The following is a 288,358-nucleotide window of genomic DNA, read 5'->3' on the forward strand; positions in this document are numbered from 1 at the left end:
TCTCCTTAGCAATGTGCTTCTCTGTTTCCTTTTTGGCAGCTTTAATTAGTTTTTTAGATAAAGTATTTTTCTCCCTATAGTTTTTTAGAGCTTCAATGGTGCCATCCTGCTTTAGTAGTGCAAATGCTTTCTTTTTACTGTTAATTGCCTGTCTTACTTCTTTGTTTAGCCACATTGGGTTTTTCCTATTTCTAGTCCTTTTATTCCCACAAGGTATAAACCGCTTACACTGCCTATTTAGGATGTTCTTAAACATTTCCCATTTATTATCTGTATTCTCATTTCTGAGGATATTGTCCCAGTCTACCAGATTAAGGGCATCTCTAAGCTGTTCAAACTTTGCCTTCCTAAAGTTCAATGTTTTTGTGACTCCCTGACAAGTCCCCCTAGTGAAAGACAGGTGAAACTGCACAATATTGTGGTCGCTATTTCCTAAATGCCCAACCACCTGCAGATTTGTTATTCTGTCAGGTCTATTAGATAGTATTAGGTCTAAAAGTGCTGCTCCTCTGGTTGGATTCTGCACCAATTGTGAAAGATAATTTTTCTTGGTTATTAGCAGAAACCTGTTGCCTTTATGGGTTTCACAGGTTTCTGTTTCCCAGTTAATATCCGGGTAGTTAAAGTCCCCCATAACCAGGACCTCATTATGGGTTGCAGCTTCATCTATCTGCTTTAGAAGTAGACTTTCCATGCTTTCTGTTATATTTGGGGGTTTGTAACAGACCCCAATGAGAATTTTGTTACCATTTTTCCCTCCATGAATTTCAACCCATATGGACTCGACATCCTCATTCCCTTCGCTAATATCCTCCCTTAAAGTGGACTTTAGACAAGACTTTACATAGAGACAAACCCCTCCTCCTCTCCGATTTTTACGATCCTTTCTAAACAGACTGTAACCCTGTAAGTTAACTGCCCAGTCATAGCTTTCATCTAACCATGTCTCGGTTATTCCCACTATGTCAAAGTTACCTGTAGATATTTCTGCTTCTAGTTCTTCCATCTTGTTTGTCAGGCTTCTGGCGTTTGCGAGCATGCAGTTTAGAGGATTTTGTTTTGTTCCAATCTCCTCACTGTGGATTGTTTTAGAAATGTTCTTACCTCCCTTCTGAGTATGTTTTCCTGGGTCGTCTTTGTTCGAGTCTAATGTTTTTCTTCCCGTCCCCTCTTCTTCTAGTTTAACGCCCTCCTGATGAGTGTAGCGAGTCTTCTGGCGAATGTGTGGTAAATATCTTTATGGAGCATCTTATGGGACCATAATCAACATTTGTGCAGCATTATATTGGGCAAATATGTCTATGGAGCATCTTATTGGGCCATTATTAACCTTTATGCAGGATTATATGCGGCATATTTTAATATGGAGCATCTTATGGGGCCCATCATAAACTGTATGGAGCATTATATGGGGCTCCTGATTCAATATGGATATTCAAAAACACTTAACCTACTGATGTCTCAATTAATTTTATTTTTATTGGTATCTATTTTTACTTTTGACATTTACCAGTAGTTGCTACATTTCCTACCCTAGGCTTATACTCGAGTCATTAAGTTTTCCCAGTTTTTTGTGGCAAAATTAGGGGGGTCGGCTTATACTCGGGTTGGCTTATACTCAAGTACACACGGTAATCTAGGGGTCTAGTGAGCATTTACGGCACTTAGGCGATTCACAGAGTGAATTTAAGGAAAATTACCTTTTTTTTACTAAAATGTTGCTTTGGCACCAAGTTTTTAATTTTCAAAGGAAATAATAGGAGAAAATGAATGTTACAATTTGTTACACAATTTCTCCTGAGTACACCAATACCCGATATGTGATTGAAAACTACTGTTGAGACACAGTGCAAAGCTCATAAGGGAAGAAGCGCCATACTGGAGTTCAGATTTTGTTGCAATGGTTTGAGGGTGCCATTTCACATAGACAGAGTCCCTGAGGTGCCAGAACCGCTGAACGCTCCATAAGTGACCCTATTTTACATACTACACCCATCAATGAAGACATCTAGGGGTGCAGTGAGCATGTTGACACCACAGGTGTCTCACAGAATTTTATACCATTAGGCAATGAAGAAAGAATAATTACACTTTTACCACTAAAATGTTGTTTTGGCATAATGTTTTTAACTTTTATAAGGGGTAATAAGAAAAAATGAACCCCACAGTACTTTGTAGAATTTCTCCTGAGTGTGCGAATACACTGTATTTAATTGGAAAATACTTTTCAGATACAGTGGAAAACTCAGAAAGTAAGGAACTCCTTATTATAGTGCAGATTGTGCTGTTATGGTTTACAGGTTCCATGACCCATTGGAAGAGCCCTTGAGGTGCTAGAAACAGAAGAACCCACCCCAAACTACACCTCTCAATGACTTAATCTAAGGGTGCACTGATTGTATTGACACCGCAGGTGGGTCACAGAATTTTATGCCATGGGCAATGACGGAAAAATAATTACAGTGGGGGAGAAAAAGGATTTAAGGTACCGTCACATTAAGCGACGCTGCAGCGATCTAGACAACGATCCCGATCGCTGCAGTGTCGCTGTGTGGTCGCTGGAGAGCTGTCACACAGACAGCTCTCCAGCGACCAACTATGCGAAGTCCCCTGGTAACCAGGGTAAACATCGGGTTACTAAGCGCAGGGCCACGCTTAGTAACCCAATGTTTACCCTGGTTACCAGCGTAAACGTAAAAAAAAAAAACACTTCATACTTACATTCCGGTGTCTGTCCCCCGGCGCTGTGCTTCTCTGCACTGACTGTGAGCGCCAGCCGGAAAGCACAGAGGTGACGTCACCGCTGTGCTCTGCTTTCCGGCCGGTGCTTACACAGTGCAGAGAAGCAGAGCGCTGGAGGACAGACACCGGAATGTAAGTATGTAGTGTTTGTTTTTTTTACGTTTACGCTGGTAACCAGGGTAAACATCGGGTTACTAAGCGCGGCCCTGCGCTTAGTAACCCGATGTTTACCCTGGTTACCAGTGAAGACATCGCTGAATCGGCGTCACACACGCCGATTCAGCGATGTCTGCGGGAGATCCAGTGACGAAATTAAGTTCTGGACTTTCTGCTCCGACTAATGATGGCACAGCAGGATCCAGATCGCTGCTGCATGTCAAACTCAATGATATCGCTAGCCAGGACGCTGCAACGTCACGGATCGCTAGCGATATCGTTCAGTGTGACGGTACCTTTAGTCTGTCACCAATTGTGCAAGATCTCTCACTTAAAAAGATGAGAGGCCTGTAATTGACATCATAGGTATACCACAACTATGAGAGTAAAAATGAGAAAACAAATCCAGAAAATCAACTTGCCTTATACAGGACCCGTAGAAGTGCAGCCGTGCAAAAATTCTTACATCCTTGCATCCTATACATTACTCTCCTGTTGAAGATGTTAATGTTTCAATAAATCTTGGATTTAGACGGTAAGTGCCATCCATTTAACTCTTTGCACATGAAGTTTTATAGATCGGGCTGTTCTGGAAGCAGCAATATCAAATTTGTGTACTTTTTTGATTAGTTTTTTTACATAAAAATGTGTATTTATCGGTATAATTTTTTTTTATTATTTTTCCATTTCTTTTTTTTCTAGATTTTCACAATTTTTAACTGTTTTACTTAGTTCCTCTATGGGACTTTCACTTTTTTCACTCTGATCACTATGATCGCTGGTATAAAGCATTGCAATACTTTATACCTGTACATAAACTTCTTAGACCATGCTCTGAGCATGGTCTAAGAGGATCTCCATAGCTTGGTTAACTGGGGCGCTGATCTGAAGGAAGAGGGAGGACTCTTCCTCTCCCAGCTTCCTAAATGTTGCAATTAGTTTACTCTCAATCGCAGCATTTAGGGGGTTATACAGCCAGGGGCGGAACTGGCCCTATCCCTGGCGGTTACTGAAAGAGCTTGGCCATTAGTAGCGCTGAGCTCCTGTTGTGATCGTGTGGGAGGTGCTGATATTTCAGCACCTCCTGTGCGATCATTCTATGATCTGTCAGTCAGATTAACTGACCGATCACAGAGCTGTGAGTGCAGGGACCAATGACATGGGTCCCTGAACCTCTTCCTGTGCTACTCAGCTGTCAGTGACAGCTATCAGCACGAAACTGTCACTGCGTGACCATATGGTCAGTGGTAGATACCAGTCCTACGAAACATAAGAGATTACAGCACAGTTATAGATGGTAACTTACAGAGGACGTTCTTTCTGATGGAATCATTCACTTTTCACAACTTCTCTCTCTGGCCCAGACCGAAAAAACAACTTCTTCCAGCCACGACTCAGCTACAGAGATTACAACAAAGACACATTTCATGTCTTCTGAGGGAGGGCCAGAGCCGTAGTCATGGCTGAGGTTATAGACCTTTGCGCACCCTGGCCTCCTGCCACTTGCAAAGAATGTACTTCTATGAGGGTACTTGCCTCTCTGTTATCCATACTCTCCGTGTCTCTTCTGAGCTGCTGTAGACCCTTTTGGTAAGTTTGCACACAAATTGAGACACAGTCTTTTGTTCTCAGCATATCCTTCTTAGTTACATCTACAGCATCGTGTTCCGTACAGGCCACATCCTCCAATCTCCCTGCTTCTCCTCTTGTGGCTTTAAGTACGTGCCTGTGTCGTACCGCTTCTTGCGGTAATGCAGTGTCCACCCTTTCCAAACTCACTGCGCTTGGGGGTTCCCTCAGCCATTTCAATCTGAGGGCATCAGCCCATGTGATAAGTTGCCACATTATGGAGCCACCTGCGTCCCCGTACTGTCCAGAAAGGCCGTACTGGGGGCCCACGGCACATAAGGGGAGGCCGCCATGACGGGGTTACGTGGGACCTGGGGGAGCTGGAGCAGTTAGAAGGGATACAGTTGTAAGGGGTTAACTGGGAACTCGAGGGGTGGCTTAAGGGGCATTTTTTTAAAATAAGGGGTGGAACTAGGGGACTGCGGGGAGGGGGCACATAAATAGGGGCACGCTCCTCATGCAGGCATCCATTTTAGGTGCCTGCGTGACAAGTGAGGAATCTGTCACACTTACCAGCATGGATATTGAAGCGATCCTCCAGCGTCTTCGGACGGCAGCCAGCTCTCAGGGGACCGACTGGCTTAACGATTCGGTGAACAGCCTCCAACAGGGTACATCCGTGCCACCTTCCCAAGCACAGCAGGACGGGCGCCGGCCGCGGAGGTCTAGGCCTCCGGCGTGCCTAAGCCCTGACGTGATCCCCAGGGCCCGGCGCCGAAATAGGAGCCCCTCTGCGGACCCTCCGGTTAAGCAGCGCTGTTCCCTCCTCCTCACAGCGCGGCGCCGGGAGGAATCCTCCAGCGTGGCGGGGCCTACAACGGGGGTGGATCCTTCCTCCCCTCCTTCTGTGTCCGGCCGACGTGGGGCGACAGGAGCAGGAGCCAGAACTGCGGCCACCAGCATGTCCGCTGGCGCCGCTCAGTGTGGGAGGCAGCGACAGCCGAGGAGACGGGGGTCAGGTGCGGTGGCCCCTCAGCGCCGGGGATTATGCGGGCGGCAGTCGGCTGGCCCTGGCATCAGCGTGCGGCCTTCTGCAGCGCACAGCTCTGGAGTCTTCAGTGCAGCTGCGCCCTCTGCTGGTGGTGGCCTGGATATTACAAGTTCAGCGCCCTCTGCTGGTGTTGGCCGGGATTTTCCTGCATCAGCGCCCTCTGCTGGTGATGGCCGGGATTTTCCTGGATCTGCGCCCTCTGCTGGTGATGGCCGGAACTTTCCTGGATCTGCGTCCTCTGCTGGTGGTGTCGGAAATTTTCCGGATTCCGGCAGACGACATTCCGTCGCTTCGGGAGGCAGTGCCGGGAACGTATCCGTGTGCAAAGAGCCGCACATCTTCCATCGGGCGGCAGGATGCCGGCTCGGCCTATTCCCCTTCCGCAGCACCAGGGCAGTCGACGGCATCACCGGGTCGCCAGGACGCGGATACGGCCGCCAGGAGTTCGGCGGGCAACATCGCGGATCAAGCCGGTCGGGATTCAGGACACCTTCGACTGGGAGCTGGATCTTCGGCTGCTGGGCTCACAGCACCCAGGCAGCTAGGTGAGAACATTTTCCCTATCTTTAATATGCCAGGCATAGTTTCCCCTGAAGCAAGGAATACTGACATTACTTCGGGAGTTGCTAGCAGGGGTATGGGTTTAATCCTTAGAGGTTTAGGGGAGCTAGCGGGCTTGTGGGGGTCTGGTCTTAGCAGGGGGTCTTTGCCGTCAGCTGCTTGGTTGGGAAATATGGGGTCGTTTGAGGGGTCTAGACAGTTGTCTGAGGTTACGGGTACATCCAGCAGTGCGGGTCCTGCGTCAAACACTGGGAGCTCATCAAGGGAGAAGGACGGAACAGCACCAGCGCTATCCATAGGGCCTGGGTCAGGAATTGATGCATCAGGTGAGGGAGCTTTGCAGGATAAGGAAAAGGAGGATGTCCCGCAACTAGACGATGCGGCTAGGGGGGAGGTCTATGTTTGCTTCGAGGGCCCGTTAGGGGCACATTTAAAACAGGAGGTTAGGGAAAAAATCTGGAAAGGGGAGTATATAGAAATATTTTCTCTTTTACCCCTAGAGAGATTTAATTTGGATAGACCTAGAAGGGGTGACTCCGGTGCAGTGGGCCGTGATGGAGGCCTTTCTAAGTAGATACCCCGATAGGTCAGCTGCAGTTTTATTGCGCGACGGTTTTAAGGAGGGTTTCAAAATTCCTTATGTTGAGCAGGATGTTAGTTTAAAAAGAAAAAATTTGAAATCGGCGTTACAATTCCCGGAGGTCGTGTCGGAGAAGTTGCATAAGGAAGTTGCTCTGGGAAGAATGGCAGGCCCGTTTGTCGCCCCCCCGATTGCTAATCTGAGGGTGTCACCTCTTGGCGTGGTCCCTAAGAAAGAACCTAATAAATTTAGGTTAATCCATCACCTGTCATTTCCGAAGGGATCTTCGGTTAATGATGGTATTGATCCCAAGTTGAGTTCGGTGTCGTACTTATCATTCGATTCAGCGATGGAGTGGGTTCGAGCTTGTGGAAAGGGGGCTAAGTTAGCAAAAACCGACATCGAAGCGGCCTTTCGCGTGTTGCCAGTTCATCCCGGCAGTTTGCATTTATTGGGTTGTTTTTGGGATGGCGGCTTCTTTGTTGATCGTTGTCTTCCCATGGGTTGCTCGATTTCATGTGCTTACTTTGAGGCCTTCAGCACGTTCCTAGAATGGGTGGTGAAAGATGTGTCTGGGATACGCTCATGTTCGCACTATCTGGATGACTTTTTGTTTATAGGGCCAGCGGAGTCAGGGGATTGTTCGATTTTGTTGCATACAATGGAGAGTGTGGCATAAAATCTTCGGGGTGCCTTTAGCGGAGGATAAAACAGTTGGTCCGGTGACAGTGTTGAGCTTCCTAGGCATTGAAATTGACATGGTATCAATGGAATGTAGGCTACCTGCAGACAAGCTTACCGCGTTGCGCCAAGATGTGGTTAATACGATCGGTTTGAAGAAGATAAATTTGCGCAGTTTGCAATCGTTGTTAGGGAAATTGAACTTTGCATGTAGGATCATGCCGATGGGTCGAGCGTTCTGCCGCCGCCTATCCTTGGCAACAGTAGGGGTAAAGTCCCCTTTGCATTTCATCAGGATAAAGAAAGAGTTTCGGGACGATTTGAAGATGTGGGCGGATTTTCTTGACGAGTACAATGGCAGATCTCTGTGGATTCAGCCTGTGGCAGATGCTACTTCCTTGGGCATTTTGGTGCATGTCGTTGAAATGAGTTGCTTTGGTCTTTTCTTTCATGGTAGCTGGTCAGCAGCGGCTTGGCCAGAAGAATGGAAGGAGGAGGGGTTAATAAACAACCGGCTACTGTTGCATTTGTTCCCCAGGGTAGTTGCGTTGGCCCTGTGGGGTGACAAATTGAGGAATTTGAAGATTTCTTTTCATTGTGAGCATGTTGGAACGGTGACGGCGGTAAACTCGTTGTCAGCGGCTACGCCCGCAGTAGTGAAGGTCTTGCAGCACTTGGTTTTCCTGGGTCTTAAGTTTAACTTATGGATTGTATCTGAAGTTAGCTTGTCAGCACCTGATCCAATAGTTGTTGCTCTTTCTCAATTTCAGTGGCAGCTTTTCCGGGATTTGGCACCACAGGCGGAGAGCGCGGGCCGGGATTGTCCAGTGGAATTGTGGAACCTGTTGCGAGGGCCGTAACAGAGTTATTTACCAAATCGCTCGCGGATTCATCTTGGTCTCATTATAATCAGGCTTGGAGCTTGTGGGAATCCTGGATGTCAAGTATGGATCAGGATATGGAGGAGGAGTATGGTTTGTTGTTGTTCTTAGGTCATCATTGGGAGGCAGGTTGGTCTCTGACACGTTTGAATAAGTTTCTGGCGGGGCTAGCCTTCAACCTTAAATGGAGGGGGGGTAAGGATATAACGAAATCCTTCTTGGTCCGGCAAGTTGTTCGGGGTTGGAAGAAAGGCTGGAAGGCTTCGGACGGTCGGCGACCCGTATCTTATGAGGTGCTCTCAGCCATTGAGCGGAAGTTGCAAGAGGTGTGTTTTTCCGAATGAGAAGTGGTTCTGTTCCGTGCAGCCTTTACTTTGGCCTTCTTTGGGGCATTTCGGTTAGGCGAGTTGGTTAGCCCGTCCATTAGTAAAAAAGGTATTTTGTTAAGAGAAAACGTGGATGTCGAAGGGAATAAGGTGGTGGTGTTTATTAAGGCTTCAAAAACGGACGTGTATGGGAAAGGGTGCAAAGTGGTGTTGTTCAGTGTTGAAGGATCCCCGGTATGCCCGGTGGCATCCGTGAAGAAGTACATGGCAAAGGGCGGGGTGTTAGACGAGCCATTCTTGGTGCACGAAAATGGGTCTTTCTTGTCCCGTTTTCAGTTTATTTCTGTTCTTAGGAAATGTTTGGCGGCAGCGGGCTTACCTGCAACACAATATAGTGGTCACTCCTTCAGGATCGGGGCAGCGACTGAGGCCGCTAGGTGGGGCCTTGGTGAGGATGTGGTTCGGAGAATTGGGAGGTGGGAATCTTCAAGATTCCGGTCGTATGTTCGCCCAAACCTATTGTGAGTTAGAAGCTATGTTAAGTTAATTGTTTGTTGCCTTTCTTTCTGTGTTGCAGGGCCTGATCCGATGCTCGTCTGGATCATGGGGCATTCTTATGTTGTATGGGCAGCGTTGCGTGCTGCGGTTCGTCCGGACGGTCGTCAATTGGGTCTTTCTCGAGAGACAGTGACTTTACGATGGATCGGTAAAAGGGGGATGGTGTGGAGTGAATGGTTACCTGAATTTCATCGTTTTGTTAGACTGGATAGAGTGCCGGAGATCGTGGTGATACATTTAGGGGGGAATGATTTGGCTAAACAGTCTTGTAGGGAGCTGATTAAGGATATTAAATTCAATATCCTGAGGTTCTGGGTCATGTTTCCAAAAGTGTTGTTGGTGTGGTCCGACATCATTCCCCGTAAAAGATGGAGAGGTGCTAGATCACACGAGGGGGTGAACAGGGCCCGGATCAAAATAAACAGGGCCATATCTCGGTTTATGGTGAGGAATGGCACGTTGGCCGTGAGACATGTGGACTTGGAATCGGGTCAAGGAGCTTACTGGAGAGCTGATGGCGTGCACCTGAACACGGTGGGAAATTATATGTGGTGTTTGGCTATCCGTAGTGGCATTGAATTAAGCTTGAAGGTGTGGAGGGACATGAATGGCTAAGGTGTCAGGCCATTCGTGTTCGTGGTGGGGGTGGAGGTCCTCGAAGTCGGTGGAAATGGTAAATCGTGGTTCAATGGGGTGGGGATCTTGAGAGGTCCTGGACACCCCATGAGAGAATTTAACAAGGCGCGGTACGGTTATCCCGCGTGAGGTGGATTTATGGGCCCCTGGCATGTTCAGCCCAGGATGAGTCTTACCCCCAGCCGTAAAGCACCAGCTCAGGGATAGATAACAACCAATCCTGGTCCACCGAACCCACCCCTGGGTTCGGTGGACCAGGATTGGTTTTTATCTATCCCTGAGCTGGTGCTTTACGGCTGGGGGTAAGACTCATCCTGGGCTGAACATTGTGGAGTTTTTGGGATACTGAGTTTTATAACTTTGGGGCTTCGAGGACCGCCCCTCCTATTCTGGGTTGTTATAAAAGTTCTGTTATCTTTTATTTAATAAAATGGCTGCTGTGGCCAATTAAATCCAACATATGTCTCCGTCTGCTGTTTTGAGTACGTTAGAAGTTTATTCTTTAGACTAGATTGTGGCCCGATTCTAACGCATCGGGTATTCTAGAATATGCATGTCCCCGTAGTATATGGACAATGATGATTCCAGAATTCGCGGCAGACTGTGCCCGTCGCTGATTGGTCGAGGCAACCTTTGTGACATCATCGTCGCCATGGCAACCATTATGACATCATCGTCGCTGTGCCCGTTGCTGATTGGTCGAGGCCTGGCGGCCTCGACCAATCAGAGAGCCGGGATTTCCAGGACAGACAGACAGACAGAAAGACAGACAGACAGACAGACAGACGGAAAAACCCTTAGACAATTATATATATAGATTGTTAAAAGGCCTGTTTAAGGGGGTTGGGGTAATTTTTCCAGGTCACGGAACTCACGTATACCCTATGTCAAGAAAGGCCGTACTGGGGGCCCACGGCACGTAAGGGGAGGCCGCCATGACGGGGTTACGTGGGACCTGGGGGAGCTGGAGCAGTTAGAAGGGATACAGTTGTAAGGGGTTAACTGGGAACTCGAGGGGTGGCTTAAGGGGCATTTTTTGAAAATAAGGGGTGGAACTAGGGGACTGCGGGGAGGGGGCACATAAATAGGGGCACGCTCCTCACGCAGGCATCCATTTTAGGTGCTTGCGTGACAAGTGAGGAATCTCCCGCCCACCCTCCCTTTTTTTTGGTTAGGGTAATGGGGGGGTGAAGTCGGCACATGTGGGCTTTTGGAGTATTGTTTTAAGAGGCGCCTAAATGTATTTATTTTGTTATGTGAATGCTGTCAGGGTATTGTCACGGCAGTTGACGGGGGTGGAGGTCCTCGAAGTCGGTGGAAATGGTAAATCGTGGTTCAATGGGGTGGGGATCTTGAGAGGTCCTGGACACCCCATGAGAGAATTTAACAAGGCGCGGTACGGTTATCCCGCGTGAGGTGGATTTATGGGCCCCTGGCATGGGGGTGGGTTCGGTGGACCAGGATTGGTTGTTATCTATCCCTGAGCTGGTGCTTTACGGCTGGGGGTAAGACTCATCCTGGGCTGAACATTGTGGAGTTTTTGGGATACTGAGTTTTATAACTTTGGGGCTTCGAGGACCGCCCCTCCTATTCTGGGTTGTTATAAAAGTTCTGTTATCTTTTATTTAATAAAATGGCTGCTGTGGCCAATTAAATCCAACATATGTCTCCGTCTGCTGTTTTGAGTACGTTAGAAGTTTATTCTTTAGATTGTTAAGAGGCCTGTTTAAGGGGGTTGGGGTAATTTTTCCAGGTCACGGAACTCACGTATACCCTATGTCATGGCCTTTCTTTCAGCTTTCGTCTCAACACTGCTGTAAGCCCGCTGCTCAGCCATACTTCTGGCCCTGTCAGACGGCTGGGTACTTCCCTTTAATGTTACCGGGCTGCTGGATGGCTTGGGCTCAAAGCCCAACAAAGCTGCACGTGCGCCCTAGCCACTTTGTTCTCACCAGGAAACTGTGCCTGTCTTATTCCAAGCAAACCCCTCCTACTGTTAACTATCTACAATACTTATGATAATAAGGAATAATGTACCCCATCTAGTGGGTCAAAAGGGTACTACACTTTCCCTATGCTATCACTATGTATTAGCAAAACATAGGTATATATATATACACTTTTACATAAACGTAACATTTACATGGAGGAGAGAGAGTATCACATGGTCCCGAAATACCCCTTACAGTCTCATATTTTCAGCACTGTCCCCAATGGGACTATTCACAATCTGCACAAACTCCTCATTCTCCTACTGTGTGGTTCTGTGTGCCCTCTAAATTTTAAAGCAACCCTCTAGAATATAGTAATGCCGTGTGCAAGTACCCTAGAAAACAGTGTTCTCATTTTGTCCCCTAGATATTAATAATTCCCTCTTTTTGTCCCTTTGACAGTCACAGTAACCGTAGGTGCCATATAACAATAAGTGCCCACTATACATTTAATAATGTCCCAAGTGTCCCCCTTGTACAGCTACCATATACATAGTATGATGCTCTCTTATACACATTATAATACCCACTCATTGCATATATAATAATAATAATAATAATAATTTTTATTTATATAGCGCCAACATATTCCGTAGCGCTTTACAAATTATAGAGGGGACTTGTACAGACAATAGACATTACAGCATAACAGAAATACAGTTCAAAACAGATACCAGGAGGAATGAGGGCCCTGCTCGCAAGCTTACAAACTATGAGGAAAAGGGGAGACACATGTGACAAATGTGACAAATGTCACGATTCCCCCTGACCGCTGTCACCAATTGGTCAGGATTCACACCGTGACCGTCACCCCTACGTCACGGATTGAGGTGACTTTAGGCCAACAGACGGCTATCACATGTGCAGGGGGGCTTATCTTAGTTATCCCTCCACTGCTAACAATGTGATGGGAAAACACACACCAGGCTATTGACCTCTTAGTTTATAGCAGGGGCTTATTCTAGGTATCCCACTGCTTTCAATATACCACAAACTGCAGGGATTTATGTATATCCCGCTTGCAGTTCCACTTAACACTTGCAGCTCTCTGGCGCCCCCTTACTCTCAGGTCAGATTAGGTACTGCACCCTGGGTAATTAGTCGCCAGACAGACTGCCTGCTATGTACTGGCTATTGGGCACGCTGCAGCGACGCGATAACTACTCCCACTCAGGCAGGAACAATAATTATTAACGCCGCAGCCGCTACAACATAACCCAAAAGTCTGCACACTTCTCGCTGCCACCAGCTTCGATTAAACGGGTCCGAAGCTAACCCAACACAGTAGCGTATTTCCCTTCAGAAGACAGGGTAAGTTTAGAACAGGATGAACGAACTAATATTAAATATTATATCCCATAAAAATAATTAGGCAGTGCTTTATCAAAAATATTTTATAAAGATGTTACAAATGAGACAATTGCAAATATGTACAAGGGTAATTATGAAATAAACAGGGATTAAATGAGAAAAGTATCACTCACATGTTCAAAGCATTGCAGGCAACCATACGTCCCAGCTCATTTGGACGTGTGCAGGGCTCTTCCAGGAGAAGACAAGAAAAAAATATATATATATACTGATCCCTTAATATCCCCCAAACTGTTTGATGGCTCCAACACTGTATGATGGCCCCATCATTGTAATCTCCACACTGTATGATGGCCCCCTAGATAGCCTTCATATAGTATAATGCACCATATATGTTAGGACTGGCGGAACGCACCAAATAATAATATTAGAGAATATGAGGTGCGTTCTCAGTCTGGGGTCCACCGTACAGAGATGATACCTGCTGCTGAGTAATGGCGGATTGACACTTGCTCACACATGGGTTAGACCTCACCCAGTGTGAATGGAAGCGTACTCTGATGCTTCACAGAGTCGCCATAAATACGCTGCAACCTGTAAGCAGTCACAGGGTGCAGCTGAATGACACTAGTGGGATCCCTAAGAACCACCCCCACTAAACTGGTGATTGGACTCGCTCAGACCCTCGGTGGCCCGTGGAGTCAGATGCTGAGTCCCAGTGGGAGTTTCCACCCTACACTGACCGGCTGTCAGGACAGCGCACTGATTGCGCATGGTGCCGTACAGGTGGGCACTGCGAATAGACGCTGAAAAATGTGCTAAGTGTGCCGGTAGCACTGTCGGGCGCTAAGTAGCTTCCACCATTCGCGAGCAGTCATAACTCAAGGAATGAGAATGATTAAGGAGCTTTTATCCATCGACAGACATTCATCTACACTCACACATAATCAAGTTTATACTAGCGCATGGCCATGCAGCCATGCAAACCTTTTATAGCTGTAGCTCTCAAGGACCTTCCTAATGGTCCAATAGGAGCTGCTACAGGACCTGAGCGTGTGACCCCCAACCTCCAATGGGAAGTCGTCCTGTGGGCATGCTCAGTATGGGAAAAGCAGGACTTAGTCCCTGAAACGCCTGCTCACTGCTGATCAGGACTGGCCACAAAGGCAGAGCCTGGATAGGCAGCTGTAACCAAGCGCACAGTAACAGCTTGACCCAGATGCTGGGACCGACGTCTCCGCTGAGCAGGCTCTACTGTGGCTGGAGGAGAATGGGAGACCGCAGCGAGCATGGTTCGAGATTCCCCCTGTGCAGCGGCGGGAACTCGACTCCTAACAATATAGTCCTCAATATAGTATAATGCACTCCCCATAGGACTCCATATAGTATAATGTACTCCCCATAGGCATCCATATAGTATAATGCACTCCCCAAAGGCAGACTCAATGTTGTATAATGCATTCCCCATAGACAGACTCTATATAGTATAATGCACCCCCATAAGCAGACTCTATAGTATAATGCACCCCCATAGGCAGACTCTATAGTATAATGCAGTCCTCCATAGGCAGACTCTATAGTATTATTCACTCCCCATAAGCAGGCTCTATATAGTATAATGCACCCCTCATAGGCAGAATCTATAGTAAAATGTAGCCCCCATTGGCAGACTCTATAGAATAATGGAGCCACCCATAGGCAGAATCTATAGTATAATGCACCCCCATAGGCAGAATCTATAGTATAATGTACACCCTATAGGCAGAATCTATAGTATAATGAACCCCCCATAGGCAGAATCTATAGTATAATGCACCCCCCATAGGCTGTTATCTATAGTATAATGCAACCCCCCACAGGCAGACTCTATAGTATAATGCAACCCCCACAGGCAGACTCTATAGTATAATGCACCCCCCATAGCTAGACTCAATAGCTTAATGAACCCCCCATAGGTAGACTCTATAGCATGATGCACCCCCATAAAATTAATATATACAATACTCACCATTTCCTCCTCATTCCTCCACTGCTCTGAGGGCCCGCACAACTCCGGACCATGGGCGTGGAGTAGTGACATCATCGTGACCCCTGTCAGTGTCTGCGTCAGTGACATCACATCTTGAGAGGAGGATAATGGGAGAGGGAGCATACAGTTCAACTTGCAATGACAGGTGGGGGGGTCCACTGCTAGCACCGAGCCCCCAGCCTGCTCAAGGGCTCCATAGCAGACGTGTGGCAGCGCAGGGAGATCGATTCTCCCTGCTCTTCCACAGAATGTAACTGTATCGGTGTGCTGTGTACGTCGATACAGTTACAGTGGTGTAGTTTCGGGTGAGTCACCGCCCCATCTGCCCCCTTGTAGCTACTAACCCCTTCACGACCCATGACGTATAGATACGTCATAGGTTGTGTCCAGGCATTTGATGTGGACTCTAGCGCTGAGCCCACATCTTTTCCGGTACATGACAGCTGAATTGCAATCCACCCGCAGCTGTTAACATGTTAAATGCCACTGCCGATCATTAACAAGCACTTACAGGGATTGATTGTGGAGCCTACTGAAACAGACTAAGGGACCTTTCTAGACTCTTAGAAAGCCTTTGCAGATGTTTTTGTTAATTATTCTAATTTACTGAGATAATGACTTTTGTGTTTTCATTGGCTGTATGCCATAATCATCAACATTAACAGAAATAAACACTTGAAATAGATCACTGTTTGTAATGACTCTATATAATATATGAGTTTCACTTTTTGTATTGAAGAACTGAAATAAATTAACTTTTTGATGATATTCTAATTTTCTAAGAAGCACCTGTGCATACAATTAATGCAATTTGTGCATGGGCCTAAGGCCGGCTTCACACTTGCGAGTTTTACGGACGTAAGAGCGCAGAAACTACGTCCGTAAAACTCGCAAAAAATACGGCACAATTATTCTCTATGCCTCTGCTCCTATCTGCCGTATTTTACTGATCAGTATTATACGGCTTTCTACGGCCGTACAAAATCGCAGCATGCTGCGTTTGTCACCGTACTGCGCAAGAAATACGCCAATGAAAGTCTATGGAAGCGTGAAAAATACGGATTACACACGGACAAGCAGTGTGACTTGCGAGAAATACGCAGCGCTGTTAGAGAGAAAAGCCGGCAATTCAGTGCGGTGTACAGTAAAATCACACTGACAGCTTACAGTAGAATAGGTAGAATAAATGTGTACACATAGAATAGGTATATATATATATATGTCAGTGAGACACATATATGTATATATATATTAATATATATTAATATTTTTTCCAGCGCTATACAGCTTGAAAGCCGGTAATTCAATTACCGGCTTTTTCCTTCTCCTTCCTAAAACCCGACATGATTTGAGACATGGTTTACATACAGTAAACCATGTCTTCTCTCCATTTTTTTTGCAGATTCCACACTACTAATGTCAGTAGAGTGTATCTGCAAAATTTGGCCGTTCTAGCTCTTAAAATAAAGGGTTAAATGGCGGAAAAAATTGGCGTGGGCTCCCGCGCAATTTTCTCCGCCAGAGTAGTAAAGCCAGTGACTGAGGGCAGATATTAATAGCCTGGAGAGGGTCCATGGTTATTGGCCCCCCCCTGGCTAAAAATATCTGCCCCCAGCCACCCCAGAAAAGGCACATCTGGAAGATGCGCCTATTCTGGCACTTGGCCACTCTCTTCCCATTCCCGTGTAGCGGTGGGATATGGGGTAATGAAGGGTTAATGCCACCTTGCTATTGTAAGGTGACATTAAGCCTAATTAATAATGGAGAGGCGTCAATTATGACACCTATCCATTATTAATCCAATTGTAGTAAAGGGTTAAATAAAACACAAACACATTATTTAAAATTATTTTAATGAAATAAAAACAATGGTTGTTGCAGTATTTTATTCTACGCCCAATCCAGTCACTGAAGACCCTCGTTCTGTGAAAGAAATAACATAATAAACCAACAATATACTTACCCTCCGCAGATCTGTAACGTCCAACGATGTAAATCCTTCTGAAGGGGTTAAAACATTTTGCAGCAAGGAGCTTTGCTAATGCAATGCTACTCCTCGCTGCAAAACCCCGGGGAATGAGTCTAAATATAGATCAATGAGCTATATTTAGCTTCATTTGCGGTGAGGCGCCCTCTGCTGGCTGTTCATAGATCGTGGGAAATTACCTAGAAAGCTCCCAGGCTTTTTAGGTAATTTCCCACGATCTATGAACAGCCAGCAGAGGGCGCCTCACCGCAAATGAAGCTAAATATAGCTCATTGATCTATATTTAGACTCATTCCCCGGGGTTTTGCAGCGAGGAGTAGCATTGCATTAGCAAAGCTCCTTGCTGCAAAATGTTTTAACCCCTTCAGAAGGATTTACATCGTTGGACGTTACAGATCTGCGGAGGGTAAGTATATTGTTGGTTTATTATGTTATTTCTTTCACAGAACGAGGGTCTTCAGTGACTGGATTGGGCGTAGAATAAAATACTCAAACAACCATTGTTTTTATTTCATTAAAATAATTTTAAATAATGTGTTTGTGTTTTATTTAACCCTTTACTACAATTGGATTAATAATGGATAGGTGTCATAATTGACGCCTCTCCATTATTAATTAGGCTTAATGTCACCTTACAATAGCAAGGTGGCATTAACCCTTCATTACCCCATATCCCACCGCTACACGGGAATGGGAAGAGAGTGGCCAAGTGCCAGAATAGGCGCATCTTCCAGATGTGCCTTTTCTGGGGTGGCTGGGGGCAGATATTTTTAGCCAGGGGGGGGCCAATAACCATGGACCCTCTCCAGGCTATTAATATCTGCCCTCAGTCACTGGCTTTACTACTCTGGCGGAGAAAATTGCGCGGGAGCCCACGCCAATTTTTTCCGCCATTTAACCCTTTATTTTAAGAGCTAGAACGGCCAAATTTTGCAGATACACTCTACTGACATTAGTAGTGTGGAATCTGCAAAAAAAATGGAGAGAAGACATGGTTTACTGTATGTAAACCATGTCTCAAATCATGTCGGGTTTTAGGAAGGAGAAGGAAAAAGCCGGTAATTGAATTACCGGCTTTCAAGCTGTATAGCGCTGGAAAAAATATTAATATATATATATTTTTTTTTTTTTTTTCTTTTTGGGACACATGGATCACTTCTATAGCGGTATGTTGGTTTTGCAAGCCTGCGAGAAAACCACGCAGTACGGATGCCATACGGATTACATACGGAGGATGCCATGCGCAAAAAACGCTGACACACCCTGCCTACGGAGGAGCTACGGACCACTATTTTCGGGACATTTCAGCGTATTACGGCCGTAATATACGGACCGTATTTTCATACGCTGAGTGTGAAGCCGGCCTAAGAGGTAAGGTGGCCCACTTCCCAATCCAAAGCAGGTGGAATTGTGCATTACGACAACCTATTGGACTGCAAAAGGCCCATATTCTGTTGTTGCACAGGGGCCCTCTGCTGTCTGTGTCCGCCCTTGATTAATTACACATACTGTATTAGGTAAATTACAGATATAAAATACATCAAACAATTACATTGTTTAATAATCCATTTAGTTATTGAACTAAACAGCAAACAACTAAGTGATTTAGTATGCTTCACGTGTCGTAGATCTAACACCACCACCACACATATGAGTTCTGTTTCCTGTCTCTTAGTTTCAACCATTTGAACCTATTTAGAGCTAACACAGAAACTATTTCTTACTGACAAAAGAAGTCACCCATTCTCCTTACTGTTTATACTCTATCCACTCTTTTAGCGTCATTATACTGAAAATTAAAGATGATGACAAGGATAATAGGATTTGGTAAGTACGGTAATATTCACTTTCTTAATATTTGTTTTATGTAGATTAGTGCAAAATGAGATATGAAAATTAGCTTTTCCATTTTTTAAGTGTTTCATGCTTTTTCTAAACATATTTAGTATATATGGAGTTTATACAACTAATAATATCAGTAATGGAGCTCCTAGGTCCCAGGTGCATTAGTGACAAAATACATTTTTTCTAAGGCTATGTTCACATGTGGCAGATTTGTTACTGAATTGATCAGCTTTTAGTCAGTACACAGTAAATGGATCTGAGCCTGGTGTAATACAGGGGTACGCCTCTATCAAAACAATATAAATAAACATTTACTTTTGTTTCACAAAAATTTTCCTTTAGAACTAATTTTTTTTACATTTGCACGGGTAACAGAAGAAAATGAACCACGCAATTGTTGTGCAATTTAGCTTGAGCATGCCGATACCCCATATATGGGGGGAAACCTACTGTTTGGTCGCACGGCAGGGCTTGGAAGGGAAGGAGCACCATTTAATTTGTTGAATGTAAATTCTGAAGGCATAATTAGCTGACAACATGTCACGTTTGGAGAGCCCTTGATGTGCCTAAACAGTAGAAACTCCCAATAAATGACACCATTTTAGAAACTAGACCCCTTAGGGAACGTATCTAGATGTGTATTGAGCACCTTGAACCTTCAGATGCTTCACAGAACGTTATAACGTAGAGCCGTGCAAATAAAAAAAATAAATCACATTTTTCCCAGATAAATATTTTTTAGCTCCAAATTTTGCATTTTTATAAGGGTAAAAGCCTAGGAGAACTTGCTCCATAAAATTTGTGCAATTTCTCCTGAGTGCTCAGATAGCCAATATGTGGAGGAAAACAACTGTTTGTGTGCACGGCAAGGCTTGTAAGGGAAGAAGCGCCATTTACTGGAAATTTACTGGAATAATTAGGGGATGCCATGTCTCATTTGGAGAGCCCCTGATGTGCGTAAACAGTGGAAACGCCCCACAAGGGACACCATTTTGGAAACTAAACTTCTTAGGGAACTTATATAGTTGTGAATTGAACGTCTTGAACCCACAGATGCTTCACAGAAGTTTATAATGATAAGCAGTGAAAATAAAAAATCTTTTTTAGCTCCAAATTTTGTATTTTCACAAGGGTAACAGGAGAAAATGGATACCAAAAATTGTTTTGCAATTTCTCCTGAGTTCAATGATACCCCTTGTGTGGTCAAAAACTACTTTTGAGGCACAGTAGTGCCATATTAGAGTGCAGATTTTGCTGCACTGGTTTGAGGGTGCCATGTCACATTGGCAGAGCCCGTGAGGTGCCAGAACAGCAGAATCCCCCATAAGGGACCCCATTTTACAAACTAAACCTCTCAATAAATTCATCTAGGGGTGGAGTGATTATATTGACACCACAGGTGTGTCACAGAATGTAATACCATTGGGCAGCAAAGAAAGAATAATTTACATTTTTACCACCAAAATTGTATGCTAGCCCCAAATTTTACATTTTCACACTGGGAAAACGATAAAAATGGCACCAAAATTTTATCCACAATTTCTGCTGAATGTAGAAATGCCCCATATGTGGCTGTACAGTACTGCTTAGCCATAAGGAGAGACTCGAGAGCGATGGAGCGCTATTTGCCTCCTGGAACGCAGATTTTCCTAGAATAGTTTGCGGACTCCAGATACAGAGCCCCTAAGTGCTGGGAAAAGCAAAATTGCTCCCTCAAGTGACCCCATTTTGGAAATTATACCCCTTTGGGAATTTATCTACAGATGTAGTGACGATTTTGACTCCATGGGAGTTTTCCAGAAACAAGCAGCATTGGATGTTGCTGAATGAAAATTGCAAACTGCCGTTGTAGTGACTAGAGATAAGTGAATATGTTCAGGTCCCTGCTTATTTGGCAAGCTATAGCACTCACCAAATAAGCTACAGCGGAAACCCGGATACATGGATCGCTCCTGCTGATCAGCTGTTTAGCTGCATGTGTCGCGGCAGTGTAACAGTCATGTAGAGTCCAACACACAGGCTCTCTGTGCATGTGTTGTGACATTTTTATTGATGCCATTTTTGGGCACATGACATTTTTTGATCGCCTTCTATTCCGATTTTTGTGAGACAGAATGAACAAAAGGCCAGCAATTCAGGAATTGCTTTTTGTTTTGCTTTTTTATATGGTTCCATGTGTGGTAAAATTGGTAAGGCAGCTTTATTCTTCGGGTCAGTACGATTACAGCGATACCACATTTATATCGTTTTTTACGTTTTGGCAATATTACACAGTAAAGACTATCTTATAGAAAAAAAGAATTGTTCTTGCATCGATTTATTCTGAGAGCTATAACTTTTTTATTTTTCTGTTCATGGAGCTGCATGGTGGCTTGTTTTTGTGGGACAAGATGGCGTTTTCAGCGGTACCATTTTTATTTACATCTGTCTTTTTGATTACGTTTTATTGCACTTTTTGTTCAGCGGCATGATGATAATGCATTGTTTTTTGCCTCGTTTCTTTATTTATTTTTTAAAGGTGTTCACTGAAGGGGTTAAATAGTGGGAACGTTTTATAGAGCTGGTCGTTATGGACGCAGCGATACCAAATATGTGTACTTTTATTGTTTTGTTTTGCTTTACATAAATAAATGTATTTATTGGAAAAATATTTGCTTCTTTTTTACTTTATTTGGGTATTTTTTTTTAAATATTTTTAATTTAAAAAAAAAAAATTTGCTTTTTCACATTGTCCCATCCTGGAACATCACTGTTTATTATCAGATCGCTGATCTTATACTCTGCACTGCAAAGTATCACATCAGCATCTGACAGGCACAGAAGGAGGCATGTCGAGCAGGCGCTCACAAGCCACCTTCCCTGCAGGACCCCCAAGGATCCCGTGGCCATCTTGGGGCCAGAGGACTCCATGGAGACCATCAGGACAACGGGATCGAATTGCGTTGTCCTGATGGAAGATGCTCATCTATGCCGCTGTCACTACTGACAGCAGCATCAGATGGGTTAAATGCCCATGATTAGTGCTAGCACTGATCGTGGGTGTTGCTGGAAGGTGTCAGCTCTCACACAGAGCTAACACCCGCACATGATCGACACAGAGCTCAGCGTGAGGCCGCATGATCGGGCAGCCGTACATATACTTCTCTTTGCGGGAACGCAGCTGTCGCAGAGCAGTATAAATACAGTGGATGTCGGGAAAGGGTTAACATTAATTTCAGACACATAAATCATATCACATACACCGTGTTCCAAATTATTATGCAAATTTGATTTAATTGTCATAAAGATTTAATTGTTTTGTTTTTCAAATAAACTCATGGATGGTATTGTGTCTCAGGGGTCAATGGATCACTGAAATCAATCTTAAATACATGTGATAATTAGTTTTCCAGGTGATTCTAATTAAGGAAAACTACTCAAAAATGATGTTCCACATTATTAAGCAGGCCACAGTTTTCAACTAACATGGGGAAGAAAAAGCATCTCTCTGCTGTCAAAAAGTATCAAATAGTGCAATGCCTTGGTCAAGGGATGAAAACATTAGATATTTCCCGAAAACTTAAGTGTGATCATTGTACTGTTAAGAGATTTGTGGCTGAATCTGTGCACAGACGTGTTCGTGCTGATAAAGGCATAATGAGGAAGGTTTCTGCCGGGCAAGTTCATCGGATTAAGAGAGTAGCTGCTAAAAAGCCGTTACAAACCAGCAAACAGATATTTGAAGCTGCTGGTGCCTCTGGAGTCCCTCGAACCTCAAGGTGTAGGATCCTTCAAAGGCTTGCTTTGGTTCATAAACCTACTATTCGACCACCCCTAACAGGGTTTGAGTCGCCCACCAGGGCAGCGGGGTACTCGTTACCAGGTCCGGTCACTCTTAAAGGGGATGTCACGGTGGCTGCATCCCGATCCGTGGCCCTGGGACTCACTGAAAAAGGGGAAGGTCTTTTAAGGGGAATTGTGAATAAAGTTTGTCATGACGCCACCTGTGTTGTTCGGTCAGCGGGGACCGACGCCTCTTAAAGGGGTCCTCTGGGGTGATGATATGGCGGCGACGCTTCTCACAGGTGTAGCAGAGTCCCTAGGGCTCCCAGTGTATGCAATGATGGTGTATGCTGGTAAATGAGTAAAGGACACAGCGCTGCAGTCTTTACCTGGTTTACTGAAGTTGTAACAGGCCTCAGTCTAGGGTACCAGCAACATGTACATAAGAAGTCCAGGCAGCCCGGAAACAAGTAAAATCCCCTTGGCAAGTCCCCTTGGCAAGTCAGGTTGGGAGCCTTCCAGTTTGTGCTCGCTATAGTTCTTTGCTGCCTGAAGTGTCCTAACAAGGTCCTGGTCCTTTTTCTGGGACAGTGCCTGTATAATAGGCAACTTTAGCCATTCTTTCTGGGGCCTCTGCACGGTTACTCCAGGCTCCAGAATGCTGCTGTACCACAGGCTTAATGCGGGCAGTATATGTATAGTCCTATGCCCTCCGGTTCTGCTATGGGGTTTGCAGCTCCCCACAGCCTTGGGCTCCCGGTACCCGCTCTCTGTGCTCTGGCTCCTCAGAGGCCCACTCGCAGCCCTATTCTCTCCTCTGTGCTCCTTTCCCTTCACTATCTGCTCCACACTAAACTTGCTCCTCCTCCAGACCAGGATCTTTATCAACGTAAGCTGCCTTGAAACCGGGTTTTGAGCTCCCCCTCCTGGCCTGGATTCAAAAGGTGTTGTGTGTGTGAGGTAACCTGCCAAAGAGATCCCTCTTGTTTCCAGTCATAGCACTACCCTCCCCGAGAGGAAGGCAGTACTACTGTGGTACCCGAACTCCTGGGATGCCACATGTTCACAAGCAGAAACGGTTGCAGTGGGCCCAGACATACATGAAGACTAATTTTCAAACAGTCTTGTTTACTGATGAGTGTTGAGCAACCCTGGATGGTCCAGATGGATGGAGTAGTGGATGGTTGGCGGACGGCCAGCATGTCCCAACAAGGCTGCGACGTCAGCAAGGAGGTGGAGGAGTCATGTTTTCGGCCGGAATCATGGGGAAACAGCTGGTATGGCCCTTTAAGGTTCCTGAAGGTGTGAAAATGACCTCTGCAAAGTATATAGAGTTTCTGACTGACAATTTTCTTCCTTGGTCTAAAAAGCAGAAACGTGCCTTCAGGAGCAAAATCATCTTCATGCATGACAATGCACCATCTCATGCTGCAAAGAATACCTCTGAGTCATTGGCTGCTATGGGCATAAAAAGAGATAAACGCATGCTGTGGCCACCATCTTCCACTGACTTCAACCTTATAGAGAACCTTTGGAGTATCATCAAGCAAAAGATCTTTGAGGGTGGGAGGCAGTTCACATCAAAACAGCAGCTCTGGGAGGCGATTCTGACTTCATGCAAAGAAATACAAGCAGAAACTCTCCAAAAACTCACAAGTTCAATGGATGCAAGAATTGCGAAGGTGATATCAAACAAGGGTTTCTATGTTAACGTGTAACTTGGCCTGTTAGGAGGTTTTGGAGTTAAATAGCTTTTTTGTTCAGTGAATGTGACCTCCTAATGCTGCAAATTCCACAAATGAGCATTTTCAGTTCTTTAAAACATATCAAATGTTTAGAAATTCTACTTTGCCTAATAATTTGGAACAGTGCATTTTGAGTTTTTATTTATTTTGGAGAGTATACTGTTATAATTGGGAGGTTTCTTCAATAAAATTCGATGTATACTCTAACGGGTGATGACTTTTATTAGACTGACTGTCATTTGCACTGACCATTTAGGAAAATCCGAGAAAAATATAATTTGCATTATAATTTGGAACATGGTGTATATATAAATAAATATGTAGAAAGTTGCTTTATGAGAGAGGCTTCTGAAAAGTCTAATTTCTGCAGGAACTTTTATCATTTATTTTGTTTTTTTATTTTACTCGCTCATATGGTGCAATTAACTTCCACAGGGCTTTCCGTACATTATCAGCATTGTTCCCCCTTGAAGCTCACAATCTAATTTCCCTATCAGTATGACTTTGGAAAATAACCAGAGTACCTGGAGGAAACCCTTGCAAACATGGGAATAACATACAAACTCCTTATAGATTTGATCTATTGTGCGATTTGAGCCCAGGATCCCAGCGCTGCGAGGCTACAGTGGTAACCACCAAGCCACCATGCATTTCAACACATATGCTTACTACACTACTCTTCAAATTAAACCTTACAAGTTGGTCACTTGAAGCATTTAAATCCTACCACTTTCCCATTGCTGCCTTAATAATCCATTATTACGATTCACTGACCAACCAAAAAGAAAACTGAGCGGTAGGGCGAATTCTACACAAAGATAAAAAGGAATAGATATTTTACATGACGATACGAGGCATAAAATGAAATACACAGGGGAAGGACTAAATTTGGTGATCTCAAACCAAAAAATCCTCGACTACAGAAGCAATCCACACACCGGCCTTTCACTACTGCCACAGAATACCGAGAATTACATCTGCCACAAGTCAACATCATAAGTATCCCAAAGAAAATATGTAGATACAACACAAGATAAACTACTGGAAGAAACTATAGGAGCACAATAAACAGAAATCTAAAATAGTTAGTATTAAAACAACTATTATTATTATTTATTAATTATAATAATTAATACATAATTACGTGCCTTTAATACATTGCAGCATATTGTTGTAGGTATGAATAAACAGACAGAATGGGGGGGCACATCACCTCAATGTGCGTTTCACAGCACACTGGGCTTTTTCAGGAGTTGTGTCCATTTTAAAACAAGTTTATAGACAGATTATGAAGCTCACCTGCGTGCCTGAAACATTGGCGCAACACAGACATATTCCCTGGCTCCATTTGGCAGGGTGTAAGCACACATAGTTACATATCTACATAGGTTGAAAAAAGACCTAGGTCCATCAAGTTCAACCTTTCTCCACTAATTTTATATTTTTGTCACGAAATTATCTTTACCCCACAATGTTATGTGTACTGAGGAAATCATCCAGCCCTTTTTTTTTTTTTAAACTGTCATAGTGTCTGCCATTACTACCTCCTGTGGTAGGGCATTCCACAGTCTGACTGCTCTAACTGTAAAGAACCCTTTCCTATTTAGCTGCCGGAATCTACTTTCTTCCACCCATAATAAGTGCCCCCTAGTCCTAAGTATAGTCCTTGGAAGGAATAAGTCATGCACCAGTCCTTTGAACTGATCACACATATAATTCTACATGTAAATGAGATCTCCTCTGAAAAATCTTTGTTCTAAGCTAAACAAGCCCAACTTTTACAACCTTTAATCATATAAGATGCCTTCAATCCCTTGAAATAATCTAGTTTCCCACCTTTGAACTAACTCTAACATACGAATATCCTTTTTAAAATGTGGAACCCAAAACTGGATCCCATATTCTAGATGTGGCCTTATATGTGATTTATAAAAGGGTAACAATACGTTTGAATTGCAGGATTTTCTCCCTCCTTTTATACATCCTAAAATCTTGTTTGCTTTTGCGGCTGATGCTTGACATTGAGTACTGCTTATATCAGCTTATTTGTAACCAGCATAACGAAGTTCTTCTCCTGTTCTGTAGCCCAAAATATACTCCCATTTAATATACAGCACAGACCAAAAGTTTGGACACACCTTCTCATTTAAAGATTTTTCTGTATTTTCATGACTATGAAAATTGTACATTCACACTGAAGGCATCAAAACTATGAATTAACACATGTGGAATTATATACTTATCAAAAAAATGTGAAACAACTGAAAATATGTCTTATAGGCTAGGTTCTTCAAAGTAGCCACCTTTTCCTTTGATGACTGCTTTGCACACTCTTTATGAGCTTCGAAAGGTAGTCACCGGGAATGGTTTTCACTTCACAGGTGTGCCCTGTCAGGTTTAATAAGTGGGATTTCTTGCCTTACAAATGGTGTTGTGTTGTGCAGATGTTTGGTGGATACACAGCTGATAGTCCTACTGAATAGACTGTTAGAATTTGTATTATGACAAGAAAAAAGCAGCTAAGTAAAGAAAAACGAGTGGCCATCATTACTTTAATCCATTAATCACATATGACGTACTATCACGGGGGGAGCACGGCCGATCACAGCATTCTGGCGGTACACGATCGCAGCTTTCTGGCGGTACAGGGAAGCATTGCGCAGGGAGGGGGCTCCCTGCAGGCTTCCCTGAGACCCTCGGTACAAGGCGATGTGCTCACCTTGTACTGAACATCTCCTCCCTGCAGGCCCCGGATCCAAAATGGCCACGAGGCTACATCCGGGTCCTGCAGGGAGGTGGCTTACCAGCGCCTGCTCAGAGCAAGCACAGTGCTCTGCAAAGTGTCAGATCAGCGATCTGAGCCTATAACATGATTCCCCCCCTGGGGCAATGTTATAAAGTAAAAAAAAAAATATTCACATGTGTAAAAAAAATTAAAAAAAATTCCTACATAAAGAAAAAAAAAACTATATATATATATATATTGTTCCCATAAATACATTTCTTTATCTAAATAATAAAAAAACAATAAAAGTGCACATATTTAGTATCACCACGTCCGTAACGACCCCACCTATAAAACTGTCCCGCTAGTTAACCCTTTCAGTGAACGCGGTAAAAAAAAAAAAGACGCAAAAAACTATGCTTTACTATCATACCGCCGAACAAAAAGATGAATAACACGTGATCAAAAAGACAGATATAAATAACCATGGTACCGCTGAAAACATCATCTTGTACCACAAAAAACGAGCCATGATACAGCATCATCAGCTAAAAAATAGAAAAGTTATAGTCCTCAGAATAAAGCGATGCAAAAATAATTTTTTTTTCTATAAAATAGTTTTTAGCATATAAAAGCGCCAAAACATAAAAAAATATAAATGAGGTATTGCTGTAATCGTACAGACCCGAAGAATAAAACTGCTTTATCAATTTTACCAAACGTGGAACGGTATAAACGCTTCCCCCAAAAGAAATTCATGAAAAGCTGGTTTTTGGTCATTCTGCCTCACAAAAATCGGAATAAAAAGTGATCAAAAAATGTCACATGCCCGAAAATGTTACCAATAAAAACGTCAACTCGTCCCGCAAAAAACAAGACTCTGTGGACCAAAATATGGAAAAATTATAGCTCTCAAAATGTGGAGAGGCAAAAACTATTTTTTGCAATAAAAAGCGTCTTTTAGTGTGTGACGGCTGCCAATCATAAATATCCGCTAAAAAAACGCTATAAAAGTAAATCAAAACCCTTTTCATCACCCCCTTACTTAGGGAAAAATAATAAAATTTAAAAAAAATGTATTTATTTCCATTTTCCCATTAGGGTTAGGGTTAGGGCTGGGGTTAGGGTTATAACTGGGGTTAGGGCTAGGGTTGGGGCTAGGGTTAGGGTTGGGGCTAGGGTTCGGGTTTCAGTTAGAATTGGGGGTTTCCACTGTTTAGGCACATAAGGGGCGCTCCAAACGCGACATGGCGTCCGATCTCAATTCCAGCCAATTCTGCTTTGAAAAGTAAAACAGTGCTCCTTCCCTTCCAAGCTCTCCCGTGTGCCCAAACAGGGGTTTACCCCAACATATGGGGTATCAGCGTACTCAGGACAAATTGTACAACAACTTTTGGGGTCCAATTTCTCTTGTTACCCTTGGGAAAAGAAACATTTGGGGGGCTAAAAAAACATTTTTTTTTTATTTTCACGGCTCTGCGTTATAAACTGCACGACTCTGCATTATAAACTGTAGTGAAACACTTGGGGGTTCAAAGTTCTCACAACACATCTAGATAAGTTCCTTGGGGGTCTAGTTTCCCATATGGGGTCACTTGTGGGGGTTTTCTACTGTTTAGTTACATCAGGGGCTCTGCAAATGCAACGTGACGCCTGCAGACCAATCCATCTAAGTTTGCATTCTAAATGGCGCTCCTTCCCTTCTGAGCTCTGCCATGCACCCAAACGGTTGTTCCCCCCCACATATGGGGTATCAGCGTACTCAGGACAAATTGGACAACAACTTTTGGAGCCCAATTTCTCCTGTTACCCTTGGGAAAATACAAAACTGGGGGCTAAAAAATAAATTTTTGAGGAAAAAAATGATTTTTTATTTTCACGGCTCTGCGTTATAAACTGTAGTGAAACACTTGGGGGTTCAAAGTTCTCACAACACATCTAGATAAGTTCCTTAGGGGTCTACTTTCCAAAATTGTGTCACTTTGGGGGGTTTCAATGTTTAGGCACATCAGTGGCTCTCTAAACGCAACATGGCATTCCATCTCAATTGCAGTCAATTTTGCATTGAAAAGTCAAATAGCGCTAAAATGAAGTTTAAAGGTGGTTAATTCAAGGTCATTAGGACCCCTTCTTCAGGAAATACCATGTACAACAAGTGCTGTATGTGGTATTTCCCATAGAAGGGGTCCTAATGACCTTGAAAAGCAGTGAATAAACCACCTTTATACTTCATCACTCCTCTGGAATAGCATTACTTTGGCAGCGCGGACATAATCCACATTTCCTATGTGGAATACTACATTACCAACATCCAGATTTGCAGTTATCTCCTCATAGAAACCCAACATGGTGAGACTCAACTTATCTTTCATGAATCCATGCTGGTTGTCAGTAATGCTCTCAAAAACTTTGCACACAACTGATGTCAAACTTACCGGACGATAAGTGTCTGGATCCATTTTCTTAACTTTCTTAAATATCAGTACCACGTCAGCCATCCTCCAATCCTGTGGTGCTAATCCTGTTATTATAGAGTCTAAGAAGATGACATTACTGAGCTCAATTCCTTCAATATCTGTAGGTGATCTGTCAATATTTCATTTGCTCAGACACAGGCGTACTTCTTCTTGTATTAAACTAGTTATATCAGGTAGTGTACTTTGATTTCTTCCTTGTTGAATGATCCCTGGAACAGTCGGTTCATTTGTGAACACAAATGAAAAGTGCCTATTTAATATATCTGCCTTTTCTATCTGCCTTTAATATATCTGCCTTGCTATTATCATCTTTTAATGGGCAGATACCATCTTTTTTTTCACGTTTTGGCATTGGTGTATTTATAAAAATTTGGGGGATTTATTTTAATGTCTCTGGCAATTTGTTCTTATCATATTATCTCTGCCTTTTCTTTGTCCTCTATAATTATCTTGTTGTTACCCTCTTTTAATGGGCAGAACCATTTTTTTTATGTTTTGGCATTTATGAAAATTTGGGGGATTTATTGTAATGTCTCTGGCGAGTTGTTCTTACCATATTATGGTCACTGCATCCCAAATGCTCCCTGATCTTTAGATCTAAAATTGTATCTAGTCTATTTGAAAGAACCAGATCCAGTACAGTTTCTGCGCGTGCTCATTGAATTGGCCTCTAGCACCTGCAAAGTATGCTTTGCCCAACTGTGGTCAAAACATAAAATCACTATTGCGCATGCGCCTGCATTTTTCATTACGCTCTATGCCCCCTTGAATGGCAAGACTTCCGGCGCACAGAACATCATGGAAAATGCCGGCGCATGCGCAATAATGAGTTGTATGCTTTGCCCACTGTTGGGCAAAACATACTGCGCATGCGCGAGAGGCCACTTCAATGCGCAGGCGCAGAAAAAATTGGCAATGCAGGACAGAAGATTAATGAATGCGTAAAGCAAGGCAGGAGGTGGGGAGAAACAGCGAATAGGCCCTGCCCATCGGACCGTATCGGGGTAATTTACATACGAAAATGGAGAAATTACAAAGATATTTTCTCAGCAAAGGTGGGGAATCGGGGATATGAAAGGTACTGTTGTAAAGCAGAGCTCAGGCACAATTGAACCATATTTTTATCTCAAATCGAAAAAAAAGGGGTGACAGGTTCCCTTTAACTGCAGATGAGAACTTGAAACTTTTAGCACAACCACAAGATTCTATGTACCATTGAATGTCTGGATAGTTAAAATCCCCAATAATAAAGACTCTATTATTATTATTTGCTGCCTTTTTAATCTGTTGACCTCTTCATTTATATTAGGAGGCTTGTAGCAAACTCCAATTGACAACTTTTCATTATTGCCATCCCCATGTATATTTACGAACACACTGACTCTACATTGTTACAGCTTTCGCCAATATCATCATTGAGTACAGGTGTTAAGTTGTACTTAAAAAAGAAACACACCCCTCCACCTGTTCTTTCTAAATGTAGTGTAACCATCTACCTTTATCACCAAGTCATGGCTTCCATCTAGCCAGGTTTACATATTGCCCACTACATTGTAATCTGTGGCTGACATAAGAGTTTCCTATTCATTCATTTTGTTTCCTAGACTTCTTGCATTTACCATCAGATATTTAATACTATTAGCACATTTATTACTCCTACTCACCTCCCTACTTTTCTTGCATGTCCCAGCCCCCTTAAATCCTCATTGACCCTTACTGTCTCACTCTCTCTGTCTTCTCTATCCATCCCCTTGTTAGCACAACTACCCTTCCTCCCCCCAGATCCTAGTTTAAAAGCTCCTCCATTCATTGGACCATTTTTTTACCGCACAGCTGAACCCTCCCAATTGAGATGCAACACGTCCCTACCATACTGCCTGTAGCCGACAGAAAAATCAGCCCAGTTCTCCATGAATACAAACCCTTCCATCCTGCACCAATTTCTCAGCCACTTATTTATCTCCTTACACTCCCGCTGTCATTCTGGTGACACTCATGGCACCGAGAGTATTTCTGCAAACACCACCTTGGGGGTCCTCGACTTCAGCCTCTCTCCTAGTTCCCGTAATTATTTTTAAGGCCCTTCCACCTCTCTCTAACTTTGTCATTGATACCAATGTGTACATGATCACCATCATCAATGGCAGGCAGTCATATTTGTGACTTCACGCTCATAAACATGGCATGGTGTACATAAATCATGTAAAAAGTGTTTGGATCAATTATATACTGGCGTGGTATTTTGCCCATGCAAACCGCCCCAGTTTTAAGTTTTTACATATTTTCTAATGCTACCTATGGTTACAACTAGATTTATGGTTCGTTTTATGTTAAAAATATGGCTAGGGTTAGACATATGGCTAGAGTTAGGGATAAGGATAGCTTAAGAGATAGGGCTAGGATTAAAAAAAAACATAAAAATAGGAATGTAACAAAGTATTTTTTTATTATTATTTTATGGCTGATTGCAGCAAAGGTAGGAATACTAGAGGGTCAGAGGACAAACTGCTAATGACATCATTATTTTCCTCTAAATACAATAAATGTGCTTGAGGGATAAAAGATTAAATACTAGACTGGCGGAAGGGGCTCTGTTGTGAATTCTGTTGTCGAACTCCCTCCTGTGGTCGTGAGTGGTACTTCGGCGAGTTCTGTCTATGGGCTTCCTCTGGTGGCTATGAGTGAATCTGCTGCTTCTGAGGTTCCTTACACAGGTGACATGGGTTGTCCTTTGGTTGGCTGCTCTATTTAACTCCTCTCAGATCGTTACTCCATGCCAGCTGTCAACGTTTTTGCATTTGTTCAGTTCGCTCCTGGATCTCTCTGGTGACCTGCCTTCTCCTGCAGAAGCTAAGTTCCTGATAGTCATTATTTGTTCACTGTTTTCTTGTCCAGCTGGTTTTCATGATTTTGTCTTGCTAGCTGGAAGCTCTGGGATGCAGAGTGGTCCCTCCGCACCATGAGTCGGTGCGGAGGTCTTTTTTGCACACTCTGCGTGGTCTTTTGTAGGTTTTTGTGCTGATCGCAAAGTTACCTTTCCTATCCTCTGTCTATTTAGTAAGTCTGGCCTCCCTTTGCTGAAACCTGTTTCATCTCTGCGTTTGTGACTTTCATCTTTACTCACAGTCAATATATGTGGGGGGCTTCCTTTACCTTTGGGGAGTTTCTCTGAGGCAAGGTAGGCTTTATTTTCTATCTCTAGGGCTAGATAGTTCTTAGGCTGTGACGAGGCGCCTAGGTCTGGCCTGGAGCGCTCCACGGCTATTTTTAGTGTGTGTGATAGGATTAGGGCTTGCGGTCAGCAGAGCTCCCACATCCCAGAGCTCGTCCTGTATGAGGTTCAACTATCAGGTCATTCCGGGTGCTCCTAACCACCAGGTCATAACAGTACAGCTGGCCCAAAGTATTAATGCATCTCAATAGAGGGATAAGAGAACTTCTGAGACCATTTTTTTTTTCTTTGCACTGTGTTTTGTCTTTCTTTTCCCCTAGACCTTTGGGTGGTTCAGGACACAGGTGTAGACATGGACATTCAAGGTCTGTCCTCTTGTGTGGATCATCTCACTGAAAGGGTACAAAACATTCAAGATTTTGTGGTTCAGAATCCTATGTTAGAGCCTAGAATTCCTATTCCTGACTTATTTTCTGGGGATAGATCTAGGTTCTTGAATTTCAAAAATAATTGTAAACTGTTTCTAGCTTTGAAACCCCGCTCCTCTGGTGACCCCGTTCAACAGGTAAAAATCATTATTTCCTAGTTGCGTGGTGACCCTCAAGACTGGGCATTTTCCCTTGCGCCAGGAGATCCTGCATTGCATGATGTTGATGCGTTTTTTCTGGCGCTTGAATTGCTTTTTGATGAACCTAATTCAGTGGATCAGGCAGAGAAAATCTTGCTGGCTTTGTGTCAGAGTCAGGATGAAGCGGAGGTGTACTGTCAAAAGTTTAGAAAGTGGTCTATGCTTACTCAGTGGAATGAATGTGCCCTGGGGGCAATTTTCAGAAAGGGTCTTTCTGAACCCCTTAAGGATGTCATGGTGGGATTTCCCACGCCTGCTGGTCTGAATGAGTCTATGTCTTTGGCCATTCAAATCGATCGGCGCATGCGTGAGCGCAAAGCTGTGCACCATCTGGCGGTATTCTCTGAGCATAGGCCTGAGCCTATGCAGTGTGATAGGACTTTGACCAGAGCTGAACGGCAAGAACACAGACGTCGGAAAGGGCTGTGTTTTTACTGTGGTGAATCCACTCATGCTATCTCCGATTGTCCTAAGCGCACTAAGCGGTTCGCTAGGTCTGCCACCATTGGTATGGTACAGTCAAAATTTCTTTTGTCCGTTACTCTGATTTGCTCTCTGTCGTCATATTCTGTTATGGCATTTGTGGATTCAGGCGCTGCCCTGAATTTGATGGACTTGGAGTTTGCCAGGCGCTGTGGTTTTTTCTTGGAGCCCTTGCAGTATCCTATTCCATTGAGAGGAATTGATGCTACGCCTTTGGCCAAGAATAAGCCTCAGTACTGGACTCAATTGACCATGTGCATGGCTCCTGCACATCAGGAGGATATTCGCTTTTTGGTGTTGCATAATCTGCATGATGTGGTCGTTTTGGGGTTGCCATGGCTACAGGTCCATAATCCAGTGTTGGATTGGAAATCTATGTCTGTGTCCAGTTGGGGTTGTCAGGGGGTACATGGTGATGTTCCATTGCTCTCAATTTCACCCTCCACTCCTTCTGAAGTCCCTGAGTTTTTATCAGATTACCGGGATGTATTTGAAGAGCCCAAATCTGGTGCCCTACCTCCTCATAGGGATTGCGACTGTGCTATTGATTTGATTCCTGGTAGTAAGTTTCCTAAGGGCCGTCTGTTTAATTTATCTGTGCCAGAGCACGCTGCTATGCGGAGTTATGTAAAGGAATCCTTGGAGAAGGGTCATATTTGCCCGTCGTCGTCACCATTGGGAGCAGGGTTCTTTTTTGTGGCCAAGAAGGATGGTTCTTTGAGACCTTGTATTGATTACCGCCTTCTTAATGAGATCACAGTCAAATTTCAGTATCCTTTGCCGCTGCTGTCTGATTTATTTGCTCGGATTAAGGGGGCTAGTTGGTTCACCAAGATAGATCTTCGTGGTGCGTATAATCTTGTGCGAATTAAACAGGGTGATGAATGGAAGACGGCATTTAATACGCCCGAGGGCCATTTTGAGTACCTGGTTATGCCATTCGGGCTTTCTAATGCTCCATCTGTGTTTCAGTCCTTTATGCATGACATCTTCCGAGAGTAACTGGATAGATTCATGATTGTATATTTGGATGACATTTTGGTCTTTTCGGATGATTGGGAATCTCATGTGAAGCAGGTCAGAATGGTGTTCCAGGTCCTTCGTGCGAATTCCTTGTTTGTGAAGGGGTCAAAGTGTCACCTTGGAGTTCAGAAGGTTTCATTTTTGGGTTTCATTTTTTCCCCTTCTACTATCGAGATGGACCCTGTTAAAGTTCAGGCCATTTACGATTGGACTCAGCCGACATCTGTGAAGAGCTTGCAGAAGTTCCTGGGCTTTGCTAATTTTTATCGTCGCTTCATCACTAACTTTTCCAGTGTTGCTAAGCCGTTGACTGATTTGACCAAGAAAGGTGCTGATGTGGTCAATTGGTCCTCTGCGGCTGTAGAGGCTTTTCAGGAGTTGAAGCGTCGTTTTGCTTCTGCCCCTGTGTTGTGCCAGCCAGATGTTTCGCTTACTTTTCAGGTGGAGGTTGATGCTTCTGAAATTGGAGCAGGGGCTGTTTTGTCGCAAAGAAGTTCTGATGGCTCGGTGATGAAACCCTGTGCCTTCTTTTCTAGAAAATTCTCGCCTGCTGAGCGCAATTATGATGTGGGCAATCGGGAGAACTATCTATCAGTTCTCACCAAGACACCAAGGAGAGCAGACGTGTCTGTCTGCTCTCTGCTGGATGAGGACAATAAGGCGCCGTGCTAGTGGCAGCCCATTGCAGCAGCAATAGTTTTGTTTTGTTTTAGTTTTGTTTTGTTTTATTTTGTTTTGTTTTACTTTACTTTATTTTATTTTGGAATTATTTTTGTTATGTGTGAACCTTTTTCTTTCTGAACCTCAGCTTTTTTGGTACTCCTAAGGAATTTTCTTTTCCCCAGTACCTTCTCCTTCTGAACTTGGATCCGCTGGAATGCTTCCCTTGGATTTATGCTGAACCCTTGGATTTATGCTGAACCCTTGGATTTCCCCTTGGCTGGTTGCTTCTGAACCAGGGATGCTATGATTTGTTTCCCCTGGATGCATACTGCTACCCACAGCTTTCTGGATGTATGCTTCTGATCCTTGGCTCCCCAGGAAGGTTTCCCTTGGATGTTTGCTGCTACCCGCAGCTATCTGGATCTACAGTGCATTTGTGATCACCTTGCAACCTAGGACTGGTATTATACGCACCTACTGCCAGGCGGCCACTACCTGTCTGGGAATTGGCATAGTTATGTCTGGAGGAGTGCACTGTATACCTCCCTACACGGACAGGCTTAGTGCGACTAACATGGGCAAGGTTTTGATTGATGTCCCTAAGTCTGTTCATAAATGCGTTGCTTACTCAAGGGGCCGACTTCTGGAGCTGCGCAGGCTAATGCCTTCTCCTGCAGTGGGTAGACCATGTGTCCCGTGTGAGGTAAGGCGACCCTACAGAGGCTGCAGAGCGGGCAAAAAACTTAAGGCAAGGTGAAGACGGTTTAAACCTGTAGTTCCGTCCATCATCATGGGGAATTGTTATGAATAGGTAATTCAGAACCACAATGGACCTTGAAGTTCAGAGCACACAAAGTGACCTGACAATAACCAAAAGACATAGGACGAGCTCTGAGACGTGGTAACTCTGCTGACCGCAATCCCTAATCCTATCCAACCACACTAGAGGCAGCCGTGGATTGCGCCTAACGCTCCCTATGCAACTCGGCACAGCCTGAGAAACTAGCTAGGCCTAAGAAGGAAAAATAAGCCTGCCTTGCCTCAGAGAAATACCCCAAAGGAAAAGGCAGCCCCCCACATATAATGACTGTGAGTAGAGATGAAAATACAAACGCAGAGATGAAATAGATTTAGCAAAGTGAGGCCCAACTTACTGAACAGACCGAGCATAGAAAAGATTGCTTTGCGGTCAACACAAAACCCTACAAACAACCACGCAAAGGGGGCAAAAAGACCCTCCGCACCGACTAACGGTACGGAGGTGCTCCCTCTGCGTCCCAGAGCTTCCAGCAAGCAAGAACAACCAATTAAGCAAGCTGGACAGAAAAAATAGCAAACAAAAATAACACAAGCAAAACTTAGCTTATGCAGGAAGACAGGCCACAGGAACGATCCAGGAGGAAAAAAGACCAATACTAGAACATTGACTGGAGGCCAGGAGCAAAGCACTAGGTGGAGTTAAATAGAGCAGCACCTAACGACTTCACCACAACACCTGAGGAAGGAAACTCAGAAGCCGCAGTACCACTTGTGACCACAGGAGGGAGCTCTGCCACAGAATTCACAACAGGGAATGTTCAATCACTGGGTAATAAGTCGGATGAACTGCTGGCATTAATACGGACCCAGAGGGAATACAAAGAATGCAGTTTGATATGTTTTACTGAAACATGGTTACGTGGCGAGATCCCGGACTCAAGTGTTTCAGTACCAGGATTTCACATGGTCCGGGCGGATAGAGACACTATGAAGAGCGGCAAAAGAAAGGGCGGTGGAGTTATACTCTACATAAACAATGGTTGGTGCAATCAGGGTCATGTGACTGTAAGGGAGCGCCATTGTTGTCCGAACATTGAATAGCTAGCTGTTGGCCTCAGACCTTACTATATTCCTAGAGAATTCTCGCTTGTTACTGCAATAGTGTTGTACATACCACCAACTGCAAACCATGAGGCTGCAGGTGAAGTGCTGTCAGGAGTCATTGCCCGGCTCCAGATGAAACACCCCAACTCGCTTACTGTAATCTCTGGGGATTTTAACCGGGCTAAAATGTCTACTGCCTTACCTAAATTCTATCAATTTGTTAAATGTACAACACGTGACAAAATTACGTTGGACTAAAGGCCCCTTCACATTTAGCGACGCTGCAGCGATACCGACAACGATCCGGATCGCTGCAGCGTCGCTGTTTGGTCGCTGGAGAGCTGTCACACAGACCGCTCTCCAGCGACCAACTATGCCGGTAACCAGGGTAAACATCGGGTAACTAAGCGCAGGGCCGCGCTTAGTAACCCGATGTTTACCCTGGTTACCATGCTAAAAGTAAAAAAAAACAAACACTAGATACTTACCTACAGCCGTCTGTCCTCCAGCGCTGCGCTCTGCTTCTCTGCTCTCCTCTTGTACTGTCTGGGAGCCGGAAAGCAGAGCGGTGACGTCACCGCTCTGCTTTCCGGCTCACAGACAGTACAGGAGGAGTGCAGAGCGCAGCGCTGGAGGACAGACAGCGGTAGGTAAGTATCTAGTGTTTGTTTTTTTTTACTTTTAGCATGGTAACCAGCGTAAACATCGGGTTACTAAGCGCGGCCCTGCGCTTAGTTACCCGATGTTTACCCTGGTTACCAGTGAAGACATCGCTGGATCGGTGTCACACACGCCGATCCAGCGATGTCTCCAGGGAGTCCAGCGACGAAATAAAGTTCTGGACTTTCCTCAGCGACCAACGATCTCCCAGCAGGGGCCTGATCGTTGGTCGCTGTCACACATAACGATTTCATTAACGATATCGTTGCTACGTCACAAATAGCAACGATATCGTTAACAATATCGTTATGTGTGAAGGTACCTTTACTCTATGCGAATGTCAAGAATGCTTATTCATCCTCTACCCTGCCGCCCTTGGGGAAGTCTGATCACAATCTTGTACTATTGTCACCAGTCTACCAACCTGTTGTTAGTACACAGCCTTCTAAGATTAAATCAGTTAGAATGTGGAGTCCAACAAATGAACAGGCTTTGCAGGATTGCTTTCATCTTACAGACTGGGATGTGCTGCTTGGGACAATGGACGAGTATACAAATGTTAATGAAGTGGTTGGTAGAGTGACTGACTACATTAACTTCTGCACTGATATGTTGGTGCCGACTAAAAAGATTAGGTGTTTTGCAAACAACAAGCCATGGATAACAAAGGAATTGAAGCATTTGCTCAACAGGAAAAAAAGGCATTTAAACTGGGTGACAAAGAGGAAATTAAAATGATACAGCATGAATTGAAGCATAAAATAAAGGAGGCCCAGGAAGCCTTCAGAATTAAACTTGAAAAGAAACTGTCCCACAATAATACCAGAGAGGTTTGGGCAGGAATGAAATTACTGACTGGGCTTAAGCTGAGGCCTGAAAATGATCCAGGAACAATGGACAAGGCTAATGAGATGAATGAGTATTTCAATAGATTTAGCAGTACATGTGTAATGCCAACTGATAGTGGATGGGAACTGGGTGCAAATTCTGCAACATCGATATTGGAGGATGAGCAGACCTATTTTAGAGTATCCGAAAATGATGTGAGGAGGCAGTTTAAGTCACTTAACATTGGTAAAGCTGCAGGACCTGATGGACTCAGCTCACGTGTCCTTAAAGTTTGTGCAGACCAGCTGTGTACTGTCTTTACGCGCCTATTTAATGGAAGTCTACAAACACAGAGGGTACCAGTGATATGGAAAACTTCCTGTCTGGTGCCGGTACCCAAGATGACTTCTCCTGCATCCCTAAATGACTATCGTCCTGTAGCCTTAACATCTCACGCTATGAAGGCCTTGGAAAGATTAGTGCTTGCTCACTTAAGACCGAGGGTCAATGCTTTTATCGATCCCCTTCAGTTTGCTTACCGACATAGATTGGGGGTGGATGATGCTATCCTTTCTCTGTTACATAGGGTACATTCATTTCTGGAGACTGACGGAACCACGGTGCGAGCGATGTTCTTCGATTTCTCGAGTGCATTTAACTCCCTGCAGCCACTTTTACTACACAAAAAGATGACTGATATGAAGGTTGAGGAGGGGATGAGAAATTGGATAACTGACTACCTATCAGATCGGCCACAGTTTGTACAGATGGGAGCAGTGGTGTCAAGCAGATTACTGAGCAGCGTAAGTGCCCCCCAGGGAACGGTGCTTGCGCCCTTTCTATTCACACTGTATACTTCAGACTGTCAGTATAAATCTGAACTTTGCCACCTTCATAAATTTTCGGATGACTCTGTGGTTGTGGGATGCATTAGGGGAGATCAGGGGGATGAGGAATATAGAAGGGTGGTGTCGAATTTCGTGGATTGGTGCAATGGTAACTATCTACAACTAAATGTTAAGAAAACTAAGGAGTTGGTGGCCAACTATAGCAGGATAAAGATGGAATGCTTACCGATCACTATTGCTGGTCAGGAGGTAGAGCAGGTGGAGAGTTACAAATATTTGGGGGTCCATTTGGATAGCAAACTGGACTGGAGATGCCACTCAGAGTTTGTCTACAAGAAGGGGATGAGCAGATTGTATTTCCTAAGGAAACTGAGGTCTTTTAATGTGTGTAGCAAAATGTTAGAAATGTTCTACCAATCTGTGGTGGCAAGTGCCATCTTTTTTGCAATCACGTGCTGGGGTAGTAGTGTGCGGGCCTCTGATACTAATAAGCTGAATAAGATTATTAAGAAGGCAAGTTCTGCTGTGGGCTGCAATCTGGACTCTTTTGGGGAGGTAATGGAGAAAAGAACTCTGAAAAAGTGTATGGCAATTATGAACAATAATGCACATCCACTATATGAGCTATTCATGAGACAGAAGAGCACCTTCAGCAACCGGCTTATACTCCTGAGGTGTAAGAAGGAAAAATATAGGAAATCGTTTGTGCCAACTGCCATGGGAATGTACAACAATAACATTAGGGTTAAACCACCAAGGTGAATGTCTACTTATTTCTCTACATTTCAGTTCACTTGTTGTGTATGTCCTATTCTAATATATAATGTTCTTCTGTCAACAAACTGTCATGTCAACTATGTAATTCCTTTATGATTTTTATGATTTAAGTCGTGCTGCTGTGATACAATAATTTCCCACGGGATCAATAAAGTGTATCGTATCGTATCGTATCGTATCGTATCGTATGAAGTGGGCATTCGAGGAGTGGCGACATTGGCTTGAAGGAGCTAAACATCGCGTGGTGGTCTTGACGGATCACAAGAATTTAACTTATCTCGAGTCTGCCAAACGGTTGAACCCTAGACAGGCTCGATGGTCGCTCTTTTTCTCCCGTTTTGATTTTGTGGTTTCATACCTTCCTGGATCTAAGAATGTGAAGGCTGACGCCCTGTCAAGGAGTTTTGTGCCTGACTCTCCGGGTGTTCCGGAGCCGGCGGGTATTCTTAAAGAAGGGGTAATTTTGTCTGCCATTTCCCCTGATTTGCGGCGTGTGCTGCAAAAGTTTCAGGCTGATAGACCTGACCGTTGTCCTACGGAGAAACTGTTTGTCCCTGATAGATGGACTAGTAGAGTTATCTCGGAGATTCATTGTTCAGTATTGGCTGGTCATCCTGGAATCTTTGGTACCAGAGATTTGGTGGCTAGATCCTTTTGGTGGCCTTATTTGTCACGGGATGTGCGTTCTTTTGTGCAGTCCTGTGGGATTTGTGCTCGGGCTAAGCCCTGCTGTTCTCGTGCCAGTGGGTTGCTTTTGCCCTTGCCGATCCCGAAGAGGCCCTGGATGCATATTTCCATGGATTTTATTTCTGATCTCCCTGTTTCTCAAAAGATGTCGGTCATTTGGGTGGTTTGTGATCGCTTCTCTAAGATGGTCCATTTGGTACCCTTATCTAAACTGCCTTCCTCCTCTGATTTGGTGCCATTGTTTTTCCAGCATGTGGTTTGTTTGCATGGCATTCCAGAGAACATCGTCTCGGACAGAGGTTCCCAGTTTGTTTCGAGGTTTTGGCGGTCTTTTTGCGCTAAGATGGGCATTGATTTGTCTTTTTCTTTGGCTTTCGATCCTCAGACTAATGGCCAAACTGAACGAACTAATCAGACTTTGGAGACATATCTGAGATGCTTTGTTTCTGCTGATCAGGATGATTGGGTGTCTTTCTTGCCTTTGGCTGAGTTCGCCCTTAATAATCGGGCCAGCTCAGCTACTTTAGTTTCTCCGTTTTTCTGTAATTCTGGTTTCCATCCTCGTTTCTCTTCAGGGCAGGTTGAGTCTTCGGACTGTCCTGGTGTGGATGCGGTGGTGGATAGGTTGCAGCAGATTTGGACTCATGTGGTGGACAGTTTGACATTGTCCCAGGAGAAGGCTCAACGTTTCGCTAACCGCCGGCGTTGTGTTGGTCCCCGACTTCGTGTTGGGTCTTTGGTTTGGTTGTCATCTCGTCAGGTTCCTATGAAGGTTTCCTCTCCTAAGTTTAAGCCTCGTTTCATTGGACCATATAAGATTTCTGAGGTTCTTAATCCTGTGTCATTTCGTTTGGATCTTCCAGCTTCTTTTGCCATCCATAATGTGTTCCATAGGTCGTTGTTGCGGAGATACGTGGCGCCTATGGTTCCCTCCGTTGATCCTCCTGCCCCGGTGTTGGTCGAGGGGGAGTTGGAGTATGTGGTGGAGAAGATTTTGGATTCTCGTATTTCAAGACGGAAACTCCAGTACCTGGTCAAGTGGAAGGGTTATGGTCAGGAAGATAATTCATGGGTTTTTGCCTCTGATGTTCATGCTGCCGATCTTGTTCATGCCTTTCATTTGGCTCATCCTGATCGGCCTGGGGGCTCTGGTGAGGGTTCGGTGACCCCTCCTCAAGGGGGGGTACTGTTGTGAATTCTGTTGTCGAACTCCCTCCTGTGGTCGTGAGTGGTACTTCGGCGAGTTCTGTCTATGGGCTCCCTCTGGTGGCTATGAGTGAAGCTGCTGCTTCTGAGGTTCCTTACACAGGTGACGTGGGTTGTCCTTTGGTTGGCTGCTCTATTTAACTCCTCTCAGATCGTTACTCCATGCCAGCTGTCAACGTTTTTGCATTTGTTCAGTTCGCTCTTGGATCTCTCTGGTGACCTGCCTTCTCCTGCAGAAGCTAAGTTCCTGATAGTCATTATTTGTTCACTGTTATCTTGTCCAGCTGGTTTTCATGATTTTGCCTTGCTAGCTGGAAGCTCTGGGATGCAGAGTGGTCCCTCCGCACCATGAGTCGGTGCGGAGGTCTTTTTTGCACACTCTGCGTGGTCTTTTGTAGGTTTTTGTGCTGATCGCAAAGTTACCTTTCCTATCCTCTGTCTATTTAGTAAGTCTGGCCTCCCTTTGCTGAAACCTGTTTCATCTCTGCGTTTTGACTTTCATCTTTACTCACAGTCAATATATGTGGGGGGCTTCCTTTACCTTTGGGGAGTTTCTCTGAGGCAAGGTAGGCTTTATTTTCTATCTCTAGGGCTAGATAGTTCTTAGGCTGTGATGAGGCGCCTAGGTCTGGTCTAGAGCGCTCCACGGCTATTTTTAGTGTGTGTGATAGGATTAGGGCTTGAGGTCAGCAGAGCTCCCACATCCCAGAGCTCGTCCTGTATGAGGTTTAACTATCAGGTCATTCCAGGTGCTCCTAACCACCAGGTCATAACAGGGCTCAAGGAGTGATAATAGTTCACAGGCTAGGGGGTGGAAAATAATTCCTTTGCTATGGGTGCTGGCAACCCACACTATGCCGCTGCAGTGAGTTATGTAGTTTAAGTGAAATATTTAGAATTGAGAGTCCTCAGTAGTTGATACCTTTTAATGGCTAACTGAAAAGATGGTAACAAATTGCAAGCTTTCGAGACTACACAGGTCTCTTCATCAGGCAAAGACTAAAAGAAATTCTCAAGAATCACATATTTATGCACAACACAGCGCAGAAAAAAAAAGGAAAAACCATGGATAAGACAGGTGACATGAAGCAGAATTACCATTAGTGATAAACAGTTATGTCCATAAATATTGGGCCAGTTCTTAGATAAGGATTGTTTTATTGTCCTCTGATTAGGGTTTCTGTTGTGATGACCCCTCATAGTCTGAGGGGCAAGTTCCTTAGTTGATGTAAAAAGACATAAATCCGTGCGACACATTTATTCCTGCATTAAGACTGTCAAAGGTCGTCATCAGTTTATATTCCCAGACTCTTCTGTCTCTCTGAGATTTGAAGCTACCTTTTAACACAAGTAATTTCATGTCCATAATGTTATGATTTGGGAGACAAAAATGTATTGCCACAGGTAGATCCATTCTTTTTTCTCTTATTGTGTGGCGGTGAGAATTCATTCTTGTTCTAAGCTTTTGCCCTGTCTCCCCCACATACAGACCCCCAGTTGGACATTTAGTACAAATAATTAAGTACACCACATTAGATGTGATGCAGCTGAAAGTACCTGGGATCTTGTAGTCCTGATGTGAATTGGGGATCTTTATCTTGTCTAAATATTTTTCTATCTACTGGCTAACACGGTACCAAGATATATATCTTAAATGTAGATTAAGTGATGCTTTCATGGAAAAATGACCTCACATGATGTCATAAAATGCCATTCTATGTTATTTCTTATGCCAACTGTCCTGTTTTTTCTAATGTGATTCTTATTTTTCCTCTAGGACTATTACTTTATGTACAAATCGGCCTAACAACAGGTACTAGAGTTGTCAAATTTCAAATAACTGTTCTCTATAGCTAAATTTAATTTGTTTTTCAGGTTAAGTTTGCACTTTGATGTATATAGATGTACACATCTCAAACCAATTGTACAAAAAAAGTTGTATACCACTGTCAGACTTTCATACTATTATTCAGTTGCATTGAAATGTATTGTGGCTAAATGAAAGCCAGAAGGAGATATTTTGGCAAATATTTTATCATTAAGGTTTATGAACCTTGTCTCCTTCCCCATAATCCTGTAGAATGTAAGCCCGCAAGGGCAGGGTCCTCGCCCCTCTGTATCAGTCCGTCATTGTTAGTTTGTTTACTGTATGTGATATTTGTAACTTGTATGTAACCCCTTCTCATGTACAGCACCATGGAATCAATGGTGCTATATAAATAAATAAATAATAATAATAATAATAATAATAATGAACAAGCTATGTCATATACAGGTCCTTCTCAAAAAATTAGCATATAGTGTTAAATTGCATTATTTACCATAATGTAATGATTACAATTAAACTTTCATATATTATAGATTCATTATCCACCAACTGAAATTTGTCAGGTCTTTTATTGTTTAAATACTGATGATTTTGGCATACAACTCCTGATAACCCAAAAAACCTGTCTCAATAAATTAGCATATCAAGAAAAGGTTCTCTAAACGACCTATTACCCTAATCTTCTGAATCAACTAATTAACTCTAAACACATGCAAAAGATACCTGAGGCTTTTATAAACTCCCTGCCTGGTTCACTACTCAAAACCCCCATCATGGGTAAGACTAGCGACCTGACAGATGTCAAGAAGGCCATCATTGATACCCTCAAGCAAGAGGGTAAGACTCAGAAAGAAATTTCTCAACAAATAGGCTGTTCCCAGAGTGCTGTATCAAGGCACCTCAATGGTAAGTCTGTTGGAAGGAAACAATGTGGCAGAAAACGCTGTACAACGAGAAGAGGAGACCGGACCCTGAGGAAGATTGTGGAGAAGGACCGATTCCAGACCTTGGGGAACCTGAGGAAGCAGTGGACTGAGTCTGGTGTGGAAACATCCAGAGCCACCGTGCACAGGCGTGTGCAGGAAATGGGCTACAGGTGCCGCATTCCCCAGGTAAAGCCACTTTTGAACCATAAACAGCGGCAGAGGCGCCTGACCTGGGCTACAGAGAAGCAGCACTGGACTGTTGCTAAGTGGTCCCAAGTACTTTTTTCTGATGAAAGCAAATTTTGCATGTCATTCGGAAATCAAGGTGCCAGAGTCTGGAGGAAGACTGGGGAGAAGGAAATGCCAAAATGCCTGAAGTCCAGTGTCAAGTACCCACAGTCAGTGATGGTGTGGGGTGCCATGTCAGCTGCTGGTGCTGGTCCACTGTGTTTCATCAAGGGCAGGGTCAATGCAGCTAGCTATCAGGAGATTTTGGAGCACTTCATGCTTCCATCGGCTGAAATGCTTTATGGAGATGAAGATTTCATTTTTCAGCACGACCTGGCACCTGCTCACAGTGCCAAAACCACTGGTAAATGGTTTACTGACCATGGTATTACTGTGCTCAATTGGCCTGCCAACTCTCCTGACCTGAACCCCATAGAGAATCTGTGGGATATTGTGAAGAGAAAGTTGAGAGACGCAAGACCCAACACTCTGGATGAGCTTAAGGCCGCTATTGAAGCATCCTGGGCCTCCATAACATCTCAGCAGTGTCACAGGCTGATTGCCTCCATGCCACGCCGCATTGAAGCAGTCATTTCTGCCAAAGGATTCCCGACCAAGTATTGAGTGCATAACTGAACATTATTATTTGATGGTTTTTTTGTTTGTTATTAAAAAACACTTTTATTTGATTGGATGGGTGAAATATGCTAATTTATTGAGACAGGTTTTTTGGGTTATCAGGAGTTGTATGCCAAAATCATCAGTATTTAAACAATAAAAGACCTGACAAATTTCAGTTGGTGGATAATGAATCTATAATATATGAAAGTTTAATTGTAATCATTATATTATGGTAAATAATGAAATTTAACACTATATGCTAATTTTTTGAGAAGGACCTGTACTTTGGGAAACTGTTATAAATTATTGGGGTTGTCCATGGTCAGAAAAGTGGACCCACAAATGCTGTAAAATGCCAATAACAAACACAGCAGGTATTTGCCTTTCTTCTGACCAGTCCCGACTCCAGCCGCAGATCAGCTCTCATTGTTTTGGCTGCTGCTGTGAGTTCACATTGACAGCACACAACACGGCTGTAGCTAATCACTGACCTCAGCGGCTGCGCCAAGGTAGACAGAACAAGACACTGAGCTCAGTTACTGGCTATGGTGGTGTTGTTTGCTATCAAGTTGGCATCACCACTACCGCCATAACACTGAGATTGAGCAGCGGTGGGGAGAAGGCACTGGAACCAGTGAGGGTAATTACCTGCTGTGTTTGTTATTATAGGTATTTTTCAGCATTTTGGGTCCACTTTCCTAAAAGTGGAAAAGTCCTTTAACACTATATCAAATGCTAATTTATGAAAATATAAATTAAATAAATATGTACACTAAGTAAGTAAATATGAAAACACATCCACAGGATATGAAATAAATGTCTGATAGATGTAGTTCCCAACTTTTGGGCCCACCAACTTTTATCATCATGTAATAATTTAATAATAATGTTTAACTACTTTTGGACTGCCCTCAGACTATAAACATCTGCGCAGTCCACATTTTACTCTGCACTGATGTTCTAAAATGTCAATGCAGACCAAGCAGCATGCAGGAAATCTCGTGGCTGTAGAGGAAGTGAGCCAGCTATCATAAACACCCAGATATCCCACAGAGAAGGTGTGATGTTAGTCACTTCTCACGGCCAAGCTGTGAGTCAGAGTGGTCAAGTAGTCCAAGGTCAGAAGCCAGGAGGGTACATCATAAACTGAAGGAAGAGACAAAAGCGTAGTCAGGTAACGTTCCGAGTACCGAGAGGATAACGGATCAGAGCTGAAGGGGTTAAACAAGCGGATGGTCAAAACGAAATCCAAGGTCAGGTAACAGATCATGCATACAGAACTCAAGGCACAGGAAAGCACAAAGCACAAACCTCACAGGCTGAATGTACATCTGGCAGTGTTCTGGGAGACACAGCTCAGTTAAGAAGCATGGTAATTAACTGGAATAATGAACACATGGAGACAGATGACGCCTCCCAGTCTCAGATTTGATACTCAAGCTGTCAATCAACACACTGACAGCTCAGCATGGCCTTGTACCAGATTGTATGGCTAAGCTCTCAATCAAAGTACTGACAGCTTAAGCACACCCCTATACCAGATTGGACAGCCCAGCTGTCAGTAACTGCATCCAAGACACACTGAGGGGTGGAACCGTGACAGAAGATAAACATGTTTTCTTACTATGCCTGCCTTTTTGATAATTGTATACACAATGCTAAACCAGTGCTTGTGTACACAGATTAAGAAGCACTGATAGTGCTTCTTTCTCCAGACCCAGTGATCAAGTAATTCCTGGGTGTAGATTGAGAACAGGAGTTGTTGAGTCTTGGTGGACACATTTGGTTCTGCTGTGTAGCCAGGTGACTGAATATCTCCTTAATATAAATGAAAATTTGTTTTACAATTAATACAGTTAGGTCCATATATATTTGGACAGAGACAACATTTTTCTAATTTTGGTTATAGATATTACCACAATGAATTTTAGACAAAACGATTCAGATACAGTTGAAGTTCAGTCTTTAAGCTTTCATTTGAGGGTATCCACATTAAAATTGGATGAAGGGTTTAGGAGTTTCAGCTCCTTAACATGTGCCACCCTGTTTTTAAAGGGACCAAAAGTAATTGGACAGATTCAATAATTTTAACTAAAATGTTCATTTTTAGTACTTGGTTGAAAACCCTTTGTTGGCAATGACTGCCTGAAGTCTTGAACTCATGGACATCACCAGACGCTGTGTTTCCTCCTTTTTGATGCTCTGCCAGGCCTTCACTACTGTGGTTTTCAGTTGCTGTTTGTTTGTGGGCCTTTCTGTCTGAAGATTAGTCTTTAACAAGTGAAATGCATGCTCAATTGGGTTGAGATCAGGTGACTGACTTGGCCATTCAAGAATATTCCACTTCTTTGCTTTAACAAACTCCTGGGTTGCTTTGGCTTTATGTTTTGGGTCATTGTCCATCTGTAGTATGAAATGACGACCAATCCGTTTTGCTGCATTTGGCTGGATCTGAGCATACAGTATGGCTCTGAATACCTCAGAACTCATTCAGCTGCTTCTGTCCTGTGTCACATCATCAATAATCACTAGTGACCCAGTGCCACTGGCAGCCATGCATGCCCAAGCCATCACACTGCCTCCGCCGTGTTTTACAGATGATGTGGTATGCTTTGGATCATGAGCTGTACCACGCCTTTGCCATACTTTTCTCTTTCCCTCATTCTGGTAGAGGTTGTTCTTGGTTTTATCTGTCCAAAGAATGTTCTTCCAGAACTGTGCTGGCTTATTTAGATGTTTTTTAGCAAAGTCCAGTCTAGCCTTTCTATTCTTGATGCTTATGAGTGGCTTGCACCGTGCAGTGAACCCTCTGTATTTACTTTCATGCAGTCTTCTCTTTATGGTAGATTTGGATATTGATACGCCGACCTCCTGGAGAGTGTTGTTCACTTGGTTGGCTGTTGTGAAGGGGTTTCTCTTCACCATGGAGATTATTCTGCTATCATCCACCACTGCTATCTTCCGTGGGCGCCCAGGTCTTTTTGCATTTATGAGTTCACCAGTGCTTTCTTTCTTTCTCAGGATGTACCAAACTGTAGATTTTGTCACTCCTAATATTGTAGCAATTTCTCGGATGGGTTTTTTCTGTTTTCGCAGCTTAAAGATGACTTGTTTCACCTGCATGGATAGCTCCTTTGACCTCATGTTTACTTCACAGCAAAACCTTCCAAATGCAAGCACCACACCTCAAATCAACTCCAGGCCTTGTATCTGCTTAATTGAGAATGACATAACAAAGGGATTGGCCACACCTGTCCATGAAATAGCCTTGGAGTCAATTGTCCAATTACTTATGGTCCCTTTAAAAACAGGGTGGCACATGTTAAGGAGCTGAAACTCCTAAACCCTTCATCCAATTTTAATGTGGATACCCTCAAATGAAAGCTAAAAGTCTGAACTTCAACTGCATCTGAATTGTTTTGTTTAAAATTCATTGTGGTAATGTCTGTAACCGAAATTAGAAAAATGTTGTCTTTGTCCAAATATATATGGACCTAACTGTATCTGAAAGGTTCCAAAAGGGTTTTTTACGATCTTATTTGGGTACAGTGTGAGATAAATGCAAAAAAAATGCAAGAAAAAACAAAAAGAAAGGCATAGCCAGTCTGACTCACTGTATGTAGACCCTCCCTTGTTGAAAAAAAGAATATGTCTCTCATATAAAAATAATTTCTAGTGAAAAGAAAATGCAATTTATAAGAGGAACAGATGAAGTGGACTAAACTGGTTACAGAGTAAAAGTTGTTTTCATTTTTATTTCATAAACAGTAGCAAACATGAAAATGAGCAGATTTGTAATATATCTTATCAGAGAAAGCTGCTTCTTTCTCCCACCTTGATTTATCTATCACTCTTAATTCATGGGTAAAATCTATAAAAACTGTATTTTTGGAGACAGAATTTCCTATGACTGAGATAGGAGATGACAGTAGGTGATTTTAAAATTCAATAGGAAGGAGGAGAAGGGAGGAACTAGAAGCAGACAGACATCCAGGGTGAAAGTTCTCTTGAAACAACAGGCTATGTACAGAAATTGCCAAAACCTTGGCAGTAAAGAGCTGCAGACAAAACACAGTAGCTTTTAATCATTAAACAGTTTCCTATGTTATAGAATGGCAATGTATCGGACGTTAGTCTGTAGCATGGTTTTTTTTCTCACACCCATAGACTTGCATGATGAGGGTCACTCGAGCATCTAAATCAGATAAGTAGTATCCAATTTTTTATCAAACCGCACTCGGACCAATGTTATTCAATGGGGCAGGGTTGATGACCAATGACATAATCTGTGTGTGAAAAAAAGTTGCAGCATGCTGAGATTTCAGTCAGAAATCGGATCACACTCACCCATTCAGGTCTATGGGTGCATGGAAAACATTGTTCTGCACTCGGATGACATCTGGGTGCTGTCTGATTTCCAAGGACTCACATAATGGAGAAGATGGAGAAATTTTGCTCTGAATCTTCTCCTCATAGTTTGCTCCAAAAATGTTTTATAGTATAGTAGAGTAGTAAAAGTATCATTTAGTTGTTCTGTTCAAAGTCGAGAGTTTCCCCACTGCCTCAACTGACAGGAAGTCTGGTGGCCACCAAAAATATTCTCATTAATGTCACTGTAAATATATTGTAGGGTTTTGTATTCACTCAGCTGCCGTTGAGGTAGGCACAAGAAGCAGTTTCATAAAAAATGTCCAGCCAGGTTTATTAACTTCATAAACCTACTTAAGCACAAGCAAACAAAAGAACAGCCTTCTCTGGCACAGAGTGAAAACAAGCAGAAAATAAACAGTCCATATAGTTCTGTAGGTCCGCCTGCTCGGGTCAGTGTCTTTAGCAAACACACTGGAGGCCTCCACGCCTCTAGTCACGGACACTGAATGAGACACTCTGTCTCCATTTTATCTGCCAAGCCACGCCCCTGGGGTGAGGATATGTGAGCAGTCATTCCCACCCATCTCTTTTTACTGCTCGTAAAACCCAGCCCTGGAATGGTCTAATAAATCTCTCAGCACTATATGTGCTGGAGCATCACCGAAGCATCACCGAAGCTACCAGCCATGATGATACATATCCCTCCTGAAGGACCTGTCCAGTGGCCATCCTACATACCTCCCTTCTGCCCAAAGCCGGGGGGCTTGGCACCTTCTGCCATCAAAGAGTGGACTCTTGACAGAGCATCAGCATTGTCATGCAGTTTCCCTGGCCTATGCTCCACATGGAAGTTAAAATCCTGAAGTGCTAGGAGCCACCTGGTCACTCGGGCATTGTTCCCTTTCTTCTCAATCATCCACTTGAGTGAGGCATGGTCTGACACTAGCCTGAGCTTCCTGTGTAAGAGGTAGTACCTTACAGTGTCCAATGCCCACTTGATGGCCAAACATTCCTTTTCCACTATGGAGTAAATCTTCTCGCAGGATGACAACTTTCGACTCAGATACATTATGGGATGCTCTTCCCCGTTCACCTCTTGTGATAAGACAGCGCCAAGTCCAACATCTGATGCATCCGTCTGGACCACAAACTCCTTGGAGAAATTACGGTACCACCAGCACAGGCTGTTTACACAGGGCTAGCTTCAGTTCCTGGAAGGCCGTCTCAGCTTCTGGAGCCAACTTAGCCATAGCCGACTTTGTCCCTTTAAGGAGGTCAGTCATAGAGGCAGCTATCATGGCAAAGTTAGGGATGAACCAGCGGCAACAGCCCTCAATGCCCAGAAACGCTCTGACCTGCTTCTTTGAGAGGGGTTGTGGCCAACTCTGCATCGCCTCAACTTTATTTATTTGGGGCTTTATTTCGCCTCTGGCTACAACATAGCCCAAATATTTAACTTCCTCCCTCCAAACTGAGCCAACCTTACCAATACCTTTTTGCTGCTAAATTATGAGTTTTGTTATCTCACATGATCCATACTCTGACAATCCAAATCCTTCAGCATCTTCCCTGTGGACATGCAATTGATGTTCCATTGTTACATTGAGGCTCCCATAGAGAATGACTTCCAGACAACACCGAAGTTGCTGTAGGATTCGCATAGTCAGAACGCAGGTCACATGATCTAATAACGGCAATAAGGCTCCAAGTAAGAGAATTACAGTACCTTATCAAAAAGAAGATTGGTACTCACCACGTGGTATGTTAAAACAGTTGTTTATTTAATTTGTATGGTTGCGAGGCATAAAATAAGAACAACAGTTAGCAGGTCAGTAGCCTACGGCCGTTTCATTCTCATAGCACTTTCTCAAGCCAGATGCCTCTCGACCATACAAAGAAAATTAACAGCAGTTTTATCAAACCACGTGGTGAGACCCAATCTACTACACATGTGAATACCGCCACTATCCCAATGTGTTTAGGAGTGGTGTCAATCTTATTTTCTATTATAAAAATAATTACTTTCACTGCTTTTATACAAGATGCTATACAAACTGAAGCAAAATTTATAAAAAAAAATCATGTAGATAACTAAAGCCTAAATCTAAATCTATTTGCTATTGAAGGCAGTAATGATTGTAGGGTATTTTGAGGCTTATATAAGATAGTTATGGTTGTCATTTTAATAGGAGTCTTAGATGTGGCACTTTTCTTTAGCTTTAGGGGGCACAATATATTGGATTTATCATGCCACCTAATTTAAGGATAGAGTAGAAGACCATGCAAAGTAAACGGCTGATTCATCAAGGGTGGTGTTGTTCATGCCACTCTTGATGAGGAGGTGAGCTGGAGTCAGATGCTCCTGATTCTTTAAAAGGCACGCGCCTGTTAATGAATGAGGACCGTCAGACTAGTGGCATGCTCCTCATAACAAATCTGGACTGGAGTAAGCTCTGTGGTGTAAGGAATGCCGCCGCTCATCATAACTTTGAATATGGGGGATTGCCAGGCCCAGGTACAACCTAGCTCTGCCCACTTTGTCAAAGCTGGGCGAAAATGAAGTGAGAACGCCTTACATCCCTAAATTTTAGGCAGCCCGGCGTTGCCCGAAACCTTTGTGACTTTCAAAGCTTTTTACTCCAGAATTCTGGCATAAAAGCTTTGATAATTTAGGCCCATAATCCTTTGTAGTCCATGCAAGGGAAGAAGACAGCACACCAATTGCTATAAGGCAATTACCGCTCCCTTTTGTACAGAGCCATAATACGGGGACCATTCTAGTGCATTCTCTCCTTTAGCCATGCATGCCTATTATTTTAGAATGAGGCATATATATATTGTCCTTCCTGTAAAAATTATATTACTGTAGCAGAAGCAAATCCCAATCGATTTCATGGGGCCCATTCTTCAAACATCTATTGAGACTTTTGCCTTATTATGCCAGGCCCAACAGCTTTTTGAAGAGGTAGTGGAGCATCCAGAAAGCTCAGCCTGCCTGCACAAACTCTTAAAAATTTACGATGTGGAAGTATCTTAAATTACGACAGAAAAGTACTCCTGTCCGTGATGAGAGCATATTTCAAACGCTGATGCATGGCACCTGAAGAAAGAGCCATTTAATTTAAAGCATCTTTTTCTCCAGCACACTCTGGACCAAGACTGGCATACAGAACTCCAGCCTTGAAGAATCAGCCCTTATATATATAGCAGAAATCTTGGCTAGCTGCATAGATTATAGGGGAGGATAGCTCTGTACATATCATACCCGAAAGAGCCTGTATGGCAGCACACTGAGGTCTGTGGCCGGGAGCCTTTCCTAACAAACTCCTGCTCAGTGTGCTCCGACGTGCACGCTTGGCGACGCTCCCTGGGTCTTCACTGCACCCGGCCCTTATCACAGCCACGCAACCTATCACTGCTCACAGCGCAGCACAGGTCCTCTGTCACTCAGGTCCTCTGTGCGGGAAGCCCCTCTCTTTTCCCACACAAACCTCCTTATCCTCTCCTGACTCACCACGCCACCTCTCTCTCTGCAGGTCATGAGTGTCCTCAGTCCTCAATTTCCTTCCCCCCTGTGTCAGGAGGCTGGGCCCCAGCCATTCCAGACCCGATGCTTCAGCAGCACTTGCAGCATGGTTCTCTACTCTACACCCCTGCTCTCCTGTAGTTCACCATTCCATGGATGAGAGCTCTTTGAGCCCCTTAATGTTCTTCGGAGGTAGGCCAGATGCCCACAGTTTTTGCACCCATTTCTACATTTCTTGCACTACATTTTGCCAAAGAAAATTGTTCTGCGTATATTGCATGGTCGGGAGGCCGGCGTGGACACATTGAGCACTTTAAAGCACCTCTTGAACTTTCTCATCAGGAATACTCGGAACTTCAGGTACCTCATGCAGAATATCGACATCTGGCTCTCCTCCATGGCATTCAATATCCTCCTCCACTAAGTCATCTGATGGCGCACTAGGTGTGCGTCCTACCTTCACCTCTTCACTGGGCCTGCCATCATCTTCAACTTCCTTGGTGCACACCGGCTCCACCTAATTCTCTTCCATGCTCCTGAGTAATGCAGACATCCCGCTGCAGGCAAAAGACGCCTTCTCCCTCACTTCTCGGTGTCCGGTGCCATGGCTCCATCTTGCTCTGAGTGAGGCTCCCTTCTGCTCACCTTTCCATTCCTTCCAGGTCTCCGTCCTTCCTATATGGTCACTCTGCAATGGACGGACCTTTTCCCTCCACTCTGTTCCTTGGGGGCGGGCTTTCCTTTCCAAGGACTGTCTTCTCCAGGTGCAGCGTTCTCTCCAGTGGGCATGACCGTTGGAGGAGTAGGTGAATCTTTGTCATTGGCTGCCTCGTGTACGGCAATTCCTTGACATGTGTCCCATTTTTCCACAAGTCCAACACTCACTTCTGAGCCTGTCTTGTGGGCGCTTCGTTCTATATCACGGTCCGCCAGTAAAGGCATAACCTCTCTGCTATCATTCTTCATCCCAGGATTTAGAATTAGATTCTGAAGTTGCTGCTGGAGCTTTTCTTACCCTCCATATTTCTCCTCTAATTTCTCTTATCTCCTGCCGTAAGTTACCCCGGGGTATGGGATTGGATTCCAAGGTAGCAGCATGGGCTTCTTTTATGCTCCATATTTCTGCCCTAATTTCTCGCATTTACTGCCGTAATTCTCAGGTCCACTCTGCTTCTTCTGTGGGCAGGGTAGATATTTCATTGCTCCTGACCATCCCTGCTAGGGCCGCCACCCCCTGTTCCTGCTCTCGCATGCGTGCCTCTGCCCCCACTTCTAAGAAGGTCAATACATGGGTAGTGCACAAGCGTTCTCGCAAAGTCTTCTTTAGCGGCGTTCCCTAAAGACACAAACTGATCTCTCAAGATTCTATCAGGGGATCTCACTCCCATGGTCCGGTCTTCTTCCTTCTTACCAATGTGCGCACAAACCTCCTGTAACGCAATGATATACTGCGTTATCGTCTCCTCTTCTCGCTGAACACGGCCAAACAAACGCATCTGCAGCTCCCCAAAATCAGTAGGGTCCCCATGCATATCTTCCAGGATTTGCACCACCTTATCCAGCATATCTCGCTCATGTGAAGTGCGAAACATAACAAAATACAGGGCCTCACCATCTAGGGTCATTAATGCTATCACTGCCTGCAGCGCAGGGCCCAAGGGGTGCAGCCTCAGCATGCTCTTAACAATTTAAGTCCAGTCCCACAACATCATGTTGCTCCCCGTAAACTTTGGGAGATTACCAAGCATCACCCCCTAATGGCAAGCTGAACCTGGGAGCACCCATAGTGGACTGGTCTGCAGCGTCTTTGTCCAAGGACTGCATCCTGCCGACTACATCAAATGTAACACAGGTACAAGGATGCAGTGACACAGATGCACAGGCAAGGGCTAAACAATTATTTACTTTATCTAAACAGGAATAGCCTCCTCACTGGGAGAAAACAAGGGAAATACAGTTAAGGGGCTGAGGGTAGGGGTGGACATATGGCATGTGCAGTCAGTGTGGCTGCACCAGGGCCCAGAGGCTCCAGGGAGGTCCCTGCAGGATGGCTAATAATGAGGGCAATGTGGCATGTTTATCTGACCATGAGGCACAGGCGGGCCCTGGCCAGATTGCCCTCATGTGCGGCGGGCAGAGGGAGAGATCCCTGCAGCTCCACTGCCAAGAAGGGAAAATGTCAGTGGAGCTGCAGTGATCCATCCTGCTTCCTGCCCATGCTTCCTGTCTCACACAGCAGTCAGCGATGCGGCTGGATGACATCATCATTCAGCGCCGCCGCTGCTGTGCCAGTGAGAGGAAGCTGCCGGCGATGGTGATGCTGTGGCTGTGGGAGAGCATGTGGAGAGTTGAGAGGTGATGTCTGCTGTGTGTGTGTATGTACGTAAACGTGTGTGTGTGTGTGTAGAGATGAGTGGTGGTGGTGTGTGTATGTGTGTGTGCCTGCGTAATGCTGTGGAAGAATGTGCAGCGAGGTGAATGTTGTTGTGTGTTTGCGTGAGACCAGTGCTGTGTCTTCAGGCTATCCTGCCTAACAAATGGTCCTAATTCTGGCGGCAGCGGGAGGTCGCTGGTTTTGACCACTGAGCCCCTAGTCCACTAAACTGCAGAGCTGAAGTGTGAAGCTCTGCACAAGTCTCTACTCGGCGTGTGCCCGCCTGCACACCCACCAACAACTGAATTCACGTACGACGAGGTTTCACTTGGCGCTTGACCCTCGGCATCCGCGCTGGTACCTGGATACTCGCACCACGTTGCTTCACTTGGCATCCGTGTCTCTGTGCGGCCACTGGTACTTGTGAGTCTTTACTGCGCCCATCCTGGATCTGTGCTCTGAGGCCGGGAGCCTTTCCCAATAAACTCCCACTTGGAGTGCACTGACCAGCATGCTCGGCGACGCTCCCCGGGTCCTTACTGCACCCGACCCTTATCACTGCCGCACAGCCTATTGCTGCTTGCACCACGGCGCAGGTCCTCTCTCACTCAGCCCTCCAGAGGGAAGCCCCTCTCTTTTCCCTCACAAACCTCCTTATCCTCTCCTGACTCACCACGCCCCCTCTCTGCAGGTCATGGGTGTCCTCTGTCCTCAATTTCCTTGCCCCCTGCAACAGGAGGCTCGGCCCCAGCAATCCCGGACCTGGCGCTTCAGCAGCACTTGCAGCCTGGTTCTTTCCTCTATGTATGCATGGCTCCCCCATCCCTGTTCTTGTATGCATGGCTCCTCAGTCCCTGTCCTTGTATAAATGGCTCCCCTGACCCTGTATGTATGGCTCCCCAGTCACTGTCCATGTATGCATGGCTCCCCAGTCTCTGTTCTTGTGTGTATGGCTCCCCCGTTGCTGTCCTTGTATGCATGGCTCACCCATCCTGTCCATGTATGCATGGCTCCCCTGTCGCTGTCTTTCTACGCAAGGTTCCACAGTCTCTGTCATTGTATGCATGGCTCCCCATCCCGTTCTTGTATGCATGGCTTCTTATCCCCTATCCTTGTATGCATATAAAAAAAAACATCCTACTTACCTTGCCTGCGTGCCCTCACTGTATCTCGTTCCGGCGCCAGCAGCTCTTCCTGCCAAGTGATCAGGTGGCCCCACTGATTAAGGTAATGACTATTCACGCCACGCCTTTGGGAGTGGAGAGGAGTGAATATTCATTAACTTAATGAGCGGGACCACGTAATCGGAACAGCTGCTGGCACCAGAACGAACGAGATGCAGCGAGGGCACGCAGAGAAGGTATGTAGGATCTGTGCTGGAAGCCAACACTGTCACTGTGCGCTATTACAGAGAAATTAATATACACTGTCAGTGCAGTAAATATTCATTTCTCTTTAGCGGAACAGGCTTTAGCCACAGGCGCCGGCTCGTGCTTCTGTGACGCACTGATCCGCCGGACCTCCTCCCCCGCCATCTTTCTGGCACAATTGACTCGTGTATAAGTCGAGGGGGGCATTTTCAGCACAAAAAAATGTGCTGAAAAATTTGGCTTATACACGAGTATTTACGGTACAAGATCTGATTATTTATTCTCAATTCTCAGGTGCTCATTTCAGACAGACTTTCCCATAACTGAGATAGGTGATAGGATAACAGTTTTGCTCGCTGTGTCAGTGCAAGCTACATTCTCATAGCCAATTACGTTTTTAGATTCAACAAAAAAATGGTCCGTTTTTCTCTTACGTGTCATCCATTTTGCATCCACATTACATCCGTGTTGCATTTATTTTTTCCCATCTTTTCTGAAAACTGAATGAGGTAAAACTATCTGAACTTTATTTTATCCATTGACTCTTATCAATGTATCAATTAAAAACAGATGGAAAATTGATATAGCCAAGATGGAATACATATTTCAATCGTTTTTTAATGGATTTCAACAGATTTTAATGGCCAAGTCTGAGCCGCAAAAACAGATTAGATTAGGACATGTTCTGAGTTTAATGGAACGGACACATGGATCCACTTTTTTCACGGATGCGTGAATGGTTCCATTTAACTCTATGGATCAGTATGCTTGATGTTGCAGATTTTCTGCGTTTTTGAGAGCGTTATTTCACATGCATTTTTATCGTGTTTTTGATGCTGCATTTTTGTCTCTTCTTGATATGTCATGTTTTAAATATAGCTGCTTTGTTATTGATATTCCCTGGTATTTGGCTTTGAAAAAACTTTATATACTTAGGTGCGGATTATGTGCATTCTTGATGTGTTTCTGCTGTGGGAAACACAAAAAATGGCTTGTGAGTATTTTACCTGCAGACTCTCTACATGTAATACAGTATAAGTCTATGGGGAAAATTTGCACAAAAAACTCAGCGCACCCACAAGAGAAAATGACATTACGGATTTAAAATACGCACCGGACAGCAGTTTACACTGAGTGAAAAAAAAAGCATAACGGGAATGCGATTTCTAAAAATCCCATCCGTTCTGCTGGAACTGTAGATGTTGTGTTTTTGACGAAGTGAAAATATGCAGCGTCAAAAACTCATTGTGCGCACACTGCCTAGAGCGCAGAAGTCCGGAATCACAGAACGTATTATACACTGTGATATATTTGACCCAACTGTAGCAAACTCCCCCCTGAAAAGGGCTGGTACACAGGCTCTGGGTGGAAATGTTGATGTTCGTGTTCACTGGCAGCAAACAGAGATCTGAAAAATACATTTATTAACAAAGTCAATCAAAAAAATTGGGAAACTTCATGACACAAATGTTGTATTCTTGTTTAAATAAAACAAAAAGCCCTCTTCATTAGCAGATTGATACGTATGCTTCTAGATCCAATATCTGCAGATAAGTCATTTTAGCATCTCATAATATATATTTGTCCTCATAGGTGTTCCTGATCTTCAAGCAATCCCAAACCTGTCCATTTATGTGCCAAGTGATGATATCACCCTCGTCTGCTGCTCCCAGTATCAACTGAGCCACCAAATATTTGAATTTTATAAGGAAGATTCAATAATTCATTCCACAGAGCACAACAGAAGATGTACTAGTTATATGATGAATATAAGATCACAGCAAGATGTTGGCCCGTACTACTGTGCGTGCAAGGCTCTGGAAAACGGAACTTATGAGCAGTCCAATAAGAGCGAGCCAATCATTTTCCAGTTTGCAGGTGAATCAGTAGAGCAACAAGTTATATTGCTATATGTAGTTAGCCAATCTTTGGCCAGTGTGGAAGTTTTATACTTTACGTTGCTCCTAGTTCATAAGATGTGAGAACAGCCATCTTGGATTATTGTTTTGTAGAAGAAATTCTGAAAAACAGATTTAGCGTAAATCTTAAGATGGTCATTTATTTTTTTGGCTCTGAGGTTTTTGCGTGATACTGTATATATTTTAAAGTCAAAAGAAGTTCCCTGTCTATTAGATTTATTCATTTAATAGATTTATTATCACCACTAGGAGCACCACTTAAAACACCATATTGAAATCTAAGTCATTCAGCAGAGGGCCCTGTTTTTAACTGGCCTGTACAATAAAAAATTATATTATGGTACCGTGTTAGCCAGAAAAAGAGATGTAAATACTTTTAGCCCAAAAAATGACAAAAGCATTCTCGGAGTGTATCTCAAAGGTATCATTTTGAGAATGCTTTTGTCATTTTTTGGGCATAAAAGTCTTTACATTAACGGGCCTGTAGATGGAAGGACGCAACTCTTCATTTCTGCCTTGTTTTGCCTCACGTACACAAAAAGAGATAAGAAAGAACATACACATACAATGTAATGGAGGTGGTCAACATGAGAACAGAGGGAATGGGACAGAGAACAGACGTAGGATCCATCAGTTGAGATCATATTGAAAAGCTAGAATTCAGAAAGGCGAGCCAACCTAAACATGTACCTTGTGTCCCATGTATCTGCTACAGACATCCCGCTACCCCCTGCCATCATGCTGGAGCCTTCACTCCCTGTATACACTACTAAGGAATCAATACATTTAGTATGTGAACCTCCCGATGGTGCGGCAGCAAAAATAGTCCAGATTTACAGAGAAGAAAAGAAGATTCATGAAGAGACGGCATCGAAAAGTCAATATGTGATTTCTGCATCGGCCAAAGATGCTCCAGGCAAATACTATTGTACGTATTGGGTAGAAATGAATGGACGGAGCCTCGGCTCACCACCAAGCGAGCATGTAACAGTCACTGTAGCAAGTACGTTCTTTTATTCTAAAACTTTGCACTTTATGTGCAATGTAATATTTTGAAATAAAACATTATTTGTAACAAAAAATGTCATTACAGGTGTACCGCCGACTCCTTCCCTGTCTCTCAGCCCAGAATATTTAGTATACATCAAGGGCGAGCTTGTCAACCTCACATGTTCCTTGCCTGCGGGTTTCACAGTAACAAAGGTTCAATTTTACAGAAATGGAGAGCTGTTTCCTGTGACTAATATCCAACAAAGAAACCTGTTTGTTACAGTTGCCCTGGACACTATAACTACTGTTAATTTCACCTGCAAGTACTTTGCTGAAATGAGTGGTAGAACCATGGCTTCCGAATCCAGCAATGAAGTTACCATCATCATAACAGGTATTCCGCGATGTATAATACATTCACTAATCACTCGGGTTACATTTTTTATTCGTCCCTTCGGCAGCATGGATGTGTGTACATGTAACGAGTGCAGTAATACAGTGGAGGAAATAAGTATTTGATCCCTTGCTTATTTTGTAAGTTTGTCCACTGACAAAGACATGAATAATCTGTAATTTTAAGGGTAGGTTAATTTTAACATTGAGACATAGAATATCAAAAATAAAATCCAGAAAATCACATACATTTATAGACTGTTCATGTCTTTGTCAGTGGGCAAACTTACAAACTCATCAACAGATCAAATACTTATTTCCCCATTGTATTCTCGCCGGTCGCGGTCTTCTGATGTTTTCAACAACGCTCTGGTCCTTTTTGGCAGTTCGTAACCAGACATTTTGTGTCTGCTTTGTGTATCGGCAGTTACTTTCTCAATGCAAATCTATGAGATTTACAACCATGTAGCCTGCTTTTGGGTCTCATAGGCTTCCATTGAGACAATGTATATGAGTGTTTATACAGTGGGGCAAAAAATTATTTAGTCAGTCAGCAATAGTGCAAGTTCCACCACTTAAAAAGATGAGAGGCGTCTGTAATTTACATCATAGGTAGACCTCAACTGAGGGAGACAAACTGAGAAAAAAAAATCCAGAAAATCACATTGTCTGTTTTTTTATCATTTTTTTTTGCATATTATGGTGGAAAATAAGTATTTGGTCAGAAACAAACAATCACGATTTCTGGCTCTCACAGACCTGTAACTTCTTCTTTAAGAGTCTCCTCTTTCCTCCACTCATTACCTGTAGTAATGGCACCTGTTTAAACTTGTTATCAGTATAAAAAGACACCTGTGCACACCCTCAAACAGTCTGACTCAAAACTCCACTATGGTGAAGACCAAAGAGCTGTCAAAGGACACCAGAAACAAAATTGTAGCCCTGCACCAGGCTGGGAAGACTGAATCTGCAATAGCCAACCAGCTTGGAGTGAAGAAATCAACAGTGGGAGCAATAATTAGAAAATGGAAGACATACAAGACCACTGATAATCTCCCTCGATCTGGGGCTCCACGCAAAATCCCACCCCGTGGGGTCAGAATGATCACAAGAACGGTGAGCAAAAATCCCAGAACCACGCGGGGGGACCTAGTGAATGAACTGCAGAGAGCTGGGACCAATGTAACAAGGCCTACCATAAGTAACACACTACGCCACCATGGACTCAGATCCTGCAGTGCCAGACGTGTCCCACTGCTTAAGCCAGTACATGTCCGGGCCCGTCTGAAGTTTGCTAGAGAGCATTTGGATGATCCAGAGGAGTTTTGGGAGAATGTCCTATGGTCTGATGAAACCAAACTGGAACTGTTTGGTAGAAACACAACTTGTCGTGTTTGGAGGAAAAAGAATACTGAGTTGCATCCATCAAACACCATACCTACTGTAAAGCATGGTGGTGGAAACATCATGCTTTGGGGCTGATTCTCTGCAAAGGGGCCAGGACGACTGATCCGGGTACATGAAAGAATGAATGGGGCCATGTATCGTGAGATTTTGAGTGCAAACCTCCTTCCATCAGCAAGGGCATTGAAGATGAAACGTGGCTGGGTCTTTCAACATGACAATGATCCAAAGCACACTGCCAGGGCAACGAAGGAGTGGCTTCGTAAGAAGGATTTCAAGGTCCTGGAGTGGCCTAGCCAGTCTCCAGACCTCAACCCTATAGAAAACTTTTGGAGGGAGTTGAAAGTCCGTGTTGCCAAGCAAAAAGCCAAAAACATCACTGCTCTAGAGGAGATCTGCATGGAGGAATGGGCCAACATACCAACAACAGTGTGTGGCAACCTTGTGAAGACTTACAGAAAACGTTTGACCTCTGTCATTGCCAACAAAGGATATATTACAAAGTATTGAGATGAAATTTTGTTTCTGACCAAATACTTATTTTCCACCATAATATGCAAATAAAATGTTAAAAAAACAGACAATGTGATTTTCTGGATTTTTTTTTCTCAGTTTGTCTCCCATAGTTGAGGTCTACCTATGATGTAAATTACAGACGCCTCTCATCTTTTTAAGTGGTGGAACTTGCACTATTGCTGACTGACTAAATACTTTTTTGCCCCACTGTATGTTATTTAGACCTAGATCTATACATTGTTACTACCTGCTATTACTGTAGAAGGATCAAATGCATTATTTATATAGTAACCCCCGTTTGCTCATTCTTATCATGTATCTATTTAACAGAACCACCTCCAGTTCCATCCATCACACTACAACCCTTACAACCAGTGTATATCACAGGAGAAGAGGTCTCAGTCATATGTTCGGTTCCTCGTCATCTTGAAGACAATTTGAAATTCATCAAGTTTTACAGATTTGGACTAAATATTCACACATGTGAAAGAAAATGTAAATATACAGTGACTAACTCTAATACACAGCTTAATGGAGATTATTCTTGTGGTTTCTCCATTTTAAAACATGGAAGAGAACTATTAGCCCATTCACAGAGTATTCAAGTAACTTTTACAGGTAAGACTTGGGTGAGGAAAGAACAAATACATTCAGGCATTCAGCAATGTCAGCTTTTTTTTCACCAAAGTACGTTTTCCTCAGAGAGGCAAGAGGTAGCGCCCTAGGAGGGTGCCTACCCCACCCACCCCTTGTCCCGACCCTGCTCTCGGTTCAGGGACAATTGAAAAAATGATTGACAACTAAGAAATGTCACTGATCTAATTGGATGCTAGCAGTCACATTGGACCATTAGGATGTAAGCATGTGTGTGCTAAACATGACATAAAAGAAACATTCAATAGTACTACAAATGACATTGATATTGTTCAATAGCACTACAAATGACATAATAAACATTCAGTAGTACTACAAATGATGTAATAACATTCAGTATTACCACTGTATATAAGACATAATAAACATTTAATCATACTACAAGTGACATAATAAAAATACCATAGTACTACAAATGACACTGCAGTGTTTAGGAGAATACACTTTAAATCCCTAGCCCTAAAAATAACATGTTAGGCTAGTTTCACACTAGCGTTTACCTGATCTGCGGCGGGCTGCGGACTTCTCCGTGAAGCCCCGCCCTCTGTCAAAATTTTTTAAAGGAAGTCTGTCAGCACAGAATGACTTTACACAAAGTACGCTTGGTACATCATGATGTGGCCAAACAGTTCAGTGCACCTCCCACTTACTTATTTTCCATCTCCACCCTTCTCTGACTTTATAAAGCCAGAACTGTTAGTCAAAGAATGTGGAGATGGGTGGGAAGGTGCACTTAAATGTTTGGCCCTCCCAAGGGTGCACTTGTAATTGGTTTGAACGGTCATTCTGTGGAGACAGACTTCCTTTAAATTTCACTAGAATCAACCCTCCTAAGATGTTTATATGGGCATACATATCTATGCTTTTCTTAATATGTAAATGAGCTGTTAAGATCTATGAGCCAGACATAGATTTCTCTGAGAATCTGCCTCCAGAGCTTATTTTAGATATAACGCCCCCTTTCATTTAAAATTAGCCCCGGAGGCAGATTCTCGGGGAAATTTATGTCCAACCCATATATCTTAACAGCTCATTTACATATAGCAAAAATCATGAATTTCACTGAAATTGGACATGTGATTGCAGATATTAAGGCATCATTTTATTCAACTTTTTGTGATCTGCGTGGTTAGGAGGGTTGACCCTACTGACATCCCATTAAGTAAATCTCAAGGACATCATCAGATTTAATATGCCTTTTATACTACTGAATAAAAAAAAATCTTGAAATCTCAGCAATGATCTCCAAGTGTGACCACAATGAGAAACCTCTTAATTTTCACTTTAATGTGTGTTATTTACAGATGTCCCCCAGACACCATCTGTTGTTCTGAAACCTATGCAACCTGTTTACCTAAAGGAAGAAACTGTCAGCATTAGTTGTTCTTTTCCTGAGAAGTCTAGAGCGATCAAAATCCAGTACTTCAAAGATAAACAAGAATTCCAAGCACCCGAGAAAATGTCCACAATTGTCGCAACTAACTTATCTCTGGAGAACACAGGAGTCTACACATGTCAGTACTGGCTTAATTACTCTGGAAGACATATTTCTTCCCTTAGAAGTCCACCTATCTCCATCATTGTGGAAGGTAAATATGAAGATTAATCTTACATGGCATAGAATAAAAGACATCAGAGAAGTGTCTTAGAATCACAGGAAATATCAAAAAAAGATTTCATGTGGTACTTGCACCATTTCTCCAATGATGATTTTAAATTTTACATTTTTTTTTACAGATGTCCCCCAGTCACCTGCTATTGATTTGAACCCTATGCTGCCTACGTATTTAAGGGGGGAGTATATCAGTATTACATGTAATCCACCTAATAATTTTAACGTGGTTCACACTAAATATTTCAAAGATGACAAGAAATTTCACACATCATGGGACAACATACATAGTATGCCTACTTTATCCCTGGAAAATAAAGGAAATTATTCATGTGGCTACATGTGTAATCGGTATGGAAGACACGTATTTTCTAAAAGAAGTCGGTCTGTTTTCATCAATGTCGTAGGTATGTTTTTTCTACACCTTAAAATGTGATTTTTACTTGTACAGTATATATTTGTGGCCAAGGGTGTGGGTAAAGGGGCTTCATCAGATCGTGTGGGTAATGAGTAGGCATCACTACATGCCATGCCAATTACACAGAGACATTAATTACAGATACAAAAAAGTACTGAAATGTTGTAGATATCGAACCTACGCCGCATGTTGTAATCATATATGGCAGAATAGGTCACGGTTCAAGATTTGGCTTTTGTGCCATAGTTCTACTTAATTACCTCAAAATCTGTGTCAGTGGGAATACGTTCTAGGGTCATTCATAAAGCGACTAGAGATCTGGGGGCAATAGAAAGTCTCTGTAAATGAGTGAGTATTTTTTATTTCCCTAAATGATCAGCACCTAAGGTTCAATAATTATGGTAAAACTTACAGATTTAATGTCAAATTTCTGATTTACAGATATTCCTCAGGCTCCATCCATTCTTCTGGATCCAAAGTTTCCAGTTTATATTAAGGGGGAAACTGTCAGTATTACATGTTGTCTCCCTGAGGAGTCTCCAGCCATTTCCAAGAAGTACATCAAAGATGACCTCGAAATCCACATATCTGAGACACCTCGGACAATGTCCTCATACATAGTACCTAATTTGTCTCTGGAGAATGCAGGAAACTATAAATGTCAGTATGGGCTTAATATTTCTGGAAGGCTAATTTCTTCCAGTACAAGTCCTTCTGCTTTCATCATTGTGAAAGGTATGTACATCTCAACAGCAATTCATTGAGCTTCTTTTCTTCAGGAGCTGCCTTGCCGCCATACACATGGGGACTTTTCTGTCTGCTCCCATCACAGGGTTAGGGGTAAGAACATGCCGACCCTTCATTACATCTTTTTGTTCCAACTAAAATCACATTATTTATTTTTCTGCCTAGACTCACTGATTATAGAGTTCAGTTCTAAGCTTTATTTCACTATTTCACAGGACTGTGGTATGATGTATCTACGTTTTCATGTTGCCGTTCATTTGATAGTGACTCGTTTTTAGCTTTCTTTTAGTATTAGCTTAGGCTTTGTTCATTACACTCTATCTTGGTTCTGTTAGTACACCCCAGTGCTTTCTTCCTTATGCAACCACTCATTGCACCTTAATTCAATATGCTATTGCTGTTTAATCACAGAACTGCATACCTATTTTCATGCCTAGTATAGTCTACAGAACTGATTCTTACAGCTTTAATAGGTAGTGAGGTCACATATATTTTCAGATGACCGCAACATTTTGTATTTTAAATTGTTTTTAATTGGTATTGCATTTCGTATTTAAAGGGAACCTGTCACCCCGTTTTTTTCAAGATGATATAAAAATAGCGCTAAATAGGGGCAGAGCTGTGCTTTAAATTAGTGTATTTTTGGAGCCTTTATTCGCCACCTATGCTGCCGAAATACCTTTGTAAAGTCGCTGTTTTGGGCTGTCACTCACGCTGGTCTGGTCATATGGGCGTGGTGACAGCGCTGTTTCTCCCCCAGATCTCCGTTTGTGGCGTAGTGGTGTGCGCATGCCCAGCAGGCGAATCCAGTGCGCAGGTGAAGGAAAAAAGCGCGATCTGTGCTATTCCGTGGTGTATTGGTGGGCAAGGCCATCTTTGTGAGGCCGGGCGTGCGAAGATGGTACTTCTCGGCTTCCCGGGGCTTCAGGAAAATGGCCGCGGGATGCCGCGTGTGCGCAGATGGAGATCGCGGCGGCCATTTTCCTGAAGCCGAGTTTGCATCAAAACGGCGACTTTACAAAGGTATTTCGGCAGCATAGGTGGGGAATAAAGGCTCCAAAAATACACTAATTTAAAGCACAGCTCTGCCCCTATTTAGCGCTATTTTTATATCATCTTGAAAAAACGGGGTGACAGGTTCCCTTTAATTGCTATATGCATTGCAGTATAAAGCTTACAGCCTGCTATGACCACGCTGCCACCTCAACACCACTGGTGCTACTGCAACCCCCCGACCTATGGACTCCTTCCCCAAAACCCCGTAGAATGGGAGGCAGCAAGGGTCCTCTTCCCTCTTTACCAGTCTGTCATTGTTAGTATGTCTACTGTAAGTGATATCTGTATTTTATTTATAACCCTGTCTCATGTATAGCACCATGGAATCAATGGTGCTACTGTATATAAATGATAATAATAACAAGATAGTATAAGCAATCAGGAGATTGCAGGCTAAATAATAATGAAAGAATGCCATCAAAGAAACTCCTCAAAAAACAATGGAATTCCATTTGTTCACAGTACTCAGACAACCCCTTCAAAATCTTTGTATTGCTCTCTTGTAAAATAATGACACTTACACTCACCTTTGGTGGCAGCGCCATTCCAGCGGTGTCCGCACTGTCTCTCCTAGGGCTTGACTGACATAACAAATCACATGATCTATGCAGCTAATCAGTACTGGTTTCACTCTCTGCACCTGCTCTGTGAATAAGGAAGTGAGAGATCGGCATCTCTCACTTCCTTCAGATGTCCGGATACATATGGCAGGGTGAGTGAAGCCAGCACTGACTGGCCACAGGGATTGTGTGGCATAACAATGTCACATGACCCAACGGAAAGAGCCAATGCCAACACCACTGGAAAGTCACCAGCACAGGAGGGGAGTGTTGTGAATTCTGTTGTCGGGCTCCCTCCTGTGGTCATGAATGGTACTTCGGCTGGTTCTGTCCATGGACTTTCTCTGGTGGCTGTGGGTGTTTCTGAGTTTCCTTCCTCAGGTGACGAGGTTAATTCGTTAGCTGGCTGCTCTATTTAACTCCACTTAGATCTTTGCTCTATGCCACCTGTCAATGTTCCAGTATTGGTCTAGTTCACTCCTGGATCGTTCTTGTGACCTGTCTTCCCAGCAGAAGCTAAGTGACTGCTTGTTTTTCTCTGGTTTGCTATTTTTCTGTCCAGCTTGCTATTTTGATTGTTGTCTTGCTTGCTGGAAGCTCTGGGACGCAGAGGGAGCGCCTCCGCACCGTGAGTCGGTGCGGAGGGACTTTTTGCGCCCTCTGCGTGGTCTTTTTGTAGGTTTTTGTGCTGACCGCAAAGCTACCTTTCCTATCCTCAGTCTGTTCAGTAAGTCGGGCCTCACTTTGCTTAATCTATTTCATCTCTGTGTTTGTATTTTCATCTTTACTCACAGTCATTATATGTGGGGGCTGCCTTTTCCTTTGGGGAATTTCTCTGAGGCAAGGTAGGCTTTATTTTTCTATCTTTAGGGCTAGCTAGTTCCTTAGGCTGTGCCGAGTTGCATAGGGAGCGTTAGGAGCAATCCACGGCTATTTCTAGTGTGGTTGATAGGATTAGGGATTGCGGTCAGCAGAGTTCCCACGTCCCAGAGCTCGTCCTATATTATCAGTAACTATCAGGTCATTCCGTGTGCTCTTAACCACCAGGTCCATTATTGTCCTGACCACCAGGTCATAACAGGGGAGTTTGGGTGTTATTCTTTTTACTGGGGGCAAACATAAGGATTCAGAAGGGGTTGCATGAGTAGTGGACAAACTCCTTAATTGCACTGCAGGGTGGGGTACGTTTTTAATTTTCACCTCAGAAAGCAGAAAAGCTAGAATCGGCCCTGGTGTGGTTCTCATCCGTTACCAGTTGTCCTGAGCCTGTACTGATGCACACAGTTTGGCTGATGATATACTGAACACTTTAGGGCTGTAGGCAGGACATATCCCGCCATATGCCTTCATAAGATGCCATTCCATGGGGCTAGTTTTCCTATAAACAGTGCTTTTAAGAGAAAATACATTTACAATGCAAAACATCTGATAGAACGGGTACTATTCTCTTTCTGTTCATATTGAGTTCAAAAGATAAAACCCCTCCATGACTTTATATAAAATCTGAAGCACACGGAGGAGCAGTAGGACATCGTAGATGTCCATGTATAGGGCCTTAGTTTATGAATAATAATTGGAATCTATTATATTATTAGTTCAGATCCACTGGTTAGTCCTGTTCTGAAGAAGGCTCCAGATCTGCACATTTATATAGTAGGAGAAAACCTTCATTTAACATGCCAAGGGTTTGTAGGTGCAAGTCACAGTATATACCAAGATGGCCAGATACTGCAGAATGATTACTCCCACCTAATTCCAAGCTTACAGCTAAACAACAATGGAAACTACAACTGTCTGCACATACAAATACAATAACAAGGGACGTCAGCTGGAGTCACCCAGAAGCCAAACTGTTAATGTTTATGTAATTGGTGAGTTTCTCAAAATCAATTAATTATGATCGCTCATAATATTAATGTTTTCTTTTCTCACACACCTTATCTTGGGCACAAAGTTTTTTTTTTCATGAAAGATTTAGTCTGGCAACAATTGTTTGTTACTGCAGACTTTGTTCTCTTAACGCATGTATGTAGTAAGCGTGATTGTCTTTGACGATGACTTGCATCTGGTTCTTTATACATATGCAGCTTATTTGCTAACTGGGCTGTATCTGTGTATCAAGTGTGTCGGTCATAGTTTTGGAACTTCTGAATGAATCGTACTGTAACGAGCCCTGGAAGTGGTAAGTATTCATAGAAGTGTAACTGACTTGTTTAAGATGTGGTTTGTGCAGTGATAATTGTGTGCATGCTATGTTTGTGCATGCCTGCTGCAAGAGCTCAGTGATTGTCCTGCACTTCTGTGACATGTGCATGGTGCTTATCTGATGTGTGCGCTGTGCTTGTGCGATGTGTCTGATGTGTGCGCTGTTCTTGTACGATGCATGTGAAGTGTGTGCTGTGCTTGTGCAATGTATGTGATGTGTGTGCTGTGCTTGTGTGATGTGTCTGATGTGTGTACTGTGGTTGTGCAATGTATGTAATGTGTGCGCTGTGCTTGTGTGATGTGTGCGCTGTGCTTGTGCAATGCATGTGTTGTGTGCGCTGTGCTTGTGTGATGTGTCTGATGTGTGCGCTGTGCTTGTGCAATGTATGTGTTGTGTGCGCTGTGCTTGTGTGATGTGTCTGATGTGTGCGCTGTGCTTGTGCAATGTATGTGTTGTGTGCGCTGTGCTTGTGTGATGTGTCTGATGTGTGCGCTGTGCTTGTGCAGTGTATGTGATGTGTGTGCTGTGCTTGTGCAATGTATGTGATGTGTGCGCTGTGCTTGTGTGATGTGTCTGATGTGTGTACTGTGCTTGTGCAATGTATGTGATGTGAGCGCTATGCTTGTGTGATGTGTCTGATGTGTGCGCTGTGCTTGTGCAATGTATGTGATGTGTGCGCTGTGCTTGTGCAATGTATGTGTTGTGTGCGCTGTGCTTGTGTGATGTGTCTGATGTGTGTGCTGTGCTTGTGCAATGTATGTGCTGTGCTTGTGTGATGGCTCTGATGTGTGTGCTGTGCTTGTGCAATGTATGTGATGTGTGTGCTGTGCTTGTGCAATGTATGTGATGTGTGCGCTGTGCTTGTGCGATGTGTCTGATGTGTGCGCTGTGCTTGTGCAATGTATGTGATGTGTGCGCTGTGCTTGTGCGATGTGTCTGATGTGTGTGCTGTGCTTGTGCAATGTATGTGATGTGTGCGCTCTGCTTGTGCAATGTATGTGTTGTGTGCGCTGTGCTTGTGTGATGTGTTTGATGTGTGCGCTGTGCTTGTGTGATGTGTCTGATGTGTGCGTAATCCTTGTGCAATGTATATGATCAGTGCACTGTGCTTGTGTAAAGTTTACTTTGTACTTACTGTATATGGCATGTACACAATACTATTATTTTGAACTCTACTGTAGTTTGGACTCTTTTGTACACGATGATACCAAATAAGTGTATTTTTTACATTTTTTTAATATCTTTATTTTTATTGGGGGGAAAGGAGATGATTCGAACTTACCGTACATTATTTTTTTTAAACTTTTTATTGCATTTATTAGACCCCTAGGTAAACCCTGGCTGTCATAGCAACCCATTATCACGGGGAGGGCAGAGGACTCATAGAATGACGCGCCCCTATGCTGGTGCGCAATTAATACTGATGCCAGAGATTGATAGTGGTATTTAACAGGTTAACAGTCACAAATAGAGTTCCACTTGCAGTTGTTAGAGGCAGGTATTTTAGACTAACTGTATGGTTATACAGTGCCTTGCAAAAGTATTCGCCCCCCTGGAACTTTTCAACCTTTTCCCAAATATCATGCTTCAAACACAAAGATACCAAATGTAAATTTTTGGTGAAGAATCAACAACAAGTGGAACACAATTGTGAGGTTGAACGAAATTTATTGGTTATTTTCAATTTTTGTGGAAAATCAAATATTTAGAATTGAGAGTCCTCAGTGGTTGATACCTTTTAATGGCTAACTGAAAAGATGGAAACAAATTGCAAGCTTTCGAGACTACATATGTCTCTTCATCAGGCAGAGTCTTTGCCTGATGAAGAGATGTATGTAGACTCGAAAGCTTGCAATTTGTTACCATCTTTTCAGTTAGCCATTAAAAGGTATCAACCACCGAGGACTCTCAATTCTAAATATTTTTCTATCTACTGGCTAACACGGTACCAAGATATTTCTTTCCTGTGGAAAATCAAAAACTGAAAAGTGGGGCGTGTAATATTATTTGGCCCCTTTAACTTAATACTTTGTTGCGCCACCTTTTGCTACGATTACAAGTCGCTTGGGGTATGTCTCTATCAGTTTTTTACATCGAGAGACTGAAATTCTTGCTCATTCTTCCTTGGCAAACAGCTCGAGCTCAGTGAGGTTTGATGGAGATCGTTTGTGAACAGCAGCTTTCAGCTCTTTCCACAGATTCTCGATTGGATTGATGTCCGGACTTTAACTTGGCCATTCTAACACCTGGATACGTTTATTTTGAACCATTGCATTGTCGATTTTGCTTTATGTTTGGCATCATTGTCTTGTTGGAAGACAAATCTCCGTCCCAGTCTCAGGTCTTTTGTAGACTCCAACAGGTTTTCTTCAAGAATGGTCCTGTATCTGGCTTCATCCATCTTCCCATCAATTCTAACCATCTTCCCTGTACCTGCTGAAGAAAAGCAGGCCCAAACCATGATGCTGCCACCACCATGTTTGACAGTGGGGATGGTGTGTTCAGGGTGATGAGCTGTGTTGCCTTTACGCCAAACATATCGTTTGGCATTGTTGCCAAAAAGTTCGATTTTGGTTTCATCTGACCAGAGCACCTTCTTCCACATGTTTGGTGTGTCTCCCAGGTGGCTTGTTGCAACTTTAAATGACACTTTTTATGGATATCTTTGAGAAATGGATTTCTTCTTGCCACTCTTCCATAAAGGCCAGATTTGTGCAGTGTACAACTGATTGTTGTCCTATGGACAGACTGTCCGACCTCAGGTGTAGATCTCTGCAGTTCATCCAGAGTGATCATGGGCCTCTTGGTTGCATCTCTGATCAGTCTTCTCTTTGTTTGAGATGAAAATTTAGAGGGACTGCCGGGTCTTGGTAGATTTACAATGGTATGATAATCCTTCCATTTCAATATGTTCAACTGCACAGTGCTCCTTGGGATGTTTAAAGTTTTGGAAATCATTTTGTATCCATATCCGGCTTTAAACTTCTCCACAACAGTATCACGGACCTGCCTGTTGTGTACCTTTGTGTTATAATTGGGAATCGTATCTTCATATACATAAAAAACAACTGAGGTGCATATTGTCTACATTAACAAACATATAACATCTATCACACATCGTATACCGTGTGACAGCACAAATGTTGATTCGTACTGACACAACACTTAACTTGGTTAACTGTGTGTTATAATTGGGAATCATATCTTCATATACATAAAAAACAACTGAGGTGCATATTGTCTACATTAACAAACATATAACATCTATCACACATCGTATACCGTGTGACAGCACAAATGTTGATTCGTACTGACCTTGTACCTTGGTCTTCATGATGCTCTCTGTGTTTCAAACAGAACCCTTAGACTATCACAGAGCAGGTGCATTTATATGGATTGCACACAGGTGGATTGTATTTATCATCATTAGGCATTTAGGGCAACATTGGATCATTCAGAGATCCACAATGAACTTCTGGAGTGAGTTTGCTGCACTGAACGTAAAGGTGCCGAATAATATTGCACGCCCCACTTTCCAGTTTTTGAATTTCCACAAAAATTTTAAATAACCAATAAATTTCGTTCAACTTCACAATTGTGTTCCACTTGATGATTCTTCACCAAAAATTTACATTTAGTATCTTTATGTTTGTAGCATGATATGTGGGAAAAGGTTGAAAAGTTCCAGAGGGCCGAATACTTTCGCAAGGCACTGTATATGGAGCGTCACCCCTATAAAAATCATATTAGCAGTGTACCTGTTACTGGTTCAGTGTTTGTGGAAATTACTTTTAATCCATATGTAAGGGGCTTCAGTGCATCCATTGCATGGCCATGAGCTGGGTGCACTGTTTTGCCCCTCAATTTGTCTCTTTGGGACTGCCCTACCTTCTAAAACGCTACCCCAAATGTGTGCGAATGCACATTGACACTGGCTGGGCAGGCTGCATTCTCACACAATGGCTGGACACGTTCTTCCACCTGGCCCTCTGCAGATGCCACTCACTACACTTTATAGTATACGAACAGCAAGAGCAGAGAAAACCCAGGAAGGAAAATGCACCCAGCGATTTTGTGCGATCACGGTCTGCACAGTCACTATCAATACGCATGTGCACACATGCAGAGCAATGTTTGTTTGACTTTTGGATATGGGACAGACCCCTACTCCATCTTTAAACCACCATTAGTACAGTAAACCTAGGCACTTGAATAAATACACAAAACACATTATTTTGATTGTCAAAATGGGCAGAGTTTTTATTTAAATCACAGGATTAAATAATCAAAATAGGAGTCAGGTGTAGTGCTAGTACATTGGGATTCACAAGTACTGCGATATCCCCAGCTGTCTGACATACAGCACCAGGACAGACAGCCATAAAGGGGCGGCTGTTATGATCTGGTGGCCTAGGAGCAGCATGAGACGGACTCTGGAGAAGGTGGTCCCTGTACTGACCGCAAACCCTGAACCTAGCAGCGCAACTAGAAGTAGCCGTGGGGGGTACCTAACACTCCCTAGACCCCTCGGCACAGCCTAAGATCTAACTAACCCTAAAGACAGAAACAGGAAACCTATCTTGCCTCAGAGAAAATCCCCAAAGGATAGATAGCCCCCCACAAATATTGACTGTGAGAGGAGAGGGAAATAACATACGCAGATATGAAATCAGATTTTAGCATAGGAGGCCAGTCTAGCTAAAAAGAAAGAATAGAACAGAGTACTATGCGGTCAGTATAAAAACACTAGAAAATATCCACCGCAGAAAATACGGATCACCACATCTGACTAAAGACATGTGGGGTATATCTGCATCTCCAGAGAAATAGCTAGGCTGAAAAAAAATCCTTCACAGACCAAGCTGTGTTGTGAGTTCCGTTCTGGAGCTCCCTCCTGTGGTTGCTAATGGTATTTTTGCGGGTTCTGCCCCTGGGCTCCCTCTGGTGGTTTCAAGTGGAACTGCTGCTCCGTTGGGTGGCTGTAGCAGCTGCCTTCACTAATCGCCTTGCCTGGGTTTGTTATTTAAACCTGCTCTGGGCTTTAGTCCTTGCCTGCTGTCAATGTTCTTGGTTGGATTTGATTCTTCCCTTGGATTTTTCATATGGCCAGTCCTTGTCTGCAAAAGATAAGTTTTGCTAGTTTTGTTTGTCCATTTGTTTGGACTCTATTGCTTTGCATTTTGTCTCTTTTGTCCAGCTTGTCACTATGTCTCATTCAGGCTAGCTGGAAGCTCTGGGAAAGCAGATTTGCCCCTCCACACCGTGAGTCGGTGTGGAGTTAATTTTTGTAAACTCTGCGTGGATTTTGTAGTTTTTAATACTGACCGCACAGTATCCTTTGCTCTCTGTCTATCTAGTTTAGTTTTGAGTTCAAGAGAAAGAAAAGTAGCGTACACCTCGGTCCAGATGAAAAACTTTTACTTTAATAGGACATCTTACAAAGGAAGGCGGGCGGGAGGAGACGTGTTGGGGGAAGAAGGACTTCTTCCCCCAACACGTCTCCTCCCGCCCGCCTTCCTTTGTAAGATGTCCTATTAAAGTAAAAGTTTTTCGTCTGCATCCGAGGTGTGCGCTACTTTTCTTTCTCTTGAACTCGCAACTATGGTTTTCTTTGGATGTAGCACCCTCACAGAGCCGACCACATGAGAGGACAGAGTCTCAGCTTTTTGGATCATTTATACACACGAGGGGTAAGTGCACTACAGCGGTGCTGTATTTTCTTCTTTTTTCTATCCCTTGTGCTAGTTTAGTTTTGGCCTCCCTTTGCTGAAATCTAATTTCATTTCTGTGTTTGTCATTTCCCTCTCCTTTCACAGTCAATATTTGTGGGGGGCTGTCTTTCCTTTTGGGGGTTTCTCTGAGGCAAGATAGCTTTCTATTTCCTTCTTTAGGGGTAGTTATATCTGAGGCTGTGACGAGGTGTCTAGGGAGTGTCAGGAACATCCCACGGCTATTTCTAGTTGTGTTGTTAGGATTAGGGACTGCGGTCAGTAGAGATACCACCTTCTCAGAGCTGTTCCATGTTGCGTTTTATTTATTTAGGATGTGCCGGTCAGGTTTTTGAAATGTATTCTTTAGCCTTCTGATCGTGCACTCCGCCTCCTAGCTTCAGGTGTTTTAATTACAGCAGGTCCAATACCCCTCCACAGAGAGAGAGAATTTTAGTCTAAGAAGAGGTTTCACATGCACCCATTCAGATGGAGACGTTTATTCTCAGCGAGGTAAGGCAAGTGTAGGACCTGGTATAAGAGAGATGCCGTAAAGGGGCTACCAGGTACACATAAAATTGGCCATTTTTATGCGCTAAAAGCTCTCAAATTTCATGTTTTCAAGTTGACATGTTTTAGCGCTGCAGTGTGCTGCCTTATTTACTTAACCATGTTGCGTTTTAGCCACCAGGTCATTTCAGTGTGGCCTCTTAACCACCAGGTCATAACAAAGCTGGACAAGACAAAAACATGAAAATGCACAGAACTCTAAGGTCCACAGCAGGTGGACAGCAAAAACAAAGCCAGGACTTATCTTTGTAGAAAAACACAGCAAGCTGGAGAGACCAGCAGGGAAGTGAATCCTTCAAGAACAATGGACAACTGGCACTGACTAAAGGATCCAACAAAGCTATATACCCCAGTCAGTTTTGCAATTAGTAGATACACCTGTCCACTCCTGCAGTCCAGGCACAACTGCATTACCCTCTAGAACCACCGGAGGGAGCCCAAAAGCTGAATTCACAACAGTACCCCCCCCCCTTGAGGAGGGGTCACCGAACCCTCACCAGAGCCCCCAGGCCGATCAGGATGAGCCCGATGAAAGGCACGAACCAAATCAACGGCATGGACATCAGAGGCAGAAACCCAAGAATTATCCTCCTGGCCATAACCCTTCCACTTGACAAGGTACTGAAGCCTCCACCTCGAAAAAAGGGAATCCAAAATCTTCTCAACAACATATTCCAACTCCCCATCGACCATTACAGGTGCCGGAGGATCAACAGAGGGAACAATGGGCTCCACATATTTCTGCAACAAAGATCTATGGAAGACATTATGAATGGCAAGAGGCCGGAAGCGCCAGGCGAAAGGACACCGGATTAATAATCTCAGAAATCCTATAAGGACCAATAAATCGAGGCTTAAACTTAGGGGAAGAAACCTTCATAGGAACATGACGGGAAGATAACCAAACCAGATCACCAACCCGAAGCCGGGAACCAACACACCGTCGACGGTTAGCAAAACGCTGAGCCTCCTCCTGAGACAGCACCAAATTGTCCACCACATAAGCCCAAATCTGCTGCAACCTGTTGACCTCAGAATCCACACCAGGAAGGTAAGAAGGCTCAACCTGCCCAGAAGAAAAACGAGGATGAAAACCAAAATTACAAAAAAAAGGCGAAACCAAAGTAGCCAAACTAGCCCGATTATTAAGGGCAAACTCGGCTAATGGCAAAAAAGCCACCCAATCATCCTGATCAGCAGACACAAAGCATCTCAAATAGGTCTCCAAGGTCTGATTAGTTCGCTCAGTCTGGCCATTTGTCTGAGGATGAAATGCAGAGGAAAAAGACAAATCAATGCCCAGCTTGGCACAAAAGGCCCGCCAAAACCTAGAAACAAACTGGGAACCTCTGTCGGACACAATATTCTCCGGAATACCATGCAAACGCACCACATGCTGAAAAAACAACGGAACCAAATCAGAAGAAGGCAATTTAGGCAAAGGCACCAAATGAACCATCTTAGAAAATCGGTCACAGACAACCCAGATAACCGACATTCTTTGGGAAACAGGAAGATCGGAAATAAAATCCATAGAAATATGCGTCCAAGGTCTCTCAGGGACCGGCAATGGCAAAAGCAACCCGCTAGCGCGGGAACAGCAAGGCTTAGCCACCGCACAAATCCCACAGGACTGCACAAAAGAACGCACATCCTGTGACAAAGAAGGCCAACAACCCAGCATAGCCAGCCACTAGACTCTAAAACTTAACATTTAATATGTATACCTCTAAAATTATGTGTACTTTAAAAACAATTTGGTGCTCATGTTTAAACGTGCACTAGACAAGAAAAATGGCATGATCTCACCCAATTGCTGTCTCTCTTCTTGTTACAGATTCTTGTGCTTATTGAGAGCACGGCATGGGACGGAGACCAATAGACCTTTTCCAATGGGGGGGAGAAAAAAAATAAAAAATAAATAAAAAATATATATATATAGGTAGGTGGGGGGGGAAGGGTTTGAAGCTATCTTCCCTGTCGTGCCCCGTGTATAAGACTCCCGCCCTAACAAGGGCAGTCCCCAAGTTTGAGCCTACTTAGTGAAGCCCTTTAGTTAGTATAACCACCCTGGATGATATGTCCTCTTTCTCTTCCCAACGCGTTTCCCTCCCCGTTACGGGGGTTCATCAGGGGAATAAAATGTCCAGGTTAAATGTCCAGGTTAGTGGAGGTATTCTGCAGTGGCAGACATAACCTCATTCAGCGGCGTCCTCCATGTGAGGATAAGGCAGTCCCTCTCTTGTCCAATCTGGTTATCATTAAATAAGGGAGGGGGAGGCACCTAGATTCCAATCTATCATCACTTCCTTTCAACTTGTGTCAATCATACACTTGGTTCAAATGTTTCAAACCTATCAAAAAGATCTAATATTGCATTCAGAATAGTTTTTCCAGTACTTTAAGCGATCTATAAATACTCTTTAATTGGTTTCAAGGCCCTTTTTACCATTGAGCGTCCCTCAATAACACCTCTGTGCAATGGTGCATTTGCGCTCATACACTTAGTTCAAATGTTTCAACACCTATCAAAATGATCTGATATTGTGTTCAGAATAGTGTTAGGAATACTCTTTAATTGGTTTCAAGGCCCTTTTTACCATTGAGCGTCCCTCAATAACACCTCTGTGCAATGGTGCATTTGCGCTAATATACTTAGTTCAGATGTTTCAACACCTATCAAAAAAATCTGATATTGTGTTCAGAATAATGTTAGGAATACTCTTTAATTGGTTTCAAGGCCCTTTTTACCATTGAGCGTCCCTCAATAACACCTCTGTGCAATGGTGCATTTGCGCTAATACACTTAGTTCAGATGTTTCAACACCTATCAAAAAAATCTGATATTGTGTTCAGAATAATGTTAGGAATACTCTTTAATTGGTTTCAAGGCCCTTTTTACCATTGAGCGTCCCTCAATAACACCTCTGTGCAATGGTGCATTTGCGCTAATACACTTAGTTCAGATGTTTCAACACCTATCAAAAAAATCTGATATTGTGTTCAGAATAATGTTAGGAATACTCTTTAATTGGTTTCAAGGCCCTTTTTACCATTGAGCGTCCCTCAATAACACCTCTGTGCAATGGTGCATTTGCGCTAATACACTTAGTTCAAATGTTTCAACACCTATCAAAAAGATCTGATATTGTGTTCAGAATAGTTTATCCGGTATTTTAAATGGTTTCAAGGCCCTTTTTACCATTGAGCGTCCCTCAATAACAGCTCTGTGCAATAGTGCATCTGCGCATGTTCCCTTAAGCCGGCGGCTCCTTAATCCTATCCTGGATATCCCAGGCTATTGCATTATCTTTGCGCTCTTAGGGCGACTTGGTACATGTTCCCATTGTACTTTATCTGTCACCAATGTCCCCCGTTCCTTTTTATGTGCCTAGATATACACCTCCGTGTATTAGAGCCACCGCGCGTACATACTCTTAGCCTATTCGGCTCCTCTATCACCTGACTTCAGGTCCTGGTCGGTGTTATCTGAATGCGCTTACCGGCGCATGCGCCCCTGAATTAATCAGCTAGTTTATGAGCGCAGTTCCTAGTTCGTCTTCTGCACCGGCCATCTCTTGCGCCTGCGTTTTATCCTTTACCCTGTGACATTAAGACTCCTCAACAGGGAGAAAGGTACATAATTTGGGATCTATACGCGCTCTACATAGTACTTACTACGCTTTTAATTATTTAAGTAGACTGAGTCCCTACACTAGAGACACAGTAGAAGTCTCGGTATTCTGATTTCCCTACTCTGACATGCAATATCATTTTATAGTCATTTCTATATCATATTCATGTACCTCCCTTATCCCAAGTATACATATATACATGATCCTTTCACCTTGCAGCGTGGCTGTTCACACATTATCTATCAATGCCCCACATTAATGTTCACTAGTGTCATGGTGACTATAAAATGATATTGCATGTCAGAGTAGGGAAATCAGAATACCGAGACTTCTACTGTGTCTCTAGTGTAGGGACTCAGTCTACTTAAATAATTAAAAGCGTAGTAAGTACTATGTAGAGCGCGTATAGATCCCAAATTATGTACCTTTCTCCCTGTTGAGGAGTCTTAATGTCACAGGGTAAAGGATAAAACGCAGGCGCAAGAGATGGCCGGCGCAGAAGACGAACTAGGAACTGCGCTCATAAACTAGCTGATTAATTCAGGGGCGCATGCGCCGGTAAGCGCATTCAGATAACACCGACCAGGACCTGAAGTCAGGTGATAGAGGAGCCGAATAGGCTAAGAGTATGTACGCGCGGTGGCTCTAATACACGGAGGTGTATATCTAGGCACATAAAAAGGAACGGGGGACATTGGTGACAGATAAAGTACAATGGGAACATGTACCAAGTCGCCCTAAGAGCGCAAAGATAATGCAATAGCCTGGGATATCCAGGATAGGATTAAGGAGCCGCCGGCTTAAGGGAACATGCGCAGATGCACTATTGCACAGAGCTGTTATTGAGGGACGCTCAATGGTAAAAAGGGCCTTGAAACCATTTAAAATACCGGATAAACTATTCTGAACACAATATCAGATCTTTTTGATAGGTGTTGAAACATCTGAACTAAGTGTATAAGCGCAAATGCACCATTGCACAGAGGTGTTATTGAGGGACGCTCAATGGTAAAAAGGGCCTTGAAACCAATTAAAGAGTATTCCTAACACTATTCTGAACACAATATCAGATCATTTTGATAGGTGTTGAAACATTTGAACTAAGTGTATGAGCGCAAATGCACCATTGCACAGAGGTGTTATTGAGGGACACTCAGTGGTAAAAAGGGCCTTGAAACCAATTAAAGAGTATTCCTAACACTATTCTGAACACAATATCAGATCTTTTTGATAGGTGTTAAAACATTTGAACTAAGTATATTAGCGCAAATGCACCATTGCACAGAGGTGTTATTGAGGGACGCTCAATGGTAAAAAGGCCTTGAAACCAATTAAAGAGTATTTATAGATCGCTTAAAGTACTGGAAAAACTATTCTGAATGCAATATTAGATCTTTTTGATAGGTTTGAAACATTTGAACCAAGTGTATGATTGACACAAGTTGAAAGGAAGTGATGATAGATTGGAATCTAGGTGCCTCCCCCTCCCTTATTTAATGATAACCAGATTGGACAAGAGAGGGACTGCCTTATCCTCACATGGAGGACGCCGCTGAATGAGGCTATGTCTGCCACTGCAGAATACCTCCACTAACCTGGACATTTAACCTGGACATTTTATTCCCCTGATGAACCCCCGTAACGGGGAGGGAAACGCGTTGGGAAGAGAAAGAGGACATATCATCCAGGGTGGTTATACTAACTAAAGGGCTTCACTAAGTAGGCTCAAACTTGGGGACTGCCCTTGTTAGGGCGGGAGTCTTATACACGGGGCACGACAGGGAAGATAGCTTCAAACCCTTCCCCCCCACCTACCTATATATATATATTTTTTATTTATTTTTTTTTTTTTTCTCCCCCCCATTGGAAAAGGTCTATTGGTCTCCGTCCCATGCCGTGCTCTCAATAAGCACAAGAATCTATAACAAGAAGAGAGACAGCAATTGGGTGAGATCATGCCATTTTTCTTGTCTAGTGCACGTTTAAACATGAGCACCAAATTGTTTTTAAAGTACACATAATTTTAGAGGTATACATATTAAATGTTAAGTTTTAGAGTCTAGTGGCTGGCTATGCTGGGTTGTTAGTTAAAAGTGGTCAGACGTGATTAGGAACGATACGTTCTGGTTTCTTTCTTTTTTCCTGCTGAATTCAGACAAAGAAGGCCACCAAAAGGACCTACTAACCAAATCTCTGGTACCAAAAATCCCAGGATGGCCAGCCAACACAGAACAATGAACCTCAGAAATCACTTTACTAGTCCATCTATCAGGAACAAACAGTTTCCCCACAGGACATCGGTCAGGCTTATCAGCCTGAAATTCCTTAAGAACCCGTCGCACATCAGGGGAGATGGCAGAAAGAATCACCCCTACCTTCAAAATGCCGACCAGCTCAAGAACCCCAGGGGAATCAGGAAAAAAAACTCCTAGAGAGGGCATCCGCCTTAACATTCTTAGTACCAGGAATGTACGAGACCACAAAATCAAAACAGGAGAAAAACAGGGACCATCGAGCCTATCTAGGATTCAGCCGCTTGGCAGACTCGGGGTAAATCAGATTCTTATGATCGGTCAGGACCACAATACGGTGCTTGGCCCCCTCAAGCCAATGTCGCCACTCCTCAAATGCCCACTTCATAGCCAACAACTCCCGATTGCCGACATCATAATTGCGTTCCGCAGGCGAAAACTTCCGAGAAAAGAAGGCACATGGTTTCATCAAAGAACCATCAGAATTCCTCTGAGACAAAACGGCCCCTGCCCCAATCTCAGACGCGTCAACCTCAACCTGAAATGGAAGAGAAACATCTGGCTGATGCAACACAGGGCTAACAAGATTTTCTCAGCCTGATCCACAGAATTAGGCTCATCATACAACAACCCCAATGCCTGAAAGGACGAATCAACATTAAGCAAAGCAGGATTGCCAGATTCCAGGGAAAATGCCCAATCCTGTGGGTCACCACGCAGCAGAGATATGATGATTTTAACCCGCTGAATAGGATCACCAGAAGACCGGGGTCTTAATGCAAAAAAACAGTTTACAGTTATTTTTGAAACTCAAAAATTTGGATCTGTTACCAAAGAATAAATCAGGAGTGGGAATCTTAGGTTCTAAGGCAGGAGTCTGAACAATGAAATCTGAAATACCCTGTACCCTAGCAGCAAGCTGATCCACCCGAGAAACTAACTCCTGAACATTCATGTTAATACTAGACTCCGTAGCCACCTAGAGGTAAAGAGGAAAGGAAAGACAAAACAGACTACAGAAAAAAATGGCTCAGCACTTTCCTTCCCTTCTTCTGAGATGCGTTTAACTCATTGTTGGCCAGTTGTACTGTTATGATCTGGTGGCCTAGGAGCAGCATGAGACGGACTCTGGAGAAGGTGGTCCCTGTACTGACCGCAAACCCTGAACCTAGCAGCGCAACTAGAAGTAGCCGTGGGGGGTACCTAACACTCCCTAGACCCCTCGGCACAGCCTAAGATCTAACTACCCCTAAAGACAGAAACAGGAAACCTATCTTGCCTCAGAGAAAATCCCCAAAGGATAGATAGCCCCCCACAAATATTGACTGTGAGAGGAGAGGGAAATAACATACGCAGATATGAAATCAGATTTTAGCATAGGAGGCCATACTAGCTAAAAAGAAAGAATAGAACAGAGTACTATGCGGTCAGTATAAAAACACTAGAAAATATCCACCGCAGAAAATACGGATCACCACATCTGACTAAAGACATGTGGGGTATATCTGCATCTCCAGAGAAATAGCTAGGCTGAAAAAAAATCCTTCACAGACCAAGCTGGACAAGACAAAAACATGAAAATGCACAGAACTGTAAGGTCCACAGCAGGTGGACAGCAAAAACAAAGCCAAGACGTATCTTTGTAGAAAAACACAGCAAACTGGAGAGAACAGCAGGGAAGTGAATCCTTCAAGAACAATGGACAACTGGCACTGACTAAAGGATCCAGCAAAGCTATATACCCCAGTCAGTTTTGCAATTAGTAGATACACCTGTCCACTCCTGCAGTCCAGGCACAACTGCATTACCCTCTACAACCACCGGAGGGAGCCCAAAACATGAATTCACAACAGGCGGCATGCACTGGCTTGCCATTCAAGCAGAGCCAGTAAACTTTCAGGGCACCAATGACCCTATTATCCTCACTCCTGTTCTTAACCACTGTGCCCGCCCCAAACTGATGCTACCATTACAACATCCTTGAGGCTGGCCACCAAAGCCGAGCCTGTTCACCACCATGAGGTTTTATATCCTCTATTAGTTAAAATGAGTTCACCTTAACTTCTCTGCAACTTCCACCTGACTCCTAAATCGCAAAGCCGTGATGGGTTATAAATTCCAAGTCACATTTGACACTTTTTTAAATTAATCACTTTTGTAAACTTAAAAACTAGAAATCCCTGCAAAAGCAATAAGGAGACTAAGGGGACTAAACTTGGCAAACCTCCAACTTACAAAGAGTCATCCTACAGCGCTCAGGTGAGAAAAAACCACCTGTGGAGGAAACCTCCAGGGAACCGCAGCTAAAGGATTGCCCTTCCCTTGGCCTTAGAAGGATAATGCTAATGATAACTCTTTATAACCAACATAAAATTGAACCTGGTACAAGATATACAATGGCAAATTCAAAAATAGAATAAAGCATTCATCTTTATACAAGCAATAATTAAAACATTTTAGGACAGAGATTACAAACAGGGTGGGAGGGCGGGTAATGTTTTCTCCATTTCATCCCTTGAGAGGAAGAGGGAAAGAGCCCGAGTTACCTCCCCTATACAAGCCCCATCCTCCTCACAGTAAGACACCAGGCACAGACATACTAAGCTCCCTCTTCTTAAAGCAACACTCTTGTTTAAAATCTACACTGCTATACAAATGCAGCGCCCCAGAGTCCTGGTCGTTGCAGTAATGTCGCTCTGCCACTAAGGGGAGTGATGTTATGTCTCATTGCACTAAAGGAGTTCACCTGACCCGGTATCATAGTCACACATTAAACTTCACGCTCCGGCCACCAGGGGGAGCAAAAGGCTGTATGTATTAGGCCACTCCTCACACTCTGGTAAAACTGGGGGTTGGACAGGAAGTTAGGGAGAACGCAGCCTGGGAGAGCTCCAGGGAGGACCTGTCAGAAGTGGGAACCTGGCAGGTACCTAGCAGAAAGGACAGATTGTTACGGAGCCGCGCCTGTACTACCTTGCGGCGGCATCTCAAGGAAGGACATGAAGCGAAGTATATTGTGGAGAAGTGAGAAGCGGGATCATAGTACGAAGGAGATAGAACCAGAAGGAGTCATGTCCCTAAGACTGTGGCAACATCCTTCTGAGGCGCGTAGTCGGTGGCCGGAGCACCGAGGAAGAAACAGACTCCACGCATTATTTCAAACAGCGGCAGGAGAGTTAATTACAGGTTGGCTGTCTGACTTAAATCACCTAAACGGACATAGGAGGCAATCGTGGGAGAGGGGCGTCTCTAGGGTCCCAGAATAACTCCAGGCCTACCTGTCATACGGGTGCGTCCTAGCCATATTATCTGGGGAACGGAGAGAGAAAGAACAGATATGACAGTTGTGAGGACTATCCCGTGGTGCTCAGCATGGAAGGACTACAACATACAGGCGCTAGAAGGTAGACACTGATTCCCACCTGCAAAGGGAACTCTGGATGTGCCTTCGGACCGGCCGGTCTCAGCCAGCCCTGTTAGCAGTGCTCTGGATTGCGGACCCCGAAGCCTTCAGTAAAAAGGTAAAGAGACTGCAACTTTGCGTCCTCGTTATTCCTCGCACCTTGCACCACGCACCATCACCTTTCATTGGACGCCCCTTAGCAGGGTCACGGACCGGGTCTAGCCACCGTGACAACCCAAGACCGAGTACCCCGCGGCCCTGCATTTGGGGGCGCTCCACAAACAAAGCTGCAGGAGAAGTCCACCCCTCCCAAAGTCATGTCCTCCTCTGCCTAGAGCTCCAGTGGTTTCTTTAGGAGAGAGCACTATCCATCACTCTCAACCTAGGGCAGTCCCAAAGATGCAAATTGAAGGGCAAAATGGTGCACCCAGCTTACAGCCACGCCATGCGTACACCAAAGACCCCCTATTTACATATGGATTAAAAGTTATTTTCACAAGCACTCTTTCACTGTCATCAATTTGACGCACTCTGATGGGACCTGTGGTTATAAGAAAATATGCCTAGGGGCAAATATGGATCAACTCTGGCTAATGTGATAGCCAGTTAAAATCTGAAGATCGTTCAGCCCGTTTTCCTAGGTTTCACAACTGCCTAAGTTCTGACCTGGTTTGTGAATTCAAAAGGATATATGGCACCACATCACTCAACCAAGTAAGAGTAGCAATCAGCAAGAATGTTCCAAGTCAATTCCAACTTTGATTGTATCTGCAGAAAGCAATTAGGAATGAAAAGTCCGTCCTGACAATCCTATGAATGGAACACTTCCCTTAGTACCAATTGTGGATTATATTGACCAAAGAAACGTACACTACAGCTAGTTTGTATGGAGGGGCTATTTGTTGTATGCCTGACATCTCCCTATCTAATGACATGACAGAGAAATTGTCAGTATAGCTATTAAGCTGTGACAATAGATTCACAGAAGACTAGAGAAATAATTTCACTCTTCATGCCCCTTCTGTTATGTAATACAGTGGCATGTAAAAGTTTGGGTACCCCTAGTTATGCGACCGCGACGTCATTTCCGGCCTTCGCGCAATGCATCCTTGGGAACGGAGGCCGCCGCTTGCACCGCTGAGAGTCGGGGGCTGTCGCAGGGTAAGTATATCCATATTTTTTATTTATTTTTATTTTTTTTTACATGAATATGGATCCCAGGGCCTGAAGGCGAGGCTCCTCTCCTCCAGACCCTGGGAACCATCCAGGACAGCTCCCTGCACACGCCCCCCCCGACTTTTGAGACGATTTTCAGGGGTTAAAAAGTCGTCTTATACGCCGGAAAATATGGTAGTAATTTTTTCTTCACTGCCCAATGGTATAAAATTCTGTTACACAACCGTGGTGTCAATATGATCACCTCTAGATGAATTCATTGAGAGGTGTAGTTTGTAAAATGGGGTCACTTATGGGGGGTTCTGCTGTTCTGGCACCTCATGGGCTCTCCCAGTGGGTCATGGCACCTGCTAACCATAGCAATAAAATCTGGCGTTCCTTGCCTTGTGAGCTTTGCACTGTGCCTGAAAAATATTTCCCGGTTACATGTTGCATATTGGTGTACTCAGGAAAACATGGACCTCAGTTTGCTGTAAAAATAATTCCTAATATAAAACTTAGAAAAATTAAAAACTTGGGGCTAAAACAACATTTTAGTGGTAAAATGTAATTTATTCTTGCTCTGTGCTTCAAAAAGAGTCATATGGGGTATCGGCGTACGCAGGAGAAATTGCACTAAAAAATCATATGGTACAATTTCTCCTGTTACCTTCATGAAAATGCAAAATTTGTGGCCAAAATAACTTTTTGAGGTGAACGCTATCTTGGGGTGCAAGGTGGTACGTGGCAAAAAATTTTTTTGGGTGGACTGGAAGGGTTACGGTCCTGAGGATAGGTCCTGGGAGCCTGCTGAGCACATTCGGGCTCCGCAGCTTATTGCTGCCTTCGAACGTAGCGAGGCCCAAGGAGGGGGGGGCCCTAGGAGGGGGGGGTAATGTTAGGAGTCGAGTTTCCTCTGCTGCACAGGGGGAATCTCGATCCGTGTTTGCTGCGGTCTCCCATTCTGCTTCGGCCGCAGTGGGCTCTGCTCAGCGGAGGCGTCGCTCCCAGCGGCTTGCTGGGACTGATTCTGTGCAAAGGGTTACTGCTGCCTTTTCTGGCTCTCCTGTTGTACCCTGCACTGATCTGCGGCGAGCGGGCTTCTCTGGGACTAAGTCCTTATTTGCACACACTGAGCATGCCCAGGGCAAGATCTCCCGTTGGAGATCGAGGGTCACATGCTCAAGTACTGCAGCACACCTCATTGGTCCTTTTGGCAGGTCCTGAAAGGGCAAAACTTCTGTAGCTGTTTCCTGTGCTGCAGCTATATAAACTGCGCATGACCGCACGGCCATGCGCTAGTATTGTCTTGATATTATGTGTGAGTGTAGATGGATGTATGTCGATGGATGAAAGCTCCTAAGTATCCCTCCCTAGAGTTGTTGACTGCTCGCGGATGATGGTAGCTATCTAGCGCCCGACTAGCCATCTGCATGTAACACACATCACACCGTCCTGTTGCTGTGCCCGCCAGTACGGCGCCGTGCGCTTCCTCTGCGCTTTCCTTACCCAAGCCTGGGTGATTATTGGCGTCCGTCAGTGCGGCACCGCACGCACTCTCATGCCTATAGATTCTATTTTATAAGTTTCCTTACACACCCAGTTGCGGTGTTGTGCCAGCAAGTGTCTAATCGGACTTCAATCCTGTGTAGGGGTTGAGTTCGCTGACTTCTTGCTCGCGCTCTATGTGCGGTACTGCGGTCCTGTGACGCAACAGGATCGCTTCCTTCACGCAGGGTGAAGTTAACCCATGTGTGTATACTTAGTACCGCCATATAGTCCGTCTTACTAGCAGCAGGGTCTTTTACCTGCACGGTGGACCTCGGACTGCGAACGCACCTAGTTTCATATTATCTATACTTGGTGCGTTCCGCCGGTCCTTAACATAATACTAGCGCCAAGGTCTGGCTAGTAATGACGGACGATCAGCGTTTACAGCGGTACATCCAGCAGCTGGAGGGAAGGTTGGCGGCTCTTGAGCGTTCAACCTCAGCTGTGGATGTTACTGCTGTCGCTGTTCAGGCTGCAAGTGTGGCTGCAGCTACCTTGTCCACTGCCGCCCCTGTACCGACGCTATCTCGCCTCCCGCTACCAGATAAATTTTCTGGTGACAGTAAGTCCTGTAGGGGTTTCGTGAGTCAGTGCTCAATACATCTCGAGCTTCTGGCCTCTCGTTTCCCTACAGAGCGGGCTAAGGTGGGCTTTATCGTATCTTTACTGTCGGACAGGGCGTTGCAGTGGGCTATGCCGCTGTGGGAGCGTGGCGATCATGTGGTGCAGAGTGCTCCGTTATTCCTGAGCACTCTGAAACAGGTCTTTTTAGGACCTCGTGTCACCCATGATACGGCGCTCCAACTGTTGGCATTGACTCAGGGCTCGTCCTTGGTCAGCCATTTTGCCGTCCGCTTCCGCACTCTAGCATCTGAGCTGGAGTGGTCGGATAAACCTCTTATTCCTATATTTTGGAGGAGGCTGGCTAACCACGTTAAGGACGCCCTGGCCACTAGGGAGATTCCCGCCACACTGGAAGAATTAATAACAGTGTCTACTCGTATTGACCTCCGTTTTCACGAGCGGAGGTTAGAGCGAGCCCAGTGTAGGCAAAGGTTTCGGCTGGCTCCCACCTTCGCCAAACCTTTGGAATCTCCAGTCCAGGCTCCTGAGTCCCATGAACCTAAGGTAGTGTCTCGAGCGGGATCTAAGTCCCGGACTGCTCGTGCACTCCAGGTTTGCCATGTTTGCCAACAGTCAGGACATCTTGCCACCAGATGTCACCAGCGGTCGAGGAAACGTCAGCGTCTAGTGGTAGTAGGTGGAGGTGCACTAGACACGGCGACGTTTGCCTCCAAATTGTCCTTTAAGGGGACAATAACTTTTGGCTCATCCTCCCACTCGGTAGAGCTCTGCGTGGATTCTGGGGCGGAAGGCAATTTCATGTCTTCTGCCTTCGCCCAGCATCACGCAATACCCCTGGTTATGCTATCTCAACCAGTAACGGTACGAGTGGTGAATGGGTCGACACTCCCCGCACAGATAACACATCAGACCATCCCTTTTACTCTGTCCATGTCACCATCCCATCAGGAGATTATATCTCTGCTCATCATTCCCGAGGGGATTGATGAGGTCCTGTTGGGGATACCTTGGTTACGGTTCCACTCTCCTCACATCGAGTGGTCCTCAGGCAGAATTCTGGGATGGGGTGAATCATGTGGGGGTAGGTGTTACCGAGAGTGTGTTCAGGTTGCTACAACTAAGGTACCCGCAGATCTTTCCTCTCTCCCCAAGCAATACTGGTCTTATGCAGACATGTTCTCCAAAAAGGCGGCGGAGACCCTTCCGCCCCATCGCCCTTATGACTGTCCTATCGATCTCTTGCCTGGTGCAGAGCCTCCCCGGGGTCGAGTTTATCCATTATCTCTCCCGGAGACGGAGGCCATGTCTCAGTACATTCAAGAGAATCTGGCAAGAGGGTTCATCAGGAAGTCAGTGTCACCTGCTGGGGCAGGGTTCTTCTTTGTGCAGAAGAAGAATGGGGAGCTACGTCCATACATAGACTACAGGGGTCTTAACGCTATCACCGTTAAGAACAAGTATCCTTTGCCCTTGATATCCGAGCTCTTTGATAGGCTTCGGGGAGCTAGAGTGTTTACTAAATTAGATCTGCGAGGTGCTTACAACCTGATTCGCATCCGTGAGGGGGACGAATGGAAAACGGCGTTTAACACCAGAGATGGGCATTATGAGTATCTGGTGATGCCCTTCGGGCTCTGTAATGCCCCAGCCGTTTTTCCAAGACTTTGTCAACGACATCTTCCGGGATATGCTTTCCACCTCGGTTGTAGTCTATCTGGATGATATTCTCATCTTTTCTCCAGATATTGACTCCCACCGGAGAGATGTTGGCAGAGTCTTCGACCTCTTACGGGCAAACTCTCTATGCAAAGTTGGAGAAGTGTATGTTTGAGCAGGAGTCTTTACCGTTCCTGGGCTATATCATCTCCGCCCAGGGATTGGCTATGGATCCTGCCAAACTACAGGCTGTGATGGACTGGCAAGAGCCCCATTCTCTTAAGGCGGTGCAGCGCTTTATGGGGTTCATTAATTATTACCGCCAGTTCATTCCCCACTTCTCAACTCTGGTAGCTCCCTTGGTGGCCCTCACCAAGAAGGGAGCGAATCCCAAATTGTGGTCGGAAGAGGTCTCCAAGGCCTTCACTTCTGTTAAGTCTCATTTTGCTAGTGCTCCCATCTTACATCGCCCCGATGTGGATAAGCCATTCCTAATGGATATGGATGCCTCATCCGTTGGTGCTGGAGCAGTCCTCTATCAAAAGGATGCTCAAGGTCGGAAGCATCCATGCTTCTTCTTCTCTAAGACCTTCACATCAGCGGAGAGAAATTACTCCATCGGGGATAGGGAGTTGCTAGCAATGAAGTTGGCCTTTTCAGAGTGGAGACATCTTCTGGAAGGTGCACGGTTTCCCTTCCAGGTTTTCACGGACCACAAAAATTTGGTGTATTTACACACAGCCCAGCGGCTGAATTCTCGTCAGGCCAGATGGTCCTTATTTTTCTCCCGGTTCCATTTTACTCTGCATTATCTCGCCGGGGAGAAGAATATTCGTGCCGACGCTCTCTCTCGCTCTCTTATGTCAACTGAGGAGGAGGAAGAGGAGCCTCGGCTTATTGTCCCTTCTGAGAGCCTGAGAACCGTCGCGCCGGTTTCGCTAGAGTCTGTGCCTCCGGGCAAGACTTTTGTGCCCATTAATTTGCGACCGGAGGTTCTCTCCTGGGCTCATCCGTCCAGGGTGGGTGGACACTTTGGGACAAAGAGGACATCTGAGCTACTGGCGAGGACGTACTGGTGGCCGCATATGGTCCGGGATGTCAGGGATTATATTCTGGCGTGTGTCTCCTGCGCCAAAAATAAATCTCCGCGTCAAAGGCCAGCTGGGTTGCTCTATCCCTTGCCGGTGGCAGATAGACCCTGGGAGATGGTCGGGATGGACTTTGTCGTGGGTTTACCCAAGTCTCGCGGCTGTACCATCATTTGGGTCATCACCGATCATTTCTCAAAAATGGTGCATTTGGTGCCACTACCACAGTTACCTTCTGCACGGGCCTTGGCAGCGTTGTTCATTAAACACATCTTCCGCCTACATGGTATGCCTGACAAAATTGTCAGTGACCGGGGTCCCCAGTTTGCGTCTCGGTTCTGGAGAGAGCTTTGTCGTCTTCTCAGTATCGAGTTGAATCTCTCTTCCGCTTATCATCCCGAGACGAATGTGTTGGTAGAGAGGGCCAACCAGACCTTGGTCACATACCTGCGACATTTTGTTTCAGCCAGGCAGGAGGACTGGGCATCCTTGCTATCATGGGCAGAGTTTGCGCTGAACAACGCTGTAGCCGACTCCACTGGACAAACCCCATTCCTTCTCAACTATGGTCAGCATCCACGGGTACCTGTGCCTATGCCCGTGTCTTCCGCAGACTCCAGGGTGGCAGACTGGGCTGTGGAGGCACGGGATATTTGGGACCACACTCAGGATGCCATTCGGGCCTCTAAGGAGAGAATGAGGTCCTCCGCCGATGCTCATCGGCGCCCAGCTCCGACCTTTGCTCCTGGCGACTTGGTGTGGCTCTCCGCCCGTAACATCAGGCTGCGAGTTGAGTCCACTAAGTTTGCTCCTCGCTACTTGGGCCCCTTCAAGGTCCTCGAACAGGTTAATCCTGTGGTCTACCGTCTGGCCCTTCTTCCACGCCTTGGTATCACCGACACCTTTCATGTGTCCCTCCTTAAGCCCGTATACATGTCCCGGTTTTCTGAGTCATCTGCCGAGACATCGGGTTCGTCTACGAACGATTTTGAGGTGAACGCTATCTTGGGGTGCAAGGTGGTACGTGGCAAAAAATTTTTTTGGGTGAACTGGAAGGGTTACGGTCCTGAGGATAGGTCCTGGGAGCCTGCTGAGCACATTCGGGCTCCGCAGCTTATTGCTGCCTTCGAACGTAGCGAGGCCCAAGGAGGGGGGGTAATGTTAGGAGTCGAGTTTCCTCTGCTGCACAGGGGGAATCTCAATCCGTGTCTGCTGCGGTCTCCCATTCTGCTTCGGCCGCAGTGGGCTCTGCTCAGCGGAGGCGTCGCTCCCAGCGGCTTGCTGGGACTGCTTCTGTGCAAAGGGTTACTGCTGCCTTTTCTGGCTCTCCTGTTGTACCCTGCACTGATCTGCGGCGAGCGGGCTTCTCTGGGACTAAGTCCTTATTTGCACACACTGAGCATGCCCAGGGCAAGATCTCCCGTTGGAGATCGAGGGTCACATGCTCAGGTACTGCAGCACATCCCATTGGTCCTTTTGGCAGGTCCTGAAAGGGCACTTCTGTAGCTGTTTCCTGTGCTGCAGCTATATAAACTGCGCATGACCGCACGGCCATGCGCTAGTATTGTCTTGATATTATGTGTGAGTGTAGATGGATGTATGTCGATGGATGAAAGCTCCTAAGTATCCCTCCCTAGAGTTGTTGACTGCTCGCGGATGATGGTAGCTATCTAGCGCCCGACTAGCCATCTGCATGTAACACACATCACACCGTCCTGTTGCTGTGCCCGCCAGTACGGCGCCGTGCGCTTCCTCTGCGCTTTCCTTACAAAAGCCTGGGTGGTTATTGGCGTCGTCAGTGCGGCACCGCACGCACTCTCGTGCCTATAGATTCTATTTTATAAGTTTCCTTACACACCCAGTTGCGGTGTTGTGCCAGCAAGTGTCTAATCGGACTTCAATCCTGTGTAGGGGTTGAGTTCGCTGACTTCTTGCTCGCGCTCTATGTGCGGTACTGCGGTCCTGTGACGCAACAGGATCGCTTCCTTCACGCAGGGTGAAGTTAACCCATGTGTGTATACTTAGTACCACCATATAGTCCGTCTTACTAGCAGCAGGGTCTTTTACCTGCACGGTGGACCTCGGACTGCGAACGCACCTAGTTTCATATTATCTATACTTGGTGCGTTCCGCCGGTCTTTAACAACCGCATTCTAAACTTCTGTGAAGCAAATAATAAATACTTTCCTTGAGGGGTCTAGTTTCCAAAATCTGGTCACTTGTGGGGGTTTTTTCACTCTTTAGGCACATCACGCGCTCTCCAATTAGGACATGATGTCCGCTAATGATTCCATGAAATTTTACATACAAAAAGTCATATGATGCTCCTTCCCTTCCGAGCCCAAACAGTAGTTTTCTCCCTCATATTGTGTATCGGCGTACTCAGGAGAAATTGCACAACAAATTGTATGGTGCAATTTCTCCTGTTACCCTTATGAAAATTCAATATTGTGGGATAAAAACATATTTGTAGGGAAAATTTGATTTTTTTTATTTACAGATCAACGTTATAAACTTCTATGAAGCATATGAGGGTTCAATGTGCTCACCACACATCTAGAAAAGTTCCCTGAGGGGTCTAGTTACCAAAATGGTGTCACTTGTGGGGGATTTTTACTGTTTAGATACATCAGAGGCTCTCCAGACGCTACACGGCGTCCACCCATTGTTCTAGCAAATTTTGCACTGAAAAAGTCAAATGGTTTTTTTCCCTTTTGAGTTCTGCCGTGAGCCCAAACAGTGGTTTTCTTCCTCATATGAGTTATCGACATGCTCAAGAGAAATTACACACCAAATTTTGGGTCCATTTTTTCCTGTTACCCTTGTCAAAATAAAAAAATTTGGATCTGAAGTAATTTTTTGTGAAAATAAGTTAAATGTTTATTTTTTTTTCCACATTCCAAAAATTCCTGTGAAGCACTCGAAAGTTTAATAAACTTCTTGAGTGTGGTCTTGAGCAACTTGAGGTGTGCAGTTTTTAGAATGGTGTCACTTTTGGGTATTTTCTGCCATATAAACCCCTCAAAGTGACTTCAAATGTAATGTGGTCCCTAAAAAAATGGATTTTTGTAAATTTTGTTGGAAAAATGAAAAATCGCTGGTCAAATTTAACCCTTATAACTTCCTAACAAAAAAAAAATGTTGGTTCCAAAATTGTGCGGATGTAAAGTAGACATGTGGGAAATGTTACTTTTTAACTATTTTGTGTGACATATATCTGTGATTTAAGGGCATAAAAACTAAGTGTTGGAAAATTGCGAAATTTTCAAAATTTTCAAGAAATTTCCATATTTTTCACAAATAAACACACGTCATGCCAAATAAATTTTACCACTATCATTAAGTACAATATGTCATAAAAAAACATTCTCAGAATCACTGGGATCCGTTGAGGCATTCCAGAGTTATTAAATTGGCCTGGTCATTAAAGAGAGTCTGTCACCCCAAAATTCGAGTATGAGCTGTGGCCACCGGCATCAGGGGCTTATCTACAGCATTACAACTCCTGCGCAGGTGTACTTTATCTGCAGTGCGCAGCCACCGGGAAAGGTCAGAGAGGCCCGGCGCCTGCGCACTGCAGTACTTTGCTCTGCCCTCAACAGGGCAGACAAAGTATGCCTGCGCAGCAGCTGCATCAGGAAGAAAAGAAGAGGACGTCATCGCATGAAGATAGGAGGCGCCGGACCCGGACCACGACACCCAACGGACCCGAACCGAAACCGCCCTTGGGTGAATATAATCTAACCAGTTTTTCCTATCTTTCAGGGTACATCGGGGGCTTATCTACAGCATTACAGAATGCTGTAGATAAGCCCCTGATGCTGGTGGCCGCAGCTCATACTCGAATTTTTGGGTGACAGAGTACCTTTTAACGTGCAAACCACCTTCGGGGGTAAAGAGATTAAGCAAGTTGAAATGATCTCTAAAAGGCCTAAAGTTAATGATGTCACTTTTTCTTTGTATTTTAGACCAAAAAATATATATTTTAATTCTACTGCTTTTTGGACCTCCACCATTTTCAGAGTGCTAGGCAGCTGCTTAGAAGAACCCATGGCTCCAGTTTTTTGGCACAAGGTTAGAGGATGCTGGGTTTTTGTAAAGCTGGAAAATTTGCATCACCTGGCCTTTCCTAAAGATGATAGTGAACAACCCATAACCCTAACAGGCGAATTAATGTTTGAAACCTTGGTCAAAGTTATCTGAGCTCACAAATCTCCAGGGGGCCCAAACTTTTGCATGGGACCATTTTCCTTTTTGTTATTTTTAAAATGTAAAAGATGAAAATATATACTGTATAGATTTTTTTTCCTAAAATACTAAAAAAAGGTGTCTTTAGGCCTTTTAAGGATCATTTCATCTTCAACTTGCTTAACTGTTAAAACTTTTTCATGCCACTGTAGATACCTGAGATGTCATCTAGTTAGTGATAAAGTGAAGAAATATTCTGTTGCATTTGTTTGCATTATTCTCATTAGACGTCTTTAACATAGCTTTCATAGAATTGTTTTATAATGGTTTTGTAGAATTACAAGATATTAAGAACTTGCTGCTTTTTTTCCCATTTAGATCCATTGCCAGCTCCAAAACTACAATTGGGAGGCCCCATAGAAAAATTAGAGGATGGATTCAAGGTTACATTAAACTGTTCAGCACCAGATAATGATCAGCTGAGAACCTTTTACTATTTCAACACTGGAGAAAAAAATGATGTGACCAACATAACGGCATTCTCCGGCTCTCTTGAGTTGGAACTGGGACCTATCAATCAACTTTCCTACAGCTGTGAATATGAAGAGGACCTGAGAGGTAGAAAAATTAGGTCTGGAAGAAGTGAAATACTTTCTGAACAGCTCACAGGTGTGTTTATTACTAGTTGTCCTTTCCTGGTTATAGTGATGGAGTGACTACTTCTAGGGCAGTGAGAAACAATCATTACAATTCTAATGGGTCCACTCATATTGCCTGTTACTTATGGCCTTTTTTCATAGAAATAGCATTTTCCACTTCTCTTTGTATGTATATTAAAATATTTAGAATTGAGAGTCCTCAGTGGTTCATACCTTTTAATGGCTAACTGAAAAGGTGGTAACAAATTGCAAGCTTTCGAGACTACACAGGTCTCTTCATCAGGCATAGACCAGACCTGTGTAGACCTGTGTAGTCTCGAAAGCTTGCAATTTGTTACCATCTTTTCAGTTAGCCATTGAAAGGTATCAACCACTGAGGACTCTCAATTCTAAATATTTTTCTATCTACTGGCTAACATGGTACCAAGATATATATCTTTCCTGTATGCATATTAAATAAATTTAATGTCCACAAAAGTCTCAAATAACTGCAATATTACAAAGAATCTTGATTTGGTAGTGTAGGGCCCTTGTAAAATAGATGACAAACTCATGTACTCAATGACGACTGAAAGAGCCCAAATACGTAAAATGTATATTGTAGTTGTGACCTAAGTTAACTTGAAAAATGAAACTTCCATTGCATATAATGTGGTCGATTCATCAAGTTGCCCACGGAAGTGTTAATGATGGGCTCGCTAGAGTACGATGCACCTAATTCATTAACAGGCACACACCACTAAATGAATCAGGCGCTTTTCTTAACTGGCATGTGCCACGGCCAAAAATGTCCTCCATGTACATTTCTAGAGTAAGTTGTGCCACTAAAGTGGTATAACTTTTCATGAATTTGATGGCTGGGACTACTATAAACTAAATTGTTGGTCTCGTGTATAAAACTAATGAAACAATGCTTTTAATCTACCTTAGTTTTTACATTATATATTACCTTATGTATTTTAGAAGCCTCGCAAATGTCTCCTCCAGTGATTGCTGGAATTATCGGAGTCATATCTCTTCTTCTTTGCTTTATTCTGGCACTCTGGTTCTATAAGAAAAGCAAAAAATGTAAGTATATTAAGGATACTAAAGATATTATATACCTATGTCGCAAAGTCAAAAAATATATTTACAGTGGGGCAAAAAAGTATTTAGTCAGTCAGCAATAGTGCAAGTTCCACCACTTAAAAAGATGAGAGGCGTCTGTAATTTACATCATAGGTAGACCTCAACTATGGGAGACAAACTGAGAAAAAAAAATCCAGAAAATCACATTGTCTGTTTTTTTATCATTTTATTTGCATATTATGGTGGAAAATAAGTATTTGGTCAGAAACAAAATTTCATCTCAATACTATGTAATATATCCTTTGTAGGCAATGACAGAGGTCAAACGTTTTCTGTAAGTCTTCACAAGGTTGCCACACACTGTTGTTGGTATGTTGGCCCATTCCTCCATGCAGATCTCCTCTAGAGCAGTGATGTTTTTGGCTTTTCGCTTGGCAACACGGACTTTCAACTCCCTCCAAAGGTTTTCTATAGGGTTGAGATCTTGAGACTGGCTAGGCCACTCCAGGACCTTGAAATGCTTCTTACGAAGCCACTCCTTCGTTGCCCTGGCTGGCGGTGTGCTTTGGATCATTGTCATGTTGAAAGACCCAGCCACGTTTCATCTTCAATGTCCTTGCTGATGGAAGGAGGTTTGCACTCAAAATCTCACGATACATGGCCCCATTCATTCTTTCATGTACCCGGATCAGTCGTCCTGGCCCCTTTGCAGAGAAACAGCCCCAAAGCATGATGTTTCCACCACCATGCTTTACAGTAGGTATGGTGTTTGATGGATGCAACTCAGTATTCTTTTTCCTCCAAACACAACAAGTTGTGTTTCTACCAAACAGTTCCAGTTTGGTTTCATCAGACCATAGGACATTCTCCCAAAACTCCTCTGGATCATCCAAATGCTCTCTAGCAAACTTCAGACGGGCCCGGACATGTACTGGCTTAAGCAGTGGGACACGTCTGGCACTGCAGGATCTGAGTCCATGGTGGTGTAGTGTGTTACTTATGGTAGGCCTTGTTACATTGGTCCCAGCTCTCTGCAGTTCATTCACTAGGTCCCCCCGCGTGGTTCTGGGATTTTTGCTCACCGTTCTTGTGATCATTCTGACCCCACGGGGTGGGATTTTGCGTGGAGCCCCAGATCGAGGGAGATTATCAGTGGTCTTGTATGTCTTCCATTTTCTAATTATTGCTCCCACTGTTGATTTCTTCACTCCAAGCTGGTTGGCTATTGCAGATTCAGTCTTCCCAGCCTGGTGCAGGGCTACAATTTTGTTTCTGGTGTCCTTTGACAGCTCTTTGGTCTTCACCATAGTCGAGTTTTTTGGAGTCAGACTGTTTGAGGGTGTGCACAGGTGTCTTTTTATACTGATAACAAGTTTAAACAGCTGCCATTACTACAGGTAATGAGTGGAGGAAAGAGGAGACTCTTAAAGAAGAAGTTACAGGTCTGTGAGAGCCAGAAATCTTGATTGTTTGTTTCTGACCAAATACTTATTTTCCACCATAATATGCAAATAAAATGATAAAAAAACAGACAATGTGATTTTCTGGATTTTTTTTTCTCAGTTTGTCTCCCATAGTTGAGGTCTACCTATGATGTAAATTACAGACGCCTCTCATCTTTTTAAGTGGTGGAACTTGCACTATTGCTGACTGACTAAATACTTTTTTGCCCCACTGTATTTGAGGGAATGAGTTTGTCCATTTAGAAGGGTGTTGTGAATTCTGTTGTCGGGCTCCCTCCTGTGGTCATGAATGGTACTTCGGCTGGTTCTGTCCATGGACTTCCTCTGGTGGGTGTTTCTGAGTTTCCTTCCACAGGTGACGAGGTTAATTCGTTAGCTTGCTGCTCTATTTAGCTCCACTTGGATCTTTGCTCCATGCTTCCTGTCAATGTTCCAGTATAGGTCTAGTTCACTCCTGGATCGTTCTTGTGACCTGTCTTCCCAGCAGAAGTTAAGTTCCTGCTTGTTTTTCTTTGGTTTGCTATTTTTCTGGCCAGCTTGCTATTTTTATTGTTGTCTTGCTTGCTGGAAGCTCTGGGACGCAGAGGGAGCGCCTCCGCACCGTGAGTCGGTGCGGAGGGTCTTTTTGCGCCCTCTGCGTGGTCTTTATGTAGGTTTTTGTGCTGACCGCAAAGCAACCTTTCCTATCCTCAGTCTGTTCAGTTAGTCGGGCCTCACTTTGCTAAATCTCTTTCATCTCTATGTTTGTATTTTCATCTTTACTCACAGTCATTATATGTGGGGGGCTGCCTTTTCCTTTGGGGAATTTCTCTGAGGCAAGGTAGGCTTTATTTTTCTATCTTCAGGGCTAGCTAGTTCCTTAGGCTGTGCCGAGTTGCATAGGGAGCGTTAGGAGCAATCCACGGCTATTTCTAGTGTGCGTGATAGGATTAGGGATTGCGGTCAGCAGAGTTCCCACGTCCCAGAGCTCGTCCTTATTATCAGTAACTATCAGGTCATTCCGTGTGCTCTTAACCACCAAGTCCATTATTGTCCTGACCACCAGGTCGTAACAGAAGGGTATACCACCATCTTGGACAGTTCTAACAAATCCACATGATATCTCAAGAATGTTCCTGGTGTACACTGCCTGGAATAGAGAGATGGCTATTTATGAATGGCTCCATGGACTTGTATAATCATGTTGAAAATTTTAGGGAAATCCTGTATTAACCATTGAAGAGAGCCAAACATGATAGCAGTACCCTATAGGGCACCGTTCTCATAATAGATGTAGGATCCAGCAGAGGTATCTACATCTTTCGAACAAATGACATATCATGTGGTTATGCCATAAATGTCCAAGATGGGTCAACCGCTTTTATAGAGTAGACTCAGTCCCTTACTCCTTTATGGAACCTCTTAACATCTTCACTCAGCTAGAAGATGTCTAATTTTATATTAAAAACATACAACATGGGTGTATATGGCATATTGCGTTTTGTGAAAGAATATCTGGAAGAATATGGAAGAATATGCTGAAACAATGTTTTTCTGAGGTTCGAGAAAAATGAATTTCAGACATCCGTGTGATTTTCTAATGGAATTTTAGGCTCTGCTGCAATTTTTGACACAGTTTGTAAAGTGCATCAGTAGAAAATACCCCATATTCTTTTCTACATTGAAAAGTAAATCCTGAATGGGTTTAATTTTGATTATGGAGCATAAAACTCCAATTTTCCCTGCCAAAATCTGAGTGAAAAAACTGCATTTGAACATAACTTAATAGTAGATTTATATAGAAGATAAAAGATTCATAGACCATGTGAGAGCAGTAACCGTGTCTACAAGACCTTTACAAATACCATTTTGTAAAAATGACATATTTATGTGTTGTAAAAGTAATTATAATAATGTTCTTTTTTTTATTGCAGATAGCAGATATAATCGCTTTCGTTTCAGGTAGGAGAGTCACTATTAATAAAGGTTCAGCTTAGGAGCTTGGCATTGGTGATGGATCTCTGTGGTCCGGAATTGTTATAGTGATATACAGTATATGTATGATCCTTTCAGTAAATCTAAAGCCTCATTCAGACATGCGTGTTCATGTACGTTTCATCAGTGTTTTGGATCCAAGTTCCATCAGTATTTGGTCTAAGTTTCATCAGTGTTTTGGATCCGAGTTCCATCAGTGTTTGGTCCCAGTTTTATTATTATTATTATTATTATTATTATACATTTTTTATAGCGCCATTTATTCCACGGTGCTTTACATGTGAAAAATGGGCAAATATAGATTAATACAATAAAAATGAGCAAAAAACAAGGCACTAACAGGTACAGGACGAGGGAGGACCCTGCCCGCGAGGGCTCACAGTCTGCAGGGGAAGGGTGAGGATACCTGAGGAGAGGGTAGAGCTGGTTGTGCGGTGGTTCAGTAGGTTGACGATCGCTGCAGGCTGTAGGCTTGTCGGAAGAGGTGAGTCTTCAGGTTCTTTTTGAAGGTTTCTATGGTAGGCGAGAGTCTGATATGTTGGGGTAGAGAGTTCCAGAGTATGGGGGAAGCACGGGAGAAATCTTAGATGCGGTAATGGGAAGAAGAGATGAGAGGGGAGTAGAGAAGGAGATCTTGATAGAATCGAAGGTTGCATGTAGGTAACTACCGGGAGACCATATCACAGATGTATGGAGGAGACAGGTTGTGGATGGCTTTGTATGTCATAGTAAGGGTTTTGAACTGGAGTCTCTGGATGATAGAAAGCCAGTGAAGGGCTTGGCATAGGGGAGAGGCTGGGGAATAGTGGGGAGACAGGTTGATTAGTTGGGCAGCAGAGTGTAGGATGGATTGGAGTGGTAGAAAGAAACCATCCGCCAGAACTATGGAGCAAACCATAAAATTACGGACAAGGGTATAAGATTTAAAATATATCTTCTTTATTCACAACAGTTTTACTAAAAGATTAATTGTGTGCACATATCAGGACAAAAAGTAATAAAATTAAAATTAAACAGGTATAAATGATGGACCAAAGAATATATAAAATCAACAATGTATCAGGGCCCAATTGAAACAAAGAGGCACCAGACGAGGATATTGAAGATCTCCAACAATTATGTGAAAACGTGCATAATTTAAAGATCTACAAGTGATCCCATTACTATATGGGTAAATGGGAGAAAAACATATATCCTTAATATAATCATTGTGCAATAGTGGCTAAAAATAATTTGGCAACCAAAAACTCCATTTGGCCCCTGATGAAGGATTTTCAGTCCGAAACGCGCGTTGGGGTGTGCACATTATTAGGACCAGGTGGCACCTTAAAGGTACGGATCTCCAATATATATTTTTTGCACACTGCACTTTAGTTGCTATATGGAGTTTTTGGTTGCCAAATTATTTTTAGCCACTATTGCACAATGATTATATTAAGGATATATGTTTATCTCCCGTTTACCCATATAGTAATGGGATCACTTGTGGATCTTTAAATTATGCACATTTTCACATAATTGTTAGAGATCTTCAATATCCTCGTCTGGTGCCTCTTTGTTTCAATTGGGCCCTAATACATTGTTGATTTTATATATTCTGTGGCCCATCATTTATACCTATTTAATTTTAATTGTATTACTTTTTGTCCAGATATGTGCACACAATTTATTTTTTAGTAAAACTGTTGTGAATAAAGAAGATATATTTTAAATCTTATATCCTTGTCCGTAATTTTATGGTTTGCTCCATAGTTCTGGTGATTGGTTTCTTTCTGTAATTGAGTGGTTTCCACTTTTTTCTTTTAACACTGGGAACAGCTTATTATCTTTTTCTGGTTATAATATGTAAAATACTATTATACAAATATTACTCCCTGAGGTGTTATAATACTGGATTGGAGTGGTGCCAGAGTGGTAGAGGGGAGGCCAGAGAGTAGGAGGTTGCAATAGTCAAGGCGGGAGATGATAAGAGCATACACTAGTGTTTTTGTGGTTTCGTGATCAAGGAATGCACGGATCCAAGAAATATTTTTGAGTTTGAGGCGGCAGAAGGAGGCAAGGGCTTGGATATGTGGCTTGAAAGAGAGGGCAGAGTCAAGGATCACCCCGAGGCACCGAACATGCAGGACTGGGGAAAGTGAGCAGCCATTGACATTGATATATAGGTCTGGTGGAGGGGTAGAGTGAGATGGGGGAAAGATGATGAATTCTATTTTTGTCCATGATCAGTTTTAGAAAGCGAGCAGAAAAGAAGGCCAAGATAGTAGACAGGCAGTGTGGGATTTTGGTGAGTAAGGAGGTGAGGTCAGGTCCGGATAGGTAGATCTTAGTGTCATCGGCATAGAGATGATACTGCATACTGTTGGATTCTATGAGCTGTCCCAAGCCGAAGGTGTAGATTGAGAAGACTAGGGGTCCTAGAACAGAGCCTTGAGGAACACCGACAGACAAGGGGCGAAGTGAGGAGGTGGTGTGGGGGAGGGAGACACTGAATGTTCGGTCTGTCAGATATGACGAGATCCAGGATAGGACCAAGTCTGTGATGCTAAGAGATGAGATGAGCAAAAGGGAGTGGTCCACAGTGTCAAAGGCAGAAGATAGCTCCAGGAGAAGGAGGACATAGTAGTGTTGCTTGCTCTTGACAGTTAGTAGGTCATTGGTGACTTCAGTTAGGGCAGTTTCAGTTGAGTGATGGGGTCGGAGTCAGATTGTAGCAGGTCAAAGAGGGAGCAGGAGGAGAGGTGGAAGGACAGTTCAAGATAGACATGCTGTTCCAATAGTTTTGAGGCATAAGGGAGAAGAGATATCGAGCAATAGCTAGACACAGAGGATGGATCGAGGGAGGGCTTTTTGAGGATGGGTGTGATCTTGGTATGTTTGAAGGATGAGGGGAAGACACCTGTTGTGAGTGACAGGTTGAAGAGATGTGTTAGGGTTGGGATGAAGACCGTGGCAAGGTTAGGGATGAGGTGGGACGGGAGTGGGTCAAGTGTGCAAGTGATGAGATGTGATCTTGACAGGAGGGTGGTGAGCTGATCTTCTGTCATGGTGGAGAAGCTGGTTTTGGAGGAACAGGGTTGAGCAGCTAAGAGGGGCATTGGGCGCTGTGGGCCAAAGCTTCCTCTGATCGTATCGATCTTCTGTTTAAAGAAAGAGGCAAAGTCTTCAGCAGAAGTGAGAGGGGAGGGAGGATGTGCAGGGGGATGGAGTAGCAAATTTAAATTGTTGAAAAGCTGTTTAGGGTTGTGCGAGAGGGAGGATATGAGAGATGAGAAGTAAGTTTGTTTTGCAGCAGTGAGCATGGACTTGAAGCTGGCGAGGGACTGCTTGTATGCAGTGAAGTGGTCGGCAGAGCAGGATCGCTTCCATCTCCGCTCAGCGACCCTGGAAACCCGTCTCAGTTCTTTGGTCAGGCTGGTCAGTCAGGGCTGCCTGTTGATTGTATGAGTTTTGCTATGCATGAGCAGGGCGGCCAAATCGAGTGCTGCTGTTATTGTGGTGTTATAAAAAGTGTCAGCAGCATCTGTGTCATGAAGGGAAGCTATGTCTGTAAGAGGGAGAAGGGACTCAGACAATGATTGTAAATTGAGGTGTTGGAGATTTCTGCGAGGGTGAGTGAGTTTGTGGAGTGGGGGTTATACAATAGGAGAGGAGAGGGAAGAGAATGTCAGTAGGTTGTGGTCACACAGGGGAAGGGGTGAGTTAGCAAGATTAGTAAGGGAACAGATGCGGGTGAAGATGAGGTCCAGCGTGTGGCCATCTTTGTGAATGGACTCAGAGGACCATTGAGTGAGACCGAAGGAGGCAGTGAGCGATAAAAGTTTAGAGGCAGCTGAGGTGGAAGTATCAATGGGGATATTGAAGTCACCCATGATGATAGTGGGGATGTCAGCAATGAAGAAATGAAGTAGCCAGGTGGTGAAGTGGTCGAGAAAGGTGGAGATGGATAGTTCTGGAGGGCGATAGATGACAGCCAGCTGGATGTTGGAGGGGGAATAGATGCAGACGGAGTGCACCTCAAACGAGGGAAGAGTAGTGGAGGGTGGTAGCAGGATTGGAGTAAAGGAGCAGGTGTCGGTCAGGAGCAGGCCAATTCCTCCACCACGTTTGCTGCTGGGGAGAGGGGGGTGAGAGAGGTGGAATCCACCAAAGGAAAGTGCAGCTGGAGAGGCTGAGTCAGAGGGGGTGAGCCAGGTTTCAGTGATGCCAAGAAAGGAGAGTTTGTTGGTGATGAAAAGGTCATGGATAAATGGCAGTTTGGTGCACACAGAGCGTGCATTTCTTATTACTCCAGTTAGGGGGACCAGGGGAGTGGGGGCTGGATGAATGGGTATGAGGTTATCATGGTTGAGAAAACATGTAGAGGATCATGGCAGGGGGTTAGAAATGAGTGTGGGGATGTGTTGAGGAGGGCCAGGATTTGGGGATACATCACCAGCGATGAGGAGTAGTAGACAGAGCGTTAGAAGATGGGAGCAGGATAGGACATGATGCGGCCGTGTGTGTCTGGAGAAAGAGGATTGTATGTGGAGGAAGAGTTCGGAGGAGAAGGTGAGATGGCTGGGGAGTATGGAGGGAGAAATGAGTAGTTGTTTACTAGGTGGAGGGATTGCCGGAGATTGTAAGAAGGAAAGTAGTATGGGGGTGAAAGAGAAAAGAAACTAAAACATTGTAGTGGTTTGATATTCTGTTACCGTCCAGTCAATTCCAGTCCAATTCAGTCTAATTCAAAGTAATTAGTAAGATGTAATTTATAAGATGAATGGAGCAGACTACGTCTGGAGCAGACACCTACATGTGAGTATATCTGCTACTAAGAGGACTCAGCTGTGAGTGGATGTGGGGGGTGTGGCCAGAACACATGTTCAGAGTTAAACAAAAGGTCATAAAAGGGGGGGAGGGGTTAGACTGACCGCTCAGAGGTGTGCATGGAAAACACCAGAGAAGTGAGATATATTGTGGATCCAAAGTGAAGGGTGAGCAGTGCATACCAGAGAAAATTAAATACAGTTCACATAGACATTCAGGAACTGGGGACAGTTGGAACATTCAGTGTATACCAGAGAAAATAAATTATGCAGTTCACATAGACTTTCAGGAGCTGGGGAAAGCTGGAACATTCAGCGCATACCTGTGGGAAGAGGAAAACAGCTTGATTAGATGGTACAGATGGTGACGATGATGATGATGACAAGAAAACTGTAGGAGTGATGAGTGGCCAAATGCATTCTAGAATTCAGTCAGAGAAAATTATCAGTGTTTTGGATCCGAGCTCCATCACTGTTTGGTCCTAGTTTCATCAGTGTTTTGTATCCGAACTCTATTAATGTTTAGTCCAAGTTTCATCAGTGTTTTGAATCCGAGCTCCATCAGTATTTGGTCCAGGTTTCATCAGTGTTTTGGATCCAAGTTCCATCATTATTTGGTCCAAGTTTCATCAGTGTTTTGGATCCAAGTTCCATCAGTGTTTGGTCCACATTTTATCAGTGTTTTGGATCCAAGCTCCATCAGTATTTGGTCCAAGTTTCATCAGTGTTTTTGTCCAAGTTTCATCAGTGTTTTATTCCAAGTTTCATCAGTGTTTTGAATCCGAGCTCTATTAGTGTGTGGTCAAAGTTTCATCAGTGTTTTGAATCCAAGCTTCATCAGTGTTTGGTCCAAGTTTCATCAGTGTTTTTGTCCAAGTTTCATCAGTGTTTTATTCCAAGTTTCATCAGTGTTTTGAATCCGAGCTCTATTAGTGTGTGGTCAAAGTTTCATCAGTGTTTTGAATCCAAGCTCCATCAGTGTTTGGTCCTAGTTTCATCAGTGTTTTGGATACAAGCTCTATCTGTGTTTGGTCCAAGTTTCATCAGTGTTTTGGATCCAAATTCCATCAGTGTTTGGTCCATGTCAGTTTTTATCATCAGCATGTCATCAGGATTTTCACGTATGGAAAAATAAATAAATTACAATTTTAATCATGGACAGCACACGGATTGTACACTGATGCCATCCGTGTGCTGTCAATGATTTTCAAAGACACAGAAACTTGTATGGTTATTTCTCATCCATGACACTGATAAAAAATGGACATGCCTCTGTGATTTTTGCACGGGCACATGGTTGGCAAATAAAAGACGGACATGTGAACAGCCCCATACACTATAATGGGTACAAGTTGTATCTGTGAAAATCATGGATAGGACACGGATGTCTGAATGAGGCCTAAAAAAGATGTTCTGGTATTATCTTTGCCTTAAACCAGTAATAATAATAGCGCCAACATATTCCGCAGCGCTTTACAAATTATAGAGGGGACTTGTACACACAATAGACATTACAACATAACAGAAATCACAGTTCCAAATAGATAACAAGAGGAGTGAGGGCTTATGGTTTGTTTGGTTTTTTTTTTTTTGAATGGGCCACACAGGGATAATTAGGTTAATGCGTTGAGGCGGTAGGCCAATGTGAACAAATGCGTTTTTAGGGCACGCTTAAAACTGTGGGGTTTGGGGATTAATCATATTAACCTGGGTAGTGCATTCCAAAGAATCGGCGCAGCACGTGTAAAGTCTTGGAGACGAGAGTGGGAGGTTCTGATTATTGAGGATGCTAACCTGAGGTCATTAGCGGAGCAGTATTTCCCAACTAGCATTCCCTAAATTTTGGTGCTCCCTGGAACCTTGTCAGGTATCCTTCAGGAAGCAGTGAGATAGGAATATCAGTTGGGTTTCCCTAAGAATTAAAGGGTTATTCCCATCTCCAAGATCATATAACAATATATAGTAGGTGTAATAATAATAGCAAATACCTCCAATTACAAATTTAGTATAGTTCTACTGATTCGCTATGTCGCTTACCCAATGCACAAGCATTGCAGTAGTTTAGGTATCCACGGTCATGACCACTCATATAGTGACAGTTAGCTAGTTGTTTGTTGTCATAATGATGGATCCCTAAGCTACTACAGTGCCTGCATATAGGGTAAAATACATAACAAATCAGAAGAACTATACTATATTTCTAATTGGAGGTATTTGCTAATATTATTATTATATCTATTTCATATCGGAATAGGATCTTGGAGCTTGGAATACTGATTTAAAAAAATTTTTTGAAGAGTTTCCTATGGTGTTAATGTTGGGAATTACTGATTGCTGTTCCAACGAGCCTATTATATGAAATATATTGAAACCACTCTAAGATAACCAGTAAAACATGTAATATAAATGGTCTTCTAGAGGTATCTAAAGTCATCATACAATGCCTACAAGTAGTATTCAACCCCCTGCAGATTTAGCAGGTTTAATAAGATGCAAATAAGTTAGAGCCTTCAAACTTCAAACAAGAGCAGGATTTATTAACAGATGCATAAATCTTACAAACCAAAAAGTTTTGTTGCTCAGTTAAATTTTTATAAATTTTAAACATAAAAGTGTGGGTCAATTATTATTCAACCCCTAGGTTTAATGTTTTGTGGAATAACCTTTGTTTGCAATTACAGCTAATAATCGTCTTTTATAAGACCTGATCAGGCCGGCACAGGTCTCTGGAGTTATCTTGGCCCACTCCTCCATGCAGATCTTCTCCAAGTTATCTAGGTTCTTTGGGTGTATCATGTGGACTTTAATCTTGAGCTCCTTCCACAAGTTTTCAATTGGGTTAAGGTCAAGAGACTGACTAGGCCACTGCAACACCTTGATTTTTTGCCTCTTGAACCAGGCCTTGGTTTTCTTGGCTGTGTGCTTTGGGTCGTTGTCTTGTTGGAAGATGAAATGACGACCCATCTTAAGATCCTTGATGGAGGAGTGAAGGTTCTTGGCCAAAATCTCCAGGTAGGCCGTGCTATCCATCTTCCCATGGATGCGGACCAGATGGCCAGGCCCCTTGGCTGAGAAACAGCCCCACAGCATGATGCTGCCACCACCATGCTTGACTGTAGGGATGGTATTCTTGGGGTCGTATGCAGTGCCATCCAGTCTCCAAACGCCACGTGTGTGGTTGGCACCAAAGATCTCGATCTTGGTCTCATCAGACCAGAGAACCTTGAACCAGTCAGTCTCAGAGTCCTCCAAGTGATCATGAGCAAACTGTAGACGAGCCTTGACATGACGCTTTGAAAGTAAAGGTACCTTACAGGCTCGTCTGGAACGGAGACCATTGCGGTGGAGTACATTACTTATGGTATTGACTGAAACCAATGTCCCCACTGCCATGAGATCTTCCCGGAGCTCCTTCCTTGTTGTCTTTGGGTTAGCCTTGACTCTTCGGACAAGCCTGGCCTCGGCACGGGAGGAAACTTTCAAAGGCTGTCCAGGCCGTGGAAGGCTAACAGTAGTTCCATAAGCCTTCCACTTCTGGATGATGCTCCCAACAGTGGAGACAGGTAGGCCCAACTCCTTGGAAAGGGTTTTGTACCCCTTGCCAGCCTTGTGACCCTCCACGATCTTGTCTCTGATGGCCTTGGAATGCTCCTTTGTCTTTCCCATGTTGACCATGTATGAGTGCTGTTCACAAGTTTGGGGAGGGTCTTAAATAAAAACAAAAAATAGCAAAAAATCTGTATGTAGATGGACTACACAGATATACCCACTAGAACAATGAATACTAAATACAGCGCAAGTGGAAATAAAACATAACTTTTACTAGAACAATATAAAAGTACAAATAAAAAAGTCACCCAAAAGTGATATAAAAGCACATGGGGTAAGGTCTCAACAAAGAGACACAGCAAAAAAAACCCTAAAAGGATTCAAAAGACACCGCCTGCAGAGGCGCTTGCGGATGAAAAGCAGACCAATATATGATTCACGCACTAGCTACCAGAAACAAATACATATGAATCATGAGGCAATAATACATATAATTGGTTGCATGTAAATAGACAAATATCGCAAAATGGCAAAAAACATGGCACCTATACCACGGTGTCATTAATAAGAGTCAGGGTAAAGAAAATGGAACATTCTCACCAACTCCAGGATAAATAGGCAGGAGACCCGGAAAACCTCTTGTTCAGGCAATGGTCCGGAATATGATGAAGGGAACTGACAATACCCTGTCATTCCCTATGGGGCTAACAGTAGTCTATCCCCAAAACTCCTGCCCTTACAAGGGCAGTCCACAGCTACCCCTGCACAAACATGCCCTGCACTCTCCCTGTGGTCAGTCCCGACGCGTTTCCTCCAAGCTAATCATCAGGGGACCTGCTTGATTGTAGAGATAAGTGCTCAAAAGGAAGACATAAGTTGCTGCCACCCCCTATGCTATCCTGCAGCAACTTATGTCTCCCTTATCTCTACAATCAAGCAGGTCCCCTGATGATTAGCTTGGAGGAAACGCAGGCGTGTACTACGGAGGAAAGAGAATGAACTTCAGTCCAATATTGCGGCCAGCATGCAGCCAGCGGGTAAAGAAAGGGTGAATCAAACACCTGAAAACTCCGCCCATATGACCGAAAACCGGTCCCGCCAATTTCAGCTGACAGGTTCCCTTTAATAAACCAACAAGTCAAGAGAGCTTCAATCAGTGATGTTGTCATTGATCTATTTGCCTATTTGTTAAAGGTGTTCCCTTTCAACACACTTTTTCCCTTAGGTTTAGTTATTGTATGTGTAAAAAGAAAAAACAAAACTGAACTTTACTTGACCTAACCCGATCTAGTGATGTGTCTCTGTCGCTGCCGCAGTCTTTGTTGATTGGAAGCAGCGGTGATGTCATGTTGACGGTGCTGCAGGCAACCGCTGAACTCCGGGCTTATCTAGCTTTAAAAAAATATTTTTAAATGAGTTTAAAATAGCAAGAAATACAACTTATTAATACCCTTCAATCAGCAACAGTAGGGCCATTAAAACAGCCTCATTCTATCATTCCTAATCATTTGAAGAAGGAAATTATTATTATTATTATTATTATTTATTTGTTTATTTAGCACCATTAATTCCATGGTGCTGTACATGTGAAAAGGGGTTACATGCAGGGTTATAGATAATGTTTACAATAAACAAATTTACAATGACAGACTGGTACAGAGGGGAGAGGACCCTGTCCTTGCGGACTTACATTCTTCGGGATAATGGGTTAGAGACAAGAGGTCGGTGTGCTGCAGCACTGGTGGTGGTGAGGCGGCAGCTCTTGTGGTGGTGAAGCGGCAGCTCGGGTGGTTGGTGAGGCAGCAGCTCTGGCAGTGGCGACGTGGCAGCTCGGGTGTTTGGTGAGGCGGCAGCTCTGGTGGTTGGTGAGGCGGCAGAATGGTTATTGCAGGCTGTAGGCTTTCCTGAAAAGATGTGTTTTCAGGTTCCGTCTGGAGGATCCAAGGGTGGTGGATAATCGGACTTGTTGAGGCATGGAATTCCAGAGGATGGGGGATATTCGGGAGAAATCTTGGAGGCGGTTGTGTGAGGAATGAATAAGTGTGGAGGAGAGTGGGAGGTCTTGGGAGGATTGTTAGTAGTTTGAACTGCATTCATTGGGGAATTGGGAGCCAGTGGAGGGATTTGCAGAGGGGTGAAGCAGGGGAGTAGCGAGGAGAGAGGTGGATTAGCTGAGCAGCAGAGTTGAGGACAGACTGGAGTGGTGCAAGGGAGTTAGCAGGGAGGCCACAGCGGAGGGTGTTGCAGTAATCGAGGCGGGAGATGATGAGGGTATACACAAGAGTTTTAGTAGATTGTGAGCTGAGGAAGGGACGGATTCTGGCAATATTTTTGAGTTGGAGGCGACAGGAGGTGGCAAGAGTTTGGAAGTGCGGTTTGAAGGACAGGGCAGAATTGAGAGTTACCCCGAGGCAGCGGATTTCAGGTGCGGGAGAGAGCGGAATGCTGTTTACCATAATAGATAGATCAGGTAGGGGGGATACGCGAGATGGGGAAAGATGATGAGTTCGGTTTTGTCTACATTGAGTTTTTGGAAGCGAGAGTTGAAGAAGGAGGATATTGCTGAAAGACACTCCGGGATTCTGGACAGAAGAGAGGCGACATCTGAGCCAGAGAGGTATATCTGAGTGCCGTCCACATATAGGTGGTACTGGAAGCCATGGGACTTTATGAGTTGTCCTAGGCCAAGGGTATAGATGGAAAAAAGTAGAGGCCTTAGGACAGAGCCTTGAGGGACTCCAACAGAGAGGGGGTGGGGTGAGGAGGTAGTGTGGGAGTGGGAAACGCTAAATGTGCGGTTGGAATGGTATGAGGCAATCCAGGACAGGGCAAGGACTTTGATGCCGAGGGAAGAAAGAATCTGTAGCAGTAGGCAGTGGTCGACTGTGTCAAAAGCAGAGGACAGGTCGAGAAGGAGGAGGATGGAGAACTGTCTGTTAGCTTGGGCTGTGAGTAAGTCATTAGACATTTTGGTTAGAGCAGGTTCGGTGGAGTGGTGGGGGCGGAAGCCAGATTGGAGGTTGTCAAGGAGAGAGTAAGATGAGAGGTGGGAGGAAAGTTGACCATGGACATGCTGCTCAAGGAGTCTGGAAGCAAACGGGAGCAGTGATATGGGGCGATAGCTGAGCAAAGCAGTTGGGTCAAGGTTAGCTTTTTTGAGGATGGGTGTGATGGTGGCATGTTTGAATGTGGTGATGGTACATTCAGAAAAATACACAGAAAATATCTGAAAATGCATATATAAATAAATATGTGACAGTTAGAAACTCTCCATCAACTATTCCTTTAAAAATGGGAATATGCAAGCATGGGATTTTTAAAATAGTGTTTTGAAGTGCTGGCCCTGTGACACAGGCAGCAAACATTGAGCTATCCTCAAGGCTCAAAAAAGAACAAGAGAAAGAAGACATACACAAAACCGGGGATCACCAAAAAAGGACAACAATAATCCTAATACGAACAAGTAATCAATTTTTATTATGGTCAAACAGAGACACAACACATGATTAAAAACATAATTAAAAACAGTGACAGTACATCCCCAAAAGGGAAATACCCCCAAAACCGGAAAAAAGGTTAATGCTGAAATGAATATGTATAAATACACCATCTAGATAATATACAAAGTGCATATACAGACTTAATAATTTTTATATATAAATACACAGCTGCTCAAAAAGGACAAGGCAAAAAAATTTAAGTACGCCCTAAAGGTATATATTTGTTATGGCCATAACAAAATAAACAAAAAATTACAACTATAACACTCACAGAATTGTCATAATCAATATCAAAATGCCACTGAATATTCATAAATATAGGAAAAACATGGCTAAATATATGAATGCCAATAGTATAGATTCGGGTATAATGAAATAGATATAAACAACCATATCAAATAGCTGGACCAGCTGATATAGGTATAAATGGGTGTATCATGTATGTTGCAAAGACCCTAGATCAATATGAAGTGCTAAATGCAAGAATGCAAACAATTCCACGTCCATAAAGAGGTCTAAGGAGGATACCCAAACCCCACAAATAGGCGAAGTAATACCTATAAGCCTAAAAATAAGAGGCGTATCAATATAACACCTGCCCAAGGGTAGTGGTTATAGATAGATGAAGAGGCATACAGGTATACACCCAAGGGGCAGAGAAAATGAGCCAAAAGATAGCAATATAACCTGTCCAGAGCTGAAAACAGCACTCAGAAAAACATAGCACCGGTCATGGGGGGCAAAAGGAGCCCAACGCGTGTCGCCACAGCGTGGCTTCGTCAGGAGCAAGGGTACTGGTGTCCACATGTTAAGTCCTATTTATACCTCTAAATAAACCAGAGTTGTTACATACCAGCTGCGTGGATCTTCCACGAGGGGAGAGGAGGAGTATCGTAGTAAACGCTGCGGCGCCATGTTTGGAACCGGAAATGTCTCAGCGTCATAGACACCTGACCGGCGAGGTGTACCAAGATGGCGGGAGAAGTCGCAACTGCGCATGCGCCGAGACCGCTTATAAGTCCATCAATATTCATACAAGGAGTACCAAGATGGAGCCTCAAGGCTCAAGGCTCAGCAGTTAATATGTACCGTATTTTGCGAATTATAAGATGCACCCAAATTCCATGCGTCTTATTGCTTACCGGGGGTGGTAGCTGCGGTGAAGCGGGGTCCCAGGGTCGCTGCTGGAGGAGGCATTGCTGCAGGCCACAGGCTGGGATGAGGGGGTGTTCGGATGTGCACCGCTGCTGGTGTTCAGTGGTGCTGGAGCTCTGCCAATATTTTGTGAAAGCCCAGAGCCCCCGCACTTACATGGTTTACTATGCGGTGGACTCTGGGAAAATGGCTGCCGTGGGCAGCACATGCACAGATGGAGATCTCGGCACGAAGATCTCGGGAGATGAGATCTCATCCCAGCCTGCGGCCTGCAGCAATGCTCCACTCTCGCCTCCTCCAGCAGTGGCCCTGGGACCCTTCTCCACCACGGCTGGTAAGGTATATCCACATTATAAGACACACCCCCATTTCCCCAAATAATTTGGGGGCAAAAAAGTGCGTCTTATAATCCGAAAAAAAAACGGAAGGTCCCAATACAAAAACACAGGCAATTTGTCTTCCAGTCTTGAGAAAACCTGGCTGTTACTAATCAATGATGCTTTTTTTCTGAAATGTTACTCCTGAATGTAAGCAAAATGTTTTCATTTTCTACAGTTGGTACTGGAAAGAAAAACGTTTTCCAAAAAAGTCTTCTTCACCGTAAGTCCTGCAGTACACAACATATTCTTTTTTAGATTTAATTTATGCTAAATATTCCTAATTCCTAACTCAATGATTTTAAAACATATGTGGAAATCATTATATGCATTATATATTGCATTATATGAACAGAAACACCTGACATCTACTTTATTGTAAAAAGTCAGTAAGTTTAACTATTATCAAACTTAACCCCTTCTCCCCGAAGCCTGTTTTAACCTTCCTGACCGGGCCAATTTTTACAATTCTGACCATTGTCACTTTATGTGGTTAAAACTCTGGAATGGTTCAGTGGATCCCACTGATTCTGAGAATGTTTTCTCGTGACATATTGTACTTCAGTGGTAAAATTTCTTTGATATGACTGATATGCTTTTATTTGTGAAAAAAAATGGAAATTTGGCAAAAATTTAGAAAATTTCGCAATTTTCATACTTTTAGTTTTTATGCCCTTAAATGAGACATATCACACAAAATAGCTAATAAACAACATTTCCCACATGTCTACTTTACATCAGCACAATTTTGAAACATAATTTTTTTGTTATAAGGGTTAAAAATTGACCAGCAATTTCTCATTTTTACACCAAAATTTGCAAAGCCATGTTTTTTAGGGACCACCTCACATTTGAAGTGACTTTGAGGGGCCTATATGACAGAAAATATCCAAAAATTGACAATATTCAAAAAACTGCACCCCTCAAGGTACACAAAACCACATTCAAGAAGCTTATTAACCCTCCAGGTGCTTCACAGGAATTTTTGGAATGTGGATGAAAAAATAAACATTTACTTTTCTTTCACAAAAATTTCTTTTTAGACCAAATTTTTTTTTGCTTTTGCAAGGGTAACAGGAGAAAATGGACCATACATTTTGTTGAGCAATTTCTTCTGAGCATGACGATACCTCATATGTGGAGGAAATCTACTTGTGTTTCTGAAGGGAAGGAGCGCCGTTTCACTTTTTGAATGTAAAATATTCTGGCGTAATTAGCTGAGATTATGTCATGTTTGGAGAGTCCCTGATGTGCCCAAACAGAGGAAACTCCCAACAACTGATACGATTTTGGAAACTAGACCCCCAGGGAAGTTATCTAGATGTGCATTGAGCACCTTGAACCCCCAGGTGCTTTACAGAACTTTATAACGTAGAGCCGTGAAAATAAAAAAAATTACATTTTTCCCAGAAAAATCTTTTTTAGCTCCAAATTTTGCATTTTCATAGGGGTAACAATAGAAATTGATCCATACAACCCAACTGTTTGGGTGCACTGCAGGGCTTGGAAGGGAAGGAGCGCCATTTCACTTTGTGAAGGTAAAATTTGCTGGAATAATTAGCGGATGCCATGTCGTGTTTGGAGAGCCCCTGTTGTGCTTAACCAGTGGAAACCCCCAACAAGTGACACCATTTTGGAAACTAGACCCCTTTGGGAATTTATCTAGATGTGTATTGAACACTTTGAACCTCCATGTGCTTCACAGAAGTTTATAACATTATGCCGTGAAAATAAAAAAAATCAAATTTTTCCAGAAAAAATCTTTTTTAGCTCCAAATTTTGTATTTTCACAAGGGTAACAGGAGAAATTGGATTCCAAAACTTGTTCTGCAACTTCTCTTGAGTTTACTGATACCCCAAATGTCATAGAATAATACTTTTGAGGCACAGTGCAAAGCTCAGAAGGCAAGAGCCCCTAAGTGATTGAAAAGCAAAATCCTCCCTCAAGTGACCCCATTTTGGAAATTATAACCTTTTGGGAATTTATCTACAGATGTAGTGATGATTTTGACTCCATGGGTGTTTTCCAGAAACAAGAAGCAGTGGATGTTGCTGAGTAAAAATTACAAACTGCAGTTGTAGTGACCAGTATGCTGTAGGGACCAGTACATTATGCCCAGTCCATGCTTCTGGAGACACGCACCTGTAAACTAGGCGGGCTCTCATCACTACAGAAATGCCAAACATGTGGGCGCTAAATGTGTTTAGGCACACTAGGGCTCAGAAGGGAGGGGGGGATTTGGATTTGGAAGCAGAGAATTTGCTGAATTTCTTTTGGGGAGGCAAGCAGCCATTTCACTTTTGCAGGGCCTTTATGTTGTCAGTAACGTGTCAGCCCCCTAAATTTCCATTAACAGATGACAAACCTGAGTGAGGGTTTGCTTTTTTTATGGATTGAGTTGACGCTTTTATGGGAAACATTTTGCATAACATTTATGATCACATTTATCAGGCGCTCTACGCTAAGCACTTACATCAGGATTTCCATCTAAATCTCCGACTGACGTGACATATGAAACCCTCGATGGATCCATTCCCTATGATGAGGCAGCAGAGTTACTCTGGACTCTGTCTGGCCTCTGTTCAGTGGTGTCCTTTTCAGAAGTGCACAAAACTGTGTCTGACGGTACTTTTATGCAATCCTAAAAAGACGGACACCACCAGATCACAGGTTCTATGGCATCCACAGTGCCTCCATCTGTCTCATTATAGGGAATCTTCTGCTGGGGGTTCTGTCTGAATCACGTATTTCAGAGATTTACACAGAAACCCTGGTGTAAGCGCTCATCGTAGAGCAAAGGATAAATGTGCTCCGAGCTTTACTTGCGATCTTTGGGAGGCAGAATGAAAAAAATCAACAGCAGTTGAAGAATTGGTTTTATTTATTTTTTATACCGTTCCTCGTGCAGTGTAAATGATTAGACAATACCAAATTTATATTGGATTTTTATGTTTGGAAAGTACTGTGAAGATAGAATACTGTGTTGGGATGACTGTGTGGGCATTATGCTGTGCGTGAGTGGGGATGCTGTGGGAGCAAATTGTGTGAAGAATGTCACTGTGCAGTATCATACTGTGTGTTGAGGCATTTTTGTGGAATCGTACTGAATGGGTGCCATGAAAGACGTGAGAAGAACACTAAGAGGCTTCAGTAGAGGCACAATTACTGTCTTAAAATGTTGGGAGGCATGCCCTTCTATGACTGCAACTATGCGTCATGACCCCACCTACTTTGTTGAATTTGTTTGGCAGTGGGTGGGGTACCCAGTTAGGACTTTTGCTATGGGGTCCCATGATTTCTATGTGTGACCTTGTTTAATTATAGGGGTTGCTGTCACGATTCCTCCACCAAAGTGAATGGCAGCTCAGTCATCCAATCTGGTGCAGGGGCATGCTGAACTGTCAGTGTTCTGAGTGACAGTTCAGTCACCTAATCAGGGCAAGGGCAAGCTGGGATTCTGACAGGTGTCTGAGTTATTCTTTGGCTATTAGGCAGCTGTCACACTTGCGAGTGCAATGAGAGAAATTCGCACGAGTCTCTCGCATCAATACCCAGCACTGCCACCGGCACTCGGGATCTTGCATGCGGCTGCATGTATTTCTATGCAGCTGAACGCTCCGTTCCCAAGAGCTGGAGGCAGTGCTGGGCATTGATGTGAGAGACTTGTACGAGTTTCTCTCATTGCACTCGCATGTTTGCCTTGTTCTTCAGTGTTCTGTCTTTGATTTATTCCTGCCTGAGCTTGGATCTTTCCTATGACTATCTGTTTGTCTAGCCCCTTTGTGTTGATCAGCTACCTTCCTTGAATTCAGACTTCAGACTGTGACTTGACTACACCTTTGCCTTACCCCTTTATTTATGACAAGCCCTCTTGGTATCTGACCCCGGACTTATTGACTAGCCAGCCTCACGACTTGTTCATGAGTAGACTAGCATCACAGTTTCCCTGTCTATGCTTTTATTAATCTACAAGCTGAAACTAATAATGTTAACTGAGATTGCACTCACTCTCTATGGGTCCAGCAATGCCTCTCCGCCATTATACCAGTCTTTGTTAATTGGCTGTAATAGGGATATCACACTGGCCGTACTACAGTTAATCACTGGGTTCAGTGGCTTGTGCCATCTGCATAGGCAGAGCCACTTAGCTCAGTGATCTTCTACAGCGATTGTGAGCATTATAGACAGGACATCACTAATACTTACCAATCATCAAAGTCAGTTGCTGTCCATTACTGTTCTTTACTAGTTGACCATCAATATGTCCTTTGCCTTAGCAAAAGAAACATCACTTTACACAGTCTATGGCCTATGTATCAAACATATGTAAATATTTTTTCTCAGTAATGTTGACAATGAGAGCAATATTTCAATGATTTAGAAAGGTAGGTATTTGCAAATTCTTTTTTCAATTCCTCAAAGGATGTGTACAGAAATGATAGTCACGGACCAAAAAATGTCATTAAAAGGGGTTGTCCACTACTCAGACAACTCGTTCTCTATCACTAAGTTCCCCATCATGAAATAATAATAATGGCTATACTCCCCTCTGGTGTCAGCACGGGCTCACTTAACATTATTATATCACAGAGCTAGTGTGTCACAATGTTACACAAGCCCCGGGGAGCGCCAATGCTCACAACACTGGAATGACATATCAGAGGTGAGTATAGATAATACTAGCTATTGAACCCGTTCTACGCCCGGGTGGCGAGCATTTATATTGGTATATGGTCTCCATCCTGGTATGTGCTGCTCCATCCTGCGCCCCCATCCTGTCATGTGCTGCTCCCATCCTGCGCCCCCGTTCTGTCATGTGCTGCTCCCATCCTGCGCCCCCGTTCTGTCATGTGCTGCTCCCATCCTGCGCCTCCATTCTGTCATTTGCTGCTCCCATCCTGTCATTTGCTGCTCCCATCCTGCGCCCGTTCTGTCATGTGCTGCTCCCATCCTGCGCCCGTTCTGTCATGTGCTGCTGCCATCCTGCGCCCGTTCTGTCATGTGCTGCTGCCATCCTGCGGCCGTTCTGTCATGTGCTGCTGCCATCCTTCGCCCGTTCTGTCATGTGCTGCTGCCATCCTTCGCCCGTTCTGTCATGTGCTGCTGCCATCCTGCGCCCGTTCTGTCATGTACTGCGGCCATCCTGCGCCCGTTCTGTCATGTGCTGCTGCCATCCTGCGCCCGTTCTGTCATGTGCTGCGGCCATCCTGCGCCCGTTCTGACATGTGCTGCTGCCATCCTGCGCCCATTCTGTCATGTGTTGCGGCCATCCTGCGCCCGTTCTGTCATGTGTTGCTGCCATCCTGCGCCCGTTCTGTCATGTGCTGCGGCCATCCTGCGCCCGTTCTGACATGTGCTGCTGCCATCCTGCGCCCGTTCTGTCATGTGCTGCTGCCATCCTGCGCCCGTTCTGTCATGTGCTGCGGCCATCCTGCGCCCGTTCTGACATGTGCTGCTGCTATCCTGCGCCCGTTCTGTCATGTGCTGCTGCCATCCTGCGCCCGTTCTGTCATGTGCTGCGGCCATCCTGCGCCCGTTCTGTCATGTGCTGCTGCCATCCTGCGCCCGTTCTGTCATGTGCTGCTGCCATCCTGCGCCCGTTCTGTCATGTGCTGCGGCCATCCTGCGCCCGTTCTGTCTTGTGCTGCGGCCATCCTGCGCCCGTTCTGTCATGTGCTGCGGCCATCCTGCGCCCGTTCTGTCATGTGCTGCAGCCATCCTGCGGCCGTTCTGTCATGTGCTGCGGCCATCCTGAGCCCGTTCTGTCATGTGCTGCTGCCATCCTGCGCCCGTTCTGTCATGTGCTGCTGCCATCCTGCGCCCGTTCTGTCATGTGCTGCGGCCATCCTGCGCCCGTTCTGTCTTGTGCTGCGGCCATCCTGCGCCCGTTCTGTCATGTGCTGCGGCCATCCTGCGGCCGTTCTGTCATGTGCTGCGGCCATCCTGCGCCCGTTCTGTCATGTGCTGCTGCCATCCTGCGCCCGTTCTGTCATGTGCTGCGGCTATCCTGCGCCCGTTCTGTCATGTGCTGCTGCCATCCTGCGCCCGTTCTGTCATGTGCTGCGGCCATCCTGCGCCCGTTCTGTCATGTGCTGCTGCCATCCTGCGCCCGTTCTGTCATGTGCTGCTCCCATCCTGCGCCACCATTGTATTATATGCCCCCCGCTCCAGTGTGTATGCCCCCGAATGCTGCTGCCATATAAAAAAAAAAAAAATACCATACTCACCTATCGTCCGGCTCCACTGCAGGTATGTCTTCAAGAAAATGGCGCCGGAAAGCGGGGACTGCGCGGGCGCTGATTCCGGCAGCAGGAATGGGCGCCTGCGCAGTCCGCGCTTTCCGGCGCCATTTTCTTGAAGACACACCTGCAGTGGAGCCGGAGTGTGTCTTCAAGAAAATGGCGCCGGAAAGCGCGGACTGCGCAGGCGCCGATTCCGGCAGCAGGAATCGGCGCCTGCGCAGTCCACGCCCTCCGGAGCCGGGAGCAGAGGAGCCGGGAGACGGAGCCGCAAGCAGCGCTGGAACCGGGAAAGGTGAGTATACTTACCCTCCCTCCTGGCGGTCCCTGACTCTCCGGTGGAGATCGCGGTATGCGTTCAGTGCTTACGCATACCGCGATCTCCCGGGAGCGTCGCTCTGTGAGGCCCAGACTGCGCCGGCGCTTGCGCTTGCGCAGTCTATAGAGGCTTCGGACAGAGTGACGCTCCTAGCGTTATATTATAGATTATTTTATAACGGGACAACATAGTGATTAAGAAGAGGTTGTCCAAGAAGTGGACATCCCCTTTAATATCTACAAGATCACAAGCAGGGTTAACTTAATCTGGACCACAATGCAGAATCTGTAATAGGGTCCACTATCATCATGTGCAATTTCTAATACAGGTATCGGTGGAGTTGCTACATGATATAGTTACAAAGCATAATGGTCTTTTCCTATATTTTATATCCTAGCCCTTTAAGTCCAGTGAGAAAACACAAAAAGACCAATCAAGTTGTGGATATGAATGAAGAAGATCAATACAAAATAGGTTTGTGGATATATTTATGGAAGATATAAATATAATATTACATAATATAATGTAGTATTCGTCATAAAAAAAGTTACAATTTTATTTTTATTTTCAAAATATGAAAACAATATGACAGGTACAATGGGGGGATTTATAATTTGGGTAATTTTGGAGGTCAGTTTTATTGATTACAATATACAACCTCTGGAATGTAATCAAGAGGATGAAGGATAGTCACAAGGCATCAAACAAAGAAGAACATTTTTGCGCAAGAAGCAGTGTGAAAGACTGGTGGAAAGCATGCCAAGACACATGAAAGCTGTGATTAAAAATTATTGGAATTCCACAAAATATTAATTTCTGAACTCTTCCTGAGTAAAAATTATTATTGTTGTTTCTAAATGATCATGAACTTGTTTTCTTTGCATTATTTGAGGTCTGAAAGCACTGAGTTTTCTTATTAATTTTGACCACTTTTCTTTGTCAGAAAAAAATACAACATTTATTGCTTGGAATTTGGAGACATGTTGTCAGAAGTTTATAGAATAAAAGAACAATTTACATTTTACTCAAAAATATATCTAGAAAGAGAAAAATCAGACAAACTGAATATTTTGCAGTGGTCTCTTCAGTTTTGACAGAGCTGTAAACTCATATATAATGCTGGGTGTATTATATACAATGTTAGGAGTCAGAGTGAAATCCTTCAAGTATATTGGACACCTCTTTAAAGGCTCTCTGTAAGCACTGAATGACTGTTCAAACCAAGCAAAGGTGCTCGGATCATCATGGCGGCCAATCATATATATCTACTATATAATTGTCTAAGGGTCACTTCTGTTTGTCCTTCTGTCTTTCTGTCTGTCATGGATATTCATTGGTCGAGGCCTCTGTCTGTCATGGAAATCAAAGTCGCTGATTGGTCTCGCCAGCTGCCTGTCATGGCTGCCACGACTAATCAACGACCGCCACAGTCCGATTAGTCCCTCCCTACTCCCCTGCAGTCAGTGCCCGGCGCCCGCTCCATACTCCCCGCAGTCAGTGCCCGCTCCATACTCCCCTCCAGTCACCGCTCATAGAGGGTTAATGCCAGCAGTAACGGACCGCGTTATGCCGCGAGTAACTCACTCCGTTACCGCCGCTATTAACCCTGTGTGACCAAGTTTTTAATATTGATGCTGCCTATGCAGCATCAATAGTAAAAAGATCTAATGTTAAAAATAATAAAAAATCAAAAAACCTGCTATTCTCACCCTCCGTTGTCCGACGATGCCCTCGCGCCTGCCGCTAGCTTCCGCTCCCAGAGATGCATTGTGAAATTACCCAGAAGACTTAGCAGTCTCGCGAGACTGCTAAGTGATCTGGGTAATTTCGCAATGCATCCTGGGAGCGCAAGATGGCGGCAGCCGCGAGCGCATCGCCAGAGGTTCGCTGGATCTACGCTGGATCCCGCCGGGAGAGTATATAACTATTTTTTATTTTAATTATTTTTTTTAACAGGGATATGGTGCCCACACTGCTAAATACTATGTGGGCTGTGTTAGATACCGCGTGGCTGCTATATACTACCTGGCCAGTGTTAGATACTATGTGGGCTGTGTTCTATACTGCATGGGCTGCATTATATACTACATGGCTGCTATATACTACGTGGGCAGTGTTATATACTACGTGGCTGTGTTCTACATGTATAATGCGTGCTATATACTACGTGGCCACTGTTAGATACTATGTGGGCTGTGCTATATATTACGTGGGCTGTGTTATATATTACGTGGCAGTGTTACATACTACGTGGGCTGTGTTATATACTGCGTGGCTGCTATATACTGCGTGACTGCTATATACTGTGGGCTGTGTTGTATACTACGTGTGCTGTGTTATTTACTGCGTGGCCTATATTAACGCATCAGGTATTCTACAATATGTATGTATATAGCAGCCACATGGTATATACCACAGGCCACGTAGTACTCCTATATACTACGTGGCCTGTGCTATATACTATGTGGCTGTTATATACATACATACATATTCTAGAATACCCGATGCGTTAGAATCGGGCCACCATCTAGTGTGTATATATATATACAGTGGGGCAAAAAAGTATTTAGTCAGTCAGCAACAGTGCAAGTTCCACCACTTTACATCATAGGTAGACCTCAACTCTGGGTGACAAACTGAGAAAAAAAAATCCAAAAAATCACATTGTCTGTTTTTTTAACATTTTATTTGCATATTATGGTGGAAAATAAGTATTTGGTCAGAAACAAAATTTCATCTCAATACTTTGTAATATATCCTTTGTTGGCAATGACAGAGGTCAAACGTTTTCTGTAAGTCTTCACAAGGTTGCCACACACTGTTGTTGGTATGTTGGCCCATTCCTCCATGCAGATCTCCTCTAGAGCAATGATGTTTTTGGCTTTTCGCTTGGCAACACGGACTTTCAACTCCCTCCAAAGGTTTTCTATAGGGTTGAGATCTGGAGACTGGCTAGGCCACTCCAGGACCTTGAAATGCTTCTTACGAAGCCACTCCTTCGTTGCCCTGGTGGTGTGCTTTGGATCATTGTCATGTTGAAAGACCCAGCCATGTTTCATCTTCAATGCCCTTGCTGATGGAAGGAGGTTTGCACTCAAAATCTCACGATACATGGCCCCATTCATTCTTTCATGTACCCGGATCAGTCGTCCTGGCCCCTTTGCAGAGAAACAGCCCCAAAGCATGATGTTTCCACCACCATGCTTTACAGTAGGTATGGTGTTTGATGGATGCAACTCAGTATTCTTTTTCCTCAAAACACGACAAGTTGTGTTTCTACCAAACAGTTCCAGTTTGGTTTCATCAGACCATAGGACTTTCTCCCAAAACTCCTCTGGATCATCCAAATGCTCTCTAGCAAACTTCAGACGGGCCCGGACATGTACTGGCTTAAGCAGTGGGACACGTCTGGCACTGCAGGATCTGAGTCCATGGTGGCGTAGTGTGTTACTTATGGTAGGCCTTGTTACATTGGTCCCCGCTCTCTGCAGTTCATTCACTAGGTCCCCCCGCGTAGTTCTGGGATTTTTGCTCACCATTCTTGTGATCATTCTGACCCCACGGGGTGGGATTTTGCGTGGAGCCCCAGATCGAGGGAGATTATCAGTGGTCTTGTATGTCTTCCATTTTCTAATTATTGCTCCCACTGTTGATTTCTTCACTCCAAGCTGGTTGGCTATTGCAGATTCAGTCTTCCCAGCCTGGTGCAGGGCTACAATTTTGTTTCTGGTGTCCTTTGACAGCTCTTTGGTCTTCACCATAGTGGAGTTTGGAGTCAGACTGTTTGAGGGTGTGCACGGGTGTCTTTTTATACTGATAACAAGTTTAAACAGGTGCCATTACTACAGGTAATGAGTGGAGGAAAGAGGAGACTCTTAAAGAAGAAGTTACAGGTCTGTGAGAGCCAGAAATCTTGATTGTTTGTTTCTGACCAAATACTTATTTTCCACCATAATATGCAAATAAAATGATAAAAAAACAGACAATGTGATTTTCTGGATTTTTTTTTCTCAGTTTGTCTCCCATAGTTGAGGTCTACCTATGATGTAAATTACAGACGCCTCTCATCTTTTTAAGTGGTGGAACTTGCACTATTGCTGACTGACTAAATACTTTTTTGCCCCACTGTATATATATACACACACACATACACACCTTACCACATGCTTACTTTCCATCCATCTCCATCCTTCTCTGGCTTTATGAAGCCAGAGCAGTCAATCAAATTAGAGGGGATGTGAAGAATGACGGAAACAAGCAGGTGGCAAGGTGAGTTTACAAGATTCCGAGCGGTGAGTCATTCTGTACTGACATAGTCCCTTTAAGGGTATCTTGTCACCTTGAGAAGCACTATTTATCTAGAGATAGAGGGTTAATCTGCAGGTAAATATGGTTTAAATACTAAAGGTACCGTCACATTTAGCGACGCTGCAGCGATACCGACAACGATCCGGATCGCTGCAGCGTCGCTGTTTGGTCGCTGGAGAGCTGTCACACAGACAGCTCTCCAGCGACCAACGATGCCGGTAACCAGGGTAAACATCGGGTTACTAAGCGCAGGGCCGCGCTTAGTAACCCGATGTTTACCCTGGTTACCATCGTTAAAGTAAAAAAAACAAACACTACATACTTACCTACCGCTGTCTGTCCCCGGCGCTCTGCTTCTCTGCACTCCTCCTGTACTGGCTGTGAGCACAGCGGCCGGAAAGCAGAGCGGTGACGTCACCGCTCTGCTTTCCGGCTGCCCGGCCCTCACAGCCAGAGCAGAGAAGCCCAGCGCCGGGGACAGACAGCGGTAGGTAAGTATGTAGTGTTTGTTTTTTTTACTTTAACGATGGTAACTAGGGTAAACATCGGGTTACTAAGCGCGGCCCTGCGCTTAGTAACCCGATGTTTACCCTGGTTACCAGCGAAGACATCGCTGAATCGGCGTCACACACGCCGATTCAGTGATGTCAGCGGGACGTCCAGCGACGAAACAAAGTGCTGGACTTTCTGCCCCGACCAGCGATATCACAGCAGGATCCTGATCGCTGCTGTGTGTCACACTGGACGATATCGCTAGCCAGGACGCTGCAACGTCACGGATCGCTAGCGATATCGTCCAGTGTGACGGTACCTTTAAAACAGCAGCAATCAATGTGAGCTCTGATCACTGCTGTTACAGGCAGACGCTGGCTATCTATCACAGCCGCCATCTGCATGGTATGGAGCAGGCTCAACTCCAGAACCTGCTCCATGCAATCACATCCCTAAGGTGACAGTTATGACAAGATCAGCAAATTTCACTCGTCTGTTCCTAAACGTGTAACGACAAATGGAATTCCCTAACACATGTGAAAGAACCCTTATAGATTTATTAAATGTGCCCAGACATATGAATGTTTTTACACAGCACAATACAGTATTATATATACGCATCTTACAAAAATACATATAATTAGAGATACACAAACACGCCAGTACAGGAATAAATCATCTAAACTACCATCAGTACATGGTACATCAATTGTAATGTTAGATAAGCCCTAGTGATGAGCGAGTTTACTCATTGCTCGGGTTTTCCTGAGCACGCTCAGGTGGTCTGCGAGTATCTTGGGCATGCTGCGGAGATTTCGTTTTTGTCGCCTCGACTGCATGATTTGCGACTGCTAGACAGGCTGAATACATGTGGTAATTCCCTAAGAAACAGGCATTCCTCACATGTATTCAGGCTATCTAGCAGTTGCAAATCATGCAGCAGTGTCAACGAAAACTAATTCTCTGAGCACTCACAAATACTTGGAGATCACCCGAGCAATGAGTATACTCGCTCATCACTAGTCAGTCCATATAACTTTGCATTGCATGAACCTACAATTCCCAGAATGTCCTTAACATTGGAGATAATGGGAGTTGTTGTTACCAGTCATCATCAGACTGAGGACCATACGGGAACCACAGTACTGATGAGACGCAGGCAGGATCACAAGTAAACGTTTACATCCAGGTGTCTCACCTGTGAAGTCTTCTCCTATTAGAGTCGTTCTCCTTCTTTTCGTCTCCATCTTGTCTAGACGCCATGATGACTTTTCACAGCACCATTTCTTCTCTGCAGACTACCATTTTCTCTGGTCTTCTGCAGCACATCCCCACACGATGCACTTAAAAATAGCAGTGTCATTATAATGCTCCAGAATAGAAATATCTGCCCTACACTGAGCTGCTATATAAGCTACTAACTCTCACAATTCTCCCTGTGCAAAATATAACCCACATTAACGCTCGTATGGCACATGTACATGGTACATGTCCTCCCCACTATCCTCTCTTTTCTATACTGGGTCTCCTCTACAGGCTGTCATCTAACACAATGTCCCCCCTATACTGACCAGTTTCTATACTGTGCCCCTTCATCACACTACTTCTCCTCAGCATATTGTTACCTCCTTGCTGTGCCCTCACACTGTCCCCCCATACTGCTGCATCTCTATACATCCCTCACACTGCCTATTCTCTGTTCTGTGACCCCTCACACTTTTCTCTCCCATGCTGTCTCCTCACACCATTGCCTTCAATAGTCTCCTCACACATCCCTCCCACTCTCCATACTGTCTCCTTATACATCCCCCTTATGTTCCTACACCCATCCCCCCTCCACTCGTTTGCCATACTATTTCTTCACACATTCTTCCCATGTTGTCTCCTAAATTTTCTCTGTCATCTCTCCCCAATTATAATAAATCTTTGGAAGAGCACAAAGACACACACATACGTAGACACACAGACATGCCGAAGCACACATACAGACACAAAGACACGCACACACGTGCATGCAGACACACACTTGCAGATATGCACACACGCAGAAATGGGGACACACACATACACATGCAGGCAAGCACACACACAGAAATGCACACACAGTCATGCAAAGACATGCAGATACGCACTTACACACACAAAAATGCATACGTAAAGACCTAGACATGTGTGCAGGCACAGTCATGCATATACACACATAGGTACGTACACAGAAATTCACACTCAGGCAAGCACACACACAGAAATGCAGACACACAAACACACAGGGAAGCAAGCACACACGTGTGAAGACACATATACACAGAAATGCACATGTAGACATATACACACACGCACACAGACATGCACATGCAGACACTCAAAGACATACGCTCACAGAAATGCACACGTATTGATAAGAGATACGGAGGGCACCACACAATGATTAATCAGCCAAAGAGTTCACGATGGCCTTGGAAACAGCATGAAAACACATAGAAAAAAGATCATGCCCATATATTGGGAACACCTCAGATTATATTATATCAAAGTCAAAAAAGCTTTATTGGTAGGAATACACAGCACAAACAAACAACAATTAAAAATACTAAAATACATACAGATACCTATACAAGGAAATCATACCCTAGTATAGGGGCAGTGATGACTAGCACCAAGAGTCCCCTTCCCCCCTTAATTTTCACACAGCAAGCAATATGCAAATAATGTGCTAAAAATGCAAACGTGCAAAATATGTGGAAAATACAAAGACTGGCTCCTAAGGCTAGGTTCACATTGCGTTAATGGGTTAACGCTAATGGACAGCGTTGCACGGCCAAAATGTCGCAATTAACGCCGTGCAACGGGTCCGTTAGCGCACCCATTGACAGCAATGTTATTTCTACCTGTAGCACATCGCTAGCGCATGCCATTTTCGGCATGCACTAGCAATGTGCCGTTCTTTTGTGACGGACCTCGGACGCTGCTTGCAGCGTCGGAGGCGCGTCCGAGGTCCGGTCCTCACTAACACAGATCGGGGATCTGCGCTAGCGGGGACGGCGAACGCGGACCAAAAAGAAACATTGCGTTAGCGCAATCCGCTAGCGCTATGCGCTTAACGGATTGCCCTAACGCAATGTGAACCTAGCCTTAGTGATGAACCATACAGGTCTCAATATGCATATATCCAGACACAGAGTGGGAGGTACCGGTACCTGTGCTTTGACTGTGTGTACACGCACCATTCTTTTACCTGCGCGTTTATTTTTAACTTTAACGCGCCCCTCTCTACCAATTGGTTTTTTATGCGTGCGCATGCACTATTTTCTTGCTGTGCTGCATTATCTCCAGCCTCATTGCGCCTATGCGCGTGTGTGTGATCTGTCTTCTTCACGCATGCGCCATACAGCCCGCACCTTCTGCGCATGCGCGTGTTGTAGCACAATTCTGTTGCTTTATTTGGCGGGGCCAAGATGGCTGCGTGCCTACATCTCTCTGTGCACCTGATTGGTATCAGCAATTTGAACAGGTGTTCGCCCTCCAAAAATCACTGTATGTATATATACTTGCTGGGAATCCAGCACAGTATGCTATTTCTCCCTGAGGAAGCTGCCTGGCTTACAGCGATACTATGGGATCCTATCCCACACTTTGTCCCCCCCCCCCCCCCCTGCTCATGCTGGCTCCGTCTTCCATATCTGGACTCCTGATATCTGGGTATATTTATCCTTAGATTCTGGCATGCTCTATTTTTGCCGTCTCTATCTGCTTTCCTATTGCTCATTTTGCATTGCATTCTCTTTGCAAGGATGTTATTAAACATCTTTTTGCACCTATACGGTACTGTGACATCGGTTTAGACATATATATTTTCCATCTGCACATTGTGTCTGGATATATGCACATTGAGACCTTTATGGTTCATCACTTAGGAGCCAGTCTTTGTATTTTCCACGTATTTTGCACGTTTGCATTTTTTTGCACTTTATTTGCATATTGTTTGCTGTGTGAAAAATAAGGGGGGAAGGGGACTCTTGGTGCTAGTCATCATTGCCCCTATACTAGGGTATGATTTCTTGTATAGGCATCTGTTTGTATTTTAGTGTTTTTAATTGTTGTTTGTGCTGTGTATTCCTACCAATAAAGCTTTTTTGACTTTTATATAATCTGAGGTGTTCCCAATATATGGGCATGATCTTTTTTCTATGTGTTTTCAGAAATGTACACGTAAGCACAGGCATGCACCTGCAGACACACGCACACAGACATCAACAAACTGGAGGTGACCGGTCTGCAAACCATGTCCTATGAGGAACGCTTACAGGATTTGGCAATGTTTATCTTGCAAAAAAGAAGACTGAGAGGAGACTTAATAGCTGTCTACAAATATCTCAAGGGCTGTCACATTGTAGAAGGATCATCTTTATTCTCATTTACACAAGGAAAGACTAGAAGCAATGGGATGAAACTAAATGGGAGGAGACACAGATTAGATATTAGAAAAAGCTTTTTAACAGTTAGGGTGATCAATGAGTGGAACAGGCTGCCACGAGAGGTGGTGAGTTCTCCTTCAATGGAAGTCTTCAAACAGAGGCTGGACAGACATCTGTCTGGGATGATTTAGTGAATGTATCCCTATTGGCTATTTAATATGCAAATTACCTCTTCTGAGAAAAAGAGGACTTAAACTCTATAGTGCCACCTGTTGGAAGCAGCGATCCTACAAGTCACAATCAACTCTTTAACGAGTCGTGCAATATGACTTAGGATAAAAGCCAAATCAATATCTCAATTCGCAGACACGGTGTTTCAGGCTGTTGGCCCTCATCAGTGCGAAGCATGAGAACTGATTTGGCTAGGTGAGAGGCTCTGGACTGGGGTCTAAAGGGCAATGTTTCATCTTATGGAGAGTGACATACCAGCTCTGGTTTGTCACCGCGAATAAGCCTCCTTACCTTGACATGACTGCATATTGCATGACTCGTGGTGCTATAGAGTTTAAGTCCTCTTTTTCTCTGAAGAGGCAATTTGCATATTATATTTCCCAGAGGAGCATTGCACGGCGAATAAGCCTCCTTATCTTGACAAGACAGAGCTGTCACTCTCCATAAGGAGACACGTTGCCCCTATTGGCTATTTAATAATATATATTTCTTGCAAGCTTTCTATGTGATGGGTTTGGGTGTGCAATTACATCTGTTGGAGTATACTGTATATGTATATATTATCGTTTGAGTATGTTGTTCCATATTGGTACCGTGCAATCCCCATTGTTCTATGTGGGTATGGTGATATAGTTTATACCATTATATTGCTATAGGACCTAGATACCCATAATTTGTGTGTCCGCATATTGAGGATTTGTTTGTGCTATCTCCTTTCTCTTTTACATCTATATATTATTATCTTGTGCTGGTCTTATGTATATATCTGTAGTGCATATACCATTTATAACACATCATTATATGGTTGATACAGGCCGTCTGGCCCTCTGTTTCTGACTAATATCTTACAGGATGCAATTATTAGGAGATTAGGGCAAGCCATCGCACGAGCAGGGGCGCCAATCTCGTTTTTCTTAGGGTGCCAACCTCCGCATCTAGGTAGGCATTCAGACAGATGGGTATCTAGGGAGAGATCCCCCATATCTGCACATCTTTTGAGTGAAAGTGTGTTAGCACAACTATGTCACTGATTATGGGTGCCATTGTAATTTTTCTGTGAGGTGGTAGGTTGGGCTTACCTCTGTTTATATTGTTGAAGATATTATACTATTGATATTACGAGGCTAGAAAAAGCTATTGGTTGTCTCCTTCCAGTTCCGTTTAGCTCAGTCTTTTGAGGCATTTCTACTTAGAGATATCTAGATTGTGTGTTTCTAATTTTATACGTAATAAAGGTTATATTTTAACAGGGTTTTTCAAGTTAGCTTCTGCATTTGCCCTTGTTTAGCATCTAAGTTTGTAAGAGATGATTTAGGGAATCCTGCATTGAGCAGGGGGTTGGACCAGATGACCCAGGAGGTCCCTTCCAACTCTATCATTCTATGAAATGCATACACAGACACGCACATCCAGGCAGATACGCACACGTACGCAGAGACATGCACATGTAAACGCAGAAATGTACACGTAATCACAGACACACGCACGCAGACACACACAAAATGCATACACGAACACACACATACACTCAAAGACATACACAGAAATGCTTATGTAAACACAAACGCATGCACGCACAAAAATGCACACGCAGACCCGCACACGTACACACACAGACATGCATGTGCAGACACTCAGACATATACACACAGAAATGCACATGTAAACACAGACATGCACACGCAGACACACACACACACAGAAATGCATACGCAGACACACACACACAAATATATGCCGACTTATACACAAACAGACTTTTACATTAAAATTCATAGAACACCATGATTTTTGTTATAAACCGCAATACTCTGCTATTGCAGTTTATGGTACAAGTGATCAGACAATTGCATCTAAGGGTATGTTTCCACGTGCAGGAAACGCTGCGTGTCTGACGCTGCATAGAGCCGCATCGTCAGACACGCAGCGTCCAGATGTTACAGCATAGTGGAGGGGATTGAATGAAATCCCGTCTCCACTATGCGTGGTAACACGCACGCGGCGGCCCTGCGACTCCGGACATGCTGCGCGTCTTTTCAGATCGCAGCATGTCCGTATATCTTGCGGCGACGCTGCGTTGCCGCAAGATATAGCACGGCGCCCTATGCGATGGGTGCGATGATCCTGGATGTGTGCTGTGAACACATCCGGCATCATCGCGTCCCAGTAGGGGGCGGGGCTTACCGCCGGCCATCCTGAAAGTGGACATATACCCTAAAAGTCCCCTCATGCCATGTTCACATGTTGAGTATTTGGTGAGTTTTTTGCCTAAGTATTTCTAACTCAAAACCGGGAGTGGGTGACCAGGAGTGGAAGAAGTGATGACGTTTTTCTATTTTACTTTTCCTCTCACTGCTCCACTCCTGATTTTGGCTTACACTGAGGTAAAATACCGACCAAACACTGCACATGTGAACATGGCCTAAGGGGACTAAAAAATAAAGCAAAAAAAGTCCCCGATTCCTGCTAATAAAAATAAAGAAAAAAAAAAGTGGTATCTCTGTATCTGTAAAATAAAAATTTGTAAATTTTTACGAAATTACAAATTTATTTCACCACCAAACTGTAAACCATATATGTGTGATATCACCCTAATTGTACTAACCTGGCCAATCATGTTGCCAGGTCATTTTTACTGCATAGTGAACGCCATAAAAAGAAAACCCAAAAAACAATTGTACAACTGACGATTTTTTTTTGCACTTTCGCCACGCTTGGATTTTTTGCTCCATTTTTCTAGTAGATCGCATTTTAATGTTTTGCCTGATATAATAGCTAAATGTATTAAACAGGCATGGGCAACCCCTTTGATTTTAGCTGTGAACCTGTGTTTTTGTTTGCGTTCATCCATCTTTCTACAACACTTGCCTCTTGTAATGAAATATATCGTATTCTGAAAATTTATCAAAATTTTTCTGTTCTAATTGTCACAGTTTCAAGAAAGCCATCATCTCTATCAATTGCCACTGAAAAGGTAAGGACAATCTTGTTTCATTTTTCCAGTAGTTTAACCCTTCCCGACATGACAATTTTTTTGTTTCGGTGCACTCATTCTTTCTTTTTATTACCCTCTCTTCCAATGGCCAGAACTTGTTTTTTCTATCTATCTACAAAGCCATACAAGAGTTTTTTTTATGTGGGATGAATGACAGTATTTATTTTACCATATAATGTACTGGAAAATGGCAAGAAATTGATATTTTCTGAGAACCATAACTCTTATTTCCTTTGATGAAGGGTATTTTTGGGGTGATCAGCTGTAGTTTTTGAGTAGTACTACTTTGGGGTATATAGAATGGCTTATTTACTTTTTGTTGCCTTTTGTTAGATTGAAAAAGGGTAATTCTGGCATTTCACAGTCTGGGTAAATTCATTGAATATTTTGATAAACTGGACCTTCAGGCTATGTTCACACTGGGCATTTTTGCTGCATTTTTTACTGCAGCAAAACCTGATTTCTTTGCAGGAAAGAATCTGCTCCAAAAATGCATGTTTTGGTGCGCTTTTGGGTTAACTTGTGTCTCTTTGCATGCTAATTAAGTTGACTGGCCCTAGAGGAAAATGAAAATAAAACTACTTCCTGTAGAACCATACCTCTAGATCACGATAGGACTGGGAAAAAAATAGCACAGCACTTGGAGCAGGTGAGTACTGTCCAATTTTTAAACACTGATGCCTTTTGAAAAGCCCGCAATTCAGCAGCTGCGTACAGTAAAATCAAAACGTAACAGGTTAGAATAGAATAGATAGAGTAGACATATAAAGATGTCAGTAACATTATATATATATATATATATATATATATATATATAATAAAAGCCGCCAATTCAGCAGTACAGTAAAATCACAGCAGGATCAACAGGATAGAGTAGATGGATTACATACAGTAAATACACATAGAATAGATAGACATACAGATGTCAGTGACATATACAATTAGTACAGTGTATGTGCAGCTGAAATTATAGCGGTGAACTCGCCTCTTCACCGTGAGACTTTCTCACGGTGATAGCGGGGGTCTCACCGAGGTCACCGCAGTTCAGCCCAGCTGGGAACGCAGGCTCAGTGATCTGCGGTAACCTCGATGATGTCACCGCTGATCACTGATGCTGCGTTCACCGCAGCTCATTCCCCGTTGGTTCTCAGCCAGGACTGTCATATATTGGCATCGTCCAGGTTGAAAACTGTTTATTCCCTGGACATGGATTATGGCGTGGGATGGACAGGTGAGGGATTAGGCATTAGGTGAGTATAACTGTGTTTGTTATTTTTAAATAAAAAAGTAAAAGTGTTTCGTTTTATTTAAAATAAAGGACTTTATTCTTTCTGTTATATTTACCATATAACTATAGGATTAGTAATGGATAGGTGTCTTATAGATGGCTCTCCATTACTAAGCCATGGGCTTGATGTTACCTGACAATACAAAGGTGACATCAACCCCACAAATATGAACCCCACTTGCCACAGCTACAGGGCAAGTGGGAAGAGCCTGACAATACAAATGTGTCATCAACTCCACAAATATGAACCCCACTTTCCACCGCTAAAGCGCAAGTGGTAAGAGCCGGGCAAAGCTAATAATAATAGATATGCCTTTTCTGGGCGGCTGCGGGCTGCTATTTTTAGGCTGGGGGGGGCCAATATCAATGGCCTCTTACCAGCCTGAGAATACTAGCCCCCAGCTGTCTGCTTTAGCAAAGCTGGTTGTCAAAAATGGGAGGGACTCCACATCGTTTTTTAAAATAATTTATTTAAATAATTAAAAAATATGGTATGGGGACCCCTCTATTCTTGATAACTAGCCTTGCTGAATCTGAAAGCTGAGGGTTGCAGCCTCCAGTAGTGAGTTTTGCCTAGCTGGTTATCAAAAATACATTGGAACCCACGCAGGTTTTTTTTTATTTATTTATTTACAGGGCAAGAGCGGCTGATAAATGCTCCCATCAGCCGCTCCTGCTCCCACTGTTAGGCCTCTTTCTCATGTCAGTGTCTCTAGTATGTGTGGTGACAGTTTTCACACATACCGGAGACACTGACACACATAGACCCATTCAAATGAATGGGTCTGTGCACATATACCTGTTTTTTCATGGACTGTGTGTCCGAGTGACACAAACGTAGACATGACCATTTTTGTGCAGCTGCACGGATCACACGGACCCATTTAAGTCAATGGGTCCGTGTAAACACGTACTGCACACTGATGTCATCTGTGTGATGCATCGGTATCGCACAGACGGCCGCTGGGGAAGAAGTGCTACAGTAAGCGCTGTCCCCGGCGGCGGGTGCTGAAGACGCTCTTATCATTCTCCCCTGCTCTGCCAGCAATCAGCGTGAGCAGAGGAGAATGATGAGAGTTATGATAAAGTCCGAGCGATGACAGCAGGTGGGGGGTTTTGGGACTCTTACCCCCATCATTCGACACCTGCTGCCGCTAATAACAGTGACAGTAGGTGTGGATGATCGATCGCCATTGGCTGCGATCTAAGGAAATAAATGAATGAAAAACCCAACGTGGGTTCCCCCATATTTTCTTGAACCAACCAGAAAAAAATCACAGCTGGGGGCGGCAACCCTCAGCTGTCAGCTTCTGCAACGTTGGCTATCAAGAATAGAGGGGTCCTCACACTGTTTTTTTAACTATTTAAATAAATAATTTTGACAACCAGCCTTGCTAAAGCTCACAGCTGGGGGCTGCTATTCTCAGGCTGGTAAGGGGCCATTGATATAGCGGCAGCAGGTGTCGGATGATGAGGGTATGAGCCCCAAAAGCCCCCAACTGCTGTCAGTGTTTGGACATCATTCTCCTATGCTCACACCGATCGCCGGCAGAGCAGGGGAGAATGATGAGAGCCAGTTTCAGCACCAGTCGCCAAAGAACAGCGCTTACTGTAGCGCTTCTTCCCCGACGGCCGTCCGTGTGGTACTGAGTTGGCACACGGGTGGTACACGGTTGCCACACATGTGCCGCGCGTAGTACACACATGGACATGAATATCTCCGGTACCGGTTTTTCCGGTTCTGGAAATATCAGGACGTGTGAAACTGACCTTATTAGCGGTAGCAGGCGTTGGTTGATGGGAACGGTAGTTCCAACAGCTGACACCAGTGACCGGAGGTAAACTTTATACCTCCGATCACAGCAGAGCGCTCATGCTGTTTTTGACAGCCGGGGAACCACTGCTGTCTGACCGGCGGTGATGATTTTACCACCGATCAGAAACTGTGTTTGCCGCGCTGTCATGCACATGACAGCATAGCAAACACTGGATGTTTGGGCCCCCCATTCAAATGAATGGGGTCTTTGTTCGGGTACGCTGGATGACAGGCAGTATGGTCGTATCATGCAACCATGCATCCTGCCATCTAGATGTAGCAGAGCTGACTGAGGTTACATCCTACCGCTCTTGACTTTTCTGCAGCAAAAACCCTGCAAAAAATTATACTTGCGTTTTTGCAGCAATTTTTCACCAATCACCACCCAAGTCAATGGGTGAAAAACACTGAAAAAATGCTGAAAAATGTGTCAAGCTCTATGTGCAAAAACCATGCAAAGCTCAAAATACTGATGATAAAATGAACAATGTATATGCATGAGATTTTTGAAATCTCATAGGCTTTGCTGGTACTGTAAAAAGCAGCTGAAAATTTGCATAAAAAATGCAGCAAAAACGCCCTGTGTGAACTTAGCCAAGAAACGAATAAAATAGGTGTGGGAGGAATACCAAATACGTTTACATTTTTACACCCTTCATTTTATCATGAAATGTATGGTAAACAATAGGGTTGATTGAATAGCTATAGCACTTACCGAATAGCCGCCTCGGTAACCCGGATACCTGGAGCGCTCCCGATAATCAGCTGCATGTGTCGCGGCTGTGTGACAGCCTGTTTGTTGGGCTCTCCATACATGTATTGTGACTGTCACACAGCCGCGACACATGCAGCTGATTATCGGGAACGCTCCAGGTATCCGGGTTGCCAAGGCAGCTATTCGGTAAGGACTTATCTGAAGCTATTCGATCAACCCTAGTAAACAAGAAAAAATAGTGGGTTCATATGATGAAAAAAAAACTAAAGTCGGTGGTCACTGTGTCCGTGGCTCTAATTCTCCATTGTGTTATTACAGGAGGCTGATGCTGGAGACAACGCCATCAACTTCTCCACTTTCCAGTCTAAGAATGTCCATGAAGGAGAGTCGGCCTTGAATTCCTCAACGCTTTTGGAAGGAAATTAATATGCTGCATCTGTATATATTGGTTTAATACATTCTGTAGATCTATTAACTATCCCATTTTCTACTAATAAAAGGTTAACAATGTATAAGCTAAAGAAAAATCCCATCCATTGCATGATGTTACATTGATAAAAGCCATAGCGCACCAGTTATGATGAGAATTGGACTGTGCACAACAGAAGAAACACGGACTCCACTGTCACTTTGCACCAGTTCAGTTAAAGGGGCTATCCAGGATTTTAACATTGGCGGTTTATCCTTAGTCTAGGATCACACGACCATATTTTCTCTTATCCAAGGGAATCACACTGATTATGCTAATCACACTTTGACCAGAGTTTGATTTGAGTACGATTCTCTCGGATGAGTGGAAGATGTAGAAAAAACTGTCTCCATCTTCTCCATTCTGTCAGTCCGTGAAAATCACGCTGAACTCAGATGACATCCGAGAGCAGTGCGATGTTTTCCATGCGCTCATTGACTTGTATGGCCAAGTGCAAGTGTGATTGGATCAAACTTGAAACAAACTAATAATGACAGGCTGGTAGAGAGGGGAGAGGACCCTTCCCTGGGGGCTTCCTTTGGTGTAGCTGTGCGGTGCAGCTCGACAGGTGAGCAATTCCAGGAACAGCTGATCGGTGGGGGTGCTGGGTGTCCCACTCCAACAGATCAGAAACTGATGACTTATCCTAAGGATTAACCATCAATGTTACAGTCCCAGACAACCCCTTTAATTTCTTCCAGTCTATACTTTGCATAACAGCTACATTCTCCTCCCTCCCCTATGTTGATACCATGGTATAATTATAATAACATATACAGTGATCACAAATCTTTTAATATTTAATTGCAATTTTATTTTTACTTTTCCAAATAAAGAAGGAGTCTTAAAGGAATATTCTGGTTTTGAAAACACATTTTCATATGTGTAAAAACATGGGGACCCATGTTCAGGATTCACCTCTCTTGTCCTGGAGAGGAGAGAAAGGACTATTGGTTGTTTTACTACTTTTTATTCTCGTGAAATATTTCTGTTGTCTGAAAAGAGGACAATATGCTGTATATGTTTTATTTATTTCTATTGCTTATATATTTCTGCTACTTATATAGCGCCAACATATTCCACAGCGCTTTACAGACTTTATCATTACTATCCTCATTGGGGCAATCTAGATTCCCTATCAGTATGTCTCTAGAGCAGGGGTCCCCAACCTTTCTTACCTCGAGAGCCACATTCTGCTATGAAAGTTGGTCGAGAGCCACATTGTAGTACAGTAGTGTCAGAGTACAGGTAACACACTGAGTCACCAGTGACGTCTGTACGAGAAGTCCTACATCTTTGCTTTTCATCTTCATCCAGCACAGACAACCGTTACTTCTTCCAGTCAGGGCTTGTCTCTGCAGGAAATAACACAGTTATCTAGAGCTCCGCTTGCAGAACACATTACTTTTTTCCCCCCAAATTCTAAACTACACCAGATGAAGAAAAAAAGGCCTCAGTGTTGCTCTGCACAGTAACAGGACCGCCTCCCCCATTTAAAGCACTATCCTCAAAAAATAAAATAAATACCTCACTACAGTAATAATATCCCCCATCCTGGCCCCCATGTGTCTCATTCCTTGCTCCAGCCATATGTTCTCCCATCCTCCCTCCATCTGATATCCCATCCTGGCTAATCTGTCCCATGATCTTGCCCCACCTGTCCCATGATCCTGCCCCATCTGTCCCATGATCCTGCCCCATGATCCTGCCCCATCTGTCTCCAACCTGCCCCATCTGTCTCTATCCTGCCCCATGATCCTGCACCATCTGTCTCCATCCTGCCCCATATTCCTGCACCATGTGTCTCCATCCTGCCCCATGAGTCTCCATCTTGCCCCATGATCCTGCTCTATCTGTCTCCATCGTATCCATCCTGCCCCATGATTCTGCACCATCTGTCTCCATCCTGCCCCATGATCCTGCACCATGTTTCTCCATCCTGCCCCATGATGATGCCCCATCTGTTTCCATCCTGCCCCATGATGATGCACCATCTGTCTCCATCCTGCCCCATGTTCCTGCACCATGTCTCCATCCTGCCCCGTGTCTTCAATCCTGCCCCGTGTCCATACTGCCCCGTCTCCATTCTGCCCGATTCTCCCATCCTGCCGCCTTGTCTCCATTCTGCCCCTTGTCTCCATTCTGTCCCCTTATCTCCATTCTGCCCCTTATCTCCATTCTGCCCCTTGTCTCCCATCCTGCACCCGTGTCTCTATTCTGCCCTGGGCAGGATGGAGACACATGGATGGAGACACATGGAACTTTAGTATTAGATTTTCTCAGCACATTCCAGTCAGTTACAGCATTAGCATCAGGTTCCACACAGCTCACATTCTTTGCTTTCCCTACGCTTTCCTCTACGTTCTGCAGTAGATTACGGGGACCTACCACCTCTTGCGATAATGCAGCGTCCTACCTGTGCGAGCTCAATACACCTGAGTGTTCCTCCATCTGTTTCGCACCGGTACGAAAGGCATCAACCAAAGCAATGAGTGGCCACATGGCGAGCAACCTGTGACCCTGTACTAATTTAGGACCACTTCTTGACTCCTGTTCTGAACCGTGAAAAGCGATGCAGTCTCAGCTGTATCCTCTGTCCGTCCGGACCCTGTATGGCTGGGCACTTCACTTAAAGTTACGGGGCTGTCCCTGTGCGGTCCCAGGCTTTAAGCCCATGGGACTATCTGGGCACTGTGGCCCTCCTGAGCCGTTCAGCCCCCAGGCTCTAACTAACTCCAAAACAGGAAGACACTATACTTATCAAAGACAGCCCCTCCTACCAAACTAAGTACAAAGTGGAGCCCCATCTAGTGTCCTACGATAGGTTCTACACTTGCCCTACATTACACAACATTATATAGCAGCATAATACATTTACATTTAAAGGGGTTTACTCATTTACAGGGATAGAAATGCTACGCCTCCTACATGGGTATCTGGCGCTACTGCTCTTAGAGGGACCATGAGGTGGTCGTTGTTCCTGGCCTTAGTGTTACTTACTGCCACATTCTTCGGTAAAAACAGGCTATGCAAGTTATAGGTCAATCCCCTATTATTACTAGATAAAAGTTGACCTATACCTGAATGGTTCTTTTACACAGGCAGGAGTCATTTGTGAAACCTTCTCACAGTTAATGTTTTCTCACAGTTTTTGCTTTCATTACAGTTTTGCTTGTTTATAACGTTTATTTTTCTAGTTCTTCTGCTCCTAATGCATGAAGATGTAGATCACTGTACATGTTGTTTTGCTCCTTAATGCCAATAAAGCATTATTAAGAGAAAATAATTGTGTCTTTTTTAATAATCACATCAATAACATCTTACACATGATTATCCATGAGGCTGCGATGTTGGCAGCATCCCAGGTAACAGGGCCAAAGATCTCTATGTGTTGCTGTTACAACCCCTGGCAAAAATTATGGAATCACCGGCCTTGGAGGATGTTCATTCACTTGTTTTATTTTGTAGAAAAAAAGCAGATCACAGACATGGCACAAAACTAAAGTCAAATGGCAACTTTCTGGCTTTAAGAAACACTGAAAGAAATCAAGAACAAAAAATGTGGTAGTCGGTAATGGTTACTTTTTTAACAAAGCATAGGGGAAAATTTATGGAATCACTCAATTCTTTTTAAATGAATGTTTTCACAGTTTTTGCTCTATGGCATGGTGCATTATCATCTTGAAAAAGGATTTCATCATCCCCAAACATCCTTTCAACTAATGGGATAAGAAAAGTGTCCAAAATATCAACATAAACTTGTGCATTTATTGAAGATGTAATGACAGCCATCTCCCCAGTGCCTTTACCTGACATGCAGTCCCATATCATCAATGACTGTAGAAATTTGCATGTTCTCTTCAGGCAGTCATCTTTATAAATCTCATTGGAACGGCACCAAACAAAAGTTCCAGCATCATCACCTTGCCCAATGCAGATTTGTGATTCATCACTGAATATGACTTTCATCCAGTCATCCACAGTCCACAATTGCTTTTCTTTAGCCCATTGTATCCTTGCTTTTTTCTGTTTAGGTGTTAATGATGGCTTTCGTTTAGCTTTTCTTTATGTAAATCCCATTTCCTTTAGGCGGTTTCTTACAGTTCGGTCACAGACGTTGACTCCAGTTTCCACCCATTCGTTCCTCATTTATTTTGTTGTGCATTTCCTGTTTTGGAGACATACAGCTTTAAGTTTCCGGTATTGACGCTTTGATGTCTTCCTTGGTCTAACAGTATGTTTGCCTTTAACAACCTTCCCATGTTGTTTGTATTTGGTCCAAATTTTAGACACAGCTGACTGTGAACAACCAACATCTTTTGCAACATTGCATGATGATTTACTCTCTTTTAAGAGTTTGATAATCCTCTCCTTTGTTTCAATTGACATCTCTCCTGTTGGAGCCATGATTCGTGTCAGTCCACTTGGTGCAACAGCTCTCCAAGGCGTGATTACTCCTTTTTTGATGCAGACTAACGAGATCTATTTTGATGCAGGTGTTCGTTTTGGTTATGAAAATTTACAGGGTGATTACATAATTTTTTCCTCAGAATTGAGTGACTCTATAATTTTACCCTATGCTTGGTTAAAAAAAAAGTAACCATTACTGACTACCACATTTTTGGTTCTTGATTTCTTTTACTGTTTCTTAAAGCCAGAAAATTGCCATTTGAAATGACTTTAGTTTTGTGCCATATCTGTGATCTGCTTTTTTTCTACACAATTAAACAACTGAATGAACATCCTCCAAGTCTGGTGATTCCATAATTTTTGCCAGGGGTTGTACTTCGTAGCATTATGCAGGTGACTTTTGGCCCCAAAATGTTGGACATAGCTGGATATTTTGTGGTTTATCACAGTTGCGACCCAATTCCCCTGCATTATGAGGCAAAGTACTGTAGCAGAGGAGCATAGAAATCTTTGGCTGTGAATCTGGTGTCACGGCCTAAGTCAGGGGTGTCAAACTGCATTCCTCGAGGGCCGCAAACCATGCGTGTTTTCAAGATTTCCTTAGCATTGCACAAGGTGCTGCAATCATTATGTGTGTAGGTGATTAAATTATCACCTGTGCAATACAAGGAACTCCTCAAAACATGACCTGTTTGCAGCCCTCGAGGAATGCAGTTTGACACCTCTGGCCTAAGTTGTCTTGGAGCCCCAGCCTGAGCTTTCCAATTCAGCAACGCCTAAATCAATTTTCAAAAGTACACCAAAGATATATACTATCAACTGTATACATAAAAAAATATCATTCAAAAATATCCTGATGTCCTCTCATATAAAGTATTTCCATTTATTTTCAGGCTTGCTGATTTACCTTGAAATATAGTTTGAGAAAAATACTTTGGCCACGTTCACACATTTAGTATTTGGTCAGTATTTGTAGGTCAAAACCAAGAGTGGGTGATAAATACAGAAGTGGTGCATATGTTTCTATTATACTTTTCCTCCGATTGTTCCTCTCCTGGTTTTGAATTACAAATACTGGGGTAACATTACTGAACAAATAATAATGTGTGAACATGGACTTAGAATTATTGTAGCTCATTCTTTTAATGAACAGTTGGAATAGATCACAGAATAAAGAAGGAAAACATCTCTGCTACAGGAAAATACTAAAATCTCTTCCAACTTTGGCAGTTGTTACAATCCCATAGCTCTTTGAAATAAAGTTGATATTTTAAGGACCACATACACAGCCTAGCTCCATATACTATCGCATAGCCTGTCGGGTGCTGCACGGAGTTTTACATCTTGGGGAGCAATGCCTCTGTGGATGGGGTACACAGTAAAGCATACATAATGTTTCTTAATCAGATTCTTATGGAAAAGGATTTGTGTGTTTGCTCAACAAATTGGAGGTATATGGACATATATTGGCTGATGCACCCCTCTATAGCAGAACTATTAAGACCCTATACATACAGTGCGACCTTGTGTATGAGCAATTGAGCATCCATTCCCTCGTGGATGGTTCCCGGAGGAACATTTCCCTACTGCATTTATCTATGATTGACTTCCATTTAGATTAGCAAATATATACCGGAGATAGTTGTGTGAACTATATCTACGCACGCTGTGGAAATTAGGAACTGCCAGTAAGATGCTTTACAAATATTTTGGAGAATCACAAAGACACTTTTTTGCATGTGTTACTGTTTTGAATAAAAAAAACAAAGTTGAACCCAAGCATGTTCCACTTCAGAATGATTCCTATAAAATTGGTGTTTAAAGGAACACTGTCCCTGGATTTGGAGGGAACAATCTTCAGCCATGGAGGCGGGGTTTTTGGGTTTTTGATTCACCCTTTCCTTACCCGCTGGCTGCATGCTGGCTGCAATATTGGATTGAAGTTCATTCTCTGTCCTCCGTAGTACACGCCTGCACAAGGCAAGATTACCTTGTGCTGGCATGTACTACGGAGGACAGAGAATGAACTTCAATCCAATATTGCAGCCAGCAGGTAAGGAAAGGGTGAATCAAACACCCAAAAACCCCGCCTCCATGGCTGAAGATTGTTCCCTCCAAATCCAGGTGACAGTGTCCCTTTAAAGGGTTTGACAGGAACTTTTATGTTGATGGCTTAAATGTCTGAACGAGGTCTAATATGCTGCAATATGGAGTCACCACAAAATAGCACACGAAGCGGCTGCGGATTATGGATATACAGTTTTCACTTGCTGTCATCTAGGCTCATTTAATGCTCTTCTACTGAGTACATGAGGCCTAAAGGTTATTATTGTGCTTTGCTTACATAGCGCCATGATATTCCGCAGCACTTTACAGACATTATCATTGCTGTCCCCATTGGGGCTTACAATCTGAATTCCCTTTTTTTGGAGTGTGGGAGGAAACCCATAAAAACACAGGGAGAACATACAACCTCATTGCAGCTGTTATCCCTTTTGGGCTTTGAACCTAGGACCCCAGTGTTGCAAAGCAATAGTGCTAACCACTGAGCCACCATGCTGCCCAGGCTAAGACTTTTAATACAGGGCGGACATATCATTGGTGCAACCTGTGCCCAAGAGGTAAGGGGGCCACTTCTTCCTCCAAAGCAGGTGTAGTTTTACATTTTTAGGAGCTCTTGGGCAGCAAAGGGCTCATATTTTGCTCTTGCACAGGGACCCTTTTCTGTCTGTGTCTGCCAGTGTTTTAATAAACATGCACCGAATCACTTAAATTAATGCCAATATTCATGATACATTTATACACTTTCTGTATGACAAATTACTTACAATTAGTACACATAGAAATTTCCATACCATTAAGGAAGCACAACTTGCAGATGTTTGTGCTTCTGCATGTGGGAACCCAAAGTAGAGACCTCACTCCGAGGCCATGAGTACATTTTTTAACCATTCAGAAACCACAGTGACGCATCCAGCGAAGAGCAGGAGGAAATGTGTTTTTTGCTTCTACGTCTTATACAAACCTTTCCAGTCTTTGGTTTTCTGTTTTTCTGTTCTCTATCTACAGATCTCCTTTTCTGCCTTGTCAAGTTCCACATATTTTTGTATCCCAGCTGGATCCTAAGCCCACTGGTGTCAAAAGCTCATTAATGCTCTCCTGTTCTTAGAGTTCAAGGAATTAACTAAGAATTTTGGTAACTATTGAACAGCATATGTCTTCTAGTTTTGGGTTGGACGTCCATATTTACATGGGGTGTACTTGTTGCAGATATCTGATGCATATGGAGGAGAATACAGTGGTCCAATCCTACATTGGCATGGTGAAGATAAAATTCAGAATGGTTTTGAGGGATTTCTAAATCTGCACTGTGTCCTGTTATTGATTTCTTCTGAGTTTTTGAAAAATTGTCCCAATTGTGGCACACAAGGTACGATTCTCAGCCCAATCTGCTGTGAATTTTGTTTTTCTGCAGTTCTCTAATTCAGCAATGTACAATTTTTTACACCGCATGTGAACGTTGACTTCATCAGTCTTTGAAAAGCCACTTAAGTCTTGTTTTTACTGTACTGGAACTAATTATGTAGAAAAAAGGGGCAACCATCACACTAAAGGTATTAAAAGCAAACATCATCTGATAAAAGAAATAAAGTTTTTGTTGTAGTTGAAAACTTGATTTCCCAAGTAATATAGTGATATTGTGGTATTGAAGAACAATATGCATGGGGCAAAAAAAAATCCCAAAATTAATGACAACAAAAGTAAGTAGCCTTGTGATCCTTTTATATTGCTCAGCGGGCACAGAGTCGGAGTTCTTCACAGAACGGGAGATTAGGTAGGCAAATACACAAAGATGAGCGAGGGACACATGGCTAAAAAGAAATGATATGATCAACTGTAGAAGCGACCATTCTGGTGTGATTCTGTAATTAGGAAAACAGAGAATTGCATTGTCTCTGGAAAGCACTTGCTCCAGGACAGAAATGATGAGTGATGTCAGCCACAATGTAATACTGACTGACCCTAACACCCAGCATTTACAAAACTTCTTGTAGTGCAATGGGTGAGATACTGCAACATATCGCACAAAAAATATCCACATACTAAACATTGTTGCCGTCCTCTGAGCAATGATCGGAATGATGCCAAGAGTCTTACAACCCATGGGGTCCAAAGTCAAGCCTTGTAAAAGGTAGGCTACACCAAATGGTAAACTCAAACATTCCAGAAGTGCAGCACAGAGAATATTGACGGCATAAACTGGTAGACCTAAAGAACTTCTGACTTCTGGCCAGATGGCCCACATGACCAATATGTTGACGGTTAGGCCCAGCAATGTGTTCCCCATGTAAACACAGCAAAGAAAAAGGATGTATTCTTCAGAGATATCATTCCATGGAAATGTATCTTCAGTTGTCATGGAGTCTTGTGTGAGAATAAAGGGAGGATGGGTGATATTCATAGACATCTTTTAAGGATGTGCCTGGAAGAGGAAAAGAATCCATTTTAGTTATCATCATTAGATATCATTTTACAGTTCACTATTGCTGTGTGTTTTACACCAGGGATTAAGGCCTCATTCAGGCATCAGTGACTTTTCTTATAAATAGTGTTTGGATCTGATTTTCTTTAGAGTTTGGTCAGTGTGTGAGAATTTATCATCAGGGTTTCATCAGATTTTATGTACGGAAAGTTATCATCAAGCAAATATGAAAATCAGAGAGCACACGGATGTGCACGGAACATCTGAGTGTTGTCTGATTATTTCCCTGATCCATAGACTTGCATGGGTGAGTTTACTCAATGACTCGGATCAAATTTGGTCATGTCTCTGTGTTATGGTGCACTGCAGACCAATCAATCGCAAAAATATACCAATTCCATAGACTACAAGTTCAAAAATACAGATAGAACACGCACATGAAAAGCCGATCAATAAAGTTTTGTCAAATCCTAGGAAGTATCAAAAACAAAGCAGCTTTATTTAAAGCCTAACATGTCAAGAAGAGACAAATACTGCAGAGTCAAAAACAGGCTAAAAACGCATGTTAAAAATTCATTTACAAAACTCAATGAAAAAAACTAAAACAAACTAATGTGAGTAAAAGGTGCAGAAATAGTGCAGAACAGCAAAAAAAGCACCAAAAGCTCATCTTGGGAACTTAAAGGGAACCTGTCACCTGAAAAAAACGCTATTAGGCCGGGGTCACACTAGACCGTAATACGGACGAGTGCAATGCGATAAAAAAAATCGCATAGCGCTCGTCCCAATGTTAATCTATAGGGCAGCTCCCATCATCCGATATTTTCTCGGCCGTATTCAGGATCCGAGTGAAATCGCAGCATGCTGCGATTGTCAGCGTATCTCGGCCGAGAATCGCCAATGAAAGTCTATGGGGGTGAGAAAAAATAGCACAGCACACGGACCATCAGTGTGACTTGCGAGAAATTCTCAGGCATTGGGCAGGTGACAGGAAAGGCTCAGCCATTATTTGCTCATTTTGCAAGTATGTGAGAAAATCTCGCCATACGGATGTCACACGGATGTCAAACGGATCATTTGATGCGAGAAAATCACATCCTCGCACTGCACATGGATCATTGTTTTGGTAACATTTGTGCGATTCTCGTCTGTCAAAAACGGACCGATTTTTATACGTTGTGTGTGTCCCCGGCCTTAAAGGGACTCTGTCACCCGCTCCAGCCGTTATAAACTAAAAGAGCCACGTTGTGCAGCAGTAATGCTGCATTCTAACAAGGTGGCTCTTTTAGTTTTTGGTGCAGTTATTGCCAAAATAAAGCGTTTTATAATTTCGCCAAAATACCTTTCTTTAGACAGAGAGGCAGGTCTTAACCCCCCTGCTGGAAACTCCACACTGCCGTCACTCAAATCTTCTTTGGGGGTTAATCTGCAGATTAATAGCATTACTACCATGCCTGGGGCTTGTGCTTAGTCGAACTCTAGTGGAGAAAATGAGCTTTATTCTTCCCAGTAGCATTCCAGTTTCAGTCACATGGGTGGCGCCGGCGCTGCTTCAGTCATAGCTCTCAATATAGGGAGCAGTGGCTGTAACAGCGCCAGCAGAACTTAGTGACAGTCGCTCTGCACTGGGGTCGGCTGTCAGTCAGGGCCAGGGTGTAGTTACAGCCACCACTCTGTATACTCAGAGCAGTGTCTGTACACTCAGAGCGGTGTCTGTACACTCAGAGCGGTGTCTATATACTCAGAGCAGTGTCTGTATACTCAGAACGGTGTCTATATACTCAGAGCTGTGTTTCTACACTCAGAGCGGTGTCTGTACACTCAGAGCGGTGTTTATATACTCAGAGCGGTGTCTATATACTCAGAGCGGTGTCTATAAGCTCACAACGATGTCTGTATACTCAGAGCGATGTCTATATACTCAGAACGGTGTTTGTACACTCAGAGCGGTGTCTGCATACACAGAGCGGTGTCTACATACTCAGAGCGGTGTTTCTACACTCAGTGGTGTCTGTATACTCACAGCGATGTCTGTATACTCAGAGCGGTGTCTATATACTCAGAGCGGTGTTTGTACACTCAGAGCGGTGTCTGTATACACAGAGCGGTGACTATATACTGTGGGCGGTGTTTCTACACTCAGAGCGGTGTCTAAATACTCAGAGCTGTGTTTGTACACTCAAATCGGTGTCTGTATACTCGGAGCGGTGTCTGCACACTCAGAGTGGTGTCTATATACTCACAGTGATGTATGTATACTCAGAGCGGTGTCTATATACTCAGAGCGGTGTTTGTACACTCAGATCGGTGTCTGTATACACAGAATGGTATCTATATACTCAGGGCAGTGTTTCTACACTCACAGCGGTGTCTGTACACTCAGAGCTGTGTCTATAGACTCAGAGGGGTGTCTGTATACTCAGAGCGGTGTCTATATACTCAGATCAGTGTTTGTACACTCAGAGTGGTGTCTATATATTCAGATCAGTGTTTGTACACTCGGTGTCTATATACTCAAAGTGGTGTCTGTATATTCAGAGCGGTGTCTGTATATCCAGAACGGTGTCTGTACACTCAGAGCAGAGTCTGTATACTCAGAGTGGTGTCTGTGTACTCAGAGTGGTGTCTGTGTACACTCAGAGCGGTGTCTATATACTCAGAGCCGTGTCTATATACTCAGAGCCGTGTCTATATACTCAGAGCCGTGTCTATATACTCAGAGCAGTGTCTGTATATTCTTAGCAGAGTCTGTATACTCAGAGTGGTGTCTGTATACTCAGGGCGGTGTCTGTATACTCAGGGTGGTGTCTGTATACTCAGGGCGGTGTCTGTATACTCAGGGCGGTGTCTGTATACTCAGGGCGGTGTCTGTATACTCAGGGCGGTGTCTGTATACTCAGGGCGGTGTCTGTATACTCAGGGCGGTGTCTGTATACTCAGGGCGGTGTCTGTATACTCAGTGCGGTGTCTGTATACTCAGGGCGGTGTCTGTATACTCAGAGCAGTGTTTGTACACTCAAATCGGTGTCTGTATACTCAGAGCGGTGTCTGCACACTCAGAGCAGTGTCTATATACTCACAGCGATGTCTGTATACTCAGAGCGGTGTCTATAGAATCAGGGCGGTGTCTGTATACTCAGGGCGGTGTGTATATACTCAAAGCGGTGTCTGTATACTCAGATACTCAGAGCGGTGTCTGTATACTCACAGCGATGTCTGTATACTCAGAGCGGTGTCTATATACTCAGAACGGTGTTTGTACACTCAGAGCGGTGTCTGTATACACAGAGCGGTGTCTACATACTCAGAGCAGTGTTTCTACACTCATAGTGGTGTCTGTATACTCACAGCGATGTCTGTATACTCAGAGCGGTGTCTATATACTCAGAGTGGTGTTTGTACACTCAGAGCGGTGTCTGTATACACAGAGCGGTGACTATATACTCTGGGCGGTGTTTCTACACTCAGAGCAGTGTCTAAATACTCAGAGCTGTGTTTGTACACTCAAATCGGTGTCTGTATACTCGGAGCGGTGTCTGCACACTCAGAGTGGTGTCTATATACTCACAGTGATGTCTATATACTCAGAGCGGTGTTTGTACACTCAGAGCGGTGTCTATATACACAGAGTGGTATCTATATACTCAGGGCAGTGTTTCTACACTCACAGCGGTGTCTGTACACTCAGAGCGGTGTCTTTATACTCAGAGAGGTGTCTATACACTCAGAGCTGTGTCTATAGACTCAGCGTGGTGTTTGTATACTCAGAGTGGTGTCTGTATACTCAGAGCAGCGTTTGTACACTCAGAGCGGTGTCTCTATACACAGAGCGGTGTCTGTGTACTCAGAGTGGTGTCTGTACACTCAGAGCGGTGTCTTTATACTCAGAGAGGTGTCTATACACACAGAGCTGTGTCTATAGACTCAGAGTGGTGTCTGTATACTCAGAGCAGCGTTTGTACACTCAGAGCGGTGTCTCTATACACAGAGCGGTGTCTGTGTACTCAGAGTGGTGTCTGTGTACACTCAGAGCGGTGTCTATATACTCAGAGCCGTGTTTGTACACTCAGAGCGGTGTCTGCATTCTCAGAGCGGTGTCTATATACTCAGAGCCGTGTCTATATACTCAGAGCAGTGTCTGTATATTCTTAGCAGAGTCTGTATACTCAGAGTGGTGTCTGTATACTCAGGGCGGTGTCTGTATACTCAGGGCGGTGTCTGTATACTCAGAGCGGTGTCTGTATACTCAGGGCGGCGTCTGTATACTCAGGGCGGTGTCTGTATACTCAGAGCAGTGTTTGTACACTCAAATCGGTGTCTGTATACTCAGAGCGGTGTCTGCACACTCAGAGCGGTGTCTATATACTCACAGCGATGTCTGTATACTCAGGGCGGTGTCTGTATACTCAGGGCGGTGTCTGTATACTCAGGGCGGTGTGTATATACTCAGAGCGGTGTCTGTATACTCAGAGTGGTGTCTGTATACTCACAGCGATGTCTGTATACTCAGAGCGGTGTCTATATACTCAGAACGGTGTTTGTACACTCAGAGCGGTGTCTGTATACACAGAGCGGTGTCTACATACTCAGAGCAGTGTTTCTACACTCATAGTGGTGTCTGTATACTCACAGCGATGTCTGTAAACTCAGAGCGGTGTCTAAATACTCAGAGCTGTGTTTGTACACTCAAATCGGTGTCTGTATACTCGGAGCGGTGTCTGCACACTCAGAGTGGTGTCTATATACTCACAGTGATGTATGTATACTCAGAGCGGTGTCTATATACTCAGAGCGGTGTTTGTACACTCAGATCGGTGTCTGTATACACAGAATGGCATCTATATACTCAGGGCAGTGTTTCTACACTCACCGCGGTGTCTGTACACTCAGAGCTGTGTCTATAGACTCAGAGGGGTGTCTGTATACTCAGAGTGGTGTCTATATATTCAGATCAGTGTTTGTACACTCGGTGTCTATATACTCAAAGTGGTGTCTGTATATTCAGAGCGGTGTCTGTATATCCAGAACGGTGTCTGTACACTCAGAGCAGAGTCTGTATACTCAGAGTGGTGTCTGTGTACTCAGAGTGGTGTCTGTGTACACTCAGAGCGGTGTCTGTGTACACTCAGAGCGGTGTCTATATACTCAGAGCAGTGTCTATATACTCAGAGCAGTGTCTGTATACTCAGGGCAGTGTCTGTATACTCAGGGCGGTGTCTGTATACTCAGGGCGGTGTCTGTATACTCAGGGCGGTGTCTGTATACTCAGGGCGGTGTCTGTATACTCAGGGCGGTGTCTGTATACTCAGGGCGGTGTCGGTATACTCAGGGCAGTGTCTGTATACTCAGGGCAGTGTTTGTACACTCAAATCGGTGTCTGTATACTCAGAGCGGTGTCTGCACACTCAGAGCGGTGTCTATATACTCACAGCGATGTCTGTATACTCAGAGCGGTGTCTGTATACTCAGGGCGGTGTCTGTATACTCAGGGCGGTGTCTGTATACTCAGGGCGGTGTGTATATACTCAGAGCGGTGTCTGTATACTCAGATACTCAGAGCGGTGTCTGTATACTCACAGCGATGTCTGTATACTCAGAGCGGTGTCTATATACTCAGAACGGTGTTTGTACACTCAGAGCGGTGTCTGTATACACAGAGCGGTGTCTACATACTCAGAGCAGTGTTTCTACACTCATAGTGGTGTCTGTATACTCACAGCGATGTCTGTATACTCAGAGCGGTGTCTATATACTCAGAGTGGTGTTTGTACACTCAGAGCGGTGTCTGTATACACAGAGCGGTGACTATATACTCTGGGCGGTGTTTCTACACTCAGAGCAGTGTCTAAATACTCAGAGCTGTGTTTGTACACTCAAATCGGTGTCTGTATACTCGGAGCGGTGTCTGCACACTCAGAGCGGTGTCTATATACACAGAGTGGTATCTATATACTCAGGGCAGTGTTTCTACACTCACAGCGGTGTCTGTACACTCAGAGCGGTGTCTTTATACTCAGAGAGGTGTCTATACACTCAGAGCTGTGTCTATAGACTCAGAGTGGTGTTTGTATACTCAGAGTGGTGTCTGTATACTCAGAGCAGCGTTTGTACACTCAGAGCGGTGTCTCTATAGACAGAGCGGTGTCTGTGTACACTCAGAGCGGTGTCTATATACTCAGAGCGGTGTCTATATACTCAGAGCCGTGTTTGTACACTCAGAGCGGTGTCTGCATTCTCAGAGCGGTGTCTATATACTCAGAGCCGTGTCTATATACTCAGAGCAGTGTCTGTATATTCTTAGCAGAGTCTGTATACTCAGAGTGGTGTCTATATACTCAGAGCGGTGTCTGTATACTCAGGGCGGTGTCTGTATACTCAGGGCGGTGTCTGTATACTCAGATCGGTGTCTATATACTCAGAGCCGTGTCTATATACTCAGAGCAGTGTCTGTATATTCTTAGCAGAGTCTGTATACTCAGAGTGGTGTCTGTATACTCAGGGCGGTGTCTGTATACTCAGGGCGGTGTCTGTATACTCAGGGCGGTGTCTGTATACTCAGGGCGGTGTCTGTATACTCAGGGCGGTGTCTGTATACTCAGAGCGGTGTCTGTATACTCAGAGCGGCGTCTGTATACTCAGGGCGGTGTCTGTATACTCAGAGCGGTGTCTGCACACTCAGAGCGGTGTCTATATACTCACAGCGATGTCTGTATACTCAGGGCGGTGTCTGTATACTCAGGGCGGTGTCTGTATACTCAGGGCGGTGCCTGTATATTCAGGGTGGTGTCTATATACTCAGAGCGGTGTCTGTATACTCAGGGCGGTGTCTGTATACTCAGGGCGGTGTCTGTATACTCAGGGCGGTGTTTGTACACTCAAATCGGTGTCTGTATATGGATCGCCCCCAGACACAGGGCCACGAGTTCTCGGTACCGGGCCTCTCTGGTTCAGTTCTGAGGCTGTCACGGTGGCTAGACTCGGTCCGCGACCCTGCTAAGGGGCGTCCAATAAAGGTGGTACAGTCTATCAGGGATTCGTGACGCCACCTGTGGTGTTCGGTCAGGGCGACCGACGCTGCTGTGGGGTCCGCTGGGGTGATGGAATGGCAGCTGGATGGTATACCTTCCCACAGGTGAAGTATGTCCCCAGGGCTTCCCAGTAAGGTAGATAGTGATGGTGTGAGGTGCAGTCAATAACGAGGACACAGGGTTGCAGTCTCTTTACCTCTTTACTGAAGACTTCAGGATCCTCAATCCAGAGCACGCTTAACAGGGCTATCTGAGACCGGCCGGTCTGAAGGCACATCCAGAGTTTCCTTTGCAGGTGGAAATCAGTGCCTACCCACTAGCGACTGTGTGTTGTAGTCCTTCCCTGCTGAGCACCACGGGATAGTCCTCACAACTGTTGTGTCTGTGTTCGTTGTTCTTTCTCTCTCTCTTCGTCCCCCAGATGATATGGTAAGGACGCACCCGTATGACGGGTAGGCCTGGAGTTATTCTGGGACCCTAGAGACGCCCCTCTCCCACAGTTGCCTCCCTTGTCTGCTTAGGTGATTTAGGTGAGACAGCCAACCTATAATTAACTGTCCTGCCGTGTTGAAGTAATGCGTAAAGTCTCTTACTTTCTCGGTGCTCCGGCCACCGCTATGCGCCTCAGAAGGATGTTGCCTCGGTCTCACGGCACGACTCCTACTGGCTCTCTCTCCTTTACACTGTGATCCCGCTTCTCACTTCTCCACAATCAACTTTGCTTCATGTCCTTTCTTAGAATACCGCCGCAAGGTAGTGCAGGCGCGGCTCCGTAATGATCTGTTCTCTTTCTAGACCGCTGTCAGGATCCCACCCCTGACGGGTGCTCTCTCGAACTCTCCCGGGCTCTGTCTAACTTCCTGTCCAACCCCCAGTTTTACCAGAGTGTGAGGAGTGGCCTACTAGATAGAACCACTCCCCCTGGTGGCCGGAGTGTGAAATGTCATGTGTGTTTGTGATACTTGGTCAGAACTCCTTTAATGCCATCAGACGTACCATCACTCCCCTTAGCGGCAGAGCGTCATACTGCAACGACCAGGTCTCTGGGGCGCTGCACTCCCCCCTGGTTAAATCCAGTACTCCTGGACTGGGAAGAAGAAGAACAACAATACATGTTAACATAAAACATATAAAATTTGTGAAACATTATGAACAAATAAACATAACAGTACTTCCCTTTATGGGAGGTGAAGACGCTTGAACGTTGCAAAAGTTTGGTCACACACAGTTCATGACTCTCAGTTCAGTTGGGTGCCACTTTAAAGCAGCAGGGACCCCGGGTAAACAAAGGGGCCCCTGTGAAGTTTTTGGAGCAATTCACTGTCCATTACTCCATTGTCCATTTTTAAATTTGTAACAAAGATATTTACACAAACAATAGCACTTATCATTAGTATCTCCAAGCTTTGTAGCGAAGGGGAGTCTGATTCTGGGTTCTACGTGTGGACTTCCGCAGTGCAGGGGCTGTTATGGGCCTAACGGGGCCCGCTAGGTTTGCTATCGCTGGTGTAGTGCACTGTCTTCTAGCTACACTCCTAGTGAGTCTGGGCAGTACTGGCACGTTGGAGTTCTCCAAACTGCTACTACTACCGATGGGCATGGCAGATTCACCATTAGCGGAGGGAAGACTTGCCGGTTCAGCAGTTGGCATGGCATCTTCTGGTGAGGTCTGTTGTGATGGCGGATCTGGATGACCTGGCTCCACATCTAGTTCTGGCGGGGTTAGTTGGCGAAACGTCAGGACAGGTACCACGATGTACTGATTTATTTGCGTCCAAGACTGGGGAAAGTCACCAAGAACAGTGTGTATCATCTTTTCTCCTTCCGCGGTGTCCCAGGGTCGGCTTCTCCATCTCTCAGTTTATCAGGGCATATCTTAAGGTGGTCCCTGGATATTGCCGTTGAGGTTTCCCCTCCATCTTTGCTGATGAGACAGACCTTTGTATTGTCTAAATCAGATGGCAGAATGGTATATGGTTCTGCTTCCCATTGGTCATCCAGCTTGTGTAGCCTCCTCTTCCGTTTGAGTACTTGCTCTCCAGGGGACAAGGGAGCCACAGGGGCATGCTGGTTGTAGTCCCTTTCTTGTTTCTCTCTGGCTTGGGCAAGGCTTCGTTCCACACATTCCTGTACTTTGCGGTACTTTTGCTGCCTCTCCGTATCCCAATCCGCATTGGGCGAGATATCTTCGGGGGTCAGGACCCCTATGTCCAGGTCCACAGGTAACTTACTAGGCCTCCCTCGCATCAGGTATGCTGGGGTGCAATTGGTGGAATTCACTGGGATGTGGTTGTACATATCCACCAGGTCTGGCAACTTCGTGGGCCACAAGTTCCGTTCCTCCACAGGTAAGGTCTTCAGCAAGTCAATCACTACCTGGTTCATCTTCTCACACATCCCGTTGGTTTGTGGATGGTACGGCGTGGTTTGGATCTTCTTACACCTGTACAGATCACAGAGCTCCTGGAACACCTCCGCCTCAAATGCTGGCCCCTGATCGGTTAGTACCTTCTCCGGGTACCCATGGGGTCTACAGAAGTACTGCTGGAAGGTTTTGGCAGCTGTCCTAGCCGTTAGATCCTTGACCGGCACGACTACCAGGAATCTGGAGTAGTGGTCCACAATGGTGAGAGCGTAGGTATAGCCTGACCGGCTGGGCGTTAACTTCACGTGGTCTAACGCAACCAACTCGAGCGGTCGTTTGGTGACGATGGGTTGCAAGGGCGCCCGTTGGCTGTCACGATCCTTCCTGCGTAGGCTACAGGGGCCACACTCTCGACACCACTTCTCAATGGCTTTCTTCATGCCAATCCAGTAGAACCTCTCACAGAGTAGCCTCTCCAGCTTCTTCCATCCGAAGTGTCCCGTCCCATCGTGGTATGCCCCCAGGACCATGGGCACATCTTGTCTTGGGACCACGATCTGCCACACCAATTCATGAGTGCGTGGGTCGATGTTCCTCCGGCACAGCCTTCCATCGTGAATAAACAGCTTGCTCCTCTCCTTCCACAGCTGTAATGTCTCCGGTGGATCATCCGGGCCGGGATGCAATCCTGCCTGCGTCAGGAGCTCTTTCACCCGACGGACCGCAGGGTCACCATCCTGGTTCTCTGCCCACCCATGATGGGGCAGGGGGTTCAACGGGGCGCCCTGTTTACTCTTGCACCTGTTCTCCACCTGATGAGAACACAGAGTCGCCTTGGGGCGATGGAAAGCGGGCAGTTCCACCTCTTCAAATGCTTCTGGGTCTTCCTCCGTTTCGGCCAAGTGAGGCATGCGTGACAATGCATCGGCATTCGCATTCTTGTGCCCTGCCCGGTATTTGATGGTGAAGTCGTAGTTGGACAACCGGGCCATCCACCGCTGCTCCAGTGCACCGAGTTTTGCTGTGTCCAATTGCGTTAATGGGTTATTATCCGTGAAGACAGTGAATTTCGCGGAGGCCAGGTAGTGCTTGAACCTCTCTGTCACGGCCCAAACGACGGCGAGGAACTCCAGCTTAAAGGAACTGTAGTTGTCAGGGTTCCTTTCAGTGGGGCGAAGTTTCCTGCTGGCATAAGCGATTACTCTCTCCTTACCCTTCTGGACTTGGGATAGCACGGCTCCCAGTCCCACATTGCTGGCATCCGTATACAATACAAATGGCTGGTCATACTCAGGGTAAGCCAGCACCTCTTCTCCCGTCAGCCAGCACCTCTTCTCTTTGTATATTCTGCTGTGGATTTTTTGAAGGGCTTTAATACTGACCGCACAGAACTCTGTCCTATCCTGTCCTATCTAGCTAGAGTGGCCTCCTGTGCTAAATCCTGTTTTTTCTGCCTGTGTATGTTTTTTCCTCTCCGACTCACAGCCAATATTTGTGGGGGGCTGTCTATCCTTTTGGGATTTTCTCTGAGGCAAGATAGTATTCCGATTTCCATCTTTAGGGGAATTTAGTCCTCCGGCTGTGACGAGGTGTCTAGGTGTGTTAGGTACACTCCACGGCTACTTCTAGTTGCGGTGTTAAGTTCAGGTTTGCGGTCAGTATAGTGGCCACTTTCTCCAGTGAAAGTTCTCATGCAGCTCCAAGGTCACCGGATCATAACAGGTGACCTCCTTATACCCCACTTGTGGCAGTGGCTGACCATTACTTGCTATGATGGTGAAATCGTCATCGGGGCCACGGGTAATGTCGGTGTCCTCCCAATAGCATTTATAGAGGATGTAGGGCATAGTCGTCACCTGGGAACCGGTGTCCAACAGAGCGTTCATGGGGATACCGTCGATCACGATGGAGAGAACTGGTTGCCCTCCGACGTATTTGGCTCTCCAATGTTGCGGGCCTGATCGTCCTATTCCTGGGGGTTGGCCCTTTGCCCCAGGGGTTGCTTGTTTAAAGGACAGTACCTTGCAAGATGGCCCACTTGGTGGCAGCGGCGGAAAATCGGTCGTCCATCCCTATGGAAGCGATCGTCGTCTCGGCCTGTGGTCGACGGGATCCTCCTCTGTCGCTGCCAGGGGACATCCTCCGGTCTGGAAGCCAGCTGGATCTTCTCCTTGGGGGCCTCCTGTAGGGACTGGACGGTCCGGGCTAGGGCAGCAACGCTCTTGGTCAGCTCTTGCATCTGGAAGCGTAGTCCTGCAGGGGAGTCGTCATCCAGAGTCTGGGCATCGGCCTCAGCAGAGATGGGTGTTTCTGGCGACACCTCCTGGTGGTACGTGAGGGCTTGACGCCTGGGGAGTACAGCACGGCTGGGCTGTTGCTCTGGGAGCGCTTGGATGGCTTTATCTTTGAATTGCGCAAAGGTCAGGTCTGGGTTCTGCATGGCTAAGAAATATAGCTGAGCCCTTTGGTTACTGCACAGGAGCCCCTCGATGAATCGCTCTTTCAGGAGTTTATCTTCATCTTGCATGCTGCTGGGGTCACTCTGCTTGATGGCCCGCAGTGCCTCTTGAAGATTGAGGGCATAGTCTCGTAAGCTATCCTGCGGCCTCTGCTTGCACCCATAGAATGTCAATTTAATTTCCGTAGCGGTGCGGGTGTCAAAGGTGGTTTTTAGCTTTGCAAGGACCTGCTGTGCAGTTTTCTTATCCGCGGCGGGCCAGGACTTCGCTTCTCTCAAAGTTGCGCCAAAGAGCTGTCCAGTTATCATATCAACCTTCTGAGGCTCTGTCAGGGGATAAAACTCGAGCAGGCTGCAAATCCCCTCTTTAAAGTCAGTGAACGTGTGGGCTTCTCCGGAGTATCGCGGGAGCCAGGTGGCTCCTGGTAGGTACGGCATGGAGAAGGGCATTATGGCTGTTGTGGCTGCAGCAGTGTCCAGCTGGCCGATGGGAGCGGTAGGCCCCGCAGCTTCTGGCGGTGGTATCAGGCCCGCGGCTGCGTCTACTACGGGGTCTGGAAGTGCCCCCGCAGCTGTGGCCGCCGCTTCTCCTGGATCTGACATGGCCGTTCCACCTTCCTGCTAACCCCCCCAGGGTCGGAGTTCCACTTCCGTAATCGGCACTTCACCGCGCCTTTTCGTTCTGCGCTCTTTTTGGCCGGCTCCGCCCACGAAACAATGGTTCCTCCCCTCGCGCCCCACTTGGCGCGGCAATGGCGGAATTTGGCAGCAATTAGCAATACACAGTCTTTGCAAGGGATCACAGTTCAAGTACAATTCAACACAGTTCCAAGGCACACATGACCTGATTCTTTCAGGCTTAAGTAAATCCTGTTCGAGACACCAGGCTGAAGCGCCCCCAGACACAGGGCCACAAGTTCTCGATACCGGGCCCTCAGTCTCTGTATTGGGGTCGTCACGGTGGCTAGACCCGGTCCGTGACCCTGCTAAGGGGCACCCAATGAAAGGTGATGGTGTGATGCGTGGTGCGAGGCGCGATGAATAACAAGGACACAGGGTTGCAGTCTCTTTACCTCTGTACTGAAGGCTTTGGGATCCACAATCCAGAGCACTGCTAACAGGGCTGGCTGAGACCGGCCGGTCCGAAGGCACATCCAGAGTTTCCTTTGCAGGTGGAAATCAGTGCCTACCCACTAGCGCCTGTGTGTTGTAGTCCTTCCCTGCTAAGCACCACGGGATAGTCCTCACAACTGTTGTGTCTGTGTTCGTTGTTCTTTCTCTCTCTCTTCGTCCCCCAGATGATATGGTAAGGACGCACCCGTATGACGGGAAGGCCTGGAGTTATTCTGGGACCCTAGAGACGACCCTCTCCCACAGTTGCCTCCCTTGTCTGCTTAGGTGATTTAGGTGAGACAGCCAACCTATAATTAACTGTCCTGCCGTGTTGAAGTAATGCGTAAAGTCTCTTACTTTCTCGGTGCTCCGGCCACTGCTATGCGCCTCAGAAGGATGTTGCCTCGGTCTCACGGCACGACTCCTACTGGCTCTATCTCCTTTACACTGTGATCCCGCTTCTCACTTCTCCACAATCAACTTCGCTTCGTGTCCTTTCTTAGAATACCGCCGCAAGGTAGTGCAGGCGCAGCTCCATAACGATCTGTTCTCTTTCTAGACCGCTGTCAGGATCCCACCCCTGACGGGTCCTCTCTCGAACTCTCCCGGGCTCTTTCTGTCTAACTTCCTGTCCAACCCCCAGTTTTACCAGAGTGTGAGGAGTGGCCTACTAGATAGAACCACTCCCCCTAGTGGCCGGAGTGTGAAGTGTCATGTGTGTTTGTGATATCTGGTCAGAACTCCTTTAGTACCATCAAATGTACCATCACTCCCCTTAGCAGCAGAGCGTCATACTGCAACGACCAGGTCTCTGGGGCGCTGCATATACTCAGAGCGGTGTCTGCCCACTCAGAGCGGTGTCTATATACTCACAGCGATGTCTATATACTCAGAGCGGTGTCTGTGTTCTCAGGGCGGTGTCTGTATACTCAGGGCGATGTCTGTATACTCAGGGCGGTGTCTATATACTCAGAGCATTATCTGTATACTCAGAGCGGTGTCTGTATACTCAGGGCGGTGTCTGTATACTCAGGGCGGTGTCTGTATACTCAGAGCAGTGTTTGTACACTCAAATCGGTGTCTGTATACTCAGAGCGGTGTTTGTACACTCAGAGCGGTGTCTACATACTCAGAGCGGTGTTTCTACACTCAGAATGGTGTCTGTACACTAAGAGCGGTGTCTATATACTCAGAGCGGTGTCTATATACTCAGAGCAGTGTCTTTACACTCAGAGCGGTGTTTGTATACTCAAAGCGGTGTCTATATACTCAGAGCGGTGTTTGTATACTCAGAGCAGTGTCTATATACTCTGAGCAGTGTTTGTTTACTTAGAGCGGTGTCTGTACACTCAGAGCGGTGTCTGCACACTCAGAGCGGTGTCTATATACTCAGAACGATGTCTGCATACTCAGAGTGGTGTCTATATACTCAGAGCGGTGTTTGTACTCTCAGAGCGGTGTCTATATACTCAGAGCAGTGTCTGTATACTCAGAGCAGTGTTTGTGCACTCAGAGTGGTGTCTGTATACTCAGAGCGGTGTCTATATACTCAGAGCAGTGTCTGTATACTCAGAGCAGTGTTTGTGCACTCAGAGTGGTGTCTGTATACTCAGAGTGGTGTCTATATACTCAGATCAGTGTTTGTACACTCGTTGTCTATATACTCAAAGTGGTGTCTGTATATTCAGAGCGGTGTCTGTACACTCAGAGTGGTGTTTGTATACTCAGAATGGTGTCTGTATACTCAGAGCGGTGTTTGTACACTCAGAGCGGTGTCTATATACTCAGAGCAGTGTGTTTATACTCAGAGTGTGTTTGTATATTCAGAGCGGTGTCTGCATACTCAGAGCGATGTCTATATACTCAAAGTGATGTCTATATACTCAGAGCAGTGCTTGTACACTCAGAGTGGTGTCTGTATACTCAGAATGGTGTCTGTATACTCAGAGCGGTGTTTGTACACTCAGAGCAGGGTCTGTATGTGGAGCGCCCCCAGACACAGGGCCACGAGTTCTCAGTACCGGGCCTCTCTGGTTCGGTTCTGAGGCTGTCACGGTGGCTAGACCCGGTCCACGACCCTGCTAAGGGGCGTCCAATAAAGGTGGTGCAATCAGTCAGGGGTTCGTGACGCCACCTGTGGTGTTCGGTCAGGGTGACCGACGCTGCTGTGGGGTCCGCTGGGGTGATGGAATGACAGCTGGATGGTATACCTTCCCACAGGTGAAGTATGTCCCCAGGGCTTCCCAGTAAGGTGGATGGTGATGGTGTAGGGTGCAGTCAATAATGAGGACACAGGGTTGCAGTCTCTTTACCTCTTTACTGAAGACTTCAGGATCCTCAATCCAGAGCACGTTTAACAGGGCTATCTGAGACCGGCCGGTCCGATGGGCACTTCCAGAGTTTCCTTCGCAGATGGAAATCGTTGCCTACCACTAGCGCCTGTGTGTTGTGGTCCTACCCTGCTGAGCATTCGGAATAGTCCTCACAACTGCTGTTCTCGTTCGTTTGTTCGTTCTATACAGCTCTCTCTCTCTTTAGTTCCAGATGTTACTAGTTTCTTGTCCCCCATGTATGTCATGGCTAGGACGCACCCGTATGACGGGAAGGCTCGGAGCTCTTCCGGGACCCTAGAGACGCCCCTCTCCACGCGTTGCTCCCTATGTCTTCGTAGGAAATTTAAGGTAGACAGCCAACCTATAATTAACTGTCCTGCGGAGTTCGAAGTAAGGCCTAGAGTCAGTTACTCCCGCGGTGTTCCGGCCACCTGCTACGCGCCTCAGTAGGATGTTGCCTCGGTCTCACGGCACAACTTCTACTGGTACTCCTTTGTGCTTGATCTCGTTTACACTGTTCCACAATATCCTTCCCTTCGTGTCTCTTTCTTACGAAACCGCCGCAAGGTAGTGCAGGCGTGGTTCCGTTACGTTCTGCTCTGTTCGCTAGGCACCTGCCAGGTTCCCACGCCTGACAGGGACCCCCCTGTGTCTTCTCCCTGCAACACCCCCTGTGGGATGTTGCCTGAATCCAACCCAGTCAGCTTCTGACTAACTTCCTCCCCAACCACTAGTTTTACCAGTGTGAGGAGTGGCCCAATAAATAAAGCCTTTTTCTCCCCCTAGTGGCCGGAGTGTGAAGTGTAATGTGTTCTGGTGATACCTGGTCAGGAGAATTCTTTCAGTGCCATCAGACGTACCATCACTCCCTTTAGTGGCAGAGCGTCATACTGCAACGACCAGGTCTCTGGGGCTCTGCATATGCTCAGAGCGGTGTTTTGTACACTTAGAGCGGTGTCTGTATTTTCAGAGCGGACTCTGTACACTCAGAGCGGTGTCTATATATTCAGAGCAGAATCTGTACACTCAGAGCGGTGTCTATATACTCAGAGCGGTCTCTGTATACTCAGAGCGGTGTCTGTACACTCAGAGCGGTGTCTGTACACTCAGAGCGGTGTCTGTACACTCAGAGCGGTGTCTGTACACTCAGAGCGATGTGTGTATACTCAGAGCGGTGTCTGTATACTCAGAGCGGTGTCTGTATACTCAGAGCGGACTCTGTATACTCAGAGTGGTGACCGAACCCGCACCAGCGCCTGCCTCATGACTGAAACCGAAAGTTGTCAGGGCGAATAAAGTTCATTAATGCTATTAACCTGCAGATTAACCCCATATCTGCAGGTTAATTGTGTTTTAACCTTAGACAGCTGCCACCTGCCATTACCTGCAACAATTAGAGCTAGCTGCGATGGCTGTGGTTTAGTGCCATAGATTTTGTGGTTAGAAAAGGCATCTTTTCATCCATAATCTATGGCAATACATTTTTTTTTAAAGTAGTACAATCTAAAAAATACAAATAATTGTGCTGACTTTCAAAAACATGTTACAAGCTAATGTTTGCTACACTCTGAACACTGTACAAATGAAACCCGATGAACAATGATAAAATTGCAGATTTTTCCGTTTTTACCTTACCTAGAATTTCCTCCTAGATTTTTCAGATGTAGACAATATATTTGACAAAAATTAGCCCTGTGTTAAGGGAAAATAAAAGCTGCGGCAGTCTTAGAGGAGAGTGAGGAAGAAGCAAAGGCGCAAAAATGAACATTGGAAAAGGAGTTAATGTAGTCATATACTCCAGCATAATTACCGTAATATGATGTATAAAATATAGGAAGTGGCTAAACAAGGAGTCAAACATCCAATGCAGTTCCATAATTGTCTGTACATTACATCTGCGCTCTAGACATAGCAAAAGAGTTTCTTACAAAATTACAATAAAAAAAATAACATAACTGTAGGTATGTGCTTGTTTGGCACCAGAAAAGGCTAATAATTACTCCAGTCTACGAGGAGGGAGAAACACTAAACCGGCCATTGTATAGGATGATACTTAGAAAGAAGAAAATAGATGAATATTAAGGAAGTGAGGAAATCTATCAGTCTTTACTAACAGCATAATGACTTTTAGAGCCCATATGTTAATACAGTATTTAAAGCAAGATATAGATGAAGTATACAGCTTGTAGCCGGAGTACCTGCGCCGTGTAGAGAGCAGCTGGGGGTGGTTTCCGTATGAAACCTTGTGCTGGTCCGCAGCTCTGATGTTAGAGCACAAAACACCTTCCTCTTATTTAAACTACAAGCGAAGCAATGAAACATGTAGCTTCATCCAACTTCAAGCAAAGCTAGAAAAGAAGTAACACCCCCCGAATGTGCAGCTGTGAACATTTAGTCATTTAGATAATCTGCGTTCACACGTAGCAGTCATGCTGCAGATTTTAGCCACAGACATGATCATCGGCTTTGCAGTCTTGAAGGTGAAACAGCCATTTACTTCCAAGATTAAAGGGGTTGTCTGGACTTAAACTACAAATCTGCAGTTACTGTATGTGACTGCAGACTTGTGAATCCTCACGTCCAGGGCACTGCACGCTGGAAGGATTCTACGGTGTTGGTGAAACAAGTGTGCGATATATATACTCCCGGCCACATTCCAACTAGTTGGGCACAGACTCTCCCAATGCAAGTGTATTGAGCGAGGCCAGACACAGTCTAGTCAGAATATGACCAACTAGGCTCTGACTCCAAAGAATCCTCACAGAGCGCAGTGCTCGAGATGTGAGGAATCACAGGTCTGCAGTAACATAGAGCGACTGCAGACTTGTAGTTTAATACCAGACAACTCCTTTAAGTAGTTATGTAGAAAAACAATGGAAAGACCTCAGAGGCACAGTTCTATTGTGGTTAAAAGCTATGATGTGACTGCTGCATGTAAAAATGCACCAGACTGCATGCATTGTACCTAATCACACAAAAAACTATTTGCAATATGTGTATTTAAATTTGTAAAATACATAACAATAGAACTTTTCCACTAACTGGCATATAAAAAAGTCATTAACAGACATATCGGCGGCAACATTAAAATCTCCCCCTGAACTTAGTGTAGGTTTCTCTGTGCCGACAATACAGCTCTGGTCCATCGAGACATGGATGTCACAAGACCTGTGAAGGTGCCCTGTATCTGAAAGTGAACTTATCTTAGGGTACCGTCACACTATATGATTTACCTACGATCACGACCAGCGATACGACCTGGCCGTGATCGTAGGTAAGTCGTAGTGTGGTCGCTGGGGAGCTGTCCCCGGGTAACCAGGGTAAACATCGGGTTACTAAGCGCAGGGCCGTGCTTAGTAACCCGATGTTTACCCTGGTTACCAGCGTAAAAAAAAACAAACAGCACATACTTACATTCCGGTGTCTGTCTCTTGCCGTCTGCTTCCCGCACTCAGTGACTGCCGGCCGTAAAGTGAAAGCACAGCACAGCGGTGACGTCACCGCTGTGCTCTGCTTTCACTTTACAGCCAGCAGTCAGTGAGTGCGGGAAGCAGACGGCAAGGGACCTGACGGACACCGGAATGTAAGTATGTGCTGTTTGTTTTTTTTTACATTTAAGCTGGTAACCAGGGTAAACATCGGGTTACTAAGCGCGGTCCTGCGCTTAGTAACCCGATGTTTACCCTGGTTACAAGCGAACGCATCGCTAGATCGGTGTCACACACACCGATCTAGCGATGACAGCGGGAGATCCAGCGACGAAAGAAAGTTCCAAACGATCTGCTACGACGTACGATTCTCAGCAGGGTCCCTGATAGCTGCTGCGTGTCAGACACAGCGATATCGTATGGATATCGCTGGAACGTCATGAATCGTACCGTCGTAGCGATCGAAATGGCACTGTGTGACGGTACCCTAAGGCCGGAGGAGTCACACAGGCATATGGCATCTGATGTGAGAGCATCGGATGTGATATGCTAATGACATTCGGCTCCTGCTCTGCTGCGGCTGGCAGCTAAGTGTCAGTGCTCTGTGTTCCGATCTCTGCCATACAAGAATCAGAGCACAGCTGCGGAGGAGATGGAGAAAGTAATTTCTCCCTCTCCTCCATGGCCTGAATTGGCATATATCGGACTGCACTGAGATGACATCCGAGTGCAGTCCGATATTTTACTCGGGTGTGATTGAGCCGAGTCTTGCTGTCAATCGCAGAATGGGGCAATTGTTCTCTCATGCAGAATCACCATGAGAAAATAATCACAGATCTGAGCTGCCCCATGGTATATCATTGGGCCGAGTGCTATTGAATGTTTTATCACATAGCACTCGGCCGTGTTATACGGTAGTGAAACTCCTACTTTAAAGAGACTGTGTCAGCACAGAATGACTACTCAGTGCTTTGCGGCAGATACAGTCATTTAACCCCTTAGTGACAGAGCCAATTTGGTACTTAATGACCGAGCCAATTTTTGCAATTCTGACCACTGTCACTTTATGAGGTTATACCTCTGGAACGCTTCAACGGATCATGCTGATTCTGAGATTATTTTTTCGTGACATATTGTACTTCATGTTATAGGTAACATTTCTTCGATATTACTTGCGATTATTTATGAAAAAAACGGAAATATGGCGAAAATTTTTAAAATTTTGCAATTTTCAAACTTTGTATTTTTATGCCCTTAAATCAGAGAGATATGTCACAAAAAATAGTTAATAAATAACATTTCCCACATGTCTACTTTACATCAGCACAATTTTGGAAACAAAATTTTTCTTTGTTAGGGAGTTATAAGGGTTAAAAGTTGACCAGCAATTTCTCATTTTTACAACACCATTTTTTTTTAGGGACCACATCACATTTGAAGTCATTTTGAGGGGTCTATATGATAGAAAATAATGAAGTGTGACACCATTCTAAAAACTACACCCCTCAAGGTGCTCAAAACCACATTCAAGAAGTTTATTAACCCTTTACGTGCTTCACAGGAACTGAAACAATGTGGAAGGAAAAAATGAACATTTAACTTTTTTTTGCAAACATCTTAATTCAGAACAATTTTTTTTATTTTCACAAGTGTAAAAACTGAAATGTAACCATAAATTTTGTTATGCAATTTCTCCTGAATACACCAATACCCCATATGTGGGGATAAACCACTTTTTGGGCGCATCGCAGAACTTAGAAGTGAAGGAGCGCCGTTTGACTTTTTCAATGCAGAATTGGCTGGAATTGAGATCGGACGCCATGTCACGTTTAGAGAGCCCCTGATGTGCCTAAACAGTGGAAACCCCCCACAAGTGACACCATTTTGGAAACTAGACCCCTTAAGGAACTTATCTAGATGTGTGGTGAGCACTTTGAACCCCCATGTGCTTCACAGAAGTTTATAATGTAGAGCCGTGAAAAAAAAAATCGCATTTTTTCTACAAAAATGACATTTTTGCCCCCAAATTTTTATTTTCACAAGGGTAACTGGAGAAATTAGACCACAAAAGTTGTTGTGCAATTTCTCCTGAGTATGCTGATACCCCATATGTGAGGGTAAACCACTGTTAGGGCGCACCGCAGAGCTTGGAAGAGAAGGAGTACCGTATTACTTTTTCAATGTAGAATTGGCTGGAATTGAGATTGGACGCCATGTCGCGTTTGGAGAGCCCCTGATGTGCCTAAACAGTGGAAACCCCCCACAAGTGACCCAATTTTGGAAACTAGACCCCTTAAGGAACTTATCTAGATGTGTGGTGAGCACTTTGAGCCCCCATGTGCTTCACAGAAGTTTATAACGTAGAGCCGTGAAAAAAAAAAATCGCATTTTTTCTACAAAAATGATTTTTTGCCCACAAATTTTTATTTTCACAAGGGTAACAGGAGAAATTAGACCACTAAAGTTGTTGTGCAATTTCTCCTGAGTACGTCGATACCCAATATGTGGGGGTAAACCACTGTTTGGGCGCACCGCAGAGCTTGGAAGAGAAAGAGTGCCGTTTTACTTTTTCAATGTAGAATTGGCTGGAATTGAGATCGGACGCCATGTCGCGTTTGGAGAGCCCCTGATGTGCCTAAACAGTAGAAATCCCCCACAAGTGACCCCATTTTGGAAACTAGACCCCCCATGGAACTTATCTAGATGTGTGGTGAGAACTTTGAATTTTTTAGCCCCCGAGTTTTTATTTTCACAAGGGTAACAAGAGAAATTGGACCCCAAAAGTTGTTGTCCAATTTGTCCTGAGTATGATGGTACCCCATATGTGGGGGCAAACCACTGTTTGGGCGCACGGCAGAGCTCGGAAGGAAGGGGCGCCGTTTTGGAATGCAGACTTTGATAGAATGGTCTGCGGGCATTATGTTGCGTTAGCAGAGCCCCTGATGTACCTAACCAGTAGAAACCCTCCACAAGTGACCCCATTTTGGAAACTAGACCCCCCAAGGAACTTATCTAGATGTGTGGTGAGAACTTTGAATGCCCAAGTGCTTCACAGAAGTTTAGAATGCAGAGTCGTGAAAATAAAAAATATTTTTTTTCACAAAAAAGATATTGTAGCCCCCAAGTTTTTATTTTCACAAGGGTAACAGGAGAAATTGGACCACTAAAGTTGTTGTCCAATTTATCCTGAGTATGCTGATGCCCCATATGTGGGGGTAAACCACTGTTTGGGCGCACGGCAGAGCTCGGAAGGGAAGGAGCGCCGTTTTGGAATGCAGACTTAGATAGAATGGTCTGTGTGTGGGCGTTATGTTGCGTTTGCAGAGCCCCTGATGTACCTAAACAGTAGTGACCCCCCACAAGTGACCCCGTTTTGGAAACTAGACCCCCCAAGGAACTTATATAGATGTGTGGTGAGAACTTTGAATGCCCAAGTGCTTCACAGAAGTTTATAATGCCGAGTCATAAAAAAAATATATATATATTTTTCCACAAAAAAGATTTTTTAGCCCCCAAGTTTTTATTTTCACAAGGGTAACAAGAGAAATTGGACCCCAGAAGTTGTTGTCCAATTTATCCTGAGTACGCTGATGCCCCATATGTGGGGGTAACCCACTGTTTGGGCGCACGGCAGAGCTCAGAAAGGAGGGAGCACCATTTGACTTTTTGAGCGCAAAATTGGCTGTCGTGTTTGGAGACCCCCTGATGTACCTAAACAGTGGAAACCCCCCAATTCTAGCTCCAACCCTAACCCCAACATACCCCTAACCCTAATCCCAACCTGATCAATAATCCTAATCACTAACCCTAACCATAATCACAACCCTTACCCCAAAACAACCCTAAAGTCAACCCTAACCATACCCCTAATCAAAACCCTAAATCCAACACACCCCTAATCCTAATCTCAACCCTAACCTCAAACCTAACCCTAATCCCAATACACCCCTAATCCCAACCCTAACCTTAACCCTAATCCCAAACCTAACCCTAATCCCAAGCGTAACCCTAATGCCAACCCTAACCCTAATACCAACCCTAATCCAAACCCTAACCCTAATCCCAACTGTAACCCTAACTTTAGCCCCAACCCTAGCCCTAACTTTAGCCCCAACCCTAACCCTAGCCCTAAGGCTACTTTCACACTCGCGTCGTTTGGCATCCGTCACAATCCGTCGTTTTGGACAAGAAACGGATCCTGCAAATGTGCCCGCAGGATGCGTTTTTTGCCCATAGACTTGTATTGCCGACAGATCGTGATGGATGGCCACACGTCGCGTCCGTCGTGCACTGGATCAGTTGTGTTTTGGCGGACCGTCGGCACAAAAAAACGTTCAATGAAACGTTTTTTTGTACGTCGCATCCGCCATTTCTGACCGCACATGCGTGGCCGTAACTCCGCCCCCTCCTCCCCAGGACATAGATTGGACAGCGGATGCGTTGAAAAACTACAGCCGCTGCCCACGTTGTGCACAATTTTCACAACGTGCATCGGTATGGCGGGCCGACGCATTGCGACGGCCCCGTACCGACATAAGTGTGAAAGAAGCCTAACCCTAAATTTAGCCCCAACCCTAACCCTAAATTTAGCCCCAACCCTAGCCCTAACCCTAACCCTAGCCCTAACCGCTACCCCTAACCCTACCCCTACCCCTAACCCTACCCCTAACCCTACCCCTACCCCTAACCCTAGCCCTAACCCTAGCCCTAACCCTACCCCTAACCCTAGCCCTAACCCTACCCCTAACCCTAACCCTAACCCTACCCCTACCCCTAACCCTAGCCCTAACCCTAACCCTACCCCTACCCCTAACCCTAACCCTAATTTTAGCCCCAACTGCTGTTCTCCTGCCGGCCGGCAGATGGAGACAGATGGCGGGCGCACTGCGCATGCGCCCGCCATTTTCTTTTGCCGGCGGCCAGGAGGAGCAGCAGGAGGATCCAGGGACACAGGTGAGTATGATAGGGTCCCCGAATCCCCCTATTTCTCTGTCCTCTGATGTGCAATCACATCAGAGGACAGAGAATTACACTTTACTTTTTTTTTTTTTTTGCGGTCGCCGGTAAACAGTTAATTACCGGCGATCGCAAAACAGGGGTCGGTAAAACCGACCCCGATCATGCTCTTTGGGGTCTCGGCTACCCCCGGCAGCCGAGACCCCAAAGATTCTCGCGGGGCCGGCCGGCGGGCGCATGCGCATTTTGAAGATGGTGGCGCCCACCGGGAGACACGAGGAGCATCGGGGGAGATAGGTGAGTATTGGGGGGCTATCTGGGACCCCCTTTCTCTGTCCTCCGATGTGCGATCACATCGGAGGACAGAGAAATTAAAAAGAGATCGCGTTTTTTGGTTTTTTTTGCGATCGCCGGTAAACGGTTAATTACCGGCGATCGCAAATGCGGGGTGGGTTAAAAAAACCCCGAATCATGTTCTCTGGGGTCTCGGCTACCCCCGGCAGCCGAGACCCCGGAGAAAATCTGACTCTGGGGGGCGCTATTCACTTTTTCCACAGCGCCGTTAATTAACGGCGCTGTGGTTTAAGTACCCTTAGCGGCCGCCGTTAAAAGGCGTATCGGCGGTCGCTAAGGGGTTAAATACTCCTTACCACCTGCTTGTCTTCCCTATATCTCCACCCCCTACTTCTTTGATTGACAGCTCTAGCTTCTTACTTCCAGAGAAGGGTGGAGATACTTGCAAAGCAGGCAGGTGGGAAGGAGTATTTAAATGATTGGCTCGGCCATGAAGCACCGAGCAGGAGGACTTAAGGTACCTTCACACTGAACAATTTAACAACGATAACGATCCGTGACGTTGCAGCGTCCTGGATAGCGATATCGTTGTGTTTGACACGCAGCAGCGATCAGGATCCTGCTGTGACATCGTTGGTCGGAGCTAGAAGGCCAGCACCTTATTTCGTCGCTGGATCACCTGCTGACATCGTGTGTGACGCCGATCCAGCGATGTCTTCACTTGTAACCAGGGTAAACATCGGTAACCCGATATTTACCCTGGTTACCTAAAAAAAAAAAACACTACATACTTACATTCCGGTGTCTGTCGCGTCCCTCGCCGTCAGCTTCCCGCACTGACTGTGAGCGCCGGCCGTAAAGCACAGCGGTACAGTTCGCGCTGTTCCCAGGCGCAGTGTGCTGAATTAAACTCATCAATGTCGCCCAACGCTAAGAACAGCACAAACAACAAGTCTCATCATTGTCGCCTGGTTTCCCTGTGATCATCGAGGCCAGGCGACGCTGATGAGACTGTGTAGCACGTATTAAAGAAATACATTTTTTTTTGTAAACGGCATAGAATCCACCTTCATTTTCCTAACCATCTGAGATAAAGCGGCCGGTTAGGGGCTGATTCTAATATTCTGGGAAGGGGCTAATAGCCATAAAGATTCCAAGCGTATTAATAATAGTACATAGCTGTTTGACTAGCTTTCACTGGTTATTATAGGGGGACCCCCAAAAAATGAAGTGGGGTCTCTCCTATATTTACTAACCAGCAACAGCTAAACAGACAGCAGCAGCCTGATATTAATAGGCTGGGATGGGGCCATGGATAGTGGCCTCCTAACAGACTAAGAACATCAGTCCTCATCTGCCCAGAAATGATGCATCCATTAGATGTGCCCATTCTGGCTCTAAGCCTCCACTCTTTCCACTTGCCCTGATGCAGTGTCAAGTGAGGTAATAGTGTTGGGGTTGATGTCAGCTGTTTTATGTCCACTGACATCAAGTTCCGGGGGTTAGTAATGAAGAAGCGTCTATAAGACACCTACATTACTCTGTAAAGCCCTTTAATTGAAATAAAAACTCCCCTATCCTCTTTTACCCATTTATTCACCAAAAAATAAAAATTAAAAAAAGCTAAATTATATTCATCTTTCTGCCAATAATCCATTAATGCCGATGTTCCATGATGATCCGGATGGTTTGGTGAGTGATCACATCAGTGATGCGACTGGTCACATCAGTGATGCGAGCGCTCACCACAAAAGCCGAAACACACTGAGCTGAGTGACAAAAGAGCTGCCTCTGACCGGCAGTAAGCTTTTGATGTTATCACATAATTTGTCATCATCGCTAGCTCCTGCAAATCTCATGCAAGCCATGTCCATAAAATAAAATATGTTTCTGCTACATAACACACCCCCTGACAAAGCAAGGTGAAACGCATTTGGGACACAGGGACACATTCTAGGGAGAGAACTTTATTATGTAAGGTAGTATACTATCTATCTTAAATGACTTTCACTCTATACATGACAAATATGTCCCTGATAATCTGCCTCCAAAGAAAAAAAAATTTTCATAATTTTATGTGTGCACTTTGCAGCTAGCCAATCAAGGGGCACAAAACATCCACAATGTCCTGACACCATGACTTGTGTCACTTACTGCTGAAATCACATGTCCCTCTCCATATAAAGAGTGGACATATTGTTTTAGTGCCATTTTGCCACTGTAACAGCCCAGAGAGGGTGCTCCTGATGCTGGCACTGTTAGCAGCAAGATTTTAGCTCTCCAACCGTACAACTGACTGTATGGAACCACAGATGGGTGAGTCTCAAGAGCTGTTCACACATTCTATGCCATGGTCATCAGAAGTGTACGCAAAAGCTTCACAGAGTCAAGAGGAGGAAATCTGCACCGATGCCCAAAATTTTTTTAGCTTGGATCCGGGGCTGGACAAAGTTGGGTCCGAGCAGCATCCAGACCCTCGTCATCAGACGTTAACCCTTTGGGGGGTGATCCTGATGAGACTCAGATATCTGAGGCTCATGCAGACTATACTGCGCTGTCAGGGCAGGAAGAGGAGGAGGGCGACTCCAAGGGCGAGGAATGATAACACAGAGGATGATGATGAGGTGTTAGATCCCAGTTGGCATAAACATAGAGGCAAACAGCTGAGTAGGTCATTTGAGGAGGAAAACGAGGAGGTTACATTGAACTGTATGTCGCAGACACGTAATATTGCAGCCACCATGAGCAATGCATCCTCAGCCACAACTGTGCGTGTGACCAGCAGCATTCGCGGGTATGCAGCGCACAGGGGTGATAAGAGTTGTCTAGCCTGGGCCTTTTTTGACACTGCAAAGGATGAGCCAACTCACATAATCTGCCAACTTTGCCAAAAAAAGGCTGAGTAGAGGTAAAAAGGGCAATCAATTGACTACTACATGTATGAACCCTCACACGTGCAATCAACATGCGTTACTCTGGGATTCCCACTGCCCAAAAATGTGGACCTCAACAACCATCCTCCTCCTCTGTTACCGTGCCAACTATTGAGACGCAGGTCTTCGAATGCAAAACCTTGTGTTCTTTACCAGCTCCAGTAACACTCTCTAACAGCCCGCCGTCAGTTGTAACGGATGTGGACATGCCCACTGTTTTAGACCCAGAACGATCACACCACAACTTTTGCAATCCGCCATAACATCTTTACCTGCACCTCTCTCACGGTCCTGCAATTTGTCCGGTTCACCGTACTACACCCTCTCTCAGCACTGCAGCCAGCCCACGGTACCGCAGTTGTGGTCACATAAAAGATTGTTTCCTCCTACACATGACAAAGCTAAGAGGTTGAACTCCACCATCTCCACTCTGTTAGCCACAGAAATGCTGCCTTTTCGCCTGGTAGATACAGACGGTTTCCGAAAGCTGATGGCCGTCATAGTCCCCCAGTACCAATTGCTGTCAGATCTTTTGGAACTCCTAAAGTGAACCCGCAGAACCATGACAACGAACCTCCCAAGGCTGAGCTGGCCTGGTGGACCACCCCAATACAGGGAGTGTTAGGGGCAGGCCCGAGGGAGACTATTGCCGCAGAAGCTGATACTCGGGGACAGGAAGTAGGAGCGGAAAAGACGCAGAACTGGCTATAACGGAGACACAGGACAGACTGGCAATGACTGAGATTAAGAATAGGCAGGATATGGCGGATGCCCAGGACTGACCGGATATGGCGGAAACACAGGACAAAGACCTGGCTATTTATTGCTTGCATTGAGAAACACGTGATGGTGTCTCCGCGGCTTTTCTACATGCATTTGCATATTTCCCATAAGGGATGGGGGCAGTGTTCTGGATCACTGCGTTGAGAAACACGTGATGGTGTCTCCGCGGTGTTGGATGTTTTGATCTCCCCGATGTCATTCATCCTTATGTTTATAGTACTTTTTACTAGGCACTGCTCCTAATAGCCAGTTTCCTACTCCACACTGATGAGGGCAAATACCCCGAAACAGCTGTCTGTGGATGGATACCATGTTTTAGCATGGGTGGTTGTCCTTTTTGGATGCTGCCCTTCCCGTGGTTGTTCCTTCCCGGTGAAAGACCTGGCTATTTATTGCTTGCGTTGAAAAACACGTGATGGTGTCTCCGCAGCTTTTCTACATGCATTTGCATATTTCCCATAACGGATGGGGGCAGTGTTCTGGATCACTGCGCTGAGAAACATGTGATGGTGTCTCCACGGTGTTGGATGTTTTGATCTCCCCGAGGTCATTCATCCTTACGTTTATAGTCCTTTTACTAGGCACTGCTCCTAGTAGCCAGTTTCCTACTCCACACTGATGACGGGCAAATACCCCGAAACAGTTGTCTGTGGATGGATACCATGTTTTGGCATAGGTGGTTTTCCTTTTTGGATGCTGCCCTTCCCATGGTTGTTCCTTCCCGGTGAAAGACCCGGCTATTTATTGCATGCGTTGAGAAACATGTGATGGTGTCTCTGCGGCTTTTCTACATGCATTTGCATATTTCCCATAAGGGATGGGGGCAGTGTTCTGGATCACTGCGTTGAGAAACACGTGATGGTGTCTCCGCGGTGTTGGATGGTTTGATCTCCCCGAGGTCATTCATCCTTATGTTTATAGTCCTTTTACTAGGCACTGCTCCTAATAGCCAGTTTCCTACTCCACACTGATGAGGGGCAAATACCCCGAAACAGCTGTCTGGAGTGAGGTTTTCTGGAGCAATCCAGACCCTTTTGCAGAGAATTCTGTTTTTTTCTGTGGTCGTTTGTACCAACAGCTTTGAAGATGAGTTATGTGAAGAACACCATCCGAGTGACGTTGGAGCCATCTATCCGGGCAAGGAACAGCGTGGTCTTTATTGTACGTGACCTTATTGAGGAAAAGGCTGGAGGAAAGCGGGAGGACATCTATAGCATCAATGAGTTCCCTAATCAAGGTAACTACGATGTTACTTTTATGTCGGAACATTATTGCCTGAATGTCTATGAGTGGTTTCGGAATCATGCCGGAGATCCCTGTTTGAAAGGAGTCAAATGTGAACCACTGTTTGGTCTTCAGGAAAGGCAGGTGACTATCACTGTCTATAACCCCTTTACTGAACCTGCATTGTTGGAGACCTTCCTCTCACAGTATTGTGACTTTGTTTCAAAGGGAGAGAAGCAAGTGAACTGTTTAGGAATCTTCAATTGTCGATACAAATATCGTGTAAGGTTCAGAAGAGATCCTGGCAGTGTGGGTGGGTTCAGACACCCTCCGGCGAACTTCTCTGTGGCAGGGCATAGGGGTTTCCTCACGTACCATGGGCAGCCTCTGTTTTGCAGGAGATGTTTCTCTTTTGGACATGTCCAGGCAGACTGCCAGAAGGGGCAGTGTTGCCGAAACTGCAAGAAGGAGGGGCATATGGCTGGTGATTGCCCGATGGCTAAGACCTGTGACGTGTGTGGTAGTAGTGACCACATGTATAAGGATTGTCCGTGGAGGGCGCCTAGACGCTCAGAGAGTGAATGGAGAGAGGAGGAGGAGAGAAGGAGGAGGTTGGCGACTATCAGGAAGGAAACTGAAAGAATGGAGAGAGAGGAAAGGAGGGAGAGGGAGAGGGAAAGACGCTCTGTGACTCCAGATGACATTGTGCTAGCACCCCGTGGTACTATGAGTGATGCACAGAAGGAAGATAAGGAGTTTTGGTTGGCGGCAAAAAAAGTAGAGAAGGGGTTTAATAAGGAAAATCAGGAAGAAGATGAGGAAGAAGATGATGACTCTACTGTGCCTGAAATGTTTTCTCTTGAGGAAGCAATGGATGCAACGGAGGAAGACGTGCGTATTTCTGAAGCTGAGAGCCCTGTGCACCCCTCAGATCCTCAGAATATTGGAGGGCTTTCTTCAGATGAGGACAGGGGTGGGAATAAGTGTCAGAGGGAGGAGGATGGGGAAAGTGATGAGGCATGCAGTAGTATGCCTAAGAGGAAAATTGGGCCAGCTAAAAAAAAATGGAGTGAGCACGAAGGGGTTAGTGGTTCAGAGACTTGCTGTTCAGTCCAAATGGCAGAGGAGGACAATGGTGATACTGGGTAAAATGAAAGCTCAGTGGATCTGTTTTTTTTTTTCTCTCCTTTCTGTGAGTCTTGACCTTTGTCAAGGGCTTTTTGTGTAATGTGTGTAGTTTTGTGGTAATTTTTGCATTGTTTTTTTGTTTTTATAGTATGGGTTTTTCTATAGTTTCTCAAAATGTGAGAGTTTTTAAGAAAGCGAGGAGGAGAGCAGCAATTTTGGATTTTTTAGCTATGCAGAGTGCATCTATTTTTTGTTTGCAAGAATGTGGGATTGTGGATGGTGTGAAAGGGGATGAGTGGTCTTATGGTGCGTCTGTGTGGTCTGGTAGTGCAAATAATTAGAAATGATGGTGTGGGTATTTAGTTAAGGGGCAGGAGGTTGTTTTGAATAATTATTTGGTGGTGGAGGTGGGGAGGTGTATCTTAGCAAATTTTGAATATAAAAATGCTAAGTTTTGTGTTATCAATATTTATGCGCCAGTAGAAAAAAATGAGCGTAAGTTATTATTTGAAAAAGTGAAGCTTTTTGTTCCAGGAAGAGTGCCTGTGGTGTTTGTGGGTGATATGAATTGTGATGTGGGGGGAGTGAATGTGGATGTGTCTGGAAAAGTTTTGCTGGAGTTAGTTACTGACTTTGATTTGAGTGATATGCAGCGTGTGTGTAAGGTTAACCCTTTGTTAGATACCTTTTTTTCTGATAGTGGAAGAGCACAGTCCAGGTTGGATTATTGTTTTATTTCTAAAAATATTATTCCTGTTGGATATAAGCAGGATAGGGTCGTTTTTTCGGACCATGTTTGTGTGTTGTGCGAGTTAGATATTAATGTTAGTGGTGTGTTTGGAAAGGGTTTGTGGAAATTAAATGTGAAATTGTTGGAAAATGAAGCTGTGAGGAAGGAGTATGTGAGAAAGTATGAACAGTGGTGTAAAAGTAAGGAAAGTTTTGGGAATGTTTGTGAGTGGTGGGATTGGGTTAAGAGGCAGACAAAAAAGTTTTTTAAAAGTGTGGGGTATGAATTTGCGGCAATTAAGAGGGAAAAGTTTGTTAAGTTGAATGCCCGTTTATGTTTATTGTATAAATTGAGGGAAGGAGGAATGGAGGTGGAGGAGGGTATAAAAAAGGTTAAAAAAGAAATTAAAGAGTTTTTGGAAGAGAAAGGGAAGAGTATTATTTTTAGGGCAAAAATTGATAGAATGGAGCAAGATGAAAGGTGTTCGAGGTTTTTCTTTAAAAAGGTTTTTTGGAAAAAGCAGAGTATGGGTGTTTTGAATGCAGAGGATGGAAGAGAGGTAAGTGGGGAGGATATGTGTGAACATGTGGCTAAGTTTTATGAGGAGCTGTATGCAGTGAAGTGGAGGGATGAGGCTTTGGATGAGGATGTACTAAGTGTATTAGAAAATAAATTGAGTGAGATGGAGAGAGAGAGAGTGATGGGTGAGGTGACAGGTGATGAGGTATGGAAGGTAATGAATAGCATGGCGTTAAATAAGACTCCAGGAGAGGATGGTCTTCCTATAGAGTTTTATAGGGTGATGTGGCATGTGATTGGTAAGGATTTTGTGGATATGTGTAAGTATATGTGGTCTAGTATGGAGGTGGCTGAGAGTATGCGTGCAGGGATGGTTGTGTTAATACCTAAAAAAGGAGATTTGAAGAGTTTAAAAAATTGGAGACCGATAACGTTGTTGAATTGCGATTATAAGATCTATGCGAAAGTAATGGCGAATAGGATGCGTAATGTGATAGAGAGTGTGATTGGGGATGAACAGTGTTGTGCAGTGCCTGGGAGACGTATACATGAGTGTGTGTGTATGTTGAGAGATTGTTTGTGGGACTGTATGAGTCGGAAGAAGAGTGTATTTGTTTTGAGTTTGGACTTTGAAAAGGCGTATGATCGGTTATCACATAGTTTTTTGTTCCGGGTATTATTGAGAATGGGGTTTCCGCCTGATTTTGTTTGGAGGGTGAGGAGCTTATATAAAGACATTTATAGTTGTGTTTTGATGAATGGTTCTGTGGGTAGAAGAGTGAATGTTTTTTCAGGTGTGCGACAAGGTTGTCCTTTGTCTCCTGTGGTTTTTATTTGTGCGATTGAACCGTTGCTTTGTATGTTGAGGAAAGATAAAGTGATTAGAGGAGTACAAGTGCCAGGAGGTGGAGGGAGGGAATGGAAGGTTAGTGCTTATATGGATGACGTGTGTGTGTTGTGTGATTCAGAGTATTCTGTGAGGCGGGTGAAGTTATTAGCGTCTATTTTTTGTGGTGCGTCAGCATTTAAGGTGAATTGGGAGAAGAGTGAGTGTAAGGTTTTTGGGGGAGGGGTTTTAAGTAAGGATGTAGGAGTGAATGAGGTGACTGGGTCTATTAAGGTTTTGGGGGTGAAATTTTCAGAGAGTTTGGATGGGAAAGAAAGTTGGGATGATGCGAAAGGAAAGGTTGAGCGGAAGTTATGTTTTTGGAAGATGAGAAGTCTTTCGTTTTTTGGAAAAATCTTAGTTATTAAAAGTGTGATTTTGCCTATTTTCTTATATATTGCAGTGGTCTTTCCGCCGGGGTATATGTGTATGAGGGGGTTAAATAGGATTCTGTTTGTGTTTTTGTGGAATTCTAGAATGGAGAGGGCTAGGAGGGAGGTTTTGGTGAAACGTTTAGAAAAAGGTGGGTTGGGTTTTCCAAACCTTGAGGTGTTTTTTGGTGTAAATATTGTGGTTTTTGTGTTGAGGGTGATTAGGATGGATGGCAAGTTTTCTTGTCTGTGTAGGTTTTTGTTTGGGGCGTATTTATTTCGTTTGAAGTGGCGAGAGAGGGATCTGAGGTATCCGGTTGCTTTTGACGTGCCTAGATGGTATGTGTGGGTTTATAAATTTTTGGTGAAGTATGAGTTATGTGATGTGGATGTTAGGTTGTTGAGTAATAAGAAGGCTGTATATAGGATGATTGAATGTAGAGAGACAGAGTGTGGAATAAACATGGTAAGAGGGAATGATATAGAAAAAGTATGGAAGAAAGTGCGGTTAGACGGTATGACGAATAGGCAGAGTGAGATTGTGTGGCAGTCTTTGCATGGAGTGTTACCAGTTAGGGAATTTCAGAAGAATCGTGGGTTGGGGAGAAATGAGATGTGTCCGAGAGGTGGGTGTGGTGGAAGGGAAAGTGTAATACATGTGTTTTGGAATTGTCATTATGCTAGGGAGGTGATTGGAAGAATGGGACCGTTGTGTAAAGAATTGTGTGGTGTGAGCTTGTTATCATTCGAGTTGTTCATGTTTGGCTTGGGAATGTGTGATGGAGTGAAGGAGAGAGTGTTGTGGTTAATAGTTGCATGTATAAAGGAAGTATTATGGGATGTGAGGAATGTGTATGTTTTTAAGAGAAAGGAAATTGTAGTAAAGAATAGTCTAAAAGTGATTTTGGGGAAGATGTATGTGTGTTTTCTATGGGATAAAAGAAGAAGGGGGGAGGTGGATGCCGAAGGGATTTGGAAGGTGAAGAAGTGGAGGTACCTTGTAAATATGTCTTGACTTGTTTTTTCTGATGTTGTAGTAAACTGAAATTTTCCGATGATGATGGGAACAGCTTTTGTGTTTTGGATTTGACGCAGCTGTTTGGGATTTTTCTTTGGTCTTGGATTTCTGGACCGTGGATTTTCCCATCTGAGGGAAAAAAAAAAAAGAAACAGCTCTCTGTGGATGAATACCATGTTTTGGTACAGGTGGTTTTCCTTTTTGGATGCTGCCCTTCCCGTGGTTGTTCCTTCCCAGTGAAAGACCTGGCTATTTATTGCTTGCGTTGAGAAACACGTGATGGTGTCTCTGTGACTTTTCTACAAACAGAAACACAGAACAGGCAGGGTATGGCGGAAACACAGGACAGGCAGGGTATGGCGGAAACACAGGACAGGCGGGGTATGGTGGAAACACAGGACAGGCAGGGTATGGTGGAAACACAGGACAGAGCAAGGTATGGTGGACGCACAGGACAGAGCAAGGCACAGAGGGACAAATGACAATCAGGCATGGAGCAGAGGTAGGAGTTACCTTAAATAGACTGAGTGCTGCAGAATTTCCGGGTCAAGATCCTCCAGAATCATAGAGTGGAGGAACGGAGCGTCTGCAGACCAGAGAGAGGAAGGGCACATGCGCAGTGAGAGGTGCGCACGCGCACCCGACGAGAGCCAGAGACCGGCAGCGAGTCAGGAGAAGAGACCAGAAGGCGTGCACACACCGCTGGAGCACGACGGGATGGGTAATTATGTAGATGCGCAGAGGGAGCGGCAGGCACGGCAGCAGGAGCGGCGGCAGGTGGCACCGTGACAATTCCCCAGTCGCTATGACTTTTTTAAGAAAGCTGTGCCAGTGCTACACCAGCATGGCAATGGGTGTTACATCTAGCTGACTGGGCACTGGGTGACGGCGCTGCTCCACAAGTCTTGGAATCCCCAAGGCTTGCAGGACAAACCTCTACATTTTACACTTCCTCCAGTGCTTCTGCCTACTCCTCTATCTCCTCTAGGACCTCCACCTGCGCCCTCAACCTCTGCCTTAATGAAACATGCATTCCAACAGTGCAGAGCGAATCCCCACCACATCCATACTGCACAGCCAGGACTCACCATAATAAGGCAGTGTTAAAATTGATATACCTTGGAGATCGAATTCATACAGCTGAAAAGTTGTGGACAGCTCTTCAGACTGAGTTTGATCAATGGCTGTCTCCGTTGAACTTCTAGGGAATGCTGTGTCTGATAACAGTGCAAACCTGGTGGTGGCCCTACTGCGAGGCAAGCTCACACACATGCCTTGCATGGCTCACATCCTTAACCTGGTGGTACAGTGTTTTCTCCGCCACTATCCTGCCCTGGGTGAGCTGCTACAGAAAGCATGTAAGCTGTGTGCTCATTTCCGCCATTCGCACCCCTCATGTAATCGACTTGCATCGATACAGAGGTCTTTGTCCATCCAAGGGAACAGGTTGACACGTGATGTGCTGACACGGTGGAATTCCACTCTGCACATAGTGCAGCGACTGTGGCAACAGCAACGAGCCCTGATGCAGTATATCATGCAGTATAGCCTGGGCCAACGCAGTATGGATGTGGTGCATATTACATTTATGGAGTGGGCACAGATTAAGGACCTCTGCACTAGTGATGAGCGAGTATACTCGTTACTCGAGATTTCCCGGGCATGCTCGGGTGTCCTCCGAGTATTTTTTAGTGCTCGGAGATTTAGTTTTCATCGCTGCAGCTGAATGATTTACATCTGTTAGCCAGCTTGATTACATGTGGGGATTGCCTAGCAACCAGGCAACCCCCACATGTACTTATGCTGGCTAGCAGCTGTAAATCATGCAGCTGCGTCAACAAAAACTAAATCTCCGAGCACTTACAAATACTCGGAGACCCCCTGAGCATGCTCTGGAAATCTCCAGCAATGAGTATACTCGCTCATCACTACTCTGCAACCTTCTGCACAGTTTCAAAATGATTAGCGCTGATGACGAATTCATCAGCATCATTATTATGGTCATCTATACGCTGGAGCAGATTTTGAATAGCCTCCGGGAGGAGGTGGTGGTCCCAGAAGAAGAGGAGGAAGCACAGGAGGATGCGAAAGGGATAACATTTTCTGTAAGTTCCAGACTGTCGTCACACAGGCGACTGCCAAGGGAGGGTGGATTGCTGCAATCAAGGGGGGCTGGTGATAGCAAACTTATCGAAGGTGCAAGATCCAAGGAACAAATGGAAGAGGAAGAGGTGATGGGCGAGCAACTGTCAGATAAAAAGGATAATCTTCCCATCTCTGTTGTTTGTGGTTGGCGGGAGGGGACAGAGAAAACAAATATCATTATTACCCAGCCACCAATGTAGCATGGGCTTGGACCTCATGGTAGAACCAGACATATGAATGCCTTCTTGCTACACATATGATCACGGTATACTTATGATTAGGAATACTGCTGACTACTGGGTTGCCACTCTGTTAGATCCATGCTGCAAAACCAAATTTTGCCTGAGGCTTCCCGCCCTGGAAAGGGACCCGTGAATGTTGGAGTATCGAAACACGCTTCTACACAACCTTAAGAGAGCTTTTCCCCAAGACAGCAGTGAAGCACACAGTTCACATCGCAGCTCTATACTTCCAACCTCCGGCATGTCAATTCGTCAACTCCAAAATATTAGCCGCAGCAGCAGTAGTGTAAGTGGAAGAAGCAATTTCTGTGAGTCCTTTGACACTTTTTTTTAGACCAGCTCACGCACCAGCACAACAAAGTCCAAGTCTTACATGTGGTGAACGAATAGAGAGGATGGTGCAGGAGTATCTAGAACTGAATATCAATACCATCAGGGAGGGTTTGGACCCTTTCACATTTTGGTCTTCCAAAATGGATGAGTGGCCTGAGCTCGCCTCACACGCCTTGGAGGTTTTATCATGTCTAGCAGCCAGCTTCTTTCAGAACATCTCTTCAGTGCTGCTGGTATCCTGACAGAAACAGGAACACATGGGCTACTTGCACAGAGAACAAGTCTGTAAGAACATGTTCACACACCACCAAGAAACCTGAAGACACAAAAGAGAATGGTAAAACCAAAAACACTCAGTTTGAAAAAATGTTTGCAGTAATCCGCAAGTGCTAGTAAAAGATGTAAATAACAGGGTATTTGGTTGATACGTTTTTTGCAAAAAATGTATACTAAGCTGCTCTACCAATCTTCACGGTATACCCATATCAGAGCAGTCCTAACTAATGTATGCAATCCCTATCTGATGTATTTAAAAACCTGATCATCTGTATATTACCTGTGTGAACAGGGTTCAGAGAGGAAAAATCCATGTGTGCATACAGGACAGAACAGCTTTTGTGCAGCTAGCCCAAGAGGAGTGGTGGAACTCCCCAGTCTTGTAGACACAAGAGAACAATCATGGAAACAGGAACACATGGGCTACTTGCACAGAGAACAAGTCTGTAAGAACATGTTCACACACCACCAAGAAACCTGAAGACACAAAAGAGAATGGTAAAACCAAAAACACTCAGTTTGAAAAAATGTTTGCAGTAATCCGCAAGTGCTAGTAAAAGATGTAAATAACAGGGTATTTGGTTGATACGTTTTTTGCAAAAAATGTATACTAAGCTGCTCTACCAATCTTCACGGTATACCCATATCAGAGCAGTCCTAACTAATGTATGCAATCCCTATCTGATGTATTTAAAAACCTGATCATCTGTATATTACCTGTGTGAACAGGGTTCAGAGAGGAAAAATCCATGTGTGCATACAGGACAGAACAGCTTTTGTGCAGCTAGCCCAAGAGGAGTGGTGGAACTCCCCAGTCTTGTAGACACAAGAGAACAATCATGGAAACAGGAACACATGGGCTACTTGCACAGAGAACAAGTCTGTAAGAACATGTTCACACACCACCAAGAAACCTGAAGACACAAAAGAGAATGGTAAAACCAAAAACACTCAGTTTGAAAAAATGTTTGCAGTAATCCGCAAGTGCTAGTAAGACATTCTCTTTTGTGTCTTCAGGTTTCTTGGTGGTGTGTGAACATGTTCTTACAGACTTGTTCTCTGTGCAAGTAGCCCATGTGTTCCTGTTTCCATGATTGTTCTCTTGTGTCTACAAGACTGGGGAGTTCCACCACTCCTCTTGGGCTAGCTGCACAAAAGCTGTTCTGTCCTGTATGCACACATGGATTTTTCCTCTCTGAACCCTGTTCACACAGGTAATATACAGATGATCAGGTTTTTAAATACATCAGATAGGGATTGCATACATTAGTTAGGACTGCTCTGATATGGGTATACCGTGAAGATTGGTAGAGCAGCTTAGTATACATTTTTTGCAAAAAACGTATCAACCAAATACCCTGTTATTTACATCTTTTACTAGCACTTGCGGATTACTGCAAACATTTTTTCAAACTGAGTGTTTTTGGTTTTACCATTCTCTTTTGTGTCTTCAGGTTTCTTGGTGGTGTGTGAACATGTTCTTACAGACTTGTTCTCTGTGCAAGTAGCCCATGTGTTCCTGTTTCCATGATTGTTCTCTTGTGTCTACAAGACTGGGGAGTTCCACCACTCCTCTTGGGCTAGCTGCACAAAAGCTGTTCTGTCCTGTATGCACACATGGATTTTTCCTCTCTGAACCCTGTTGACACAGGTAATATACAGATGATCAGGTTTTTAAATACATCAGATAGGGATTGCATACATTAGTTAGGACTGCTCTGATATGGGTATACCGTGAAGATTGGTAGAGCAGCTTAGTATACATTTTTTGCAAAAAACGTATCAACCAAATACCCTGTTATTTACATCTTTTACTAGCACTTGCGGATTACTGCAAACATTTTTTCAAACTGAGTGTTTTTGGTTTTACCATTCTCTTTTGTGTCTTCAGGTTTCTTGGTGGTGTGTGAACATGTTCTTACAGACTTGTTCTCTGTGCAAGTAGCCCATGTGTTCCTGTTTCCATGATTGTTCTCTTGTGTCTACAAGACTGGGGAGTTCCACCACTCCTCTTGGGCTAGCTGCACAATTGCTGTTCTGTCCTGTATGCACACATGGATTTTTCCTCTCTGAACCCTGTTCACACAGGTAATATACAGATGATCAGGTTTTTAAATACATCAGATAGGGATTGCATACATTAGTTAGGACTGCTCTGATATGGGTATACCGTGAAGATTGGTAGAGCAGCTTAGTATACATTTTTTGCAAAAAACGTATCAACCAAATACCCTGTTATTTACATCTTTTACTAGCACTTGCGGATTACTGCAAACATTTTTTCAAACTGAGTGTTTTTGGTTTTACCATTCTCTTTTGTGTCTTCAGGTTTCTTGGTGGTGTGTGAACATGTTCTTACAGACTTGTTCTCTGTGCAAGTAGCCCATGTGTTCCTGTTTCCATGATTGTTCTCTTGTGTCTACAAGACTGGGGAGTTCCACCACTCCTCTTGGGCTAGCTGCACAAAAGCTGTTCTGTCCTGTATGCACACATGGATTTTTCCTCTCTGAACCCTGTTGACACAGGTAATATACAGATGATCAGGTTTTTAAATACATCAGATAGGGATTGCATACATTAGTTAGGACTGCTCTGATATGGGTATACCGTGAAGATTGGTAGAGCAGCTTAGTATACATTTTTTGCAAAAAACGTATCAACCAAATACCCTGTTATTTACATCTTTTACTAGCACTTGCGGATTACTGCAAACATTTTTTCAAACTGAGTGTTTTTGGTTTTACCATTCTCTTTTGTGTCTTCAGGTTTCTTGGTGGTGTGTGAACATGTTCTTACAGACTTGTTCTCTGTGCAAGTAGCCCATGTGTTCCTGTTTCCATGATTGTTCTCTTGTGTCTACAAGACTGGGGAGTTCCACCACTCCTCTTGGGCTAGCTGCACAAAAGCTGTTCTGTCCTGTATGCACACATGGATTTTTCCTCTCTGAACCGTGTTCACACAGGTAATATACAGATGATCAGGTTTTTAAATACATCAGATAGGGATTGCATACATTAGTTAGGACTGCTCTGATATGGGTATACCGTGAAGATTGGTAGAGCAGCTTAGTATACATTTTTTGCAAAAAACGTATCAACCAAATACCCTGTTATTTACATCTTTTACTAGCACTTGCGGATTACTGCAAACATTTTTTCAAACTGAGTGTTTTTGGTTTTACCATTCTCTTTTGTGTCTTCAGGTTTCTTGGTGGTGTGTGAACATGTTCTTACAGACTTGTTCTCTGTGCAAGTAGCCCATGTGTTCCTGTTTCCATGATTGTTCTCTTGTGTCTACAAGACTGGGGAGTTCCACCACTCCTCTTGGGCTAGCTGCACAAAAGCTGTTCTGTCCTGTATGCACACATGGATTTTTCCTCTCTGAACCCTGTTCACACAGGTAATATACAGATGATCAGGTTTTTAAATACATCAGATAGGGATTGCATACATTAGTTAGGACTGCTCTGATATGGGTATACCGTGAAGATTGGTAGAGCAGCTTAGTATACATTTTTTGCAAAAAACGTATCAACCAAATACCCTGTTATTTACATCTTTTACTAGCACTTGCGGATTACTGCAAACATTTTTTCAAACTGAGTGTTTTTGGTTTTACCATTCTCTTTTGTGTCTTCAGGTTTCTTGGTGGTGTGTGAACATGTTCTTACAGACTTGTTCTCTGTGCAAGTAGCCCATGTGTTCCTGTTTCCATGATTGTTCTCTTGTGTCTACAAGACTGGGGAGTTCCACCACTCCTCTTGGGCTGGCTGCACAAAAGCTGTTCTGTCCTGTATGCACACATGGATTTTTCCTCTCTGAACCCTGTTGACACAGGTAATATACAGATGATCAGGTTTTTAAATACATCAGATAGGGATTGCATACATTAGTTAGGACTGCTCTGATATGGGTATACCGTGAAGATTGGTAGAGCAGCTTAGTATACATTTTTTGCAAAAAACGTATCAACCAAATACCCTGTTATTTACATCTTTTACTAGCACTTGCGGATTACTGCAAACATTTTTTCAAACTGAGTGTTTTTGGTTTTACCATTCTCTTTTGTGTCTTCAGGTTTCTTGGTGGTGTGTGAACATGTTCTTACAGACTTGTTCTCTGTGCAAGTAGCCCATGTGTTCCTGTTTCCATGATTGTTCTCTTGTGTCTACAAGACTGGGGAGTTCCACCACTCCTCTTGGGCTAGCTGCACAAAAGCTGTTCTGTCCTGTATGCACACATGGATTTTTCCTCTCTGAACCCTGTTCACACAGGTAATATACAGATGATCAGGTTTTTAAATACATCAGATAGGGATTGCATACATTAGTTAGGACTGCTCTGATATGGGTATACCGTGAAGATTGGTAGAGCAGCTTAGTATACATTTTTTGCAAAAAACGTATCAACCAAATACCCTGTTATTTACATCTTTTACTAGCACTTGCGGATTACTGCAAACATTTTTTCAAACTGAGTGTTTTTGGTTTTACCATTCTCTTTTGTGTCTTCAGGTTTCTTGGTGGTGTGTGAACATGTTCTTACAGACTTGTTCTCTGTGCAAGTAGCCCATGTGTTCCTGTTTCCATGATTGTTCTCTTGTGTCTACAAGACTGGGGAGTTCCACCACTCCTCTTGGGCTAGCTGCACAAAAGCTGTTCTGTCCTGTATGCACACATGGATTTTTCCTCTCTGAACCCTGTTCACACAGGTAATATACAGATGATCAGGTTTTTAAATACATCAGATAGGGATTGCATACATTAGTTAGGACTGCTCTGATATGGGTATACCGTGAAGATTGGTAGAGCAGCTTAGTATACATTTTTTGCAAAAAACGTATCAACCAAATACCCTGTTATTTACATCTTTTACTAGCACTTGCGGATTACTGCAAACATTTTTTCAAACTGAGTGTTTTTGGTTTCACCATTCTCTTTTGTGTCTTCTGGTATCCTGACAGATAAGCGCAGCCGGCTGTCCCCTGAAAGCCTAACTTTCATCAAGATGAACAAGTCATAGATCTCCTGGGACTTTTGCACCCCAATCGCAGACTGTATAGACTAGGTGATATTGCATTTTTTAGTGTGCTGCATTAATGTCACGTAACTGCACTCTGTGATATCTTTAGTGTGGCTTCGGTGGCTGCTCATGACTATGATGGTGAAGTCATGGTTAGTCTACATTCTGTGTTGGCTGTAGTAGAAGACGTGTTATACTATTTCTACTCTCGTGAAATTTATGCCACTTCTGTAGTGTAAGGCCCTCATTTAAATAAATAAATAAATCTTTATTTTTATATAGCGCCAACATATTCCACAGCGCTTTACAGTTTGCACACATTATCATCGCTGTCCCCAATGGGGCTCACAATCTAAATTCCCTATCAGTATATCTTTGGAATGTGGGAGGAAGCCGGAGTACCCGGAGGAAACCCATGCAAACACGGAGAGAACATACAAACTCTTTGCAGATGTTGTCCTGGGTGGGATTAGAACCCAGGACTCCAGCACTGCAAGGCTGCTGTGCTAACCACTGCACCACCGTGCTGCCTCATTTGTTTAAATGTGAACACTCCTGGTTGGGTGTCCATCTGCTGGATTGAGCATAGTGGAAGACATGTCGGTCAATATTATACTATTTCTACTCTCATGAAATTTATGCCACTTCTGTGGTGTAAGGCCCTCATTTGTTGAAATGTTAACACTAGAGTTGAGCGACCTTGACCTTTTTAGAGTCGAGTCGGGTTTCGCGAAACCCGACTATCTCAAAAGTCGGGTCGAGTGAAATCGGCCGATTATGACGTAAAGTCGGGATCGACCGAAACACGAAACCCAATGCAAGTCAATGGGGCAGCATAGTCGGCAGTGAGTGGGGGCCAGGAAAACACCTAGAGTGCCCATTTTAATGTCAAAACCATCCATTCTTCTTAATGAAGCTTGTCAAGCATAATTTACCTTATAATAATTGGAAGGCATTTGAAATTGGGGGTCATTTGGCTAAAGTTGTGGTGGGTAGGGCTGGTTCAAGTAATTAGTGGGCCCAGGAAATCTGGACCACGTCACGGCAGTGGAGCAGGGAGAGGTAAGTATTTCAACTTTGCAAGTGCTGTGAACCTGAGCAAGCAGGGGGGGTCCACTCGTTGGCATTGGCACTGGCACAGGGCCCCTCAAAGTACAGCGGTGTGTTTGCACGGCGGGGGCGCCTCCCACCGGCAGCAACACTTTTGCATACCATGAGAGGCCCTGTGCCAGTGACGTCGCCAACTAGTATTCCTCCCCCCACCCGATGAAGGAACCTGCACTTTCATCTGCACCTTCCTGTTTGTCCCCGTGTAAGGTGGTATGGTATGCGGGAAGGGGGACCTGACTTTCAGCAGGGTCACAATCTTGCAGTGTAGCGTGCACGGGAAATGTTGCGTTATGGGTCAATGTACCAGCAGACTCATCTATCACTGGCTGGGCAATGGGCAGGATGAGGAGGAAACACAGATATAGGCCCAAAGAATAAAGTGGGCTAAATGCAGTTCAAAATTGGTAACACAGGACTAATCAGGGGGCATTGCAGTGGAGGACAACTGGAATGAGAGGCTGACACACAGAGTAGGCCCAAATCAGTAAGTAGTCGAAATGCAGTTCAAAATTGGCAACAGTAGTAAACAGGCGGCACAGCTTTGTTCAGTGGAGGAGAACAGCAAGGAGTGGCAGACACCGATAGTAGGCCCCAACCCAACTAGTAGGCCAAATGCAGTCTAACCTTAACAACTACTTAACGAGCGCCTGAAAACGGAATTTCAGGACAGGAAACCAGGAGAACAGCAAAGAGCGGCAGACACCAATAGTAGGCCCCAAACCAACTAGTACGCCAAATGCAGTTGTTCCGTTTAAGCACAATTTAATGAGAGCCTGAAGATAGAAGTTCAGGAAAGGCAACCTGGAGAACACCTTGGAGTGGAACACACCATCTCTCTACACCCCATACCCAATTTGTAGGTCTAATGCAGCGTAGTTTCCAACAACTACTAAACGAGAGCATGATGATCGAAGCATTGGCGAGGAAACCTGGGGAACACCTTGGAGTGGAACACACCATCTCTCTACACCCCATACCCAATTTGTAGGCCTAATGCAGCGTAGTTTCCAACAACTACTAAACGAGAGCATGATGATCGAAGCATTGGCGAGGAAACCTGGGGAACACCTTGGAGTGGAACACACCATCTTTCTACAGTGGAACACACCATCTCTCTACACCCCATACCCAATTTGTAGGCCTAATGCAGCGTAGTTTCCAACAACTACTAAACGAGAGCCGGAAGATCGAAGCAATGGAGAGGAAACCTGGGGAACACCTTGGAGTGTAACACACCATCTCTCTACACCCCATACCCAATTTGTAGGCCTAATGCAGCGTAGTTTCCAACAACTACTAAACGAGAGCCGGAAGATCGAAGCAATGGAGAGGAAACCTGGGGAACACCTTGGAGTGTAACACACCATCTCTCTACACCCCATACCCAATTTGTAGGCCTAATGCAGCGTAGTTTCCAACAACTACTAAACGAGAGCCGGAAGATCGAAGCAATGGAGAGGAAACCTGGGGAACACCTTGGAGTGTAACACACCATCTCTCTACACCCCATACCCAATTTGTAGGCCTAATGCAGCGTAGTTTCCAACAACTACTAAACGAGAGCCGGAAGATCGAAGCAATGGAGAGGAAACCTGGGGAACACCTTGGAGTGTAACACACCATCTCTCTACACCCCATACCCAATTTGTAGGCCTAATGCAGCGTAGTTTCCAACAACTACTAAACGAGAGCCGGAAGATCGAAGCAATGGAGAGGAAACCTGGGGAACACCTTGGAGTGTAACACACCATCTCTCTACACCCCATACCCAATTTGTAGGCCTAATGCAGCGTAGTTTCCAACAACTACTAAACGAGAGCATGAAGATCGAAGCAATGGAGAGGAAACCTGGGGAACACCTTGGAGTGGAACACACCATCTCTCTACACCCCATACCCAATTTGTAGGCCTAATGCAGCGTAGTTTCCAACAACTACTAAACGAGAGCATGATGATCGAAGCATTGGCGAGGAAACCTGGGGAACACCTTGGAGTGGAACACACCATCTCTCTACAGTGGAACACACCATCTCTCTACACCCCATACCCAATTTGTAGGCCTAATGCAGCGTAGTTTCCAACAACTACTAAACGAGAGCCGGAAGATCGAAGCTCAGGAAAGGCAACCTGGGGAACACCTTGGAGTGGAACACACCATCTCTCTACACCCCATACCCAATTTGTAGGCCCAATGCAGCGTAGTTTCCAACAACTACTAAACGAGAGCCGGAAGATCGAAGCTCAGGAAAGGCAACCTGGGGAACACCTTGGAGTGTAACAAACCCTCTCTCTACACCACGGAAGGGCTGATTCTTAGGAAGGAAGGCTGTCGGAAAGAAGCAGGGCGCGTCCGAGGGTGATTATATTCTTATTAGGTATATACTCACCCTCGGACGCGCCCTGCTTCTTTATTTGTAATGAATGTTTATTTGCAATGTGGTTTTGACTTACTCTATTTTTTTGGTAAATAATGATTTTATTATTTTCATTGTTTTGCATCTTCTTGGCAATAATATAAAGAAGACGCGACAGGACAACACTCGGTGGATGCCATATCTGTGTTTAACCCCTTAAGCCCCGAGGGTGGTTTGCACGTTAATGACCGGGCCAATTTTTACAATTCTGACCACTGTCCCTTTATGAGGTTATAACTCTGGAACGCTTCAACGGATCTTGGCGATTCTGACATTGTTTTCTCGTGACATATTGTACTTCATTTTAGTAGTAACATTTATTCGATATAACTTGCGTTTATTTGTGAAAAAAACGGAAATTTGGCGAAAATTTAGAAAGTTTCGCAATTTTCCAACTTTAAATTTTTATGCCCTTAAATCACAGAGATATCTCACGCAAAATACTTAATAAGTAACATTTCCCACATGTCTACTTTACATCAGCACAATTTTGGAACCAAAATTTTTTTTTGTTAGGGAGTTATAAGGGTTAAAAGTTGACCAGCAATTTCTCATTTTTACAACACCATTTTTTTTTAGGGACCACATCTCATTTGATGTCATTTTGAGGGGTCTATATGATAGAAAATACCCAAGTGTGAGACCATTCTAAAAACTGCACCCCTCAAGGTGCTCAAAACCACATTCAAGAAGTTTATTAACCCTTCAGGGGTTTCACAGGAATTTTTGGAATGTTTAAATAAGAATGAATATTTAACTTTTTTTCACACAAAATTTATTTCAGCTCCAATTTGTTTTATTTTACCAAGGGTAACAGGATAAAATGGATGCCAAACATTGTTGTACAATCTGTACTGAGTACGCTGATAGCCCATATGTGGGAGTAAACCACTGTTTGGGCGCATGGCAGAGCTCGGAAGGGAAGGAGCGCCATTTGACTTTTAAATGCAAAATTGACAGGAATTGAGATGGGACACCATGTTGCGTTTGGAGAGCCACTGATGTGCCTAAACATTGAAACCCCCCCACAAGTGACACCATTTTGGAAAGTAGACACCCTAAGGAACTTATCTAGATGTGTGGTGACCACTTTGACCCACCAATTGCTTCACAGAAGTTTATAATGCAGAGCCGTAAAAATAAAAAATCATATTTTTTCACAAAAATTATCTTTTCGCCCCCAATTTTTTATTTTCCCAAGAGTAAGAGAAGAAATTGGACCTCAAAAATTGTTGGCCAATTTGTCCTGAGTACGCTGATACCCCATATATGGGTGTAAACCATTGTTTGGGCGTATGGCAGAGCTCGGAAGGGAAGGAGCGCCATTTGACTTTTCAATGCAAAATTGACTGGAATTGAGATGGGACGCCATGTTGCGTTTGGAGAGCCCCTGATGTGCCTAAACATTGGAACCCCTCACAAGTGACACCATTTTGAAAAGTAGACCCCTTAAGGAACTTATCTAGATGTGTGGTGAGCACTTTGACCCAACAAGTGCTTCACAGAAGTTTATAATGCAGAGCCGTAAAAATAAAAAATCATATTTTTTCACAAAAATGATCTTTTCGCCCCCAATTTTTTATTTTCCCAAGGGTAAGAGAAGAAATTAGACCACAAAAGTTGTTGTGCAATTTGTCCTGAGTGCGACGATACCCCATATGTGGGGGTAAACCACTTTTTGGGTGCATAGCAGAGCTCGGAAGGGAAGGAGCGCCATTTGACTTTTCAATGCAAAATTGACTGGAATTAAGTTGGGACGCCATGTTGGTTTGGAGAGCCCCTGATGTGCCTAAACATTAAAACCCCCCACAAGTGACACCATTTTGGAAACTAGACCCCATAAGGAACTTATCTAGATGTGTTTTGAGAGCTTTGAACCCCCAAATGTTTCACTACAGTTTATAACGCAGAGCCGTTAAAATAATTTTTTTTTTTTTTTCGCAAAAATTATTTTTTAGCCCCCAGTTTTGTATTTTCACAAGGGTAACATAATAAATTGGACCCCAAAAGTTGATGTCCAATTTGTCCTGAGTACGCTGATACCCCATATGTGGGGGGGAACCACTGTTTGGGCGCATGGCAGAGCTCGGAAGGGAAGGAGCGCCATTTGGAATGCAGACTTAGATGGATTGGTCTGCAGGAGTCACGTTGCATTTGCAGAGCCCCTGATGTACCCAAACAGTACAAACCCCCCACAAGTGACCCCATATTAGAAACTAGACCTCCCAAGGAACTTATCTAGATGTGTTGTGAGAACTTTGAACCCCTAAGTGTTTCACTACAGTTTATAACGCAGAGCCGTGAAAATAAAAATTCTTTTTTTTTTTTCACAAAAATGATTTTTTAGCCCCCAGCTTTGTATTTTTACAAGGGTAACAGAATAAATTGGACCCCAAAAGTTGTTGTTCAATTTGTCCTGAGTACGCTGATACCCCGTATGTGGGGGGGAACCACTGTTTGGGCGCATGGCAGAGCTCGGAAGGGAAGGAGCGCCATTTGGAATGCAGACTTAGATGGATTGGTCTGCAGGCGTCACGTTGCATTTGCAGAGCCCCTGATGTACCCAAACAGTAGAAACCACCCACAAGTGACCCCATATTGAAACTAGACCTCCCATGGAACTTATCTAGATGTGTTGTGAAAACTTTGAACCCCCAAGTGTTTCACTACAGTTTACAACGCAGAGCCGTGAAAATAAAAAATCCTTTTTTTTCCCACAAAAATGATTTTTAGCCCCCCAAATTTTTATTTTCCCAAGGATAACAAGAGAACTTGGACCCAAAAAGTTGTTGTCCAATTTGTCTCGAGTACGATGATACCCCATATGTTGGGGTAAACCCCTGTTTGGGCGCACGGGAGAGCTCGGAAGTGAAGGAGCACTGTTTTACTTTTTCAATGCAGAATTGGCTGGAATTGAGATCGGACGCCATGTCGCGTTTGGAGAGCCCCTGATGTGTCTAAACAGTGGAAACCCCCAATTATAACTGAAACCCTAATCCAAACGCACCCCTAACCCTAATCCCAACTGTAACCCTAACCACACACCTAACCCTGACACACCCCTAATTCTAATCCCAACCCTAATCCCAACCGTAAATGTAATACAAACCCTAACCCTAACCCTAGCCCTAACCCTAGCCCTAACCCTAACCCTAATGGGAAAATGGAAATAAATACATTTTTTTTAATTTTATTATTTTTCCCTAAGGCTAGGTTCACATTGCATTAGGGAAATCCGTTTAGCACTAGCGGATTGCGCTAACGCAATGTCTTTTTAGGTGTCGTGTTTAGTGGTCGCGTTAACGTCCCCGCTCTGGAAGATCGGGGATCGGACCTCGGGCGCGCCGCGGACGCTGCAAGCAGCGTCTGAGGCGCGCCACAAAAGAACGGCACCTTGCTAGCGCGAGCCGAAAATGGCACGCTCTAGCGATGCGCTACACCCGAAAATCACATTGCTGTCAATGGTTGTGCTAACGGACCCGTTGCACGGCGTTAATTGTGACATTTTCGCCGTGCAACGCTGTCCGTTAGCGTTAACCCATTAACGCAATGTGAACCTAGCCTAACTAAGGGGGTGATGAAGGGGGGTTTGATTTACTTTTATAGCGAGTTTTTCATATCGGATTTTTATGATTGGCAGCCGTCACACACTAAAAGACGCTTTTTATAGCAAAAAAGTTTTTGCGTCTCCACATTTTGAGACCTATAATTTTTCCATATTTTGGTCCACAGAGTCATGTGAGGTCTTGTTTTTTGCGGGACGAGTTGACGTTTTTATCGGTTACATTTTCGGACATGTGACAGTTTTTGATCGCTTTTTATTCCGATTTTTTGTGAGGCAGAATGACCAAAAACCAGCTATTCATGAATTTCTTTTGGGGGAGGCGTTTATACCGTTCCGCGTTTGGTAAAATTGATGAAGCAGTTTTATTCTTCGGGTCAGTACGATTACAGCGATACCTCATTTATATCATTTTTTTATGTTTTGGCGCTTTTATACGATAAAAGCTATTTTATAGAAAAAATAATTATTTTGGCATCGCTTTATTCTCAGGACTATAACTTTTTTATTTTTTTGGTTATGATGCTATATGGCGGCTCGTTTTTTGCGGGACAAGATGACGTTTTCAGAGGTACCATGGTTATTTATATCCGTCTTTTTGATCGCGTGTTATTCCACTTTTTGTTCAGCGTTATGATAATAAAGCGTTGTTTTTTGGCTCGTTTTTTTTTTTTTTTTCTTACGGTGTTCACTGAAGGGGTTAACTAGTGGGCCAGTTTTATAGGTCGGGTCGTTACGGACGCGGCGATACTAAATATGTGTACTTTTATTGTTTTTTTTGTTTTTTTTTTATGTAAAGAAATGTATTTATGGGAATAATATTTTTTTTTTTTCTGCTTTATTTAGGATTTTTTTTTTTATTTTTTTTTACAAGTGTGGAAATTTTTTTTTTTACTTTTTCACTTTGTCCCAGGGGGGGACATCACAGATCACCGATCTGACAGTGTGCACAGCACTCTGTTAGATCGGTGATCTGACATACAGCCGGGCAGGATTAGAGCTGCAGCTGCAGCCTGATCCTGACCCGGAAGTGCTCCCTGCAGGACCCGGATGCAGCCCGGCGGCCATTTTGGATCCGGGGACTGCAGGGAGAAGACGCTCGGTACACGGTGAGCACATCACCGTGTACCGATCGTCTCAGGGAAGCCCGCAGGGAGCCCCCTCCCTGCGCGATGCTTCCCTGCACCGCCGGCACACCGCGATCATCTTTGATCGCGGTGTGCCGGGGGTTAATGTGCCGGGAGCGGTCCGTGACCGCTCCTGGCACATAGTGCCGGATGTCAGCTGCGATAGGCAGCTGACACCCGGCCGCGATCGGCCGCGCTCCCCCCGTGAGCGCGGCCGATCGCATATGACGTACTATCCCGTCCATGGGAATTAAGTCCCAGGTCACCTGGACGGGATAGTACGTCATATGGGATTAAGGGGTTAAAATTGAAAAAACCTTTCAGTTAACTACTTGCAGGAGAAAGTTATTGTAGCTGGTGGCCATTTTTAGTACTGTACCAGATTTTTGTTGTATGTGTTTGTTTTTAATGTTAAAATGTCTGCATTTGATATCTCTCCAGTATTTTCTTTTTTATAAGCAAAATACTTATTTTTATATTTTCTGATGTTGGTTCCAGGGGTACACGGGCAGCAGTGGTGTGGTCAGTGGAGGCCTAGTGGAAGGAGTGACCGCAGACAGGCATCGAAGGCCTAAAATAATAACACATGGCTGTAGGCAATTTTAAATTGGTTCCAGGGGTACACGGGCAGCAGTGGTGTGGTCAGTGGAGGCCTAGTGGAAGGAGTGACCGCAGACAGGCATCGAAGGCCTAAAATAATAACACATGGCTGTAGGCAATTTTAAATTGGTTCCAGGGGTACACGGGCAGCAGTGGTGTGGTCAGTGGAGGCCTAGTGGAAGGAGTGACCGCAGACAGGCATCGAAGGCCTAAAATAATAACACATGGCTGTAGGCAATTTTAAATTGGTTCCAGGGGTACACGGGCAGCAGTGGTGTGGTCAGTGGAGGCCTAGTGGAAGGAGTGACCGCAGACAGGCATCGAAGGCCTAAAATAATAACACATGGCTGTAGGCAATTTTAAATTGGTTCCAGGGGTACACGGGCAGCAGTGGTGTGGTCAGTGGAGGCCTAGTGGAAGGAGTGACCGCAGACAGGCATCGAAGGCCTAAAATAATAACACATGGCTGTAGGCAATTTTAAATTGGTTCCAGGGGTACACGGGCAGCAGTGGTGTGGTCAGTGGAGGCCTAGTGGAAGGAGTGACCGCAGACAGGCATCGAAGGCCTAAAATAATAACACATGGCTGTAGGCAATTTAAAATTGGTTCCAGGGGTACACGGGCAGCAGTGGTGTGGTCAGTGGAGGCCTAGTGGAAGGAGTGACCACAGACAGGCATCGAAGGCCTAAAATAATAACACATGGCTGTAGGCAATTTAAAATTGGTTCCAGGGGTACACGGGCAGCAGTGGTGTGGTCAGTGGAGGCCTAGTGGAAGGAGTGACCGCAGACAGGCATCGAAGGCCTAAAATAATAACACATGGCTGTAGGCAATTTTAAATTGGTTACAGGGGTACACGGGCAGCAGTGGTGTGGTCGGTGGAGGCCTAGTGGAAGGAGTGACCGCAGACAGGCATCGAAGGCCTAAAATAATAACACATGGCTGTAGGCAATTTTAAATTGGTTCCAGGGGTACACGGGCAGCAGTGGTGTGGTCAGTGGAGGCCTAGTGGAAGGAGTGACCGCAGACAGGCATCGAAGGCCTAAAATAATAACACATGGCTGTAGGCAATTTTAAATTGGTTCCAGGGGTACACGGGCAGCAGTGGTGTGGTCAGTGGAGGCCTAGTGGAAGGAGTCACCGCAGACAGGCATCGAAGGCCTAAAATAATAACACATGGCTGTAGGCAATTTTAAATTGGTTACAGGGGTACACGGGCAGCAGTGGTGTGGTCAGTGGAGGCCTAGTGGAAGGAGTCACCGCAGACAGGCATCGAAGGCCTAAAATAATAACACATGGCTGTAGGCAATTTTAAATTGGTTACAGGGGTACACGGGCAGCAGTGGTGTGGTCAGTGGAGGCCTAGTGGAAGGAGTGACCACAGACAGGCATCGAAGGCCTAACATAACAAAAATGTCAATACAATGGTATTGTCAGTGGCAGGCATTGAAGGATGTCAGCGCATAGACTAAACATTGGTGGAGCTGTGAGATAATTTTGCAAGTGGTAGAGCACTGTTTGAGCTGGGGTGGGGGAAACTGTCTTGTGGCCGGCGGTACAGGCCCAGGGCCCCTCATATTACAACGGTGTGTCTGACGTTGGGTGCGCACCACCACCGCCAGAGACACTTTATTGTACTAGGAGGGACCCAGTGGCAGTGCCGTCGACCAAAAGCGGGCTCATCCACCTCTTCAGACAAACTGCACTCTCACGGGTGCTGTCGCCAAGTGTCGATACCACGGCCCCGTGTGGGGAGTTTGGCCATTTAGTGAGGTGTAAACATGTCGTATGCTGGACAATCAGGTGCAGAAAATTACGAGATTGGAAAAGGCATTCAGAATAGTCCACAGGCAAGACCTTTTCATAGGAAAGCTAGGTGTCAGCCGGGCAAGGTGGGGCAAAAGATTTCGAAATCCAGTTGTGGTTCATTTTAATGAAGGTTAGATCATCTACATTTTGGGTAGCCAGACGAGTCCTTTTTTCTGTTAGTATTGAACCTGCAGCACTGAATACTCTTTCTGATAGGACACTAGCTGCCGGGCAAGCAAGCTCCTGCAATGCATATTCTGCCAATTCTGGCCAGGTGTCTAATTTTGATGCCCAGTAATCAAATGGGAATGACGGTTGAGGGAGAACATCGATAAGGGATGAAAAATAGTTTGTAACCATACTGGACAAATGTTGTCTCCTGTCACTTTGAATTGATGCTGCAGTACCTGTCCTGTCTGCGGTCATAGCAAAATCACTCCACAACCTGGTCAGAAAACCCCTCTGGCCAACGCCACTTCTGATTTCTGCCCCTCTAACTCCTCTGGTCTGCTGGCCCCTGCAGCTCGTGTGAGAACGATCACGGGCGCTGTGTGCAGGGAATGCCAGAAGCAAACGGTCAACAAGAGTTGATTGTTTGGTTGCTAATATTAGTTCCAAGTTCTCATGTGGCATTATATTTTGCAATTTGCCTTTATAGCGAGGATCAAGGAGGCAGGCCAACCAGTAATCGTCATCATTCATCATTTTAGTTATGCGTGTGTCCCTTTTGAGGATACGTAAGGCATAATCCGCCATGTGGGCCAAAGTTCCAGTTCTCAAATCTGCGGTTGTGCTTGGTTGAGGGGCAGTTTCAGGCAAATCCACGTCACTTGTGTCCCTCAAAAAACCAGAACCCGGCCTTGCCGCGCCACCAATTTCCAGTGGCCCCGTAAAAGCTTCCTCATTAAAAATATAATCATCCCCATCATCCTCCTCGTCCTCCTCCTCCTCCTCTTCGCCCGCTACCTCGTCCTGTACACTGCCCTGGCCAGACAATGGCTGACTGTCATCAAGGCTTTCCTCTTCCTCAGCTGCAGACGCCTGATCCTTTATGTGCGTCAAACTTTGCATCAGCAGACGCATTAGGGGGATGCTCATGCTTATTATGGCGTTGTCTGCACTAACCAGCCATGTGCATTCCTCAAAACACTGAAGGACTTGCCACATGTCTTGAATCTTCGACCACTGCACACCTGACAACTCCATGTCTGCCATCCTACTGCCTGCCCGTGTATGTGTATCCTCCCACAAAAACATAACAGCCCGCCTCTGTTCACACAGTCTCTGAAGCATGTGCAGTGTTGAGTTCCACCTTGTTACAACGTCTATGATTAGGCGATGCTGGGGAAGGTTCAAAGAACGCTGATAGGTCTGCATACGGCTGGAGTGTACGGGCGAACGGCGGATATGTGAGCAAAGTCCACGCACTTTGAGGAGCAGGTCGGATAACCCCGGATAACTTTTCAGGAAGCACTGCACCCCCAGGTTTAAGGTGTGAGCCAGGCAAGGAATGTGTTTCAGTTGGGAAAGGGAGATGGCAGCCATGAAATTCCTTCCGTTATCACTCACTACCTTGCCTGCCTCAAGATCTACAGTGCCCAGCCACGACTGCGTTTCTTTCTGCAAGAACTCGGACAGAACTTCCGCGGTGTGTCTGTTGTCGCCCAAACACTTCATAGCCAATACAGCCTGCTGACGTTTGCCAGTAGCTGCCCCATAATGGGAGACCTGGTGTGCAACAGTGGCAGCTGCGGATGGAGTGGTTGTGCGACTGCGGTCTGTGGACGAGCTCTCGCTTCTGCAGGAGGACGAAGAGGAGGAGGAGGGGGTGCGAACGGCTACAGCCAATTGTTTCCTAGACCGTGGGCTAGGCAGAACTGTCCCAAACTTGCTGTCCCCTGTGGACCCTGCATCCACCACATTTACCCAGTGTGCCGTGATGGACACGTAACGTCCCTGGCCATGCCTACTGGTCCATGCATCTGTTGTCAGGTGCACCTTTGTGCTCACAGATTGCCTGAGTGCATGGACGATGCGCTCTTTAACATGCTGGTGCAGGGCTGGGATGGCTTTTCTGGAAAAAAAGTGTCGACTGGGTAGCTCGTAGCGTGGTACAGCGTAGTCCATCAGGGCTTTGAAAGCTTCGCTTTCAACTAACCGGTAGGGCATCATCTCTAACGAGATTAGTCTAGCTATGTGTGCGTTCAAACCCTGTGTACGCGGATGCGAGGCTAAGTACTTCCTTTTTCTAACCATAGTCTCATGTAGGGTGAGCTGGACTGGAGAGCTGGAGATCGTGGAACTAGCGGGGGTGCCGGTGGACATGGCAGACTGAGAGACGGTGGGAGATGGTATTGTTGCCACCGGTGCCCTAGATGCAGTGTTTCCTACTACGAAACTGGTGATTCCCTGACCCTGACTGCTTTGGCCTGGCAAAGAAACCTGCACAGATACTGCAGGTGGTGCGGAAAATGGTGGCCCTACACTGCCGGAAGGGATGTTGCGTTGCTGACTAGCTTCATTGGCCGAGGGTGCTACAACCTTAAGGGACGTTTGGTAGTTAGTCCAGGCTTGCAAATGCATGGTGGTTAAATGTCTATGCATGCAACTTGTATTGAGACTTTTCAGATTCTGTCCTCTGCTTAAGGTAGTTGAACATTTTTGACAGATGACTTTGCGCTGATCAATTGGATGTTGTTTAAAAAAATGCCAGACTGCACTCTTTCTAGCATCGGATACCTTTTCAGGCATTGCAGACTGAGCTTTAACCGGATGGCCACGCTGTCCTCCAACAGGTTTTGGCTTTGCCACGCGTTTTGGGCAAGATACGGGCCCGGCAGATGGAACCTGTTGCAATGTTGATGCCTGCTGCGGCCCCTCCTCCTCCGCTTCAGAACTGCTGCCGCCTGCACCCTGTTCCCCCAATGGCTGCCAATCGGGGTCAAGAACTGGGTCATCTATTACCTCTTCTTGTAGCTCGTGTGCAACTTCGTCTGTGTCACCGTGTCGGTCGGTGGTATAGCGTTCGTGATGGGGCAACATAGTCTCATCAGGGTCTGATTCTTGATCAGCACCCTGCGAGGGCAATGTTGTGGTCTGAGTCAAAGGACCAGCATAGTAGTCTGGCTGTGGCTGTGCATCAGTGCACTCCATGTCAGATTCAACTTGTAATGGGCATGGACTGTTAACTGCTTCACTTTCTAAGCCAGGGACGGTATGTGTAAAGAACTCCATGGAGTAACCCGTTGTGTCGCCTGCTGCATTCTTCTCTGTTGTTGTTTTTGCTGAAGAGGACAAGGAAGCGACTTGTCCCTGACCGTGAACATCCACTAACGACGCGCTGCTTTGACATTTACCAGTTTCACGAGAGGAGGCAAAAGAGCTAGAGGCTGAGTCAGCAAGATAAGCCAAAACTTGCTCTTGCTGCTCCGGCTTTAAAAGCGGTTTTCCTACTCCCAGAAAAGGGAGCGTTCGAGGCCTTGTGTAGCCAGACGACGAACCTGGCTCCACAGCTCCAGACTTAGGTGCAATATTTTTTTTCCCACGACCAGCTGATGCTCCACCACTACCACTACCCTCATTACCAGCTGACAATGAACGCCCCCGGCCACGACCTCTTCCACCATACTTCCTCATTGTTTTAAAAACGTAAACAAACTAACGGTATTTGTTGCTGTCACACAAATTACACGGTGAGCTATAACTTCAGTATGATTTAGCTACCCCTTTACAGGTGAGTGAGACCACAACGAAAATCAGGCACAATGTTACACACTCTGTTGTTGGTGGCAACAAATGAGAGAGATGCCACACACGCAGGACTGTCACTGAAGCACAAATGTAAATATTAATCTCCCACTGATTTGATTTTTTTTTTTTTAAGGGAGACTTTAGGAAAAAAAAATAATAGAATAAAATGATTTTTTCAGGAAGAATTTAGAAACCAAATAAAATAAAATGATTTTTTCAGGGAGAATTTAGAAAACAAATAAAACAAAAAAAGGCTTTCTATGGCCCACTGAGTGAGAGATGACGCACACAGGAGTCAGGAGTGGCACACAAGCCCAGAGGCCAATATTTATCTCCCACTGATTGATGTAGTGATTTTTTCAGGTAGATTTTGGAACCCAAATCAAGCTAAAAAAATAATAGGCTTTCTATGGCCCACAATTGGAGAGAGAGAGAGAGATGGCACACGCAGGAGTCAAGACTGGCACACAAGCAGAAAGGGCAATATTAATCTCCCACTGATTTGTTTTTTTTTTTTTTTTTTTTCAGGGAGACTTTAGGAAAAAAAAAATAGAATAAAATGATTTTTTCAGGAAGAATTTAGAAACCAAAGAAAATAAAATGATTTTTTCAGGGAGAATTTAGAAAACAAATAAAACAAAAAAAGGCTTTCTATGGCCCACTGAGTGAGAGATGACGCACACAGGAGTCAGGAGTGGCACACAAGCCCAGAGGCCAATATTTATCTCCCACTTTTTTTTTTTTGTTCCAGGGAAAATTTATAAACCCAATAAAAAAAATAATAAATAGGCTTTCTATGGCCCACTATCTGAGAGACAGAGAGAGATGGCACGCTTAGGACTGGCACACAAGCCCAAAGGCCAATATTAATCTCCCTTTTTTTTTTAAGGGAGAATTTATAAAACCAAAAAAAAATAAATAAATAGGCTTTCTATGGCCCACTATTTGTGAGAGAGATGGCACGCTCAGGACTGGCACACAAGCCCAGAGGCCAATATTAATCTCCCACTTTTTTTTTTTTTTCCAGGGAAAATTTATAAACCCAATAAAAAAAAAATAAAATAAATAGGCTTTCTATGGCCCACTATCTGAGAGAGAGAGATGGCACGCTTAGGACTGGCACACAAGCCCAAAGGCCAATATTAATCTCCCACTGATTGATTTATTGATTTTTTCAGGTAGAATTTAGAACCCAAATAAAGCAAAAAAAAAAAAAAAATGGGCTTTCTATGGCCCACTGAGTGAGTGATGATGCACACAGGAGTCAGGAGTGGCACACAAGCCCTGAGGCCAATATTTTTCTCCCACTGATTGATGTAGTGATTTTTTCAGGTAGATTTTAGAACCAAAATCAAGCAAAAAAATAAATAGGCTTTCTATGGCCCACTGAGTGAGTGATGATGCACACAGGAGTCAAGAGTGGCACACAAGCCCTGAGGCCAATATTTTTCTCCCACTGATTGATGTAGTGATTTTTTCAGGTAGATTTTATAACCCAAATCAAGCAAAAAAATAAATAGGCTTTCTATGGCCCACTGAGTGAGAGATGACACAGACAGGGATGGCACTCTAGCAGAAATGTCAATCTTAATCTCCCACAAAAAAAAAAAAAAAAACAGGGAGTGTCCTTCAATTACTATCTCCCTGCAGTAATCTCAGCCAGGTATGGCAGGCAGCAATAAGGAGTGGACTGATGCACAAATTAAATAAAAAGTGTGTACAAACCAAAAAGATAGCTGTGCAGAAAGGAAGGAACAAGAGGATTTGTGCTTTGAAAAAAGCAGTTGGTTTGCACAGCGGCGTACACACAGCAATGCAGCTATCAGGGAGCCTTCTAGGGCAGCCCAATGAGCTACAGCGCTGAGGGGGAAAAAAAAAAAAAATGTAGCTTCCACTGTCCCTGCACACCGAAGGTGGTTTGGGCAGTGGAAATCGCTACAGCACAAGCGGTTTGGTGGTTAATGGACCCTGCCTAACGCTATCCCTGCTTCTGACGAAGCGGCAGCAACTTCTCCCTAAGCTCAGATCAGCAGCAGTAACATGGCGGTCGGCGGGAACGCCCCTTTATAGCCCCTGTGACGCCGCAGACAGCAAGCCAATAACTGCAATGCCCTTCTCTAAGATGGTGGGGACCAGGACCTATGTCATCACGCTGCCCACACTCTGCGTTTACCTTCATTGGCTGAGAAATGGCGCTTTTCGCGTCATTGAAACGCGACTTTGGCGCGAAAGTCGCGTACCGCATGGCCGACCCCGCACAGGGGTCGGATCGGGTTTCATGAAACCCGACTTTGCCAAAAGTCGGCGACTTTTGAAAATGAACGACCCGTTTCGCTCAACCCTAGTTAACACTCCTGGTTGGGTGTCCATCTGCTGAATTGGGCGTAGTTGAAGACCTGTCAGTCCCTATTATACTATTTCTACTGTGGTAAAATTGATGCCACTTTGGTGTTGTCTGCCAATAATTTTTGGAAACGTGAACACTCCTGTTTGGGGATACATCTGCTGGATTGGGAGTAGTTGAAGACCTGTCAGTCCCTATTATACTATTTCTACTGTGGTGAAATTGATGCCTCTTTGGTGGTGTCTGCCAATAATTTTTGGAAATATGAACAGTCCTGGTTGGGTCGCCTTCATGCATGTTGCCTGTAGCACTAGGCGTCCGAGACCGTCAGGCCTCCAATTCCTTGGACTCAACTACCCATGTTACTATCTTTAAATTTTTCTGACAATGGTAGTCTACAAAACTGATATTTGTGCTACCTGAGTGTGGCTGAGAATGAAATAAGGTAGAGGTGTTCCATGTGGTATCAGGGCTCCAAGCAAAGGAGGCCTACACCAATCCCTCACCCCCCTAGTCTAAAGGTACCGTCACATTAAGCGACGCTGCAGCGATATAGAGAAAGAGCCGATCGCTGGAGCGTCGCTGTTTAGGTCTCTAGGAGACGTCAAACACCGGCAACAGCTGAACGATGCAGGAGCGATCCAGTGACGTACTTATCGTTCTCACTGGTTGTTCGCTCCATGAAAAACCATTGCAGGCATCATTGCTTTTGCTGTCAAACATGACGAATCACGCCGACCTGATGACCAAATAAAGTTCCGGACTTCTAGCTACGACCAGTGATGTCACAGCGGGATCCTGATCGCTGCTGTGTGTCAAACACAACAAGATCGTTATCTAGGACGCTGCAATGTCACGGATCGCTGTCGTTCTCGTTGGAAAGTTGCTCAGTGTGAAGGTACCTTTACTGTGACAGTCAATTGAAAGCTATAAATGCTGTCCCAGCCCCCTGATACCTCATGCCTGGCTGATTGCTGCAGTGCGATGCTAAAATTTCCTATATGGGTGAATTGAGGCCACTTTCCTGGTGTCTGTCCCTTGTTTGAAGTGTTTTGGCAGCATTTGGGGCCGTTATAAGGTGTTGGGCATGCGTTTGTTTTTGCCTCCCATTGACATGAATGGTGTTCGGTTATGTATGGTGAATGTTCAACGAATTAATTGTCGAATATTGCAAATTTGGCGATCGTAATCCGAGCCGAGCATTAAAATATTCACTCATCTCTAGTAATGAATGAGAGTCTGCTCTCTTGATCTACATGTCTCACACTGGTAATGCCCCCTTTCATTTAAAATATCATTTAAAAAGATCTGAAGGCAGGGAGGTCTATGTTCTGTCCTTAGATCTTTACAGCTGATTTACAAATTAACAAAAATCTGGATTTCTTGGGTATAAGACATCTGATTGTAGATATAAATGTATAATATTATTTCTAAGCCCTACATGCCCATATAGACTGTTTAGGATGATTGATCTTCCTGACAGATTCCCTTTAAATTTAGGTATTCAGAAAATAGAATGTATTAGTATTGCGTTTTTGCTTTGCTGCCTTGTAATAGGGTTTGCCCTAGGGTTTAGGGTTTGCCCCTTTTTCCATGTGACTCTGATGTCAGTAACCCTCCCTTCTTCTTCCTCATTCTGTATGTTAGCCATGTTAAAAAAGCACACATGTCTGCATCTCTGGTTCAGAATAAGTTCTTTTTACCTACTATAACTGTGCATAACTGCACAAATTCGCCTCTACAGTCAAACTATCTGATGAAATCACTTTGTGAGCAACAGTACATAGAGAGCCACAGAAATAGTCTCTCAAGTGCCCCACACTCTAAGCCTAGTTATGGAGTCAGAATATAGAATGCTCTTTTGAGCACTTTAATATCTATACTTACTGTGAAATTACAGTAACATCAGTTGATGCTCGTTCTCTTTCCATCAATGATATATTGCTAGCTGGTGTATTATTGCTTATTTATCTTCTCTACTTATTTTGCCCTCCTATTAGACATTTTAGTTTCTTTAATGAGAACCCCTTTTATGTCTATATTGTTTTAAATGACTTGCAATAAAGATGATGTAACTTGAGATATTCAGCATTTTCTTGTTGGCGGTATATATGGCTGGGTTCACACTGCGTTGTGTGAACCCTTTTAACAGACTACGTTACACCGCGGCATAATGCGGTGTAACGTAGTCCATTAACGCCGCCATTACTTGCAATGGCGAACGCATCGCTAGCGCACGCCCACAATGGGCGTGCGCTAGCGATGTGCCGTCATTGAGTGACGGACCCGAGACGCAGGCTGCAGCGTTTCCGGGTCCGTCACTGCGAGCGCACTGCTAGCGCAGATGGAGCTAGTAGATGCTCCATCTGCGCTAGCATAGTGCCAAAGTCGGCACTTGCATTAGTGCAGTCCGTTTAACGGATTTGTTGAATGGACTGCACTAACGCAGTGTGAACCCAGCCTATTTCATAACGTACTGTATTTTTCGAACTATAGGAGGCACTTTTTTCTTTAAAAATTAGGAGGAAAATGGGAATGCATCTAATAGTCCAAATGTAGCTTACCTGGCTTGCTGTGGGGGGGCGTGTTGTGAATTCTGTGGCAGAGTTCACTCCTGTGGTCACAAGTGGTACTTCGGCTGATTCTCTCTGGGATCTTCCGTTTGTGGAGGAAAGTGGTACTGCAGCTTCTGAGTTTCCTCCCTCAGGTGATCTGGTGAGCTCGTTAGCTTCTTCTCTACTTATCTCCACCTGATGCTTTGATCTATGCTTCCTGTCAATGTTTCAGTGTGGGACTTGTTTTTTCCCTGGATCATTCCTGTGGCCTGCTGCTCTGCAAAGCTAAGTTTTGCTTATGTTATTTTGTTGCTATTTTTCTGTCCAGCTTGCTTTATTGGTTTTTCTCGCCTGCTGGAAGCTCTGAGACGCAGAGGGACCACCTCCGTACCGTTAGTCGGTGCGGAGGGTCTTTTTGTCCCCTCTGCGTGGTTTTTTATAGGTTTTTGTGCTGACCGCAAAGTTATCTTCCCTATCCTCGTTCTGTTCAGCTAGTCGGGCCTCACTTTGCTAAATCTGTTTCATCTCTATGTTTGTGTTTTCATCTTACTCACAGTCATTATATGTGGGGGGCTGCCTTTTCCTTTGGGGAATTTCTCTGAGGCAAGGTAGGCTTATTTTTCTATCTTCAGGATTAGCTAGTTTCTCAGGCTGTGACGAGGCGCCTAGGTTCTGGTCAGGAGCGCTCCACGGCTACCTTTAGTGTGGTTTGATAGGCTTAGGGATTGCGGTCTGCAGAGTTCCCACGTCTCAGAGCTCGTTCTATTATTTTGGGTTATTGTCAGTTCACTGTATGTGCTCTGACCTCCATGTCCATTGTGATTCTGAATTGCCTCACATAACAGTACAGGAAGCCAAAAGTGCTAATGATTCTCAATAGAGGAAAAAAAGAAGTTCTGAGACCATTTTTTTTTCTTTGCACTGTGTTTTGTCTTTTTTTTCCCCTAGACATTTGGGTGGTTCAGGACACAGGTGTAGCAATGGACATTAAAGGTCTGTCTTCATGTGTGGATCAGCTCACGGCAAGAGATCAAAATATTCAAGATTTTGTGGTCCAGAATTCTTTGCTTGAACCGAGAATTCCTATTCCAGATTTGTTTTTTGGAGATAGAACTAAATTTCTGAGTTTCAAAAATAATTGTAAACTATTTCTGGCTTTGAAACCTCGCTCTTCTGGTGACCCAATTCAACAGGTTAGGATCGTCATTTCTTTTTTGTGCGGCGACCCTCAGGACTGGGCGTTTTCTCTTGCGTCAGGAGATCCTGCATTGAGTAATATCGATGCGTTTTTCCTGGCGCTTGGGTTGCTGTACGATGAGCCTAATTCAGTGGATCAGGCAGAAAAAAATTTGCTGGCTCTTTGTCAGGCTCAGGATGAGATAGAGGTATATTGTCAGAAATTTAGAAAGTGGTCAGTGCTCACTCAATGGAATGAATCTGCGCTGGCAGCAATATTCAGAAAGGGTCTCTCTGAAGCCCTTAAGGATGTCATGGTGGGATTTCCTATGCCTGCTGGTTTGAATGAGTCTATGTCTTTGGCCATTCAGATCGGTCGACGCTTGCGTGAGCGTAAACCTGTGCACCATTTGGCGGTATTACCTGAGCTTAAACCTGAGCCTATGCAGTGTGATAGGACCTTGACCAGAGTTGAACGGCAAGAACATAGACGTCTGAATGGTCTGTGTTTCTACTGTGGTGATTCCACTCATGCTATCTCTGATTGTCCTAAGCGCACTAAGCGGTTCGCTAGGTCTGCCACCATTGGTACTGTACAGTCAAAATTTCTTCTGTCCGTTACCTTGATCTGCTCTTTGTCATCATATTCTGTCATGGCATTTGTGGATTCAGGCGCTGCCCTGAATTTGATGGACTTGGAATATGCTAAGCATTGTGGGTTTTTCTTGGAGCCCATGCAGTGTCCTATTCCATTGAGAGGAATTGATGCTACGCCTTTGGCCAAGAATAAGCCTCAATACTGGACCCAGCTGACCATGTGCATGGCTCCTGCACATCAGGAGGTTATTCGCTTTCTGGTGTTGCATAATCTGCATGATGTGGTCTTGTTTGGGTTGCCTTGGCTACAAGCCCATAATCCAGTATTAGATTGGAAATCCATGTCGGTGTCCAGCTGGGGTTGTCAGGGGGTACATGGTGATGTTCCATTTCTGTCAATTTCGTCATCCACTCCTTCTGAGGTCCCAGAGTTCTTGTCTGATTACCGGGATGTATTTGATGAGCCCAAGTCCAATACCCTACCTCCGCATAGGGATTGTGATTGTGCTATCAATTTGATTCCTGGTAGTAAATTCCCAAAAGGTCGATTGTTTAATTTGTCCGTGCCTGAGCACACCGCTATGCGCAGTTATGTGAAGGAATCCCTGGAGAAGGGGCATATTCGCCCGTCATCGTCGCCATTAGGAGCAGGGTTCTTTTTTGTAGCCAAGAAGGATGGTTCGCTGAGACCTTGTATAGATTACCGCCTTCTTAATAAGATCACGGTTAAATTTCAGTACCCCTTGCCATTGTTATCTGATCTGTTTGCTCGGATTAAGGGGGCTAGTTGGTTCACAAAGATAGATCTTCGTGGTGCGTATAATCTGGTGCGAATTAAGCAAGGTGATGAATGGAAAACTGCATTTAATACGCCCGAGGGTCATTTTGAGTATCTCGTGATGCCGTTCGGACTTGCCAATGCTCCATCAGTGTTTCAGTCCTTTATGCATGACATCTTCCGAGAGTACCTGGATAAATTCCTGATTGTGTACTTGGATGACATTTTGATCTTCTCGGATGATTGGGAGTCTCATGTGAAGCAGGTCAGAACGGTTTTTCAGGTCCTGCGTGCTAATTCTTTGTTTGTGAAGGGATCAAAGTGTCTCTTTGGTGTGCAGAAGGTTTCATTTTTGGGGTTCATCTTTTCCCCTTCTACTATCGAGATGGATCCTGTTAAGGTCCAAGCCATCCATGATTGGACTCAGCCGACATCTCTGAAAAGTCTGCAAAAGTTCCTGGGCTTTGCTAATTTTTCCTCGGCTTTCCATCCTCAGACTAATGGCCAGACCGAGCGAACCAATCAGACCTTGGAAACATATCTGAGGTGCTTTGTTTCTGCTCATCAGGATGACTGGGTGTCCTATTTGCCTTTGGCTGAGTTCGCCCTTAATAATCGGGCCAGCTCGGCTACCTTGGTTTCACCGTTTTTCTGCAATTCTGGGTTCCATCCTCGTTTCTCTTCTGGACAGGTTGAGTCTTCGGACTGTCCTGGTGTGGATACTGTGGTGGACAGGTTGCAGCAGATTTGGACTCAGGTAGTGGACAATTTGACCTTGTCCCAGGAGAAGGCTCAACTTTTCGCTAATCGCAGACGCCGTGTGGGTCCCCGACTTCGTGTTGGGGATCTGGTTTGGTTATCTTCTCGTCATATTCCTATGAAGGTTTCCTCTCCTAAGTTTAAACCTCGTTTTATTGGTCCGTATAGGATTTCTGAGGTTCTTAATCCTGTGTCTTTTCGTCTGACCCTTCCAGATTCTTTTACCATACATAACGTATTCCATAGGTCATTGTTGCGGAGATACGTGGCACCTATGGTTTCATCTGTTGAGCCTCCTGCCCCGGTTTTGGTGGAGGGGGAATTGGAGTATATTGTGGAGAAGATTTTGGATTCTCGTGTTTCAAGACGGAAACTCCAGTATCTGGTTAAATGGAAGGGTTATGCTCAGGAGGATAATTCCTGGGTTTTTGCCTCTGATGTCCATGCTCCCGATCTTGTTCGTGACTTTCATGTGGCTCATCCTGGTCGGCCTGGGGGCTCTGGTGAGGGTTCGGTGACCCCTCCTCAAGGGGGGGGTACTGTTGTGAATTCTGTGGCAGAGTTCACTCCTGTGGTCACAAGTGGTACTTCGGCTGATTCTCTCTGGGATCTTCCGTTTGTGGAGGAAAGTGGTACTGCAGCTTCTGAGTTTCCTCCCTCAGGTGATCTGGTGAGCTCGTTAGCTTCTTCTCTACTTATCTCCACCTGATGCTTTGATCTATGCTTCCTGTCAATGTTTCAGTGTGGGACTTGTTTTTTCCCTGGATCATTCCTGTGGCCTGCTGCTCTGCAAAGCTAAGTTTTGCTTATGTTATTTTGTTGCTATTTTTCTGTCCAGCTTGCATTATTGGTTTTTCTCGCCTGCTGGAAGCTCTGAGACGCAGAGGGACCACCTCCGTACCGTTAGTCGGTGCGGAGGGTCTTTTTGTCCCCTCTGCGTGGTTTTTTATAGGTTTTTGTGCTGACCGCAAAGTTATCTTCCCTATCCTCGTTCTGTTCAGCTAGTCGGGCCTCACTTTGCTAAATCTGTTTCATCTCTATGTTTGTGTTTTCATCTTACTCACAGTCATTATATGTGGGGGGCTGCCTTTTCCTTTGGGGAATTTCTCTGAGGCAAGGTAGGCTTATTTTTCTATCTTCAGGATTAGCTAGTTTCTCAGGCTGTGACGAGGCGCCTAGGTTCTGGTCAGGAGCGCTCCACGGCTACCTTTAGTGTGGTTTGATAGGCTTAGGGATTGCGGTCTGCAGAGTTCCCACGTCTCAGAGCTGGTTCTATTATTTTGGGTTATTGTCAGTTCACTGTATGTGCTCTGACCTCCATGTCCATTGTGATTCTGAATTGCCTCTCACAACAGGGGCGGTGGCAGGAGCAGGGTCTCTGCTGCAGAAAGCAGGCAGCGGTCTCCAATAAAATGGAACCACTGGCAGTGCATAAACAGATCAAGATCACAGCTCGCCATTGAGTGGAGATCCCAATCTGTGCATGCGCAGCTGCCATTTTGCAAAGACCATCGGAGGATAATCTGAGCATGTGCTACCCCTGGCGTTATTTTGCTGGTGAACGTCAGGATATGAATGTGCACAAACGCCGCCAATAGCAAATGTGGCATTAGTGCAAAATTGAAAAAGGAGGCTCCTACAAATCATGATGACAAGTTTTGTTATCACAATTTGTATAAGCCTCGTTTTTTAAATTCCACTACAGACCTACCTGCCAATGTGGTTCTGCAGCTGTTGCAAAACTATAACTCCCATCATGCTTGGACAGGTTGGGATGATGGAAGGTGTTGTCTGGTGACAGCTGCAGAGCGACACAGGTTGTGTAAAACTGCTGTCCTCATACAAGAAAGTTGCACAACTTGTGGCCCTCCAGCAGCAGATCTGCTCTATAAGTGTCAGCAGACATGTTATTAAATGTTTTACCACATTTTTTTATTTCAATTTTTTTTCTACTATTTTCCTCCTCTAAAACCTAGGTGCATCTTATGGTCAGGTGCGTCTTAAGGTCCAAAAAATACTATAACCAATGGTTTCATTAGTATAGGAAAAAGAAAAGGAACAGCACAATTTCTACTTATCTTCAGGTGCAGAGCCCCCAGGTTAACAGTCCATATATCCAGGCTGGTCAATACTTAGCCTTGAGAAAGGCTCATTCTGAGCCGAAACGTCACCCTGAACAGTGGGTTGATTAAAATCCTGCACGTTTAACACTGCAATGATGGAGTGCTGCCTCATTTTTTCTAAGCAATGGTTTCATTAAATACACTGCATTTTCATGTAACAAATGTGAGTGTATTTCTTGGGAATTGAAGTATTGTATTACTAAATTCCAGTGATATTACAGAAGTGTCCTCGTTCACCATCACCACAATCAAAATCCACTTCCCAGTCAGTTACAACATTAACCAGTACAACATTAGACCCATACTTCCTGATAGCAAAGACTTTTTCAGAGTAGTACAGACATTTGTGGTGTGACATCCCAGAGTCCTGGTTGTCACAGTGGCATTGCTTTCCTCACGGGGAGAGTGATGTCACGCTTGGAAGTGAAGGAAGATCTCTTTCATTAGGTAACCACAAAGCACACAACATGTTCACACTCCAGGTCAGAAGGGGGAGCCCTGATCCAGTTTATGGTTGGCTCCTGAAAGATATATACATTCTGGTTTGGGAGGGAAAGTCAGTTAGTTCCTGTCAGGAAATGCCAGAGAGGAGCTTGTCAAGGAACATCAGCTCAGGCAGAGTTGGTAAGGAAGTAGTATAGCTGAGCAGACATGGGAGTCTGCAGCTCCTGGCAGAAAGAAAGATAAAGGACTGAGAGGCCGTGCAGCCACGAGAAAGAACTGCAGCTCCTGGACAGAGATAACACAGAAAGATGAACAGATTTGTAGTGAGCGTGTAGGAGAGCGAAGCACCGGCGAGTGAGAACTGAGGAGGACAGCTGCAATTGGGCTATCTCCCTGCGAAGCGCAGATACTGGTAGCTGGAAGACCGAGATTGTGAGTGACTCCAAGACTTACAGCAGAAACTGGCAGGACAGCTGAACTACACATAACCTGTCCGCCCTAATACCCAGGAGGCACATAGGCGCATAGAGCCCGGGTCATGATAGAGACCCTGTAAAAAGGCTCGAGCCACCTGTCATACGGGTTTGTGTTCCACCTTTAAGGGGGAGAGAGAACTGTGAGGACCTTGCCAGAAGCCATAGGCAGTAAGGGACTACAACACGACCGCATTAGTAGGAAGGCTTCTAAATCCACCTGGTAAAGGGGACTCTGAACTCACTTCCAAGCCGGCCAGACACTGCCTGTACCTTTGATCTGGTCCCCTGGACCGTTCATGTCAGACTAATTTGATCAGTTTCTATGAAGAGGTAAGTTCCGGACTGGACCAAGGGAACCCAGTGGATGTAGTGTATATGGACTTTTCAAAAGCTTTTGATACGGTGCCACACAAAAGGTTGATACATAAAATGAGAATAATGGGGATAGGGGAAAATATGTGTAACTGGGTTGAGAGCTGGCTCAGGGATAGGAAACAAAGGGTGGTTATTAATGGAGCACACTCGGACTGGGTAGCGGTTAGCAGTGGGGTACCACAGGGGTCAGTATTGGGCCCTCTTCTTTTTAACATATTTATTAATGACCTTGTAGGGGGCATTCAGAGTAGAATTTCAATATTTGCAAATGACACTAAACTCTGCAGGGTAATCAATACAGGGGAGGACAATTTTATATTACAGGATGATTTATGGAAACTAGAAGCTTGGGCTGATAAATGGCAAATGAGCTTTAATGGGGATAAATGTAAGGTCATGCACTTGGGTAGAAGTAATAAGATGTATAATTATGTGCTTAATTCTAAAACTCTGGGCAAAACCGTCAATGAAAAAGACCTGGGTGTATGGGTGGATGACAAACTCATATTCAGTGGCCAGTGTCAGGCAGCTGCTACAAAGTCAAATAAAATAATGGGATGTATTAAAAGAGGCATAGATGCTCATGAGGAGAATATAATTTTACCTCTATACAAGTCACTAGTTTGACCACACTTAGAATACTGTGCACAGTTCTGGTCTCCGGTGTATAAGAAAGACATAGCTGAACTGGAGCGGGTGCAGACAAGAGCGACCAATGTTATTAGAGGACTGGGGGGTCTGCAATACCAAGATAGGTTATTACACTTGGGGCTATTTAGTTTGGAAAAACGAAGACTAAGGGGTGATCTTATTTTAATGTATAAGTATGAGGGGACAGTACAAAGACCTTTCTGATGATCTTTTTAATCATAGACCTGAAACAGGGACAAGGGGGCATCCTCTACGTCTGGAGGAAAAATGGTTTAAGCATAATAACAGACGCAGATTCCTTACTGTAAGAGCAGTGAGACTATGGAACTCTCTGCCGTATGATGTTGTTATGAGTGATTCATTACTTAAATTTAAGGGGGGACTGGATACATTTCTGGAAAAGTATAATGTTACAGGGTATATACACTAGATTCCTTGATAGGGCGTTGATCCAGGGAACTAGTCTGATTGCCGTATGTGGAGTCGGGAAGGAATTTTTTTCCCCAAGGTGGAGCTTGCTCTTTGCCACATGGGTTTTTTTTGTCTTCCTCTGGATCAACATGTTAGGGCATGTTAGGTTAGGCTACGGGTTGAACTAGATGGACTTAAAGCTTCCTTCAACCTTAATAACTATGTAACTATGTATGTAACTATGTGGCTGCCTGAAGTCTTCAGTAAACCAGGTAAAGAGACTACAAACCTGTGTTCTCTGTTCTTTACTGCACCACTCACCATCCTCCTCTAGACGCTGGGAGCCCTGGGGACCTACTTCACCTGTGGGAAGTTATACCATCTAGCTGCCATATCATCACCCCAGTGGACCCAAGCAGCGTCGGTCTCTGACCAAATACCACAGGTGGCGTCACAAACACAAACTTTATTAAAAATTCCCTTAAAAGACCTTTCCCTTTTACTTGGGCACCTAGGGCCACAGACCGGGTTACAGCCACCGTGATATCACCTTTAAGTCCCAGACTTGGTACCAAGTATCCCACGGCCCTGGTGGGCGACTCAGTGGCACCCCAGGAGTCCGGTTGCCACAGTGGCATTGCCTCCCTCACAGTGAGTAATGTCATGCCTGGAAGCAAGGAGGGGTCCTCTTACCAGGTGTCAATAGGAGAGAAGTAGAGCAGAACCTGGGGAGTAGAGCTGTGATTAAAGTCGCCCCAGAGCTGAGCGCTAGGAACCAGATATCGGAGTCCGTAGTTGCATGGGTATTGAAGTCCCGGCAGCTAAGTCCTGCACCACAAGGTACACGAAGCCTGACAAAAACGGGTCCAGTAGCCCTGGGGCCCCACTCCATCAGTGGGGAGCGGAACCTTCCCAGATGCGTCACCATCAGCCCCAGCGGTCTCCTTTAGCAGCGTCGGCCATCCGTTGCCGAACACCACAGGTGGTGTCATGTTAAATCCCATATACATATTTTACGGCACAGCCAGGGCCACGGATTCGGGTCACGGCCCCATGACTTCCCCAAAGAACTGTCCAACCAGGTTCCAAGTACCCCACGGCCCTGGTGGGCATGTCACACTAACCTCCAAAAAAGAAGAGACTGGATGATCAATTCCACTCTCTCCTCTATAGGTCACAATTTCTAACTCCAAGGCACGCTTTGTAATGGAAGCAAAGAATTTAGCTTAGGCTATGTTCACACATTCAGCATTTGCTCAGTATTTCACATCAATATTTTGAGGCCAAAACCAGGAGTGGGTGATAAATGCAGAAGTGGTGACGTGCTTCTATTGTACTTTCTTCTGATTGTTCCTCTCCTGGTCTTGGCTACAAATACAGATGTAAAATTCTGACCAAATACTGAACGTGTGAATGCGACCTTACTTCTATAAGCATGTAGCAAATCCTTAATATTTGAGACAAGTCCACTGCACGTGTCTGCAGGCGGACCTTCTCTCTTCTAGGAGAAATTGGCTTTTCGGAAACCTGTTTAATCATTTCTTAGTAAACAATGTTGCCGTAGCTCAACGCTTGAATGCTCAATTTTGGTATTAAGGCCATTTTTGCATTCTGCATAGACACTTATTGGGTCCATGTCTAATCTATATATTTTCAGGGTACTTGTTACATTAAATGTATAGTAAGAGGGTAGTGTCCTACTGACAGGTAGGGACTGAGGTTGAAATTCAGCCATGGCATTTGAAATCACACAGGCCCATGTTGTCACCATACCCAAGAACCAGATGGGATATACACTGCTCAAAAAAAATAAAAGGAACACTTAAACAACAGAATATAACTCCAAGTAAGTCAAACTTCTGTGAAATCTGTGCACAGCAACACTGTTTGACAATCAATTTCACATGCTGTTGTGCAAATGGAATAGATGGAAATTATTGGCAATTATCAAGACACCCTCAATAAAGGAGTGGTTCTACAGGTGGGGACCACAGACCACGTCTCAGTACCAATGCTTTCTGGCTGATGTTTTGGTCACTTTTGAATGTTGGTTGTGCTTTCACACTCGTAGTAGCATGAGATAGACTCTACAACCAACACAAGTGGCTCAGGTAGTGCAGCTCATCCAGGATGGCACATCAATGCGAGCTGTGGCAAGAAGGTTTGCTGTGTCTGTCAGGGTAGTGTCCAGAGGCTGGAGGAGCTACCAGGAGACAGGTCAGTACACCAGGAGATGTGGAGGGGACCGTAGGAGGGCAACAACCCAGCAGCAGGACCGCTACCTCAGCCTTTGTGCAAAGAGGAGCAGGAGGACACTGCCAGAGCCCTGCAAAATGACCTCCAGCAGGCCATAAATGTGCATGTGTCTGCACAAATGGTTAGAAACCGACTCCATGAGGATGGTCTGAGTGCCCGACGTCCACAGATGGGGGTTGTGCTCACAGTCCACTGTGCAGGACGCTTGGCATTTGGCATAGAACACCAGGATTGGCAAATTCGCCACTGGCGCCCTGTGCTCTTCACAGATGAAAGCAGGTTCACACTGAGCACATGTGACAGACGTGACAGAGTCTGGAGAAGCCGTGGAGAGCGATCTGCTGCCTGCAACATCCTTCAGCATGACCGGTTTGGCAGTGGGTCAGTAATAGTGCGGGGTGGCATTTCTTTGGAGGGCTGCACAGCCCTCTATGTGCTCACCAGAGGTAGGCTGACTGCCATGAGGTACTGAGATGAGATCCTCAGACCCCTTGTGAAACCATATGCTGGTGCGGTTGGCCCTGGGTTCCTCCTAATGCAAGACAATGCCAGACCTCCTGTGGCTGGAGTGTGTCAGCAGTTCTTGCAAGATGAAGGCATTGAAGCTATGGACTGGCCTGCCCATTCCCCAGACCTGAATCAGATTGAACACATCTGGGACATCATGTCTCGCACCATCCACCAACGTCACGTTGCACCACAGACTTTCCAGGAGTTTGTGGATGGATGCTTTAGTCCAGGTCTGAGAGGACATCCCTCAGGAGACCATCCACCGCCTCATCACGAGCATGCCCTGGCATTGTAGGGAGGTCATACAGGCACGTGGAGGCCACCCACACTACTGAGCATCATTTCCTTGTCTTGAGGCATTTCCACTGAAGTTGGATCAGCCTGTAACTTCATTTTTCACTTTGATTTTGCGCATCATTCCATCTCCAGACCTCCGTGGGATATTAGTTGTGTTTTACAATGTGTGGAGAATTTGAGTGGGGATGGGGGTTTTTAATGTGTGGGGTGAGATTTGGAGTGGAGATGGGGGGATTTAATGTGTGCGAGGAGATTTGAGGACACAAAATGAAGAGCAAAGGGGGAGATGGTGAAACAGTACGGGGGAATGGGGGGCATGTATGAGGAAACAGTACGGGGGGAATGGGGGGCATGTATGTGGAAATAGTACCGGGGAATGGGGGCATGTATGAGGAAACAGTATAAGGGAATGGGGGGTATGTATGTGGAAACAGTACTGGGGGAATGAGGGGCATGTATGAGGAAACAGTACTGGGCAATGGGGGGCATGTATGAGGAAACAGTATGGGGGAATGGGAGACATATATGAGGAAACAGTATGGGTGAATGACGGCATATATGAGGAAACAGTATGGGGGATGGGTGCAGACAGTATGGGGAGCGACAGGGGAATGTATGTGGACACAGTATGAGAAGCAATGTGAAAAATGTATGTGGACAGAGTGCGGGGAGTGAGGGTGATGGGATGTGTGGAGACACAGTATGGGGAGTCAGGTGAGCAGGCAGTATAGAAAGTGAGGGGGTAAATATATGAGGAAACAGTATGGTGAACAGGAGGGATGTGAGAGGAGACAGTATGAGGAGGGAGGGGAATAGTGTGAGGAGACAGTATGGGGGGACAAAAGTGAGTGGGCACAGAATAGAAAGTGAGTAGTGGGTTCGTACCATGGGGCGACAGTGTAAGGGCACAGCCAGGAGGGGAGAGTATACCAAGGAGGTTGAGTGTGCTGAGAGAGTACAGTATAAATGCTGGGCCCTATAGGGGGGACACAGTGAGAGGACAGTGTGAAGAGGGGGCCGGTATGGAAAGGAGCGGTCGGTGTAAAGAGTATGAACCATAAGAGGGACTCTGACTGTAGGGGTCATATTTTGTGCAGACAATATAGTGAGGGGCATTTTTTTTATTCGGGAGCATTATAATGACACGTGTATCTTTAAGAGCATCATGTGGAGATTTTCTGCAAAAGAGCGGAGAAGATGCAAGTCTGCAGAGACGGCTGTGGATGAGAAAACTCATCATGGGGTCCAGGTTTGTAATGAGTCTGCAGTCATTCTATGTGATTGCAGACTTCTGAATTCTCACAGTGCGCACTGCACGCTGTCAGAATTCTGTCATGCTGGCGATTTACATACATGTGGTCACGTGCTGACTAGTGTGGCCTCACTCAATGAAAATGAACTGAGCGAGGCTGGGAACGTCTAGTCGGAATGTGGTCAGAAGTATACAAATCGCATGATTGTGCTGACATGACTGTCCACAGGCAAGGGAGAATCCTAAAACTGTGTAATGCATTAGTTGTGAGAATTCAGAAGCCTGCGATGTCAGGATTCAGCTCTGCAGGTTCCAGTAGTCGTCACATGGACACTTCACTCATATGTGACTTTCATACTTGTGGTCCTGCGACATCGAGCTTCTCTTCCTGCTTCTCTCTGTTTTCACTGAACATTGAGAGCATTAGGGAGAGGAGCTCGTGGGTACATGACTAAGTGTGCAAATCACATATGTCCTTGACGGGGGGGGGGGGTCACCGAAATGAATTCTTTCCCCTGGTGCCAGAAACCCTAGATACACCTCTGCCGGTATGCTACTGCGAGCGGCGATTACCGTGTCCATTGGAGGGATGTCTGTGCAAAGTGCAGCACGGGCAGTGAGGCAGGGACTGAGGGTGTGCACAGAGAGAATGAAGACCCGGAGACTGCCCGTTCCAGTCTACGCTGTTGCCTGGAGCCCTCATTATCATAGGAATATATCAGTTAATAAATTGTTTTTCTAAAGCTTTATAGTGTAGTTTTAGGTCAGGGAGGGATGAGCTAGCAAGGTTCAGGGATAGGTAGTGATGGCTACTTGCGGCCATGGGCGGCAATTGCGGATTTGCACTTGCAATGAGACAAAAAAACACTGCTAGTGTTTCTTTCCATTGCTGTAAGTACCGCATTTGCCGGATCGCTGCAAAACCGCAAGTGTCGCATATGTCCGCATAGGAAATGAATGCGGCCGAGCGCAGTGTTGCCGTAAGTGATCCGTTACGCGGCAGATGCGGGAAAACTGCCGGATCTGCTGCAAAAGGCTAGTTTCACATCAGCGAATTATGGCAAAGTTACTGCCGATAGTGTCATACTCCCCAAAGGGGGAGGCAGCACTAAAAGTGCCTAGGGCAGCAGAAACTCTAAATACGGCCCTGGTGCACAGTGAACATTAATGAGAAAAAAAGAACTTTTTTGAATTTATTAAATGGTTGCAATGAAACAAAGAGTGAAAAAGTTAAAGGGTCTGAATACTTTCCGTACCCACTGTATAATAGAAGCACGTCACTACTTCTGCATTTTTCTCGCACTCCTGGTTTTGGCTCACAAATACTGATGTAAAATACTGACCAAATACTGAATGTGTGAATGTGGACTTACTGAAAATGCAGCCACTGGGAGAAAATGAACTTTTTTCCTCTTAGGATCCACCCTTTATCAGTCAAGGGGGCATGTACGGAGCAGCTATTGTCACTGCTCACAGCACCACTCACTATACAGAGCGGTGTAATGCTATGTAACTGCAGATTAACCCCATATCTGCAGGTAAATAACATTTTCTGATGTGACAGGTTCTCTTTAAGTGATGTCTACTTTGAAAATTTTAGATACATAATACACTTATCTTATATTTAACAGGGGATGTGTCCTTCTGTCCCATGCCTCCTGCACATGTGCAGTGTGGCGCCAGAGTCAGCACATTCGCATACCGCACTACGGCACCATTTTATTGAAGACAATATGGTTGCGAATTTGCAGACAGTGTCTTCAATAAAATGCAGCTGGAGTGTATTGCAGCACACGAACTTGCGAATTATGCACCACAATACACGCTGCCAGCCAATCATAGGTCAGCAGATGACGTCGGCCTGCACGTAACTGAGCGCATGGCAGTGACATCATGTTTCTCCATTGTTTGGACGTTCAAGTCAGCAGCTGATGTGCAGGCAGTGCAGGCAGGAGGACATATACCAGTGTAGAGGGCATATACCAGGATTGGTGGGCATATACCAGGATGGGGGATATATACCAGGATGAGGGCCCCCGTCCGCTCTCTGCTGCCTTATTGAAGACACTGTATATGCAAATTTGTAGACACAGTGTCTTAAAAAATGGCAGGAAAATTAAAAATGTACCAATAAAAATGCTCACCACCCGGGCATAGAATGGGTTCAATAGCTACACGATTTTGCGTGTCATCCTTGCACAGGGGCCATGCTAATCTTGTTCGGCAGCAGATATACTAAAATTGGGTTCAATAGTTAGTAGGTATATATGGAGAGATAGCTAGATAAGTAGATGGATCATAGCAGATTAGACCTATTGATAGTAATAAAAAATAGTAAGAAAAAAATTGAAAAATGCGTGTTTGAACTAATAAGGCTGCTTTCACACATCAGTTTTTTGCCGTCAGTCACAATCCGGCGAATTTTGAAAAAATCAGATCTGGCAAAAGTTGCCACCGGATCCGTTTTTTTTCTCATAGACTTGTATTAGCAACAGATTGCGACGGATGGCCTCACGTTTCATCTGTTTTTCCCCGGATCCATTGAAAATTGGTTTTCAAGGGGCCGTCTTTTGCTACTATGGAAGCTTATGGAGCCGGATGCGTCAAATGACGGAATCCGGCAACGGATTCCGTTTTTTTAACTGAGCATGCTCCAATTTTTTTAGGATCCAATTAGATGGATCAGCTAGTTGGATCCGTCGAAAAAATTGATCCGTCGCATCAGTTTTTCACAATCTGCGACGGATCCCTTTTTTTCAACATTCGAAAGATTGTGACTGATGGCAAAATACTGATGTGTGAAAGGGGCCTAAGAAGCATTATTTTTTACAGTTATAATCCTATCACAGCACAATAATACCTGTATGATCAGAAGAGGCATCAGCACTAATTAATTTTAGCATTAATGCCATAGAGGTTTTGCATTCTCCCGCTAACGAATAACGATCCAAGAAGAAAATAGGACATTTTATGTAATTCAATATGCTTCTCTGCATCTTTTATAAAATGTATTGCTCGGTCTATTCATTGTAAGGATTTGGCTCAACACTGTGTCTAACACCCCACATGGTTTGGCTAATACATCCCCCACCAGGAACAGATGGGCTGAGATTACAAGCACTTTAATCCAGAGTAAGAAGTGACAGAGATGAAAAGGAACAGCAAGGAGCCTATTCACAGTGAGATACATAAACAATAATTTATTGGACTGAGCAGTTATGTCCTTCAGGATGAACTAGCTAATTTCTTAAGATGCTCGCCATAACCCTTTCATGCCAAGGACTGATGTAATGCTGTATATATAACGTATCTTAAGGATAGTCGAGTAATTTGAGAACGATTGAAGATGTCACTTTTCGATGAGACTTCTTCGGACCTTCCCGTGAAAGACACTGATTGCCGACCGGCAGTGATTTCAGCCATACAAGGTACTGTGTTCTAAAACTGTCACTAATTTTATACTAAAAAAAATAAGTTCGCTTCCAAGTTCTTATTGATTTAATTGACATTTCATCTACTTTACAGTTGTAGCCAAAGGGACTCACTTCAGGAGGTACCTGACTCCAAAGGCTCCCAAAGTGAAAGGTAGGCTATATTCTAGGTCTGCTATCTTTGGTGACAATCCATGTAATAGAGCTCTCTTGACTTGTTAATTTGAAGAAATCCTAGTATTTTCGATCCTGGAAAATCTTTTCCCAGAACACTGCTTTGTGCTGTTCCTGTTCTTTCACCCAGAAATGTATGAATAAATGGACACCTAGGCATCATTATTCTCTGTGTAAGTGCAGTGTCCTTCATAGGTTGTCACTGTCAGACTGACAAGGTAAAGGGTGAGGCCCGGTCATTAATTTATTCATATCCATTTCCTGGAGAAATATCACGGGAATGGCACAAATTTTTAAGGATTGTTACATTATGAGTAGTATTAACTAAAATAGACATAATATGTCATATTTAAAGATTAGCCATGTCAAAAATGGAGTAAATGCTAGAGATGAACAAAAAGATTCATACTACCCTGGTCTACTTCTATACTCCATGGCAGCCAGAGCAGCAAGTGTAAACTTACTCAGAAGACCCTCGAATGCCAGCACCCTTGAATTTTGGGATACTAGAATCTTGGGATGCTAGGCCTCCCGCATTGCGGTATAATGCATGTTATGACATCGTAAAGATAGCAAGGGGTGCCAGCTTTACTAAATGTTTCCAAAAAATTTGATTTGCAGTGAATCGCAAGCACTCCACTTTCCCAGAAAAGCCAGCTATATCACTCTGAGGTCTAGTAACACTGAATGCAACTTATTTCAAGACGATTAACACAGCATTAGAAATGTCGAACTGATGAAAAAGCAACAAGACAAACAAACCTCAAAAATGCAATGAAAATATGGCCACTCACTTAATATCCGATTATTAGCAAATAGTAAGAAGTATTAAAACATAACCTTTAATAATAAATATGAATAAAAAATAAACCGCAAACTATGTAAAGACCGGTAAAACACAAATCAGAGTGAAGATGGAGCAAATTCACCAATGTTCCATTGGTGGTATACCCCATCTGCTGTATACTCTAAATAAGTATAAAACATTCATCACCAGCGCTGATGATAGAAGAGATGTTGGAACCAGAAGCTCTGGTCCAGTTTGACAGTATGGGTGTGTGTCATGTATAGTTGGTGTTATCAGCTCCCTGCTCCAACCAATTGGAAAGCACCACACCATACTAAATCTTCCAACTTACTGCTGGAGGCTGTCAGATATAATCTTGTGCTACGCTGGTTTCAGTACCATTTGTTTAGCTCATTGTTGTTTCATTGCTCCTTCTTTCGACTTCGGCTTATGTTTTCTGACTATTCTTACGCACCTTGATTTTGTCCTTTGCACAACTTCTCGGCTTTGCCCCTGCTGCCAGATAGGTGGCAATCTACTTGACCCGTTGTAAGTCCAGATCCAGGTATAGGGGTTAAAGGGTGTCAGGGTTTCTCTGGAATCTGCCAGTCAGAGTGGCTTGTGCCAAGTCTAACCGAGGTAGCCTTTTTGGGTCTGTGACCTCAGAGAGACATTACATTATATTTGGCTCAAACAAATTGTGGATCCTTTCCAAAGGGTGGATGATCAAATGCAAGACCTGGCCCATTTAGTCCATGTGTTCACACTCGCTCTGGCATCCTACAGACAAGGGATGTCTCAGTCCTGGTGTGCTGCTGTGTATGTGGTACTTCCCACTTGTGGCCAGCAGGCTTCTTCTGAGTCCAGGAATTCCTCTTCTGGAACCAGCAAACAGTCCAGGAGACACGTGGTTCATAAAAACCAAACTTTTTTTAGTGAATGGCAGTCTGTACAATATTTACAAGCAGGTTTGAAGAATAAGGCCCGATGGGTTGTCATCTTTCCCACAGGTACCAGATACAACTTTAGCCCTGGTTCTCGGGATAGTTGACACCCTTCCCATCTGGGTTGGCCATTACAGTTAACCCTGTCCTAGCTAACTGCAGTCCTATTGGGTATTCTACCTGTACAACATACAAGTACATAAATACATTTAACCCTTGGGGGTCTGGAAGCAATCCATGAGCTTCCACCATCGATACACATGGTCTTGCAGAGTGGATTCATTATCATGAATCTACTCAGGCCCAAGCCTCTGCAGCACTTCCCTTGGCTTTTCCGAAGCCCAAGGTTAACCTTCCTGACCGATTTTCAGGTGACCGTAAAGTTTTGTTTTCCTTTAAGGAAAGCTGTTGCCTGTATTTCAGGCTCCACTAACATACATCTGGTTCTGAGATCCATGGTGAGGGACTGATTATATCCCTACTGCAGGGAAACCCCCAGGCTTGGGCCTTCTCCCAATTCCCTGATGCTCCAGAACTCTTCTCTGAAAACTTGATTTTTGAGGCCTTAGTGCTTCTGTATGACAACGCTGACCAAGTAGCCTTCGCTGAAAGTAAATTAACTGCCCTCTGTCATGGGGACATCCTGCCGAGGATTAATGCACAGAGTTTCGGCATTGGACCACAGACACACAGTAGAATGACCAGGCCCTTCGCTATCGGTTTCGCTCTGGACTCTCTAACCAGGTTATGAACTGGTGGTAACTATCGTGCTAAGTTTATATATGCTGTCATGTGCTTTCTTGAAACATTCACATTCATTAGTGGTATAATACATGCAATTCGGTACAGATTTAAAAACAAGAGGCTATACATCTATTTGATATTTTCTAATTGAGGGTGTTGTCAGTGTGTGTAATTTGTGCAACTGCCCATTAGGGGGAGATATCATACTGTTTTTCAACATATTATGATCCTCTCTATTGAATGAGACATATAGACATTGTCTCTTTCTCAGACTCATTAGATGCATTCACGTATATTCTATATCCATTTTAGTAGAGGATTCATTCATTTTAATTTCTGTATAATTTATTAGGAATTCTTATCCCATTTTAGCAAATTATTTTGAATGACCTATATTTTAAATTATATTACCTGAAGAGAAATATATGTATAAACATACGGTTTGATCCTTTACCCTCTAATGGACCTCTATTTATATAATACTCCATCCGGAGCATATACTGTACACTCCCTGACAGAAGTTATGTCACTTATCCATGTTATATAATTAAAAGCTTATAACCTGAGGTTAAATTCATCCATTGGTTGTATAAATTATTCTTTTGAAAGCTGAAACCCTCCAAAATGTGGTTTAGGTTAAGAAAATAAATTGGCATCAATGCAGAAATATTGATCAGTTATTGGACACAGAATGGTCAGATTTTGGCAAGACAAAAGTTTTGTCGCCTGGTCATATAATGCACCCAATCCTAGTTTACATCCTCACCTGTGTTTAGTAAATAATCGGTTAATTAGAGTGTTTGTATTAAAAAAAACATCACCCCTGACCTTCACTTGATCTGCAACTTGAGCTCTGACAACATGCCAAAAATCCACCCTGCGACCTAAGCCTTGATTATCAAGAGGCTGAAGACCAGATCCACTGCAGAGGTGGCTGGCACCTTTAATGTGTCTCCGCGTCAAGTTCAAAGAATTAAAAAAATTTTGAAGAGGCTGGAGATGTGTATGATAAGCCCAGGTCCGGCAGACCCCGCAAGACAACTGCTCAGGAGGAACAATTGTTGATTAGAAAATCTAAAGCAAGCCCCTCTTCCACTGCAGCAGAGCTGCAACAGGCCTGGTCACCTCAAGTCCCTGTGTCAACTAGAACAGTTTGTAGGATTGTGTCTCGAAATGGCCTCCATGGTCGAATCAGTGCCCAGAAGCCAGCACTAAACAAAGGGCAAATAAAAAACCGTGTGGCATTTGCAAAGTCCCACAGCCTGCTAAACAGAAGGACGCTGGAAAAGTGGCAGAAGGTGGATTTCTCTGTTGTGTCTTCAGTAGGATTACACCACAGCAGCCCCAAATACTGCAAAAGACCTAATGGAGCCCGTATGGATCCAAAATACACCCAGAAAACAGTTACATTTGGTGGTGGAAAGATCATGGTCTGGGGTTACATTCAGTATGGGGGTGTGCAAAACATTTGCAAGGTGGAAGGCAATATCAATAGCCTAAAATATCAAGAAGTATTAGCTATCTCTTATATTCCAAATCATAAAAGGGGTCAAATTCTGCAGCAGGATGGTGCTCCATCTCATACATCCATCTCTACAACAAAGTTCCTCCAGGAAAAAAAGATCAGGGTGCTCAAGGACTGGCCAGCCCAGTCACCAGACATGAACATCATTGAGCATGTTTGGGGTAGGATGAAAGAGGAAGCTTGGAAGACAAAACCAAAGAATCTAGATGAACTCTGGGAGGCATGTAAGACTGCATTCTTTGCTATTCCTGATGACTTCATTAATAAATTGTATGAATCATTGTTGAACCGCATGGATGCAGTCCTTCAAGCTCATGGAAGTCACAGAAAATGTTAAATATGACTCTAATAGCACCACAACTTCATTCACCAATGTTATGCAACATATATTTGTATTTTAAGCTAATTATTTGTTTCAATATGACATTACTTTCCGTGGGCGACAAAACTTTTGTCTTGTAAAATCTGACCATTCTGTATCCATTAACTAATCAATATTTCTGCATTGATGCCAATTTATTTTCAAAACCTAAACCACATTTTGGAGAGTTTCAGCTTTCAAAAGAATAATGAATTTAAAATCAGGTTATAAGCTTTTAATTACGTAACATGGATAATCGACATACCTTCTGTCAGGGAGTGTACCTATCTACAGTGGCATGTAAAAGTTTGGGCACTCTTGGTCAAAGTTACTGTGAAAAGTTAAGCAAGTTGAAGTTTAAATGATCTGTAAAAGGTCTAAAGTTAAAGATGATACATTCCCTTTGCATTTTAGAAAAAAAAAATAAAAAAAAAATATATATATATATATATATATATATATATATATATATATATATCTATACAGTGGGAACGGAAATTATTCATACCCCTTTAAATTTTTCACTCTTTGTTTCATTGCAGCCATTTAGTAAATACAAAAAAGTTAATTTTTTTCTCATTAATGTACACTGTGGACACCGTGTCTTGACTGAACAAAAACAGAAAAGTAGTAGTTTTTGCAAATTTAATAAAAAAGAAAAACTGAAATATCTCGTGGTCATAAGTATTCAGACCCTTTGCTCAGACACTCATATTTAAGTCACACGCTGTCCATTTCCTTGTGATTCTCCTTGAGATGGTTCTACTCCTTCATTGGAGTCCAGCTGTGTTTAGTTAAGCTGATATTATTATTATTATTATTATTATTATTATTATTATTATTTATATAGCACCATTAATTCCATGGTGCTGGACATGAGACAGGGTTACATCAAAATTCAAATATCACTTACAGTAACAAACTAACAATGACAGACTGATACAGAGGGAAGAGGACCCTGCCCTTGCGAGCTTACCCATACATTCTAGAGGATAGGACTTGATTTGGAAAGGCACACACCTGTCTATATAAGACCTCACAGCTCACAGTGCATGTCCGACCAAATGAGAATCATGAGGTCAAAGGAACTGGCGAAGGAGCTCAGAGACAGAATTGTGGCAAGGCACAGATCTGGCCAAGGTTACAACAGATTTTCTGCAGTACTCAAGGTTTCTAAAAGCACAGTGGCCCCCATAATCTTTAAATGGAAGAAGTTTAGGACCACCAGAAGTCTTCCTAGACCTGGCCGTCCAGCCCAATGGAGCACTTGTGGGAGAAGAGCCTTGGTGAGAGAGGTAAAGAAGAACCCCAAGATCACTGTGGCTGAGCCCCAGAGATGCAGTAGGGAGATGGGAGAAAGTTCCACAAAGTCAGCTATCACTGCAGCCCTCCACCAGCCAGGCCTTTTTGGCAGAGTGGTCCAAAAGAAGCCTCTCCTTAGTGCAAGACATATGAAAGCCCGCATAGGGTTTGCTAAAAAAAAAAAACACATGAAGGACTCTCAGACTATGAGAAATTAGATTCTCTGGTCTGATGAGACAAAGATAGAACTTTTTGGTGATAATTCTAAGCGGTATGTGTGGAGAAAACCAGGCACTGCTCATCACCTGCCCAATACAATCCCAACAGTGAAACATGGTGGTGGAAGCATCATGCTATGGGGGTGTTTTTCATCTGCAGGGACAGGACGACTGGTTGCAATTGAAGGAAACATGAATGCGGCCAAGTACAGAGATGAAAACCTCTTCCAGAGTGCTCTGGACCTCAGACTTGGCCGAAGGTTCACCTTCAACAAGACAATGACCCTAAGGACACAGCTAAAATAACAAAGGAGTGGCTTCAGAACAACTCTGTGATCATTCTTAACTGGCCCAGCTAGAGCCCTGACCTGAACCCAATTGAGCATCACTGGAGAGACCTGAAAATGGCTGTCCACCAACGTTCACCATCCAACTTGATGGAACTAGAGATGATCTGCTAGGAAGAATGGCAGAGGATCCCCAAATCCAGGTGTGAAAACTTGTTGCATCATTCCCAAGAAGACTCATGGACGTGCTAGCTCAAAAGGGTGCTTCTACTCCATACTGAGCAAAGGGTCTGAATACTTATGACCATGTGATATTTCAGTTTTTCTTTTTTAATACATTTGATAAAATTAATACATTTCTGTTCTTGCTCAGTCAAGATGGGGTGCAAAGTGTACATTAATGATAAAAAATTAACATTTTTGCATTTACCAAATAGCTGCAATGAAGCAAAGAGTGAAAAACTTAAAGGGGTATGAATACGTGTGCATATTCATTAAGGAGGGGGAATATGATGTCTTCTGTTAGCCAGCTCCTCAACAAATATATATTGTTTGTTTCTTTTTTTTTTGCAACATACAAAAGAAATGTCATTTAACTTTAGACCTTTTAGAGATCATTTCATCTTGAACTTGATGAACTGTTCATTATTCTATCTCTCAATGTTAGATTAACTTAGCCTTAACATTAGACTGTTCATGTCTTTGTTAGTGGGCAAATCAGCAATGGATCAAATACTTATTTCCCCCACTGTATATGGCTATGCAGAAATGGTAAATGTTTTATCTACTGTATTGACACACACTGTCACACTGTATGTAATGCCTATTCAGTGTTCAATGGTTTTCTGTCCCAATCTCTGTGGCTAAGCTGTGAGATTCTCACATTTCAGATTCATCACAAATAGCTGCTGCAATTCCTGCCTACGCTTTTATACAAGCATAAAGATGTATGGCAATCATGATTCGTGGAGTAGGATTCTATCTCACATCAAACACACACATTATATATATATATATATATATATATATATATATATATATATATATGGCATCCCAAGATCGATTGCAGATACAAAGGCGTTAGAAATATGAAATATTTTCAGAGAAGTAGCAAATTCTGAAATATTACCCTGCTCTGAGCACTACAAATCAGTAAAGATTTATGGTTTTCCAAGTCTTTTTTGTCTATTATTCTATATATGTTTACTTATATTTGTTTTTTTTTCATGGAGAACAAGATCTGAAGGCTAGACAAAGAGTTTCTGTAATATCCCGTGAAGAGCTAGAGGACAATTTTCTGCGTCTTCATGAGGAGAACCTACTACTCAAGGATTATGCCAGGAGACAAGAAGATAAAATTAAGAGGTACACAAGTTCAGACAGTAGAACATTGCTTGTCATTCATTGTATAGTGTTTGCATGTTCTTTTAGCTTGCCAAAAAATATGAGAATAATTACTGTAACATTTGACATTTATATATAGTTTAAGTATTCCCAGTTTACCGAGGAAAAAAGGTGCTCAAGACAAATTTGACAAATCTGTCTTTTCTTAAACAGAATGGCCACTAAATTGCTTCGTTTGACTTCAGACCTTGGAAAGCAAGGAGAAAAAAAAGTACCAGGTGCAAGGAAAGATGGAAGAGATTTAGAGTCTGAAGAAATGATTGAAGACTTGCAGGATCGTGTGAGAGACTTAGAACGTAGAAATGAAGCACTAAAACACCGGCTAACTACTTACAAGCAAAGGCTTCAATTTCAAAATGGTTGCCGACATTGTCCCTACAACACAGTAATGGCTCGGACAGATTCTGGTGTTAGAAAAGCCATAGTATTGCCAGATAAATATAAAAAAGGTGAGTATTAATCTCACTTGGAAAAAGATGACCAAATGACAGATGATTCAATTTACAACTCTTTGGCAAAGTCCTGCAAATTCTCTGTATTAAAGGGCATTTGTCAGCACAAAATGACTTCAGATTAATATCAGGCGCTCTGTGCAACCATTATGTGATCAATCGGTGGAGTGCACCTTCCCACCTACTTATTTTTCATGTCCACCCTCTCTACCTTGATTGACAGCTGTGTCTTTACAGGTGTCAGAGGAAGGTGGCGATAGATGAAAATCAAGTAGATGGGCAGGTGCACTGATCAGTCAGGGGCACGCCAAGTGTTAACTAAGCTCCTGATCATGGTTTGACCAGAGACTATCTTTATCTAACAACATATATTTCCAGGTCTAGTTGTGCAAAGGACTGATATCGGACACCCACATATGACTGGTGATTTTGGTGTTGAAACCCCCAGTGATGAAGCCAGGGCAGAGATTGACAGACTGTAAGTATACTCTGAGTATATACTTGAGTGCAACTTATGCCATCAGTGCTTCTTGGTAGGCTGCTGGATTCTTCTAAGCCAACAAGTAGCACTTATAAAAGACATCTTGTAGGATCAATGCTAGAATGAAGGATCTATGAAAGCTTGGCCTTCAAGCTGCGATGTAGAGAGGACTACTATTATAATTTATGGTTTTAGGCTGAAGATTATTGGAAGGCAAACCAATAGTGTGGATGATCTGCCAACTACCTTACTAAAGAATATGGTTACTAGTAAACCAAAGGAATTAAGAACAGAGATGATTCTTTCCCTGCACCAAATGCAGCAAATAGAAGACCAACGGTGAGCTGGAATGGCTAACAATGGGATGCTATTTATATCTATAGCATTGCCACCACTCAAAACTAGCCTCATGTGTGGCATGTAGTGGTAAAGGAATAAATAGAACTGTATCCTTTTAGGACAACTATCCAGGAAAATGTGACAAATATCCGTTTACAAAGGGAACTCAGGGAAAAAAGCACAAGTCTCTGCGCTCTCCGAGAACAGTTCCAACAGCTCAAAGAGGTAAAGAAGGAATTTATATCCTAGGTTTCCTAATTGTTCTTTTATTTTGAGCAACATAACTACGTATATGCTGCCAGCATCACCAGAGACAACCACTATCACTAAATAATATACTGTATGTCACACTACATTGTTGAAAATGTGAGGAAAATGTGCACCTCCAATAATGCTAGGTGACCTACTCTGTTCACCTTGTGGCGTTGTGCAAATGATGGCCGTAACTCTATATAGCTCGATGTAACAATCATTATCCAAAGAAGGTCCTCATCGTCAGTCAACTGAACTGCCTGGTTGTGATAATGGCAATAGAGTACAAAAAAGGATGATTGGATGGCGCCACCAGAATGAACATGCAAAACCTTATGTGTTTCAAGAATGAATTGCTCTATCGTCAGGCCATAGTGCATGATCATCATCATTATCACCTGTAAAAAGGCGCCATCTTATCTTTACTTTAACAGATGTATTGGCAACATGATTTTGTGGCACATTAGTCGGACCACAATGCACAGCCAGGCCACAACTCTCCCGACCCGAGCATCACAGCTTCATATATTGTATTTCTATGGGTCTGTCATGCTCAGGTCAGGAGAGCCGCGGCCAGTCTGTGTATTAGCAGTCCGTGCTGGGACCGCTCGGCCTTGCATGAGCCTTTATTACTATATTACAGGTTATCCTCTTGCTCTTGTTAGCACAGCTTTCCTCACAGACTACACAGCTCTTATATCTATAAAACGACTGCTGATGGAGGAGCATGTGATCAGATCTGTCCTCCAGACTCCCCCAAAGACTTTTGGAGGGATTCATAATTTGCGTTTTTTTTTGTTGGGGGGTAGTTCAGTACCTTTCCTTCTTTTATCTTGTGGTATCTGCTGAAGTTTTTTGTGCCAAATTCATCAAAATGGCATCATGAATTTTGTACAAAGTCAAAAATGGTCTTTTTTTCTGTCTTTAGCCATTTTTGCGATTTTTTTTTTTAGAGCAAAAAGGTCATATGGTTTGCAAAATGTCGCAAAAATTGTTTAAAGTTTTTTGGCGTACATAAAATCACTCCAGGGTGGGGAGGGGGCATGGAGAACATTGACAACAAATTTACCACTTTTTGAGAAGTCGTAAATTATGAATCGTTAAATCATGGACTATTATGAATCTGGAAACCCAGAACCACCCCCACAATGGCAACGTTAAAAAAAACAGCAAACATATAAAATATACCTCAAAAACTGCAAAAATTGATAGATGAATTACCATAGCTGCAAACAAAAAAAATAGCGCAAAACAAAAAAAGTTCGACAAAGAAACTGGCGAAAGTGAAATAAAGGACTTCTGTGCAAAAAAACAGGGGATTTGTGACTCATTATTGCATTTGTGCCTTTCTTTGCATAATTTTGTTTTTTTTTCCACCTGTTTTTCATGTACTCTATATTCCTCTTTTAATTTGTGCCTTTTTTAAAGTGTACAGTACTATTTATGTGTCTGTCTGTTTTGTTTTTGTTTGCTAAAAAAGTCGCGAAAAAAAATTAAAGACAAATATAAAGAATATTTGTTATATTTTGCACAAAATTCTTGACCCATAGGTGCCATTTTGAAGAATTTGGTGCAAAATCCATCAACAAATATCACAAGAAATAAAAAAAGTAGCACGTTAAAAAAAAATCAAATAATTACAGTAATGGTTTCTTGTTCATAATTTTTTTTTTACTTATGTATCATTGAAAAATAGATTTTTTTTTTATTGTCAACACCATGTTACATTCTTGAAAATGGAGGATAAATTGTAGCTATTAATTATTGGAGGATTTGAGATGTGTATATTCACTATTTTCTCTTCTTTATCACTGTCAGTCGTATGAGACAGAGCTGCAAGAGGTAAGTTACACTCACTAGAAATTTCACTAATTAATATTAGGCCAATAAAAAGATTTGCATTTAAAGGGCATTTCCACTTCGTTAGATGATCCTGCGTATAGACTATATGGTGCACTATTGTAGCCAATCAGTTTTATTCCCCCAATGTTTCTGAAATAAAAAAAGAAGCAACTGCAGATGTTCTTGGTGTAAAATATTCCAGCTGCCTATTCTTTATATGTGTATAGTCTGATCCCGCATTTTCTCCCATGGGGGACACATGACTGCGGGATCAGATCAAAAACTGATACCCTTTATTGCTGGAATAGATTTGACCCCTATTTCTCTTTGGTTTGTATCTGAGAAAAATACTTCATTATTAACCCCTCTTACAATATTGCAAGCTTTGCATTACTGCATCTCTACATGCATAATATTGGGCTAGTTCCCACTAGCCCAGCTACAGAAGGGTGGTTGGGATTGTAAATAACGTATTATTTTTATTTTATTTTATTATTATTGATTACTTACTGTTAGTTATGGTACTTAGTTATGTTGCTGTCTTGAAAATATTCATTTGGATTTTGTGAGGTGGTGCACACACAATCCGAATTGGGCTATCTTGCTGACTTTTCAGGATAGAGCCTGTGGGAATAAGTAGCAGGCTACTTCTTGCAGATATTTCACTATGTGAAAATATTTTTGTTGCATGGGAATGGAATTTAAGGGTTATTGCCATAATGACAAGTTATACCCTATCCAACTTGCTGATCAGTCGGGATCCAACTACTGGGAATCCTATGGATCCCAAAATCGGGGCTTTGGAGCTTTAAGAATGCGGCTCTACAGCCACGCTTCTGAATGGAGCAGAGGTGTGCACGCCCCAATAGTTGTCAAAGGGACTGCCGAAAAAAGCAGAGTGCCACATTGGGCAATCCTATAGTCAATGAAACCCTTTGGGTCCCAGCAGTTGGATTCCTACAAATCAGCAATTTATTTAATGTGCTCTAGATAGAGGATACTTTGCTTTTTCTGGAAATACGCCTTTAAAGGGAACCTGACATCAGAAAACTACCTAGTAACCTGACCCCACTCACTTGCGCCACTAAGCTTACTGCATATGATTTCAAAGACATCTGTACTGATGCCACTTGACAGGAGCAAAGGGTGAAAGGGAATAGGCGTGTTTTTAAAAGATGACTCAGTGACTTGGCCAAGATACCATAACATCCTGATGACTCGGGGTAACGGTTTTACACACAAGGTGGCAAGTTTTTACTTTATTACTATACCAAAACAACAAAACATACAGCTTATCTCCAAACACCATTGTCATTATCATGTATCTGCCTGAAGGAGCATGGGGCAGGTTAAAAGGCAATTTCCTGATGTCAGGTTCCCTTTAAGTAAACACAACTCACATGCATGCACGGTATCTGAACAGTAATTTCAACATTAAATACACATCAAAATCCATTTTTAATGGCTGAGTAGTTCTAATTACAGATGTAGCAATTGTCAAAGCAACTGCCATGTCATGTGGGCTGCTTTACCCGAAATAGGCAAGCTACATAAATATACCACACCTACAATGGTATGCTGAGCTTAAAGTATAAAGTCAATATACCCAACAGAATCAAAGATACAGTTGTGATCAAAAGTTTACATACTGATCAGCCCGAAGATGCACATGGGATGTACTTGGACGTTCCAACATGACAACAATCCAAAGCACAAGGCCAAGTTGACCTGTCATTAGCTACAGCTGAACAAGGTGAAGGTTCTGGAGTGGCCATCTCAGTCTCCTGACCTCAATATCATTGAGCCACTCTGGAGAGATCTCAAGCGCGCAGTTCATGCTAGACAGGAATTTACAGGAACTGGAGGCATTATGCCAAGAAGAGTGGGCAGCTTTACCATGCGAGAAAATAAAGAACCTCATCCACAACTACCACAAAAGACTTCAAGCTGTCATTGTTAGAGGGGGCAATACACAGTATTAACAAATGGGGTATGTGAACTTTTCATCAGGGTCATTTGGATGTTTTGCGTCATTGTGATTTCAAAAGAGAAAACACAATAGTTTCACAATAAATGGCTTCACCCAATCGCTAACCATGAGTGGAGAAACAGTTTTGGTGTTATCATTCATAATCTCTCAAAAAAATGCCAAAAAAGCAAAAATTCAGCTGGGGTATGTAAACTTTTGAGCACATCTGTACCTATGCAAAAAAAATATGTAAAGCTCAACATAGAACTCCCTGACGAAGCTTAATGTGAAAAGCGCATTTGGTGTGTTCTTTATAGGTAAGGTCTCAGTGATGCCACTGTGTATTACCTTAGTTAGGTGACACCCTCTTCCCCTTTCTTTTCCCAAGGTACCAGCATTGCTTTAAAGCATTGATCATATTGGGCTCTTTCTTTTTTTGAGTATCTAAATTCAATGCTTTGGTAATGATTATTTATGATCCCTCATTATCCTGCTTGGTGGGGCCACTGTGGTCCTAATTATTGTATTGTTATATATGTTCAATTTTGTATTTCTAACAATTGTTTTTAGTAATTGCTAATAATAAAATATATTCTTATTTACTTGTGGAGTTTTACACATTTCTCGCATTAGCTAAATAAATAGTTTAGTATGCTGGTCGCGCCTGCCATTTTCTATATCCATACATGAGGTTGGTAATGGTACAGTTGGGGGTTAGCAGAATTTTGCATATGATGATTTCCCCAAGATAAGTTAGAATTTATTATGCAAAGAGGCAGAGTATCTAGTTGAGCCATGTTTGATTATAATCTACTTTTCTGTCATTTTCATCCTGGTAGAAGCAAAAGTCACTGACACTCAGTCATGAAGCAGTGCTGACTCAGTTAGATGAGCTGAGCTCACAACTGAAAGAAGAAAGAGGGAAAGTGCTGACACTGGAGATTGAGCAGCAGAACGCAGCCCACCTGCAGAAGTCACTTCTTGAGGTAGAGGTGCACCTGATCAGGACCCTACGTTGGAAACCTTTTTCTTCCTGTTTTGTGATACCATAGATTGTTTAGGGCTTTTTTTTTTTTAGAAAGGTTAAGGGTATGTGCACACTAGGGTGTTTCATTTTTCCGAAGTTATGATTTTCATATGACTTTGCTTGAATCCTTGGTCTAAGTCATCTAAAATATCCATGTAAAAAATGTTAGCGAAATCGATTCATATTTAGGGGTTGCACACTGTGATCACTTTTATCTGAAAGTACTGAAATTCATGAAAATGTATCATCGGCATCACACTAATGTGTATGTTGTGTTTCTATTGTGTTTTACAGGTAGTTAAACTGAAAATGTGTACTAGAAAGGGAATTTGGTTACTTGAAAAGGTGCCTGGTGGTGAATTTTTGGGAGCTCGACTCCCTTCCGAGGAACAAGTGCTTTTAGTTTTTATTTACCATCACAAGGAAATGAAAGAAACACTGCTAAATCCACAATTATTAAACTACAGGAAGTGTGGAAGAAAGCAAGTATCCCTGTCATGACCGAGGAGAATATCCGAACATCGCATACAGAAGTTATACAAGGAATATCAACATCTGGGTAAAGAGAAATCAAGAAACACTGACAAAGTAAATATGAAGCGGCAGATTTGGAAAGGTGATCTTGTTGAGCTATTTGATATCGCCAGATTAAAATGTGATGTCCATGAATAGCGTACTAGAAGACGATAAAGCATTCCTTATGTCACAAAGAGAGGATCGTATGAGTTCATCAATGAGTGGTGTAGATAAGGTTCTTGCCTCAAAAATTAAAAAGAAGAAAATAAATACAGAAAAAAAGGAGGCATACAAGATGAAAAATTATAAAGAAATCGCCAAAATGAGCAAGACAGTTATAGTGGAACACTCAGTCTCATCTCCATCATCATCAATTCACGAAGAAGACGAATTTTCTGCACCACCAATGAAAAAAATCTTGTTCAGGTTGTAGATTAAAACCTCTTGATCACACACTCACGGCTACATGGGATCGAGAACAACTCTCCATTTCACAAGCAAGTACTTCATTTATTGCCACTGCAAAAAGCCTTGGTCACGATGTTTCATGCATTTTCATGTCTCCATCTACCATTTTCTGAGCTCAGGCGATTAACAGAAGACAAATAGCTGAGAACATGGAAAAGTCACAGTTTGAAAATCCTCATCATTTAGTTTTACATTGGGATAGTAAATTGTAGCCCTCGGTTGCCTGTGGGAGTGTCAAAACTCTAGAAGATAGAGTTTCTTTTAACTGGAAAAGATTTTGAGCATTTGCTTGGCGTACTTGTTGCCCAGAAAGGTACTGGTCAGCTAATGGCTGAAGTTGTTATTCAGGAGGTGGACCGATTCGTGCTACGTGACCATATCATTGGTATATCTTTCGATACAACTGCATCTAATACAGGAATGATCCAAGGAGCATGTATCAGAATTGAAACTGAATTTGGGCGACCATTGTTGTGGTTGGCTTGCCGCCACCACACCCGAGAATTCATCTTGAAAGGAATGTTTGGTAACTGTTGTAACATACCATCAAGTGGTCCTGACATCCAGATTTTCCAAAAGTTCCAAAATCAGTGGAATTCAGTTGATAAGAAGTCCTATTCCACAATGTTAGATGAAAAAAATCCCATTCAAGGCTTTCTAGAAGAACAATGTGTGAAAATGGTGGACTACCTCAACAATGTCTTGAAAGATGGCAGTCATCCAAGAGAAGATTACAAAGAGCTAATACAACTATCACTTCTATATCTTGGAGGTTGGAATGCAAACGGTTTCGAATTTAGTGTTCCAGGGGCTTTGACTGAAGCAAGGTGGATGACAAAGGCCATATATGTACTCGAAATTGTGCTATTCACTAAACAATTGCATATTTCTAATACCGAATTGAAAGGAATAAGAAAAGTAGCACGTTTTGTCTGTCTAATATATGTCCGCTTTTGACACGAGGCAGTTGTAAGTCGATGGGCTCCAAAGAATGATTTGGAGATGCTACAGCTTTTGCAAAATTATCCAGATAAAGAAGTCAGAGAAGGTGCCCTCACAGTGGCTAAGAGACACTTTTGGTATCTGTCAGAAACTGACATAGGATTGGCATTTTTGGATGAACGTATCGGTCAGGCTGAGAAGGCATAAGATGTTTGAAAAGAATGAAACCTGCAATGAAAAAGGAACTGAAATGATTGGAAGGTAAAAACCTAGTTTTTGAAGGAAAAGACCTCAGCGATTTTGTTACAAGTAAATCAAAGACATTTTTTGGGATCCACGACGTAGAAGAATATTGCAGTGATACACTAAGAAGCTCCGTCAATGCTCTTAAGGTGGTGAATGACACCTCAGAAAGGGGCATTGCTCTGAAAAAAAAGTTTAATAATTCAATCAGAGATGAACAACAGAAACAGTTCTTGTTAAGAGTTGTAGAGTATCATAGAAAAGCCGTCACCAAGCAAAAGAAGGAGTTGCATCTTTCACAGCACATTAGTGTAAATCATTTAATACGTATGATACTGCCTATCAATGTTACTGTTTATTGTCACTATTATTCTAAGTTTTTAATTGTTTGAATTTCTAATAAAAAATACTTGATATTAAAAATCTGGTTTTTTGCGTACTTTTATTAAACTGATAAAAGTGTGCAACCTCTAAATATTTTTTGATCGTCTTGAAATTTGGCATATATACTTTTTACGTTAGTGAGACTCGGGCGTAAACAAAGTCTGCAAAAATTTGACATTTTAATTTTCACCATACAAAATGAAACACCCTAGTGCACACGTTGCGGATTTGGCTGCGGACCCGCAGCGGATTCGCCGCTGCAGATTCGCAGCAGTTTTCCATGAGGTTTACAGTACCATGTAAAACTATGGAAAACCAATTCCGCAGTGCACATGCTGCAGAAAATACAGCGTGGAAACGCTGCGGTGTATTTTCCGCAGCATGTCAATTCTTTCTGTGGATTCTGCAGCGTTTTACACCTGCTCCTCAATAGGAATCTGCAGGTGTAAAACCACAGGTGAAATCCACACAAAAACAGCAGGAAATCTGCGGTAAATCTGCAGAGCGTTTTACCTGTGGATTTTTCAAAAACGGTGGGGAAAAATCCACACACGAATCCACAACGTGTGCACATAGCCTAAAACTGTAGCAGTTTACAGTATTAGAAGAATGAATGCGGTTTCTGAAATCTCATGAACATGCTTTTTTCCCTTGCGGATTTTAACCATCAAATCTGCAGAATGTCAATTCTTTCAGTGTTTTTGCAGAAAAAAAGGGCATTTACATTAAACGGGAAAAAAAATCCCATGCACAAATGAGTATTTGAAGCAGCATTTTTCCTGCCAACATTCTAGTTTTTGTTACAGGAAAATCTGCAGCAAAAATGCTACTTGTGAACATACTCTTAATGTGGAAATGTATTAAATATTACATACAAGAATTCTCTATAAGAAAAACTATGTGTATTGTTTATAGGAAAAAAGCTGCATTATTTTCACTCTAAAAATATTGACAATTTTTCACAAATTAGGACAGAACAAAAACTACGCCACCAGGTAATGTGAAGCCCCATGTTCTAATATACTATTAGCAATGAGGAGAGCGCCATCAAGCGTGATTATAGCACCGTGCATCTCATGTCGCTACTGTACTAATAAAACGCCATCATCTTCTTACATTAAGGGATCTAGATATGGCTGCACTCTTTACGACCCCAGTATCTTATGGAATATTACAGTGAGAGTCAGTGCTGTGATCTTTTAGTTTCAGGAGCGAGTCTCTGATCTTGAGAAGGAGAAAGAACTTCTTAAAGAAAACTATGAGAATCTTCTGAAAAGGTGAGATCAGAAGAGTGATGAGTGACTGATGTTAATAAATGGCTCTCAATGATAATATATTTCATGTATTTGTCAGTTCTCTGGATACAGAACGTGTGAACTCGTGGAAAATGACAGAGGTGGAGATGAGAGCTCAGATCACGAAGCTGGAGGAATTCATTCAATGTCATGTAATTGATCTGACACAAAGCAAGGAGCTTCTTCAGCAAGAGAAAGGTAGTTAAGAGGACTATACGGACATGTATAATTCAATCACAAAGTCATGCGATTTAAAGGGATTTGATACTAATAGTCTACTCATAAAATTGGTCAGATCGGGGGGGTCTGACACCCAACAATCCCATCAATTTCAGCTTAACTGTTATTGAAGCGACTAGGAGCTGAGCTACAATCCTCTGCAATGGAGTTGATTAGAGCTGATCGGTCGGGCTGTCAGGTGTCGGATCCCCACCAATATGATATTGCTGCCTTATCGTTAGGATATGTCATCACTATCATAAGTATGGATGACCAGTTTATTTTATAACATATAATAGTAAAATAGAAGGGGTTGCAAAACAATTGGGACCATTCTTAAAAAAATGGGGTTTTGACAACTCCTTTAATTTTATTGGGTCACCTAAAGAATCTTAAAGTAGATGTACAATGCTCAACATTGAATGTAATTTGGATGTAGAACACCAGCACGAACTTCCATTTAGGACTCCTTTATATGATCAATATAGACCCACAATGTGCTCTATATAAAGGAGATTCATGAAGACACAAAAGAGAATAGTAAAACCAAAAACACTCAGTTTGAAAAAATGTTGCAGTAATCCGCAAGTGCTAGTAAAAGATGTAAAAAACAGGGTATTTGGTTGATACGTTTTTTGCAAAAAATGTATACTAAGCTGCTCTACCAATCTTCACGGTATACCCTTATCAGAGCAGTCCTAACTAATGTATGCAATCCCTATCTGATGTATTTAAAAACCTGATCATCTGTATATAACCTGTGTGAACAGGGTTCAGAGAGGAAAAATCCATGTGTGCATACAGGGTAGAACAGCTTTTGTGCAGATAGCCCAAGAGGAGTGGTGGAACTCCCCAGTCTTGTAGACACAAGAGAACAATTATGGAAACAGGAACACATGGGCTACTTGCACAGTGAACAAGTCTGTATGATCATGTTCACACACCACCAAGAAACCTGAAGACACAAAAGAGAATAGTAAAACCAAAAACACTCAGTTTGAAAAAATGTTGCAGTAATCCGCAAGTGCTAGCAAAAAACGTATCAACCAAATACCCTGTTTTTTACATCTTTTACTAGCACTTGCGGATTACTGCAACATTTTTTCAAACTGAGTGTTTTTGGTTTTACTATTCTCTTTTGTGTCTTCAGGTTTCTTGGTGGTGTGTGAACATGATCATACAGACTTGTTCACTGTGCAAGTAGCCCATGTGTTCCTGTTTCCATAAAGGAGATTCAGTATTGTGAGCAGGGAAATCCAGATTTTAACTGTAGACACATTTTTCCGGCATACATACAGTTATGTGCAAAATAATAGCAGTCTAACATCAATAAAGTGTTTAATTACTGCTTTTGGCAGAAAAGATTATACAACTTGGGAAAAAATATATTACTATGTGTAGGTGAGTAATGGGCAGGGCCGGACTGGCCATCTGGCAATTCTGGCAAATGCCAGAAGGACCTGTTTGGTCATGGGTTGCCTTGTCTGCTGCATTGTTAACAAAATCGGTGTTCTCAAGATACCCATACGGTTAAGAGTTGTGATGGAGTGCAAAGTTGCTTACTCTATCACTTACCCCAGCAGGTCATGGGTATCAACAGAAATATTGGTCTTGTAAAAAATCTTCCTTTCCTCCTTCCAGGGTAATATTAGTAATATATCCCTTCTGGATCATGGGGACAGGGACAACATGGACCTGTGTGATTTCAAATGCCAGGACTGAATTTCAGCCCCAGTCCGTACCTGGTAATGGGCAACCAAAACAATCAACAGTCATGGCATACACGCTGGTAATTGGGTGTACCTGACTCATTTAATGAAAGCGGATGATCTATTTAATAGCAGCGCAGAGTTCAATTATTATTATTTATTATTATTATACATTTTTTATAGCGCCATTTATTCCATGGAGCTTTACGTGTGAAAAGGGGGCAAATATAGACAAATACAATAAACATGAGCAAAAACAAAGCACTAACTGATACAGAAGTTAGTCAGCTATTGGCTGAGTGTGTTGACCTCTGTTTGCTTGTGCCTTGTGCCAGTATTCTAGTTTGCTTGTATGATTCTGACTCGGTTCTGTTCCCTAGTGTGATTTTGCCTTTTGATTCTGTACTGTGTATCTGCTTCTCTGGTTTTCTGACTCCTGCCACGTCCCTGACTATTCTTTATTTCCTTGCTCCTTGTGTACTGCGTTTCTGCTCCCGTTTATTGACCTCGGCTTGTCTTGGATTGCGCCTCCCTCTGTCTCATCCTTTCCCTGATGTCCAGTGACTCCCTTTCCCTTCTCCTGTACCCTTTGTTCCTGTAGTATCCTGCATACTCCTTCTACAGGACACTAAGCCCCGCCCCCTGTTGTCACGTGACCACAGGTCCTTTCAGTACGTTCACTACCTGGCGTTCTGCTCACTCCAGCTCAGCTGTTATGGTGTTTTCTTGCCCAGCTCTCGGGCGCTGTGAGTATAGCTGTCACAGGCTGTCTGAGACTCTGGGTTCTCACTGTCAGGGCAGCATAAACCACTGGGGAGTGCCACCTCGTGGTTTCTCCTGATAAAGAAGAGATAAGAGGGGAGTAGAGAGGGAGATCTTGTGAGGATCGAAGGTTGCGTGTGGGTAAGTACCGGGAGACAATGTCACAGATGTATGGAGGAGACGGGTTGTGGATGGCTTTGTATGTCATAGTAGGCGTTTTGAACTGGAGTTTCTGAATGATAGGAAGCCTGTGAAGGGCTTGGCATAGGGGACAGGCTGGGAAATAGTGGGTAGACAGGTAGATTAGTTGGGCAGCAGAGTGTATTATGGATTGGAGGGGTGCCAGAGTGCTAGAGGTGAGGCCAGAGAGTAGGAGGTTGCAATAGTCAAGGCAGGAGATGATAAATTAGTGAGGAATTGAATTCTGTGAAAAAACAATGTCAATTATGGACCTTATTTAAAGAAGAAGGGGAGCAAATGTTGTACCTGATGGTTTTAGCCCTTGCTCAGTGAATAAAGTGGGTCATTCCAGACATTGTAGCGAAGGAGAAAGAACTTTGATCAAGAAGCTGATTGGCGAGGGGGAAACATATAAATAAGTGGAGAAAATAAGTGGCTGCTCAACTAAAAAGATTTCCACAGCTTTAAAATGGTAAACAAAACCTTAAACATGTAGTAGGAAACCTAAAAAAAACTGCAGGAGAAATAAGAGCAAAATAGAGTCTTATCTGGTAGGTATTCAAAATATATATTTCAGATGATGCTCACCTGGTGCTGCTTTCATTGAGGCATGAAAATTCAGACAGATTATCAGCTGTAGCAGATCCACGGGCCAGCACGTGACCGAACCAGGAACGATATAATTGTACATTTGGTTGTCTCCTGAGGAAGAAGTTGTATGGACTTTGAAACGCGTTGAGGATAAACCACCATCATCTATATTTTCCTAATTTATTCAACAGTGCTGATTATATCCACAAATTTCCAATTATATCGTACGCAGTAGGAAAAGAAATACTACAATCCAAAGAAGCATCCAATGATTAGCTCCTGGGAGATCAATTAAGATCTTCAGTTACCTGTGATTCTTGAAATTATCTAAAGATGCCTATCTAAAGAAGCCATGGGTTATTTAGGTGAGTACATGAGAGATGAGTGGGATGCCTACTCACCAAATGTTAGGTGTCGAGTTCCCGCCTCCGCACAGGGGGAATCTCGAATCATCTCCGCTGCGGTCTACCATTCTTCTCCAGCCGCAGTGGAGCCTGCTCGGCAGAGACGTCGGTCCCAGTGTCTGGCTCAAGCTGATACTGTGCAACTGGTTACTACTGCCTTTCCAGGCTCTGCCTTTGTAGCCAGCACTGATCAGCAGCGAGCAGATCTTTCTGGGACTAAGTCCTACTTTTCCCATACTTAATAAATAATAATAATCTTTATTTTTATATAGCGCTAACATATTCCGCAGCGCTTTACAGGTTGCACACATTATCATCACTGTCCCCGATGGGGCTCACAATCTAGAATCCCTATCTGTCTGTCTTTTTGGAATGTGGGAGGAAACCCACGCAAACACGGAGAGAACATACAAACTCTTTGCAGATGTTGTCCTGGGTGGGATTAGAACCCAGGACCCCAGCGCTGCAAGGCTGCAGTGCTAACCACTGTGCCACCGTGCTGCCCTGAACATACTGAGCATGTTCACGGGAGGACCTCCCATTGGAGGTCGGGGGTCACATGCTCGGGTCCTGTCGCGGCTCCTATTGGACCATCTGGAAGATCCCGTAGCACTGCTGCTATATAAGGTTCGCATGGCCGCTCGGCCATGCGCTAGTGTATACTTGATAACGTGTGTGTGTAGATGTGTGATTGTCGCTCCTTTATCATCCCCCTTCCTAGTGTTGTTGACTGCTCGCAAATGGTGGATGCTATCTAGCGCCCGACAGTGCTACCTGCACACCTAGCACACGATACAGAGTCTAATTGGCGTGACCGCCGGTGCGGCGCCATGCACTAATAGAGCGCTTTCCTGGCCCAAGTCTGGGTGGTTAGTGGCGTCCGCCAGAGCGGCACTGCACTCACTCTTGTGCATGAAATTATTATTTCTGTTAAACTCTGACACCCCAGTAGCGGTGTCGAGCGCAAGAGGTCTGGAGGAACTCTTTCCCTGAGTCTTGGGATAGAGTTCTGTGACTCCTTGCTTGCACTCTTTGTGCGGTACCGCGGCCCTGTGACGCAACAGGGTTCGCTTCCCTCATACCGGGTGAAGCTAACCCCTGAGTTTATCCACATTATACTGCCATATAGTCTGTCATTACTCAGCAGCAGGTTCCATCTCTGCACGGTGGACCCCGGGCTGTGAATGCACCTTATATCATCTTTCTAATTATTTGGTGCGTTCCGCTAGCCTTAACACCATATCTCCACCTCAAGGGTGTGGCTGGGGAGTTAAATATTGAGCCACTGGTTTTTTTTTCTCTGTTGTGTGTTTGGAGAGGAAAGTCTCCAGTCGTGGCTCCAGGAGGAGCTGAAGACTTCGGTATTACCTGTGGGTGAATCATGCAGGAAAAAAGACTTTATTGAACTTTATCTTTGTTTTACCATTAGGCCAGAAAGGCCACGTTTACTTTGTTCAACCCTGCTACGGTTTATGCTGTGCTCTAATAAACCAGCAGATAATTTACCACAAGAGGCATTCCTGTGTTTACCTCTGCAAGCAGCTGAGCGACTTAACCCCTCCAAGGACATAAGAACAACATTGTTCTTATTGGGTCTAAAGGCTGCAGAGAGTTTGTGAGACAACTAGTGTTGAGCGATACCGTCCGATACTTGAAAGTATCAGTATCGGATAGTATCGGCCGATACCCGAAAAGTATCGGATATCGCCGATACCGATATCCGATACCAATACAAGTCAATGGGACACCAAGTATCGGAAGGTATCCTGATGGTTCCCAGGGTCTGAAGGAGAGGAAACTCTCCTTCAGGCCCTGGGATCCATATTAATGTGTAAAATAAAGAATTAAAATAAAAAATATTGATATATTCACCTCTCCGGCGGCCCCTGGACATCACCGCGGGTAACAGGCAGGCTTCTTTGTTTAAAATGAGCGCGTTTAGGACCTGAGAATGACGTCGCGGCTTCTGACTGGTCGCGTGCCGCTCATGTGACCGCCACGCGACCAATCAGAAGCCGCGACGTCATTCGCAGGTCATAAATTCCTAGAATGAGGAGTTTAGTGCCTGAGAATGACGTCGCGGCTTGTGATTGGTCGCGTGGCGGTCACATGAGCGGCACGCGACCAATCAGAAGCCGCGACGTTATTCTCAGGTCCTAAACGCGTTCATTTTAAACAAAGAAGCCTGACGGTTACCAGCGGTGATGTCCAGGGGCCGCCGGAGAGGTGAATATATCAATATTTTTTATTTTAATTCTTTATTTTACACATCACTATGGATCCGATACCGATTCCCGATACCACAAAAGTATAGGAACTCGGTATCGGAATTCCGATACCGCAAGTATCGGCCGATACCCGATACTTGCGGTATTGGAATGCTCAACACTAGAGACAACCCATAAACACTGAAATCAAGCCACGGTATACTGTGAAGACTGTAAAATATGGAGGTGCAGGTATAATGTTTGGGAGATGTTTTTCATACTATGGAGTTGGGCCCATTTATCGCATACCAGGCATCATCGACCAGTTTGACTATATTGAAATACTGGAGGAGGTCATGTTGCCTTATGCTGAAGAAGAAATGCCCTTGAAATGGTTGTTTTAGGAAAATAATTACCCCGAACACAACAGCAAGTGGGCAACATCCTGGTTCCAGACCAACAAGAATGATGTTATGAAGTAGCCAACCCAATCCTTAGACCACAATCAGAATGAAAATTTGTGGAGTGACATCAAAAATGCTGTTCTTGATACAAAACCTAAGAATGCAAAAGAACTGTGGAATGTAGTCCGGTCAGCTTCCACTGGAATATCTGTTTGCAGGCGTAAGTTGTCTCCATGTCACACAGATGTAAAGCAATTATCAAAAATAAAGGTTATACAACTAAATATTAGTTCAGTGATTAACAGAAACGCTAAGTCTGAAAACAAATTTCAGTTTATACTGTAAGTATTCGAGTTTGTAAAAGTAAATGCAGACACTGCTACTTTTTTATCAACCTATTATTCCCTTTGTCTTCATTTTCAAATTAAAAACTGATATTTTGTTCATGTTTTCATTTGGAATTCAATGTGCAGCTTCCAGTGCCTTTGTGTATATGGAAATAAATACTATTATGAGGATTGAGCTTTTTCTCGGTTGTTTTCAACATACTGTTATTATTTCAATACATAGTATTACCATTTTCATTTAATCATAGTTTCATAGCTACTATCATAGCAATAAGAGCAATAGCATCTGGGAGGTTTCTGTGCAGGTCAGTAGATAACCTGACACAGTGAATGATAAGGATAATATAAGACTAATAACAGCACTTATGGTTCTACATTCTGCATTTCTACTACATGTCTAATGTTTTCTACTGTTTATTCCAATTATCTTGTCCTCTCACTTTCTCAGAGCAAAATGGACATCTACAACAAGTTCTGTCTCAGCTGCAGTCTCAACTCCTTGAGAAGGTGCAGGAAATCCATAATCTGCAAGACAAAGTATCAGATCTTTTAATTTTAACAGCCGCAAATCATGTCCCTCAGGGAATGGACACCAGAAGACAAAGAGACCAGGTGAAAAATTATGACCCCTACAAACAAAAATGTTTGACATGAGTGCAAAAGTTTGAATCTATTAGACTGGGTCTACTTTTTGTTTGTGCCCCCGTCAGTCGCATACAGTCAGGAGCAGAGGCGTAACTAGAGTCTGATGGGCCCCGATGCAAGATTTGAACAACACGAAACGGCCGTCGTCCACACTCTTCTCCCTGCACCCTTTGAAATCCCTGCATACCATGTCCATATCCTGAAATATGGAATAAAGGTGTCACAGGTTTTCCGCAACAGAGAGTTGCCAGAAGACCACGGCGTCTGATTGCTCTTACTCCTGTGCTGAGAAGGAGCACTTCTCCATTTTTATTCCTTTTGTCAGAACAGGGGTTAATCGGCCATGTTGGAAAACCCTGAGCTCTCAGCTGAGCTCAGTTAGACACTCCCGTTCCCTTTATCATCTGTCTTCTGATTCAAATACATGTCAGAGCTAGCATTTGCTGCTGTCATGGTATGACTGGGTTATGACTGGGCTAATGCCCTGCTTTCGCAGGGTTAATGGTTGTAGCCTCCTTTTGGTTCTGGGAGGGTTATTTATACCCACACTGAACCTGGTTTCTCTGTCAGTTATACTCTGATCCTCGGCTGAGTTCTGACCCCCATGTGTCTGTGGATACAGTTTGCTTGTGTTTGTGTTGCCTGAGTATGACCTGTTCTGTTTATGTTCTTGCTTTGGCTATCCAATTCTGTACCTTTAGTTTAACTCCTGGTTTTAACTCTTCGCTCTGTCCCTGAACTTCCGTCTGTTGCTCCCTCTCTGTACTGCGCCGCCCTCTCCGGTTCTGACCACGGCTTGTTACTGACTCTGTCTCTACTGTGCCCCCTTGGTATCTCATTACTCTCTGTTTGTACCTGTGTGCTTCCGACACCCCGTTCTGTACTCTCCGATGGTACTCTGATCTCCGTGGCTCCGGGGTTAGGCTCCACGTCCTCTGCCACTCCTCCGGCGGTCACGTGCTTCAGGTCCAGTACCTGCTGCACTACTCATCTCCATTGCCACACCACCTATCAGGTGGACATACAGTGTGAGTACCGTGCAGTGTTCTTTACAGCTGCATGGCTTAGGAGGAGAAGAGTTCATATGAGAAAGAGTTCTGAAGGAGTTATCTGTGACTGTTGTGTGGTTTGTAAATGTGGCAATTCCCTTCTCTCCTCTACTTTGGTTTATTCCCCTTCCTCCACTCCCCGGTGCATTCCTTTGTTATATGTGAGTGAATATTTTGTATGCCTGGTGTTTTCAGTTAACCCTCATTTGTGTAGCCTTGTTTGTCAGGTTGGTGTACTGCACTGCACTGCACAGTAGCACCCCTCTTCCCTAGGTGGGGGAAGAGAACAGATGGAGGGCTAACTCAGAAGATAAGGCAAGGGTGGCAGCCCTGGCATCTTCACTTTCAGAAGTATCCAGTAGAATAGGGCACCCCCTAGTGTCAGGGACAGGGAATTAGCCCCATGTCACCCGACAGCTGTGTAGTGACAAAAGGACTCTATTTTCATCAACTTGGTGAGTGCCGCTTTCCTTATTCTTCTGTCCGCAGTGTCTCATGATTGTTTTACAGCTGAGCACTATACACCTGTTGATAAGCCAATTGCAGTTCTCATACCTGGCTGCTTTACTAACAAACAAGCACCGAAGTCACTAGTTCCATGTCATCTCTTTTTCATTTCATGTGAACATAGATGTCATGGTGCCCTATAGCAGAAGTATAATGCACTCACCATAGTCCTTTCTATAGTATAATGCACAACCTATAGTCCTCCATATAGTATAATGCACTTCTTATAGTTCTCCCTATAGTATAATGCACCACTCATAATCCTCCAGATAGTATAATGCACTCCCCATAGTCATCCATATAGTATAATGCACCCCATAGTCTACAAATAATATAATTCATCCTCCATAATCTTCTATACAGTATAGTGTGCCCCACATAGTGCTCCATAGAATATAATGCACAGCCCATAATATTCCATATAGTATAATACATATAATACAGAGCCCATAGTTATCCATATAATATAATGCACAGCCCATAGTGCTCTATATAGTATAATGCATAGCCCATAATGTTATATGTTTCTCTTCCTGTTATATGTTCCCCATCCTGGTATATGATGCTAAACCTGGTATATGGCCTCTATTGTTGTTCAATACACACAAAAAAAAACAATAAACGTTCCTACTTACCTTCCCTTGGCACCCATGCCATGCTGCATCCACTTCTGAAGCTGTCAGCTGACTTCAGCATGCGACGGGAGCGCATGACATCACTGCCATATTCCCCCTGTCACGGGTACGCTAACATCAGCTTCTGGCCTCTGATTGGCCTGCAGCATGGCCATGCACGGGCATGGTCGTAGTTATGACCACAGTCTTTACGCCCCTGGTCAGGAGATATGTGCCCGATAGTGATAGTCAGGATGGATGGTGAGGTATCTATTGAGCATAGGGATCCACTGTAAAGAAATATACACCACATGGTGAACATTTCGTTCTCATAGCCCTTTATATAGAAAAGAGCTATCGCTGCACTTTCCTATACAGTTAAACAAAGGGGATACAGCCGCATATTGCCCAGATACTTTCGGCCTCTGCCTGGTGAATAGTCGCCTAAGGTACTGTTACAGTATACGTTGGGAAACGTTCCCAACGTATACTATAGGCTAAGTGCCCACCTTATTTCCATAATGTTTTGATGCAGAAGAACTCAAGAAATAATCTGTGACAAAGTTACCACCTACAAGAAAAAAAATGTTCCTGATTTCCAAATTAGGAATCTTATACACTTGCTTATACTAACAGTAATAATTTAATTGCAAACAAAACGTACAAAATGTCAGCTATGACTAAATTAATAATCTGCATCTGCATATGACAATATTCACATTGTAACGGGACCTAAGGTCAGTCTCCCACCAATCTAGGCAAAAAGAATTCATTTGTTGTTGATCTGTAGGGAGATAATATTGGACCTATCTACTACACTATTGTACAAAAAGCTTTCCATCTAACGTAATGTTACACTACTGTGGTTCTACTCTTAGGACAGCATTACTAGCATCAGGAGTGGACATAGGGGCAACCTATGTAGTGTCACAGGGGCCCAAGAGGTAAGGGGCACCATTTCACGTTCCAAAGCAGCAAGCAGCCTCTTTTATGAACTCATGATTGGACTGCAAAGGGCCCATATACTGTTCTTGCACAGGGGCTCTCTTTTGTTTGTGTCTGTCACAGACTATGCTGACAATTCCCTGATTAAATCATTTGTCCAATAACTTTATTATTTCATATAGTCAACCATACTTGAAGACATTCAAAGACTGACTGAAAGAAATGGCGCAGAAAATGATCTCTGTGGTGAACGAAGAGAAAACAAGGGTGAAAAAAATAATCAGGCACAGCCTGATATGGAATCAGATATGGAAAGAACAGATGTCCGAAGAGAGGAGGAAGAGAGAAGAGATCTGGAGGAGAAAAGAGAAAGGAGGATGCGGCAAATGGAAGCAGCTCACGCCGAGACTATTCTGGAGCTAGAGAAAACTCGTGAAATGTTATCTTTACAGCATAAAATCAACACTGATTACCAGGTAATATAATACTAGAACAACACGGCACTCGTGGTAGTGTTTAGAGTAGGTGCTCAAGTAGGGTATCCAGCCCAATAAATCCAAATCCGAAAAAACTTGGCACTCTAGATGACTAATTATCATATGCAAAAGGTTTATTGATGTTCATCCAAAAAGGCAAGTCGAACGTTTTCGGTCCACATCCGGACCTTCATCAGAACAAATATAAGAGATATGGTGCAGGGAGAAACGTTAATCCTGTCTCTATAAATTCCAATATTGGTAGGGTAGCCTGGATGCAGCAAGAAGTCCTGTCCACGTAGGCAAAGTTTTTTCAAATTTGGATTTACTGTACCAGGTAATATAAGTCAGCCATGTTGGGTAGCTTTGCTTATTTCTACATGCTGCTCTGATAACGGGGATCCTATAGTCTTCTCCAATCCCATTAGGAGCTCAGTATCTCGGTGGTTATTTTGCCCTTATTTCTCCTGTAATTCTCTAACATGACTCATTACATAACTTTTCTTTATCATGAAGTCATAGGAGATCACTAGGATATGCAGTCACATAATGCTAGGTGCTGGGTCCAGCTTTCTAATCCAACGAATCCCCCTGGCAGTTTCCACAGAGTGCCACTGTGTAGGAATAGTCTGTCAAATGGCTACAGTGTTAAATCGGTGGTGTGAATTCGTGTGGGACCCAGGAGATGAAGAAGGATACCCACCAATCATAAAATAATATAATATCTTAGCATCATGCCATCACTTTATGAGATGGAAATACTATTTAAAGGGTTATTCTCAAATTGTGTCTTGAGAAGTACACAGCTCTACAGTTTCCTTATTTCCTTGTTGTTGGGTGAGCAGTCAAAGGGAACAACTGATCAGTCATTGAAAAGTACCAGACAACGCCTTTAACTGCATGTCAATGCTTGTCATGAAATCTACACTGTTATCGTTATATTTGCATGTAGAGATAACACTGCCTTTAAACACGTGCAGGACTGAAGTGAAAATTACCATTGGTGATAGCCATAGATTCTGAGTTTGCAGGCTAACAGGTCAAGAGTTGAGAGGGAGGGGAAGGGAGATGAACATCTAGCTGTTCTATAGAAATCAATGGGCTGTAGAGCGGTGACTAGTATTTCAGGAGTTAACTCCTCAACCTGCGCATATTGCTCCAGGTTCTGCTGGTCAATCTCCTTGCCAACAACAAGCTATACACTATGTACACAATGTAATATAAAAGTTCTCACAGTAGGAGATTGACAGCAGACGGAAATAATAAGTCAATTACAAATGTACTTATTTTCATGCTGTTTAAATAACTATACCAATTTCATGAAAAAAGAAAAATCCTTTAGAGCCCTGTTTACATGGAAAGACATTGACAAAACGAGTGTATCCCTAATATTAGCAGGTCATTAAACCCCACACCATTTTATGTTTTTGTGTTTTGCTCCCCTTATTTCCAGAGCCATAACTCTTTTATTTTTTGGTCAAAATGGCCATATGAGGGCATGTTTTTTGCAAAACGAGTTGTACTTTGAATTATTCTTGGTTTTAACATGTTGTGTACTGGAAAATGAGAAAGAAATTCCAAGTGCTTCAAAATTGCAAAAAAAGTGCGATCCCACAGTTGCTTTTCAGTTTCTTTTTACCGTATTCACTAAATGCTAAAACTGACCTGAAATTATGATTCTCCGGGTCATTACGAGTTCATAGACACCAAACATGTATAGGTTCTTTTTTATTTTAGTGGTGAAAAAGAATTACAAAATTTGTTAAAATAATTGCACCATTTTCCGATACCCGTAGCGTCTCCACTTTTCGTGATCTCTGGTTGGGTGAGGGCTTTTTTTTTGCAAGCTGAGCTTACGTTTTTAATGATACCATTTTGGTGCAGATACGATCTTTTGATCGCCCGTTATTGAATTTTTATGCAATGTTTCATAGACGAAAAAACGTAATTCTGACATTTTGACTTTTTTTCTCGTTACGCCTATCTAGTTAATTCTTTTTTTTTTAATATTGATATATCAGATGATTCTGAATGCGGCTATACTAAATATGTGTATGTTTGATTTTGTTTTTATTGTTTTATTTTGAATGGGACAAAAGGGGGGTGAGTTGAAATTTTATATTTTAATTTTTTAAATATTTTTAAAAACTTTTTTTTTTAACTTTTAGCATGCTTCAATAGTGTCCATGGGAGACTAGAAGCTGCCATAATCTGATTGGCTCTGCTACATACAGGCGATGATCAGATCACCTGTATGTAGCAGAAATGCTCACTTGCTATGAGTGCCGACCACCAGGCGGCGCTCATAGCAATCCAGCAGTGACAACCATAGAGGTCTGCTGGAGACCTTTGGTTGTCATGCCAACCCATTGGTGACCCGCGATCACGTGACGGGATCACCGATGGGCGGGATTTCCATACTATTACGCCCAATGTCGGAAAGAGGTTAACATCCACGAGGCTTGCTATTTCATGTTATCGTATGATTATCACTCCTTTGATCATGTGATCGCTGGTCTTTTCTTCTCCTCTCATGTTAATTTCACTGCAGTAATTAGGCAGATACTCGCTTACATGCGTAGACGTACCGCTGACAAATGATCATTTTCAGGTCACCATAAAATATGTGAATAGCTTTCTTTATATTCAATGTCAGGAAGAGCTGAAAACTGTAAAGCTTAGATCAGAATGTGAAAGTCGAGAAAATGAAGAAAAGTTACGTCACTACGAGGACAGACTTTTTCAGCGGAAATCTAGAGTCCAGATGTTGGAAGGTAACTAGCCTTCTTCACAAGGGACTGTATAAAGAGCGTATTGAGTAGATCATCTATATATTAAACTTTCTTATTTCTTTTAGCACAGCTCAAAGACATTGCCTACGGTACATTTCCATTCAGGCTAAATACTGAAGACTCCCCCTCTCCTGAGGTCGGTGTCTCTCCACCTCCATCTCTGCATCGTGGGGAAACTCTGTTTGAGGTTCATATTGGAGAAATCTGCTTCACCACTTACGGCATAAGACTTATTGAAGACCCTCAACCAACCACATTCTGCATCTATTCATTATATGACTTTGAGACCCATGCAACTCCAGTGGTTGCTGGAATCCAGCCTCAATACAACTTCACATCTCGCTATGCCGTGACTCCAGATCCTGAATTCCTGCGTTATCTAAGAGTTGGGACCCTTACCGTTGACTTTTATCAAGTTAAAGGGGCTGACCACTGTGAGCTGGCAAGGGGACGCCTAAATCTAGACTCAGTACTGCACACTACAGACAGAGTGCATAACGCCATCATACTAACTGGTAATATTCCAATCATGGAAATGAATGGGGAATGTTTACCTTTTGTGTTGCTGATCATTTTGCATAATTTATAACTTTTTTACTGATCAGTTTTTTACTTTTCAGTCGGTATTTTAAAAATGATTAGATGTGATATGCAGGCTTACATAGCGCCTTATTCACATTATTAAAGCATGCACTCTTTTCAAATTGTTCATAGCATACATAAAAATCTATTGGACTGTACCTCTGCGTGTGTCTGATTTTATATAGAGGCATATCAGTGTTATGCTCACAAGGGAATACCTGATCATGTAGAGTACATATGGCTCCATAGCATGCAGCATACAGTTGTGTGAAAAACTGTTTGCCCCCTTCCTGATTTCCTATTTCCTATTCTTTTCAATGTTTTTTACACTTAAATGTTTCAGATCACCAAACAAATATAAATGTTAGACAAAGATAGCACAAAGAAATAACCACAAACTGCAGTTTTTAAATGAAGGTCTTTATTTTTAAAGCTAACCTGTCAGCGGGATTGTGCACAGTAACCTACAGACAGTGTCAGGTCGGTACTGTTAGACTGATTAAAATGATACCTGGGTTGATGAAATCCATCTTGTGGTTGTTGTTAAATCTGTATTTGTAGTTTTCAGTTAATGAGATTCTTGTGCGCCGAGGCGGCCTGTGGGGCATCTGACCTCATCTTAATCCTTATGGGCTTAAATGACAGGTCACTGATTCTTCAGTGACCTGCCTCCTATTTTAAATACTGCTCTTGCGTAGTTTATATTATGGTATTTACAAAAAAAATTAAATCCAGCAAAATGGTGCCGCTGGCATCCCCTGCGCAGTACCATCTATCACTTGCTGATATTTTTCAGTTCTTCCAGGTCGGGTTAAGGGCTTATATACAGCTTTATAGAATGCTGTATATCACCCCTGAAAGGTGGTGGCCGTATCTTATATCGGCCAAAACTGCTGACAGGTTCCCTTTAAGAAATGGCTTTATAATCTTTTCCAAACTGATGGATCTCAATTACTTTGTTTCCCATTTGTTCCAGAATTTCTTTGGATCATGGAATGATGTCTAGCTTTTGAGGATCTTTTGGTCTACTTCACTTTGTCAGGCAGGTCCTATTTAAGTGATTTCTTGATTTCAAGAACAGATGTGGCGGGGAATTTGAACTCAGTTTCCCAAATATGTGAATAATTTATGTTTTAAGGTGGGGGGGTCACTTTTTTACACAGTGCCCTGTAGGTTTGGTTTTCCTTTTTTCCTTAATAATAAAGACCTTCATTTAAAAACTGCATTTTGTGTTTACTTGTGTAATCTTTGCCTAATTTTTAAATTTGTTGGTCATCTGAAACATTTGTGTGACAAACATGCAAAAGAATAAGAAATCAGGAAGGTGGCAAACACTTTTTCACACAACTGTAAATTATTTAAATGGAATCTGCCACAAAATGTTGTCACCTAATCTGAGTGTGCCATAATGTACAGCCAAAGACTCTGATTCCAACGATGTATCCTTTATTGGTCTGTTTGCTGTAGTTTTTGTAAAATCACTGTTTTATCTTCAGGAGATTATCACTAGTGGACTAGTAAAATCTGTTGCCAGGTAGTCATCCATATTCATGAGCCCTGTATAACCCCATCCCCTCCACTCATTGGCAATATTTTTGCCTATGCACAGCACACAAAAAGCAGCTTATCAGTGGTGTGGGTGGGGTTATAAAGGACTCAGCATTCAGAGAACTGGTAAACAGGGATTTTCGCAAAACTGAAGCAAGCAGCCCAGTAAGGGACACTTCTCCGGAATTGTGAACTCTGCCCCTAATTCATGCCAGTCTCAGACAAAATGGCAAAAACCTGGTGACAGATTTCCTTTAATGAGTTTTCTGTATATTTTTTATATATGAGACAATGAAACTTAGATTAAGAGATTAATGCAAAGATCACCTTTCTGCTATTATTAGACAAAGCTGGGGAGACCATTGGGGAACTGAGCTACTGGCTGCGGCTGCATGGACCCCTGTCCCATGTCCAGTGTCTTCAAAGGCAAAGAAGCAAAGCACATGGCTACTTATCCACTCGCAGACATGGAAATACAGAAAAGGTAACGATACAAAGAAGAAAAAAAAGACCAGCACACAAGAAAGAGATAGAAACAGAATAGTAATACGGTACCCCAATATGATCAGTGAATGAAATTCCTAAATAATATACCAGCTGGCTTGTCAAGGTAAGGAGGCTTATTCGCCGTGCAATGCTCCTCTGGGAAATTAAATATGCAAATTGCCTCTTCTGAGAAAAAGAGGACTTAAACTCTATAGCGCCACCTGTTGGAAGTAGCGATCCTACAAGTCACAATCAACCCTTTAATGAGTCGTGCAATATGATTGTGACTTGTAGGATCGCTACTTCCAACAGGTGGCGCTATAGAGGTTAAGTCCTCTTTTTCTCAGAAGAGGCAATTTGCATATTATATTTCCCAGAGGAGCATTGCACGGCGAATAAGCCTCCTTACCTTGACAAGCCAGCTGGTATGTCACTCTCCATAAGGAGAAACGATACCCCTTAGACCCCAGTCCAGAGCCTCTCACCTAGCCAAATCAGTTCTCATGCTTCGCACTGACGAGGGCCAACAGCCCGAAACACCGTGTCTGCGAATTGAGATATTGATTTGGCTTTTATCCTAAGTCATATTGCACGACTCGTTAAAGGGTTGATTGTGACTTGTAAGATCGCTGCTTCCAACAGGTGGCGCTACAGAGTTTAAATCCTCTTTTTCTCAGAAGAGGCAATTTGCATACTAAATAATATAGTCAGACAACAACTGTAAATACAGGATATTAATATAACATTATTTTATCCCTCTTTATTCTTTAGTTCTGGAAATCACCATTAACTAGCGGCCTCCAGAATGAACTGGTCATCAAACTTTGGGGATGCAGAAGTCTACAAGTGAGCCATTTGGGCCATCAACCAAGTCCATATATAACCTATCGGTTTTACCACTACCCAGACCATACTACCTCGATTATACCCTGTAGCAACAACCCTCAATTTGGGTATGAAGCTGTCTATCCCCTACAGTTGACCACTGACCTGGAGCGCTATCTCCAGCAGGAGCGTCTGAATATTTATGTGTTTGATGATGAAGAAACTCAGCCTGGGGTTTACCTGGGCAAGGCTGAAGTGCCACTACTGAGACTGGCACAAGGAAACAGCATTCAAGGTAAGAAAATAACGGCTTTTTACTTACTCTAATTACCGACAGATTATTGAGAATTATGGTAATTATAATACTTTTTTGCCAGCTTTTTGTCTGTTATTTCTATTGTTTTTCTCCTGGCTTCTATAGGTGATTTTGGGCTATTGAATCTTTATGGCAAGTGTGTTGGCTCCTTACAGATTACCTTGGAGTGGAAAAACCCTTACCATGCCCCTGGTCAGAGCCTCTGGGAATCTTCCACCAGTGGTGGCCTAACTTCTGTCAAGGTAGAAGCAGCGTCATTACCACAGATTTGGGGTAGAAAACAGCTTAATATATGGGATAACACCCCTCTTCCTGTGAATAATAACACTTTCAGCAGACACTGAGGCTAAAGTATGAGCGGTATCAGGTGTAGTGTCTTGTATAATACTCACCTCAGCTGCTGCAGAACCGCTTCTTGAAGCAAAAGGGGGATTTCCAATCTAACAGTGATTGATATGACACACCCCATCTGTACCTTTATGGTGTGCATAATCTAGGACATAGGAAAGTAGAATATGCAGTACTGATGCTAAACAACCTGATGGAGAACTATATGTCACTCAGTCTGAGGCACAGGAGAAGGGACTCGCTAAAAAATGTGTTATTTCTTGTAATATCACAATTTTCTGATGATTAATATATCAAGCTATATTCACATTTGCATCCGCGGCCTGCAGTCTTCATGTTCTATGCAGAGATTTTTTTTCTATTAAAATTAAGGACTACTTAATAAAACCTATTATGAGTAGGTGAGTCCACCTGGCACCTTTGGTGTCCATTGTGTGATGGATCGTACCACGCGTTTCTGCCATATTAGATGTGAATATAACCTTCATCCTGAGAAGATGATTGGTTCTTAGTAGTTGTTAGTTTAGTTTGTGATTTTTGTAAGCTGATGTTCCTGTCAGTCTCTTTGTGTATAGTGGATAGTGTAAGTATCAGCAGTCGCCAATGAAACAGCCAGGAGACCTGTATGATGGCTTTTATCGTTCAATAGCTGTAGAAGTAGAATTGCTTCAAGCTGCATTGGCTGTTTTAGACTTCCGTTAGATATAAATCCTAAATTCTCGTTGTAACCACAAAAAAATCATAAAATTATAATATTTTTCTAGCACCAATCTCCAAGGAAGGTGTTATCTAGAGACGCTTCAAGGATTCACTTAAGCAGTTCTAGATTATCCAAATTGCGAAAGGCCAAGGAAGAGCTGCACGGAGATGTCGGCGCTAACAAGAGGAGCAGGAGAGATCCATACACAACGGACTGTCCAAAGCTGAAGCAAAATGAGACGAGATGTGAATCCTCGACACCGGAGCTACAGAGCGAAGACATGGACATAAATGTGGAGGTGGGTGGTTATAGTATAAATGGCAAACTGAAATTATGGTACAGTTTTAATAGCATGCCGAGTGTGACCGGGAATAAATCCCAGACTGGTGATTAACTATCATTTTCATCAGGAGTAACGGGAATTTAAACAAGTCTTTTTATTGTATAACAGAAATAAGCAATTTTCTAATATGCTTAACCCTTTTCCAACCTTGGATGTATCTATAAATCCCTGTGACCCGGATCTATCTGACCTGGGGCGTATGGACACATCCTTGCTATTTTGCGCACACACGGGCTCCGCGCGCGTGCGATCTCTGCCGGGTTTCAGCTGACTTTGATAGCTGACACCCAGCACTAAGTGCCAGAAACAGTCCCGCAGAGCTCCCGGCACTTTAACCTACTAGATGCTGCAATCGAATGCGATTGCAGCATTTCGAGAGCAGGAAGTCGAAAGACAGCCCCTGTGGCTTTAGATCGGAGACCCCGCGACATCATTGCGGGGTCCAAATCATTGCCATGGTGACCTGATGTCGTCAGGACGACATATGGGTCACGAGAGCTAGGAAAGTTGCTGATCATGCGCAGTGCATGATCAGCAACTTTATCTTTCGGTGCAGAGCTGACAGTTTGCATAGCACAAAAATGCTGCTGCATCACTATGCTGTACAAGCGATGAGCCTGCAAAAGTCCGATAGTGGGACAAAGTAAAAAAGTTTTTAAAAAAAGAGTAAAAAAAAAACTTTTAAAAATATTTTTAAAAAATAAAAATATAATAAAAAAAATCAAAAGATATTGTACCCATGAACGAATATTTTTATGAAAAAAAAAACAATAAATGTACACATATTTTGTATTGCCGCATCCAGAATGACCTAACCTATGAAACTGTCCCACTCGTTAACCCCTTTAGCGAACACCATAAAAAAAGACGAAAAACAATGCTTTATCATTATACTGCCAAACAAAAAGTGGAATAAAACGCGACAAAAAAGATGAATATAAATAAACATGGTACCACTGAAAACACCATCTTGTCCCGCAAAAAAACAAGCCATCATACGTCAGAGGAAAAAAGTTATAGCTCTCAGAGTAAAGCGATGCAAAAATTGCAGTATTGCTGTAATCATACTGACCCGAAGAATAAAACTGCTTTAAATTTTACCACAAGCGGAACGACATTAAAAAAAAAATCCTGAATTGCTGGTTTTTGTTCATTCTGCCTCCCAAAAATCGGAATAGTAAGCGATTAAAAAGTGTCACATGTCTGAAAATGGTGACAATAAAAACGTCAACTCGTCCAGCAAAAAACAAGCCCTCACATGACTCTGTCGGCGGAAACATGGAAAAATTATAGCTCTCAAAACTAATTTTCTGCAATAAAAATCTATATAAATCTGCTATTGCTGCAAACGCACCAACTCGAAGAATAAAGTAATCTAATCACTTATACCACATGAGGAACGGCGTAAAAAAAAAAATAAAACCAATTCTTCACCTGTTTTGTTCGTTCTGCCTCTCAAAGATCGCAGTAAGGCTCGGCACACATTTATCCTGCACTCTGCGCTGAGCGCTTACACCATTCAGATGGAACCCCCAGAGGAAGATTCCCTAAAATAAGGCAGATGGAGGCACTGTGGACCCGATAGGACCAGTGATCCGGCAGTGTCCATATTTTTAGGATTGAATAAAAGACACAGTTTTGTGCACTTCTGAAAAGAAGGACACCGCTGAACAGAGGCCAGAGAGAGTCCAGAGTAACTCTGCTGCCTCGTTATAGTTAATGGATCCCTCGGGGGTTTCATCTGTCATGTCACTCAGAGATTTAGATGGAAACCCCACAGTAAGTGCTCAGCGTAGAGTGCTGGATAAATGTGATCATAAACGTTATATAAAATGTTCCCAATAAAAGCTTAAAATCAATCCACAAAACAAGCAAGCCTGTTGTGAATTCTGTGGCTGAATTCACTCCTGTGGTCACAAGTGGTACTGCAGCTTCTGAGCTTCCTCCCTCAGGTGTTCTGGTGAGCTCGTTAACTGCTTCATTACTTAACTCCGCCTGATGCTGCTATCCTTGCTCCTTGTCAATGTTTCAGTGTTGGATCTGAGCTTCTCCTGATTGTTCCTGTGACCTGCTGCTCTGTATAGCTAAGTGCTTTTTGCTTTTTTGTTGCTTTTTTTCTGTCCAGCTTGTCTTTTGTTTTGCTGGAAGCTCTGAGACGCAAAGGGTGTACCGCCGTGCTGTTAGTTCGGCACGGTGGGGTTTTTTTTGCCCCCTTTGCGTGGTTTTGCTTTAGGGTTTTTTGTAGACTGCAAAGTTCGCTTTACTGTCCTCGCTCTGTCCTAGAATATCGGGCCCCACTTTGCTGAATCTATTTCATCCCTACGTTTTGTCTTTTCATCTTACTCACAGTCATTATATGTGGGGGGCTGCCTTTTCCTTTGGGGAATTTCTCTGGGGCAAGTCAGGCCTATTTTTCTATCTTCAGGCTAGCTAGTTTCTTAGGCTGTGCCGAGTTGCCTAGGTAGTTGTTAGGCGCAATCCACAGCCGCTTTTAGTTGTATTTAGGATAGGATCAGGTGTGCAGTCTACAGAGTTTCCACGTCTCAGAGCTCGTTCTTGTATTTTTGGGTATTTGTCAGATCACTGTGTGCGCTCTGATCGCTAAGCACACTGTGTTTCTGGATTGCCTTCATAACACCTGTCATTAGCAAACATAACAGTACAAGGAGCCAAACTAATGATTCTCAATAGAGGGAAAGAAAAAGTTCTGACATCATTTTTTTTTTTTCTGCAATGTGTTCACTTTTTTTTTTCCCCTAGACATTTGGGTGATTCTGGACACAGGTGTGGACATGGATATTCAGGGTCTGTGCTCTTCAATGGATAATCTCGTTATAAATGTACAAAAAATTCAAGATACTATTGATCAGAAATCTATGTTAGAACCAAGAATTCCTATTCCTGATTTGTTTTTTGGAGATAGAACTAAGTTTCTAAGTTTCAAAAATAATTGTAAGCTATTTCTGGCCTTGAAACCTCATTCTTCTGGTAATCCTATTCAACAGGTTTTGATTATTATTTCTTTTTTGCGCGGCGACCCTCAAGACTGGGCATTTTCTCTTGCGCCAGGAGACCCTGCATTGAGTAGTGTCGATGCGTTTTTCCTGGCGCTCGGATTGCTGTACGATGAGCCTAATTCAGTGGATCAGGCTGAGAAATATTTGCTGGCTTTGTGCCAGGGTCAGGATGATATAGAAGTATATTGTCAGAAATTTAGGAAATGGTCAGTACTCACTCAGTGGAATGAATCTGCGCTGGCAGCTTTGTTCAGAAAGGGTCTCTCTGAGGCTCTTAAGGATGTCATGGTGGGATTTCCTATGCCTGCTGGTTTGAATGAGTCTTTGTCTTTGGCCATTCAGATCGGTCGACGCTTGCGCGAGCGTAAATCTGTGCACCATTTGGCGGTACTGCCTGAGGTTAAACCTGAGCCTATGCAGTGCAATAATAGTTGAACGGCAGGAATACAGACGTCTGAATGGTCTGTGTTTCTACTGTGGTGATTCCACTCATGCTATTTCTGATTGTCCTAAGCGCACTAAGCGGTCCGCTAGGTCTGCCATCATTGGTACTGTACAGTCCAAATTCCTTCTGTCCATTACCTTGATATGCTCTTTGTCGTCGTTTTCTGTCATGGCGTTTGTGGATTCGGGCGCTGCCCTGAATCTGATGGATTTGGATTATGCTAAACGTTGTGGGTTTTTCTTGGAGCCTTTGCGGTGTCCTATTCCATTGAGAGGAATTGATGCTACACCTTTGGCCAAGAATAAACCTCAATACTGGGCCCAGCTGACCATGTGCATGGCTCCTGCTCATCAGGAAGTTATTCGCTTTCTGGTGTTGCATAATCTGCATGATGTGGTCGTGTTGGGGTTGCCATGGCTACAAACCCATAATCCAGTATTGGATTGGAATTCCATGTCGGTATCCAGCTGGGGTTGTCAGGGGGTACATGGTGATGTTCCATTTTTGTCGATTTCGTCATCCACCCCTTCTGAGGTCCCAGAGTTCTTGTCTGATTATCAGGATGTATTTGAAGAGCCCAAGTCCGATGCTCTACCTCCGCATAGGGATTGTGATTGTGCTATCAATTTGATTCCTGGTAGTAAATTCCCTAAAGGTCGATTATTTAATTTATCCGTGCCCGAACACGCCGCTATGCGCAGTTATGTGAAGGAATCCCTGGAGAAGGGACATATTCGCCCATCGTCATCACCACTGGGAGCAGGGTTCTTCTTTGTAGCCAAGAAGGATGGTTCGCTGAGACCGTGTATTGATTACCGCCTTCTTAATAAGATCACTGTTAAATTTCAGTATCCCTTGCCATTGTTATCTGACTTGTTTGCTCGGATTAAGGGGGCTAGTTGGTTCACAAAGATAGATCTTCGTGGTGCGTATAATCTGGTGAGAATCAGGCAAGGAGATGAATGGAAAACTGCATTCAATACGCCCGAGGGTCATTTTGAGTATCTAGTGATGCCGTTCGGACTTGCCAATGCTCCATCTGTGTTTCAGTCTTTAATGCATGACATCTTCCGTGAGTATCTGGATAAATTCCTGATTGTTTACTTGGATGACATTTTGATCTTCTCAGATGATTGGGAGTCTCATGTGAAGCAGGTCAGAATGGTTTTTCAGGTCCTGCGTGCTAACTCTTTGTTTGTGAAGGGATCAAAGTGTCTCTTCGGTGTGCAGAAAGTTTCATTTTTGGGGTTCATCTTTACCCCTTCTACTATCGAGATGGATCCAGTTAAGGTCCAAGCCATCCAGGATTGGATTCAGCCGACATCTCTGAAAAGTCTGCAAAAGTTCCTGGGCTTTGCTAATTTTTATCGTCGCTTCATCTGTAATTTTTCTCGCATTGCCAAACCATTGACCGATTTGACCAAGAAGGGTGCTGATTTGGTTAATTGGTCTTCTGCTGCTGTGGAAGCTTTTCAGGAGTTGAAGCGTCGTTTTTGTTCTGCCCCTGTGTTGTGTCAGCCAGATGTTTCTCTTCCGTTCCAGGTCGAGGTTGATGCTTCTGAGATTGGAGCAGGGGCGGTTTTGTCACAGAGAGGTTCTGATTGCTCAGTGATGAAACCATGTGCTTTCTTTTCCAGGAAGTTTTCGCCCGCTGAGCGTAATTATGATGTGGGCAATCGAGAGTTGCTGGCCATGAAGTGGGCATTCGAGGAGTGGCGTCATTGGCTTGAAGGAGCTAAGCATCGCGTGGTGGTATTGACTGATCATAAGAACTTGACTTATCTCGAGTCTGCCAAGCGCTTGAATCCTAGACAGGCCCGTTGGTCGTTATTTTTTGCCCGCTTCGACTTTGTGATTTCGTACCTTCCGGGCTCTAAAAATGTGAAGGCGGATGCTCTGTCTAGGAGTTTTGTGCCCGACTCTCTGGGTTTATCTGAGCCAGCGGGTATCCTCAAGGAAGGAGTCATTGTGTCTGCCATCTCCCCTGATTTGCGGCGGGTGCTGCAAAAATTTCAGGCGAATAAACCTGATCGTTGTCCAGCAGAGAAACTGTTCGTCCCTGATAGGTGGACTAATGAACTTATCTCTGAACTTCATTGTTCGGTGTTGGCTGGTCATCCTGGAATCTTTGGTACCAGAGAGTTAGTGGCTAGATCCTTCTGGTGGCCATCTCTGTCACGGGATGTACGTACTTTTGTGCAGTCCTGTGGGATTTGTGCTAGGGCTAAGCCCTGCTGTTCTCGTGCCAGTGGGTTGCTTTTGCCCTTGCCGGTCCCAAAGAGGCCTTGGACACATATTTCGATGGATTTCATTTCTGACCTTCCCGTTTCTCAAAAGATGTCAGTCATTTGGGTGGTCTGTGATCGCTTTTCTAAAATGGTCCATCTGGTGCCCTTGGCTAAATTGCCTTCCTCCTCTGATTTGGTACCTTTGTTCTTTCAGCATGTGGTTCGGTTGCATGGCATTCCTGAGAATATTGTTTCTGACAGAGGTTCCCAGTTTGTTTCAAGGTTTTGGCGAGCCTTTTGTGGTAGGATGGGCATTGACCTATCCTTTTCCTCGGCTTTCCATCCTCAGACTAATGGCCAGACCGAACGAACCAATCAGACCTTGGAAACATATCTGAGATGTTTTGTTTCTGCAGACCAGGATGATTGGGTGTCCTTTTTGCCGTTGGCTGAGTTCGCCCTTAATAATCGGGCCAGCTCGGCTACCTTGGTTTCTCCATTTTTTTGCAATTCTGGGTTCCATCCTCGTTTCTCTTCAGGACAGGTTGAGTCTTCGGACTGTCCTGGTGTGGATTCTGTGGTGGATAGGTTGCAGCAGATCTGGACTCAGGTAGTGGACAATTTGATCTTGTCCCAGGAGAAAGCTCAACTTTTCGCTAATCGCAGACGCCGTGTGGGTCCCCGACTTCGTGTTGGGGATCTGGTTTGGTTATCTTCTCGTCATATTCCTATGAAGGTTTCCTCTCCTAAATTTAAACCTCGTTTTATTGGTCCGTATAGGATTTCTGAGGTTCTCAATCCTGTGTCTTTTCGTTTGACCCTCCCAGACTCCTTTTCCATACATAATGTATTCCATAGGTCGTTGTTGCGGAGATACGTGGCACCTATGGTTCCATCTGTTGAGCCTCCTGCCCCGGTTTTGGTGGAGGGGGAATTGGAGTATATTGTGGAGAAGATTTTGGATTCTCGTGTTTCTAGACGGAAACTCCAGTATCTGGTTAAATGGAAGGGTTATGCTCAGGAAGATAATTCCTGGGCTTTTGCCTCTGATGTTCATGCTTCCGATCTTGTTCGTGCCTTTCATGCGGCTCATCCTGGTCAGCCTGGGGGCTCTGGTGAGGGTTCGGTGACCCCTCCTCAAGGGGGGGGTACTGTTGTGAATTCTGTGGCTGAATTCACTCCTGTGGTCACAAGTGGTACTGCAGCTTCTGAGCTTCCTCCCTCAGGTGTTCTGGTGAGCTCGTTAACTGCTTCATTACTTAACTCCGCCTGATGCTGCTATCCTTGCTCCTTGTCAATGTTTCAGTGTTGGATCTGAGCTTCTCCTGATTGTTCCTGTGACCTGCTGCTCTGTATAGCTAAGTGCTTTTTGCTTTTTTGTTGCTTTTTTTCTGTCCAGCTTGTCTTTTGTTTTGCTGGAAGCTCTGAGACGCAAAGGGTGTACCGCCGTGCTGTTAGTTCGGCACGGTGGGTTTTTTTTGCCCCCTTTGCGTGGTTTTGCTTTAGGGTTTTTTGTAGACTGCAAAGTTCGCTTTACTGTCCTCGCTCTGTCCTAGAATATCGGGCCCCACTTTGCTGAATCTATTTCATCCCTACGTTTTGTCTTTTCATCTTACTCACAGTCATTATATGTGGGGGGCTGCCTTTTCCTTTGGGGAATTTCTCTGGGGCAAGTCAGGCCTATTTTTCTATCTTCAGGCTAGCTAGTTTCTTAAGCTGTGCCGAGTTGCCTAGGTAGTTGTTAGGCGCAATCCACAGCCGCTTTTAGTTGTGTTTAGGATAGGATCAGGTGTGCAGTCTACAGAGTTTCCACGTCTCAGAGCTCGTTCTTGTATTTTTGGGTATTTGTCAGATCACTGTGTGCGCTCTGATCGCTAAGCACACTGTGTTTCTGGATTGCCTTCATAACACCTGTCATTAGCAAACATAACACAAGCCCCACTCAGGTCTATCATCTGTTAATGGAAATATAGGGGGCTTCCACATTACTGGTAGTACAAAGGTTCTGGAAAAGCAAAATGGCTCTTCACCCCTCAAAAGAAATTCAGCAAATTCTGGACTCTCAAATCCAAATACCCCCCTCCCTTCTTAGCCCCACACTATACCTAAACCACATATAGCATCCACGTTTGGCAGCACACAACAAAAGCTCCAGGAAACTCAGGACTATAAAGCTCTCAATATATCCTCGTACTCTGTGGACTGCCCCCGTTTTCCTAAATAGAAATCATCTTCATGCAACGACATAATGAATAAGGCCTGGATAGGTCGAAACGTCTACGATTGAATATAGTCGCTTTTGTACACGTAATCTGATTTTTCCTGCGATCTGCCCATTTTTTTTGATTTCTCACTGACTCTAATTAATGTTTTTTGAATGTTGTCACTTTTGGGTATTTTCTGTCATGTACACCCCTCAAAGCCACATCAAATGTGATGTGGTCCATAAGAAAAGGTTTTCTAAATTTTGTTGGAAAAATTTGAAATTGCTGGTCAACTTTTAACCCTTATAACTTCCTAACGAAAAAATTTTTGTTTCACAAATTGTGCTGATGTAAAGTAGACATGTCAGAAATGTTATTTATTAACTATTTTGTGTGACATATCTCTCTGATTTAAGGGTATAAGAATTCAAAGTTTGAAAATTGCAACATTTTCCAAATTTTTGCCAAATTTCCATTTAATTCACAAATAAACACAAGTCATACCGAAGAAGTTTTACCACTAACATGAAGTACAATATGTCACCAAAAACCAGTCTCAGAATTAGTGGGATCCATTGAAGCGTTCCACAGTGAATACCACATAAATTAACAGTGGTCAGAATTGTAAACATTAGCCTGGTCATTAACGTGCAAACCATATTGGGGGTAAAGGGGTGAAACTACCACTCTAGTGTTTTTTTTCTTCCTATTTCTTTACCAGATAGATCAGTAATGAATGTTCCATGTGTGTAGTAACATATTTACCGCTTGCCGTCTTCGGCTGTGCCGGCGCTGCTCCGATCCTCTTCTGGGTCATGTAACCTGCCGGATCATTCCAGTGTTTACTTGCGCGGACCTGAAGTCACTTCTCAATGTAAGTCTATGAGACACAGAACCAGGTTTTCATACACTTACATGAAGTGAGAAAATAACATTTGGCAGTGACTTCTGGCCAGTCAGAGCTGAGGTCACAAGATGGTGGAGAGGGACCGGAGTGGCGCTAGAAAGTATAGAATACATCGACCAATGAGTATATTGCTTCACACATGGAGCACACATTACTGATACCTAACCGGTGGTGAGAATTACAAAAAATAAATAGCCCTCATTACGTTATCTTCAGATTGGTTTCAGAAATACCTGTGATTTACAATCCATTCCATACACCTGGGGTTGTTTCTGTGGCGTGGATTACTACAAATCCACAGAAATGTTGTCTGCCATGTACGAGAATGTCCATAAGCAGTGTCTGATGCACATGTGAGATCATCATCACCAGGACAAATATCCCCGCGATGATGATCACTCATGTTCCCACATAGCCGAAATGCTGCTCTTTTCCCTGCAAAAAATCTGCTGTGTCTAGCAGTTCAAGCTAAGTGGATGTGATTTCATGGAAACTCCTCTGGCCTTTAAAGACATTGTTGAACTGTGCGTTGTTTATTTTTTGTGCTTTTTCCCAACACACTTCTATGGGGAGCTTGAAAAAAAAAAGAATGTAAAAAAAACCTACTATTTTGTTTTTAAGCACAGAATCCAAGTTTTATTTTAAAAACTCAAAAACTCAGTCTCAAATAAAAACCAAAATGTTTTAGAATACTGTGGAAATGCATAAAAAATGCAATAATCAGAGTAGATTTCTCTAGGATATGTTTGTGCAGACATTTGCAGAATAAAAGCTGGATCTTCGCACCTGAAAACATGGCCAGAAGGATCACATTCCATGACCGCAATGACTGCAAGGATGGATCTTGAAAACTGAAAAAAATGACTCTTAAAATATATCATACAGTCAGCAAGATGCATTGGCTAACATTGGCATGCGCCAATGCGTCCTTAATAACATCAATGTTGTGATTCTGTGTAGAATTTTATTTCTGGCAATCCCAATTGCGCTTAACAAGATTTGCAGTACCGTGAATGCATGGAAAAATGTTGTAAGACTTCTTCTCGTGGAGAGGATATGGCTTTTTGCAGAGTTTGTAGAAATAAGGGCAGATTCAAATGAGTGCATTTCAGGCACATTCCTAGGCCAATGTTACAGATGTCAATTCTGAACACGTTGCAGATCCATTGACTCGAACTAAACACATCAAAGGCAAATATAATGCTGTCAGTTTGGGTCTTTAGATCCATGGTTGGGCCAAGACTTGAATTAGTCATGCGGGCACGGAAATGCGCTTCTGTTATCCATGTTTGAAAGGGAAGGGGAAACGTTTTGCATTGGAATGGGATCCAATTCCATTCTTGGCACTAAGTACATGATCATAATACGATGAGATGAGAATAAATATCATCATACAAAGCTCTGTACACACCTTCATGTTTGCAGGATATTTCAGAAGGACTTGAGGCACTAAATGAACATGAAGAAAGTCTTGTAGATATGAATGAATCTGATCAGGAAACAAGATATGACATCTCTTTCCAACCAGTTGGACAAGTCATGGCAAAAGAAAAAGGTAACATAGCATCTTATTAAAAGGAATATATCAGTAGGCTTTTGCTGTTTAATCTGAGAACAGCTGTCATAACTTGGGCATTCGATCCTGTGACCTGTTCCTGTGTGGTCGGTTCCTTTGTCTGTTGAGCTATTGCCCTTTCTACCCTGTCCAAATGCTGATCGTTTCTATTGCCTTTGTTTTCCTTTTTTGGTTTACTTTTCTCCAGGTGTTTCTCATTTTCCCGTTTTGGTTTGCCCTATCACTTCCTGGGTGGGGTTTTATAAGTTCACCCTTCATTGCACTTCCTTGCTGGCTATATTTCTTAATGGATGTGTATTTAGAAGTTCCAGCCCTTCAGCTAAGGGGTTTATCTTGCTTGGTAATCTCCAGCTGTATTCTTGTAGTGAGTCTGTTTCCTTTCCCTTCCAACACCTTTTCCATTTACCACTGGGAGGTTTTATCTGTTCCTTTTATTTTTGGTTCCCCTTAGCTTTCACTCTCTACCTTATATGAACGTGTTCTAGTTTCTCACCCTGGGTTTTTCTATCTTGCATTGTACTTTTCTTCCCCTTGTTGGCAGTGTATTGAGGGCTCCCTTCTGGTTCTTCAAGAGATACAAGAAACCCCTTGATGGCCTTTTAGGGAGTTAGGTACGAGGTGGTGTTTTTAGTTGTGCAGCTAAGGCCTTTCTAGTCTGTACAGGGACCATTTGCATGTAGGTGCCACATTTGCCATGCGTGAGTGTCTAAAATTCATAACAGCAGCATAATATAGGGAAAGAGAGCCTGATTCCTGTGATCTGTGTGCTGTAGTTCCAATACAATCAGTGTTTTATCAGCAGATTATCACTAGAGGACTAGGTTTCACATGTAGACCAATCAGGCAAATGTGTGTTATCCTGCCCCATCCACAGCAGCGTGTACACAGGAAGCTGCCTATCAGGGGTATGGGTATCTGCATCTATAACAGGGCAAACAAGAATTCTATCAAATCTACACCAAGCAGTCCAGTAAGTGATACATCACTGGAGTAACATAGTAACATAGTAACATAGTTAGTAAGGCCGAAAAAAGACATTTGTCCATCCAGTTCAGCCTATATTCCATCATAATAAATACCCAGATCTACGTCCTTCTACAGAACCTAATAATTGTATGATACAATATTGTTCTGCTCCAGGAAGTCAGACTCACTTCCCCGCTATCATGGTGCACTCAAATTACTTGGCAAAAACCTGCTGACAGATACTCTTTTATGAGCTATACTTATTAATACACTGGTCATATTTAACAAATGGCTTGTCTTTCTCCAACCTAGTAGGAGACATTACAGATAGCGATGATGATGATATCGTCATAGCACCGGAACCATTATTTCCTTATAAATCGGTATGTAATAAGAACCTTCTCTTACTATTCTTCCTTAAAGATAGCGTATAATAATATTATCTTGTATTATCATGATTCTGTACTTCACTCAGCCTTCATCCAGGATTCGGGTGGAGGTAGCTTCGCTAACTTTAGACCCATGCTCACATGTGGCGACTGATAAATCAGTAGAGAGAGTGTTTGTGGAGTTTCACTTTCCGGGTGTTCCCACTGAAGAAACAGAGACCCCTTTATCACTTCGCAAACCTATCCACGGTGAAGAGATATTCTACCATTTCAGCAAAGGTTAGGACAACATGGTGACGAATGTACATCTTAAAAACCCAAACATTAGATCTGAACACTTGGAAATCATTGCTATCGTTGCCTAAACTGAATGTCTTCTCTTCACAGTAATCCATCTTGATGGTGAAAATCATGCGGATCGTAGACGATTCCTCTATATGCTCCTATTGGGATCAGACACTGGAGAAAAAGTCAGGTGTGGGTCTTCATTTTTGCTTGTGCTGCATTGTGTTGTGTTTGGTCACTTTTTGTATGACTTTAGGCATGGGGTGTGTAAAACATGAAGGAAGCTCTTTAGATTTGGGTATTGGACCACACAGTACTTATGCAGCAGGTACCCCTTTCCTAGTTCTAACCTTCAAAAGGGGGCCGTGTGATACTGTAAAGTTTAAACATACTAAGATGATACTAAAATGAACATCTTCTGGTCTTTATTCCGATTAACGTCTACTGAGTTTCTTGGATGCCCAGAAGAACCTTTTATTTACTGCTGACCCATATGAATGTGCATGTACAGCGCCTTGCGAAACTATTCGGCCCCCTGGAACTTTTCAACCTTTTCCCACATATCATGCTTCAAACATAAAGATACCAAATGTAAATTTTTGGTGAAGAATCAACAACAAGTGGAACACAATTGTGAAGTTGAACAAAATGTATTGGTTATTTTAAATTTTTGTGGAAATTCAAAAACTGAAAAGTGGGACGTGCAGTATTATTCGGCCTCTTTACTTTCAGTGCAGCAAACTCACTCCAGAAGTTCATTGTGGATCTCTGAATGATGCAATGTTGTCCTAAATACCTAATGATCATAAATATAATCCACCTGTGTGTAATCAAGTCTCCGTATAAATGCACCTGCTCTGTGATAGTCTCAGGGTTCTGTTTGAAGCACAGAGAGCATCATGAAGACCAAGGAACACAACAGGCAGGTCTGTGATAATGTTGTGGAGAAGTTTAAAGCCGGATTTGGATACAAAATGATTTCCAAAACTTTAAACATCCCATGGAGCACTCTGCAAGCGATCATATTGAAATGGAAGGAGAATCATACCACTGCACATATACCAAGACCCGGCAGTCCCTCTAAACTTTCATCTCAAACAAGGAGAAGACTGATCAGAGGTGCAGCCAAGAGGCCCATGATCACTCTGGATGAACTGTAGAGATCTACAGCTGAGGTGGGACAGTCTGTCCATTGGACAACAATCAGTCGTACACTGCACAAATCTGGCCTTTATGGAAGAGTGGCAAGAAAAAAGCCATTTCTCAAAGATATCCATAAAAAGTGTTGTTTAAAGTTTGCAACAAGCCACCTGGGAGACACACCAAACATGTGGAAGAAGGTGCTCTGGTCAGATGAAACCAAAATCAAACTTTTTGACAACAATGGCAAACGATATGTTTGGTGTAAAAGCAACACAGCTCATCACCCTGAACACACCATCCCCACTGTCAAACATGGTTGTGGCAGCATCATGGTTTTGCCTGCTTTTCTTCAGCAGGGACAGGGAAGATGGTAAAAATTGATGGGAAGATGGATAGAGCCAAATACAGGATCAATCTTGAAGAAAACCTGTTGGAGTCTGCAAAAGATCTGAGACTGGGACGGAGATTTGTCTTCCAACAAGACAATGATCCCAAACATAAAGCAAAATCTACAATGGAATGGTTCACAAATAAATGTATCCAGGTGTTAGAATGGCCAAGTCAAAGTCCAGACCTCAATCCAATCGAGAATCTGTGGAAAGACCTGAAAACTGCTGTGCACAAACGATCTCTATCGAACCTCACTGAGCTCGAGCAGTTTGCCAAGGAAGGATGGGCAAGAATTTCAGTCTCTCGATGTACAAAACTGATAGAGACATACCCCAAGCGACTTCCAGCTGTAATCGCAGCAAAAGGTGGCGCAACAAAGTATTAAGTTAAAGGGGCCGAATAATATTGCATGCCCCCCTTTTCAGTTTTTGAATTTCCACAAAAATTTAAAATAACCAATAAATTTCATTCAACTACACAATTATGTTCCACTTGTTGTTGATTCTTCTCCAAAAATTTAAATTCAGTATCTTTTTTAAAATTCTTTTTAAGTTTAATATAACAGAGCATATAAACAGTACAATTAGGCAAATCATATAACAATACCAATGCTGAAGAACCCTAACCCTCCCAGTCCCACCCGAACTCTTCTCTGCGTGCACTTATTATTTGAGTTGTATTATGGAATTGGTGTATGACAAACTAATCGCTGCATTAGATACCAATGGGTATTCTCAAATTGAGCTGGTAGTTTTTCTTTAATCCCCAAAGGAAGAGATGGAATAAAGAGAGACCATGTATTTAGAAATTTCCGAACAATCTTTCCTTACTGGTCAACACATCCAACCAACCCATTTTGAAAAGGAACATAATCTTAGCGTGTATAAGGGATTGTGGTGGTATAGTCGGACTCAACCAGTGGTGAAATATGCTTTCCCTAGTTGCCAATGCCCAAATCGTGAAAGTAGCTTTAATATGTTTGGGTAATTTACGTTGGGTTTCTTCCAGAATATTAAAAATAGCCCACTGTGGTGTGAGTGAAAAGGTAATCCCACACATCTTCTGTAGCTCTGCATGTATGTTGCCCCACAACTTTTGTATTGTTGAACAACTGCACAAATGATGGTATATATCAGTGTTTCGTGTTTTACATTTAGAGCATGAACAAAGAGTTGGAGACATTTTAGATGGGATATATGGGGTAATATAGGCCCTGTGCAATATCAATAGAACCATATCCGTATAGCTACTGTATGCCAAGATCTTTCTTTGTGCTGCAGTGGCATCGAGAAAGTCACCTGCCTCCCCTTCCATGACCATCTTTTGCGTAATAAAGAGTAAATGCTACTTGTGGATGCCGGCTGTGAACTTGCATTCCTGAGAAAACCATCCATGCTATTCCTCCCATCCTCCACTTGACAAGCATTTTTGTATCAAACTACGCGCCTGGAGAAAGAGAAAAGGATTGTTATTAAACTGCGGGAAGCGTTGCGATGCTATATCAAAAGAGAGCACAGAAAATCTAAAGTCCATAAAATCTATTGATTGTGTGCATCCCTGATCTGCGAGAAATCCATAAGACGAAGGTGGAATGCCTTTTAAGAAACCAGGATTACCTAATAAGGGTTGAAATGGGGATAGCCCAGTACGTAGTTTCCAAAGTCTTCTACATCGCCTCCAAGTCAGTATTGTTTGCCACAGTGTCGAGTGTTCCTGGACCTCGGTCAAATGCAATATAGCTGGCAATGAGATATGTGAACATAATTGTTGTTCTAGTCTGATATTAGAGAAATGAGACACCCCGTATCCAGTCTATGGCGTATCTAAAATTAGCTGCCAAGTTATACCTGCCTATATCTGAGAAGTTAATTCTGCCCTCTGCCCTTATTGCCTGCAATTTTAATAGTCCTATGCGTGTCCTGCCCATATCACCCCAGATAAACTTCCGAAAAGCTGCGTTTAACAGTTTGAGATCTGCTCGGGATAGTAGTAAAGGAAGAGTCTGAAAAGCATACATCAATTTAGGAAACGCTATCATTTTAATCAGGTGGCATCGACCTGAAAGGATAATGTGAAATGCTTCCAAGAGTTTAGGAGACTGGTTATTGATGATGTAGCCTATAACTGATTCTATATAAAGTGGACGGGTCTGCTAGGAGCTGTATACCCAAGTATAGACTCTTAGCTCCAATGAAATAGGAATAACGGATCCCGCAATCTCCCCGATCTGAAGAGTGCTAAGGCCTCGGATTTGTTGTAATTGATTTTGAAGCCTGAACACTTGCCAAAATCTTTCAGAACCTCCATTATGGCTGGAACTGCCTGGGCTGGGTTAGCAATGAATAAAAGTATATCATCAGCAAAAGCTGAAATTTTTATTGAGGTAGCTCCGACCTTTATGCCATCGAATGCCATCGCATTCCATAGAGTTCTCAGTTGTGTGTCCAGCACCAAATCAAACAATAGGGGAGACGACGGGCAGCCCTGACATGTACTCCGTTTAATTTCAAAAGGACTCGACATGGTATTTTTTTGGACAGCCTGGACATGGGGTCTTTATAAATGGCTTTAACAGCATTGCAAAACCATGGGCCAAAATTTCTGAATGTTAGTAAATCATGCAGATAGTCCCAGGCTACCCTATCAAATGCCTTCTCGGCATCCAGGCTGACCACAATGGTTTTCATATGTCTATGCAATCTACTGTAAGATATGGCTCCCAATGCCATTCTAATGTTATATGTAATAGATTTACCATGTACCAGTTTGCTGGGGTGTAATCAAATTTGGAATTATTTTTAGGATTCTATCTGCCAAAATGTTTGTGAAAATCTTGAAATCAGAATTAAGTAATGAAATAGGTCTGTATCCCTCAACTTGCATTTGGTCTTTACCCGGTTTTCGAAGAACAATGACGACAGCTTCCTTAAACCGATCCGGGAGACAACCACTTTTGACTATATTATTATACAACTCACATAAATGGAATGCTACAGGGGTTCCCAAAATTTTATAATGTTCATTGCTGAACCCATCCAGGCCAGGGGCTTTTGATAATTATAGATTGTTGATAACCTGAAGAACCTCTGTGGGAGTAATAAGGGAGTTAACAGCCTTCCTTTCGTCCTCTGTGAGTGTGAGTGTCGGTGCTAAATTGTTTATTAGGAGCTAGATGGTGGCCCGATTGTAACGCATCAGGTATTCTAGAATATGTATGTAGTTTATTTATGAAGTTTTCAGAATAATGCAATTTATACACAGGATTCGGCCAGCCGCGACCAATTAGCAAAGCGTGGTTCAAATTACTCGCCAATTCATGGGCGGACTGGGCCTGTCGCTGATTGTTCGCGGCCGGGCGTGACCAATCAGTGAAGTCAGGGCCGGCTCCAGGTTTTTGAGGACCCCGGGCGAAAGAGTCTCAGTGGGCCCCCCTCTTTAACACATACCACGATTCATGATGCACAGATACAGCAGAGAAATATAGCACAGCCAAGTAGCGTATAACACAGCCCACGTAGTATATAACACAGCCACGCAGTATATAACACAGCCCACGTAGTATATTGCCCAGCCATGTAGTATATAGCACAGCCACATAGTATATTGCCCAGCCACATAGTATATAGCACAGCCCACGTAGTAAATATCAAAACAGCCCACATAGTATACTGCCCAGCCACTTAGTATATAGCACAGCCACGTAGTATATAACACAGCCCACGTATTATACAGCACAGCCATGTAGTATTTAGCACAGCCATGCAGAATAGAGCACAGCCACGTAGTATATAGCACAGCCCATGTAGTATATAGCACAGCCCACGTAGTATATAGCACAGGCCACGTAGTAAATAGCACAGACACGTAGTATATTGCCCAGCCACATAGTATATTGTCCACCAATGTAGTATATTGCCCAGCGACGTAGTATATTGCCCAGCCACGTAGTATATTGCCCAGCGACGTAGTATATTGCCCAGCCACATAGTATATTGCCCAGCCACGTAGTATATTGCCCAGCCACGTAGTATACTGCCAAGCCACGTATTATATTGCCCAGCAACGTAGTATATTGCCCAGCCATGTAGTGTATTGCCCAGCGACATAGTATATTGCCCAGCGACATAGTATTGCCCAGCCACATAGTATATTGCCCAGCCACATAGTATATTGCCCAGCGATGTAGTGTATTGCCCAGCCACGTAGTATATTGCCCAGCGACGTAGTATGTTGCCCAGCCACATAGTATATTGCCCAGCGACGTAGTATATTGCCCAGCCACGTAGCATATTGCCCAGCGATGTAGTATTTTGCCCAGCGACGTGGTATATTGCCCAGCGACGTAGTACATTGCCCAGCCACGTATTATATTGCCCAGCCACGTAGTATATTGCCCAGCCACGTAGTATATTGCCCAGCCACGTAGTATATTGCCCAGCCACGTAGTATATTGCCCAGCCACGTAGTATATTGCCCAGCCACGTAGTATATTGCCCAGCGACGTAGTATATTGCCCAGCCACGTAGTATATTGCCCAGCCACGTAGCATATTGCTCAGTCACGTAGCATATTGCCCAGCCACGTAGTATATAGCACAGATATGTAGTATATAACATATCCCACGCAGTATCTAACACAGCCCACGTAGTATATAGCAATGTAGGCACCATATATCTGTTAAAAAAAGAATTAAAATAAAAAATAGTGATATACTCACCCTCCATCGGCCCCCGGGTCCAGCCCAAGCGTTTACCGATGCTTCTCGCGATGCTCTGGTCCCAAGAGTGCATTGCAGTCTCGCGAGATGATGGCATAGCGGTCTCGTGAGACCGCTACGTCATCATCTTGCGAGACCGCAATGCATGGACCGGTCACTGGAGCGTCATGAGGAGCGAGAAAGGCCTGGGCTGGATCCGGAAGGTGAGTATATAATGATTTTTTATTTTTTTTATTATTTTTAACATTAGATTCCGCGCCAATGTCGCTGATTGGTCGTGCCGGCTGGGCACGACCAATCAGCGAAGCGTGATTTAAATCCGGCGCCAATGTCGCTGATTGTTCGCGCCGGCTGGCTGCGAGCAATCAGCAAAGCAGGATTTAAATCCCGCGGCAATGTTGCTGATTGCTCGCGCCGACCGGGCGCGAGCAATCAGCGAAGCGGGATTTAAATCAGCGCCAATGGCGCTGATTGGTCGTGCCGGCTGGGCACGAGCAATCAGCGAAGCAGGATTTAAATCCCACGCCAATGGCGCTGATTGGTCGCGCCCAATCAACGAAGCAGTGGGACTGGAACATCGCGAGCTGCAGGAAAAGCTGCTGCGGAGGCTACGGAAGGTGAGAATATCACAATTTCTTATTTTTTTTATTATTTTTAACATAGGCAGCATCAAAAGTAAAAAGTTCGTCACATAGGGTTAATAGCAGCGTTAACAGACTGAGTTACCCCGTGTTATGCCGCGGTGTAACGCAGTTGGTTTAACGGACTGCTACAACGCTATGTGGGCGGCAGGCGCTGACTGTGGGGGGGGGGAGTATAGAGGGGGCACTGAGTGCAGTGGAGTACGGAGCGGCCGGACTGTGCACGTCGCTCCCAAGAGTGCATTGTGGTCTCGCGAGATGTTGACATGTGGTCTTGCGAGACCGCTACGTCATCATCTCGCAAGACTGCAATGCATGGACCGGTCACCGGAGCGTCGCGAGGAGCGAGAAAGGCCTGGGCTGGATCCGGAAGGTGAGTATATAATGATTTTTTATTTTATTATTTTTAACATTAGATCTTTTTACTATTGATGCAGCATCAATAGTAAAAAGTTGGTCACAGAGGGTTAATAGCGGCGTTAACGGAGTGCGTTACACCGCGTTATGCCGTTAACACTGCGATTAACCCTGTGTGAGCGCTGACTGGAGGGGAGTAAGGAGCGGCCATTTTGCCGCCGGACTGTGCCCGTCGCTGATTGGTCGTGGCTGTTTTGTCATAAACAGCGACATCACCAAAGACAATCAATCTGAATCAGTATCCTTCAAGTGTTGCCAAGTTCTGGTTGCACTGGCTGGGGATCCCCCTAAAGAAATTTCAAGGCCTTTATCGGGTCGTCAAAGACCCAGTTTTTTCCTGACATACTGAAATGTGGGACCGTAGGGTACTGCAACCCAAAACGGATGTTTTTGTCCACCAGAATTTTGCAGACACTGTTGAAGGCCCAGCGCCTAGCTGCCAAAGTGGCCAAGTAGTCCTGGAAGAGAATTTTCTTGTTTTTGTAGAGCAGATTATTTCCCCCTGTATGCTGACAATATGAGTACTTTATCCTGAAAGTCAAGGACACTAAAGATGACCTGTCATGGTCTGTCTCCTCCTCCTCTTGGGGGTCCCAGCCTGTGGGCACTTTCAATGGCCATTGCTCCTGATGTAGGTAATATGTCCAGTGTTTTTGGCAGCCATTCTGATGTTATCTTGACCAGCTCAGAAGGAGGGATTGATTCTGGGAGGCCTATTATTCTTAAGTTGTTGTGGCGAGACCTATTTTCAAGGTCATCCACCTTGTCCAAGAGACCCGAGATATCTTTCTCTTTATTTTCTAGTTTTTCCTCAAGGGCCTAAAGGTACCGTCACACTAAGCGACACTGCAGCGATACCGACAACGATCCGGATCGCTGCAGCGTCGCTGTTTGGTCGCTGGAGAGCTGTCACACAGACCGCTCTCCAGCGACCAACGATGCCGGTAACCAGAGTAAACATCGGGTAACTAAGCGCAGGGTCGCGCTTAGTAACCCGATGTTTACCCTGGTTACCATCCTAAAAGTAAAAAAACAAACGCTACATACTTACCTACCGCTGTCTGTCACTGCTCTGCTTTCCGGCCGCTGTGCTCACAGCCAGACCAGAGAAGCAGAGCGCCGAGGACAGACAGCGGTAGGTAAGTATGTAGCGTTTGTTTTTTTACTTTTAGGATGGTAACCAGGGTAAACATCGGGTTACTAAGCGCGGCCCTGCGTTTAGTTACCCGATGTTTACCCTGGTTACCAGCGAAGACATCGCTGAATCGGTGTCACACACACCGATTCAGCGATGTCTACGGGGAGTCCAGCGACAAAATAAAGTTCTGGACTTTCTTCCCCGACCAGCGACAGCACAGCAGGGGCCTGATCGCTGCTGCCTGTCACACTGGACGATATCGCTAGCGAGGACGCTGCAACGTCACGGATCGCTAGCGATATCGTCTAGTGTGACGGTACCTTTAGTAACGTCCTCCAAATCTGAGATTCTCTGTTCAGTTTCTGCCATACGTGATCCCTGGGCATTAACTTGTGAACCAATCGTGTCCAGAGAAGTTTGGAAAGCTGCCAATCTATTATCTATTTCAGGCATTAAACGATCTATGATGACATTTGCAATGGACTGTGGGCTTTCACCAGCAGTGACATCAGGGGTTTTTGTTGTTGGAGAAGTGCTTATCTGATTACATGTAGAGCCTCTGCCAGTCTTGGTGTTCTTGCCAACAATTTTATCCATAATATTTCAGATGCTGGTAATAAGGAGTATAGAAGTCGGCAATGTCGCTTATATTTATTGATTGCATCAGTGTCTGAGTTTGTCAGTGTTTTAGGTGAATTCTAGATCTGTCTGCTGCCACCTGCAGTGCAGAACAAATATTGCCACCACTTCTCTGTAATAGTCACTAAGAGAATACAGCATCGGAGATATGTGGCTCCTCCCCCTTAATCTCCTTCCCGACTTTATCTGATACCCCCGGTCCCTTGCACCTCTACTCTTTCGGATGCTGTCCTGTGTTATTTTAAGAGCGAAGGAGATCATCCAAGCCTGGATCCACCACAACTAGGGTGTGCGTCTCCTAGCCAAGATGACGCCGACCCGCGCCCACCCTCCTTTCAGCTCCCACCGCCAGCAGCTAGAGACTGCGGCGATCGTCTCCTGTCTCAGCTCACCTTCCTCGGGTGACCGCCAGGTATGTGTCCTTCAAGCTGTGATGTGGTGTGCCTCCTTGTGCTTCGGGAGGCCGTGTGGAGTTCACCTCCCCCTCCGTCTCCCGCTTCTGGGGCCTGGCTGTGTGTGGCGCTGTGTGTGGCGCTGCCTGCGCCTAGTGACTCCGGGGTAACCGGAGAGTTGGATCCTCCGATGTGGATCCTTATTCGGGCTGTCCGGTGCCTCAGCATGGGTGACGGGGTCGGATTATTCACCTGCGGCCTGGGAGCTCTCTTACAAAGCGGCCATCATCAGGCTCTGCCTCCCGGAAGTCCAACATTTGGTATCTTTATGTTTGAAGTATGATATGTGGGAAAAGGTTGAAAAGTTCCAGGGGGCCAAATACTTTCGCAAGGCACAGTACTAGCATGACCCTGTAACAATGAAATGATATACAAGCAGACTTTTTTTTAATGTTGTTTGTGACCTCTGTGATTTGTAAAACTTTTTAGAAAATCCATTGCACAGGTATAAAGTGAACCAAGATCTAGTTGGAGGATAGGTTGCAATAAGTGGATATTTTTGTATATTAAAATAAATGAACTTTTTTTAATAGAAATGTTTTTCCTTTTATCTTTTCTGTCACTAGGCTAAAGTTTACAGTGGTGAGTGATCCAATGAATGAAGAAGATGACGAGTGTCGTGATTTAGGATATGCCTTTCTAGACTTGCAGAACCTCCTAAGAAGAGCTGTTGATCCAGCAGAAGAAACCCTACAGGGTGAGGAAATATCTAAGTGACTGCTTCTATGTAAGCTCTGAATTTCCTGCTTACTTTCACTGACCCATATTGGTTAGATTTAGTTATTAGGTTCAGTAACCAGTTGTGTCTGCTGCAGGTAGCCAACAATTTTATTTCTTACCACTAAAGGTTATGTGATAGGAGGTTAACATTCTATGCCAGAATAGGCACGCTCTGACTTCACTTCATTATCTTCAGGTACCTTAAAAAATTAATCTTCTGTGAATTTTGTATCTACAAGGTAAAAAAAATAAAGTGACAACAATACTATAGCCCAAAATTCTAATACCTGGTTCACATAGGGAAGCTATGGTGTGGTAGCTGCTAATGAAAACAGGTTGAAAAGTTTTAAAAAAAATATAAACTAATTTTGGACCTAGCAACAATATCAATTACACAAAACTGTACTGCATCAGATGTAATGCTCATCTATGTGATCTACAAGGGCTACTATACGTTAGGGCTACTATTGATGTACCACAAGCTTGGATTGGCTGTCCTTTTCCTAGGGTTAGAATAATATATTTGTCTTAATACATGTGCCTGATCCATGGGCAGCATGTATCAGACAGTGAATATACAATTTCAGCCAACTATGTTTAAAGCTAAAATGCTGCAGCGTTTCAGAGAAGAACATAGTTTATAGCTGCTAGGGATCAAACCTGACAAGAGACTAGTCGGACAGACTAGTCCCTGGCAGCTTCTCCCGGCCCGCTACCAATGACTGACAGATCTCTCCCTGGTGCTCTTCAGACCATTTGGGGGTATCACAACCATGGACCAGACCTCAATCACAGGAGAACAAAACTTTTACACTCCTTATCTATGAACTGCTTCAATATTTACGGCCACAAGTGTTTTCTCCCCATCCCACACGGATAATTCTTCTTCACGTCACTTGTCTTATCTATTGCATTATTCATGTGTCCTCTTGTGCATAAATATGCAACTCTTCAGATTTTGTGTTAGTCTATGCCTGATGAAGAGACCTGAGTAGTCTAGAAAGCTTATTATTCACTAGATGGTGGTCCGATTCTAACGCATCAGGTATTCTAGAATTTTTTTTTTTTTATTTATGAAGTTTTCAGAATAATGCAATTTATACACAGGACTCGGTCGGCTGGCCGCGACCAATTAGCGAAGCGTGGTTCAAATTGCACGCCAATTCGCGGGCGGACTGCGACTGTCGCTGATTGTTCGTGACCGGGCGTCACCAATCAGTGAAGCCAGGGCCGGCTCCAGGTTTTTGAGGGCCCCGGGCGAAAGAGTCTCAGTGGGCCCCCCACGTTAACACATACCACGATTCATGATGCACAGATACAGCAGAGAAATATAGCACAGCCAAGTAGCGTATAACACAGCCCATGTAATATATAACACAGTCACGTAGTATATAGCACAGCAACGTAGTATATAACACAGCCCACGTAGTATATAGCACAGCCACATAGTATATAGCACAGCCACGTAGTATATAGCACAGCCCATGTAGTATATTGCACAGCCAAGTAGTGTATAACACAGCCCACATAGTATATAACACAGCCCACATAGTATATAGCACAGCCACAAGACAGCAAAGCCAGCCACTAAATTTTAAAACTTAACATTTAATATGTATACTTCTAAAACAATATCTTATGTTTAAAATTATAATTAGGTGCTCATGCGTACCAGTGCACTAGACAAAAAATAGTTTGATCTCACCAAACGCCGTTTCTCTCCTTCTTATAGATTTCTGTGCTTTTCCAGAGCACGGCGTAGGGGAGAGACAAGTAAACCTTTTCCCCTCAAGGGGGAGACGAAGGGGAGGGGGTGGGGGTTGAAACCTATCTCCCCTGTCGTGCCCCGTGTATAAGTCTCCCGCCCTGACAAGGGCAGTTCCCAAGTTTGAGCCTGTTTAAATGAAGCCCATTGGAAAATATAGCCACCCTGGATAATGTATCGTCTTATACTTCCTTTTTTCTTCAAAGGAAGTATAAGACGATACATTATCCAGGGTGGCTATATTATACACGGGGCACGACAGGGGAGATAGGTTTCAACCCCCACCCCCTCCCCTTCGTCTCCCCCTTGAGGGGAAAAGGTTTACTTGTCTCTCCCCTACGCCGTGCTCTGGAAAAGCACAGAAATCTATAAGAAGGAAAGAAACGGCGTTTGGTGAGATCAAACTATTTTTTGTCTAGTGCACTGGTACGCATGAGCACCTAATTATAATTTTAAACATAAGATATTGTTTTAGAAGTATACATATTAAATGTTAAGTTTTAAAATTTAGTGGCTGGCTTTGCTGTCTTGTGTATTAATATTGGTCAGAGGCGTCTAGAACGTTACGTTTGGACTTTTGTTTTGCTAAAGTAATATATAGCACAGCCACATAATATATAGCACAGCCACGTAGTATATAGCACAGCCACGTAGTATATAGCACAGCCACGTAGTATATAGCACAGCCACGTAGTATATAGCACAGCCACGTAGCATATAGCACAGCCACGTAGCATATAGCACAGCCACGTAGCATATAGCACAGCCACGTAGTATATTGCACAGCCACGTAATATATTGCACAGCCACGTAGTATATAGCACAGCCACATAGTATATAGCACAGAGACGTAATATATCACAGCCACGCAGTATATAGCACAGCCACGTAGTATATAGCAGAGATGTAGTATATAACACAGCCCACGTAGGTTATAACACAGCCCACGTAGTATATAGCAATGTGGGCACAATATCCCTGTTAAAAAAAAGAATTAAAATAAAAAATAGTTATATACTCACCTTCTGTCGGCCCCCCGGATCCAGCCCAGGCGTTTACTGATGCTCCTCGCGACGCTCCGGTCCCAAGAGTGCATTGTGGTCTCACGAGATGATGACGTAGCGGTCTCGCGAGACCGCTACGTCATCATCTCGCGAGACCGCAATGCATGGACCGGTCACCGGAGCGTCGCAAGGAGCGGGAAAGGCGACGGAAGGTGAGAATATAATGATTTTTTTTATTTTTTACATTAGATCTTTTTACTATTGATGCTGCATAGGCAGCATAAATAGTAAAACGTAGGTCACACAGGGTTAATAGCAGCGTTAACGGACTGCGTTATACCGCGGCATAACGCGGTCCATTAATGCTGCGATTAACCCTGTGTGAGCATTTACTGGAGGGGAGTATGGAGCAGGCACTGACGGCAGGGGAGTAGGGAGCGGCCATTTTGCCGCCGGACTGTGCCCGTCGCTGATTGGTCGTGGCCGTTTTGCTGCGACCAATCAGCGACCTGGGATTTCTGTAACAGACAGACAGACAGAAAGACAGACGGAAGTGACCCTTAGACAATTATATAGTAGATTACCATTTTTTCAGTTAGCCATTAAAAGGTATAAACCACTGAGGATTCTCAAATCTTAATATTTTTCTATCTACTGGCTAAAACGCTACAAAGATATATGTTTTTCAGATCTCTGCCTATACAGTACATGCAGAAAAGGAGACACTTGTCAGTCACTGGCAGTGGTCAGGGAGAAGCAGCCGGGGCTCCACCTGTGAAACTAATTTTGTGTGTGGCTTGGTCCTTGTCTTTTAAAATGTTTTTCTCTCAAAAGCCGCAGTGTTCCAGAGGTAAACATACCTGGCTGAAATTACAGTCAGTGTCTGATACATGCTGTCTGAGGATCAGGCATGATTCAGCTGTCAGATTACCTTTAAGGTATTTTTATTTCATGTATTGCACTATATTTGGCTTGCATGAGAACTATTTTTTTTATTATTTTTTACTTTAATTGTGCAAAACAGAGTCACGGACTATATTATCCAATGCAGAGAAATGCAATAAAAAAAGGTATTCTGAGTGTTAAAAAATCTTTAACAGAAAAGAGTGAGCGTCAATGAATGCCTCTATACTGTCTTCTTTTCTTGCAGTTTTGGATATATCTGATCCGAGACAAATAATTGGGGCTCTGCGTGTAGTGATAGAAGCCAAAGAAGCAGCAAGGGTTGTCTACCGAGAAAGAAGAATGAAGTCTACATGCCGATCATCACCTTCGATGATAACAAGTCACATGCTCTGATCACTTATACAAATCGAATTCCATACAGAAGATCTAGCCAACATTATGTGAACAGGAGAATTGCTGACTTTAAAGCTAGGGATGCACAGCGATGTTTGCCCTGACAGCCGCAGCACGACCAAGGCTTGCTCGATGCTGCTGCTAAATCGCGGCAATATAGAAGGGAGTCGAAATGTGACACCTACAATACCGTCACAAGAAATTCAACTGAGTCTGACTTGCTTGCCGTGGTCACGGTAGTATAGGTGTCACTGTTATAGCACCATGTAAAGGGAGTGGTAGAACCACTGTGCCGTGGTCCGAGGAGAGCCTGGGGGGGCATAACTAGGTGAGCACCTGACTCTTCACTAGAACCCTTGATGGAGGGATTAGGCTTGGCTCCCGATGAACACCAGGTGCTACTCCAGGACAGACCACAGATGCACAGCAGCTGACCTACAAGGGACTGGTAGCAGGAACGGGCCATAGGGAGGGACAGCAGATGCAGGCAGGCACTGAAGGAACACAGGAACCACGGATACAGACGGGTCCAGCTGGTAGACAGATAGGCACTGGCAGATGCTGGCTGATCAATAGAGGCACTGGCAGGTGTAGGCTGGGCCAGCTTGTATATAGATGAGCACTGGCAAGTGAGGACTGGACCGGTTGGTATATAGATGAGAAAGTATGGGCAGAGAGGTACAGGACAGGTAGACTGACTGGTGAGTACTGGGGACCTGACAACTAGCAAGCATGCTAAGGGCTAACTAACCACTTTGTTCAGGCACCTTCATGCTGGAGGAGGTGCCTTATTTAGGTGTCCCTCAGCTATTGGCTGGGGACACTTTAGGACAGCGGGCCCTAAGCACACTGCCCGGGGATCTCGCACCCCGGGCGGTAGCCGATACGGGGGAAGTGCGGAATGGGGCTACAGCAGTAAGTAAGCCGGCATCTTAAAGAGGGGCAACATGCAGGGACACCGGCGATACACACCGCAATGCAGCAGTGGCTTAAGTTGTCATCTAGATTTAGCCTAAAAGAGCTGGAGAACTGAACGTGGCTTGGAAGAGCTTAGCACACTATAACTCTTATTATTCTATATAGCGATGCAATGTTGAAATCATGTTGTTTAATCTGTTTTGCAGTTTTCAGTTAATGAGATTCTAGGTCTTCGGGATGGCCTATGGGGGGGGGGGGGGGTTTACATGGTGCTCTGTTTACATATTCATCTATGATAGGTCACTGATCCTTCAGTGACCTGCTCCCTATTTTACATACTGCATATCATATTGTGTGGTTAAAAAAAATTTCAACTTTATCAAAATGGCGCCTGCACTGTTGCATGATGCAGTTCCAAATATGCCTATATGCATTTATGCTTTATTCCTATATTATAGGGGGGTAAAGAAAAAAAAATTGAATCGACTTCATCCAAATGGCGACTACACAGTACCATCTATCGGTACCAACAAATGTTACTGCGCAAGCGCCGCAGATGCCATTTTGCTAGAGAAAAAAAATTTGGCTCCATCAAAATGGTGGCGCCTGCGAAGTAGCATCTATTGCATTCCGGGGCCATTTTTATGGAGCCAAATTTTTATTTTCTCCAGCAAAATCGAAACATAATAGATGCTACTGTGCAGGTGCCATTTGGATGAAGATATATATATTTTTTTACACCACGGTAGTATAGGAATAAAGCATAAATTCATATAGGCATATTAGGCATTGTATCATGCCATAGCATAGGCGCCATTTTGATGAAATTGAATTTTTTTTTTTTGCATCCCCACAATAGTATATTTAGTATGTAAAATATTGTAATGGCACAGAATGTGCCTGCATTACTCTTTTCTGTTCCCCACACGGATGGACTCTTCTAAGTTATCCCTATATAACAAGCTCATGCCTTCATATGCTGTATTTCAGTGATTCAGATGTACTGCGACCGTGTGATGAAGACGGGACGGGTCGAAACGTCTCCCTTATTTTGCCG

General features: G+C 44.0%; 3 protein-coding genes across 3 annotated transcripts; 2 read left to right on the forward strand and 1 right to left on the reverse strand.

The window, feature by feature from the left end:
* The first annotated feature begins 18,738 nt into the window (after positions 1 to 18,738).
* LOC138672809 (immunoglobulin superfamily member 1-like) lies at positions 18,739 to 137,866 on the forward strand. The gene is made up of 16 exons (XM_069761205.1): positions 18,739 to 18,886; positions 44,229 to 44,264; positions 59,289 to 59,573; positions 60,330 to 60,617; positions 60,708 to 60,998; positions 63,248 to 63,535; positions 64,876 to 65,160; positions 65,309 to 65,590; positions 66,043 to 66,336; positions 96,340 to 96,630; positions 97,584 to 97,688; positions 101,065 to 101,092; positions 114,693 to 114,737; positions 121,471 to 121,547; positions 133,453 to 133,493; positions 137,652 to 137,866. The coding sequence occupies exons 1-16, from the start codon at positions 18,862 to 18,864 to the stop codon at positions 137,757 to 137,759; spliced, it is 2,769 nt and encodes a 922-aa protein (XP_069617306.1). The 5' UTR covers positions 18,739 to 18,861; the 3' UTR covers positions 137,760 to 137,866.
* A 7,759-nt stretch (positions 137,867 to 145,625) lies between these two features.
* On the reverse strand, positions 145,626 to 164,287 carry LOC138657787 (G-protein coupled receptor 4-like). Its single transcript, XM_069745446.1, has 2 exons — positions 164,191 to 164,287; positions 145,626 to 146,695 (listed from the first exon to the last, which is right to left on the reverse strand). Exon 2 carries the CDS (start codon positions 146,678 to 146,680, stop codon positions 145,742 to 145,744), a length of 939 nt encoding a protein of 312 aa, XP_069601547.1. The 5' UTR covers positions 146,681 to 146,695; positions 164,191 to 164,287; the 3' UTR covers positions 145,626 to 145,741.
* Positions 164,288 to 182,220: 17,933 nt separating this feature from the next.
* Positions 182,221 to 286,383, forward strand: RPGRIP1 (RPGR interacting protein 1). Its single transcript, XM_069755795.1, has 26 exons — positions 182,221 to 182,544; positions 223,002 to 223,083; positions 223,181 to 223,240; positions 230,661 to 230,793; positions 230,986 to 231,281; positions 231,663 to 231,762; positions 231,961 to 232,104; positions 232,224 to 232,329; positions 234,175 to 234,198; positions 237,007 to 237,153; positions 240,951 to 241,024; positions 241,101 to 241,240; positions 248,314 to 248,477; positions 251,808 to 252,101; positions 254,758 to 254,875; positions 254,959 to 255,408; positions 257,368 to 257,507; positions 258,281 to 258,629; positions 258,756 to 258,892; positions 259,763 to 259,996; positions 270,268 to 270,397; positions 271,697 to 271,767; positions 271,860 to 272,052; positions 272,161 to 272,248; positions 282,162 to 282,292; positions 286,235 to 286,383. The coding sequence occupies exons 1-26, from the start codon at positions 182,221 to 182,223 to the stop codon at positions 286,381 to 286,383; spliced, it is 4,278 nt and encodes a 1,425-aa protein (XP_069611896.1).
* Positions 286,384 to 288,358: the final 1,975 nt, after the last annotated feature.

This window comes from Ranitomeya imitator, chromosome 1, assembly GCF_032444005.1.
Source record: "Ranitomeya imitator isolate aRanImi1 chromosome 1, aRanImi1.pri, whole genome shotgun sequence".
NCBI lineage: Eukaryota > Metazoa > Chordata > Amphibia > Anura > Dendrobatidae > Ranitomeya > Ranitomeya imitator.

What these genes read in the sequence shown, in the direction of transcription:
- LOC138657787 (XM_069745446.1), bottom strand. Translation starts at nt 146,680, where the DNA reads ATGTCTATGAATATCACCCATCCTCCCTTTATTCTCACACAAGACTCC.
- LOC138672809 (XM_069761205.1), top strand. Translation starts at nt 18,862, where the DNA reads ATGATGACAAGGATAATAGGATTTG. An exon ending in GACAAGGATAATAGGATTTG is followed by an intron (nt 18,887 to 44,228) that starts GTAAGTACGGTA and finishes TTTTTCCTCTAG; the next exon opens with GACTATTACTTTATGTACAA. An exon ending in ACTTTCTGAACAGCTCACAG is followed by an intron (nt 96,631 to 97,583) that starts GTGTGTTTATTA and finishes TATGTATTTTAG; the next exon opens with AAGCCTCGCAAATGTCTCCT.
- RPGRIP1 (XM_069755795.1), top strand. Translation starts at nt 182,221, where the DNA reads ATGATTAGCGCTGATGACGAATTCATCAGCATCATTATTATGGTCATC. An exon ending in AGTTCCAACAGCTCAAAGAG is followed by an intron (nt 232,330 to 234,174) that starts GTAAAGAAGGAA and finishes TATCACTGTCAG; the next exon opens with TCGTATGAGACAGAGCTGCA. An exon ending in TAGAGTCCAGATGTTGGAAG is followed by an intron (nt 254,876 to 254,958) that starts GTAACTAGCCTT and finishes TATTTCTTTTAG; the next exon opens with CACAGCTCAAAGACATTGCC.